General features: G+C 38.8%; 14 protein-coding genes across 20 annotated transcripts; 3 read left to right on the forward strand and 11 right to left on the reverse strand.

The window, feature by feature from the left end:
• Positions 1–750: 750 nt before the first annotated feature.
• On the reverse strand, positions 751–12,062 carry slc35b1 (solute carrier family 35 member B1). The gene is made up of 10 exons (XM_036589700.1): positions 12,047–12,062; positions 11,187–11,516; positions 9,579–9,682; positions 9,349–9,479; positions 8,688–8,718; positions 8,274–8,434; positions 6,162–6,288; positions 3,614–3,720; positions 2,786–2,939; positions 751–1,154 (listed from the first exon to the last, which is right to left on the reverse strand). The coding sequence occupies exons 2-10, from the start codon at positions 11,306–11,308 to the stop codon at positions 1,102–1,104; spliced, it is 990 nt and encodes a 329-aa protein (XP_036445593.1). The 5' UTR covers positions 11,309–11,516; positions 12,047–12,062; the 3' UTR covers positions 751–1,101.
• Positions 12,063–13,964: 1,902 nt separating this feature from the next.
• fam117aa (family with sequence similarity 117 member Aa) lies at positions 13,965–32,422 on the reverse strand. The gene is made up of 8 exons (XM_036589699.1): positions 31,922–32,422; positions 27,514–27,662; positions 20,440–20,535; positions 19,833–19,952; positions 18,495–18,611; positions 17,468–17,594; positions 15,789–15,942; positions 13,965–14,621 (listed from the first exon to the last, which is right to left on the reverse strand). The coding sequence occupies exons 1-8, from the start codon at positions 32,040–32,042 to the stop codon at positions 14,360–14,362; spliced, it is 1,146 nt and encodes a 381-aa protein (XP_036445592.1). The 5' UTR covers positions 32,043–32,422; the 3' UTR covers positions 13,965–14,359.
• A 2,643-nt stretch (positions 32,423–35,065) lies between these two features.
• On the reverse strand, positions 35,066–53,380 carry rundc3aa (RUN domain containing 3Aa). Its single transcript, XM_036589583.1, has 11 exons — positions 53,257–53,380; positions 40,659–40,774; positions 39,696–39,829; positions 39,286–39,371; positions 38,946–39,035; positions 38,636–38,716; positions 37,447–37,612; positions 37,132–37,289; positions 36,656–36,775; positions 36,018–36,124; positions 35,066–35,813 (listed from the first exon to the last, which is right to left on the reverse strand). Exons 1-11 carry the CDS (start codon positions 53,361–53,363, stop codon positions 35,671–35,673), a joined length of 1,308 nt encoding a protein of 435 aa, XP_036445476.1. The 5' UTR covers positions 53,364–53,380; the 3' UTR covers positions 35,066–35,670.
• An 8,470-nt stretch (positions 53,381–61,850) lies between these two features.
• Positions 61,851–80,583, reverse strand: tlcd3ba (TLC domain containing 3Ba). Of its 3 annotated transcripts, none has more exons than XM_036589338.1 (8): positions 75,744–75,998; positions 74,339–74,481; positions 71,665–71,825; positions 70,814–70,897; positions 68,220–68,442; positions 67,411–67,506; positions 66,251–66,360; positions 61,851–65,011 (listed from the first exon to the last, which is right to left on the reverse strand). In XM_036589338.1, exons 3-8 carry the CDS (start codon positions 71,787–71,789, stop codon positions 64,756–64,758), a joined length of 894 nt encoding a protein of 297 aa, XP_036445231.1. In that variant the 5' UTR covers positions 71,790–71,825; positions 74,339–74,481; positions 75,744–75,998; the 3' UTR covers positions 61,851–64,755. The 3 variants fall into 3 exon arrangements, with proteins under 3 accessions (XP_036445231.1, XP_036445234.1, XP_036445232.1); XM_036589341.1 differs by lacking the exon at positions 75,744–75,998 and adding an exon at positions 78,802–80,583 and having other exon boundaries at positions 64,756–65,011; XM_036589339.1 differs by lacking the exon at positions 75,744–75,998 and adding an exon at positions 74,656–74,901 and having other exon boundaries at positions 64,756–65,011.
• A 784-nt stretch (positions 80,584–81,367) lies between these two features.
• nlk1 (nemo-like kinase, type 1) lies at positions 81,368–91,221 on the reverse strand. The gene is made up of 11 exons (XM_036589337.1): positions 89,603–91,221; positions 88,376–88,505; positions 87,759–87,814; positions 87,434–87,540; positions 86,696–86,781; positions 86,378–86,587; positions 85,315–85,416; positions 83,924–84,010; positions 82,455–82,653; positions 81,973–82,066; positions 81,368–81,613 (listed from the first exon to the last, which is right to left on the reverse strand). The coding sequence occupies exons 1-11, from the start codon at positions 89,914–89,916 to the stop codon at positions 81,565–81,567; spliced, it is 1,434 nt and encodes a 477-aa protein (XP_036445230.1). The 5' UTR covers positions 89,917–91,221; the 3' UTR covers positions 81,368–81,564.
• Positions 91,222–91,744: 523 nt separating this feature from the next.
• Positions 91,745–102,306, reverse strand: LOC118820970 (vascular endothelial zinc finger 1). Of its 2 annotated transcripts, XM_036589335.1 has the most exons (8): positions 101,150–102,306; positions 100,866–101,016; positions 99,533–99,906; positions 97,679–98,034; positions 95,807–95,870; positions 94,759–94,930; positions 93,404–93,816; positions 91,745–92,366 (listed from the first exon to the last, which is right to left on the reverse strand). In XM_036589335.1, exons 1-7 carry the CDS (start codon positions 101,180–101,182, stop codon positions 93,497–93,499), a joined length of 1,470 nt encoding a protein of 489 aa, XP_036445228.1. In that variant the 5' UTR covers positions 101,183–102,306; the 3' UTR covers positions 91,745–92,366; positions 93,404–93,496. The 2 variants fall into 2 exon arrangements, with proteins under 2 accessions (XP_036445228.1, XP_036445229.1); XM_036589336.1 differs by lacking the exon at positions 101,150–102,306 and having other exon boundaries at positions 100,064–100,949.
• A 1,206-nt stretch (positions 102,307–103,512) lies between these two features.
• cdipt (CDP-diacylglycerol--inositol 3-phosphatidyltransferase (phosphatidylinositol synthase)) lies at positions 103,513–110,313 on the reverse strand. The gene is made up of 6 exons (XM_036590306.1): positions 110,131–110,313; positions 108,205–108,339; positions 107,953–108,106; positions 107,249–107,330; positions 105,689–105,770; positions 103,513–105,391 (listed from the first exon to the last, which is right to left on the reverse strand). The coding sequence occupies exons 1-6, from the start codon at positions 110,171–110,173 to the stop codon at positions 105,246–105,248; spliced, it is 642 nt and encodes a 213-aa protein (XP_036446199.1). The 5' UTR covers positions 110,174–110,313; the 3' UTR covers positions 103,513–105,245.
• Positions 110,314–115,943: 5,630 nt separating this feature from the next.
• taok2a (TAO kinase 2a) lies at positions 115,944–141,941 on the reverse strand. Of its 2 annotated transcripts, none has more exons than XM_036589537.1 (20): positions 141,173–141,941; positions 133,432–133,572; positions 132,899–132,970; positions 130,434–130,535; positions 130,276–130,321; positions 129,935–130,031; positions 128,430–128,543; positions 127,466–127,557; positions 127,023–127,116; positions 126,269–126,350; positions 124,980–125,147; positions 123,810–124,016; positions 122,446–122,598; positions 121,889–122,125; positions 121,465–121,593; positions 119,866–120,069; positions 119,073–119,312; positions 118,050–118,262; positions 117,459–117,641; positions 115,944–117,141 (listed from the first exon to the last, which is right to left on the reverse strand). In XM_036589537.1, exons 2-20 carry the CDS (start codon positions 133,561–133,563, stop codon positions 116,221–116,223), a joined length of 3,486 nt encoding a protein of 1,161 aa, XP_036445430.1. In that variant the 5' UTR covers positions 133,564–133,572; positions 141,173–141,941; the 3' UTR covers positions 115,944–116,220. The 2 variants fall into 2 exon arrangements, with proteins under 2 accessions (XP_036445430.1, XP_036445429.1); XM_036589536.1 differs by having other exon boundaries at positions 118,041–118,262.
• A 9,665-nt stretch (positions 141,942–151,606) lies between these two features.
• On the forward strand, positions 151,607–158,602 carry zgc:123295 (uncharacterized protein LOC641564 homolog). The gene is made up of 6 exons (XM_036589827.1): positions 151,607–151,877; positions 153,288–153,305; positions 154,570–154,732; positions 156,621–156,898; positions 157,524–157,669; positions 158,093–158,602. The coding sequence occupies exons 1-6, from the start codon at positions 151,817–151,819 to the stop codon at positions 158,354–158,356; spliced, it is 930 nt and encodes a 309-aa protein (XP_036445720.1). The 5' UTR covers positions 151,607–151,816; the 3' UTR covers positions 158,357–158,602.
• A 1,414-nt stretch (positions 158,603–160,016) lies between these two features.
• hirip3 (HIRA interacting protein 3) lies at positions 160,017–165,855 on the reverse strand. The gene is made up of 8 exons (XM_036590439.1): positions 165,718–165,855; positions 165,379–165,505; positions 164,622–164,778; positions 163,691–164,365; positions 162,518–162,684; positions 161,272–161,422; positions 161,076–161,174; positions 160,017–160,399 (listed from the first exon to the last, which is right to left on the reverse strand). Exons 1-8 carry the CDS (start codon positions 165,783–165,785, stop codon positions 160,212–160,214), a joined length of 1,632 nt encoding a protein of 543 aa, XP_036446332.1. The 5' UTR covers positions 165,786–165,855; the 3' UTR covers positions 160,017–160,211.
• Positions 165,856–166,441: 586 nt separating this feature from the next.
• Positions 166,442–176,027, reverse strand: kctd13 (potassium channel tetramerization domain containing 13). Its single transcript, XM_036590004.1, has 7 exons — positions 175,857–176,027; positions 174,817–175,101; positions 173,071–173,240; positions 171,685–171,774; positions 171,493–171,545; positions 168,532–168,727; positions 166,442–168,389 (listed from the first exon to the last, which is right to left on the reverse strand). Exons 2-7 carry the CDS (start codon positions 175,064–175,066, stop codon positions 168,138–168,140), a joined length of 1,011 nt encoding a protein of 336 aa, XP_036445897.1. The 5' UTR covers positions 175,067–175,101; positions 175,857–176,027; the 3' UTR covers positions 166,442–168,137.
• A 2,155-nt stretch (positions 176,028–178,182) lies between these two features.
• On the reverse strand, positions 178,183–201,929 carry sez6l2 (seizure related 6 homolog (mouse)-like 2). Of its 3 annotated transcripts, XM_036589851.1 has the most exons (20): positions 201,550–201,929; positions 197,897–197,977; positions 197,587–197,715; positions 194,565–194,777; positions 193,857–193,872; positions 193,736–193,817; positions 192,477–192,669; positions 192,182–192,367; positions 190,016–190,199; positions 188,606–188,769; positions 187,572–187,766; positions 187,319–187,457; positions 186,147–186,343; positions 185,351–185,545; positions 183,908–184,102; positions 182,824–183,015; positions 182,630–182,668; positions 182,254–182,371; positions 181,276–181,387; positions 178,183–179,517 (listed from the first exon to the last, which is right to left on the reverse strand). In XM_036589851.1, exons 2-20 carry the CDS (start codon positions 197,952–197,954, stop codon positions 179,488–179,490), a joined length of 2,637 nt encoding a protein of 878 aa, XP_036445744.1. In that variant the 5' UTR covers positions 197,955–197,977; positions 201,550–201,929; the 3' UTR covers positions 178,183–179,487. The 3 variants fall into 3 exon arrangements, with proteins under 3 accessions (XP_036445744.1, XP_036445745.1, XP_036445743.1); XM_036589852.1 differs by having other exon boundaries at positions 193,736–193,872; positions 197,650–197,715; XM_036589850.1 differs by having other exon boundaries at positions 193,736–193,872.
• Positions 201,930–202,028: 99 nt separating this feature from the next.
• Positions 202,029–212,843, forward strand: asphd1 (aspartate beta-hydroxylase domain containing 1). The gene is made up of 6 exons (XM_036589792.1): positions 202,029–202,334; positions 204,836–205,267; positions 205,782–205,988; positions 207,475–207,682; positions 210,313–210,426; positions 212,031–212,843. Exons 2-6 carry the CDS (start codon positions 204,848–204,850, stop codon positions 212,138–212,140), a joined length of 1,059 nt encoding a protein of 352 aa, XP_036445685.1. The 5' UTR covers positions 202,029–202,334; positions 204,836–204,847; the 3' UTR covers positions 212,141–212,843.
• Positions 212,844–219,943: 7,100 nt separating this feature from the next.
• cabp5b (calcium binding protein 5b) lies at positions 219,944–226,793 on the forward strand. The gene is made up of 6 exons (XM_036589900.1): positions 219,944–220,030; positions 221,940–221,970; positions 223,268–223,411; positions 223,816–223,925; positions 224,381–224,528; positions 226,765–226,793. Exons 1-6 carry the CDS (start codon positions 219,944–219,946, stop codon positions 226,791–226,793), a joined length of 549 nt encoding a protein of 182 aa, XP_036445793.1.
• The last annotated feature ends 14,507 nt before the right edge of the window (positions 226,794–241,300 follow it).

Genomic DNA, 241,300 nt, shown 5'->3' on the forward strand with positions numbered 1-241,300 from the left:
ATGCAAATACATGAAAACTCATCTCATATCTCTTAAATGAAAGATTTACGGTGCACATGTCGGAATGATTTTCACGAGGAATATAATCCGGCTGTCTGAGTGTGGCTTGTGTGACCTCGTACTCACACACTGGACAGACTGCAGGTCTTGGATGGAGTGTGTACAAACATACAAATACCCAGACATGCACACTCATGAATGCGAATCAGCGTTTTACAGATGTGAAAAAGGCCTTCTTAAACATTCGCTGAGGATACTTGACATGAGCCACAAATGAGGTATCTGACAGAATCCAGAGCAGAATTAAGACCAAAACTGGGATTTGTCTGGGTTTAATTTGATATGACTGGTTAAATGTGGGTAATGCACATACGTAAATGTGCAATGCGTTCTAATATTGGTCATTTTCCTCAGGCTCTGGGGCTCCCTGGGTGGTGTAGTTCAAAGCAGTTCAAACCAGCAAGAATATAGTCATATGCAAAAGTTTGAACACCCCTGCTCAAATGATGCTTTGTTGATTTTTTTTTTTTTAAGTAAAAAAAATAAGCACATCTTCTACAGGGAATAAACTTAAACATTGTATTTTCAGCAAATTTTAATGCACAATTTATTTTTATTTGCAGTTTAATATCTTGGAAAAAAATAAAATGTAAAATATAAAAAGTGCCAGAACTCTTGCAAAGCCACATTTTATTCTTTATTTTTTTCAGCAAATAAATGTAAACTGTGCATTAAGATCTGCAGAACTATCAACAAAAACGTAATTTAATCAGGCCACCCAAACTTTTGTTATATTATATGACTGTCTGTGCAGTATTCTGACTACTTAACCCCAATATTTCTCAGTCCCTTTAGTTTCAGGTATTTAAAACAAGTTATGGCCACTGTGTGTATGATTCATGAGTGGACAATTGCACTGCTGTTAGTGGCCCTCTGTTAAATAAGAGTGATATACAGTATTCAATAGCAATTTACCCATAAAAGAATAACAGAAATGTCTTTAAGTTTAGCCACTGATGAGAGTAATGCACCAATAGAAATTGATCACTTCTTCAATTTACTGTCCATGAGTTGAACAAACTCATGCATTCTCTTTGTGCTTTAGTGTGTCGTTTTCTTGGGTGCCTTTCCAAACGTAGCATCCAGCCCCAAACCTGAAAAACAGAGATCACAAGTGATGACATCCATTTACAGGTTTCTGCTTGTATGACAGCTTGGTCAAAAAAGTCTGCACAATATCCCCTCAACCCAAATGTAGTTGATCAGCTAAGAGACATTTGGTGTTGTCATCTTAGGTTTTTCACTGGAACCACAGAGGCTAACGTAGCTAACAAGCAATGGAAGCATACAGCCACTAGGGGTGGGTGATACAGCAAAAATCTAATATTACAATACTTAGACAATACTAGACATTTTCATGATTTACAATGTCATGATATTTCATTTTTCTGATGTTTGTCAAGTTTAAAAATGCACCAGTAATGCCACATTTATACTATATTGTCAAACACACACACACACACACACACACAACACACACACACAGACACAGACACTCCCTATCTAAGCCACTTATCCTGCTGGGTCGCAGGGGGTGCTGGAGGTTATCCCTGCACTCACTGGACTCAAAAAAGACTCTGGTTGCGCGGCTGGGGAACTGAACCCTTCTTGCTTTGAGGCAACAGCACCACCCACTGTGCCACCGTGCCACCCGTGTCAAAATTGTTGCTACAAGTGTTTTTGTTCACTGTTTTACATACTACGCAACAGTAAATTCAGCAAAACATGACAAACCATGCTCTCTTTATAATGACTATACGGACAGTCATTGTTCTACAAGTACTGATGATATCCACAACATACTTAGAAAAGCTTAGTGTGATGGAGTTTATCACAGTAATACTAGCCATTATTATCATATTGCCCACTTCTAATAGCCACCAGGTTAGCATGGTGCAAACTGCATGCCAGCACACTCTTGGATAGTAAAGTAATCTCAAATAGACTCACTTGTATGGTTTCTGACAAATGACAAAAGAACAGACAAAATTCAAGGGGGGCTGCTACTACTGTATTTAGCTATACAACATTTTTGTAGATAAAGTGTGAGAAACAACATAAGCAAGTCTATTTGAAATTGCTTAACAACATTACGCAGTTTGAAGCCAATGTGTGATGACTAGGGCATGCATTTTACACAATGCTATCCTGACTGCTATCAGCTTGCCTTACTTGTTAGCTACCTTAGCCTTCCAGCACAAAACTAAAGAAGAAAACTTCAAACACGTCTTGGGTGACCACACTAGGGGATATAGGGATATCAGATTTTGTACATTAGATTTTTGGCCCAACTATCGCTTTAAACGATGATCTGGAATCAGCTCCTTCATTCGTTTTCAATCACATTAATTAGTATCATGCCGGCAAAGACTGATCCTAGATTAGGAGCCTTAAAATATGACCCTTCATAAAGCTACTGAACACACTGAAATGCAGCACAGACTATACACCTCCGCGTGATAGGATTAGGAACAAACCTAAGCCCTTAAACCTGAAGCTTGACAAGAGTGAGAGTGAACAGGAGAGCACAAGAGAGAGCGAGACAGCTCATTACTGAGAAAGAAACAGAGGCACAAATAGGGCCTAATTTAAAAAGCCACTGAAAGATAAAGGAAAGGTGGGAACCCAGCACTGCCCAAGAAAAAAGAAAAAGTTTCTTTCTTTCTGTCAGAAATGAACCATATAAACAGAATGAAAAGAAAAAAATACAAAGAGGTCCATTCACCTGAGAAGACGAGGATGGTTCCGAGCCACTGCATGGGAGTGAGGACGTTTCCGAACAGCAGCACTGAGCCCAGGATGGTGAAGAACTTCCGCGTCGTTGTGACAATAGAGCAGGTCAGAGGTCCGAAATACACAACTGTCATAAAGATGAACGTCTGACAGAGGATGAAGGAGAAGACACAGTTACTCTGATGAAACATTAATACAGCATTACTGGCAACTGCAGTCATATCTCACAAATTAATGTTTAAATGTGTTGACAACGCGCTTGATAGCTGTATGAGACAGAGAGAAAGAAAAAAAGAAAGAGAGAGGAAAAAAAGAATAGAAAGAAACAGAAGGAGCAAAAGACAGGGAAAGAGAGAGAAAAAAGTGAAAAAGAAGGCAAAGACAATACAGAGACAGAGAGAGAAAGAACAGACATAGTGAAAGAAGACAGAGACAGAGAAAAAGGAGGGAGAAGAGAAAAGTGAGAGAGAGATAAAATAAGTGATAGAAAAGACTGAAAGACAGAAATAAGGCAGAGAGAAAAAGAAGACAGAGAGGGAGAGGGGGCAAACAAGAAATTGAGGGCAGAGAGAAGACAGAAAGAGAGAGAAAGAGAGACAGAAAGCATAAAGAGTTAGAGAAAGACAAAGAAACAAAAGGAGTCAAATATAGACCAAGAAAAGCAGAGAGAGAGGAGAGAGAGAGAGCAAGAGAGAGAGCGAGAGAGAGAGCAAGAGAGAGGGCAAGAGAGAGCAAGAGAGAGGGCAAGAGAGAGCGAGAGAGAGGGCAAGAGAGAGGGCAAGAAAGAGCAGGAGAGAAAGAGAGAGAGAGAGTTAAGTACCTGTCCTAAAGCGCTGGTGAAACCAAAGAGCAGGATGTTGTAGACGACACTGGGGTAGCGATCAGCAAAACTCAAAAACTCCCACACTTCATCTGTCCACAACACAGCTGGAGGAACAGACACAGAGACTATTTACAGGTCTGACTCTCCACAGCCTACAAATCTGACAGAAACAAGCCTCTCTTATTGTGTTTGGAGGTTTTCATCCGTCAATGAAATCCTGCACTTCTGGGAGGAATCATTAACATTCTATATCACAGTATCTTCCATTTTCCAGTATCAGATGACATTTGCTTTATATTTGCATTAATAAAATTAATGAATCACTACTCTGCGCTAAAAGAATGTCAAGTGCTGCTTCTCAAATACCATTAGAAGAAATCAGTTTTCAAATTGCAGTTAACTTATTTTTAGCCAGGTTTTTAGCTATGTATACTGTTATAAATCTAAAAATAAATATTGCACTGTGTCATCAGTACATGTACAAACAACTGGTTAGCACTACAGTTATCAACAGCTGAAATGTCATGACTGGTTGAAAGTTGAAAAATGCGTTTCTTGCAAACTAGTTTAGCACTTGCACTTCATGATATTACACATTTTTGGCAGTTGAACAAGCTGTTTCCTGTACTTGTGCTCAATCTCTATTATCTTGCATGCTGAAAACTCTTTCCTATTCCGCCCGCATGGCTCCAAGTCTCTTTTTAAAAACTTTAATAAACAGGGGCAGTTACACTGAGATTTCCATCTCTTTTTTCACCCCAGGAGTGTGTGATGAGATTAAAGTGTGAGAAGCTAAAAGATTAAAAACAGGCGTGTGTCTGAACAGATGCCTCTCAGGCCCATCCGAGACAGTCTGACCAGCTGGCCGACACCAGCAGGACTGCTCCCTTTAACACTGCCCTCAACACTACATTTAACGCGAAGCTAAATATACGCTGGAGCTATGGCTCCCCCTCCTGGGAAACATGGGCAACAGCAGGCCTGAGGCCAACCCAACATCTGAGGAACAGAGCTGCATCTCAGAGTGTAGGTGCACATCTTTGATTCTCACACTATGCTTAAAACATGCCCCCGATGCCCCCAAAATTGGTGGGATAAAAACCTACTGTTTCAGAGTCCTGTGGTTTTGGCTGGACCACTGCTCAGTTCTTTGTTGTAGAATGAGCACAGGTGGAGTGGTTTGCACGAGGCAAAACGAACCGCATTAAGGAAAAAAGGTCGACAGGTGAGCTGCAGCTCCTCTCACGTAACACAAAATCACGAAGGCTTTACTGTTTGGGAAACATCTTAGGGAGAGGGGGATTATTATTTTTTTAACGTTAGCGTTTTGTACTATCGCCCAGTACTTTGAGAAGTGGTGGGTCACGCCCACTCACCCCAAGGTTCTGGTGGCCCTGGTTTGAATTGCAATGCAATCATCTGCATTATCTGCATTCTGGTACAGCTTTTCCTGTGTTTTTTTTTCTATTTTCTTCTGCAACTAAGGATTATTTATGTAATTTATTAACACTTGGACAATAGTTGAATTAATCAGCTAAATCGAACTACCATTCTTTCTTCAATTCCTCTTCACCACAATCATTCAAAGTTCTATTTAGCCTGTCCCATTTGGCGCATCCTCATTTGTACATGCCCGTGTTGACCTTGAGGCCATAGCATTTCTCACCGTGCTTTCAAAGAGCTGCTCACAATCATCCTCTAGGCCTCCTAATTTTTTCAAACTCAGGCAAGGGCGAATTAGAGTGGATGGGTTTATTTATAGTCGTCTGACCAGTATGATACTGAGGAGTAAGTTAAAATTCACTTGTTTATAAATTTAACTCCTTATTGAACTGCATTACGCATGTAATCTATATTGTACCAATAAACAATAGATGGTACAAAATTCATAAAACTATAATTATTACAGTATGTAGGTTACAGTATGTATCAAAAAATCTTCATTTTTGAGAAAAGAGAACAGTTGCTCATCCAAGGCAATGAATTAGATTATCTTTTAGGCCATATTTAAATTTAAAATTAAATTTGCACTTTGTCACTGTCATTCGTGACTGTAATCTACATTGTGCCACTGTAGATAAGCAAACTAGCTAATTAAAAACGAGTATGACCAATAACACAAGTACAATACATACGTTTGTATAATACATATATAGTCTGGGGTATGTTTGTCCCAAATATATACTATTAAACTTAGCACCCCCAAAGTCTCTTGTCCTCCATGTCCACACATTATTGCCATCATGTGTCAGAATGACAGCGTGTATTACATGTTATAGAATATAATCTCAGAATTACAGTGTTTATTCATATGAACCACTGTTTATACTTTTTGAACATATATCTTTTTGTGTATGTAATTTTTGTTTTTACATAAACATTTAAAAATACTTCTAAGAAAATTATGGAGAATTATAGGGCAACAGTAAAATGACACAGATGATAAAAATCCATGTCAATGTTTTTTCATAGTCCAAATCCCCAGTTAGGTTAGTAATGTAGAACTGTGCAAATTTATGACAATTCTTGCATTGCAGGGACATACCCAAGCCCAACACCAGCGTGGACCACAGGTTCACATTCAGCATCATGTGATTTGCTCCTGTCTGGAACCGCCCCCTCATATGATCCTGAGCCACCCCCGTCAGACCGTCCAGGGTCAGAGACAGAATCTGCACGCACAGAGAACAGAACACATTTAGTGTTGCTCCAAAATTAAAATTCTCTGCCAAAACGGAAAACGAAATTCAGGACATGCTGGGCTGAAAAATAAAACCAAAAAAGCTGACCCAAAAGGAAAAGAAAAGAAAAGAGAAAGGTTGGTCATCCAAGGCAATGAAGGCCATTATCTTTTAGGCTATTTTTAAATTTAAAATCAAATCTGCACTTTGTCATTGTTTTCATTTCAAAACTTATGAATAAAGATGGCATTGTTGTGCTAGCAAGGACTCTTCTTTCTGCTTCTGATGTTTTGCTGTTTTCTGCATAAGGAGCAGGACGTTGCGTGTTCAAACAGAATGGGGGTGCTGTACCCCCTCTTGATGAACAATGATTACAAATCGCTTATCAAACATCCCTTAATGAAACTGGGAAATAGTTCCACACAGCCGACAATTACAGTGTTTATCTGCTGCCGCTCAAATTGTCTATGAAGACTGGCACAAGAAAGCGAGGCTGAAGTTATTTTTGTATTTGGCAGCTTCTTATTTGAATTTTCGGTTCCACCTTAAATAGTGTAGTAGTTACATTCTTGTGTCCGCAGGCCCCAGAATGTAGCTGCCTCACCGTTTAGGGTGGAACGATAAATTCAAATAAGAAGCTGGAAAGCTGGAAAAAGCTGCAAGGCTAACTTCATCTCATTGGAAAGGGAACAAACTGCATTTTTAGTCAGTTTTTCACTACCAATAAAATGATTTGTAAAGTCAGATTTCAACACTTCATTGTTCGCATATTTAATGTGGTCAATTTGGTCAAAATGTTTAGCCTTTTCTCTTTCGGCTGAAGGTGCTACTTTTTGACCATTTTTGGTGGCTGAATTTTTTTGTGCATCTCTACACGTCACACAGCAAAAGCTAAATAAATCACAGAAACACAGGTGAGCTGCAGTCATAATCACTCCTTATTACAGAAACAGTCCACTATATAATGTGGGTTGCCATATAGTCATGCTGCTCAAATTCTTAATGCTAAATCTTTCAGCCTTTTCATTGCAATTCTCCAGTCAGTTCTCTATATAGCACACACTATGTAGCAAAAAGGGAATGAGTTCATGTTTTTTTAAAACACACTGTCTTTATACAGAAGTAGGGCTGTGATGATCATCACATTTTAGCTGACAATTAATTATCACACAATTAATTCTGATTGATTATTTAATTGCCTTTTTAGTTGATTGTTTGCAACTATTAAAAAAAAAAGCCTAAAAAGACCAAAATGGCTAAAAACTTTTACTCAGTAGCTAACAGTGGCTATACTGTTGAATCAAAAATATGCACACTCACACAAATGGCTATGGCTACACATAATAATTATGAGTAGAGTTAAGCATAGCTACATGTTCTTTACATAAAAAAGTAAAAAGTATAAACAAAAAAAACACTAAATCTGCCAGGATACATACTAAAAACATTAGAATTAGCTACATAGCTAACAAATAAGCAAACGTTACTCAGCACTGCCCTCTAAACATGTCAGAGCACCAAGTCAGAAGTTAGACTGCTCTTGTTTTTATAAGCCCAAGATGTCTCAATGAATTCATTTACTGCTTTCTTTAATTTAAATTTATTTGCCTCAACCCAACACAACACTTCACATTCTCTCTGTTGCAGCATAATATAACTGAAATCTAACAACTGTGGAAAATGGCAGCAGTCAGCTGAAGCAATCACAAAAGAATCCACTTAGGATAGGATCCAGTTTTGGAGCAGGGCACAAAGTTTTTCAAAAGTTTTTCAGTGTAAAAAAGTATCAATTTAAATATAAATATAACCTCGAAAGTCAGGCTGCATAATTACTTCTTGAAAAATGTTCGTACTATTACTAAACAAAGGTACGATTTTCATACATGTTGACTTCCGCTGGATCCATTACTACTGTACTACAGTCATGCCCTTTTTCCAGTGTAAAAAAGGTGAATGGAAGCAGCGCAGAAACTAACCAGCAGCATTTCTCCAAAGCCAAAAAAATGCTCATCTGAGGTGGTGGAGCCCTTATTGGGTTTGTAGAGGAAAAGTGCGACACCAGTGACAATCAGAAGCACACACAGATACTTGGCCATGGGGTACTTCTTCCTCAGAATGGTCACCCCTAGGATCATCACTATGGAAACAAAGACACAGTTCTGAAGTTGTAAACTGAAAGAAAAAGTGAGTATTAAACAGTAGACATTTACACAAAATGTGTATGTAAAGTACTATTCAAAGTGTTTCTGCACAATGATTAAGACTGCGCTTGAGGAGACATTAAAACAAGCTCCATATAAAAGCAAATGTACAAATGAAAATTAGTGAAGAGTTCAGACTTCAATACATCCATAGATCTGCATTTGTAGACTGTAGAGCTGCTTTCTTACCTGGGATAGGTTTACAGGACTTCCCCAACACCTATAAAGAATAAAATGACAGATTCACATTCAACAGTCACAACGTTAACATATTATTAGTGTTATGTTGGTTTTATGTTCTTTGTTATTAGATATTACAAAGTTATTACTACATTCACATTTCAGTGGCACAAATCTGATTTTCCAATCTTTCTTATCAAAAACTTTTTTAAATAAAAAATACAAAATAAAAAAAAAAAAAAACACACATTAAACTTCTCATGAGAGCATCACTGTCATTATTCAGTGCAGTCAGCACACCAGTAGCGGCTGAGTAGGCTGAGTAAACCATCTAACAGTAATTTTATATATATATATATATTTTACAAATGGGCAGAATGTCAATTCTAAAATACTGTCATCATTTTTAAACACTGTATTATACCACCCAACCCTACTGTTCACATCCATGACAGATATGGCCTCCTTTACAATCATGAATGTAAACCCTCAAGGCAAAAAGAGCAGATCTGAGCAAAACATCAGAACTGAGCAATAAGGAGTGTAATGGTGAACGAGAACTAAGAGAAAAAGTAAACCAAAAAAGGTTGTCCACAATAATGGAGCTAGACAGACTGCCTGGTAGACACACACACACACACAGAGAAAGAGAGAGAGAGAGAAAACTGACCTGTGTGGGGTAGTTGACATACTGTAGAGCAGAGTTGCTGGACACCATGGCCCCCAGATAGGACAGCGCACACACGCCATAGAGCCAGCTCCGCGTGTGGTCCGGCCTGGAGCCCTCGAAAATCTGGATCACTGTTCAGCAGAGGAGAATGAGAAAGGGAAAAGTGAGAATGAGTACAAAAACAGGAAAATGTAGCAAGTGTAGCATGGTGACATGAGGGGCGGACTCACAGATTCGGGCGAAGATAGCATTGATTATGCACTGGATGAAGACGAGAGTAGTGGCATAACGAAACTTCTCCTTTTTCTCCCCCTGGCTGTAATCTCCTCTTGTGCTGAAACACAATAAAGACATTGTACGGTAGTTAGACTGATGCATATCTAGGACTGGTTTGCCCAGCTGTAACCATAAGCAATAACTGTGGCTTGTTATGGTCTCACATACACAGAAAAGGGTCAACACACCCTTTAGGCCAGGCTTAAGAGTTATTGCAAGAATCAGTACTGCTCATCTTTAACCTTAGGCAAGGAAACAGCAGACTGAGTTGGGATTACTCAAAGTGGGATTTATGTCTGCTTATAACATTTGTGTGGCTTTAGGTACCAAAAACAGACAAAATTAAATTTACACCACCATTTTCCAACCTTCCTCCCATTAAACAGGCTGTTTTCCTTAGTGCACTTTAAAGACTGATGTATGTAAATGATCTCTGTTCTGGTTGGCTGCCTGTTTTATGCCTCATTTAAGATGTAGTCTGGATTGAAACACTCCTTATATTTGTGTGAATGGGCAGGGAGGGCTAAACTGCTGTATGCTAAATAGATGGATACAAGTAAATGTGCTAGAGGTTTTTTGGTGACATGGCAAAAACAGTTAGTTTCCACATATGGACCAAACAGACTGGCAGTTAGTGGTGAAACTTTAACAGTGTTTATTTACTGCATCAAACTCTTTCATTAAAAAAAAAAAAAAAACAGGTCCAACAGTAGTTTTCCCAGACACCCTCCACAGCATAACACGCGAAAGCTGGACAGCTCCAAAACTGGAGCTCAGACATCCACAGCACACTTGTACAAAGGGCATAGGTAGGCTTGTGAAATAAGATACCACTATGGCAGCAATGCAGATCTATCACATGAGCAGCGTCCCCTTCAGCATATTACATCCACTGGTGATGTCTTTAAGGTAGCCTATCACAGATGTCCTGAAACTTAGGTTTCCCCGGTACTTTCTGACGGTTTCAGTTACGTGTCACTTGCCTAAGAGACAATACCACATAAGGGACTTAAGAGCAGCGTGTTAGTTCGTCCCTTTAGGAAGCTCCATTTCAAATTCACGTTAAGTTGCTAAAAATTTCTGATGGGGGGGGGGGATAACTAAATAGCTAACCTAGTGAGATGACCACGAAACTAAGCGTACCACTAATTCACAGAGTTAAAGCCTTATGTTGGAAAAGTACACTTTGTTTTTTAAGTACATTTTCACTACAATTTAGTCTTTTTGGGGGTTGGTTTCTGTCGCTCATCTCATTAACCATGCCAAATATCACCCAATAATAACAACTACAACAACAACAATAACATTTTAGCTAACTGACCAAAACTTCTAATCACTAACAGTTTGACTGCAATTCCTGCCATGTTTAAAAAACAGTGATGAATATTTTATATTTTAGCAATAACTATTACTGAAGATAGAGACGTTGACCTAAATGATTTTTACCATATGGCAGTAACTTAAATAGTGCTAAAACCTCTCAGAAAACTAACTTAGAGCAGTTAGCCAGCGCCGCTAAGCTATTTAATAAGATGCTAGGTTAGCGTAGCTTAGCCACTCACATCGTCTCCTGCAGGATCCCGTAGTAGAAGTAACAGACGAAGACGCCGCAGAAACAGACGATGAAGCGCACTTTTTCGTTCTGCCACAGCGACCCCTTCACCGCGCCTTTTCCCGCAACCATAGTGTCGTCCAGTAAAGCCGGGAACACCGGGATAGACACTGCCGCCGATCCGCTCGGGGGAAGCCGTAAGCCCGCGTCTCGCTCCACGCTACCGGCCGTGAGGACGGCGGAAATGGCGCCGCGGTGAGATGAGCTGTTAGCGGGGATGTGGACGGGGCTTTCCCTCTGCCCTCACCGCCTGTCTCCTCCCGGCTGGACTGATCCCTGACTTAGAAAACAGACCCTGTGTTAGCGGGACAGCTGCGTCCAGTACAGTAACGGTATCATGTGTCTTGCAGCATCCTGAAACCGCTGCCTGCTGGTATGCTAAAAACAAAAAAAAGGCTTATCTGCTGCATAAAACCCCTCCAAGAGCGGAGACTCGGTACACTTAATTCAGAAAGTGGACATAATCCGCAGCCCGTGTCTAACAGAGCTTCATCTGAGGAAAACCAGCGAGCGAGCGCGGAATGTTTTCATCTTAAACTCGTGAGAGACGAGAGGAGATGTAGGACCAAAGGTAGTCCGGAGATCCTTCACGGCGAGCCTGCTTGTGGGAGTTTCACAGTAGCTCAGGCACAAAGCGCACAAACATGTCATTAAGCTGAAGCTGTGGCATCATTTCAGTTCCAGCACCGCGCAGCTGTAATTCAGTAATAATGTGGGGTTCTGGTCATGTTTTTCAGTGCATGTGAAACCCAGAAACAGCCCCTGGGAATCACTAATTCATTATTTACTCGCTCCAGTAACCAAACCTACCTAAACAAGTTATTGCTTCATTTCTTTTAATAATAACAGGTCATTTCCTGCAGAGTTGATTTGTAGACGGAGTTAGGCGTTAGACTGAGGCAGCTACCCAAACACTTAGCGGGCCTTTCCGAATAAAACGCGCGTGCAAGTTTTACGTCTTGGTATGTGGAGGATTGTGATTGGTCCAAATAAGACGAAACAGGGCTGACTCTGTCCAATGAGAACGCCGGGATCAGTTCGAAGGCGTGGCTTCGGGTCCCAAAGCAAAACTACACGTGTCAGGCAAAAAAACTCCCACTTCACTAATAACTGTTTATAACAGGCTGTGCTGAATAACCAGCTTCAAATGTGCAGATTCACAACCTACTTTTTACTATTCAGTATGAATCAACATGCACATGTCAAAATGACTTTGGAATAAATATAACAGTGGCCATGCAGTTTTTAAACTGTTTTATATCATCCAACAACATAAACTGAAAGTATAAACAAGACTTTTAACAATTTGCAGCAGTGTCATCTAGGCAAAAAGAAGTTGGACACTGCTGGTCAATAAAATAACAATAAGAAGATGTGAAGTGACTTTACAAATAACCTTTTCAGAGAACAAACAAAAAGAAATGTTCAAAGAAACATTATTCACAGCCATAAAAAGGATGCTGTGATGACAACTTATTTACAGTTCTTTCTAACAGGGAACAGAGCCTGCAAATTTGTTGAACTGATATTTAATCTAACCAAACCTGGATAAAATATCAAATTTTTATCCAATATTCAGTTTTCTATGTCATGTTTTAGGCACATAATGGGATTCACTCTTGTATCACGCCTAAAATGTCAGTACAATTAAAGAAATAGCCTTTATATACTGCTTGTTACTGTAGTGGTCTGCAGCAGTATATTAGCAACAGATGGCACATTTTCTCTCTCCAAAGGTTTCTACAAATCAGAGTGAGAATTTCAAACGAGCTGTCATACATTTCAAAATTGATTTAAAAAAGAAAGAGCACAACCAAAAACAATGACACAAACACAGTGAGTAAAAAACACAAACCTGAACTTCAACTGGCTGTATTTAGTGCTATGCTACAAATGCTACACACTAACTGTACAAACGCACAGGGGTTCAGACATTGTCTGTCATATCTAGTAAATACAGATGCAAAATGCAGAAAATATTCACTCTGAATATCAAAAATAAATTCAGCAAAGCTGTATAGGCATTACATCTATGAGGTTAAACTACTAGAAATCAGTGCTTTTGGATGTTACGACCGCTACGTTTAGTTTGCAGTACGAAAATATTCAGTTTTTACTCATGTGAAGATTACACAGAACCCTTTTCATTCAAAGTATGTGCTTCAGAGTAGTTATTGAGTTTTACAAAAACAGTTCAGGATAAAACAAATGACATATCAATCAAGTATACAATTGTGTTATCATCTTCATTATAATTTAGAAGTCTGTCAACAAAAAGTTCATTGGTCTTTTTTGTCATCTGACCAATTAATCAAATAAAGAAACACAGACTTCGGTCCAAAAAGTCAAGAAATGAAACTGCTGTGGTCAAAAGCTACATTGAATAATAATAATAATAATAATAATAAGGGGTTGTGGGTTCTGTGGTGGTAAATGAAACAAATATTTCACGCAAAACCAATTAAGTGGATGAACGAACCCTTACTGGGGTCTAGCCAGTTTGTGTTAACATGTACATTAGAAGTCAGTATATTTTATAACAGCAACATGCCATTCCCTTTTAAACAGGGCTAAAAGCACATATAGTTGTGCTGGTGATCATCATGGGCTTTGGTCTGGAGAACCTAGTATGGCAACAGTAGTTTCTATATATTCTCTAAATGTAGGTTTTTAAGTCCAGTAAGCATCTTTAAAAGCATCACATCTCAATGCTGGCATTATTATGCAGTAAGTCTGATAGACGTGTGGTACATTCCCATATCATAAAGGAATACTTTACCTCATCTATATTCTTCCATTTGCTAATCTAAAAAAGGTTAGCTATCCTATTATGGGATATGTATAGCCAGGCTTAGATGTCCAATTATTCAGAATCATCCACATTACAAAAAGAATGAAAGGTCTTGTGTGTTTGTCCTGAGAGTGACAGTGCTTTCTTGTAGTTCTTTGGTGATGGATTGTCTTCCTTCTTCATCTTTTTGTCCTGATTTCCTTCTTAGCTGAAAAGTAAATGCTCATTTTGTGGGTGCCACAACTACCAGTAAACTGGCACATAGAAAAAAAAAAGTACATCACTCTTATGTGCATCAGTTCTCACTTTGCCCTCTCATTTCTCCCACCTCTTTAAATGGTAGAGGTGTTAGAGTCTGGGAGGTATGTGTTGTTGCCCACTGTATGTGTTATTGTCTGACAGGGGGCAGGGCTTTGGCCTGAGCAGCCAGTGACAGGTGAGACTGACAGGCCACGAAACAGCAAGTCCATGGAAGGGAGGAGGGGTTTAAGTAGGCTGACTGGGCAGAAGGCGGAGCCTCCGTGAGGAGTGAAGTTGACTTTGTTGGGGTCGGGACAGGATGGCTGAACGGGACGATCGCTGTGACATGGAGAACTAAAAGGGAGGAGTAGAAGAAGACACAAAGGGCAGGTTATGAGTGTTTTGTGAGAGCAAGCTGCACACTACACATTAAAAATAAACATGGAAATTTATGTACCAGTCATAATTCATTTTTACATGACTAAGGTAATATTTTTACCTTCCATTTAAAGTGATGTTACAAAAAGATGTTATTCATCTTGCTATACAGAATACAGGGTTTTATAGCATTTTCATGGTTTTGTTCATGAATGTTCTCTCACTACAATACCCAGCATGAATTACACAAATACATCATACAACCATTGGGTATCCCTGTGGTGTTCAACTAATCCTGACTGCTAGCCACACTGATCTGTAGGTTAATAAATACAAGACTAGCATGACCATAATTCTAACCTTACTCATCAAACAAAATCATAAAGAAAACAGAGACTGTATCTTTATTCTGTCCTCATCTGTCAGCTGAGTAATCCATTCTCTCCATTGTAATGCTGATTTGAAGAAAGGTACTAAAGTTATACGACTGCAATAAAAATACTTGGCTTGCTATCATTAATGTTGGCTTTCTGCCTTCGTCTGCATTAATTTTCTTAAAAGAAAAATAAAACAGCCCACCCACAAAAGTCCAGCTCAAAGCAGGTGTAGTTTAGTTTGCTGTAGGATGCAGGTTGGCAGGTTTTCAACAGATGATGGTTACATTTTACTTTAGCTGCTGTTTCCCTTTAACATAGGATGGGTCTGACTAAATGTCTGCAGCAAAAGTTCATAAATAACTGATTCTTAATATGGTTTGCTCCTGGTGGAGTTTTACTGCAGCTCTAATAACATCCACCTAATTCACTCATTCAGATGCTCCTCAATGCTTGATTTACTGAATCATGTGTGTTAAACTAGGAGTGTGTAAATAATTACAATTAAAAAATGCTCAGTATAAGACACTATTAACAAAGACCATTAAGGCTTTTCACATACAATATGTTGGAGGAAGAGGACATCTCTGCAAAGTAATTGAATAAATTAAAATTATAAAATATTTCAACAAACATATTTTAAATAAAAAAAAATTCTCTGCTTGCTGCCACACCTTTGGCCTGCAGTGTACTTCCTATATGGGATATCTCTGTATACTTTGCTTGCATGTATCTGTATATGTATATAAATTGTGAACATCACACTCACAAGGCCTCTTCACATACACGCACTCTCTCACAGCCCTCTGGAGGTTCTCTCTGGAAGGCATAGGTCTTATTGGGGCGGGGGGAAGAGGAAGGTGCGTCAGCCACATACAAGGGAGGGGAGGGAGAGGGGTCCAGCTGCCCACAGACTACCATATCTAAAACACAATAAGAGAGAAAAAGAATGTTTATGTTTATACAAAACCTACAGGTTTCTGTACAGGTAAGGAACAGCACAGAAGATTCAGTTCTTCTCCTCCAGCCAATCATACATAAAAGAAACAATGGATGCTTTACTGATGTGAGCAATACATGTAATTATAATACATTTCCTTCCATATTGTAACATATTTCTGTGTGAAACAGTATCAAGGAGGGTCTCTGGCCTAGCTGAGCATTTTTTTCTAGATGAGAGGGAGAAAGAGGGAGAGAGAGAGAGAGAGAGGGAGAGAGAGGAAACATGCTATTACTTCTACATCTTCTCCCGCTCGCTGGTTCACGGCGACAGCCAAAAATAAGAGGTCATTTTAGAGAGAGGCGAAAAGTCATTACACTCAGATCAAAAGATACACCAATGTGAGAATTGTGAGCCAATGCCAATATTCAATATTTTTCATGTACATATCTGCTGATGCTGATACGTAAACATTGATGAAATTTAGAAATTAGTACAAGATCCACTTGTATTAGCATTACAGAAAAAAAATTACTTTTATAGGGCTACAAATGCAGTAAAATTAATAAAACAGTGATATTTTAGCACCTAGCATCACCTAAACATCCTGCTCTTTTGAGTACAATACATATCACCAAATATCGGTTTGATGATTCCGATATCACTGTGCATCCTTTGTCTAAGATTATTTGGAAATAAGACTTTTGTCTTTTAAATGGTCGACGAATTGTGCTGAATATGACCAGTGACATGATTTTAGGTTGACTTGGACTCAGGAGGTGGCTTGCTCCAAAATAATGGAAATAATACATTAAATGCTCATACTCATCGGCCATTTTGTCAAAACTCTCACCATATAGGTGCATTTTGTTGATATAGGTGTGCGCCAGTTTCTGACTACAGGGCCACTTTTGGCTGGATGTTTTTTTTTCCCCTCAAACATGATTATCTCCCCAATTTAGTTGTGTCCAGTTCCACCTACTAGTTAGGACTAGCTCCAATCACACAATACCACCAGCGCTAGGAGGGTTAAGGCTAGCACAGGCTTTCTGAGTCACTTCCAGCTCTTTTATGTCAGCTAGCACCATGTGGAGTGATAGTGAATGAGAGGGAGGGCCAAGGATGACTGTAGCATCACTGGAAATGGAACACCATGATCTCCTTAAGCAAGGACCAACTCTTAGACAGTTGTGTCACTCGGGAGCCCCTGAATTTAAACCTAAAAAGTGCACCTATATATAGATGTACCTGATAAAAGGGCCAATTTTCAGGTGGTGTTTCTATTATTTTATACACTCCCTATATATCTGCATTTATATCACAAGTGATATAAAAAATGAGAAAATATAAAAAACTAGAAATTCATGACCTCTGTAACAAAGAAAACAAAGAGTTTTCCAGTATGACAGACATGCTATGGTTTCACTGTGCCTAAAAACAAACGCTAATGCTGCATCTACCATTTATTATATCCATGATTTGAAGGTCAACCTCCCATAGAGACTCACCAGAATCTGCTATGGGACAGGGGGATTGCGAGGGGGAGAGAAGTCCAGGTGAAGGGTCACTCTGAGAGCCACTGCTGCACCTCTGAGCTGGAACAGGTGCTCTATGACCATCTGGGACATCCAGAATCTAAGCAAAAAAAGAAAAGAAAGAAACACACACAAAAAGGACATCAGTACATGCTTGATCACTGCTTCCCAATAAACCTACTTTATACTCCTTGTATAAGAGAATAAAAACAACAAGGTCTTTTTTTCTATAATCAATGATGTTGTGTCCAAGCACTAAGCAGCAAAAAAGTTTCATATCCTATGTTTTTCTTTTCTTTTTTCCACTTATAATTTTGGGTTTATGTACCAAAAACAGGCATGATTAATTTTTTATTACACCATTTTCAACTTCTCTTTATCCTTTACAATTAACCCAGCTGTCTTTGCCTTCAAGACCGTGCCTTTAAGACTGATTTATGTTAAGGACCTGCGCTCTGAGTGGCTGCCCTATATTGTGCCTCATTCAAATGGCAGCCTAGGCTAAAACACTCCTTTATAATTTCAACATGAATAGGCAGAGCTGAACTGCTGTAGGCTGTATGTGTGTATATATAAAGGGTTTAATTCCAAAATGCTCTATTTCTGTTTGTAACAATTTTTGATATAAAGAGTTTTTGTTCTGTATGAACTGAGGTGTGAACAGAACGTTTTAAAACTTTAATGCCGTTTATGTACTACATCAAACTCACAAACATGAGGAAAATTAGTTTTTCCATGTTATGAGCCCTTTAAGAAGTGGTCTGTAAACAGGCTCATTTTGACGCCTTCAGCCAAAACAGGGCAACCCAGCAATCGATTAAATAATGCTTCAGTTGCAAAAATTGTTATTTAATCGTTATTGCAATACTTAATATGCAAATGAACCTTCCAGCCAATATCAGTGTTTCCTCATACATATTTTGTCTATATCGAACAGTCCTAACTAATACATTTGATGGTTGATGCTTAATCAGATGCATATACACACACAAATTCTGACCTTGTGCTGTTCCTCTGGTAATTCAGATACAAAGACCCCCTCCAGCTCCAGGTTAAGCCCCTCTACACTGCGCCGCAATCTGGGAGCCAGCCTGCTGAGGGGCAGCAGAGGTACAGTCTGCACACAGAAAACACACAGTAAGAGAAAGAAAATATGTATGAAAATGACAGACAGATGGAAACCCAATATTAATTCTGTATTAGTTACTAACAAAAAAGTAAGGGGCTCTACTGCACAATTGAAATAAGACATACTGTTCACCACCTTTCTTTTATTTAATTTCCAGCCAAAAACAGTCAATAACAACCAATTAATCCAAGTTATTCATTTTATAGCATGAGAAAAACAGAACCACAGTATAATTTGTTTTATTACTTTAATATTATTTTATAGTATATTAGGTATATTTCAGTATTTAATGCATCCACTATTTGCCTTTATGACAGCTTCCATTCTTTTTAGAAGACTTCCTTTGAATTTTTCAAACAAATCTGTGTTCAGTATCACATGTTGGTTAGATTTGCTGTCTCTCACGATTCAAGTAATTTCAAACTCACTTTATAATGTTAAGAATGGACAAAAACATTTTTTTAGATCTGAAGCAAGAGTGTAGCTTGACTCCTCTCTCTCAAAGATAAAAGCTTTTTGTCAGATGGTGGTCTACAAGATAATGCATGGCTTATAGAAGTCTCATTTTCTCGTTATCTTCAAATTAATTTTGAATAAAGTTTAGAATAAAATTCTAAACAATTAATAACTTGTCCTCAGTGGCCATTTTGACAGGAAATTGTTTGTTTGGGACTGTTTCTGACTATTGCACAGTACTGTACATTGTAGTATTTGGACTGAATTTCAGAATAAAACATGAATTTGAAATTTCATAATAATATACATGCCCATGTTTTTTTGTCCCACATGAGCTGGGACTGAAAAAGTTACTTGCAAACATTAACTTGTTGCTTTTGTGTGTGTGTGTGTGTGTGTGTGTGTGCGCGTGTGTGTGTGTGTGTGTGTCTGTGTTTGTGTGTAGACAATTTTAATCCCAGTGGCTCAGTGAAGCCCCCTGCTTAGACAAGCCAGACTCTATTTAAATCTTTGTTGCTAGTTGAATGTGGAACAGTTACTTTTCTGAACATCACACCGTGGAGTCAGGTGCATGCGAGCACACACAACCACACACACACACACACACACACTCCGTCAACACATCATGCTCTGGAAATAAACATACACCAGCAAACATGCTTGCACATACACATTCATTTCTCCTCACATACAGAGTTGTGTACATGTTGAAGGGTGTGCATAACGAGTGTGTGAGTTGCTGTGTATTTTTACCTGTGTGGCTCCAGGTGCGTGTATGTGGATGGTTGGTGGGGGCTGATGAGGCCGATCATAGCCAGCAGCAGGAGGTGCATGTCTGGAGCGCTTCTGTAGCGAGTGCCTTAGCTTAGCAACCTGAAACAGAGAATGACGATATGCAAGAATTACCACACAATTACCACATATGTTCTAGTTCAACATGCTATGTTCTGAAGACCTTTCCTGAAGAATATAATAGACTTTCTAAGCAGATATATGTAATAAAAATTTGGCAACAAAACCTGCAGAAAAAAAAACAAAAAGTTCATTTCATTCAAGTAAATACGCTGAAGTACTCATCAGTCACTGTTCCGCTCTGTACTGTGATGCATCCACACATCTCTCTGTACCTTACACCACATTTTCACTTTATTCTATTCTTCTTGCCAGCCTGTTCTCTGGCATATCCCCCCTCTCATATGTGCAGTACCCTCTTTCTTTTGTTTTTGCTCCCCTGCCTGTCAGTGTGCACTGTTGTAAGAATTTAATTGCATTTGAATGTTCTGTATACTGAATGAATATGACAATAAATTTGATTTTCCTGAACGTGCCAGATGATGTGATGTGATATAGAAGCAGTGACCTCTCTCAGATGCTCGGCACTGCCCCATGAGGCAGAGCGTTTGTGTCCCACTCCACCTCTTCTACCACGGGTCTCCTCAGTCCAAGAACTGGGGGTCTATGGGAAGAGAGCACACATTCAAGGACAGTGCTGATTATAGGTTCATTTATGCTGCTTCCTCTCCTTATATACACAACAGACAAACAGCAAATGCTTAGATTTTGGGTTTTGGGTTTCTCATTGAAACACTGCCTTGGATTTCACTTTTTAAATGGGTTGACATGCTTAACGACAGTGCAGCTGTCCAGGACAACTTGCTGAACAAGTTACTGTGTAACATGTCTAATCTTGCCAGAACTGTTTACCATTGTGTTTCTGCTGCACCAGTTCATGAGGCTTCAACCAGCAAGTTCCACATCATTTTTCTACTACAGGCATAATTCATTTACCAATGAAGTCACTAACCTCTTATTACCCCAGTTTTGGATGGAACTGAAAGAGGTTGCCTCACCCTAGAGACTGCATTTGAATACTCTATGAAGAACATACCACACACCTGCTATGAACACCTGTGACACACTCACATAAACAGATGTACTAACACTAGCGTGAAGGAAAAATACTGCACTAGTGTAACAGTATATAGCGCAATGAACTGCACCCTCTGTCCCATTTACGCCACATATGTCAAGAAAACCACTTAATACCAACTAAAGGTGGGAGATATGACAAAAATATTGTCACCATAATTAGACATTTTCACGATACACAATATGTAACACGATATTTAGTTTTTTAAAGGTTTGCAAACAAGTTGAAATGGGCAAAATGCTCTAGCAAACCTGTAGTGCCATAATTTAAAAAAGGCTGTGAAGAACAATGAAAAATGAGCACAATTTTTTTTTATTCAACATTCATAATAATACACTGTATTATATGTTCCAAAGTTTGTAGACACCTGCTCATCCTATATTTCTTATGAAGTCAAGGGTATTAATAGGGAGTATGTCCCCACTTTGCTGCAGTACCAGTCCTGAATCGTCTGAGAAGACTGTACAGATGTTGGAACATTGCTGTAAGGATTTTATCGCATTCAGCCATAAGAGTATTACTGAGGTCAAGTACTGAAGTTGGATGAATAGTTTTGAATCACAAACATCACTCCAACTCATCCCAAGGCTAGTTTCCCAGAGAACGCAGTTCTACTGCTCCACAGCCCAATGCTGGAGAACTTCATACCCCTCTAGTCCACACTTGACATTGGGAATGGTGGCCTAAGGCTCATGTGTGGCTGCTCCAGAGCATCCCATTCTATTGGCAATGCTTTTATATGGATATTATACAAGCCACGAATGCCTGTATCAGCAGTCGGTGCACCTTGAAGTAGCTATTTGCTACTTTAGTATCTACTGAATAATTAGATAGGCTGTCTGGAAACTTTTGGACATTTAAGAAGTAACTGGAGGAAAAAATAAACAACTGGTGAAAATACAATAATAAAATATGATAATGGCATAATGGGTAGACAATTAGTCAACTACTTGTTACAGTCACTGTTTACATCTTTATTATCATTAATAATTGCATATTATTAGTAATAATAGAAATGAGCGAGACAATCATGACTTGGTTCAGCTTTCTCCAATCAGAATTATTTGCACCCCCACTGCTTCTGCATTCAGTAACACTGATTACATGCGTCTTATTCTCATGTTTAAACTGATGAATTGTTGAAATGAACAGCCAGAAAATAAAGCTTGGGTATTTTCATGTTTTTTGTCAATACCATTTGGGAAAGCCTTTGTTTGTTTGTTTGTTTGCGTGTGTGTGTGAGATTTTTTTGGCATTATGACCCTTTTTTGGCCGCAGCCCTTTCTAAATAAACAGTCCAAGCTTAGAAGAACACATTATTTTTACACCTCTACAAATTGAACATATTTTGCTTTTAACAAAGCGGTCACTTCATACTGAATAGGTAAACATTCTGGATACCATTAACTTATGTGACATCAGGTCACGTGCAAAACCTGGGTTGTACTGGGTTGAGTAATTGATTCATTTTGCGCTAACGAATGATTTGATATCAGTTTTACTACATATTATAATTGATCCCAATTTGACTTTTTTTCACATGCAGTTGATCTGATGACACCCGTGATATCCAGAAAAGCATATTGTTATGTAGTTCACCACACAAACTTTAAAATATCATCAAATTGCCCATCCCCGAGTACCAACCATCACAGATCCATTTTTAACTCTGTGGTGATACATTATTATTATTTTTTTTTTAAACCCTTAATTTGTTCCCCACACACACTAACAAGCATGCATATCCAAGCAGACACTCAGGCATACCGCCATGACAGCCCCCCGTGCCTTCGGTTTGTAGCCACAGACCCCGGATGACACACTGGGAGGAAGTGGCTGAGGGTCTGTCACAAAAAACTCAGCCTTTAGCGCAGCGACCGTTTAGCTGCACCGACACAAGCGTGACTCTGCTACAGCTGCATCACACTTCCTCCGTGTGTGCAAGTAAGTAGGTGAATATGAAGATGATAGTTAGAGCTTCTTCTTCTGAGCCAAAAAAGTTCCCAGCAGGTAATCAGATTCTGTGAGACGCTTCTTCTCGAACAGTCTACTGGTCACCGTTTCCTCTTTAAGGGTTCCACATCTTTGGCCTCAACCCAGACAACTTCTCACCATGGGGTCTTCACTGCACAGATCCTCTCTTTCTCCCTTTAGTATTGCAGCGTCTTGTAGCAGGAACATCTTACACTGAGGTCAAGACATGCCGTCATCGGTGTGCTATAAATTTAAAGTGCAAGAAATGGGTCACCCCCCTCCAAGGCAGCTTCATGAGACAGCAAGGCTGCTAACAGCCCTCATAAGTGGGTCTGGAGAGAATCTGGAGGTGGGACATGCAGGGAAATGTCATGTCCCCAACAAAGTGCCAATGTAGCACTGACTTTAAATTTAAACTCAACCCCCTTTCAACGTCCAGCCAAACCCCTGAGCCAGGACTTAATGAAATAAGGAGACTATGATCATTGGATCAGTGTCTATAAACAGACCAGCAGTATCTGGGGCCGGATGCAGATCTAGATGACTGGGGTAAAGTTTCAGAGGCCCCAAAAGAAGCATGAAGGGGTTTTGGGAGGTGTGGGGGTTTGAGTGCTAGTGGGTGATACAATAGAAGCAGCTCTTTAGCTTTTCTTTTGGTCCAGTTGTTGTGTTTTGGATGGTGTCTATGCTGGGAACTGCGTCAAGGAGGAAAAAGCAGTTCAAAATAAGTTCATTCATCATTGCATCAGTAGTGTAAGAGACTATGGGAATATGAAACAACACTGAAATACTGTTTATGTGTATGTATACACGAGAGACTTGAGGCCAAGCGAAGACCATGGAGGTCATGACAAACAAAACCTTCTCTTTCTGGTTGGCCAGTCATCGGTAGCCTGCTGAGCCGCACTGCAAGCTTGAACAAACCCCTGGCTCATGGTGTTTGGGGGGGGGGGGCAGCATGTGTTTTAACAGCATAACACTTCAAGAGGCCTGAGAGCGAACAGGCATGTTTAAAATGACATGAAGGCAGAATGAAGAGCGGTACATCTAGGATAAGCAGCACATTCCAACAAGCAATAGGCTGAGCGATGTGGACAAACATATTATAAAAAATATATGTTGCCAAATTGTATATGCATCTCATAATGCTGAATTGTAATTGCAGTGGGAATTTCAGTTTAATTTTAGAATTTGTATGGTATTTTTCAAAAGAAAAAAAAAATAACCCCTATAATATTTTTAGCATCAACCTATGCCACCACTGAGCAACTTCCTGCATCATCTAATGTCTAAAAGCTCCACTCAGCATCTATTACTCTATAATTGTTTCATTTTATCAAATAAAGTCCAGAATCACAGCACACAAAGCCACTGTAGGTGACTTGTGACTTGAAATGAGAAAGGTAACCAATGTCTTTTACCTCAACTGATGTTACTAATTTAGTCACATTGTAATTAATTTGTGATGTTTGTGAAGCGTTTTTTGATGTTGAAAGTTTTATGCCATCAAATCTACATGAGTAGTGTCTTAAACATGCCTAAGTTTGATGTTTATTGGAGAGTTTCTGCGATAGCCATGCATTTTACTATTTGTTGCACAGCACAGTACTTCTCTTCTGGTGTGTGGCAGCCTTTAGACGGCTTTAGTAATCTTTCTGTTTCTTTCTTTGGACTAAACATTAGATGCAGGCTCTACACTGCCCTCTTTGGGTGGTAGACTTTAGCCACCTGCAGTAGTCTTTGTAGAGAAAAGTTCATCTGCTTATCAAAAAATCCTAAATTACGATTTGATTTTTTTTTAAACTTTCATGACTATTTGAAAAATCTGACAGTCATATTTTGAACCCTCAGGAAAACAAAAGGCATATTCTGGCTGTGCTGGCTCCTTACCTGTTTTCCCTCAAACTCAAGGTCATTTTCACTCTCCATAATTTCTACACTGAAAACAAAGCTAGTTTGCCTTCTCTGCTAAATGTTATGTTAATACTATTGTGAGTAACTGGCTATGTTTCCTCTCCTTTCCTGTCTAGCAAGTAAAAGACACTTTTTCACCTGGTGTTCTGCAGTAGCAATGAAATTCAAGTCTTTACAGGGGATGTGCACCGTTACTTGAGCGCTCTGTTAACTGTATGAGGAGTCAGTATTCAAATACTGAAATCACTATTTGGGTTTTCAGTACATAAAATGATGTGGAACGAAGTTTAAAAGATTTTACCATCATTCCCGATTCCTGCACGTTTAAGTGCCTATGTCTTTGACAGACAGCTCTCAAGTCCCACTTGATCTTCTTGGCCCTCCAATTACTGCTTAGCAACTGTTTCTATCTGCCATACGCTCAGTTAAGTCTTCAGTTCAGCCAGCACGCCAGGTTTTGAATGTAAAACTGCAGATATGGTGATAAAATGTGCCTGTACCAGACTGAGGGACTGAAGGATGCCATTTTCTACGCATTTCCAAACATATAACAGAAATGAAAAACACTTCTGGATTAATCTGTGTGGTTAACCTCACTATCAGCTGGACTTGCTTGTCATAGACACTGTCTGCTCAAAAAGTCAGTCATTTCATTTACTGGTTAGTGGATGAGTTAGTTTGACTGAATAATAATCGAGGTGTAAGAAAATACTCCTGCAAAAAGTCTTAAGCCCAGTAGACCAGCAGAGCTTGCTGTCCATTTTGGATACTACAAATGCTTTTCTGTTACAGCCTGTCTTGTGGCACGTTTAACTAATTAACATATGAGTTTGTTGTGGTCGTTATCTTGTTGAGTCACATTTAACTGGCTGCCAGCTGCTATGGGAATCAAGATTAAGCAGAAATATACATTGTTCCTGTATAATTATGCATTGTCAGAATTATGCATTGTTCCTGTGAAAGTAATTGTATTTAAAAAAACGCTTCAATCACTGTCAACTACCAAGATACTATGATATTTGTATTTGACAGCAGTGTTATTTACATTACAAGTTTGACTGGTGATATCTCAGAATAATTACAATAACACTATTTTGAGAAAAGGTAATCTGACTGTGTAATGTGGTGTAACGTGATGTTCTTTTTGAATACTAGCTGTTGTTACAGTTGAGGAGTTATGCTGTAGTTGCCCCTCTAAGGGTCTCTGCATGGGCTTGCATAAAAGCATGATATTTATAATGAACATCCAAACACTGAAACATGATGAGGAGTCACCAAATAGAACAAAGAAATTATATTACCTAAATATGTACTCAGTAAAACATTTATAATGTCGCCACTGCCGCCAGAGTTAGATCCAACTCAGCTTAAAGTTAGCTGGATGTGAAATACTGCACCCTGACTCAGACTCCTGGATCAAGAATGCTGAGGAGAGTATCTGTAAATTAAACTATAACTTACCCCAAACAAACATCATCAGCAATATACGATTTAGGCAGTTTTATGTATTCTTTAATTTCACAGTAAATCAGGTAGAAAGATGGAGGAACAAAATAAAATCCTTCTTAGGGCCTCCAAAAGACTAGAGCTCATCAGCAGCCAAAGCTGTGCCGATTAGTGTCAGCTTATCAGCTCATCTTAAGAGCTACTGTTACTCATCAGACACAAAACCTACCAATTTCTCTCAGCCATTTTTGAATAATAAAACATGTTTTCAAATTTTAACCTCCAGTCCTCCAATACCGTTGTCTAAAAAGTAAGCCTACAGCCCTATGCTAATTTTGGTCGAAGTCTGTTTGTAAACTTTTCAGATACTCGAATATGAAATTAGTCAGAATGCACACCGCTGCTGATACTGGAATGAGGGACAGAAGACCATAGTTATTTGAAAAATACATCAAAAGTATACCACTGCTGTAAAAAAGTTGATTTTGCTAATTATTATTAGCATTTTATTGCCCATGCCTAACTTCAACCATCAAAAACTATGCAAAGTCTGTCCTCCAGAAAAAGATCGTAAAAACACATAACTTATACCAGTGACCACTGCATAGGACGTCCCAGTAGGGGGTTCTTAGACCTTTTTGTCAGCTTCACAGAGCAGAAATCTGACAGTCATTTCTGGGTTGCCCACCAAGCCCATGTGGAACCCATTTAGAAAGAACAACATGGCTGTTCCTCCTAGCTGAGTTTTCACAAAAACCTTCCACGATCAACCCTGAGCTGCTCAGAGGAAAGTGCTCTGCTTTATAACCAGTCTGCTTGCTTCATAAATCAAACAGACTGTCCTCTGGCGATGCCATGAACATTCCTTTTAAAGCAGCACTTGGTGAGATTTGATACAGCGTCTCCAGGGGCCTGATTTATCAAAGCTTTTATTCTATGTTACATTTCACTGGCATGATAAATGATTTGAACATTTCTCTGCTTCTCCAACCAATCATATTATCTCTGGCTGATCTGTTAGCCTAAAATCAGGCCCGCTGAGTATTGTTCTCACAAGATCAATTCAACACGTTGCCTTAACACCTTTTCCACGTATAGCAAAGGAACAGAATGTCTGATCTGTGTGGTTTTCTGTTTGAGTAACAGAGGCTGGGTAAGTGGGTGAGTTACCTGTGTGGCTTTGTCATTGACACAGGTTACATTCTGACTTTCTGGCTGTTTGGGCCAGTGGCCCTGCAGGTACGGCCCCACCAGCGTGTCCAGCGAAAGAGTCCGTCGCAGCGTTGGCTTCGGAGGACGAGCCTTTGTCTTGCACTCAACTGGAGGAAAATGGGGGCACATTGATGAAAAACTGCTTAGAAAATGGTGCTAAAAAGAGCCCTAATGTTAATGCAGAAAAGAGAGGTATCCTTATGAAAATGAAATAGTCATATGTTGTCAGTATGCTACAAATATTAAATTTACTGTAGAAATCTGCAGTGTATTTTTCCACCCCTTCAAAGTTCAGCCTTAAAAGTTGCATTTTCTGCTTCTCACAATCCAAATAATCCCTATAACAAATTTAGACTCATCTGTCTATAAAACCTTCCTCCCCATCTCAGATGTCCAGTTTCAGTGTTCTAGTGCCAATTTTCTTCTTTTTTCTATTTCCTTTTCTCAGTAACAGCTTCTTGACAGCTACACATCTGTTCAGACTTATAGTATTGAGTTGTCTTCTTACAGTGGAAGGATGGACAGAAACACCTGTGGATTTTTTCAGATCTGAAGCAAAAGTGAAGCTTAATTTTCTCTCAAAGATGAAAGCTTTAAATACTGTTTATCTGATGACAGTTTTGGTGGTTTTTCACGTCTTGCACGGTTGTTACGTGTCCCATTTTCCCTCTATCTTTTAATAATGTTTTGAACAACAGTTTTTTTTCAGATTTGTTTTCTTTGACTTACTCCTTTCTTATGCAAGTGGATACTTATATTTAACCTGCTCAGAAATTTCTCATTTAGCCTTTTTAGATGTACATGAGAAAGGAATCTGCAAGGCAGCTGTGTTGGGTAGCTGCTTGTGTGAACGTCAGTGGCTCCTTCGAGAACAGATTTTGTTGGGAGGACATGGAAGTGGCAGTACAGGGTGAACAAAACTAAAGAGTGGACAAATTAAATTCTGATAGATTTGATATTATACTACCAGTGTTGGAGGCTATATATATGTTTTCTGCTTTTTTCTTATTCTGCAAAATTAATAACTTGAACTTGTAGCCATTTTGACTGGAAATTAAACAAACAAGAGTTGTTTCTCACTTTTCCACAGTACTGTATACCAAAAGGTTGTTGTATAGTTATACATGATTCATTGTACTAAATAGCCACCTCTTACTTTCAAAGTTGCTGTTTACTTGATATATGCTATTTAAATAGGCAAATTGTTTTTTTTCATTTACAAATTTCAAATGGCAGTTTTGCCTGTGAAAGAGCAAATAAATGTTATTTATATGGCAATTTTGGCTTATAGAAAGTACTGGAAATGTGCATGTCTCTTGTGTTTAATTAGCCCATGTAGCCTAAATATTTCACAACCCAGATTTGAGTCAGAAAGTATGGAATAATGTACAAAGTATGGTCTCTTCTCCTTTTTTGTACAAAAAATGCACTGAAAACTTTTTGTTCATCAAATTTTATATGTTATGTTTAAAGTTGAAAGCACACATTTTTCTTGATGTGTATTCTCACAAATTTTTCTTGATGAAAGCGCAAACAGATTTCTTTGAAATCAAGACACAGGCCTATATGTATGAAACCTCTCAAAGTGAAAATGCTGATCTAGGAACACAGGCTACTACTTTGATATAACTCTGAATAAAATGGTTGAGACCTGGGCTCATATTGACGAAGTTTCTTAGTGGGGATGCACAATGACATCAGAATCATATTTGTGTAAGAAGATGTTTGCTTAAAAAACAAATATCAGCATCGGGCAGATATTCAGATTTAACTGATAGTTCAAGCCAATGTTTATTTGCCTATATATGACGTATTCACTATACTCTGGAAGAGCACAATGTTTAATCTATGCTAATCTGTGCTGAAATATATGCATTTTATTCATTTTAGTGCATTTGGACACAAACTTCCACATTTTATAAATATCATCAGCAGATATGTACATGAAAAATCAGATATCAGTACAGGGCCACAATTCTTATATTAATATATTCATACTTATCCAAATAAGAGGACAAGTATGAATATATTGATATAATCCAGGATCTGCTCTTGTTTGGAAGGTCATAGTAAGTATCTGATCCTAGATCAGCGCTCCTACTCTGAGAGGCTTAATGAAGACAAGCTCAGATCATAGATCAGTATTCTCACTGTGAGATGCTTGATAAATATGGGCCCTGGTCTGGTTACTAGTGGGCAGTGACTGTAAAAGCTAATAAAAAAGTCCTGAATAACCATCTTTGTTTCCAGTAGCCACCTGCCACTCTGGCTGTTACGAATTTAGAATTTGGAGTCCAGTAAACATTAAAAACTCAAACCACATTTTTAACATCACTTTCGAGCCACACAGTGGCTCTAATATTTCACACAGATGTTGTTTAGGCTTAATGGTATGACACAGAACAACCCAGCTCACGGCCACCAAGTTGATATTTAGGCTCCACAGCAGCAGCTCTCTAACCAGCCTTTGCGGTTACACCGTGCCTTTATTCATTGTACTGCTGAAGACGTACTGCTAAGAGCTAAAAGCTCAATTGTCACCAGCAGATGTTAAACCTCAAGCGTGTGGTGTTGAGTAGGTTGCAAAACACTGCAAAAAACCCCGTGTACTGTTCTGCACAGCTCAACTTATCCCCATCCCAACCCCCCCCCAGCTCCGTTCCCCATGAGCACAGTGAGCTGGCTACTAAAATAAACACGCGCTGGCACATGGACTTGAGTTACACAGCTCGGGTAAGACCAGAGCAGAAACATAACAGTCAGACGTGCTAATATACACGGCCTCTCACCTGATGGAAAATCAGATGGGCCAACAAATCTACTGAAGCTTTATCAATAAACATAACGGTTTTGTGTAATACTGTCACTTTCTAATCTTGACACAACTGCTGACCCAAAAAAGCTTGACCTAAATAGCCAAAAGTGAGCGTTTAGTACTTACAAGAAAGGCCGTAACTGTTTTTGGGGTCAATGTCCCGGACACATTATGTCCTCGGTCTAACCTGAAAAGCAGCCTAATTTTCAATGAAGAATTTGGTCTTGCACTAAGATTAGCCTGTCAAGAGAAATGTTCCACAATCTGTTTTGAGACTTCAAGACCCTTTTTATGCAAAAGAAAGAACCGGGGTGTCATTTTCAGTAACTTGAGGCCCACATAATGATCCTTCAAACCAAGGCCTAAAATACTTTTTGGAGAAATTAAGCAGCCTGATGTTAGTACACTCTTTAAAAAGATGGTTCCTCAAAAGTTCTTTGGTAAATACAATGGTTATAACAGAACTATGAACACTCAAAGAACCCTTTGCATGCTTAAATGGTTCTTTGCATGGTGAAAACTTCAGATTGATGGAGAATATAATGCCAAAATGGGTTCTTCTATTGTTAGCTTGACATTGTATCTATAGAACTCTTTTTGGTTCTATACAGAACTATTTTCAAAAAGGTTTTTACATAGAACCACGTACAACACATTAACCATCAACCTGAAGAACGTTTTCACCATGCAAAGAACCATTTAAGCGTGCAAAGGGTTCTTTGAGTGTTCATGGTTCTACATAAAACCATTGTCTTTACCAAAGAACCCTAGAAAACCCTTTTTTTAAAGTGTAGTCTTGACCTAAGCAAAACAACATCTCCTGAATGTGAATTTAGCTATAATACAGGAATGGTATAGGAAGCAAAATAAAAAAATACTCCAACATTCCTGCTTGCATGTATAACTAGCAGTTCTCAGTCCTGAGATCTCCATAATAGCACCCAACCCCCAAACAGCCCTAACTCTTCAACTCCTGGCTGAGGAGTTCTTGCCTGGGTCCAAGAAACTGGCTAGTATTGTTACATGCAAAGCCAAAATCTGCAAAATACTACACCTAATTGAGGTGGCATGGTGAGGAAATTTCTAATTATTTGCAATTTTGCAGAGATGTATGCACAAATCAGTCTTTGTTAAAATGCTGCCACATCAGCCACTTAAATAAAATGCTGTGTCAACAAAGTGTCATATGGGCACAGCTTTAAGAGTGTAAGTTAACATAACTCAGTTTATTCTGACAGTTGTTACAGTGAAAGCTGGGGTATTCCCAGACACTAAGCCTTCTGGAGATCTCTAGTACTACAAGTACCACAATAGCATGGCTTTCTTTCTGTTTCTCCTTCACAATGTGGGTGAACTTTAAAAGCTACTACTTGGATTGTTGAGCACTACAAATACTGCTTCTATAGAAATCAAGTCAAAACAGTTAGACTAGATTAGTGTTAACCAAGACACTGTTGAGCATGAGAAGAGCACAGAGACTGAAGATAATAAAAAGGATACTGACACATGTGAACAGCCAGGCTTTAAAAGAGCTATCAGCTCTGTCCATACCTGTTAGTGCATCTCTGCAGCAACGTGGTGGGGTTTTATTGTGGAGCTGGAAGGGAACAGTAGCTCTGAGAGGCTGGAGACCCTGACTGCCCCCCCGGGCCTTTCCACTCCAGCACGACATCCCCAAAGTACACGAGCTGGCAGATCTCTCTCGGTTTGGGCTCTCACAAAGTTTAAGAACCTCCAAAGTTCCCCGCTATTTGTCTCAGGAGCTGCTTCAGCTAGTGGAGGTCTCTCGGTAACTCCATACAAAGAGATGTTTGTGATGTTAACGCTAGCTCACTCGCTAGCAGGCAGCTAATTTCTTTTGTGAAGATAATGATTCAACAAAACTCCTTTAAAAACTTTTTTAAATGAAAAAAATCCTGTTACTGTGTTTTACGGAGCAGCTGTCTGTAACAGACCCAAAATATGAACGCACCGCCCGTTTAGTGAGTGTTAACACGCAGCCTGACCTGAATATGTTATAGTTTGTGGAGCTCGTCTACATTGTTGGTTGCCTGCCAGTTTCTTCACTATCTGACAACAGCCAGCCTACATACTCATGTGGGAGAGGGCGTGTCTAAGCACATGTCCTCAATCTGATTGGCTGCTGCAAAATACTACTTCCATCCTATTGGTCGCTGCAGCTATCGATCGTGTCGGGTTGGGCGTTAAAATGCAGCTGTCCCCGCCCACATTGCTAACTCTCATGTTTTGCAGTTCGAAATACGATTGTGGTTCACAAAGTCAGGCGAGATGCTTATAAAAATTCCTGCAATTCCAATTTTAGTACATTCTTAAAAAAGATGGTTCTCCAAGGGCTCTTTAATTTAGACAATGGTTCTATATAAAACCATGTAAACACAAAGAACCAAGCTTAAATGGCTCTTCAGATTCATGTGTTGTATATGATTCTGTATAGAAAATGGTCTGCTATGGTAACAACGTCAAGCTTGTAAAAACAGAAGAGCCCTTCTTGGTGCTATATAGAACCAAATTTCAAAAAGGTTCTCTATAGAACCATATACAACATATTCTACATCAATTTGAAGATCCATGTCACCATGCAAAGAACCATTTCAGCTTGCAAATGGTTCTTTGAGTTTTCATGGTTCTATATAGCACCATTATCTCTACTAAAGTACCTTTGAAGAACTATTTTTAGATTTTCCCATTTCCTCCAAGGTGGAGTATTTGCAAAAGAAAAACAGAAGCAGTGTTTAAATAGAAAAAACACTGAGCGACATGATTACTGCTGCACTCTGAGAATGTTGTGTTTCAGTGTATTTTCTTATGTTTTGGTGTGTGCAGACAAACAAAACCACTAAGCTACTGAGACTGCATACATTCACTGACCACTTTATTAGGCACACCTACCTTCTATTTACACACTTCGTCCATTTGTTCAGGTCCACGCATACTTTAGCCTCAGTACCCCGTTCATCAATGGTCTGAACTGTCTCAGAGGCCTCACTGAGCAGATATTATTTGTGTGGTGGACTGTCTTGACAACTCAGTTTAAAAAAATGATCAATTTAATTGTACATTCTTGATGAGTCGGCTTGGAAATTAGGATACAAGTTGTATGATAAACAGGGTATCCACAGGTCATTATGAAGCCATATTTGCATGTATTATTATTCTCCACTAGGGGGAGCTAACACATGTGCACCACTAAAAGAGGAAACCCACACCAGCAGATCACTAAAAAATGCACAAATGTTTGTTGTTACAAATTACCTGTATATAAAGTAAAATTAAATTATGTTTGCTGGTTCAAATTGTATACATATAATGTTAATAGTTTTTGGTCTAGGCCTTTTTCAGTGAAGTATTTTGGAATCTTTAAAAGCCTCTGCATAGTATTTCATTGTTTTCACACACACACACACACACACACACACACACACACACACACACACACTTACTAAACCACGTATCCTTCTGGGTCATGGGGTATTTCATTGTTTAATTAGGGGTTAAGGCTATTTTCATTGTTTGACCTCAAAAAAAAAACTGAACTAGTAAATTATTATTCACTAAATTACTTGATTATTCATGTAATCGACAGTGACAGCGCTACAACAGTGATATTGCCATGGTGGCATGTTAGTATGTATTATGCTGGTACAAATGGATCAGACACAGCAGTGCTGCTCAAGTTTTTAAACAGTGTCCACATTCTGGTCACTCTGTTAGACATAGATATATTAGATTTATTGTTACAATATTTGATATATTGTTGGTCAACCTTGTAGATGTAAAAAGTTAGAGGCTCAAATGGTAAGTGTACCTACTAGTGTCCAGTGAGTGTGCTTCAACATTTACATTCTGTTCAACACTGAACTTAATATAAGGAGACTATGTATTGTTATGTATTACTATTACATTGTCAGAAACAATCAAGTTTGAGAGAGTGAATCACCCTCCTTACAAATGTACTGTAACTTACTGACTCTGTACAAAAAAAAAAATACTCATCACTTAGAGCATCTAGCATGGAAAACAGTGCCACCGGCTGCTTGATGTCAGTAACAAGTACAGTCCACCAGAGGTCACCTCCCTCAAGGCAATGAGACTCTATTTAACTCTAACAGGGCAAGATACAAGTTTTTAAGTTGGTTAAGAAGGGTCAAATTTGCCATTACACTGTTGGGTACAGGGGTGTAGTGGGCTGGGGTGGGGATTTGGTAAAAGTTTTTTCAGTTACTTCACAAAACATTTAACAAAATGATATTTGTTTCAGAGAAAAATATTTCAGAACAACATCAAACTGATGGTAGACTCTTAGTGTGGAGAAAGCCTGGAAAGAATTCCAACCACACTGCACTATGAGTGCTGTAAAGCTCAGAGAACGAAACATCAAAATCTGGGACTGTTTTTTTATAATGGTGTTAGTGATATTGTGTTCGTTGATACAGTTGTTAACTCCAAAGTGTACGAATACAATTTAGATATAAACATTGAGACAATGCACATAATACATTTTTAAACACGGCACAAATGTCCAAATACTTTCTGGGGCCACCATACAAACCATAGCATGAAAACTACAAGTTATATTGGGTGTTACTGTACAAATGTAACTCAGTCAGTTTATATCTTTAAATTCATCCTTAACCCAGCAAAGAAAGATGATAGAAAATATGCAGACAAACTAACTGAGATAACCAAAAGAAAGACCATTTTATTGCCAAAAAAGACAAAAGCACTGCCACTACATAACAAAATATATAATATGTATAAACAAAGCAGCACAACTCTTCAAGCCAATCAAGCTGTACAAACATAACAGAGCTATAGAAGGTCTAAGTTTACATTTGCTGCTGCCCACACTCACACACACAACGCCAGGCATAACTGTTGGTGGCACAAGCACATCAGGTCAGTGAAGACATTTACAGTCATTCTGAATGGAGGTCAGTTCTCATGCAGACAAACAAGCACAAATTCATAAATTCATTCTCGCCTATTCTCTCTCATCATATGATCATTCTGCATGGTGGAGAATGTAAGAGAGCTTATATGGAAATTACTACAAATTCACTAGGGATGGAGGGGGGTTACATCACCGTTCACGCTAAAATCCAACACTTTCTCAGCACAGGCTGAGCAAGGCGTCCCTGACCAGAGCAGATAGGCTCTTTCCTAATGATGAGCGAGAAATAAATTTGAATGAGTTGGAGAAGGAGGAGTGACGCATTTCTAGTCAGAAAGGGGGAGGAGTCATGTTTCTTTCCACTAGTTAGGCTGAACTCTGACCCCCCCTAGCTGGGGGACAGTGCAGGGCTGGGCTCCGTGCTGATGTTGACCAAATACTCGCTGGATTTGAGGCTAGCCAGGGACTTGCAGCTGGGGGAAGAGGCCAAAGACCCACACAGGCCCAGCATAGATGGAGTAGTGTCTTTAGCTGTGAGAAGAGACAGAGGAAAAAAAAAAACAAAACAATCTTAATCACATGCAAGCAGCACAATTCCTCACCCACAGTGGAACTGGCCGACCTGCAGTTCATCACCTACTCATATTTCACCCACTGAGACAGCAGCTAGCTTATAAACGCAAACTGGGTCTCTGTAGGCCACAAGCTTTTAAATATATGAGTGTGTGTATTTACCTGCTGAGCACCAGGCAGACTCTCCATTCTGCTTCTCTTCTGTCTTAACAGAATCTTTTGAGTTCAGACTGACCTCACTGGAGAAGGTCAAACTATGAAAACTTCTCCTAAACAAATGCAAACACACACAAAACATGAATACGGTTTCATACAGATGCATTGTAAGATCTCCGGACAAAGAAAAGAGTTGCAAGACTATATTAGTCTCGTGAGACAACTAGCCCAACTTTGTGCCTCGTGTCTTTTTTGTGCACCTGAGCAAAACACAACAATTAGATTTCCACATTCCAGGATAACACCTGCAGGGTGTCTGTGTGTACCTGGTTTACCAGATATGACAGAACACTGGGACAGTTTGACTGATCAGCAAAATCACCAGATTTCAATCCCAAATCTTAATGTGAAACAGAACGTGAAATGCTGAAGTAAGCACCTACAAAGTCTGGCTGAAATGTTCATCCAATTTTTGGAAAAGAGGAATAAAAGGGACAAGAACTATCTGATGTAATCCTTACCTGTCAGAATTGATGCTGTTATTCAGGCATGTAAACAAGTATTAGAAAAGAAATGATGCCTGCAACTATTTCTTTGTCCAGAGAGCTTTTTTTTTTTTGCACTGTCCTAATACACACACTTACCGGCGAAACAGCTTTACGTCCCCTTGGTTGTTGGCAGCCCGCATTGATGGCCAGTGGTTGATTAAACAGACACACTGTTTTTTTGGCAAATGGGCTGATTCACACGGAATCACACCAGTCCTGCAGGACACATTATGCCAATACAAAATAAACGGAACAGAAAATAGAAAAAAGAGAAAGAGAGATCACAAAAATGTGGGGGCAGCAAATGGTATGCATAAGATTCCATTCCACAGTGAGAGATGGTGTTTATGTTCCTATGTTTTTGCATTGCATGTGTTTCTGTGTGAGTATGTGTGACTGCATGCATATGTCTCTTATCACACGTATGTACCAGGGATGCATCAATCATGAATTTTTATGGAAAATTTGCTGATTGTATGTTTTATGCAAAAATCTGCAGATTATCATCTTGGCTGAATCCAATCGTGCATCCCTAGTGAGTACACATGTAGAAGTTCTAAGAGTTTATGTACAGTTGTGCCTGTAGTTCTAGTATGATGGCCTCCAGCTCTTTCTTCTCCTGTTGGCTTTGGACCTGCAGATCCTCCAGTTTAGCATTTAGTCTCTTATTCTCCGTCTCCACATTCTTCAGCTGTGACTCTCGCAACCGAACCAACTCCTCCAGATAGCCCTGATTATAATCACAATTAAAATATACATCATATGAATGACATGCACTGCTTATGAACAACTATACAGCACTGAATAATTACATTAGAAAACAGGAGAATGGAGTCTAGGTTTACTTTTATACATGTACATCAATGCATGTGTTTGTGTATGTTCACCTTCTGAGCATAGACAATCTTGAACCTCTGCTCCATCTTGCGGCACTTGGTGCTCCAGCTCTCCTCGTCAGTGACCAGGGGAATGTAAGGATGCTCAGCTACACTGTCCTCACTCGCACTGCTGTCCACACTGCGCCGGTCCTCTTCATCACTCAGGTAGTCATAGCTACAGAGAGCAACAGCATCACTTTCTATATCCTTCCTATACGCATATCCTAAATTTTCACTTCAACGCTTTACACTGTATAATGTATTGTCATATAATATTGTCATGTTCAGTATCTTAGTTTGTCTTTCTGAATATTTGCAAATCAAACTGATTCATTTGTTGAAGTCTGATCTGCAGGCTTGCAAAACTACAGTCTTGCAGGGCAAGACGTAATCTTGTGACAAGAATGTCTGGGGACACCAAAGAAAAATGTTTGGCTAAATGTGAGTTTAGCTCAGTCCTCAATGGTGCCCTACAGAGCAAGAAACCTTCAAGGTGCTTGATTTCAATGTACACATTTAGGACAGACTTGTGCAACGTGCAGACAAATGCCACGCACACCATTTCGCTCATAGTCTTTTTTTCTTTAATGAGCTAATTTGCTGATCTACAATATCTCAAGTCTGATGACAAGAATGCAGTGCAGCTCACTGACAAGTTACATTAATAAACAAATACATTTTTGCTCACATGTGTAAATCATACTATCTTCCATGCTGGTCAGGCAGCTGTAAACAAAACCTTCCACTCCGATTGGTCTTCGCCTGTATCTCACGGAATTTTGGCTAACAGGCCGCTGCTGAGTCTGCAATGACGCAGTCCTCACCAAAGTCTGCGGTAAAGGCCCATAGAGGGCACTTCTGAGCACCTTTTCAAATGGCAAAATGAGAAACAGGACACCCTACAATCTCACGGCCCTTGTGCACCAGCAACTGTGGACTGCAGGACCACGACTGTGCCATTTGGGAGTGGGCGTTTAACAAGTTGTCCCCAGACATATATTCTCATTATGAGATCATGACTGGCCTTGTGAGACTAGCAAAACCACAGCAAGGGTCACTAGGGGTTAGACTACTTTATTATGGGACATGTATATATGTAAATATATGTATATGTTATGGCATCATAGAGGAGAAAGAATCCATCAGTGTGTTTGAGTTTAACAAGGCAAGCATAGCGCATCATGCAAGCACCTCTCACCTCTGGGTAAATTTCAGGTAGGGTGTGTAATCAATCACAGCTGGTGTCTTCCCATCTAATACCTCTCCCTTCAAGCAGAAACTGAGAGAAACAGAGAAAAGAGAGAGAGAAAATAAGATAATTAGAACATTCACATGAGTCTCTGTGGGTCACACCTCCTTCAGTGTTTAAACATCATTAATGGTTTCACATCACAGATTTGTGGAGTAAAACGTGAATCACGATGCAGTACTAGACACAGGCTGTAATGTTTGTCTCATTCAGTAGAGTGTAAAGAGGTAATGCATTGCCTTTCTACAAGCATTCTCACCTGAAGTCAATGGCACTGAGGCCAATCAGCATCCCTGTCAGGACTGTAGCTTCCTCTCTAAGCATAATGGCACCATCATCATAAAACCTCCTGCAAGCCACACACATAAACAAGGTTCTGTTTTCATAGCAGGCCAGACTGGTATAGGTCCAAAAAGACAAATGTAAATTTCTACAACAGTCATATAAATTTTTAAAGAGAGTCCTGCATTGTATTCACAAAATGTTTTGTACTTTTAGACCGTTCAGTGTTACTCACTCAACATACTTAGTGTTCTTTGGGCTACAGTTTCTTTTATGTAATGTCTGAACAGCTATAAATAATTCAAGGCTGTTCTAACCTGGTGGTCCGAGTATCTCTTAAGGCTGTGGCGATGTATTCAGATAGACGCTTCTCCATGAGAGCCATGCGGATCCATGCCCGGCCCTAAAATAGGTGGGAGGAGAAAACATCAAAGATAAAGGAAAGTTGACATATAGCCAAAAGGTAAAAGCGAACTACAAAGGAGGTCAGAAAAAAGTGAAGCACTCAGAAATGCAGCAGTATATCCATCCCATACAGGACTAGACAAGAGCATGAAATTACATATTTCCACATTTAGAGTCAGAATTATGGAATTTATCTTTATTATTCAGGGCACTGAGTAAGAAGACAAAGGCAGAGACAGAAGAAGAGGTGAGACCGCTAATTATAGTCAGGAGGAGAGAGAAAGTGTTTACTACAGACATATGAAGAGGCAGTGACTCTTGCCTTGGCTCGGGAGGTGCTGATGTTTTCAATGTTCTCAATGCTGCTGATGCAGTTGTTATGGACTTTACTGCAGGCCAGACGCACATAGTCCCAGAAACTTCTCTGTCCATCTGAACTGAACCAGCCCCCAGGGCCTGACACAACAGCATAAAACTTGTATAAAAATGAGTCCATGTTCACTTTCACACACATGAAAGCACAAAATTAAGCTCATGATTTGACTTTTTTGACTGATTTGTATTAGCCATTTTTTAAATACCTAATGCTCACACTAATAAATTAAATCCATAGACACACTAGTACATTTCCAGTGCTTTCTATTAGCCAAATTTGCAATAAAAGTAACACTGTTTTATTGCTGTTGCCGTCAATCAAAATGGTAACGTTTCAGAAGGAAAAAAAACCTTAGCTTTGAATAAAAGTTAATGGAACCAATTTTTTTTCCAAGTAATTTTTAATTCATCATTTTCAATTACAATTCATCATGAAATTTTACCACAGTGTAAAAAGCATCTGGTACCAAAAAACTGGAAATATATGGTTTTGTTAGTAACAATTTAAAATTGAATGGACTAAACTGCCATTTTAAATTTGTAAATGAAATTAAATAAATCCCATGGTGTACTTACATAACACAAATCAAATAAACATACATTAGTTCTACATTAGTAAGTAGGAGGCAACTGGCTATTTAGACACAATGAGTCATACATAATTAGGTTACAACATTTTGGTATATGTGTAGCAGCAGCATTCAAATACATCATGAGTCCATTTACTTGACTTTTATTTGTCATAAAACTGCAACACAGATCAACCAAAATCAAAATAATGATAATAATATAATAATCACTCAGCTGACTGCTGATTGTACGTTTGGAGCAAAAATCTGCTAATTCCTGTCTTGGTCAATTCTTATCGTACATCCCTAGTTTGCGAATGTGTGGGTGTCTATGGTTTTACCTTTAAAGCGATGACTGAGAATGTGCTCCAAAATAGCAGCAAAGTTAACAAACTCCTCTGATGAGTCATCAATGGGTTCAGCCGTGTACTTCTCCAGTAAGGTCTTTACTGAAAACCTGAAATAGATGTATGAAAAAGCATACATAAGTTTAAAGAGAAACACTGCACATAGTGATCTCTCTGTCTCTCACTCACACACACACACACACACACACACACACACACACGTGCACGAACGCCTCAGCTCTCCATTCTAAAGGACTGGGAGCTTTTGGGAGTGGTGCCATGGCAGGCCACTGAGGTCACCCCCAATTGTCCTGTGTGCTACACAATGCGCCTCTTCAGATGTTCTGCCCCATTACCACAGCAACAATCACAATCAGAGTCCTTGTGGGGCAACGCTACTGCCGGCATTACGACCTTTGTTCATTTGCCTGGGTTCCTTTCCAACCTCTGGGTCTGCTTTTTTTTAAGATCAGCTTCACAGAAAATGACAGAATACCCTAAACACAAACACCCACACACTCGTTCTCTCCTCCCACTCACTCTACGAACAGTCGCCTGATCTATTTAGGGCTGCTCTCAGAACTGGTACAGTTTGCCGCTGTGGATCTCCCCCCAATCTCGCAAGGCTTTCATACACAGGCCAACCTGCAGGGCTCTGGCATGCAGGAACTGCTCTAGCCCACACAAGCAAAATACAGAAGAAACAGTGGATTGGCAGTACTTTCCAGAGTCGACACCCTTCATGCCTTCATGGGGAACACCAGCATCACTGAAGGGAAGACGGCCCTGTCTCTGGGTGGCTCTTCTATAGCCCGGGGCAAGACATCCATCACCATGGGCAAGTCTTCCATCACCCGCGGGGTCACTACCACCTCTATGGGGGATTCCACCATCACCCGAGGCAAGACCACTATCTCTTTTGGCAGAGCCAGCTTCAGCCGGGGCAAAACCACCACCTCCTTCCGCAAGGCCCTAATGCCCAAGCGCCGAACGACTTAGATGGAAAAGAGCTTTGCAAGCGTCATGAGGAGCAAGAAGAAACCAAAAGCGAGAGAGGCAACCGTAAACAACGAGGCAACAGAAACACAGCAAGAAACAGCGGGAAGGGGCTCAGGAAGCATAGCATCCATTTTGATGAGAAAAACCTCCTTCATAAAAGGGAAAACTAAACTGCTAAGAAGCAAGAACGCCATCTCATGGGGAAGGACCGCTGTCTCAAGAAGCAAGACCAAACTGAGGAGGGGGGAAACTGCGTTTGCGGTGGGTACAACCACAGTTACACATGGAGAGACCACTAGCTCCTTAAGTAAGGCCACCTTAAGTCAAGGAAAGAAGTCAATAACTGTAATAAAAACGCTCCTCAAAAGAGGCAAAGAAACTCAATGGAACCTCTACTGGGATTTTCATCTCTGACTGAAACACACAAAACATGAACACATATACACACAGACTTTGGGATAAAGAATGCTCAAGCAGGTTAGTTGCTTTGTGGGACGGAAGTGTTTTGCATGTCTGCTCAGATGATTTTCTAGTGTAAAGGTTTACTGTGCCTTAAATCAGCTTGGAATCTGGTATGAAATTTTCGTTCCTGAGTTGGAATATGATCGACAAGTGCAAGCTGATTTAAAGAAAACCGAATAATGTGTGTGATGGTTATTGAAATGATTCTAATGTCATATGGCAGGTTTGACGCAAGAGCTTGTCTGTAGTGTGCTGGCAGGATTTCAGTCTGAAACAGCTGGTATGGTGTAATGTGCACACACCCAAGAGGCATGTGTCTGAAGAGAACCAATAATACAAGACACTGTTTTCCAGAGGCAGTCTTGTCATGTAAGGCAATAGTGCAGATGCTTTACATGACTTGACCAACACATAGTATGTGAAACCACTGAAATACATACAGCATAATATATGTTTGGTGCCTGGTCTGGGCACGTTTTAATGTATCAAACAGTCTAATGTAACACTAATATCCATTGGGATAACTAAAAATACAGGTTAATAAATTGTACCTCAAAATAGCTAAAAGTTTGGGAATTTGGAATTTTTCTTTGTTCATTTTTCTCTATATAGGAAATCCAATATGTGACCATCTCAGCAACCGAAGATATCAGCTATGTGGGGCTCACTTTGTAAAAAAGAAAAGCAAATGTTGGGATACTCTGTGAAATTAAGAATTCGATTAAAATTGCTTTTAAATGTGTCTTCTTGACATGCTAACAAGGCCACACAAATGCATGTTCTTACAAATCATGTGAAACAAAATCCTAGAATATCCTAAGCTAATTTATTCACAGATATCATCACAGTTTTAGTAGTACCCATGTACAGTATCAACCAAGACACCACTGGAGAGCAGTTCCACCGGGAGACAATGCCAAGGAACTTAGTGATGTCACCACCGATTGTACCCCTCAACAATGTGTCCTTCAGTGCGTTCCCTGGCCTTGCATTAGCAGTGGGACAATGACATCTACTGTCCCCCCGGCCCCCGGATAGGGCTGCGGCCTCCTACGGCAGCCTCTGTCCATTCACGGCACACAGGGGAGGTATGTGGCCCTGTGGAGCCCACGTCGTCCTGCTCAACAAGGGGCTTTATGCTGCTGCATGGGGGCTGCGCTGAACTGTGCTTAGCATTTTGGTCCCATCCCAGAACTTGCTGCGTGGATCTTGTCATACCCAGCCGGACACGGTCTGTGCCTGTCGGGGTACGCTGTTACCAGGAAATGTGATGAGCCATCGTATCCTCGTCCTGTGAAATCAGGAGGACAGAAGAGAAAAAAACATCCTAAGGCCGAAGAGACAAGATTTAACCCAGACGTGCTCACCATCTTCCACGCTGGCTGCCGGAGGAGACCCCCTACCTCTCCTCCACCTCAAGTTGGTCCTGCTCCACCATGGGTAACACCAGCATAACGGAGGGCAGGACAGCCCTCAGCCTGGGAAGCACGTCCATCAAGAGGGGCAAGACCAAGATCATGATGGGCAACTCCTCCATCTCTCGTGAAAGGGGCACCACATCCCTAGGAGGCTCCACCATCACCAGTGGCAAGACCAAGATCTCCCTGGGAGGTGCCTCCTTCAGCAGGGGTACCAAGACCACGTCTTTCCGAAAGGCACTCATGCCAAAGAGAAAGACTCTTTAATAAGAAGTAGAGCCGAATTGTCTGTGCAAATGTCTGCGGGGAGGGTGATGCGTACCAGGGTTGGGAGGTGGGGGGTTTCTCCAGCATGTCAAACACTGAAAATGTCAAAGAAAACTGAAACTATGGCACCATCACAGTGGAATTCTGAGGGGATTGTTTTGGGCATCGACCCACCAGGCTTTGTTTCATTTGTTTATTTTTTTCAACATCTGGAAAATTCAGGATCGAATTTGACAACAAGGTTTTTTCTGTTCCATTACATCCTTTAACCTCTGGATTAAGTCATGGATGCAGGTTAGTGAATCAAGAGTCTTGCTAAACGGGTTTCCAATGCAACAGGTGATGTTCTTTCAGTCAAAGTGAACCACTAGATCTGCTTGGCACACAACTACATATGCAGCAATGATTACTTACTTATTTGTTCAGGTTGTGTCTGTTTTTATTATCTTATGCTACAGCAAAGACTGAATCACTGATATACAAATTGGATTGATTATGGCATCTGATCTCGCTCTATAAATCCATGGAATACAGGGTGATCTAAACATAAGTGCCAACCTGCTTTGTCAGTTATGTTCTCTGAGTTTAGTCAACAGCATTACATTAAAAGTAAATGAGGCTCTTATTTGTCCCTTGAAAGGTGCACAATGTGAAGGCTTTGAAAGAGTGCAAAAATCCAAATACTTAGGGGGGGTATGCTGCTGTATATCCGTATCAACTGTGCTCTTCCACAGTGACAATAGAGGGTTCTTTACAGCAAGGAGCCCTTTATTCCACAAAAGAAATCCATGTAAATGATGGAGGCGTAAAAATGTAGGGCTCCAAGTTGGAGTGGGCAAACGCAATGCTAAATTACTGCCTTTCTGAAGAGCAGTTAGTTGAAAGGAGAGCTGGCACGCCTGAAATGCTAATTGGCGAATGTGGCAGCAAGATGCCCTTGGTACGATTTGACACTGAAAAACAAATGTACAGCTCCTTAACAAGTGGCTTTTGTGCTTCTGCTCTCGCCCACCTTGGCCACAAGCCAAAGGAAAGCCATGCTATGGCCCTTTGGAACACTCCCTCAGAAAGGCAGGTTATGGGATTTTAATGCACTTTAAGGCAAGTCTGTTCATCTTTTTTACTGCCCCAGCAGCCCTCCACATCTCATGAGCTTGTTGTTTAGCCTCTAATAGCATAAAAGTGCTGATTCTTAGTCTAGACTTGCTGTCTCTGCATCTCTTTGTCCCTGTTTTCCTCTCCTCCTTTGGTACAGTACTTTCATCCTACTTTTTCCCTCTCATACCCCATCTCTCTAATTGCCACCTGATGTCTTATTACCTTTCTCAGTGTCTTTATGTCTTTTTCAGTCAATATTTCTAAAACTCTTTTTTCCTCCCTCCCTCCCTCCCTGCCTCTCAGACGATGTCTCCACTCTTGAAGCTCAGCAGCAGACTTAGGATCAGTATTTAAAACTTTTCTCCAATTCTCCAACATTACAAATCAAGACTGTCCCAGGACCAGGACCCACATGCCAAACACTTCAGAGTAAATGTACTCAGAGCGGATGGAGAATTCTGCTAATACTCCTCAGGGGCCTGCATTTTACTATTTGACTGGCATGGGAACCTGCAGCATTGAGTTTTCAGTTTTCAATTAATGTATGAGGATGTTAAATGGCTATTGCATGTGTTGAGTAAATGGCAGATGTATGTGATTCTGAGGGTCAATGATGGCTGATAAGAGATGCTGAGGATGTGTTTGTTGATGGAAGTCTTCAAACCAGATCATGGTATGTAATATCCGAAGCATACCTTAAACCTGTAGTACTAATAGAGCTGTGCCAAAGGTAGAGTTGGTGCTGGACGAGTAGGGAGGGTTATAAGTTGGGACAATTCAGAAAGCAAGCAGTAATGGAACAGAGATTCTTCATCAAGAAAGAGACAGTTATGGAGAAGGTTTTGCACATTAAATGACTCTACATGAAAACTATCAGTCTAACTGTATTGAAACAGGCCCAAATTTCCAAATTCAAATTCAAATCAGTTATCTTCAAATTAAAGCTGGAATTCAGACCACAATAAAGCCTCCCTGGTGAATGCAATAGATAAAAAAAAGTTTCTTTTTGAGAATGTCTAAAGACAAATGCAGTAGATAAAGTTGAAAACAACAAGAACAGTCAAGAGAACTACTGGAAGAAAGGAGCTCACTTCATGAGGAATGTTTTCTCCTCAGCAGTTTGTGCCGTTACAGAGGCAGTAGACTCTTTGTGAGTTCAGCCAGCCCGTCCGTCCGTTCTAGGAAATATTCCAAACCTTCCTATCTCCCCCCACTAATTCTCAAAATTTCACTCAGGTATTTTCTTCCTCTTAACCTTCATCACATTTCCCTCATTACATTCAGCTAAATGGAGGAAAAGAGAGGAAAAGTAGGAACTTGATAGGGAACTGAAAACAGATTATAAATAGAATATTAATGCTCACATTTTATTTTCCTTAGGTTGAACATGCTGCTGGCATCAACTTCTCTCGGCATCTGCCAAACAAATTAGTTTACAGTACAAAACAAAATATTAGCTTTTCAACAGCCTGTACTTCTGCCCTAAGTCTGCACACCGACAAAACAACAGACTACTACGGTTTCATTGGCAAATCCAAAAATCATCTAATTGAATCCAGTGGAAGATGCTCATCTTATGATCATAATGATTTTTAAGGTCATAACAAGTTGTGGACTTTCTAAGTGAGGCTGCGTCGTCCATATGTGCCTTCAGCTCTTGAACACAGAGACTTGCCCAGAGACTTTCTTCAGAACTGCTGGAACTCTGACCTATCAACATTGACCTGGAATGGAAGTCATCATGTCCCATTCTCCTTTAATTATAGCTGTCCAAATAAAAACAAGTATCTCCAAAACGGTAACTTCACAGAAGAAGGCAAAAACATTTGTTCATTTAAATGTATCTCTTTACTTTATTCTAGTCAATTTTGAAGTATTTCAATTGGTCCATTTATCATAAAAATTTTCACACAGTATAAAAGGCAGCTGCTGAGCTCAAATGATGTAGGAAAATAAAAATTACAAAAACAAAAAATGGAGAAACTTGTTTTTTTTTGGAACAGTGATGATATGCAAAGTCCCTTAAGATCTCCCTGTGATGAAGATGTACTGTTATACTTGGGTTACTGTACTTATGTCGTGTCTCACATCAGTGCACGTCACAAACACGAGACCACATTCATGAAGCGTCTCATGCCGATCAGCTCCATATAAGATTGGGATATGAAAGCCAAAACCTGATCCCAGACAGCACGCTTGCTTTGAATTTTTTACACAAAGCTTCAGACATACGAAGATCTTGAAAATGTTCTGATGAGCACTGATGTGGATGAAATTCCCTGATAAAATGTAAACTTGCATATAAAGTCCCTCCAACACTTGGGGCCAGTTTTCTGGACAGGGATTAAGCCTAATCATGGACTACATTTACCTTTCCATGGAAAATCGTATTCAAAATCCTGGATTTAAGCCTGAAATAAGCTTAATCCCTGTCTGGGAAACTGGCCTTTGTTTTATTTAGAGGTAAACGTAAATCATGTTACTGTGTGTAGTTACATTATGTCTGTGAAACAGAAATTTTGTGTGTGAATTAGGTAAAGTAGGAAAAACTGCACTGTAACTAATGCTTCAGATCATTAGCACTGACAACGGTGGCTTAAGAAGAAAAGGGTGGGGCAATTCTGGCTTACAGTGAGAACCAACTGTGTTTCTGACAGTCAAAAGCTCCATCATGTGTAAACGTGCTCTACGTCTCTTTCCAATGTTCCACTGTTCACTGGATTCAACTCAGCTGGCAGAAGCGCCACACTGCCCACTGGAGGGCTCGCAGGAAATGTAACACCTTGTTTTCTGCATCAGCACTGCCTAGGAATACCAGAGAGTGACTGCATCTGGCAGTTTACTGCATCTGGCATCTCAGAATTAGCAGCTGCAGTCCAAAATGCAATGTCGGGGAAAACATTAAGTCACAGTTTGATATCACCGCTTATGGAAAACTTCCCTGCATTGCTGCAAAGGACATTTGCTTAAAATCCCATTGGCTACATGTAAGCAAAGCAAGCAACAATTTGACCAACAGACATCACTGCAGTGGGCGATATGATGGAGAACACAGCCTGGTGAGTGGGACACAGCCCAGCACAAACCAGACCCAGAAACACAGGAGGTTTCAGTTAGACAAAGCATAGATTCATCAAGAACATGATATAGTAAACATTAACTGAGCTAATTTATATGCTTATCTTAAAACATAATGGTCATTCATTGGTCGAAATGTCAAAGTTAACAATTAATGAAACTTCAGATTTTAACTTTTTAATTCATTTCAAGTCCCTGTCTTATGTAGTTTGTCTTTAAATGTTATAGATCAACTGTCCTGATGTGGTCAAGGGTACTGGAGAAAAAGATGGCCACTGTTCTTGTCAACAAATGTTTTTTGTGCTTACCAAAGTTCATTTTTGAAAATCTTTTTCCTTCTTGCTGTGTTAGCATTTTATGTGTTTTACCAGCGTTTTGCAGCCACCTGGATGCTACAACTCTGGGAAGTGATGGTTCTGATTGTGGTGCATGTTTAATAAAGTTGCTGACTTTGTCTACTGCCCTAGTCTTTACTTTTCTTTGTTAAAAAAATCTCATGTTCACAGAACCAACCAAACCTCTCCAGATGTTTGGAAGTTGCACAGGGAATTAAATTAAAAGATACAACTATGAACAACATGAACATTTAAAAAAAATAATAGAATGTGCAAATATGACTTTTTGGTGCAATGCCATATAACAGGGTTCCTCAAATTCAGTCCTAGAGGGCACTATTCTTATATGGCAAGTTTCCTTAAATCCAGCACAGTGTGCTGATTTTTTTCCTGACTCAAACACACCTGGTTTAATTACTTTGGATAATTCCCAGGTTTGGTGGGTGTGTTTGAGAAGGGAAATCAGCAAACTCTGCTGGATTTGAGGACCCTTGCCATATAAGAACCACCTTAAGTTTCTTAAAGACCCATTCCATGGATGGTTCTTTAAAGGAGTATTCCAGTGTTTTTCAATCTCTATTTATTGCAACTGTAGTGTACAGCTGTTTACCACTGACAATAATTGAACAAGTGAGAATCGAAATGCCGATAAGCGTAGTAAGGTAATTTACCTGTATGAGACCGAGTACAATTCCTGTGAAATGGGTGAGGTCATGTGAATAAAAGCAGATAAATTACTAGTAAAGCAATGATGTCTCGATCACAGCCCACAAAGCAGAATGTTCCTGCGACACAGTGTTGAGTTTCACAAGTGAAAAATGTCACCAGAGTGTATTTACTACATGTCCTATTGGCTTGCCGCTCAAGATCAGTATCAAAAGCATTCATGGATCCTACTGCAGCAAGCTCAGCAAAGCCAAATGTTCCTGTGAGGCTTTTGTTTTTACCATAGATACTGTTTGAACATGTGCCACATCTGTTGAAAATTTTCATTTCATTTTGTCGTTCACTTAGTCAAAGGTAAAATATAGCAGATATATTAATGTATGTGATGTGGAAAGATGCATTTTTCAGACAGGCTGTCTAGACAGTGACAGCAGACTATCTAGCATGCGCAGGAGTGAGCAAACTTGAACGTCATCGTTTGGAATCGAGTCTAAAGCTTTGGAGTCAACTCTCAATTTCTAAATGCCTGGAATCAGAGAACTGATTCTTTTTGGGATTGACGCCCAGACCAAGTGTTTTGGGTCAACGGGTCTTCTGTTCTTATAAAAAGTTTGCAGTATTCCATCTATTCCCAGCCACTGAAAGGTTCTTTCAAGAACCTAAGGTGTTTTTTCTACAGCATTCTTCTATAGAACTCTTAGGACTTTATTAGAGTGTAGATATTCAAAGATGCCAAGATTGAGTACTTATCATTAGTAAAACAGGGTTCATTTTATATGTTATATTCATATTCTGAGAGAGGATTAGTGTGAAAGATATCAAAATTGTTTGTCTCTCATAAAACAATCATGTCCTTGACTGCAGCTTCCATGACTCCTGGACAATAAGACCCCAGTTCATTCAGAGCTGGTAGTGTTCTCTGTCCATGCAGTGGCCATACAGCGTCCATGCCTAGCTACACCTCCACCAATGGGGTCCTTCTGAAATATGCAATGCCCACTTAACATAATGCACAAACCTACAATTTTAATAAACTATGGAAATGTCCACATGCCTGTAAAATACACAATGCATCAGCTGTTGTGTGATGGAACTCACTGTTCTGTGTGTTTCAAGCGATTCAGCCATGACTCACCAGCGCTTATGTTAGCACCATTCACTAGACAGTAAGCTGAAACACACACACACACACACACACACGGACGCACACGCACACACACGGACGCACACACACACACAGATGCATACTGTATATGTAGGCGTATACAGCCAGCTGGGTAACCTTATCAGTAGCCTGTTCAGCAGTCAAGACATATAAGCGTTCAGATACATACTCAGCAAAATGGGTCATTAGCTTATGCGCTCCATCTCTATTTATGCACATCTTGACCTTAAAATGTAGTCTCACTGCTCTCAGAAGCTGACAGATTTAAAATAAAATTAATGAGCTTGACGGGAGTAATTGCCCATTCACAGTTGAAAACAGCTTTCCTTCGCATGCTCCCACATTTCTTAATTAGTGCTTCATTTTTTTTACAGCTTGGTCCACCTGGGACCCTGGGAGTACTGAGAACATCTGCAGTAAATGCAGTAACATTTACAAGTCTCAAATTACTTCAGTCACTGTGTTTTTCCCTCTGTTTCTCACAAGATGCATCTGTGATTTCTGTAAATCAAAGATTTTCCTTCAGGAAGTCTGGGTGGCGTAGCCCACTTGTACTTAATTAGCCTTCTACTTTCACTATTTTCGCAAGAAAGACGAGTACAAATCTCCTACATATACAAAGGCCTTGTCTACTGAAACAGTATATGGAGGAAAAGATGCTGCGGCTACCTGTGACTAAAAAATTTAAATTTAGATAAACAATTATGATCTGCAGAATTATCACAATAACTGATATAATCATGATCCTAACTCAGTTACAAAGTACAGAGTCTTTCCTTATAGCTTGCATATAATTACCATAAAATTGCCGTCTGGCTAGCTTTTAATATTGCTATGCTATATTCTGCACAGATGGCATCTAACACTGATAAAATTCATTGGCTCTCTATGTTTGTTTGGTTGGAAACCAAAATGTTGCCAAGCTGGCACGCTCGCACCCTTCTTCTGGACAAGCTTGTCTATTTCACTCTTGTCCCATTTTGAGCTGTACTAGCACAGATTATTACTGCTACATCTACAAAAATGAAAATTGCTCTAAATGGATGTAATATTAGTTCTTTATGTCACATACTTATAGAGTAAGTATAGTGTTCCACAGGGCATAGAACTGCATCCAGCTATGCACTTTAAATGATCTTGCATAACAGCATACAATAGCCTAAAACTAATTCAAATACATCACATTTTCTGCTTTTTGTGAAATACACATGAGTATTTTACATACACAACAAAAATATATGATGTAGAATTACTATTTACCTGTTAGCTTTATAGTTAAGGTCTGCTATCTGGCTGTGTTAGCTTCAGTTATCTGTGTTCCTATGCCTGAGAGGAAGGAAAGTGGAACATGATGATATAAAGAAACTGATTAATTAAGAAAGCTAATGAGCTAGTCCAAGTGTATAAGCCTTCTAACCTACAGTACCACTGAATATTGGAAAGTTTTGTTATGCGATAAAATTTCAATATAATACCGTAAGCTGTCAGTTTTATTAGCATCAGTGGCCAATAAGCACCTTTGTTCCAAAATCTAGACAGGTGACTGATACTAATATCAGCAGTCTGGTGAGCATTGAAAGTGAAATTCAAATAGCAGAAGCATCTCTGAACAGCCCAACTACACAGTCTTCAAATTCTGACACTATGGGTACAAAACTGTGACTGGAATAGATTTCTTTGTAACCTGTTTTTAAAAAACAGAATTAAAATCAACAAAAAGAGTATGTGTGCCATCTTGTCATCTATATTTGTACCCTATATTATGTATGTCATCTATATTTATATATATGTTCCCCCAGCGATATAGAGAAGTATATTATATATAGTGTGTGTACATATATATTTACATGACTAAATGGAGAATGTACAGTAGATGTTCTATATAGAATCTATTGTAACAAGCCTGACATCGTAACAATAGAAGAACTCTTTTTGGTCGTATATAGAACCCTTTTCAAAACCGGCTACAGCACATTCTCCATCATTCTGAAGAATCCTTGAAGAACCTTTATTTTTAAGTGTGTGTGTGTGTGTATGTACACACACACACACACACACACACACATACCACTAAGTCCCTGTGCTAATCCGCAGTCTCCTACACTGCGCTCGGCCACAGGGAGGCGCTAGACGGACGCAGTGACGCCATGGTTGCTGAGGCTGCACTGTTTCCGCCAGCATCATCTCAAAAAGCCTGGTTAGTTTCTGTTTCTGAACACAGCAAGAACAGTGCATTCATTACCCGTCTCCCTGTCTAAACAGGTATTTTACTGCCCCGGTGAACTCATGACAAGCTGCAGCAGCTCCACACAGGCTGCAGGGGGACGAGGCTGAAGTTGGCTTCTTATTCCAGTTTTCCGTTCCGCCTTAAATGGTGCAGCAGTTACACTCAGGCGCCTCAGGCTGGAATAGGAAGCTAACTTCAGCTTCGTCACTGTGGCCGAGTTACCGCTGAGCATCACATTATCTCACACAGTGAAGCATTTAAAGGACACAGCCTGAGATCAGTCAGTCTGTCCTTCTACACTGACTGAAGGATGCACAGCAGGAGAAGGAGAAGGAGGAGGAGGAGAGCACCTGAAGGGGGAAACTAGCCCTTTATTTTTAAAAGCGTAGCGCTTTTCTGAACAGTCTAAAGGCTCCTGCTGAGCTTCAACCTTCAGACGCACCGTTTCCTCAAGCACCACTTATGTACGAGGCTGAATTCGGCTTAGAATCTCCCCGCTCCACCTTAAATGGTGCAGCAGTTCCGTTCTGGCCTCAAGCAGCCTCGTCGTTTGTGTACACGCTAACGGACATTCCCTCAGTAGCCCGAAGCTCAGGTAGGTCCGGCTACCGAGGCTTATTTCAGGCTAACTTCAGTCAAACTCGCCTCACCGGAGCCGTTTATCCGGACAGGTGGCCCTTTCTGTACATAGCCATTGTTCACACATTGACAGCCACGTTTCCCGGATTAAAAACCAAAATAAAATCCAGCCGTCCTGAGTGAACGTCTACGGAGCGCAGCCGCAGCACAAACGAACCGCTGAGACGGTGAGATGTGATGCATTAACGGTCACCGCGACGCTCCGGAGCTCATGCTGTGTTTTAAAGAGAACACAAACCTGCACACCGTGATGAGGTTCTTGCGCTCCACGGCGACGTTTCTAGAGGAGGGTTTTTTCGACGTTAGCCCCATAGCCATCGCGGTGTGGGCGCAGACCGGCTCCATATGACGGAGGCTGACCGTAGCCCCGAGACCCAAACACGCGCCTCGGTGCGCAGCGCCCCCTGCCTGAGACTCGGGGGAACAGAATATTCTCATCCATCAGACGGAGTGTTAAAGGGGACATATACCAATTTTTCTGCCTAATTCAGTCGTTAATATGTGAAGTCATTCAGAGCGGATTTAGAGATTCTGGGACCCCAGGCAAAAGACAGGAACCCACTGGATGTACTACAAAAAATGATATGGCATATGAAATCCTAAATATGGTATACACATCTAACATTTATCATTTTGAGATTTATTAGAATTTAATATATTTAATACTGGCAGATCATTTGATTCTTTTTAGAAGTAAAGCTAAAAAAAAAATATTTGCCAGTATTGTGATATAATTTGCTACAGACTAATGTAGATAAATAAATAAACCATAAGTAATCTCATTACATTTTAAGAGAAGTAGTAATTTGTAATAGACAATTTTTGTGTGCAACTCCCCAACACTGGAGCTGTTACTGTCTGTTCTAACGTCAATGCTAGCATTATGTACAGTCTGCTGCTTCTACAAAACAGTATTGAGTCAGAATTGTTCACAGTGGTGGTGAAAGGAAACAGACATCTGAAGAGTTTAATGTCTCTAAAAGCTCCCTCACAGAAACTTTTAACATGAATTGGTACAAATATGTTAGCTGATGCTAAAATGTATTTTTAAAAAATACATTGATGGCGAAGAGAATTCATGTAGGGCGTTCTAAGGTAAAATAGTACCCTAACATTTTTCATATTTTGCACTATTTTACCATTTTCAACATTACATATAAAACATTCATGGCTGTATTTGCATTGTAGCCTATCATCACCACTATAAAGAAATCTGAGTTAGTTTCTCTACAACACACTCTGAATGACTTTGTTTACATCTCAGTGATTGAATCATGTAGAATTTTTGAAAGATCTGTGAAATTCTTCACTTATTTTACAGTAGGGGTTACAGTAGTTACAGTAGGGGTGATCCTAACCGAAGGTGACGCATGATAATATTCATTAAATAATATAAATGATTTTTTTGTTTTTAAATCCAGCTTTGTGTATTATTGTTTTAATTGTATACATTCCACTACTGTGCATATGGTCCTATATAATATATATATATATATATATATATATATATATATATATATATATTATAGAAAAAGTTCTTATTAATAGTTCCTCCACTCATGTTTGTCTGTTCAGTTTCTAAAGCTAATTCTTAATTGTACCGACCTCACAATGTTCCTAATCAGTTATATTCATTTCAATAATATATTCAATACTTCAATCATACATTCATAATCAAATATAATAATATAAATTATATTTATTTAATATAATGTTTTTTTTTGGCGAAAATAAAATTCTCTATTCACTATTTTAAAAAAAGAGAGGAGTTTGATGTATGGTTATATTGTGTATATTCCAGTATCATGTAAAAAAACATCCTTTTATATAGGTAGTTAATAAAACTTCCCCCAGTCATGTTTATGTATGCAGCGTGTTTTTTGATAAATTACTTTGTCATCCAAAAAAAATCAAATGATGACTCATGATGCTTTGAATCAGTGGCGTATCTAGGATCTTATGGGCTCCAGTGCAAAAAAAATGAGTGGGCCCCTCTGCCAAAAAATTGACAGTGTAATTTGCTTGTTTACATAGTATTGGGATATCTTAAAGAAAAAATGCTGTCAATGAATGCAACTCCACCCACTATCATCTAATCTTAACCTAAATGTAAACTTAGACTATTTATGACAACATATTATGATGCTGGTTTTGAAGTATCCATTCCATGAATGAGTTGCATTAAGAATAAGAGTGCAATAAATTTATGTCAGGACCGTCTGTGTAGTGCTGATAGAAGCTAACTAGTGAGGTATGTTGGTAAGAAAAGATATGAGGGGCCTAATAAAGATAATAGAGATTTACACTCCTATTTAGGTTAGAGATTTACACTCCTATTAGAAAGTAGAAAAGAAACAGAGATAGTCATCCATTATTGCTAGCATTACAGAAATACTGCACACATGATTTCATAACATTAACTATGTGGTTTTATTGACTTTATAGACATTAAAATATATATGTAACTGATAATAAGTGTATTCCCTTTTTTTGGAGGTTAGGACACTTTAAGATGATTCATTTTCCGAATACAACCACCGTGATAGCCAATACAGTGTTTCTTACCCATCAACTAATGATGTGACTAGACTACAGGTGCATGTGGACTGCAGCACTGGAGTTGTGAAAGACAGATTTAGAAGGATTTCTTTGCCATGGACTGTTGATACTTGCACTAAGAGCTCTGTCTGTGAGTTTTAGAAGGAAAATAAGCCTTGGGCAAATCCTACGGTTTTTATGGCTGAGCCTTTCTGAATGAAGACCTTTTAACTGAAGGCTTACATGAGTGCCTGGAGAGCAGTTTTGTAATATTTAAGATTTATTTCTTTTCTCGAGCAGTTTCAAAGTTCAGTGTCTGCACAGCAGTGTGCACTGTTGTTTTTGTTTTTCCAGTGATGTGTGAGTGCTGAGTGCTGCTTTGTCCATGAATAAAATCATGTATTAAAATCATGTTTTCTACATAAATGTTGCTCAAGCAATGCTAACTGTAATAACAGATAATACTGCTGGGCATGTAAAAGTGTAGTTTTAGACTAAATTAAATAAAAAAAACCCAATTCACAGTGTAATCGAGTCAAAGATTTAACCTGAAAAACAGCATAAGGACATGAAATTCTGTATACTCTTAAAAGGGATGGTTCTTTAAGGGTTCTTTAGTAAAGAAAATGGTTCTATATAGAGCCATGAACATTCAAAGAACCATTTGTACGATTAAACGGTTCTTTGCATGGTGAAATGGTTCTTCAGATTGATGGAGAATGTGTTTCTGGTTCTATATAGCACCAAAAAGGGTTCTTCTATTATTAAGCTTGACATTGTAACAATAGAGGAACCCTCATGATACAAAGAACCCTTTAAGCATGTAAATGGATCTTTGAGTGTTCATGGTTTTATATAGAACCATCAGTAAAGAACCCTTGAAGAATTATCATTTTTTGAGAGTACAGATATGCTTAAAGAAAAAAGTGGTTAAGGAATTTAGATACAAATCACTTCACACCTCTGTGTGTTTTTGACAGTTCCTTCACAGAGTTACATTATAATGAAACTGTCACACTGAAATAACTATTTAGAGCATGTTTATTTCCTGTCAGCATGTAAATGTACAGAAGAAACGCGTATATATATATATATATATATATATATATATATATATATATATATATATATATATATGTATGTATCTCTTGGATGCAAAGACAGGATTTTTCTCCCCACTGTTGTTTTGTTGGATATGAAGCCTGTTTTGTTTTCCTTGCTCTTCTCTGTGGGCCACAAACCATAACCTGACCTATGTGTTTTCATTAATGTTGAGCATCTTACAGGCTTTAGCATAGTGATAATTGTTTAGCGCTCTGTCAGTTTTCTTTTAAAACTGTCAGTGGTGAACGATGCCGGTGCTTTGTTGCTTTTCGAGACACAACTCAAGATTACATCTGTTGTCTTTTCTAAGTTAATGTTTATTTTGAAACATTATGCCCATAAATACCCAGCAGTGAAAAGTAGATGTCTAGTAGATATCTATAGCAGATATGTTTCATCTTTAGTGTTTTTTAATGTTTGCTGTAGAGTTACAAGTCAAACTGTTTTAGTACTTTTTATCTGTGTATAATACTGCATTTCAACACTGATTAGAATAACTTCAGATTCATGTACAAAAAGCATTGTAGACTAAATCTCCAAGTGGAAACTGCTAAATCCAATTAGAATTTTTCTAATTCTTTCTTTCTTTCTTTCTGTATTTCTTTAATTTAATAAAGCTATTTTAGATATATAAGTAGGGGAATTCTGCCATCTAAAAAGAAATGTGTAATTAAATGGTTAAGATGTAAACAGAGTCATTCTGAGTGGTCATTCTGAGTCAGAACTGTTCACAGGGGTGGTGATAGGAACCAGATGAACAGACAAAGTGTTTAATGTCTATAAAAGCTTGCTCACAGAAAGTCATTACATGAAATGGTTGCACATATGCTGCCTGATGTCTGAGACATTGTTTTATATTATTCTTTTGAGAAAACCATATTGTTTTAAATCCATTCTTTGTGGACTGATATATGCAGGGCATTGTAAGGTATAACAGGCCTGAGACAAAAAAAATCGGATTTATCACTATTTTACCTTCATCAACATTACATATAAAAACTCAGAAGATATGTGTAATTTCACTGGTCATTTTTAACAGTATATAAAGTGGCTTTATATGTGTTGTAGACGTTGTGACCCCCGGGCTCGGGGTATTCACAAAGCATCTTAGATTAGGAGAGCTGATCTAGGATCTGTTCCTGTCAGTAAGATCATCATAAATAAGACACCAATCTGATCCTAAATCAGCACGCCTACTTTCAGGAGCTTTGTGAAGACGGGCACTTGTTCCGATCAGCGCCACCACAAAGAAACCTGAGTCTGTATATTTCTCTAAAATGCACCATTTCACATCAAACCACCTTTAATTTCTTTGTTAGCATCAAAACGACTGAATTCTGCAAAATTTTTACAAAATTGATGAAATTCCCCTTTAAATATTTCCTCGCTGAAAGCAGCTACATGGTTTTGATATGACAGCAACAATATAGGATCAGGGCCCACATTCATGGGTCAGAGTGCTGATCTGAGATCAGGTCTCATCAGTTCACTCAATTCAATTCAATTCAGTGTTACATAAAATGCACAGACAGATCCCAGATCAGCATTCCTACCTGTGATGGATAAAAATGGGCCCAGCTCATTACTCTTTATGTAGATCCAGTACAAAAGAGTGGCTTGGGTGGTTTGTGACGCTTGTAGTACAAATGGTAACCAGCAGAGGGCAGCATCTCACACATTCCGCTGAGTTTGGCGCTCTCTAGTGGACACGGGGTCAGACTGTATTCCTGGGCAGCCCCAACACTGTAGTTAATCTCCACTCATTACCACAAGCTGGTCAAGTCCTTCCTGAACTGACTCAGGTGCGTTAGAACCCAACACGTTTAACAGTGTAAGAGCCGTCCAGGCCTCCGGTTTGAGGCAGAGCCAGTGTAGTGTCTGTGGTTAGTAAACTGGTTAGTGCACTCAAAGCAGAGCATAAAGCTCCTAAACTAAAACCTTAATGAGATTAAAATGAGGCACGACACAAATCTTATTTTAATCTCTTTTTTTGCCCTACAGGCACAGTTTTGCAGGCCCACATCATACATTTTTCTTATATTTTATTTTTTATCTTCCAAAAACGAAGAGAGCACATAAATGCCACCACTCTGTGGTAATTATGGAAACTCAGATTTTTGTATGAGCCGGATTTCCATATTAGGCGTGAGTTGATTAAGAAAGTCATGGCAGCTGCTGACACTGATATTGTAAACTGACTGTATTTCACCTATTCAGCAGCTGCATGTGACACTGTAGACTGAAGTCTTTTTACTTTCATCCACACGTGAAAAGATCAATAAACAAGCATAATGCTTTGTGATACTAAGTCAATGAAAGGTCCTGGGGGAAAAATGATTTGGGTTTTTCTATGAGTAAAAAAAAAAAACTCCAGCCAGTAAAATGACCTCTATAAGTATGTCGAGATAATTACCTTGAGATACCTTTCTCATGATCATTTTCTCAGGATAATCTCAACATAATTTTCTCAAAATAATTTTCTGGATGTCTTTTTTGACAGGTAGGTTATTCTCTAAATAATTTGCATGCATCCACTTATAACCGTTAAGTTCTCCAGAAAGCCGCAGCTGCTCTTCATAAAAAAAAAATACCTCGAATAAATTTGTGTAACCTTTTCTGCAAAACAGGCTGTTGCGTTTTAAAACGTTTCAGATAGCGCTCTGATATAACGATGTCCGCTCGGCAAGCACTGAAACAACGTCTTTGAGCATGGGTTCAAAATAAAGTGCTACATAGCGGACAATACCAGAGCCGGTTTAGGAGCCTGGCCACTCCCTATTTCCTCCGTTATATCAAAAACAGGACCGCTAAACAGCAGAGGGCGCCCGCGAGCGAGTCCTCAATGAATGGGAGTAAATGAAGCTCAACGGCTAAAAACTAAGTTAAAATAGTTTCTAATCACTCACCCACAACTTTCACTTAACTTTAGAAATCAGAAAGATGTACTTCACTAAAAAGGCAAAGAAAACTCACCTATATATTTCCCTTTTTTCTACAGCAAAGGGGTTTTGGGCAGCAGAACGCTGGCATTACCGCTAGCGAGTGCTGATTGGTTGGCGAGCGGAGCAGCTCATTGGCTGTTCGCGCTCATAGACATCATAAATGTACATGAGGCGCCTTCTTAAACTCCTATAACTCGAGTTTATGAGGTCTTAAAAATGTTTTATGCTGTTCTGTGTTCAGGATGTGAATATGTTCATTTACATTAAAAATGTTTAGACATTTATAGACTATGATTTTTCTCCTTGCTCCTTATTAACCCATTCATTTTGGACTCGCTCGGGAGCGCCCTCTAGCGTTTGGGAAACCCAGAAGACATAACAGAGTCGTAATTCTCCTCTCTACAAGTTTTCTGACAACATCCATTAGAATAGTTCCATCACGGATACACAACTTACAGCACCCCTTTAAAATGGACAGTGGGCTTATCAAGTTAATTATCACGGGATAATTAATCTGAGAAACAAATCAGGTCATTCTGCAGGCAGGAGTTTTTTTTAATCCATTAAAGAAAAACCTGTGTCATTTCGTACTGTGATTCAGTGCTTCTAACTGGATAAAAAAAAACAAAAGCAAAAGAGCTTCATCTTCAAAGCAAATTTGCTTTTTGTGACATCACAAAAACAACAAATTCAATACAGGCTGTTTTGGTGACATCACAAAAACAATGAATTCAATACAGTTTGTTTTGGTGACATCACAAAAACAACGAATTGACTACAGGCTGTTTTGGTGACATCACAAAAACAATGAATTCAATACAGGCTGTTTTTGCAACTTAGTTTCCATAAATGGACTATATAGTGGGGATGCATATTCTGAGTAATTTTGATATTTGATTATCTGCAAGAGTTAATAAAGGGATATTCAGTTTACCACAGGTAAGGAAAAAATGGCAAAAAGAAAAAAAAAAAAAGTACCAGTAAAAAAAGTTTGGCCATAAGTACTGTATGGTTGGAGGTTTACTCTTTTAGGTGAGAGCTCTGCTGTTAGGCCAAAAAATCAGTAGCACAAAAAAATTGCACCAAGCAGAGGAGCACATTTGAAAACGTTTTACTATTCAAACCATGCAGATGTAAATTGTCATTTTCGTGCTGGATGAGTATCTGAGGCTGCCTCTTCAGATGTGAAGCTAAAACTACAGCTAACTGGTACAACACTGGATGCTGATGAGGTCATCTTACACAAGGTCTTTTCTCCTCAGTTGATGATGTGCTATGTTAGACTGTCAGAGAAAGACATTTCCACTGTTTCTAGACCTAACTAACATCAGCTGGAGTAGTTAACTTAGTTAGCAATAAAGCTGCACTACATTTGCCTTCTCAGCTACATCCTTAAAGGAGAATTCCACCAATTTTTCAAAATGTTTGCATAATTCAGTGGTTGAGATATAGACATTCATAAGGGTTTTGTGTAAAACAATTCATGGTAGAGAAACTTGCCAACTTACAACATAAATATAATTATTTTATTCACTGTCCAAAATCACCAGTGAACCTACACCTGTATTCTGAGTTTTTATATGTAATGTTGATGGTAAAATAGCGAAAATCTATTTTCTTTTTCTATGTTGCCTTAGAACACCTTTCATGTATCCCTCCACCATGAATAGCTTAAAATACATTGTTCAAAATTCATTTTAGACATTTTTTACAAAACAACTGTAAAACAATGTCTCAGGCATCAGGCTGAGTATTCATAACCATTTTATGTAATAACCACTCTGAATGATTTTGTTTACATCTTAACCACTTAATTATGCAGAACCTTTGAAAAATCAGCTCCCTTTTATGGGTATTTTAACACTCTTCCACATAAATATATTTTTCTTTATGTTGTGAATGTCTCCCTGAGCTGCAGCCTGTAAGCGTTCCCCCACATGGATATTTCTTTAGAAACATTATTATGTTCTCAGTACTAAGGACATGCTTAAATAATGCTTTAGGATGCATCAAGGTCAGTGCATTTATCAAGATGGGTATGTACACACAATAAGGTTACATTCATTTTTCATGTGACTGTGTATCCATATCAGTATCAGTATCTCTCTCTCTCTCTCTCACTCACACACACACACACACACACACACACACACACACACACACACACACACACACACACACACACACACACACACACACAACTAAGTACCTTTGTGTCAGCAAAAGGAGGTCACACACACGCATGGTGTCTGAGTACAGGAGGAGACAGCGGAGTATATTTTAGCTGAGAGAACAGTAGAGTTACAGTAGAGCCTTCGGCCAGGCAGCCACAGCCACAGATGCCCATTCAGCAGAACATTTACAGGATGGATTCATTATGTACATTCAGTCCTCTCCAAATAAATAATAAATACATAAATTACTTAAATAAATAAATAATCATTACAACAAAGAGGGTACAGAGGTCACCATCTCCCAGTCATTTAACACTACTTGTGTTTCCCATTCTGGAGGGTCCCTTGTCATTGGCCTAAAATCAACACTTTTGCTACAGTTCGAGACACGTTCAGTAGGGCACAGCACAATGCAAAATTCAGACAGAGCTACACTGCCCGTCAAAACATTTTAAATAAATAAGCATGTTTTCTTTGTTGTTTTGCAATAACATTAAACAGAAAGCTGTTTATATTTGACCACTTTTCTTCAGCAAAAACTGCAAAGCTGAAGAAACAACTGTCAAAAATGCCACCTTGGAAATAATTAAATTTAAAATAATTTAAATTTCAAAAATCGATGTTTAAAACCATGTATCTTGTCTCTTCTAAGGGTCTCGAATTAGCCTTCTTTTATGCAAACCAATGTCAGGGATTAACAGGCTAATAGGCCTGTCACAATCATGAAATTTTAGCTGAAGATTAATTGCCACACAAATATTTGCCATTTAATTAATTAATTAATTTTTTTTGTCATTCATTCTATGCAACTATTAAAGTACAAGCCTCAAGTGGCCGAATTGGCTGAACTTGCTTCCTAGCTCCTAACTGACAACAGATACAACCCAATTTTTTTACAATCAAAAAATCTGCTCTTAATAATAAGTAAGACACTTTGATGAATATTAAGCTGGGTGTTGCAAAGCATACCTGAAGCAAAAAGCCGATTAAAAATCTTCCCATTTTTCTTACTAAATTGAGACTAAAAAAATCAGTGATTTTAAAAGAAGCCAGCAGTTTAAAACGAGCAGTTGAAGTTTTACGGAGCTGACCAAGAGCTCTATAAAGCTCTGAGAGATTGCACCCGCTCTTATTAAAAGAATCTCTGTCTACAGCTTTGCCCTACTGAGCATGCTCCAGGATACTGGCCCCATTTCAGTTTTGGTTCCCTTAGACTCAGTGCTGCTCTGGTTTACAACTATCTACTCATCGTACCGTGAGAGTTAACATGTTAAGCATGTGGCTGTCGTAGCTACATAGACGCCATTGAGCACATTTACTTTGTGAATGGAATAAACAAAAAACATTCTAATAAATAAGAGGAGTAAAACTATTGTCTCATTAAAAACCTACTGTAGTGGTTATGGAATAAGGGACTTTGATCCAGTAAAAGCCCTCTCAGACTATTCAGTGCATTGTATTGTCTGATACCAGCTCAGTGATGCAGAGAAGAGTCTTCTGCTTCTGAAACACAGAAAATGTAACAGTCTCACTTGGAAGTTGCTTCAGATAAAAGCATCTGCCAAATGAATAAATGTAATGTAAAGGTAAGAGAAAATCTCCTATTTCCCTTATAATACTGCTTATGGGTTGAGTGATCGTGAAAACTAACACATTTAGTGTAAAAGTTAAAGAGCAACTCCAACACCAAATGCATTCTCACCTTTACAGAGTCAAGAGACTTTAGCAATCTGCTTGGTTCTTTCAATTCAATCTGCAGAATTTAGCCACTGCAAAATGTAACAAAAGCTCCATAGTGTACTCACCAATGTGTCCTAAAAGAGTAGTTCAGTCAAAAAACGCTAATGCTACTAATAATAAATGAAAGTGAACATTCACCCACAGCATGATGGATATCTTACCAACTGTTGGCTAATAGCTAGTGTTCATAGTTGGCCCTGTTAGCATGTTTGGTCAAGCTATTCCTTTAATAAAGGTGAATGCTCATGGGTCTGAGTACTGGCACACTTTAGGGTTTAAGGCCCTACATTTAAGTCTGGAAAAAACTACTTGGATACAGACATTCAGAGAACCACTACAGTTTCCCTGGGTGCTCTACCAAGCAACCTCATCTCTCCAGGCTCCTTCTCAAATCTTTCTTCTTCCAATTGTGGCAAATCAGAGGCAGAAAGTAGCTTATATGTAAAATAATCTAGTCATAGTAAAGAATAAAAACTAATAAATAAGGAGGGTAAAATAAATAACATTTGATTCTACATAAATAATTAAATAATAATAAAAAAACTATTCAAAAATTGACACCAATTACATCTGCTATGTACAGACTGACAGAAGAGCTGTTCCTTTTTCCAGTCCTCTCCATGAAACAATGAAATGAATGAAGCTACACAAAGAGACAGAAGCTGGAAAGATGGGTCCCTCTCTCCATCCCTCCATCTTTCCTCACTCTTCATTCTCACAATGGAGGGCCACAGACTGGAATACTGAAATAACCTTTGTTGCATTTTTCCCCTTTTTTGTGGTTAATATGGTAATGGTCATGTACAAATGATGGGCTAGCACTGCTGTACAATATACTACATTCTCCCTCTCCCTAGCTGTATGAAATTCAATCATGGAATATTTCATATTCAGTTTGAAGAATACAATCTGTGTTTGGTCTGAACTTCGCTCCGCATCAGCGGTTTTTGCTTTGACGAGAGTATGACGCAGGCTTTAGGAACATGCTCCTGGAATTTTTCCGCAGAGGAAAAAAGAAAGGATGGAGACAATCACATCTTCAGTCTTTCCATCTCTCTCTCTCTCTCTCTCTCTCACTCTCACCTTTTTCTCCTAACCCCTACCCAACCCAACGGAGCAGTGGGACACCCACTACTTGTATAATATTAGCATTAACCCTCAAGTTCTAGGGTGAGGCCTCAAAACAGTCCCTGTTAGACTCACAACCCTTTTCCATCCATCTTCTGTTCTCTCTCATTTTCAGTGTGAGCTGGGCTCTCTCTCTGTCTCGCGGGGGCTGTAGCCGTTGGCGGGAGGCAGGATAGGGGTTTTGGGGTCAGAGTTTGTGCTGCCGAGTGGGGGGCGCTGGTGGCGGGACGCCCCACTGAAGAGGCGGAAAGCTCCCCTGCAGATCAGAGAGAACCAGTAGACCTGCGGAGCCATGAGCAGAGCTGCCCCCAAGTTACAATGCCAGGGGACGGATAGCGGCACCATGTACAGAGGGATGGACGCGTACCTGCCAAACACAAATGCAGACACACTGGTTATCCTGCAGTCCAATTCAGTATTTTGGGCAACACGTCTAAATCTAAGGCCTAAAAGAAAAAGATGATGCAGCACCATCAATTTTCTCAAAGGAAAATTTATTATTTTGACCAATTATTATCACATTAAAGGCTAACTGTAAGTCTTAATGTGCTCTAAACCACATGAGCAAGTCTGCACAACCTTAACGAAGACCTGGATGCAGTTTGAGCAGGTTGAGAGATGTTTTGGTGATTACAGAAACAATTTGGGCTCATTGAGCTCTGGTGTTTGTTAACAACGTTAGCCTCGTGAACTATTACTTTAACATTCTTCTTGCACTGTGCACATTTACTGTGTCTCTCACTATATTTGTTGCCAGCCAAAAATGTCTCAAGAGAGCCCTTGTATTGTATTATACAGACTGTTACAAACAAGACAGGAGATGACTGCAGGAGTCAAGATGATTAAAGAGGCCCTTCAGTAGCACTGAGGGCACATCAGTACGTTTTAGCATTCACACTAAAAATGATGTGGTTACAAGCATCCCTGACCACCTCCAAAATTGGACAAAGTGATCAGATCATAATGTCACAAGACACGTTAAACTCGGTTCACAACTGTACTTGGCGCTGCCCACTTAAGATCGGATCATCCAGGACAGTCAAGTGTAAATGGGGCCTTTGGTATAGTGTATGAATGCAGAATGGGTGTACTACTTTTATTCATGACAAAAAAAAGTGCTAAACATGCATTACATATCTACAAATATGAGCACCACTATGATGAAAGCGTATTCATCATATTCAAGAACAATACATTCTGTCACACTTGCAAATTCATACACTTGATAGGGCTCAGGCCACACAAATTGAAGATTATGGTAAGCATGTGTCAATTTTGACACAGCAAATGCCAGATTTTCTTGACCAAAACTACTGGCTCTCAGTTTTGCATTCACAAATTTTAATTAAGACAAGACAAAGGGCAAGATGACAGACCTTCTCATGAGAAGTAGTGCTCTGTATCTTAGGATCTAAAAATGATCCTTAGCTGAGATGCATTATCAATGGAAATGTGAGCATACCCAACACAATGATGGAGCGGAGCACCTGCACCAGATATCAGCCCAACAATGCTAAAGAAATTGTATGACACAGAGAGAGAGAGAGAGAGAGAGAGAGAGAGAGAGAGAGAGAGAGAGAGAGAGAGAGAAATACAGCAAACATACCTGCCATAGGCGTAGTAGAGGTAGGGGAAGAGAAGAACTCGACAGACGAAGAAAGTGACCAGCATGAGAGCTCCATTGACTTTATGAAGCAGAGTGTGCTGCTGCTTGTACTGAGGCACAGAAGGAAGAGAGAGAGATAGATAGAAAAAAAGAGAAAGAGAAAAAAAGAGAGAGGGGTGAGTAACAGACAAGCTTGAGAAAAGAGAAAATCGTGAGGCCAAGCAGTGCATCCGAGTTATTAGTTCTGCATAGAGTGATTCAGTACTACTATGCTGCCTCTTCCAGTGAGTGAGTAAGCCATTGGAGGCAGCATGAACAGTCATTAGGGACACAAACAGAAGACGTCTGACAGCTATGCACAATTCAGCCCTTTCAATCAATCAACATCAGTAAGATCAGAAACACTACAGTGATTAAACTAATGAAGCAAAGCAGTGCTCTACATAATTCACAGTAGAGAGAGAGCTAGAGGCTAAGAAAGACTGCAGTCGCCAAGATTAGCTGAAGGTATGCTTGCTCATGGAGGACTGAATTAGTATATGAAAAAGATGAGGAGAGAAATATAAGGAAAAAAGAAAGAAGAGAAAGAAAAAAAAGAAAGAAAGGAATGGGGACAGGTGAATGGATGATAGTGTAATTTGAGATAAGTGAATGGGTGATTACTAAAACAGTAATTTGTGAAACAAACAGTATCGAGTACATGAGTGAATGAGGCATAAAGAATTAGGTGGGTCCAGGAAAGATAAATAAAGCAGTATGCAATAGCTAAAGGAGTTATAGGTAAAGCAGAATTGAGTATGTGAATGAGTGGTGAAAGAAGTACTATGAGGTAGATGAATGGGTGATGGATACAACAGTATTGTGTAGGTGAAGGAGTGATGAATAAAACATTACTTCTATGGAATGAGTGGAGAATGAAGCAATATGGTAGCTGATGGGAGATGAAAAAAGCACTATGGGATAGGTGATTAAGTGATGATTAAAGCAGTATATAACAGGTGAACAGGTGATGGATAAGTAGTACTGTGTATGTGAACAGGTGATGGATTAAGCAGAATATTTCAGGTAGGTGAATGAATTATGAATAAAGCAGTATGGGCTAGGTGAATGGGTAATGGACAAAGTGGTGAATGGTAGATGGGGAAGACAGTGTTGTTTACCTGAATGAGTATTTTTCCCAGACAAACGGATGGAGTGCTTAGTTCAGCCAGGAACATTACACCTTGGAAATAATCCCCCTTTCCCTGCCTCCAGAACTGTGGGAAAAGAGAGATAAGGATGGGGGAAAGAAAGAAAGTATTTTTTTCCTTTGACATACAAACAAGAGGCATGTTGCTGTCATGGCTGTGTCATTAGGGCTCCTGTCTTATCTGCTTAATACACGCTCACTCATCTAAGAGTGCGACTAATGGCTGGTTGCCATACCGCTGCTGACAGCCACCGTCTCCATGGTTACAGACAGAGAGTGATGGGGAGGTGTAATGACAGGGTAAGGGTACAGAAGCCCTTTAGGGACATGTTCACATGCCAATCATCTGCTGATCACATCACATGCAATCTGCAGTGACGCTTCAAAAGTAGAAGTAAACCACAGGGACTTTATAATCCTGACACAATAAAGCTACTCTACAAATATTTTACATTGAAGCAGTTACTCTGCCTTTGAAACTGTACCTTATAAAAGCTAGCTTCTAAAGGGCATTAAATACTTTTATGATCAGTTTTCAACCAATGTGTGAACCCACAGTGCAGTTCCTCACTCATTTTTTCAACTTACATATTAGTTTCACAATAGTCAGAGAATAATTTAAAGTACTTACTTGACTTAAATTACTATCAGAAAATACTATGTAATTATATAAAAAAAACAGAGGAAAAGGGATCAAATATGACTTTTGTTTTGTGCCCTGCTAAGTGGTACATTGCTTGTTATCCTACATCACAGTAAAACATGAGATCTTCAACTCACCACAGATACTGGAAAGCAGACGGTAACCATAACAACATGATGTAGCACCATGAGGAATTCACGCCGCAGGTAGCTGCCAATGGCTGCGCCCATAGGCTTGACCGCACCCTCTTCCTCGTGACCTTTGACTTGCATCTTGTACCAGTAGCACATGAACATGGCGTAAATGTCATAGACAAAGTAAGGGACCGCAAACAGGATGTAGGTGCTGGTGAGCCAATGCCTGCAGGAGAAAAACAGAAGAAGAGAAGAGCCACACCCATCAAACAGCTGATTGCATTTTTGAGGTTTAGGTAGTCTTTCTTCTCTATTATTTCTAAGGATGTCAAGATCCAATCTGACAGACTGATATCATAATCAATCAAGGCATATTTTAATTTTTTAAGCTATTCACTGCATTTTATTAATTTTACTGTTGTAAAATAATAATAAATTTGTAAACAATATTCTCTGTAATGCTGATCCAGGTAGATCTAGTCCCATTTCTACACTGTATAAATGTTGTATTGTTATGTATTGGCATTGGTATCGACAGATATGTACATAAAAAAAAAAATAGATTTCTGCATCATCCCACAGTTCCTGTATCAACTCATCCCTATGTGTAATATCTGCAAAGCCAGCGTTTTAACTGTTGTGAAGCTTCTTCTTACAAGCATTCTTACAAACACTGTTAAACTAGCTGTGTGCAAAATGTGAATTAATTGCTGCTTCAGGTCTATGTTTGCCACTTGCTCTCAGTAGCATGCATCTAAAACAAGGTGAAAATTCACTCGCAACATTTACATTTGCAACTAATGTAAAAAACGCAATGCTTTCGCCATAGCTAGCATTGACAGCAACACCATATTCAAGAACGAAAGAAACAGCCTACTTTACGGACGTTAAAGTAACTTTCAAACAGGTAGTCCAAAAAAACCCAAAAGATATCAGTTTGGAGAGTATAACACTACATACACATGAAATCTTAACTGATTTTATGGCAGTATTTGAATGTTACTGGTAGTTAAAACTGTCAGAACTGTAAATCAAACTGGATAATAGGTCAACATTATTTTAATTTCAAAAGAGGACACAAATATATATCAGTTCAGAGAGTCAAAATATTCACATACTAAAAATGAAGTGATTTCAATGTAGCATTTTAAAGGAATTAGCAGACTAGTACATCTTACCTAAATTGGATTGATTTTACTAACTTTTATGTACTTGACACGACCTGGGCAATAAGGCAAAAATGCAATACCACAATGCTTCAAAGCGTTTTCATGATATGGGATATGTCATGATACTTATTTTTTCTGACATCTGATAAGTTGGAACAAAAAAGTATTGTGACATTTAAAATATACTATCAAAGACAATGAATACTATGGCATGTATTTAACATTTTATACCATGCTACACTAAATCTAATTAAACAGGAATAATTATGCTCTCTTTATAATCAAACATGCAGATGGGAAGTGTGAAGAGTACTGACAATATTCACAACATGCTCAGTAAAACACTTTGTAACATATCGAGATGTAATTTATCACAATAATGATACATACTGTCATATTGCTAAGCCCATAATACCCAACATGTACTGTGTGGCTCTATTATCTATGAAAGAGATCAGACTCAGTATCAGCAAATGCTTAATGTTTAAAAACTAAAATTGGAATCTGGGGAAAAATAGATAAAAAAAGGATCAGGACATCCGTAATTATTATAAAACTTCATCAGCAGAAAATCACTAAGAGCTGCTGTGTGGAATCTTCTGCAGTACTTGACACCTTTCTAAACACCACCAGCACACAACAGCCCAGGAGATGAGAACTGAGCTGCACTATTCAAACTAGCCATGGTTTCTACTTTTCCTAAACTTTGACTACCAAAATCACATCCAGAACGTTCTCCCACCCCTGCCCCCAATCTCCTCCTAACTCTGCTCCTCCTGTCCTCTCTTCTGCTTCAATCTCTCACCTGAACCTGAACACGTGCATATTATGGCTGAGTGACAAATCAAGCCCTGACTAAAGCCATGACAAAGTGAACTTCGCTGCAGTGTCTGAATCTCAGGCGGCTCCACTCCACCACGCTGCTGTGGCCATCAGAATGCCAAGGAGGATTTACAGAGGAAAACTAATTAGGTTGAGAGTCTAATTAGATTACAGGGACATAAGGTGAGCTAAGAGGGAAAGGCACATTCTTAGAAGAGCTCACACATATATACAACTTTACACTGAAGTGCATACCCCCCTGTACTTCGTAAGTTTCAGGTTTGGGAAACTAGACACTTAATAAATCAAAGAAAATTATTCTTCATTAACTAAAGCTGTACATTATAGCTGTTGTTACTCGTGTGGTTGTCATCAAATGGATACAAACCTTAGCTCTCAAAGAGGATAAACACACTAGCGGTATCTTGACATGCATCATTATAATTTAATAAGCAAATCATGACCAACACACAAACACTATTTAGACATACATCATAATATATTAATAAGCAATTCAATACATTGCAGTATAAATAATTGAATCAATAGCTTGGCCATGATTCCAGTGAGCCAGAAGAATAACATTACTCTTAATCTAACACTTACTGGTCTTCAATGATGTCTTTACAAGATGATGCGATGATATACCCAGCAGAGGAGGCCATGATGGCTTGAACGGATGACACTAGTCTGCAAGACAGAGTGAGAAAAAAGAAATATGCATGATCTCTTGAATGAGAGAAGAAATTTTGTGAACTCTACCAACTAACTAAGATGTTCCAATAAAATGTCCTTTGATCACAATGCACAGAACTGCCGTGGCTCAAAGGTTTCTCCAGAACATCTCTGATTTGGAGGTGTTAACCTTCTACAAGGAACAGACTTCTATGTGGCATTTTTTTTGCAGACTGTAGTGCTCAATTTCTATTCATTTACTGAGTTTAACATATTGGGGGGAAAAAAAACATTATATAAAACATCCCATAACCTTGACATAGACCACAATTTACATTTATTTTTTTCCAACATGTCAAATTCAGCAAATAAACATCAGCATGTGCTCAACAATGCGTGTTAGTTTGTTTACACTAGTAATTCACATCCACAAGGGGGGCGAAGTTCAGGAGGCTGGCAATGTGTTTCCTGCCACAGTAAAAAGGACTTACCACATAAATTATGCAAGACTGACAGATTCTGCATCCTGGGATTACTTTAACAATAATAAAGCCCTACTGTTCAGTTCTGAATGCCTGATGACTAATACATTTAATCCATTTTCTCCTTCTGCTACACTTGGCATCATCAATATGTCAGTTTGTATCACAGACAAACTACAGTTTGCTTGCAGATGGTAGCCAGCTACTCAGGATGCACACCCAGAGTCTAGTTAGCTTAAGCTAACCTGGGAAAGGAGGGCTAGAAACAGAGCCTTTACATTAGCACAGGGTGAAATGTACCTGGCAGAGACGATGACAGCGTCGCCCTCGCTCCATCTCAGACCGGGTGCGTATTTCAGGCATCGCTTGGACAGCAGGAAAAGGCCTGGGAAGAATATGGAGCCGGCCGCTAGGATGCTGAGCATGGTCCCTGCAGTGCTTCTCTGCTTCTCTGTCTATCTCTGAAAGGGAAAATCACAGGTTTTAGAGCATGCAGAGGGGTGTATTAGGACAACCAACAGTAGCTAACAAAAGTAATTTACATGTAAATGACCAATGCTACCCTGCTCTTCTCACACAATTCAACAAAGTTCTTCTACTATGAAAAAAGCCATGAAGATCACTATCAGCTTGTGAAGGACTAACATCTATTCTTAAATATTCGCCTAGAGACATGAGCACAACACTCTGAATTACAATCCAATTTTTCAAAATAAATCAGCATGTGGCGCAGTCACCCACAAGTGGCACAAAAAAAGAAAGAAGAAAAACAGCCCTAGGTTCAATTCAAACTATGAAAATTTGGCCTGTGTGGTACATACCCTGGTGATTTTTTTAAAGATTAACACATATACTGACTCCATAGATGCATATTAAAACATCCAAATTTCACACCTGAATCAATTAGTCTGACGTGAATGACTAATCAGTCATTAATATTCTTGGTCATGCTTGTTAGTGATAGCTTCTAGCATTCGATACTGATGAGTACACTGTAATAAATGTACAATTACAAAAATATTATTTGTTTATGTTTAAAAGCTCAAGCATTTAGTGGCTCAACAATTACTATTTTACATTAAAAGACAACAGAACAACCTACAAATTACAAAGAGAGTACTAAAATGGTGTGTATCAATAGTTATTTGTATTTCTTGAGTTTTCTTTGTACTTTCTTTCAGGAGGACTGCTCATCCATTTTTTTCGCATGCAAAAAGAACTGATGCAAAAGTTCACAGATTTTATTTTGCATTTGTTTGAATGTGTTTTGTTACTCTGCTCAAGTCATTGAAGACCATGCAACAAAAAGTTGTTTTACTCTTTTACTGGTTAGATCTTCACTGTATCACTGCACTTCAGTGTATGCTACATATTTATATATTAGAGGCAGCAACAAATACACTAAAATGACCTGTTTGTGCAACCAAGGTCAAAAAAGTGATTCTAATTCTTTAATTACTACAGAGTCTGATTCGGGACTCCTGTCTAATCCATATTTAGTATAAAAGAGGGAGGGTGTTACCAAAATAGATTCAGAAAAGATTAGCAAGCCGGAGATTTAGAAAGATTACTGCGGGGAGTGGAAGGGCGGCCAGACGGACAGAGGAAGAGAGAAAAAGAAAGGGGATGGGGTGGGATGGGGGTGGAGGGGTGATGGTATTCAGTGGTACAGTAGCCAGAAAAGGGTGGGCATTGTTGAGAGAGGAGGGGGGACAGGGACAGTATTGTTCCCCCGCTATAGCAGGACCATAGATGGAGGTCTCTGGATTCTGCCCGCAACAGTACGACAAAAGGTCAATAAAACACACGTACGACAAAGAAACATATGCAAACAAGCTGACAAACATCTTATGAATTGCACAGCAAAAATGCGGCACTCAAGTTGGAAACGTCCTGAAGGGATGTGGGCTAACATGATGAGAGTTGATGGAGCAAAACACGCAAGCAGCCATCGACTTGTACTGCTTGTGTCTTTCTGCGTGGATGGGACTGCTTCATTCTGTACACGCTGCTGATCTGACAAGACGGACAGCTTCAGCCAGAGGTTACAGACGATTTCGTCGAGGAAGCATGGCCAATGTGGGCAGTGTGACGAAGATGAAGTTGGCTTCTTAGTCGAATTTTCCGTTCCACCTTAAACGGTGCAGCAGTTGCATTCCTGCGCCTGTACATTTTTCACGTAGACGCACCATTTAAGGTGGACCAAGAAATTCTGATAAGAAGCTGGCAAATATGAAGCCCACTTAAGCCTCGTGGCAGCATGACGCTAAATTAACGCATACCATCAAAACATAAGATCGCGCCACCTTAAAACAATTTGCTGTGAAATTATTATACAACACTGTTAGCTAAGCTACGTCCAACTGGTCACAGAGTGCTACTGATTACCCACCGAATCACTGGCTAACAAAAAGATGATGATAATGTGATAATAGAAGCGGACACTATTAATAAAATGACACATGCTGGCCTTCGCCTTTTGAGCTAAGCTCATAAGTACCACGCACGCTGCTATGTTTCTAGCCTGCTAGCGGGCTAACCTAGCTGAGTCCTTCCCATTGTGTCACTGCCACTCCATCAGTCCAGCAGCGCGTGGTGCAAAGGGACCTTTTCAACACTGCCGGCTAACAGGTTGCAGATCACACACAATATACGTTTCAGCTAGAGACTAAAACGCCTCCGAGCATCTCAGGAATAAGACTGTTTCTTCTCTCCAGTTGAAAACAATTTAAAGCAAATCAAGTAGAAAAGCGGGGAGCCTAAATGTGAATAAACTGAGGCCCCGTGCTCTGAAATGCTCATCCAGCGAGGTTAAATTACTACAGGATTCAGCCAATACGACGTTAAAAGGCATTTTCTTCCACCTATCATCAGGTTAGCGGGTTAAAATAAAGGCTGGAGTCGTCAGACTAAGGCAGGGCGGTATTGCAGAGGAGGAGAGACGCATGCCAAAAGCAGAGAGGCGGACATTTACATGGGAGCGGAGCGGCGTCCTTTCAGGCCCTCGAGTCCTGTCACAGCCGTGAGGAAAGCGTATGGCGAGGTCCAGGAGGCATCCGAAAGACCGTCCACATGTTTTTTCTCAGATATTTATCAGGTGGATTCCAGAGAGCTTGGCTGAAGGAGAGACAAATAAAAAGCACCCCAAGTTACAAAGCTAGCTAGGAGTGAGCGCTGAGACAACGTGACTCTTTCCCACTGTCAGCATCCAACAGAGCAAAGCTTTGGCAAGCAAGCTAACCCACCGCCTCCACAGACTCTCCCAAAACAAACAAAAGCGGGCTAACCCACCTAGCTTTTGTCACATCCAACGACCCCTACTGCTTCTATTCGACCACTTTCCCACTTACACGAAGCCTTTTCAGCATTAATAATTCGTGGTTGACAACGAGCTCACGGCCCCATCCCATCACTCATGGTGTTTCCGTAGTGATTTACGTTATATATCGCGGCATGATAGCCGGCTAGCTAACGAAGCTGGAGTTGGTTTTCTATTCGCCGGCGCGTCATTCGAATTTCCCGTTCCACCTTAAAATGATGCAGCGGTTACATTCTGTAGACTGTTCACTTAAGGTGGAACGGACAATTAGCATTAGCTAGTGTGTCAGCGAATAGAAATGTTAATTATGCTAACTAACGCTAGCCCAGTAACGACTGAAGCAAAACATACAAGCAGATAACTGCAGTCAGGTTTGTTTTAAACATAGCATTAAGCTAGTTAGGTTAGCGAGGAGATATGCTAATAAACTACTGCGCTAAAGTTAGCTAGCTAGACACTTCGAGCAGGTAGGATAGGTTAATTGCTCCACTTTTTAAAGCTTGAAGCAGATAGTTAGCTAGCTTACGTAGCTTTAGTTATGACAGTGATTGTTTTTCTCTCTCGACTGAAATGCTAACAAAGCCAGTGACACGGGAGAAGCGAGATTATGTTAATATAAGATGTGTGTACCCCATCAGACACATTTGACAGTAAAACTTGTGCAAATACAGAATCAAATAAATGAGGATTGCGCAGACAAGGTGAATAGAAAGGCAAGTAGGTTATCAGTTTTTTCTGTACAAACTAAACATTGACTACATTTTACAGCAGGGTTTAATGCGAAATGATTAGAAATGAGTGCACGAAACCTAACTAGCCATCTCCCTAGTTATTATTTTGATAGCTAACGTTAGGCAACATGACTCAAAATCTTCGCAGCTAAAATGACTCAGACGCTAAACGTTAACCTAGCTGCCTAAACAGCTTCATGAAATTGGTCTGAAAGCCAGAGCAGCCATGCTAGGAACAGCTTAACTGTTACTGGATTTAGGTTTGTTGAAAGGAAACATGCATGTAGTGAATTCTGCTTGATACAAAACTTGATTTAAAATAGTCTTACCTTACGCTGCATTGATCACGCCTCGGCATACGGATTTGTCGCATTAACTATCTTCTGTCTCTGTGCTAAAATATGTTGACGAGCTTCATTTCACTTTTAAATCTGCGCCGCGATTACCGGCAGGCGAGCAACGATTGGCTGAGAGGTGCGAATGTTGCCTCCTTGCGTTTCACTTATTGGTTTATTTTTTGATTGGCAACATTCGCATCCAATGGAAAGTCAAAACAAAGTGACCTGATAGTACAAGCGTTTGTTAACTGTTTATTGCTTGTATTTCGTCTTAGTTGCCATTACAATATTTAATGGATAACTGAAGGGTTGATCGATCGTTAAGTATTGTCCGGTGAGTGCGTGTAAGTACCTATAAATGTATTAACCATAGTAAGTACATTACAATTACATATATATTTCTAACATATATATATATATATATATATATATATATATATATATATGTAATACATTTATGTAATTACATAAAATATGCATTAAAACAAAAGGACAAAATAGTTCATTGTATACAATTAATCCATGTGTAATTACATAGGAATTAACCCTTATTTAAATGTTATTTATAAGTGGCTACTGATTGTTATTTCAGCAACCTTTAATTAGGCAATCCAAGTAATTTTGCAATCTAATTATTATCCAAATATTGTTGCTTACAATGCTTGTTTTGAGCAAGCCCATAGTTTCAGTTCCAGATTTGCAGTGACTCTTCTGCTAATGAGACCTCATTTTATACAGTATAGTATATGCATGCAGGATGGTCTTTGGAAAGAAAGTCCTGGTTTGCCAGAAAACACAACACAAACACTTTGCTTGAGTACTGCAAAACAAATCTAGCTTTTACTCTTTCTAATTTCCCAGACATACAAACTTCAGTTCCTAAAAAAGCTGTGGAAGTATGTGAAACGCTTATGCATTGATAAAAGTATAAAAAATACAACATTGGATGTTTTTTGTAATGACTGCAATTGTATTTTTTTGGCGTATATACGCTCATTCCAAATCTGGTACCTGCAACATGTTCCAAAAGTTAGGACAGGAGCATGTTTACCGCTGTGTTACATCCCCTTTCCTTTAAGCAACACTGAAGACACCAACCGATCAAATTTAGAAAGTGGAATTTTTTTGCCATTGCTTTATCATATAAATCTTCAGGTGCGCAAATGAACAGGGTCTGCATTGTCATATTTTGCACTTCATAGTGTGCCATACGTTTTCAACGAGAGACATGTTTCTCAGGCAAGCAGGGCAGTTTAGGACCTGGACTTTCTGATCATGCAGAACGTGACTTATTGTAGTCATTTGAAATTGGCATGGACAATTTTTGGAATTAAGATTTGTAATATAATATTACTGTACTTTCATTCATAACTAAATATTAGCTTGATATTGTTCAACACTTTAAGCCATGTAATAAGGCTGCACATACTTTTGACTCATTGGGTCATACTGTTTTGTATTTTGTGCAAAAAGGCCTCGAAATCATGGAACTATATTTCACTAACGGAATGAAATTTATTGCAGGAACATGACATATTTAGTCTAAATTTATTGTTATTAAATTTTAATTCCCATTCAAATTTAATTGCAGCGACTTTAACTTTTGGGGGTGGTGGGGTGTGGATCAGTACAAGTTTGTCCCAAATTTGTAAACTAATGTGTTTGATATGGTGTCAGATTCTACATGCTACTAAGGTCATTCTCAGGCCAAAGTAGAATAAATAGATTACTGTTTCTAACAAAGCTGATTATTGACATGCCTTTCTTAAAACAGACAATGTCAGGGTGCTTTTATGTGATTATCAGGAATGTGTTGACTTGTATTGACAGAAATGTAGTTGACAAGATGCCGAATGACAGTCAATGGCAGATTATCTACAAGCAACATTTACCTTTCTAATGTAGTTTCTAATCTGGCAGATGGGCAGCAGTTTGTGAGGAGATACCGCTCAAAATACACTGTCCAAAAGTATCCAGACACCCCTTCTAATTCAGCTCTTGAGGGAGCATTAACTGCTGACACAGGTGTGCAACTGTGCATACAGATTGTATAATCTCCAAAAGAAAGCACTGACCAATAGAATGAGCAGCCACACATGAGCCTAAGGTCACCATGCCTAATTCCATACGTCAACTACAGAGCTGTAAAGCCCCCCAGCATTGGGCTGTGGAGCAGTGGAACTGCGTTTTCTTGAGTGATGGACCAGCCAATACCTTTGAGCTGAACTGGAGAGATCCAAAATTGATCATCCAACATCAGTACATGACCTCACTACTGCTCTTGTGGCTGAATGCAATTAAATTCTCACAGCAATGTTCCAACATCTTGTGTAAAGCCTTCCTAGAAGAATAGAGGCTTTTACTGAAGCAGAGGGACAACCTCCCTTATTAATACCCTTGATTTCAAAGAAATATTGGATGAGCAGGTGAATATCATCAAAAGTAATACTAAATGTGCCCATGATTTCACTGGTCCAAACAATGAATCTGTTCCTCGGTGCACGATTACACGTCTTTTGTTTAGGTTTCCTCAGGTATATGTGGTCTGATTGCATAGTCGTTATTGACCTGCTTTGCTCAGTGAGCTCTAGCTTCTGTAATAGCAGGTTAAAAGGTTCGGACTACGGACTCTTATCTGAATCCACTCTCCTAAATAATCCCTTTGTCCCCCCTAAAACTCTGACAACCCCTTTAAAAAAGAGCCATTCTACAAACAGAGCACAGTGACTACTAGTCAGCTGACGAGGCACGCCGTCTCCAGTGTCTATCTCTTTATTGACTATTTCACCCTACGCCACCCTTTTTTCTTAAAAATTTCAAGTATTTGTTGTGAACACAAAAGTCGAAGGGAAAAAAAAAACATTTTCAGTTAAATGCAATGACAAAAAATAAATTAAATGAAAAACAACCAACAAATAATCAACAACCATCTTTTAAAACAAGTTCTCAATATTACCATAGTCATAATAGTCATTAACACAAAATATCAAGTATTCTGTTTCATCATAAAATGTCTAAGTTCTATGATCATGACTAATGCAAATCTCACCATTAATCGAAACTTCTCCACTCTGTAGTCGGCAGTCAGAACAAGAAAACCAGACCCAACGTTTCTCTTCATGTCACTACACTGCTAGATCTTCTACCAACACAACGGCAAAGTGGTCAAACAACATAACCTTAAGAAATAAAAACAGACGAAAAATCCAAAATTGGTCACAATACACTGACAAACGCAGAAGAAAACTCAATATTTTTCCTATGATCAAATTAAATAACATCACAAAGTAGTTTTTTTTTCTTTTCTGTAAAATCATCAAACTCCTGAAGTACTGCAACTGGAAATCCCAAAGCAAATATACACATGCGGATCCATTTGTGGGGACATTCTTGAGGAGCAGTCCGCCAGTGCGCTGTGCGATCGGGTACGTACTGCCACCCGGTGGTGGCCAACATGCACTACAGTCTCAAGCTTTTAGAGCACTTCTGAGTCTTTTCACAAACAGCACCAGGAATCGGCCGCTGGCGCGGCCCGGACGAGGGTCCCTGCGTGTTTTACAGTCTAGTCTGTGATATGAAACCTGAGCTCAAGACTATTTAATGTTTATAATTTAAGTGGAAAAAAAAAAAACATTAATCAAATGAACAAGCAGCATTTTCCTCCAAAAGCGATCTGAGACAAGACCATCAGCCACGAAGCCCCCAATGTGAGAGTGTGAGAAAGAAAGAAAGGAGAGGGAGGGAGGGAGGGAGGGAGGGAGGGAGGGAGAGAGAGAGAGAGAGAGAGAGAGAGAGAGAGAGAGAGAGAGAGAGAGAGACTTTGCTGTTAACATCCTTTCATAATAAAAAAAATAACGCATGGCCACCATGTAGTAACGCACAGAAACAACTTATCTTGTGCCTACACCTTGTTAAGTTGTGGCCATGAATTGTTTTTATCAAAGGGGAATTCCACCAATCTTTCAAAATGTCTGCATAATTAAACCTTTAAGATGTAAACAAAGTAATTCAGTGGTTTGATGTAAAATGCTCTGTTCTAAAGAAAACTGTTCACAGTGGTGGTGATAGGAACCAGACGTCTGAAGTGCTTATTGCGTCTAAAAGCTCCCTCACAAAGTTATTACATAAAATAATTATTAATATGCTGCCAGATGCCCAAGATGTTTAATCATAGCTTTTTTATCCCATTCATAGCAGAGAAGCACATGCACTGTAAGGCAAAATAGTCCTCACTGCTTTACCATGATCAACACTACATATAAAAAACTCAAGACACCTCTAAGTTATCTGGTCATTTTAATAGTAAATAGCTATATTTCTATTGTAGACATCACCACCACTGTTAAAACATCCAAGTCAGTCATCGACCTCCCTGAATGACTTCGTTTACTTCTCAGTGACTGAATTATGCAGAAATTTTGTAAAACTGTGGATTTTCCCTTTAAGAAAGGATGTCACCAACAGGGCTCTGTTAAAGAGCAACGCAGTGAGAGAGACTGAGATCATTTTATAAATGAGTTGTAGGGGTAGTGGTTCAGTGGTGTAGCTCTGCAAATGTAGATATTAGCACAGACCCCTGTACAGTACATGGTTAATAACTGGGTTTAGTCTAAACACACTCACAGTCAGTGCACAGTGGATCTACTGAGGTAATGAGGATGTGAACAGCACAACACTGCATGTCTCCTAAACACACTCCACTCATGAACACACACACACACACACACACACACACACACACACACACACACACACACACACACACACACACACACGTCCAATTCAAGACTGCATCCCTTCCACCAGTCTCCCGCCCCGCGCCCTCCCCCCACCAAAACACTAAAACAAATTTTAGACAGACAACCAGGCAAATGAACAGTACAATTAACAATAATGTTAAACTAAAAAGACATAAAAACTAAAATTCTTTGAAACGGCATTGCAGTTAAGTGAACTATGCACTTCCTTACCCGGAGGTCACTAAGGAGACACATCCTCATTTAAAGAGAAAGCAAAGCCCACATGCTTTCGGATGTGCTCTCAGGATTGCAGACACTGTTTCCCTCAATTACGGTACTCAATCTGTATCCTAAACTTAACAAGTGGCAAAGTCAGGTAAAAACTGTGGCATTGCGAGTATAAAAGCAACTACAGTGCAGTAGAACATAAAAGAAAGCAAAAACAAAGACTTTCAAAGCATAATGCTAAGCAGAAACCACCCAACGTTTGAAAGACTGGTGGTTTAGACTAAACAACCTAAAGGAAGAGCTTAAGTGAAGAGGGATGGTGATAGGAACATGAACTACTTACCCAAGAACCTCTACATGAACACACAACATAGCAAAGACTCTCAGAGAATGAAGGAACAGTGAGAAGTTTCTGAATGGCAGTTGGAGCCCACAAAATACTAAAACCTCCCATCCCCAGATATTGGTATTGCACAACACTGAGGGACTTCTTTAACACAAACGTGTCATTTTCATCAGAACTGTTTTTGTGTTCAATCCACGAAAAGTTTTTTTTTTCTTTACAAATTCATTATTTTCATAATCCTCAGTATAAAAATGTTCTCAGCAGCATATTTTAATTGTCACTTGGAAATATTGTCTTCAAAACCGGGTACTGTAGTTCTTTTCTTTGAGTTGTTTTTTAGTTTTTTTTTCCTTTTTGGATGATGTTAGGATGTTCCTGTGTTGAAGCCTAGTCTTTCAGACCCATATCATCCAGCCACAACCAAATGCAACCCATCAGTCAACTCAAGCACATGTTCCTATGGTGAACTACTCCTTCTATTTTAATCAGATTCTTCATTTCATCTCTCTTCTTTACGGGATACTTTTGAGGAATGCCAAGCAGTGGATCTGAGAAAGAGAGAATAAACAGACATGCTTAAAGTGCAGTCAAGCAACCTAATGTCAAATAGAAAATGTTTACAAAAGGGAGGAAAAGCTGTCCAATTGCCCTCTTACTGTTTGCGTTCAAATCATAGATTAATGCAGGTTATGCACATTACAGCTGGTACAATGTAGTACAATGTCACCCCCATGTTCAGTTATACTTGGCACTATATCAAGGATCATTAACTAACTGACAGTTAAAGACTACAGGACTACAAAGTCTGTTTTAATTCATAGAAAAATTCTGTTTTAAACACAACCAGCAGATGGCATATATCTGCACTTTCTCCCCATCCATGTTCCCTCGTTACGCTCTTCCTCACCTAATGAAGGTTTTGAAGGCCGCACTCTGGGGGTTAATGCACAAGGGCACTCGTTTGCCCTGCTGGTGCTCTGTGATGAAACGATGGATAAGCTCTGAGAGAAAAAGAGTGAAAACAGACCCATGAACATTAACAACAAAAACATAAAATGCTCTCATGTAAAGGGCAAAGAATTTGTCTGCTCCCTTCACCTCAAGTGTTAATCCCTTCACATTCTTCCTGTGTACACATGCATTGAGAGGTTTTATACGCATTCAAAAATGATGGTTAATTAGTTCATCTCAAACACTACATTTATCGTGCACTTTGATTAACAGGGTTCTGTTGCCCCAGCAAAACTCAAGTTAAAATGGCAGATTGGAGTAGTACAGTCAGCATTACACCAGATTTTGTTCAGCATGGGGGGTGTACATGTATAACAACTATGGGTAAGAACCACAAAAATAAAGAGAAAGCAAAAAGATACAAAGAGGGCCAGTCACCTTTGCCCTGCCAGACAGAGAGCATGCTCTCCTCGTAGCTGTGGCTGAACGGCCGCTCGGCGGGTGGTTCAAAGTCTCGGGTGTAAACCCTGCCGCTGGGAACCGAGTAACAACACTGACACATGCAGGTGTGGTATCTCAAACGGCCCTCATCCAGGTACGGGTGAGAGAGAGCGTCACTGCCCGAGATCCGCTTAGCCTGCACGCACAAACACACGTTATTTACACATAAACAAACTATTACACAGCATTTTATGATCAAAGAGGATTCGTATTTTCAAAGACAAAGCCAGCAGCTTCATATAGACTGTGGGACGTCTATTGTACTATACTGTAACTTTTGAATTGACAAATATTTGTGATGTTTTGACATATGTTAAGCATTTCTAGTTGCAGTTAATTAACAGCAGAACTTAAAAATAAATACAAAAATCAGGATCAACAACAAAACTTTTTTGGGGGATTGCAAGGTTAGAGGGCATCTAACCCACTCAGAGAGAGAGTAAGGCCAAATATGCTCTCATGGATTCCTGGCCACGAATGGCTGTGGCATCACTGGGGGTGCTGCTTAGACAGCTGTGCCACTCAGGAGCCCCTTGCTCCAATTTATTTCTTTGATTTTAGCTGACCTGTAATTTTACGAGGTAAACTATGTTAGGCAGGTAAGTGCACTCAACGTATTTGAATGCTGCAGCTACACCTATACACCCAAATGTCACAGAATAATTATGAATAATGGACTGCTCCGAATTACTTCTGATATAATACTCTTTCCTCCAACTTTTAATTTAAATATGCAATACATTTTTTTATTTACAAATTTAAATTCAAGTTTCACCCATTAAATACCAACGAATAGGCGTTCAGTGTTGCACAGTTGGTAATACTGGTAATACCACTGCCCCCAAAGCAACACGTTAGGATTCGATCCACCACACTGGTAGAGACACCATTCTACACCAATAAAACACCTCGGGCAAGACACGTAACACAATATTTCTCAGTAACTTGTTTACAATTTAAAATTTACTCTGGATAAGATTGTTGACCAAATGAGTAAATGTAAATAAATAGTTGCTTTTATTGATTTTCTGAGGCTAATAAAAAAATAAATTTAGCTCTGAAAAAAATGGAATCAGAATAAGCTACAAAAATCCAAGACTGCTGCATCCCTAATATTCAGCAACATCATAACATTTATGATCAAAAGAGAACAGCCACTTTTACCAATGTTTTCAACGACTAATAATGAGCATCACATAAATGTTATTTTATTGGACTACATGAGAATGTTTGCGTTAGCATACTACATGAACTAAAACATCATTTTAATTGCAATCAACTTCAAACTCTGGTACTGACAATGATGGCTCTGATGCCCATTTCCCCACAAGACCCAATGACTCACAAATATGAAGAATGCCATCAGCACAGAAGCTGGTGATAATGAGGGGTGCGTGTTTACTCACTGGATCAAAGACCAGCATGCGGCACAGAAGATGAACAGCCTCATGGGTAGCCGCGTCTGACAGCATATACAGAACAGAGAGTGAGGGCTACAAGAGAGTGAGAGAAGGAATTAAAAAGTGAATAGTAGCAAACAATAAGTCAGTGTCATTCTCAATAAGTTGCATGAAGTTATTGAGCTGCTTGAGGTTCTCACAAATATTTCGACTATCTAAAATGTTCAGCAAGAACATGGAATCTGTAAAAATCACAATCTGTAAAATAATCAATACCCTAGGAGCAAAAACAGTCAAAAGTTCAGGTTTTTCTGCAATACTTTCTGAAAACACATTCAGAAAAAAAAAAAACTGTGTTTAGATCTTAAACACTGAAATTCATTTGATTTTATGTCAACTAAACACTAATGTGTTTTAAAGGGGCATAAACCCAGCCAGTGTCATGTCATGCAATGTGCTGTAGCACAGCCTAATTGGCTTGACAGAATTCAAGTTGTTTTTAAGATCTTTTATTTTTTATTTTTTATGAATGTTCTCTCGCTACAATACTCTCTACAATATGCATTGCATGACGCACCCACATAGTAATAAATAAATGCATTGATGTTGAGGCCAATAAATACTGCGACATAATGTGACATTCTGTTTCCTAGCAGTAATGTTAGCCATCTGGCTTTCTTCTGCAATAGCCAGCTAGTGGGGCACAGACAAAAAAAATCCTACACATTTCAAAACAGACTGCCACCAAAAATCAACGGTTTTTCAAAGGTTTCTCCCACGTTTGAGACACATCATAAGCCTTTAAATCTGAAAATCTCACTCTATAGACTACTGCAGCACCACTGTAGGAGGAGAATAGGGATGTTTACAATGGATGTAGCACTGATTTCAATTTTTGGCCAGAGTTGTTCCTTTAAAGGCATCTCAGAGAAAGATTTTTATTCACAGTGTAGGTTATAAGATTCGCTTGGGCCAATGTTTGTTTTCACAAATACTTTTTAACCAAAACATACACTCTCAATGGGCTAATTATTAAAAGCGGCTAATAAAATCCACTTAGTCCAGGGATCTGGAAAACCAGCCCAATGTGTGATGCACAGCTAGTGTCTGGCTTAGCTAACTTGGCCCCTTGCCACTTTCTGTTCCCCAGACATGGTCTTAATTTTATACTGCCAGCACCAGCACAGAAAACTTCACGATTTACTGCTCAGTTTATAGCTCTGCCCACAGAACAGAAAAACATTTAGGTGCCTAAGAACCTCCAATCTAATCACAGGCAAAGGCATCACAACAGCAAATGGTTACAGTGGTATACGGCTCCTGTGCGGCCTAGGTAACAGCAAAGCAGATTAGAAAAACATTTTGCAAAGTAGATTACTGAAAGCAAGACATATTACCGGTTTGTGAGGTCCTCTTAGAATGTGTGCTCGAGCGCCCTCGCATGCAGATGCCATGGCAGACAGTGGAGGAGTGCCCAATAGATCAGTTATAAGATCCAACTAAAAACAGATAGCGAGAACAAAAGATGTGGGGGTGAAGAACAGAAACACAATTTCAGCAGGTTCCTTATTATACTTTAGATTTTTAATCGTGCCAGACCCATTCCCTAAATGAATTGCCCCTATTTGCTCTTTCAAACTCTTTATAAATGTAACATTTTCCCAGAGGCCCTCCCTTGATAACTACATTAGATAATACTAGAGCACTTAATGTGGATTTTGCTGCTAAACTCTACTTCGTTCATCTAATTTTGTCGACAAATGAAGTTAGTAATCAGAGACAAGCAGTGCACCCTGGTGCATAGTGACCAAGTGTATAATTAGGTCTTTGCTTTAAGTAGAATGGGGGAAAAAGTGTGTGTGAAACTACTGTCTAACTGTGCTGCACTTCAATACACTAAAAAAGAAAATCAGAAAAAGTGGTTAAAAACAGTGTATCGAAACTGAAAACTTCCCGCTGATATGCTCCACTATGTCTCATATCTTGAATTCTCAAACATAACACATTACTCACACATTAACCTCTTCAGAAAAAGCACCGCCAACAGAATGGGATGCATTTGAGCAGCCGCACATGAGCCTAAGGTCACAACTCAACGGCATGCATCAGTTAGAGGAGTACAAAGCTCGCCAGTATTGGGCTGTGGAGCTATGCAATTAAGTTCTCTGGAATGGCGGAGCTCCATCCAGTGCCCTCCGGATGAGCTGGGGCAGTGTTTGTGATGCAGATCCAATGCATTCAACATCGGTACCTGATCTCACTAATGCTCTTGTGGCCGAATGCAATTAAATCCTCATAGAAATGTTCCAACATCTAGCGTATAGCCTTCCCAGAAGAGCAGAGGCTGTTACTGCAGCAAAGGGAGACATACTCCCCATTAATACCCTTGATTTCAGAAGAAACCTTGGATGAGCAGGCGTCTACAACTTTGACATAATGCACACTTCCACAATGCACTACCTGTTGGATAGGGCTCTGAGCCTGGAAGAGGATGCGACGGCCCAGCAGCTCAGCGAAGATGCAGCCCACGGACCAGATGTCTATGGCTGGGCCGTAGTGCCGCGAACCCATCAGAACCTCCGGGGCCCTGTAGTACTGCGTCACCACTTCCTGGGTCATGTGACGGGTGGGGTCAGGCTCTTCTACTCGGGCCAATCCAAAGTCACAAATCTGATCAAATGAAAAAAGGAGTAGAGAAGGAAAAAAGGAAAGTGGTGAAAAAGACTGTAAATAAAAATTAATGATGAACTACCAGAACATTAATAAGCCAGTATGTACCTTGAGCAGGCAGTTGCTGTTGACCAGCAGGTTCCCTGGTTTGATGTCTCTGTGCAGAATACCAGCAGAGTGCAGGTATTTCAAGCCTGAAAAAGAGTAAAAGTAATTACGTCTCCCTAAGTCTTAATTTAAACAAATAGGTTAATAAATACAACACTGTTTCAAAGGTCTGTTAGGACATCTTAAAAATAAATCAACTGGTCACAATGATGAAGAAAGTCAGGCCTTTAAAGAACGAAGACAGAACACAGAAACTTCCTAGAACTGACTACATTATGCACATTATGACCATCAACACTACCATTCAAACGTTTGGAATCACTTTTCACACACACACACACACACACACACACACACACACACACACACACACACATACACACATATATATACATATATATATACATGAGATTCAGCAAGTATATTAATAGGTTCGTTCTCAATGTTACACAGCTCTCTCAATGGAATCGTCTACAGCTCTCAGCATTCTGAACACATCTATTTAGTAGCTAACTTTGACAAACGATTTGAAATCTATTAAACTGCAGAATATTAACATCATACATGCATTAGAATGGTATGTAGTATGCATCTGAAACAAAAGGCTAAAGTACTCCAGACTTGAACAATAAAGTACTTTCATAACCTCTTCTCTGAAGAGGCAAACACAGACACAAACAGGTCCAGCATGCTATTTTATATAAACCCAGCCCCACCCCAGGCTTCACTCTCACTCACCCCTGAGTATCTGGTAGAGGAACACTTTGATGTGGTCAGTGGTGAGAGGCTGAGGGGACACTATGACTTTGTGCAAGTCACTCTGCATCAGCTCCGTGATCACATATCTACAGTTCAACTACAGTTAAGCAACATATGTATCGCTATACAATATCCAGGTCATACAGCTGGAGTGACAGCAAAGGTGAATATGTTCCTTCTAACCTTAAATTACACAGTAAGTTCAAATATTTACAGCTATATGCTCACCTAAGCTTTCTGGTCTGGATACCTTTGGATATATAGGTTAGTTAAAGGTTAGTGACACTAAATGTGTAAAGGATACATCTCCTCAAAGCAGTCAATCTGTGGAGGCTGCAGAATGTCCAAAGCAGATAACACCTGCAAACACAAATCAACATGATCAAACTTCACCCACCAAAAGAATCAACCATGAACATCCACCAAACTGCGTTCTGTTGTTGGGCACATGTAATGAGAATGAATAGCAAAGCAAACATCTTTCACATCTATTCCACATCACACCATCCTAATATAAAATATGACTGCAGCTCTCAATGTTACAAGATATTTAGAGACCAGCTCCAGGTTTGAATGGAATACCATAGAGCAACTTCTGTTCATTTCAAAAACAGCAAATAATATGTCCTTTATAATAATAAATAATATGATAAATAATATGTCCTTTAAAAACACATGAAGGTGAATTTGTAGGCTGTGCAACATTAAAGGGACATGAATGTCTTTCCTGAACGTATGAAGGGTACTATGACTCAGGTGTGGGAATCTGTAGGCTATTTAACATGAAAGGGAGATCAATGTTTTTGCTGAACGTATGAAGGGTGTTATGACTCAGGCGTGAGAAACTGTAGGATGAGCAATGTGAAAGGACATAACATCCATCCCTCTATCCTTTCTACAACCTCTCAACCTGAAACTCACGTTGTCGTGTTTGAAGAAGCACAGCATCCGCAGCTCCCTGAAGACGCGCTTACAGGAGACTAAGTTCTGGAAGACATTGGGCATCTTCTTCAGGGCCACCTTCCGCCCGTCCCGAGGGTCTGTCACTGACCTGGTGGGAAGAGGCACATTACCAATGGTGAAAGTCCACATGATGAGGTATACAACATTAGAGTGTACTTACTTTAATAACCAGGTTAGGTGTTACTTGAGCGAGTCCATGATTGGGGTGCCATTTAGAGCTTGTAACTCTCAAAAATAAAATTTGATTTTTAAATCATTTGTCAAAAAGTCTAGGAAAACAGGCACCCAACTATTCAAAGAAAAATGCATTAACTTTAACATCTCAGAAACAATATATCTTTTTTTTCTACAAGGTTTCTTTGTAGACAAAGCTTAAAAGCAACATTGTTGTTTTTTTTGTATAAAATTAGCAAATACACAAAACGGTAACTAGCATACATGCTCACAGAAAAAGGACATTAATGACAAGCTAGTGCTTTACCTAAAATGTTTTAAAATTAATAATTTATTTTCACCCCATAATGTAATGTGTTTAACTTTCAAAGCGAACCATTGAGCCAAACTGCTTAATATCAATGAAAATAAATAAGATAAAACTTTTTCATATTTCCTTTTAGAATTTCAGGCGATGCAAACTCCTGTTGAACATGCGACTTTGGAAGAGTCCAAATATATCATAGAACTGAATATGTTCAGGTAATGTCAACACAAGTAAAATGTCCTTTTTTCCATAATCTATAATGCACTCTAGAAAAAGGACTGTTCTTCAAGGGTTCTTTAGTAAAGAAAATGGTTCTAATAGAGCCAAGAACAATCAAAGAACCATTTACAAGATCAGGGGGTCTTTGCATCTTGAAAACGTTCTTCAGATTGATGGATTTAAATGTGTTCTGACAATAGAAGAACGCTTTTTGGTGCTATATATAATCCTTTTTAAAGAGATTCTATATAAAACCATATACAACACATTCTCAATCAATCTGAAGAGCCATTTCACTACGAAAAAAACATTTAGGCAGAAAATAGTTATATATAGAACTCATGGTTATAAAGAGAACCATTCTCTTTACTAAAGAAACCTTGAAGAACAATATTTTATGAGTGTTAAATACTCAAGACATACTTAAAGCACGAGATGTTAACCTGAATCGTGGAATCACTCTCTTCACAAAAACCTGTACTCACCACACGACGCCGAAGGCTCCATAACCGATTGGTCGATCAGGCTCCATTTCAGCCGGACTCGGTACCTCACTGGCCGGGTTACTGTGAGGCTGCGGGACCGCGGCTCCTCCGCCTGTGCTTCCGCCGAGAGATGCCGGGTGTCTAGGAGTTCCTGCGGGCTGCTCCGGCCCAGCTGGGTTCTGGGTCGCGCTCAGGCCACTGGAGGTAGAGCCAGTCGTGCTGTTCACACAGAAATACTTGTGGCCTAACTCCGATCCAGGGAACAAGTTAACGTTACCACACACGGTTGGCCGAGCGGACCCATGGAATGCCATTCTATTAGAGCAAGCCAGCCGACGAATTGGTTTGGCGATGTGCAGCTATGCTTATTAATCCCATTAAAACGTAAAAAGTATTTTAGTAAATAAGATTAAGATGCGCGCACGTTAAGGCTCAAGCTCGCACTGAAAAGCAACCGATTTACGTAAACGCTGATGGATAAATCCAACCTGCTGGAACAGAGTCCTGGACACACAACTCGATTAGCTTAACCTAACTTAGCTAGCTAATGGGCTTGATGAGGTAGCTATGATTTTACTTGGACTAAATCATTACAGACGGCGTTTTCCGCTTGTATCCTGAAGCAAAAAAGACAAAATAATCTTAACGATATACAGACATCTAACGTTATTTGGTCAAACCCTGAACAGCAGTTTAGCCAAGTTAAGCTAGCTAGTCAGCTAATCACACCACCGTGCAACGACTGTAAAGTTCGTACAAATAACTAACTGCATGAAACTAGCACGATCAATACGTACTGAAATGCGTGCAGGTGAATACTTATTTGGCTTATTTTGCAGATAATGAGACGTCTGGGAGTCGATTCACTCCGCTCCGATCATCTTTGTTTGCTAGCTAACGTTAGCTGGCTCGCTACGGTCTTAGTAGCTACAACTAACAAACTAGCTCAGCAGGAAAGAAACGAAACCAGTCGTCAGCGGTAGGTTAGTTGACCTATCTCCTGCATCAGGGCTGTCTGACTAGCCAGCTACGTCTTACACTTCGACTTACTTTGCAGCTTCAGATTAGCTACAAGAAATCCCTGATATTTCGCTGAAGGAGGAAACTGATGAACCCCGGTCAATAGCAGCAGCACTTAGCTAGCCTAGGCTCCCACCAGCTGTTACCTAGCTAGGTTAGCCGGCTAATTAAACTGCAACGCGACCTATATATGTTGTTTATCGGGTCCTCTTCCGAAAAAAACATCGCAAGCCCCGGGTCTTCGGTAAATCAGTAGAGAGACAGCGAGTTTAAAACCTACAATCCACGAGACTTGGAGCAAACTGTTCCAACAAGGAAAGACTGAAAGGACTAGCTCCCTACAAGCTAACTAAGCTACAGATGTTTGCAAAGTTAGCTTTTAGCAAATTCGCTTCAAAGCAACTCCGCTGGTAGAGGCAGCACTGCAGCAGTCCGGCTTTAATCAGCCAAGAGAGGCGTTATGGATGCGTGTCGGCCGGTGTTCTCCATCGCTGTCGCAGTATTTCCCCTCAGTCCTGCTATGCCTTTCGCCTTCTCCTTTTCTGAAATCAGCTGTTTGAAACAGTGGCAGAAGGAGGAGTTGGGGAATGGATGCGAAGTGAAAAGGAGAGAATGGGGGAGGGTAGGACCACCGGCGTAAACAAGGCAGGAGGCGACGTTTAACCATTCACTGCCCATTCCTATCGTTGAGCGGTTTTTTGTGTTTGGGATACATTTCACGACATTAAATAGCAAAAGATAGCAGAGATCAGACGTGTACAGCGCAAAAACGGTCTAATTTCACAACGGCTCACCCCCTCTCCATTCAGCTCAGCATGTAACTGAACGGCGTAGCACAGAGTTTGTTAAAGTAAGTATAATTAGATGCAAGTTCGTCTTTTTGTACATTGATTAATTAGATATTATTACAGCGACAGCAACAAAGATTGGCGTTCAACAAGCTTCAACACAAACGTGGTCAAGGATAGAGCATTATGCAGCTTCTTAAGCAACATCAAACCTTGTTCACATCCTCGGTCAGAACCTTTAAAGATAAATCAACATCAATGAGAATTCTTGGAAATAAAAAATACTCAACGATAGTCCCTTATATCCACACGCATGAGAAACAATACAAGTAACTCCTCGTTGTACATTTCACTTTGAATGAACCTTTTACAGGCATCAGGAATTTATGACAGGAAATGGTACAGAATTTGATCCCCTATCACACAGTTGCAGAGATCATTCAGAGAGGCAGCTTAAATGTGTTGGAATACAATGTAAGGACCATGTAAAAAACCATTATACTACTTTTGCTCGAATAGTGGAGGCTGTTTAGATTTGGGAAGCTGCTTGATATCTAAAGACCATAATTAGCCTCAACATTCTAAGATCCTCGTCACCAGAGACATGTTATAATAAAATGGGACAACACTTAACAGCCTTCATTTCATTGGGAGCTCTCCATTGGGACACGCTTGACGTAATGAGATGACATCTCAACACCCAACACAGCAGTCCATTCAATCTTCATGGAACAGTCAGTCCATCTACTGGAGCGGATCAACCCTAAAAACGAATCCTTGCAAGACTGGTTAGAAGTCTGTGAGCTGTTGAAATGAGTGGATGACCTCTTGAATTTTTCTGCTCCAAAATCTTCAGCCTTGTTGATAAAAAGTCTGGCAAGCTATGAGGTGGCAAGGAAGGGGGGAGGGGGCAGAGTTTCTAATGTACCTTTTCCATTTGGCATCTTCATAATAGCCTAGTGGAAAGAGAAATAAAGGAATTAGTTATGTTACTGGGCAGTATTATATTTTCCAAACAATATTTTCCAAATGTATCACACTGTTAAGTTTGTGTTAATAAAGATGACAACTCCATGCTTCCTTAGTAAGGCTACTCTAGGCAAAAATAATGCATTACAAACTTTACACAGCTTGTTTGATTAGACAGTTCTGTTCTGCTTCTCTACTGATTTTTCAAAATTTTAGTATAATGAAATGGTTAAGATGTAAACAGTCATTCAGAGTGGTTTGGTGTGAAATGCTCTGTTCTAGAGAAACTAGAGTCAGAATTGTTCACAGTGCTGGTGACAGAAACCAGATGTCTGAGGAGTTATTGCCTCTAAAAGCATTAAACTCGAAGGTTATTACATGAAAAATGATTATGGATACGCTGTCTGATGTATCTGATATTGTTTCACTATAGTTTTGGAATAAGATTTTCATCTGATATGTATATTTTCAGATTAGTGGGGTGGAGAGGTGCAAGCAGGGCGTTCTAAGGCAAAAAAACATTTTTTTTTCCAGATTAATGCCGACTTTACCATTATACATCACATATGAAAATTCAGAAGACATGTAGATACACTGGTGGTTCTGAATAGTAAATTAAATGACTACATGTGTGCTGTAGACCTTGTGACCTCTGGTTCCCATCACCACCACTGTAAAGAAATCTAAGTCACTACGTTTCTCTACAATGAACCATTTGAAATCAAATCACTCTGAATGGCTTTGTTTACATTTCAACCTTTTAGCTATGCAGAAATTTTGAAAAATCTGTGAAGTTCCCCTTTAAAAATACACCAAAGAGAATCTTATAAAGTACTGTAAACACTAACAAGACAAAACAGTTTTCCAGAAATAACATTTTGTTGTTTATTTAGTTATTTATTTTGTGTGTTTGTCCAAAATCTGAAGCAACCCGAATATGATATACACTGGTAACTAAGCTAACTAGGTTTCCAAATAACTTAAACATGAGCATTTATCTGTGAAACACACAGGAAAACATTACCTGTTCCTATTCAAGTGTTCTGCATCCCTTTTATCACTCTTTTGAAAGCCCTGCCCCCTGCCCCCTCCCCATCCCTGCCCCAGTTGCCTGGGGCTAGCTGTGGCTCTGGGGAGCGATGCTGGAGCAGTCAGTTACCAGCAGGCCCACCGTTGCTGGAGGGCTGGAGACAGGAGTGGCGGTGGCCACCGTACCGCCTGCACTGCTGCTGATGGGGCTAGGTGCAGCAGGGTCCGTCTGGTTGGCATGTGTGGCCATGTGGCCCTGGAGCTGCGTGGGGGTCTTACAGTGAACTCCACATAGTTGGCACAACAACACACCACCGGGCCCCGTACCACGGCCCACGCTGCTCTCCTTCCACTCCTGCCCGTGGTGCTTCTGAGCATGGACACGCAGGTATGTCAGCGTGGTGAAACCTGAATAACAATAGGAAAAACAAAGCATATTAAATAATTTACTTAGAAATCCATAAATGTGGTCATTTAACTTCAAGGCACAACCATAACTTCATCCTTTTTTGCTGGGCAAAGACCTTTATATCACAAATTGGTCCCCTCTAATCTATTAGTTTTATCTAACATTTTAAGTGAGTATTTTGCAAGATGTTTTCAGCAAAATAGTGAGATGAGCATAGTGTTTTTATGAGCTGTTGCTAACCAAGAACATGAACAATGTTTATTTGTCCCCAATGAAAAAAGTTTGCAAATTAAAACTCCATTGTAGCTGGCTTAATGGCTTGTTGCTATTACTTAGCATTACTATCTGTTAAGGTTATTATAACTAAGCTCTCTTAGCAACTGTTTTCATAGTAGGGCTGAAGCTTCAGCCTCAAGGACACTGTAAGTAAAAATGTGGTGAAAAAAGGGTTAACAAGTTATGGCAAATCTAATTATTTCCAAAATTTAAGTATTAAATTAAATTAGTCAGTGGCGTTGCCATGCACTAGCTAGGTCTGCCCAAATCACACAATACTACCAAGCTAGGAGGGTGAAAGCTAGCATGTGCTTCCTCCGCTACACATGATGCATCACTGCATCTGTCTTGCCACTAACATAGCATCATTGGACAGCTCAATACGTTTGGGGGAGAACTGAGAACTGCCAATACTGTTACGTCAGCTAACAGACGGCCGCACTGGCTAATGTTGTGCTGAAGGTTGGGGAAGACGGAGAGCCACCCTGCCCACCCAGAGAGAGCTATCTTACTCTACTGGCCAAGTAGCCAATGCATGGGCCAATAATGAAGGAGATATTAATTAGAAAAAAGGCTAAAGAAAATGCAGGGAAACCACGAAGAAGAACATGTAAGAGTGGAAAGCAAAAAAAAATGAGAGCCATTGAAGTGGGACTGAAACTCACTGCGGTTGCACAGGTGGCAGACATGGTGCTGAGACTGGTTGTGGACCCTCATGTGATCTGTGATGTAAGCAGGAGAGAGCAGTTTGCCACAAATGTGGCAGGGAACTTTGTCTTCATGTCTGATCATATGAGCACGCAGCCGGTCCTTAGTGGCGAATGCAGATTCACATGTCTGCAAAAGGTAGGAGAGAGTTTCTTAGCCCCTCTCTTAGGTATATTGTAAATATTACCCCAATGTACTTAACACTCAGTTTCATTGTACTGCATCTCTTTCTGACTCTCAAATGCACATACACTACATATGAATCATTCCCTCAACAAATTTCAGGCATATATGGCTGCACAATATACACATAAAATGTAATGATATGGAAAGTAGTGAATGATAAAAAAAAAAAATGTAGTATCTTTGATTGGATGTAGAGCAACTTGCTGGTAAGTAGGAGTTTGTTTGGAATGTGTGATTAACCAATTTATTTGATTTTATTTGAAATTTATTTGAAATTTAAAGGGCATCACTGTAATCTTTAATTAAACAGCAAAAATGACAAAAATACAAAATCGAAAATAATATATGTATTTGGAGCAATTCTGTTAATGCTGTGATTTGCAATTTGTTCATCATGGAAACTCATGGTGATGACAATTCTCTATGCAGTCTTAGTCTACACATCCTGCACATTAACACTAAAGCAAACACATATGCCCTCAATAGCATAAACACAAACAGAAGTAAATGCAGTAGCACTCCTGACAAGTTTGACCTGCACTAAGAGACTCCATCTGGCTAATGCACTGCATTGAGAAGTCAGATGTTCTGGACATTCAGTAAACAAGACTGTGAAACAGAACAGGCAAACAGAGGGACATCAGAAAGGAATATCAAGACAGACATAAGAAGAAATAAAAAGAAATAAAGAGTGTTCAAGATGTTTGGCAGGCTGAAAAAGTAAAACCAGGCAAAAATAGCAATGGAGAAAGAGAAGGAATAGGGAAAAAGAGACATAGAGGGAAAAAATGACAGAGAGAAGGGAGGTGCTGGCATTACCGGACACTTGAAGGGCCTCTCTGTGGAGTGCACCTGCCGCACATGACTGTTAAGATGGTCAGGCCTGAAAGGGACAGAGAGGGCTTTACCCTTTGCATAATACACCACAGTACAGTACTTAATGAGGGTTTGGGGCGAAAAAAAAAAGTCAAGTGAAATTTATAAAGTAAGGACAGAAATTTCCCCTGTATGAATCCTATTAATGCTGGGTGATACATCATGTATACTGGTATATTAGTGCCACATGACACTACTGATTTTTATTTATAGTGAAATCTTTACCTGCAACGTATTGTGCTTTAGTTTTGTAACAACCATCCAAAATGCATAAAAGCTCTGTAGTGTTATGATAAAGCGCTGCTTGATTAACAGGAAATTAAGCAAATAGAACATTCCTGTAAATATTTCCATGTAATGGTTTAACTACCTTATCATCATACAAAAAGCAAAGAAAGAACAAAATCGTTTATTAAAACAAGCTATGTCAGGTTTGTAAGACATTTTTAGTGTAGAGTAGCAGAAAGCATAAAACATGAGTTCACTGACTTTATTAATGCAAAGAAAATATGTGACACTGTAATAATTCATAATAAATATTTACATTAAATGGTTTTAGTTTCTCACTATACTGGCAAGGTGGGGCAGAAAAACAGTCACAATGAGGTGAATGATATGGGTAAAACGCTAAACTCTTCTAACAGAACAGTAAGAAAAAATGCCCCTGAAAGTCAAAACCAGGGGGTAAATATTGCCTCTTCATAAAAAAAAAAAGTTCCTTTCCGACACTGGTCAGGGCAAAAGGAACTTTTGGGGTTGAGGAGCATGTGCATCCTTATGTGAAACCTCGTAAATAGAGCAAACAGATTATTTCTAATTGAGGTCATCGTGTATCGGTATGTATGTGTCTATGCATAAAGTGTAAGTGTGTCTAAATGTGAGTTATAGATGGAGATAAATACAGCATGGAGGTCATTTTTCCCTTGTCACATTGACCCATTTTCAGGCTCAAATTAGTAATCAGGGCATCTCTCGCCTGCTTTCAGTATAATGACAGCATTTTAAGCTCTCACTACAGGCAAACGTGAACAGTAGAGGACTCACTGTAGTGAGTCTGCCTCAAATAACAAGTGTGCGTAAATGCTTATGTTGATGCACATTTAGTTCTAATATTTAAAAAGCATGCATACTGAATGTACAAGTACAGATTTGGGATGAAAAATGCATTGATATAAAGATGGGGAATCAAGTGCTTCAAATTTGGAATGTTATAATCAATCATAACTGATTATAATTATATTATAATCACATGTATGGTGCTTATTTTTTGGTCAAAATCTTAGTTAAAACATTTCCCAATAACCTACAAATTCATCTCAAATAAGCTTTGCTGATCAATTTTAATAAAGATTTACCAATATGGAAACTGTGGGCCAATATCTGGATTACAAATACAGTTAAATGAATAAAATGCACATTTTTTTAGCTCTTTATACACACTATATGCTATTACAGAGTGTAATAAATGCATCAACAAATATCAGTCAAATCTAAACATCTGTCCAATGCTGAATTTTTTTTAAAAACAATTTTCTGCCAATACAAATATATTTCTGATATCACAGTGCATTTTTAGTTTTATTGTCTACATACCACTATAAATAGTTCCTGTCGTTACATTTGTGCATTCTGTGTACTTTTAAAAATAGTACACCAAAATAAATCAAACTATGCTGAAATGTGAAACAAGATGGACTGAATTATTTCCTGAAGAATCATAATCAAATCATTTTGAGGTAAGAGATTTATAGCTCTCCTATAAATATATTTACATTTCATTTTGAGTTTCAGCTACAGAGGTGAAAATACACTCACCGTGAGAAACCTTTGGCACAGTGAGGACACACGTATGGTTTCTCCACTCCTCCCTGATGGGATCTGACATGGTAGCTCATGCGGTCCTTCCTCTTAAAGCGTTGCTGGCAGATGGGACAGGAATACGGCTTCTCGTCCGAGTGGGACAGTCGGTGCCGATTCAGGTGGTAAACATCTCGGAATGCCTTCCCGCATGCCTCACATGCATGGTTCTTGCGGACGGGATTAGGGTTTGGGTTAGGGCTGGGGTTGGGATTGGGATTGGGGCTAGGAGTAGGGTGAGGGTTTGCAATTGGAATAGAGATTTGGATTGAGCTGGGAATGTTGGGGTTCTCTGTGTTGGTGGTCGGCGCAGCCTGGAAAAGATTTGGGTAGAGAGTCAGGATCCACTCACAGATTTTTTTTTTGTTAAGGAAAGAAAAATCTAATATAAAAAATAGCCTTGTTTTGACGCAATCGAACGTCACTGCCTGTGAAAGTCCAATCTATGGACTGAGTGAAGGTATGAGTCACTTGTTACACAAAAGTTGACACAGTGCCCTGATATTTGGGCTTATGGAGCTTTTGAAGTAGACTCATTTCTGCTGCACTGGTAGATAATGAGATGGTTATGCCAAGCCAGATACACACCTCATGCAACTACGCAAACGCAAATGACGATACCCGGGCAGCACATTGCACTGTGCTTGGCCTCTTGTACCAACTCACCATGTGTGCTTACGTTACTGTGCCAGTTATACAATTCAGTACATATAATGAAATATAATGTAAAACTAATTTTTCTCTCTCTTTTTTTAAATAATAAAAAGTTTGTAACATGTAGGCATTTTGAATGTTTTAAAAAATACAGTTCACTCTTCAGTCCATACAGTCCATATATGGAAACTAAAAGCAGCCTGTTTTAAATTCACTGTTTTTGTGGTGTCCCCAAAACCAATGCATTCACACATATTGCCTATTCAGCTTATAGCAATTCAGCCCCCATTTATTCATACTGAACTTTTAAGCAGTGTTTCAGCACAAACTGCTTTTTGAATGAGACATGATCTGTCTACAGACAATTATCAATAAAGATGTTTCATTTAAAACAACACGTTGCGCAGCCAAGTACTGAAAGTAAAAGCAGGCGGAGATGTACGCGGGTAGGACAGTGTTTAATGTTTATACCTCACAATTCTATTTGGTCAAACATAATCAAGTCAGCATATACAGACTTTGGTAGCAAATTTTGACTTTTTTGCCTCTGTTGTGCTAGCCTGTGTCTCCATCTACACTGGGGAAGTGGTTGTAATTGCGTATGTTTAAAACGTGCAAAAATCGCACAGTGTAGACCTGCAGGAATATGCCAAGGCAGAATGTTTAAAGCAGGGGTCCTGGAGGGCTGGTGTCCCGCACAGACTGGTGATCTACTTGCTCGCACACACCGATTATACTCATCTTAATTGGTTTAACTGATTTAGTGGGTGTGTTTGAGCAGGGTACACCTCCAAGCTATGCTGGACACCGGCCCTCTAGGACCGGAGTTGTGCACCCCTGGTTTACCATGACCTTTGTATCTGACTGCTATGGCGTCAACAACACTCCTCCATGTGAGTGGACTCTTGTTCACTGCCAGCTTGAGGCGTCTGTTCATTAGTGCAGCAGCGTACATTAAGCTTGTGTTACATGGTATCAGGTGGTATCGCATGTTGGTAGTGGTATCAAAATATGATACTTATTGTGTTTTGTGAAAATATCTTTAAGTACCATGATACGAGATTTTTGCTATGTCGCCATCCCTGACATGTATCAGAGTGGCAGCAAAGACGAGCAAAACATAATTGGAAAAAAAAAAAAGACATAAACCAGCCCAACCTGCACCATTGTCCCGGTAACCACTACAGCAGCGGGTAGAGGCTGGGGCACGGTCATGGCAACGGTTGCTGGAGTGATAGACACGGCAACCGTCTCCACTTGTTGGTTGGTGATTGCTGACTGGGGATGAGTCATGGGGTCTGTAGCCGTGGGGATTGTGGCAGGAATAGAGAGATGAAGAAGAGAGAGAGGGATGGTCTGCCTTTCCACCCGTGCGCCTGCCTTGGCCCCGTCCTTCTCTCTGGCCGCTCTGTCTTTCATTTTAACGCCCGTATGCACGGACTGATGACGCCGCAGGTTATAATTGTTCTTAAACTGCTTATTACATATGGAGCAAATATGAGCGGGCCGAGCAGGCCTAGTGACAGGTTTAACTGAAAAAGAGAGCGGAGAGAAGGGGAGAGAGAGAAAGAATAATGTGAATTAGAGCAGAAATAACAATAATTAACAGCAATTAAAAAATCAGAGCAGACAAACATGGTTATTTGAATTAGTAGTGGGTGATATGGCAAAAATAGGACATCATGATACCTGAAGACATTTCCATGATACATGATGTGTATCACAATATTTGGGTGTCCGGGTTTCCTCCCACAGTCCAAAGACATGCAGCCAGGAGAACTGGAGATGTTAAATTGGCCCTAGGTGTGGGTGGGTGGGTGAATGTGTATATCTGTGTGTCTGTCATGTGATAGATTGGCTGGCCAAGGTGTTGCCTGCCTTCCACCCAGTGAGCGCTGGGATAGGCTCCAGAACCCCCCGTGAGGATACCCAGGAGGATAAGTGGCTTAGAAAACGTGTGTATGTGTGTAGTGCCACATTTAAAAATACCATGAAAAACTATGAACACATTGATTTTGGTTCAGTGTTTAACATACTCTACTGCACTAAATACAACTGAACAAGACTAATTATGCTGTCCTTGTGACGAAACAGTCGGTCAGTGTTCTATAAGTACACTTTAAGACCATATGCACAATATCCATGAAAAGCATACAGTGGAGTAATGTATCACTATAATGGTAAAATGTTGTCATATTGCTCACCCCTAATTGAAATACAACACTAAAATACTTGCATGTCCAGTCTCTCTGCCCTTAAACACTCCTCATTAAAAAATGCTAGCAGACTGACCGGAGGCATAGTCAGAATATATCATGTATATTATGTGTTACTAATGCATGTCCCAAAAGCATTACCTACCTATCTCTGCCCAACAACCTCAGACAAGATAGCACAACTAGAGGGCAGAGCAGGGAAGAGGATGGTGACCTCCACTGCCCCCCCTCTTTCTGCCCGCTCCTCCCAGCCCGTTTCCCTGCCCCTCCCTCACCTGGCTCCGGCTCCTCGCTCAGCGCCGCTGTGTCCACTGTGGACGGGGGCGGGGCTATGTGCTCAGTGGGTGGCTCCTGGGGCGGATCCGTGAGTTCCGGAAGAAGATCCGATTGGAGGGTCGTCTCAGTTTGGGATTGCGAAGGCGGAGTCTGTAGAAGGAAGGTGCAAAAAAAAAAAACAAATTTTTTATCGGGTTTTCCCTCTTTTGGTGGGGAAAACTCAGGAGAGAAGGGCATTCCAGTGCTCAACACGCTCACAAGAACAATTCTCCGTTTCACTTACCTGAAAGAGAAAATTGCTCCAAGCTGCATCCATCTTGAGGGCCGATGACGTTTTGATGGTAATTAAAAATAATAAACTGAGGTACAGTACGACCAGAAAGACCTCCCTTTAGACCCCTAATTACAGTCAGTGATCTAACAGTTCACCTGATTTGTGCTTTTACAATGCAGACTTTACAAAGACTAATGACACAAACAGCGACGGAGTATCAAAAATGCTTTGATAAGAAAAAAGAAATTGCACGTTCCAGTGACGTCAATTAAGTCATTTACTACACGTAACTGCCATAAAAAACCACGATATTGAAAAATATCTGCTGAAAAAAAGTATATTCATAATATTAAACAGCTGTCAAAGTCTTCATTTTCGATATCGCAGGTTAAAAAGAACAGTCATATTTTTCATGCTTTCAGACATTACATGTAAGTTATATAAATATATTTTTACTGGAATGGTGTTTTTTATAAATTAGACAGCTGTGTGCACCAGTTCATGCAAAAGAAAAAAAAAATAACACAGCGTTGAAAACTGAGAGTTGGATGTTGTTTTTTGTAGTCAGCGGTGGCTCGGCCCGTTTGCTGAGGGAGAAACAGCCCGTGTTACTGAGAGCTTCTCCATGCGGGCCTGAGCGCGGCAGAAAGCCTCGGTGTCGCGTTAAATCTCATCCCGGCGTGGCGAGCGCTTCACCGGCCGCAGTCCATGGCTCCGCCTCGGCGTTTCAATCGAGAGGATGACATCTTTTCTTTTTTTTCCCTCTCTCTCTTCCTTCCTGTATCGCTCTCCCTCCCACCCTCGCTCTTTCTTCCTTTTCTTTTTTTACGCCGTCTTCTCTGCCCCGCTGTCTCTCTCTCCCCCACCGCCGTGTCCCCCTTGTTTTAAAGGGATAGTATTTGGAGTGAACTCCCCCCTCTCCGTCCTCGTCCCCTCCTCCATCCGACGAGCTTTTTTCCCGAGCGGTGTCGTCCTCCTCTCTCCCCCCTCCCTCCAACGAGCTTTGGCCGACGCAAAATGTCGAACAGAATCACGACGGATAAATATAAAACACAATCTACCCTTTTCAGATATTAAAAACAGACCTGCTCGCCCAGCGCACGACAGCTGGACGCTCGGGCTGAAGAAAAAAATCCGGCTGTGAAAAAATGTCGCAGGTCCTTAAAGGTAACGACTCACTCAGACGGCCCAGACACAAACGCTGCTAATACGTTAGATGTCCAAAAGTTTGTAGACACCCAGCATTTCTACTGAAATCAACGAGTTTTAAAAGATCGTTTCCCTCTTTGCTGCAGTAACAGGCTCTACTCTTCTGGGAGGGCTTTACACTCCAGCTACACTGCTGTGAGAAATTGGTTACGTTCAACCACAAGAGCATTAGTGAGGTCAGGTGCTGATGTTGGATGATTAGTTCTAGATCGCAAAAGCCACTTTAACTCGTCCCAAAGGTATTGGATGGAACTCAATCACTCCACAAAACGCAGCTTCCTTTGCAGGAGTGGGGGGTGGCTTTATACTCCTCTAGCTCACAGCTGGAATTGGGCATGGTGACCTTAGGGTCATGTGTGGCTGCTCCAGAGGTTCCTCATCTATTGCTATACTTTGCTATACAGGTCATATGTGTGTGTAAACGGACACTTGGGTCACTTTTTAAGAGTCCATATTCTGCATTTTTCACTCATGTTGTATTTTCACCATAAAGTTTTCATGGTTTTGTGTACCAAAAAGTCATAATCAATTTTTTTTACATAATCATTTTACAACCTCTCTTAATCACTTAGAATTAAATGTTATTTTCCCTTTAAAACTTATATATGTAAATAACCCCTGTTCTCATTGGCTGCCCTGTATTGTGCAACATTTAAAAAGCGGTCTAAGCTGAAAAAAACAGGTTAGGAAGTTTGCATAAATGGACCAAGTTAAACTGCTGTAGATATATGTAAATTGGTTGGTTTTCATGACATAGCAAAAAAAGAATGAATTAAAAATGGGTTGCAACTTTGTACAAATGGAATACACTGACTGGGAAGCAAGTGATATGTTTTGAAACTTTAACATGTTTCTCAACTGCATCAAACTTTCATTCCAAATTGAAGAAAAAATGTTTTCCAACAATTCATGATATGGGCCATTTAAAGTAGCTGAATTTACTAATTAAAAGGGGTGTCTGGACTTTAACAATTTTGGGTCAGTTTCCTAGACAAGGATTAGGCCTAGTCCTGGACTACATTTTCCTTTCAATGGAGCCTCTCCATTCAAAATGTTGTGTAGTCCAGGAAACCAACCCATAGCGTGTGACTGAGCCCGGAGGCTTTTAAGGGAGCAAATGTAATGTGCCAGCACAGATGTTGCACAAACTATTCGACAGGCTATTCATTTTATGAGGATTTCTTTATTTCTGTGAATATGTCTACAGAAAGCAATAGTATGTCTACAGTGTTCCTCTAGCACTAATACATTCATAAGGTTCGGATGACACAGTGGGATTACCAGAGGTGACATTTCCACTCAAACAATTTATTTTCCCAATTAATACCAGGGGTGGAAAATACTGGAGTAATTGTACTTATGCGAGGTTTGTAGTCGAGTACAAGTGAAATTCAATAGTTGTATTTCTAATCAATGACATTTCAAAAGAAAAAAACATAACTTTTCTAGCTTCAAAGTACTCACTGCAAATCTCAAAGGCCACGTGATTTTTCTCTTTTTCTGTTGCCAGTCTACCAAATTCCTGTTATTGCAAAAATTATATATATATGTAAGTACAATTTCTATGTGCTTTTTCCACCCCAATAAACACACAATATGGCACTTTCATATGCACACCGGCACGCATATGTGTGTGTGTGTGTGCGTGTGTGTGTATATATATATATATATATATATATATATATATATATATATATATATATATATATATAAAAAAAGATAGCAACAATAAAATACTACAACTGATAAAACATCCAATTAACGTAAACAAAAACCAAACCACAACACTCAACTGGTTTTCATTTTGAAGTGTGTAATGTGCCAGTCATTCGTATAGCTGAGCAAGCTGGAGAATCCATGCATGTGTATCCCTGCTATACTATTCTTTATTTACCTGAGGGTAACATACATCTGTCGATACCTTTACTTAGTGGATGGTGTAAGGGTCAAACTCAAACAATATTTCATTATATGGATGGAATAAGAAACACAAACCCAAGATACTTAGATTAAAACAAGAGCAACAGCAATCTGATATATAACCATTACATTACCACTAGTAGTCTATGAATAAATAAATAATTGATCATCAGGACAGCTCTAAAAAGACCCCACAGTTCAATTCTATTAAAGCAATACTCAACTGCAACCTAAGCTTAATCTGCCGCTTCTGCATCATACCACTGATTACCACAGACAATTCTCATGCATTTCCATGTATTTAGAAAAGAACACATTCACTTGAACCACACGTGGGTGGGTTTCACAACATACGTGTTTTTAGCAGACCGAGGCGCATTTTTGTTCAGTTGCTTTTAACAAGAGAGACTTGTTTTACACGTTTTATGTCAAAAATGTTAATCTCAAGGTAGTCATAAGCACTGCTTCTATGACTTTTGCACAGGCCACATTTTATGTTTTATTTTTTACCCCAATATGTTACATTGAGCAAATAAACAATAATTGTGCATTAAAATGTGCAGAAGTTCATCCCCCCCAGGGTATGAGCCCTCTTTGCAGTAGAAAGAAGCCACTGGGCAATTGCTGAATTATCTGAATAAACATTTTAAAATATGATTATATAACATGAAACAGCAACTGCTCTGTGGTTTCTATTATAAGGGAATCTCAAGCCAACAGGTCAATACACTGAAATGTCTGTGGTAAATCAACCATTAACGTCAGATGTGACAGACAGAGGTTAGGTTGAAAAACTAAAGTATTCCTTTAACTTATCTTTTGAACTGGTCTTTATCCCTCTTTAACCTCCCAACCCCACAGGTGTCATCCCTCTTTTTATCCGCCTGTTTTTCACTCATCCCCTCCTTACACAGATAGTACTTATACATCACAGGTCCATTTAGATGCACTCTTCCATTCTTCCTTTATTCTTCTCTCACTTGGTCTTGCTCCTTGCCATTTCGCGGTCAGCTTGGTCAATGGCAGCCATGTTGCAGGAGGCGGTGATGAGGTGGAGTACGCTGATACCCGCCTTCAGCACACATACAACACCACACACCGCCAAGAGCCACTGTAGCCACACTAAAAATACACACACATACAGAGTTACATACAAGCGCTTTGGGGGTGTTCAAACTAGAACCAAATTTGTTCTTTATTATTTACTATTTAATTTATCTTGGCAATAAATGTCTTTTTGCTTGAAAGAAAAGGCTATACAACATTAGAATAAATGCTATGAAACAAATAAATGCACTAAAAAGTAACAAGAATTTCTAACCCTAGACAAGATAGAGAGAGGGAGAGGCAGAAGTAGGAAAAGAGAAAGAGGGAAGTGTGGCTAGGCAGAAGGAAACATTAGTGACCGCAAACACTCACCCTGTGGCTCTTCGATGTAGTACAGCACATACAGCAGGCAGTAAAACAGCTCATTCCCCATACACATGAAAAAGAGCACCGGCTATGGAAAAAAAGCACTGCAGTTAGAGGAGCCTATATACACTAGCGTATCGAAGTTTGGAATCACTTGGCATAAATATTTGTTATTTTTGTATTTAATAACAAATTAATACACAATGATACAAAAAACATAACAAAATATACTATATATATATATATATATATATATATATATATATATATATATATATATATATATATATATAAAGTTTACTTGGAATAATTCAATGTTAAATAATCCCTTCGAGATTTGAACATAAACTGCCTGCCAAAAGCTTTTCAAAATGTTGTGTAAGACCAATAAGCACCTTTTTTGTTGATTTGCAATAATGTAACATAATAAAGACTAACCAAATCTATCTTGATGAGAACAATCTCTCATGTGTAAATATTTGGGGCAGCATCTGTGATGGTGCTTACTTGGGAATAATGCCAAATCCCACATTGTTTATCCCCATGTTGTGATGTCATAACTCATCAGCACTCAAATCATTCAGCCGTTTAAACCACTGCTGGTTTCAATACGTGGACAAAAACACTGTCAAATTACTCGTCAGGCAAAGCCTTTAATACCATGATGAGCATAAAGCTGAGTGCTGCAAAATATACCCAAAGTGTAAGCAAATAGCTTTGCAGGTACTCTGTACTTAACTAGGCCCAGTTTCCTGAAGGCACCGAACAAGACATGAAAAAACAACATAAAAACGCAAAATATTCAGACTCAATTTTTTCGTATCAAAACTACACACTGGGCGTGACGCAATATTTTTTTAAATATAGATTTTGAAGATGCAGCTCTGCATAAGATGAAGCTCAAAACAAACAGACTGAATGTCTTCAAAAGCAAAAAAAGATCTACACCTCACAGATCGAGCAAATATGACACTGGGCTACTGTTCATTTTGGAAAAGTGAAAGTAGCATAAAGAGCTTTAGCACTTCATTCAGAAGCTGAATCTCTGAGTGCTTCCACACAGGCTATAACCCAGATGTGTAACTCAGTTTGAGCTGCTTTCAGAGATTCTGATCCTTTTGGCATTTGTAAAAACGTTTTATTTGCTGGAACACAGCTGCTCCATCATCTTGGTTGTCACCATGCCAACACCAGAGATGGCTGTGATTACTCAGATAGTTTATTTTGCAAGAAAAAGTCTGCAAACATCAAATAGAGGGAGAATAAAATTACATCACATTTTGGCCGTCTGAAAAAACAGGTTTTGTGTGCAAGATACAGTCAGTTATACACATGCTCAAATTACTGTCGTCTGAAAAAATTGCACTAATAGATCGTATTTGGTGTTAAGATCATCTTAACTGGTAGACAGAGAGTTTAGCATGATGATCACTCTACCATTTAAGAATCATCTTCATGCTAAGATGTTTTTGGCAAATACAGCCCTGAAAAGTAGGAGCGAGAAAAGTCTAATTTTAGAAGAAGACAAAGTGACAGGCAGCGTAGATATTTGTACTTGACCATTACCCTGGAGGTGTAATAGATCCTGAGAATGGGGTTGCCAGACAGGTCAATGGTTTTGTGGCTGGCTGCTCCCTTCATCATAGAGCTGAGAGAGAAAGATGCAAGAGGAAAGATCATAAATTTCTATTTGATACAGATGTTTTACAGGACAGATGGTGTAAAAATCTACTTTCTACTGCCAACTGATGAGACAATCGGGCAAATTCACATGGCACCTTCTAAACAGCAGTAGTGTGGAAAGAGAGCTTACAAGGGGGTTTTGATTTTCTCCTTGGCCCAAACGCAGTTGATCAGCCAAGACATTTTTGGTGTCTAAATATCTTTCTTTAATTTTGTACCAGAGCTACAAGGGTAACATAGCTGACAAGTGAAACTATGGCCATACAAACTTCCCTTAAACCACGTTTAGTAGTAAAAACAGATTTTTGTATGACACGGCATAACATACTGTTAATTATACTGTATAGCTAACAACAGTAATGGTAGTAAACTATCACTTTAACACTTTGTCATCATGCACCTTACATTATATCAAGCCCTATATCTGAGATCACAAAAATAATAAAGTAATTAATTTAGAAAAGAAAGAACAAAAATGAATTCCCTCTTTGATTTCTTGAACTGGGAGCCAGAGAGCCTTCTGAATTCCTGAGTAACAAGACAAATGACCATGGCACACTGCATACATCTGAAAGAAAAAAACTCACCTGTGCAGGTGCAGCCAGTGGCTGGCCACATCCAGGCTCATGCTCAGCTGAAAGAGGAAGGTGTAGGACGGGTAGAGCAGAGCCAGGTTCACCAACAGACACATGGTGGCACAGCGGTCAGTTAACATGTCCAGCATGGCACCAAATTTAGTGCCTGAATGGAGAGGAAGAGAGCATGAGAGAAAAGGAGAGAATTCTCCAACGGCAGAAATCACAATATGTCCCTATAAAGTACAAGGAAGAAAAAACTACCTTGATTAAGGGCTCTTGCTGCGTGTCCATCAAATGCATCTAATAGTGCGCTCAGCAGGTAACAGAACACTGCTGGAGCTGGACAGCATGGCATCAAATAGAAGGACAACAAAGCCAAAATAATTCGGGCATAACCTGTGGCGAGAAGAAAAGAGTGTGGTGAGCTAATTTAGCTTCTACTTTCTTTATATCAAAAATTCAAAATGTAGAAAAATACTAGCAAAATGCAACTTGACATTCATGTCAAAATGAATCTACATTATATATATATATATATATATACATATATATATATATATATATGTATATATATATTAGCATGTAAGATTTCATCTCTCATGAGCAAGAATTCATGGCTTTTCCCAGTTCATATTAATAGGAGGGATAAATGAGTTATTAAAATGCCAATTCTTACATGTAAGAATAGAAAGTTTTAGTATTACATGAAAGAACTGAAGTGAAACGTAACAATTTCATTTCTGCTAATAAGAAATCAACTGGAACAGGCAATAACTAGAATGTACACGTTTAAGTGCAATGTTTATCTGTGAACGTTAAAAATAAACATATTTTTCATATGGACTTCTCAGCTTTTAGTAATTCCACACTGTCAGCACTATCATATTTATTATTATTTACTCATTAATCTCTATATTGTGAGTACTGTTAGCATTTTTCTAGTTTGTCCCACAGAACAGAAAAGAACGTTTATTTCCAAACCCACATTTTAAAGCAAAGTTTTCATGGTGGTTTTGACCTGTGTTCAGGACAGTCCCTCCACATTAACATTTCAAACACGAAGAATAATTTTAGCTGAACACTTAACATAACTTGTTTTCTTCTGAACGTTTCTTTACTGGATGCAATGGCCAGGATTTTTGAATTATTCTATTTTACTTTTTAATGCACAAGTGGACTTATGAGGGCTTCTGCTCTAATTCAGGAGTGCCCAAACTTGTCGCCATGGGGGGCCAAAGTGAAATGTTTACAGTGGGCAGAGGACCAAAAAGACAAAACAATATACAAATAAAGAAGGTAGGTACGTTTTTAAAATGTATTTGGCACTGCACTGTATTCTGGTATTAAAATACTTTAAATTATGAAAATTTGAGTTTAATATGTTATACATAGTATGAAAATAGGATCTTTCATTAGGTGAGGAAGTGGGAGGTCAGCTTAATTTCTAGCAGACCAAATCAAACATCCCAGACCAACTTCGAGTCATACTAGCGAAAACTGTTCTCCCTATTAAAATGAATTGGGAAAGCCATGAGTTTTTACTGCTGAAAGCTTAATTTTGACATGTTAAACGCTACATTTTCACTATTACTAATAACTTATTTTCCAGTTCAAATAGAACTCCTGATATTAAAAATTGATTACAATTTTTAAATTTGATTTAAAAAAAATAAATAAATAAAAATGACTCTCCACAAAAGAGCAATGGTCACTCAAGACTGGAAAAATGCAAATAATTAGGAACTAGCTGCTGTTCCTGCTGGAGTAACTGAACCTGGCAGGTCACCTTAAATGGTGCAGCCTCATGTGCAGAACTACTGGCGCGAGGCCGATGTGAGAAGCCCACTGTATGGCTGACAGGATGTTGGTAACCGACTCAGACTGAGCTGCTGTACTTTTGCTTGAATAAACGAAGTTACCCTTTTTAAACTGAACGGGGCTCAAGTTGGTCTCCTATTCAGCGGCTTCTTGTCCGAGTTTTCCCGTTCCACCTTAAATGGTGCAGTAGTTTCTCCTACAGTGATCTCCGACGACCATTTTAGTTATGAAATTACCGGTTAAAACGATCCACAGAGCAAATCGAAAGACAGTCAGTCATTCAAACACGGCTTTAGCTCATCTTACTGATACACACTGATACACACACCGCGCTGAGCTGCGGAGTCTGCGAGCCTCGGCGGGACTTACCGATCAGATTCGGCACGAACAGAAAGATGTTTTCCTCGGCCATTATAATGGCCGTAGTGTGTTGATCAGAAGGCTGATTGGGTTTTTGTGAGAGTTAATTCTGTGTCGCTGTTTCTTTCAGCAGCTCGATGATTGTCAGGAAGCGTACATTTGTCGTAAGGTGTGACGCCATATTTCCGGTCGCGCAGTTAACCCATTAATACCCGTGTCTGAGTTTCAGTCCTTGAAATCTACATTTTCAGAAAGAATTAAAATTTTTTAAAAAAGTAATAGTAAATTCTGTCGTTTGGTCACACGGGGTTACTGATTAACTAAACAAAAATGGAGCTTTTTGTGTGTGTGTGTGTGTGTGTATATATATATATATATATATATATATATATACACACACACACATACATATATATATATATATATATATATATACACACACATACATATATATACACACACATATATATATATTTATATATATATATACATTTATATATACATACATATATATACACACACATATATATATTTATATATATATACATTTATATATACATACATATATATATACACACACACACATATACATATATAATTAGTAAATCAATACAAAAAAGGGGAGTGTAAGAAATTCAAAACCATCGCTTTGCACCCTTCAGAACAAGGTCTGTAGCATTTTTTTTCTTCTTTTCATACTAATATTGGTCATTGGACAAAGCAAAAGCCTTCCCCTTTAATCTGCACCATCTCCCTCTTAACCAGAAAAAAATATTTATCAGAAAAATTCTCAATCTGGTAGAACCAAACAATGCAAAAAAAGCACTGGATTGTGCCATTACAAATCTATAAAAATGATCTGTAAAAAGCTGTATTAATGCATCACTCAGAAAGAAATATATTTAATTCTGATAACCTTAATTTACAACTATGATTTGTAAAGCCAAAAGATTTTGTTGATTTGTTAGGTGCAAATACTGCAACAAATAAAGTCACAATCGTCACTTTACATCTGCCTTCCTGACTATCATATTACAGAGTTGTAGACAGTTCATCCTCTTCCTCTCTTTGGAAAATCAGCTATTTGCTGGCTGAAATAAATCACTGTGAACTAAAAGGCAAATAGAACCTCCGCTGTCAATAAAAGATAAATTTGTATGAACAACTTCTCTTGGTTTAAAACGGTTATTTTTGTTTGCCACAGCTAGTGATGGCTGTGTTAAGCCTCTGGGACAGGCCTGCAATTAACATTTGTTGTTAATTGACCAGATAAACACAGCAAGTTGACATGTCTTGCAGAGAGAATGCAGTCAGTCCCACAGACTCTTGTCTCTATGGTAACCTCAGACCCTGTCCAGTGTGTTGCTGCTTCAACATGACTTCAGTGACTCTGGCCAGCAGTGAAGATTAAAAGCGGTGAAGGCTACAGCAGTGGCTCATTAAGTGTAGGTCTCACAAAGCTGACAGCAACAACATGATTATACACAAAATACACAACACCGTTAGAAAGATGCACAAAAACAGACTGAAAGAATGACTCGAATGCTGGATTTTTATCCTTTTAATTACTTGTTAATGGTTTCTGTACAAGTTCTATAACCCATTTCTTGTTGTCCTGCTCTTGTTAAACCTGAACACAGTTTGGCCTTACGTATCACACTTTCTCTGAACAGCCTGCTTTTCCTCTCTCTACCACACTTTTACATCAACACATGCTGTGATAGCACACTTCCCCATGTTCAGTCCTTGGCCTGAACTGCCCCCATTCTTCCGACACAGCAGAGACGGGGACAGAGGTACCCACGCTTTCCTCTGACCATTCTGATTTCTTAGTCCCAGACTTATAAACACCCCCTCCAGAACAGACGGCTATAAGAATCCAGCACGTTTTGCTGTAAACACATGGAGTGAAGTGGGCCAAAGCTACAGTGGCCGAGGTTTAGAGTGGTTCTCCTCCTCTGTCTTCAAAGGTAAACAAACTCAGTTACAACAAAGGAGATTTAACATAGGAAATAAAAAAAAAAAGATTAATTGAAGGGGATGTTGGGGCAATGGGAGCTGAAGAAGGGAGCAAACATAAAAAAGGTAAAAAGGAGAGAGGTCAGGCAGACACAGGAGTGTGAGGTACTGCAAGTCTCCTTAGTGTGTGTATGTGAGAAAGAGAAAGACAGAGGGAGAAAAGACAAAGCATGGAGACAATGAAAGGTAAGAGAAAAAAAAGAATGCAAAAAAGAAAGAACAAGGAAAAAGCACAAGTTAGAATACAGGAAAAAAAAAGGAAAAAAAGGGAGATGAAGTAAAAATGAAAAGAAAGAAAGAAAAAGAGAGAGCGAGAGAGTGTTTATGTATGCAAGTGAGCGCTGGTGTTTGTGAAGAGCTGGCAGTGTGGAGGTTTGGAGACCCCTTCAGTTCACTGTGAAAATCTTTGTACGTTATGAAGGACATCAGTATCGCCACCATTCAGGTTACTGAGACAATTTGGTTGTCCATGTAAACAGCTCAAATTGACTTTAGTGTGTCTAGAAATGAAAAAAGAAAAAAGAACAACACCTAGGCAGGAAATGATATGACAAAACATGCTGGATCAGAGGGGGCGTTTTAGACAATGTACAATTAGCTAGAAATTTTCTATACAGCTAAAATTCTTTAAAATGTCCTGTACAAGTTTAATACTGGCTCTAAAATACTACAATCCCAAGAATGCACTGCTTAACAGACTCCTAACCCTGAGACGTAACAAGGAATGCTGGGATAGGTAGTCTTTTCTCTTTTTTCCCCCAATCCCCTCCCCCCCCTCCCTAAAAGTGAGACTTCTCAAGTTCTCCATCACAGTAAAATCACTTGCATTCTCCACCTAGTGGTCAATGTTGGCAAAAAAGGAATTAAAACAGTTAAAAAAAAAAAAAAGGAAAAGAAAAGAAAAAATAATGCAGTAATAAAAAAGAATGACAGAATTAGTTTAGAATTAATTACAACATAAATTACAACTGCAGTAGTTGAAGTAATGATAACAGTATGTTTTTTCATTTCTTACTTTCGAATTACTATATGTTCCCATAGCAAAATTATCATTATCCTATACAAGAGTTGAGTTAGTGCTTTTATGTACACACGCATTATATAAGTACAATATAGATCAAAAGTATTTAACAGTGAACAATCTTAAACCTAGCTGTCAAACTTTTGACAGGTATAATACACATATATACTCACTCATATATAAATGTGCTGTGTGTACGGTTTTGTATACAAATGGCCTCTGTACATTAGGGCTTGATGCACTAATCAGCTCTCCTATGGACATGTACATTACATAAACATATGCCTTTGTAGAGAGAGACAAGGAGATGTAATAGTAACACACTGCCCTCTTGGCTTTTCCAACACATCAGGCAGGAAGAAGACACCACTATGATCCTTTTAACACAACCACACAAAAAAGTGTCACTGACAATTGCTGCTTGACTAAAACTAACAACTTGGCATCATGTGCATATGAGGACATTGGGCGGAGTTGCTTTAGGTCACTCGAGCCTCTGGATGGCAGTACGCAAAGAAAGTGTGGCAAATAAAAATAATCTTGCTTCCCAAAAAAAACAGAAACAAAAAAAAAACAAAACACTGAATTCTCCTTGTCCCTAGTACAAATGTGCATTCTAATGACCATTTTTGATTAGTGTGGTTTTAGTATTATATACACAACTACATGGTATTTATTTCAAGCACCCTCTTTTGTGTTTCAGTTTAGTTTAATATCTTTAAACCGATTTTAAAACGACATGCTACTAACTTTGATGCAGCTTGCTATTGCCTCTCTCTCTCTTAGTAGTAAAGCTCATATTGGCAGTTTAATTATCATTTCCTGGGCCTTAAAGTCCCAATCAGGAACAGTTGAAACAGCACCATGCCAGAACAAAAAAAGGGGTCTGCAGTTTTCCCAAAGCGTAGTGTACTTTTCCTGTTTGAAAGTGTCTATTTTTGTAGTACCAAAAACTGGCATGGATACTGCAGTGATTTCTGATTGGAGCCTTAATTGCTGATGGGGGCTAGGAGTATTTCACTTTCTGTTGACAAAAGTCAGTCCAGAAATCTAGCATCTAATCTTTCAACGGATTCTGACAGTTTCACTAATGTAGTGTAGGGGTGGGAATCTCTAGGCACGTCACGATTTGATGTGATTACGATTCAGAGGGCTGCGATGCGATTATAAAACGATAATTTTTTTTCTATACAAGATTTCTATTTTTCTCACTGCGTGACAACTTGGAACTTTTAAAGCAAAGTATTTTTCAATATATTTCATAACTTCGGTTTTGGTCTAGATGTAGGGAGAGTGGAGGTCGCTGTGTCGGTAAAATATCTTTGAGAGGGGATGCTTTATTGAGATATAGAGATACAGGGCAAAAGCCCTGGTTCTCAAAGACTGAGTACGGATGCAAACCCTTGGCAATAAAATTTGCAAGAGCTTGTAGTTCGCTTCGTCCTTTCCAAGTTGAGTGGAAGTTTTGACATTGCTGGATCGATGGTCCTCTGGTTGGCAGCAACTACAACCGTGCGGAAAATGGATGGAAACGTAATATGGTTTCCCCCTCTACTCCATAGTAGCCAAAGTGCTTCCATACGCTAGCTCAAGGGTCGGCAACCAGCGGCTCTTTTGCTGGCCGCCTTCGGCTCCACAGCAGTATTCAATTTTCTAGGTAAAAATAAAATAATCCTCCTTTGCAGTAAAATAAAGCTCTGCTGATTGTTCAAACACAGTTTTGACAAAAAAATGATAAACACTGGAATTATTATAGCCTGTAACTGCCAGTTCACCTAGCTAGTAGCTAGAAGAGAAAGATTTAAGATAAACATCAATAATTCGGAGACATTTAAACTGCAACGAGAAACTGTCAAACGCTAAAAAAGCATGTGAAACTGAAGTCAGTTTATCGTTCTCCAGCTTCTTGTTTGAATTTTCCCATTTCACCCTTTGCAGCTGTTACATTCTGGCGCCTCAGGCACCATTTAAGGTGGAACAGGAGAATTCGAATGAGAAGCTGGAGAACGAGAAACTGATTTCAGCCTCGTAAAAAGTAAAACATTGAGAGACATTTTAAAAGCAACTGTTCTACTTTTGTGGGAAAGTTTCCAGCTGGTGATGCAAGAAAAGCAGCTACAGCTGAGCTAAAGCTTAATGCAGAGCAAAGCAAGTCTGCGTTTTTATTTGTATTATATTTTTAGACTATACTAGGACATTAGCAAGTCCTGAGACACATGGACTCAAAATTTTGTGGCTCCCAAGGTGGTTTGATTTTTGTTGAAAAGACAAAATGACTTATTAGCGTTTGGGTTGCGACCCCTGCACTACCTTTTAATGTAGTGTGCCGCCACAGACTGTCCGCGCGCTGCACTTTGCAAAGTTCCGCCTTTTGCGTTCCGTCAACATTACGTTATTAGTTAAAATTTAGAAAATCTATTTAACATTTGTGAATTGACTCAGAATCGTCCACGTCCGCATCGCGACGCATCTAACAATCGAGTTTTCTCCCCACCCCTAATGTAGTGTTTGTTACAAGGGTGTGCTAGCACTTCGCGGCAAGCAATTCAAGCATTGCTCTTTCTAGAGGTAGCCTGTTGAATTTTCTGGTCTACTGATAAATGTGTTCTTCCTCTCCACGAATACAAAAAAAAGCCCCCAACAGAACCACTGAATGACCATCCTGCCCTACAGTATTGGCACCATTCACTTTTGCATTCTACCTTCAAATATCAAGCACATACCCTTCTTTCTTCTCTCACTCTGTGACATCTCTGTCTTTAGCGCCTGTTTTTCCCCCCACCCCCCCACCCACTCCCTTGGTAACCCTGAGTTCAATCTACCTTATGAGTAAAGGTGATGACTGCTGCTCACTGTCTAAATACTGATCAGAAAAAGCCACAGCATGGGCTACGGCTAATCCCACCTGATTTACTATTAAAGGGGTGGAATGAAGATCTTTCAAATCCACACTAAATACCAGCCAACAAAGGCTCCAAAACACTAAAGAGCCTAACCCAACCCAACCCGAGGACCTCCCTTGTAAATTTCTCCCAAAGGCGTCTGCCTCCTTGGTGACTTTAGGAGTAGGAGAGGTGGGATCCATTGGAGATGTGAGAGGTGACTGAGGTGCTGCGGCTCAGGCCTCCATCTCCACCTGGTCCTCCTGGCCCTCCACCCGACGCTGTCCTCCTCAGGGGCCCCGGGCTGTTCCTCAGGGCCATCAGACTGGGGCCCCTCACCACTAGGCCCTCCCCTCTCCCTCCATACCCACCCTGAGAGGAGGAAGAGGAGGAGGATGACTGGGGAGAGGAGGAGGAAAGAGAAATGGGTGGAGGTGGTGGAGGAGGAGGAAGCAGAGCAAGAGACTGAGAGGAAGCGTGGGCAGAGAGATGGTGGTGTGAGTGTCCATGGGAGTAGGACGATGAAGAGGAGGAGTGGTGGCTCCCTCCTCCTCCGCCCCCCCACTCTCTCTCTCGCTCCCGATCTCGTTCACGGGTCTCCCGGTACAGGTGCGGTGTGCTCTGATGGTGGTACTGCTGCGGAAGATAATGGAGGCGATGGTGGGATGAGGAGGATGAAGAGGAGGATGACGAGGCTGACGAAAGAGAACTAGGCAGGCCACGCGATCCCAGTATGTCGAAATCTCGCTCGCTGTCCCTCTCCCTCTCTCGAATTGAGACTGACTCGACTCTCCCGAATCCAGCTGTGCTGTTCTGGCTCCTCCAGGAGGGGGGCGCTGCTGAATTCTGAACGCCATGGCTCCAGTGACTGCCCGAGCGGGGCACAGGGCGAGAGGGCCAGCCACCGGGCCCTGAGGAGGGTGGGTTGGGGTAGCCCTGGCTGTAGGCCTCAGCAGGGATGCCAGTGAGGGCCATGTTGCTGAAACCCAGCCGCATGCTCTCAGAGTCGAAAGCCTCAATCTCTCGGGCCTGCCGCTCCAGCAATGTCCGGATGCGCTCAGAACGCTCATTCTGAAGAGAGAGCATCTCTTCCTCAATCTGAAGAGAGAGAAGGATATATAGTATGTAATAATGTGTAACAAACATCTCTGCTTTGTGAAAGGCAAAACTTCGGTGTCTAATCCATAAAATTCTAACACGATTCTTTAGGAAATTATTTAATACACCATGAAATTTCAAAATCTACAATTTTACTATTTTGGTAGGATTCTGAATTATTTTTAAAACAAACAGGGGGTGGTGTTTTATTCTTGGAAACAGCCAGAGAATATATAACTGATACTAATAGATTTTAACATCATTCCAAAATCAATGTATATACGATACTTGCATGCATGTGTGCACACATGTCTCACCCTCTGTTCAAGCAGCGCTCTCCGGATGGATACTCTTTGCTCCAAGTCTTTAACCTCCCTCTCGTGCTGCGTATCAGTGTGCATTTTAATCTTGCTCTGATACGCGTTCAGCAGCTCCAACTCCTGTTGCAGCTGCATCCTCAGGACCTGGTACTCTGCCTCCTGCGTCTCATCCAATCGCAACTGAAGAGATAAGCAAAGGAGCAGGATGTCAGTGGAGAATCAGACAGTCAGGGGCTGAGATGGCTTTAGAGAGTTTCAGAGACATCTAGGTACCTGGTGTGATCCATACTCCCAAAACATCCCATATAATGGTTATATAAAATATAGGGCTTGCTTTGGTATTTGGTTCTCTATGTAGCATTCAGAAGCTATGTCTTTTTTTCATGCTTTCTATGTAGCCATTTAAGTTAAAAGAGCAACGATGCTCTTGGGTAGGAGCATATATTGTAATATGTGCCTTTGGTTATGTGGTGCAGGCATTAGAAGCACCATCTTACCATCTTGCACACATGCTCTGTGAACGGAATTGTGCAAGTGTGTGTTATGTAGTGTGTGAATTAGAAGGCGGTCTCTCCTTGCCTTACTCACAGCCTGTGTGGACAGCAAGTCATTAATGGAGTGGTCGTACTGCTCAGCCAGGATGGCCAGTTTGCGAGTCTGCTCCTCCTTCAGCCTCTTCAGCACGGCCTTGTGGTCCGACTTGGGTGTGGTCTCCAGCAGATGGTTCCGCAGTGCCTTGTACTGCCTTGTCTGGATCTTACACGTGTCCTGGAACTGGCGCTTGATCTGTAGCTCTTTAGTCTGAGAGGCCCAAGGTGTGTGGGGGCGGAGGGGGGGGCGCAACAAAAGACAAAATGTATATCTATACCATATTGTTGCTGTCGGAAACAAAACCTTGTATCTCCAAAATGATGACTTTACAGGAGAAGGATAAAAAAAAGTCAATAAAACCAGACTTTTTTCAAAGTAATTTTGGGCAGTTTCTTTTGGTCCATTCATCATGAAAATTACACACAATGTAAAGGGCAACAATTGCTTTCAAATTATGTCAAAAACTGAAAAACGACAAAAATGAAGATACAAGGTTTTGTTCCAACAGCAGCGATATGTATCATTGAGGTGGGCAACATGGCAAAAATAAGATCACAATACTTAGAAATTTTCATGATATCCATAATAATATTATTTTGAGGTCTCTAAGGTCTGATGAGTTGGAACAGACAAAAAAAAAAGAACCAAAATAACCCTGCCAAAGTTTTTTTCTCCTACCAAATAACACTACCAAAATCATGACAATAATATTAAAATATCATCATAAAATAATAGCATCAAAAACTAGTACAATGATTTTTGGTCAATGTTTCACATACTGCACTATACTAAACTACATAGGTTCAATTATTCTCTAAAGCATGCAGCTGGATATCAAGAAAATACTCGGAAAAGCATATTTTGATGTTGTGTGATGGAACGTATCTTGAGGATAAATATAGTCATGTTATCCAGCACCACTGCATCATTAACCACTCTAAAACCACAAACAGAAAAATTACTCGCTCACACTCACACATGGCTAGTGAACCCATTCTGCGTGCACCAATTTCCGCTCACCTTCAGGCTCTTGGGCTGCTGGCGGACCTCCATGCTGTGCTTCTGCCGCAGCTCCTGCTCCCGCCGCTTGTTGTAGTCCATCTGGTTGGCGAGCTCGCTCTGATGCTGCGTGCGGATAAGGTCAGCACGAGTGTGCTGCACAAGGCCCAGCTGCCGGAACTCCAGCTCCTGCGTGGACTCATGATGCCGCAGCAGCATTGCACACTCCAGATCCTTTTGTGTCTGACGCTTATTCAGCTCCTACAGGGTGATGCAAGATAACCATAATAAGACTGCAAGCAGTAAACAAGGCAAACATCATTCAAACTCAACCCAAACATGTAAAATTTTTAAAACGTGTTGTATATTTAATAAGCGTAGTAGGGTTGCCAAGTGTTTTGTTTGATACCAATGTGATAGGAGAACCACAAAGGCCCTAATTACTGCATTCTATATGGCAAACATCTGGTGCAGCAAAATTGAGCATTCAATGAAAAATGCTGTTCTCAACCAATAAGCTTCCAGACTCATAATGTGTTCCAAAAACCAAGGACTATTAGGTAGCCCGACAAATACAGGTGGCCTCGACAAAAATACAGATCGTTTAACATAACATCACAAATATCACGTTATATGTTTTGCATAAACACAACCACAATATGGCATATATTCAGAATACGATAATTTACCCTAAGACTCACTGACCTCACAGTACAGGATGATTAAGCCAGTGCAAAAGTTCAGCAGTTTGTCAATGACAATACCTGCACCAATAGCTTGCGTTGTCTGCATAGGTGTGCTGTGGAAGCATTACCTCTCTGAGCAGGTCTTGCTCCAGGTTGTGTCGTGCTAGCAGCATCTTCCTCTTATACTGTCTACACTGTAGCTCGTAATACTGCCTCTGGCGGCGTAGTAAGCCAGCCTCCTCCTCTGCCTGGATCTGCTGGAGACACTCCTTCTGCCTCACGAGCCACTCCTGTTTCTCCCTCTTAGGGGTGGACTGGTTCTCATTCAGCTCCTGCACACAAATCAGAGCACACTTTCAAAGTGAATTACACACCAAGGTTATTATCTTAACATTTTCATTTGTTTTTTGATGCAAGTTTAGTTTCACTTAGATTTAAGTGTGCATAAAGAGTTTTAATTTTGTTTTTATTTTCTGAAAAGTCCCATTTCTAAACACTCAAACACTAAAAAAAAAACAAAAACTAAAGTTTTTTCTCAGTAATTCTATTTTGTTTTAGTTAGTTTTTCAGTGGAGAGTGGAGTTTTAAATCTTGCTTTCATGTTTTCCATCATTTTTATTAAAGTTAACAAGCTCATTTTTTCACTGCTAGTTTTCATTTTAGTGCTAGTTTTATTACCCTTTAATTACCCTGCCAAACACACAAAATAGCAACAGTTTTTTCTTGTCTGTTCAGGTTGACATTGAAGTATATACAGATCTTTTTCTGATATTCATTCATTAAATTATTAGTTCTATATTTATTGTAAATTTTACTTGCAACATGTAGCAACAGCTTGGGGATCAATATAAAATCACCATAACAAATATACTGTCACTGTGTGAACAGAACCTTGTATCCCCAAAATGGTAATTTCACAGGAGAAAGGAAAAATGTTCTCAACTTGTGACGTACGTTAATGTAATGTAATTTTATTCCAAGCAATTTTGGACTGTTTCTATTGGTCTATTAATCATAAAATTTTGGAACAATGTGAAGGGAAAGCCGTCAGTTTAAAAAAAAAAAAAAAATCACTAATGAAGATAGGTGGTTTTGTTCCAACAGCAGTGACAAGCAAATGTAAAAATAAATTACCTTATACAGAATAATTTAAATAAATGAAACATGCATATAATAACTGCAAGTGTCATGTCCATAAAACAGATTGAAGAGAAACCAACAACCTGTGCTCTGACACACAAATCAACTGTAGCCTGTAAACAGCCTTACATAAGATTGCACACAAAGAATGTGTGGGTTCAAAATGCTTGACGATAGGGCAGATTTTCGACTTCGTGATGGTGAGATGAGATTGGTGTTAGGGTAAATGTTAGTCTACTATGTCACTAAACAAAAAAATATTAGCTGCACAAATTAGTCTAACTTAAGCTTATTTTATACCGAAAGCTATGTGTAAGGCAGCAAAGCAGAACACAAAACTAGACTTGAAGCACTGAGTGTGATGACTTTGTGATCTAAAACTCAGCTGTACTCATGAAAAAAAAAAAGGCCAGTTATGAAGAACTGTACTGAGTAATAAACGGAGATCCTGATTTAAATGCTTTTTTGCACAGCCCTATTCAGATTTTTCAGATAAAAGAAAAATTCTGATAATGTAGAATAATCTACAACAATATGCCTAAAATAATCTGAAGAATACATTCATGTTCCTTCCTGCATGCACGTACCTCTTTAAGCTGCTCCTTGCGCTGTCTGTACTGCCGTTTCTGGGACTCCAGCAGGCTGGTGAGCTCTTTCTTCTGCTGGCCCAGGATGTGCTGCTGGAACTTCTTCTCCTCAGCCAGGGCTGCTTTAGTCTGTGGAGCAGTGCAATAATTAGAGATCTACACACACTCAGCAAATCACAAACACTACAAATTCTTACTTAGAAACCTGCTTCAGCTCAGATCATTTCCACCCCATATTTCATAGTAGCAGTACACCTGAACTTACTTACGCTTACTTTAAAAAAATTCTCACTTGCATTACTAGTTTATTGTCTTGCTGAGCTCTGTAAAATTCTTTACAGAGAAATACTTTTGCCCTCTTTATCTTCCCTGTCTAAAACATCAAGACTTGCTCCTTAGATCTCTGTACATCCTGGACCCCCACCTCTTTCTCCAAGATTGCCTGATGTTTCTTGGCCAGTTTGTCTGCCTCGCTACTGAAGCTGTTCCTTTGGCTCTCCAGCTCTTTGTCCAGCCGCAGCTGGTGCTCATCCATCTCAGCCTTTAACTTGTTCTCCAGTGCCAGCAGCTGCTTCTGGTGTTGCCGCCGCATGCGTTTGTAGCCAGTCATTTGCTCCCGAAGTGCTGAGCCCTGCTCGTGCTCTTGGATCTGCCGCGTCACCTGGGAGACGGAATAGACATAGGGGCTTCCAAATCAGCCAGGACCACCACAAAAAATTGTCAAGAAAAAAAAAAATTGTAGAAACAGTTCATAATTTGGTTACAGTATGATTATCCGGTGAAGACAGTTACTGGTGGGTGCAATACTGTAAAATGGAAAGATCAGCAGAACAGACTGGCATGGACAGCATGTAATGACTATTAAACTAAAGAAAATACACTAGAGGAAATGTAGCACTTAATGTTAAACTAACATGTTGTCTTGGAATATTAAGGACAAAGCTCAGAAATGAAAGATGAGGTCCTGTTCTGTTTTCTCACCAGTGAAGCTGTGCGGATGGTGGCGAAGTGATCACGGTTGCGGTAGTGTGCTCTTCTGCGAGCTCCTGAGGCTGCCTGCTGTTGCTGCTGTTGCTGCTGCTGCTGGGAATCCATCTCCGGTTGGTATGGGTCATCATAGATATTATCAGGACCCTGACAGACATACAAATCAAGGAAAATAGCTACATCAAGGAAAAAAAAGTCACATGAAGAACAAAGTACAGGGAGATTCACTCGAAAGAGGCCCCGAATATTCTGTAATAACTCTCGGCTTGGCTTCAGTGACTGGTACTGGCCCCTTTGGCAGAAACAACTTTTGTTTCCTATAACCGTCTACCAGTTTCGGACATCTACTGGGAGAAATTCTAGCCCATTCCTCCATGCAGAGTTCTTTCAACTGTGCACTGTTTGAGCATATCCTTGCATGTACAGTCTGTCCCAAACCCCTCACAGCACTTCAACGAGACTCAGATTTGGGCTTCGACTAAGCCATTCCAAAACATTAAATTTCTTTCTTTTGAGCCATTCCTTTGTGAAGTTTACTTGTAACAATAATAATAATTATAAACAGTACTTACAAACCACTTTTCAAGAACAAGGTATTGTCCAAGATATTCTCTAACAGTGCACCTGATTTCAATTTGACATGTCTGAAGTAGTGATTTACATTGGGGTGTACTTGCTTTTTCATGTAAGAAAACAACATTAGTTTATTTCAATTATATAAAGGATGACAAAAATGTTATTTCTAAGTCTCACTTGTTTAATTATATTACCTTCATCTATTGACATTGTTTAAATTAAGCCTTGATGTCAGTATCGCCAAAATGTAGAAAAAGTCTTTGGCCCACATGATTGTACACACAACCTACTAAAATAAAACTGCTTGTGGCTATATATTCTTAAGACCTATTCAAGTTCAGGCTTACTTGGGAAGTACAATCATTTGCATGATTACCAACAAGATCCATTATTTTAAGCCAAAATGATTCGCAATGTGCGTAGTCAGATTGCAATAAGGTCATTGTGAATGACCCGCTGTAATTTGCTGAACCTGAAGCACTGCTAACAGACATGTACATGTCTATATATGTGATCACATATGCTATCGAATGTATGTAACACTTACATTAACAACCAGACTATCATCTTTCAATCCAGACTGCCTTTAATTTCGGGGTATTCAGAAACTTCATCCTGTGCTAATCAGCCAGCCAAATCCTTCACATTGCTTTATAGAACCCCCCCATTAACACAAATCCAGCTCAAACAGGGCTATAGACAATCCTGCATTCAGTCTATGTCTCTCTCTCTCACCTCCACAATACTCAACTCCAAATACACAAACACACACATCTACTTACAGAGGGCCGGTGAATGATGGAGCTGTTGGAGGTGACTGTGTGCTCTCCTTCTCCCATCATGGCCATCTCAGCACTGTCATCTGAACCATCAGCCAGGCTGTTGACTGAGGAGCTCTGGGAGCTGGCACTGATGGACATGGAGGGCACCGATTGAGAGCTCTCCATGCTGTTTACCGTGCCTGTCCGCAACAGATACTGCTCCACATCCTACACACATGCACACACATACACATTATCTATGCACATACATAATAATCTGACCAAAACAACTGATCAAAACACGAAAGAGCAACACAGGTGTTTGTGTGTTAGACAAAGGGAGGAAAAAGACAGAATTAACAAAAACACTGAATAACATTTTAAAGAAAAAAAAAAGACCAAAACTGATGCAGAGAGCCAGTATGAAATAGGGATGTGCGCAAGTACTCATGTACATGATTAACTGTTCCCAGTATAGGAATACTGAATTCACTATCCAGGTACTCATTCTATTTCATAACAGAAAGACGGAGAAAATACAGAGACAAAAAAATCAATGTAATGGGACTTTAGATTTTAACAGGACTGTTAAAAAAATTGTTACGCTTCACTTTTGCTTCTTTTTGTGAAAATGTATAGCACATTCTGCCACTCCATAACAAAGTGCATTAACACGAGCGTGTTGCCAAGAACATGTTAAAGACGTACTTCAGAAAACCGACTGTTAACTTGTCTAGCTGATGTTTGCTAGGTCCAGAAACATTAGGAATATATTTCTTTAACAAACTACATGTTGGCACATGTTCCACTGAGGAGAAAAGACCTTGTGTAAGAGGACAAGTCCTCATCAGCATGTAGTGTTGTATCGGTAAGCTGTCATTTTGGTTTCACATCTGAAGACGCCACCTCAGTTACTCATCCAACACGAAAATTAGGAATTTCCCTGAGCATTTTTAAAAAGTAAAACGTCTTCAAATGTACTCCTCTCACGGCTGTAAATTTTTGCGCCTCTTAACACCAGAGCTACAACCTAAAAGAGTAAGCCATACTTTAATTTTGGCCGAAGAAACTTTTTTCCCTTCCCTGTGGTTAACCAGATGCCTGCTAATTAACTCATGCTGATTCTCAAACATCAAAATTAACCAGGTTGCACATCTCTAGTGTGAAAAGATGTTAGCGTGGAATTCATACTTCCTCCTCCTCGCCTCCGTCTTGTGTGGGGCCATTGTGCGTCTCCTGGAAAAGAATTTTCTTCATCTTCCTGTATTGCAGGTTGTCCAGCTCCCTCACTGCATCTTTAGTGCGTGCGATCAGATCCATCACCACAGACAGGGGGCGCTCTCGACACAGGAACCGATGCTGCAGGAAGATAGCAGGTCAAAAAGAGAACATAACACATTCCAGACTTGCATATACAAGCATATCAGCAGTTTTCAGCCAGATCAGTGTGTATGTGACCATGTCATTTGAAGTCAAGCAGAACGTGTATCAGTTAGATCAGTTACAACCAGCACTTTCCACACAGCTTATTCAACACAAAAGTGAAAGTTTGCATTAAGGCCGGGTGATGTATAGTACGTTATTGATGTACTGTGATACTGATTTTCACTTTCAGTCAATTTTAGTGATACATTTGATATTGAGCATTATACACATTACGTAGTGCCCAAAAAAGCAGTGTCCCTGTTGTCAAGCAGTTTGTTTTTAGTTTGTGATTCTATTTTGTGCACTTTACTTCAGATATCCAGAACAGTTAATTGTCAGTTACTGGGTACTTCAGATTGTACTAAAGGAGCATTTTACAATATATAAATATTAAACATTCTTTCTCTAAATGTGCTTTCTGTTTGTTTAATGTTTACAATATTGTGTAAGGTTCCCTTTTGTCTACTTTATGGAATAAAAGGGTGAAAATAAAAAGTATTAAAGGTTTATAATATACTATTTTAGCACAATGTACTACCATTAAGGGAGCTTGGGTTCTTTACCTTTATTAATGCTAACTTAAAGTACTGCCCAGCACTAATATGTATGGGTATGCACACACCGAAGACATTTAAAGCATATCGTGGTTGTTGGAAGAAAACCTCATCTCTCAAATGATAACTTTACAGGAAAAGGAAAAAAAACATACTTTACTTTTAAGGTAAGTCAATGGAACCAGTGTTTTTGTCCAAGTAATTCTGAGCCATTTGTTTTGGTCCATTCATTAAGAAATGTACATACAATGTACCGGACAACAGGTATTTTCAATTTATGTTAAAAACTGAAAAATGACAAAAATGGAGATACAAGGTTTTCTTTCGACAGAAGCGATATGCAAAGACTGTGCCACTGCACCAGCTGATTGTTGTCAACTTGTATAGGATATAAATGCCAACATATTGCTTCTCTCTAAGTGAAGGTAAAAAAGCTGGAAGAATACTGATTTAAAGTGTATGAGAGAATGTGTGTGTATGTACTCAGGGGTTCAGTCTTACATTGAGCAGCACGTCAGAGGTAGGCCTGTCCTGAGGAATCTTCTGTAGACAAGAGTCCACAAAGTTACGGAAATAATCTGACCTGAAAATATAAAGGAAAAGGATGAGCAACATTAAATGTGAAATATGACCAGTATTTATAAAGCATTAAGAGTGCTTTGGCATGGACCAGCGTAAGATACAATGATAACAGATCCTAGGTCAACACTCCTACGGTATGTATCAAGGTTTTGGAATATTCGAAACAGGTTTTTTTGGCTTGATCAACATGCATAGACCAAGTTCGATACAGCCTTTGTTCTACTTTTTCCGACACAGCTATATTTTGACCTAAATGATAGAGATTTTAAAAGCGGTGCAACATACAGAAACATTTTCTTGGAGATTCAATTTTCATACTGTTAAAGGTTAAACATTTTTTTAAATTATTTTTTTTTATTTTTTTTAAATAAAGTTTTAATAAATGTTAATCTTGCACAGTAGTTATGTAGAACAATTAATAACTACACCAGCACTAAATGTTAAAAAAAACAAAAAAAAAACCAAAACCAAACATCGAATTCAAGTCAGGCTGCAGGCAGTTTCAGAATGATTTCTCTATGCTGGCTTTTATTCTGTGTGTGCAGATTTAAGTGTTAAGTCATAAAATCTAATGTTAAAACAAATTATCCCCAACTCATACAATTTATAAGTAAGCTGAGAGATATTTAACACAAAAAAATGAACACCAAAGAGCACACGTAGAGATGCTTACCAGTGATTTGACGCCAGGATGGGGCTTTCGTTCTGAGCAATGTGATATAAGGCACTCATAGCATTCATATTAAACAAGGGCGGTTTTCGCTCCGCTAGAGAAAAATATGAGAGAAAGAGAGAATGAATACATAAAGGTTACAAAAGACAAGGTAGTGATAATGAATTTCAGAAGTGAAGGGAAGTGAAAGCATCAAGAAGCAAGTGAACAAAACAAGAGGAAGGGAGAAAGACAGAGAGAAATAGAGGGAATGAGAGAGATGTCAGCTTGTAACCAAAGCAGCTTATAAACTTAACCCCAAATCCCTCTCCTGACAGGCCTCACAGACACAAAATCCCACACACAACCACACCGGCCTAAATGTCTACTGTGACCTACAATCACAGTGGGTGTCAGGTGCTGAAAGTTAAAGGTCATCTGCTGGTCATCTGGGTAGCACTCACCTAACTCTATGCAGGTGATTCCCAGAGACCAGACATCCACCTTCCCATCGTACTGACCCTCATCCATCGCCAAGATAACTTCCGGGGCCATCCTGCACACCAGAGGGCAAAGAGCAAACATCAGGCAAAAAAAATCAAAGCTGGGGGGCAGAATTTGGCTAGTCAAGTGAGCCTGGCTAGTCCTAGTGGCCAATGGTATAAAACCTGCCTGGTGCCAAAAAGTGTTTCATTATAGACTTTGACTCAGAATTTTTCCTGATTTTTTTTTTCTAATGATATTTGAGACTCTGTTTTTTGTTTTATTATAGATATTATATTTTGATATATTATTATATATGATTCATTTTCCAGTGACTGCTTATTTTGGGGAGCGAAACAAGACAGCAACTTCTACTCACTGATTATGAGAACAGTCAATACCTTCATGACCAGTGAGCAGAAGATGGTGCCATCAACCAGTCAGCACGAGGTGTCAAAGTATGAGATGTGAAAGATATACATGCAAATCTTCCGTGTATGTGTGTCAAACACACTCTAAGGCACTCTAACTATGTCAAAGATTCATGTTTACAGATTTCTCCTGCAGATACCACACCATCCTGTTACAGTGTGGGAGAGACAGCAGTAATTATCTGCGGGTGCTGTAGCCTCAGACAGGGTGTGGACAACAACTTACCCCTTCTTCACTCATTCTGAACTTATTTATTGAGCCTAAAACACATTAATAAACCTAAAGTTCTCACTCTGTAAAAACATTTTCTTAATGCAGCCAAATAGACTATATTATATGCTTGGTTGGCATACTTTTTAATCTGACATGATCAAGTACATGTATTTCAGAGATTTCAGAGGTTAACTATTACTGTTCATCTAAGAGCAACACCTTCATTCACCAAAACCATAAAACACACACACCAAAATCACAAACACACTTTGAAAGTTTTACATAATGTGTTTCTCTCACCAGTAGGGCGTGCCCACAAAAGAGTTGGCAGGGGCAACGATAGAGGCAGAGCCAAAATCTCCCAGTTTCACCTGGCCAGGCTCAGTCAGCAAAATATTACCTGCCTTCACATCCCTGAGAGAGAGAGAGAGAGAGAGAGAGAGAGAGAGAGAGAGAGAGAGAGAGAAAGAAAGAGAGAGAAAGAAAGAAAGAAAGAAAGAGAGAGAGAGAGAGAGAGAGAGAGAGAGAGAGAGAGAGAGAAAGAGAGAGAGAAAGAGAGAGTGTGTGGGGGGGGGGTCACGAGAAAAAGTGATTTAGTTTGAAAATGTCATTTTTATTTGCTAAAAGTAAACGTGAAACAATAGGGATGTCCCAATCCAGTTTTTCTTTATTTGCCCCTAATACCGACCCTTGTACCAATCTTTCTATTTTATCTATCTTTCTAAATACTTGTGAAAAACAGTTACTGGTTTTCTTTGTAAACCACGGTAAAATCACAGATGGTTAGTTGAATTACCAATTCAGTTTTAATTATTATTAAAACTGTGGTCGATTACCGCGCTTTGAAAAACTTTAACCTTAAATACTGTCCAACATCAACCAAAGTTAGCAACAGTCACACAGACGCAGCCACACGGGCGTAGTACGCAACGTGAGCTTTGTTTTATGTCAGTGTAATCATGGCAGAAGCCAGTGACTGTGCTCCCGACATTTTTCAGCCTTCTAAGAGGACTGAATCTGAAGTGTGGTCGTGTGGAAAATTGACTGAAGATGGTCACCCTGTCTGCAGTACATGCAGATAGAAAATTGCTGTGAAAGGGGGCAACACTTATGATTCACCTTCGTGATACTACTCACTACTGATGAACACATCAGAACAGAATTACATAAATAACATTAATATGAAATTTCCATGCCAAACATTTAGCATAGTGCTAGGAAATACATAATCTATACCGGTATACCATGAAACTGTATCATACAAGCGCATCTTAAATGAAGAGCTGTGCGCAGTGAATGCCTTGAAGGTTTGGTAATGGTTGTGATGGTTTTGTTTTCAATTGGCCGCAACTTGTCAGTGAAAATCAAAGCAGGAGCGTATTTTGTACATAGTTCTGGTGGCTTGCCACATCGTAGCTGCTCGCTCACATTTTATGTACCAGTGTTCAGACAAAACATGGTTAGCCTGAACACAGTGGAAACTTTAGAGCTGCAGATACTACAAGCTTACATATTCCACTATAAAACTGCTCCACAATGAAGACATCGCTATTATATTCTGAAATCATGCCTCATCTAAACTATCAACCATTAAAATGGCTGGACTGGATCAAGACATTCCAATACCTATTACCACATTTAGAGACTAGAAAAGAGATCATTTCAGAATCACGCGAGATTTCCACATTTATTAGCTAATCAAGATGCTACAAAAGTTGACTGTTTTACTGGCAGAAATGTTCTCCATGTTAGATTGCTATGAAATAAGCAGCAGAGAAAAGCTCTTAGGAGCCATGAACGCTCACCTGTGGATCATGTTGTGAGAATGAAGGTAGGCCAGACCCTGCAGTGCACCATGGGTAATAGCAGCGATTTCCACTTCCTGAAGGGGCTTCTTATGCACTGCAGGTGTAAAACACAGCCAAAAGAATCAGCAACTCTCAATAACAAGCACTTCATCAGAAGTTTATTAAAAGCATGGAACTTTTGATAAAGAGTTGTATTTAACAACACTCCAGAGAAGCTGAATTATATCCAAAGACAGAAGGCAATGGCAGTGGATAAAGCAAGATGGCAGAGGGGACTGAAGGTCGTTAGAGGGATGGGGGAAGATAGAAGAAGATATAAAGACGACATTGCTACTCACCCTCTAAAAGATCAGAGGCAGAACCCAAACAATACTCCATCACCAGCTACAAGGGAGAGAGGGAGAGCAAGAGAAACAGAAATCATTGAACGCTGAAGCTAAATCACAAAACTGAATTACGCATAATGAAAAACATACATATATACTTGCAGACTTACCCAAGCTGTGTGTTCCCTCAGATAGCAGCCTTTGTACTCGATGATGTTGGGGTGCCGGAGCTTCTGAAGGAACTTGACCTCTTTAATGATGTCTTGCCATTTCTGCGTAGAGATAAAAACAGCAGAACAGAGGGTGAGTATTGGGAGTGAAGCCCAGTGAAGTGTTATTACAGGATCTTGTTGATAAAAAGCCAGGGAGGCGGCCACCATGATAAAAGCGCACAAACGTATGAGGTTATGCCCAGATGTCTCCTACAGGGATGCCCTCAAATAGGCCCCATGACGCAGCCATTACCAAACTCTGGTATATACGCTTCGTTAGGGTGCAATATGTCCCAAACCGCGTATGTGAAGGGTGCACTGAAAATGCTTTGCAGAGGCTAAAGCAAAGAGCAGAGCCATGATATAGGAAACAAACCTGTCCACAGACTGTATAGGCTCAAAGGGGAGAACCCTGTCATACATACCTCAGTCACAACTATTTTTTTTCTGTAGATGGCACACATTCATGTGGTGTGATAATAACCAGTGCTGAAATGCAAGCATCAGAAGTAAACCCAGCGGAACTGCCGCCATCATTGACACCATCTGACCCAACAGCTGGAGAAACTGGTGAAAATGCAGTCTGCGCCCAGTTGAAACTGCATGAGGCAGCTGCAAAACGCACACATTCTGCGCTCTGACAGACAAGCTTGGCTGGCGAGAGAACATATTTCCAACCCTAGTTTTTGGCTGGGAGCTCTGTTTTAAATTGACCAAGAGACCCAAGCACTGCATGTGAGACAGCACAGCCTCTGTGTTCTCCTGAGTTTTCCCCTTCGACCATGCCATTATAGCCAGGTCATCCAGACAGGTGAGCATGCGCACTCCCCACCTCCGCAGCGGGGTGAGAGCCACTTCTACACACTTTGTAAAAGTGCAAGGAGCTAGGAAAAGCCCCAACGGGACAATGAGCCACTCGTGTGCCACATCCTTGAATGCAAACCCCAGACACTGTCTGTAATCTGGATGAACTGAAACATGAAAATATGCATCTGTGAGATCTATTGACGTGAACCAATTCCCCAGGAGGACCAAGCGAAGGAAGTGATGAAGTGTTAGCATTTTGAATTTGAAAACTTAAATGCTTGTTTAAAACTTGGGACACCGTTAAACCTGCAAGCGGCAACTCCTGACAACAGTCCTTTCACCCACAGTGACAATGCACATGCGCTTTTGGAATGAAGGCAATTCTAACCTTGTTGAGTAGAACAGTTAGCAGGCTCTCAACGGGCAGTTGGTCTCTGAGTTTGGCCAAATATCGCCTGATATGTCTGTAGGAGGGTGCCTGAACTGATAGCCTTGGCCGTGCCAGCCCGTCTTACTAAGGCAATACAGCAGTTCTTAGAAGGAAGCACAGCAGGCCCTGCGACCCAATGATTGTGAGATGGAGTGAGGTAAGCTGCCAGTGACAGTGCCATGGGAGGAGGGTTTAGCAGCTCTACCTCCTCATTCCCTTCTAGATCGTGAAACTGAGCATAGCCGGGTATCGCGGTGCGGGTCAACAGCGGTTTAGCCCATGACGATATCTGCTACTCTGATGAAGCCCAGGAATAGCAGGAGGCTATGTTTCACCATTGTCGGGACAAAGGAAAAACCCAGCAAATCTTTTTGCCTTTTTAGCCAGGTGGGGGGCAGGCCACTCCACATCCAGTTTCTGCGCCACCCGGCGATATGGGAAATGGAGGAGGTATCGGTCTCGTCCTGTTTTCCCTTCACAACCGCTGAGGCAGGTATAGCCTGCAGCTACTCTTGCTCGTCCTCATAGAAGCCATGCCCGTCTTCACCAAGATTTAACGCATAGTCATCATTGAGGTCAGCTGAAGGCTCAGAGAACTGAGGCTCATTTAGAAAAGCCAACGATGAGGAATCCAATTTGCACGTCTTCCAAGTTCTCCATGTGCTCAACCCAGTCAAGGCAAGGATCCCCCTTCAGACTCAGCTGCTTCGACGTCCGAGTTGGACAGCTCAGCCTTTTCAGAAAACAGGGGATCCTCACAGCCCACAGCTGTTTGTCCAATAACTTTTTCGACGAACGTCACTCAACATTCGAGGGTTGACTGCCTGAGCTGGTGACAGAACGTACATGCATCACGTTGTGCTAAAGCTTTCCTAGCATGGGACAAGCGGCTTTCTTGCCAGGCTGAGACAGTGCTTGCGAGCTTATTTCAGATAGATGCTAACATGGCTAAACAGGCAGCACAGAGACTTTGCAAAGTGAGTTTAAGAGACTTCAAAAGAAGTAGCAAAATCCTTCAAACAGTGCTCCACAGAAAAATGGAACACCAATGTGTGGTTGTTGCCATTCTTGCCTATTGGAACACCACGTTTTAAAGTTTTGTGCTAAACGGATTGGGCTAACCTGTGCTGATTTTGTGGCAGCTTCATGCATACAGATAATAGCCAAACTTGAAGCAGCTGCTTACCTCATTGGACTGCTTGCCACTGTAGGACATCTTTTTGATGGCCACCACCTCGTTGGAGCGAACATCTCGTGCCTACAAGGAGCAGAAATTAAATGAAGCTCAGGCTACAGAAACACACCATAACTCACAAAAGACCGGCACAATATACTGTTTGTTAATCGTACTGCGACACTTTGCTTTGAGTTTACAGAAACACGTGATACGTAAATGGGCCCCAAACCACAATGTCTTAATGTGTGAGAACTCAGTCGGTCTGCATGAGTGGTTCTGTATGTTTTTTGATGAATTAAGGTAGTCACACGATCCAACAAAAGAAAATATTTTCTGGTCAAAGTAATACAGGTCAATCATTAACCATATTACTTCAAATGTTCAATTGTACAAGCTGAAGTCATATGCTTACTCTCAGACTTTCAGTACCTTTCTATACAATCAATACTCTGTCCTGGAGAAGCAAATGGTACTTTTAAAACTGATACATGCACACAAACACACACACACACTCCCCAAAAATCCACGTTTTCAGCTCTTACAAAGTAGACAGCTCCAAAGCTTCCGTGGCCAATCTCTCTGAGGTCAGCGAAGAGTTTCTCAGGGTCATCTTTGTAGAAGAGATCTGCTACCTCAGGGTCCTTCAGACTCCCTGCACGCACACTTGCAGGCATGGCCAGCTCCTGGGAGAGCAAGTGAGTGAGAGCTGTTAGCGCAACTGGTGCCTTAATTCACAAGGCTCTGAAAATTCTGGTCAATTAAAAGAAAAGCATGCAGTACTGTAATTACATTTTAGTGGAAAAATCCTACTGTGCAGTGTGACTTTAGGCTGGGAGAGACACTGAACAACTGCTGTGTTTCATTAAAAAGAGAACATAGTTAGTCTGATTTAACTGGATCTAGAGTGGTGCAGTTTGTGAAACGTTAAACAGCATTGTGCCAAGTGTGTTTTATGACAGTTTCTGGTGGCACTACTAGTGTATAGTGTCTGCATTAAAATACTGTGATACATATCATGTACTGTAAAAATGCCTTTAAGTACTGATATGATTCTTTTACCATATTTCCCAATTCTATATGAGGGCATTTTAATTGCCCCTCGAACATAAAATATTCATAAAATTCTACTTACATTATTTTTGTAGCACATTGTGCTTTGTGTATTTCATAGTGTCTATTAGGACTAAGAACTTTTGGACAGTCATCACCAGCTACAGCCTTACCCCAGGGCTATGTTTTTCTTGCTTGCTTAAGCTGTGTAAGTATGTAATGTGCTAAAGAAATATTTTAAATAGTTTGAATAGCTTTAGTTCAGTACAGAACAGTCAGCTCTTGAATCTGCACTCTTGGGAATGCTTGTACTCTTGCCTAAAGCAAGGGAATGGACCATCACATGGCTTAGACAAGAACAAGTGTCTTATTCAAACAAAGTTATGATGTGCTATTCTGGTGGCATACCTATATTACCCTCACTAGCCCACGTAAAGTTTAAATAAAACAGCCTGTGTTGTGACATAAATACAGACAAATGTGAAGTATCTAAAATACTATGACTAGGGCTGTCATGAGCTAAGTTTATGGCCTTGGGTTGCATTTAAAAATTCTATATCACAGACATTTTTTATTTTGGAAATAAGAGTTTACTCAAAGCTTTAAGTATTAAGGAGCAAAAATTTCCTATTTTGAATCAAAAACCAACACATTTGCATAAATCCTCCTATTCAGCAGACAGCAGTGTAGGCCTGGCAATTCATATTGAAGTTATAAGGAGTGTTTTAGTATGGAATGCTTTCTGAATCAGTCACAATGCAGGTTAGTCGACTGGAACAGAGGTCACACATATACAGAAAAAGATACATTACATATACAATGAGGCTGGAAAATGGTTATGTAAAAATGAATTGCAACTGTTTTTGGTACATAAAATTAAACAAAAGTTGTAAGTGGGGAAAAGTACAAAAATAATTTACAACGTTGGCCTTTTCATTACATGTATGTGTTAACAGACCATTTTGTTTAAAAAAATATTCTGAAGCATACATTAAAAATCCTATATTGTTTCATTTCATACACCAAAGGCAACAAGAGCTGGACAAATGATCTGCTCACATGCATGTTGTGGTATTTCTTGTGCGACATGCAGGCTGCAAAACCATGCTAGACCAAAAACACATGTGTGTCCATAAGCAAACACATAATTTAGTAAATACAAAATGGCAACAGATAAAACCCTTGAAGAACATCTAAACACATGATGTCAAGAACTTCACTAACTTTTTTCAGTTCAGTGCAGGCTCACTGTCGCCACAATATTCACAGTTGTCTTAACATGGACAAAAGTAAGCCAATAATGCAGGGTTTGTGAACTGGCAGTCTAGCACACTTCATTCACTGAGCATCAAGTCCAAAAAACAGAGGTGATGGTCTTTGTGGCAAGAAGGCCCAGAGCTTAATTTAAAGAGAAATCATAATATTTAAATCACAATCACAATATTACCCAGTAAAAAAATAAATAAATAAATAAAAAGTCACAAATATATACTTTGCCCAAATCATTCAGCTCTAGTACCCATCGATGTGCAGAAAGCCAATCAAAGTGTGACTGGAAAAAATTCCAAATAGTTGCAGCTATTTAAATGTACAATACATGTCAGACAGTCCAGGCACATCTATGGTTTGGAGTCTGAGGCAGAGGCCACTCAGCGGTTTATTTTTATAAGGCAGCGCATGTTTGTTCTGAGACTTCTGGACATCCTCTCACAGGCATATTATTCGTCACACTACAAAGCAGTCTACAGAGTGCAGGCTCATAGAGGCCTATAAGTGTCTGTGCACTCTTTATTATACCCACACAATATACAATAGTAACTATATACTAACAGTGCAAAACTGTATATTTATCCAAACTATACACTTATCTGCCTAAAATTCTTTTACCTAGCATTTTTTAATTCGGTATAATGATGATGCCAATAAACTTCATCCATCTCATCACTTTGTTTCATTAAAATCCCATAATTCAGCCTTAGAACTGTTAGGGTCCCTGACTGAAACACATTAAAAGCCACTGGCTTCTGACAGGAAGAAAAACAGAAGCCAAAAGATTTTTATTTATTAAGATGCCAAAAAGACAACATGCACATGCTCCACCCTGACCCAACATGACGCTTCTCCAGGAAGGGTACTGCATATTCATTTGGAAAAAAGTCAAAGAAAAGACAACTGGCCCTTTTAACAACCTGCAGTCCCAACCTCAAGCTGGTAGCAAACTCCACAAGAGGTATAAAAAAATAAGCCCCATCTCTATTACGGCTTAACTGATCCCTATATGTGAATTCCAGCACCACTGGACTAGATGGTTTGATTACAAAACATGCCATTTGTAGAGAGTTATTTTCAAGTCACACAAATACTGATGGCATCAAATACATCCTGATGTGAAACCTGAGGAGGTTTATAATAATAGTATGCAGAATAACCACTAAGGCAGCAAGGCTGGTTTGAACAGCACTGAAACTGTCAGTTTTCTCTCAGGGTGTAACAACACATGTTTTGAGTTCTGATACGGTTTTTAATTCTGAGGTCAAGACTGTATTAGATTCAATAGATATTTTGAGTTACAATTTTTACTTTGGTTCTACTTGGCTCCGATTACGAAGTTCTTAAAAAGAACTTTCTTCAAAAGCCCAAAAAAATCACGACAAAGGCTGGATATTGTTAAAAAAAATTTACACTGATAATACAGATGTAAATGTTAAACTGAAAAACAAAAAAAAACAAACAAAAAAAAACAATCAACCAACCAACAAACAGTTGTTTGACCAACGCTATCAAAAAAAAAAAAAGTTAATTTAATTTCCAATACACAACAGTTTCTCTTTCAATAGGCGGGTTCATCTTTCAAGTTGAGGAACATTTTTGAATTGTACTCATGAAGGCATAGATGGCCTACTAAAAAACAAAGCATGCCACTAAAAACAGTGGTGTTCAGAAGTTACTTTATGAGAAAAGAATACCTCAATGTATCATATTAAAGGAAAATATCCGCAGGCGATAAGAAAGGCTATTTCGTCGCTGGCGTCCCAAGAGAAATTGTGATGTGCAGCATGAAGACATGAGCAAAGCTAGCACCGATCATGGCATTTATGTTTGTTTTAACTTGCACTAGTAACAGATGGTACACACAACTTTAGAGCTTTAGATTGTAGACCTTTCAGTAAACCATCAATGAATATTACACTCTTTTCATCAACTTTTTAATTTTTGGTCAAATATTAAACAAAACCGAGCTCTTATGTACTGCTGGCTAATTAGGTATTGAAATTTGGTTTTGAAGTCATTTGGGCAGTACCACAGAAAGTATGGAATTTCAATACCCAGACTTAACAGCAACTCTAGAAAAACAGCCCAGTCATTGGAGCGTTGTGGTGCCTAGCATGTGCCCCTCCCCATCCAACTGTACTCAGATAAGAAGCATCCAGAAGCCTAGTTTTAATAACTGACAGTGGTTTCCATGAAAGAAAGTAAATGAGAACCACTAAGAAGACCAATGCATCAGTGAAATAGATTTAAAATTTAATACACTGTTTCAAACATTAATTTTTCCAGATTTGTTTTTACTGTACTGAAATTTTACTGTGATCCAAACACTTGGTACATATTTGTAGGAATCAACTTATTGGTTAATTATGAAACAATCAGAACAGGCCAAACACTAAACTGTGCAATGCTGTGCCCTTCCAAATCTGGCCAGGAATGGCATGTTTCCAGGCTCTTTCACATCCTTGTCCACATTTAGCAAGTCTTTTTGAAGACCTCAAATATTTCCTAGGTAATTATGGGCTAAAAAACACTGTCACGAACATAACCCTCCAAACTATAACTCCTGCTGTCTGCATGTATATGACATTAGTGCCAAGCACCGCATTTGAAAGTGGCTACTTTCCTGGCAAACGAAGAACAAGAGCAGGTAGAAATAAGTCACAAACACAATCCACAGGACCTTCTGGTTAGCTTCATGTAATCTGTGCACTGACATGTAAGCAATGTTTTGTCTGAGAAAAACAGCAAGCAAGGAGGGTGGGGGTTTAAAAAAAAGAAAAGAAAAAAGAAAAACAGTAAACTGTTAAAAAAAAAAAATCACCATGGCAATATCATATTAGCATTGGCCTATTTAGAGCCAATATGAAGACACATTAACTAGCCCATGTTCCGGGTGAGAGGATAAACTTGTGTTTGTGCACAGAATGCGCTTGAGGCGATTTGCAGAGAGGCTAGAACATGTTCTCTCACAGTGGATCCTACTCTGCCTGTTTGATCGCTTATCATATTTTGGCTCAACACTATGAAATCTAAAGCAACAATATCTGTAGTGACCGTTTCCATTCAATCAGATCGTAGTAATAAGTAACAATATGGGAATTCCTGAAATAGTAAAAAAAAGAAATCTAAAAATCAAATAAACACTGTTTACATTGTTTAATGTGTAAAATGTGACATACATATTTAGAAGCTATATGTATGAATAATCATTTGCATGCAGATACTTATCAATCACTATCTGCATGGAAAACGGCCACTGAAATTCAGTGCTGGTTCCTTATCCTATTTTTCAACTCCTCAAAAATGCCAAAAGAATTCTTTTAAAAGTGTATAAAAATACAAGGAAGTGTAGATTAATACATATTTTAGGGTGGGGGAGATACTGTTTATAGTGCTTTACTAATATATGTTATGTAGCTTATATGCACATTTGTGTACAAGAATGCAGGAATTGTATCTTGTTTCAGCAAGTTTTATCCTTTTGTGGGGAAAAAATTATGCTCGACTTGGTGGCCAAAGTTTATAAAAGCTCCACAGGGTGGGACTAGGCCAATATGACTGACGTAGCCTCCCACATCAATGTTTTGCTCAAAACTTTCAGAAACTGATGGTAGACTTGAGCTGTGGGGGTGGGTGGGGTTCGGAGGTGAAGCAGCAGTATTATATGGGCCACACTTTTCCCCCTAAACAACCCAGAAATTAAACCAGTCACAGTTAACAGGAAGCTCTGTGATATAGCCTTTTATTCACTTCTTACAGGACTGGAAGCAGTTCTGCTGTTGAAGCACAGAACAAACAAAAATATATCCAGGTCACAAACATCTCAGAAAGTTTACAGTATGTCCATACAAGATGGATTAAATCTATATATGTGTACTAAAACAGGGGTGGCCAAACTTTTGTACTAGGTTTTAAGTTACTCTCAGTTACTTTACTTTCAGCAATACTTGTTATTTTGTTACTAAAACACTTTCAACACACACTTAAAATGAAAATTAAATATTTAAAGTTACATAAATTACAAAATTATGTTCTCTCATTGGATGAGGTGGTGGGAGTAGGGTAACTTTCCGGTAGCCCAAATTAAGCATGCTCACAGGCCAACTTTGCCCCATGGGCAACACTGTATGGAAATATCACATAACAGAACACATCATTTTGCCACTGTACTGTGCATCATGAAATTAGATTACATAAAAATGATTTTACAAGCTCAGTGACTTCACAAAATCGCTGACCAGTTGGTAGAATTTATAATGTATGATCTAGAAAAACAGACACTACTTGTAGGACTCATTAATACAGTTTCTAAGAACATCTTAGCTGTAAAGATATATATATATATATATATATATATATATATATATATATATATATATATATATAAACACACACACACACACACAAGGTACTGTTGTGGGCCTTGGTGACATTGTACTAGGCTGCATTTCAGCACCTTCGCATTATGTGATTAAAGTCATGTGGCAGTTACAATACATGCATTAGCTCAATATTCTACATATTCTGGATCAGATGTCGGCCTAGTCACCAGCCATCACGAGTTTCACACTGACGTGTGTATCGAATGCAGTTTTGCTGTGGATTTGGGGGCAGAGTGAGGGCTGACAGCTTTCACACACACCCAACACATGTTCATCCCTTTCATGCCAGTAGGGTTGCAAGGAGGAAATGAACCTCTGAAATGACTTCTCCCTTAAAAGGGGAAAGCTGATGCTATCTGGTGGTCTACACAGTAGGGCTGGGCAGTAGGGCAGATATACAGCGATACTGATACAGAGTGATACTGCTTTTCAGTTCAAGCAATGTCTTCCGTGATGTATTTGATACATAATGAGCACTATATTCATGATATAATAGCCATAAAATAGTCTTGTCCTGGTTAAAAAAGCAAGTTTTTTTTAAATCCAAAACACAGTTTAAAAGCCATATAAATAAAACAAGTACCAAGTTTTCATTTTGCTATCTATCTGGTTAATATTTAAAATACTTTGTAAGGCTCGTTTAAGTAAAGAAAATGAGGCAAAACAAATTATGTCAGGTTTATGAGCCGTTCTTTTAGCTTAGTGGACCAGTACTCAGGAAATAAGGGCATAATAACCTCATGATTGCGAACTTAAATATCATTTTGACAGTGATTTTTAGAAAGGATCAGGATATTTGATTTTCTCAATATCACCCAGTCCTACTATGCAGCCCTGAAAGCTGAGAAAGTCCATGATTTTAACACACTGAAACACAGCTAATTATGTTACATTTCCCCGCCTATAAGACTGCTGCTCTTTGAAAAGCTGATAAAAAAAAACATGCTGTTTCTCAATTAAATGCACTATGTACAGTAATGGAGCCAAACAGTGACACGTTGATTTCAATGATGTCTGCCAACAAGGCTGGACAACATTAAATGCTAGAGGAGTTCCAGCGCACCATCCCTTTAAGGCCTATAAATGTTTAACTGGTTTAAAGTGGAACACTAAGCAGACTGTGTGCTATCTTTACACACGACAAACGTGCTGCATTTCATGGAAATAAAAATGTGAAGATGAATCATAACGCGCTGACCTGAGAAAAATCCAGCTGGCTAACTTAACGTTACACTGAGGGAACACAAACTGAACAATAGATCAGTGTAAATCCGGACTCGAGCCCTCCGAAATCTTTTGGCCATTAAAACTTATCAATTATCAAAAAGCTGCGGGGTTGCAACGGTGATTTAAAAGCTGTATTTATGTTACTATGCACAGACTTTTTACAGCGCTTTTTCACAACCGGCGCTAACTTAGCTAAGCTACTTAACCTAGATAGGTTAACTAACGGCGGTTCTCATAGCACACTTAGCAGAACCGTGTCCAACTCTGCTGGCCTCCTCTCTTGTACAGACAGCAGCACAAGCTTGAATGGAAAGTAAAACTCGGATAGGACGGGAAAAACAGAGGGACTCACCGCAGGCTTACTGTGATCTCTTCTTGCAACGAATTAAATCTTTCTCCGGCTCTTTTCGAAATATCCGCAGCGTTTCCTGGCTGGTCCGTCGTCTGACCAAAGGAATACCTCAGTTCAAAATATGACCCATATTAGCTAGCCGGCTACACTTTCTTTCCTTTTCCGTACGAACAGCTGAATTCCTAGCCAGCTAGCTAGCTAGCTAGGGTAGCTAAATCCTTGTGCTCCGCAAAGGCGCTATATGTCCACTTTTATAACTAACGGCGGATTTCCCAGCAATGTTAGAAAGATAATGTCTAACTCTGCTGTCCTTTTCTCTTATGCAGTCACAAATGAGTCCAACTTACTGAGCGTCTCCAACAAAAACACATATGACCCATATTTAGCCAGCCACACTTTCTTTCCTGTTTCGCTCAAATTCCCTGTTCACGGCAGCGGGATTCTTAGCTAGCTAGCCAGCTAACGTTAGCTAACTCCTTGTGTCCTATGGCAGTCCAAACAAGCTGGCTAGTTAGCCAGCTAACGTTAGCCAGCTATCTTTATCCTTCCTTTCCCAACTGTCCGTTAGCTAGCTAGCACCTCTGCCTAGCTAGCTAACCTAACTGTTTCCAGTCTCAATAAAGGGAACGGCCTGTATTCTTCCTCGCCGATTCCTGTTCCTATCATATTGTACGGTCACATCCGTATTTTTAAATTTCTTTTATATTATTTTCAGTCGGGCTGACTCTCTTATCTGATTGTCTTTCTTTCTCGCCCCCTTTTTGTTCAGGAAACGCAAGATGGCTACGTGGGGCGGGAGCCAACGGAAAGAAGGGCAGGAGGAGAGACTCTTAAAAATGTATTTCCTGTGAGGTCTTTGAGGTCTTTTGTATTAGGAATAGCGCCATTTTCAGAAGGTCAAGGGATTCGGGAATAAATGAATCTCATGTGACTGAAATATGACATAGGTTCAGAGGCATTTGAATAGTTAGCTAGAGTCTTACTCTTTTGGAGACAGACAGCTCAAAAAGAAGACAAAACAAACAGTAATGCAATGGACAGTTTATTTAAAGGGCCCATGTCATGGATAAACACAATTTTCCTCACTTTTTTGGAATGAAAGGGTTATCCAAACATACCATTCACTTCCCTGTCTGTATATAGAAAGCTACAAGTCTGATTTAAATTGATCAAACTTTGATGTCACAAAATATAACACATTAACATATATACCAATCAGGCATAACATTATGACCGCTTCCTTGTTTCTACACTCATTGTCCATTTTATCAGTTCCACTTACTATATAGGTGCACTTTGTAGTTCTACAATTACAGACTGTAGTCCATCTGTTTCTCTACATACTTTGTTAGCCCCTTTTACCCTGTTCTTCAGTGGTCAGGACCCCCATGGACCCTCACAGAGCAGGTACTATTTGCGTGGTGGATCATTCTCAGCACTGCAGTAACATTGATGTGGTGGTGGTGTGTTAGTGTGTGTTGTGCTGGTCTGAGTGGATCAGACACAGCTGTGCCACAGTTGCCCTTCTCTCGGTTCAAACCAGATGGGATAGCCTTCATTGCCCTCATGCATCGATGAGCCTTGGGCGCTCAACACCATGTCATTGGTTTGTGGTTTGTCCCACCTCAGACCACTGTCAGTAGGTACTTGCCACTGTGCTCCCACCTCACAAGATGTTTTGGAGATACTCCGACCCAGTCATCTGGCCATAATGATTTGGCCCTTGTCAAAGTCGCTCAGTTCTTGACACCTGCCCATTTCTTCCACATCCACCATGTGGACTCCAAGAACAGAGTGTTCACTTACTGTCTAATAAAGCCCAGCTGTTGTTACAGGATAATCAGTGTTATTTATTTCATCTGTGAGTGGTCATAATGTTATGGCTCATCAGTGTACAATATGAATACAAATGTAGAATATAGGCCCGTTATTGGCCTAATGTTGTCACATGTATGAAGTACCCCTTTAATAGAGTAAATATCTTAAAGACTGAAAATCCAATAGGCTGCCATACTTCATGTGATAGTTTCTGCTATGAGCTGTGTTAGTCTATTTTTGGCATCACTGTTCGGAAACTGGGCCAAGTTGACTTCCGGTAGCATGTATGGTAGACAGTGCTGCACACATTTTATCAGTCCTCTTTCAGGAGTGACCTGATATCAATACGGCTGTTAAATTTTACTGTCTTTCATTGGCTTTCTTCAGATTAGTGATTATTGTTTCCTACTTCTCTACACATTTCCAGTATAGTGGATGAGCCTTGCTGTCTTGTGACCACATAAACAGACATCCACAATTCTGGAGCTGTTGTAGGCCAGCATTTCCTTATTCCTTATTTGGAAATGATCACACATACAAGCAATGGTTCTGTCCAGCCATCTTTTAATTACAAAATAGATATTATTTTCTTGTTAGTTAAAAATGTCTTTAACCAAAAATAATAAGGCAAGAAAAAAGAATTGAGAGTCTCAGTCTTTTGATATTGTATAATTTCACTGCTGCTACTTCCCAACAAGGAAGTTCTTGCTGTTTTGTAAGACAGTCTGAATTTGAGGATCTTTTTAAACTTTTGTTTATAAAATTAAAGACATTTTAAAAACTTAATCTAATGCAATGTTAACAACATAACAGTTATAACAGTTCCATGTAACTGTGCAGTTCCACCACTTATTCAAAACTCAAGCTTTTAAATTTTCAATCACCTTTCTTCAAACTGGTTACAATATTTTTTTTTTTCAACTGGATAACAGTTATTAAAGATTAAATTGAAACACTTCATTGGAAATTAACCCAAGTAAAAATACAAGTATGATTTAGTTCTACTCAAAAAATGGTCCCACTTTATATTAAGTGTCTCTAGTAACTGTGTAGTTACACATGTATTACTTATGCAACAACACTGTAACTATTGATGATTTAGTCAATGTTACAGATGGATTACAGAAGTACAGCCTATGTAATTACATATGTGTATCAACTTCGGTTTTGCCTCATGTAATTACAAAAGTGTATCTTCTACATAGGAACTTTTCCTAAAGTTACACTTTAAAATAAGCGGACAGTTTCTGTGTAGTTGTTATACAGGTACTGTGTAATAATGGAGTGGTAATATAGAAATTACTTTGGGAGAAATGCAACACATTTACTTAATGTCATAAAAGTTACATTTTAAGATAAGGGGACATCTGCTGTACTGTCACATTACAGGATGGTTTAAAGTTTAAACTGGTTACAGTGTCACAGCATTAGCAAGATAAATGCTAGCTAAGTATAAGGAAAGCTGGCAGATACAGTGTAAGTAATTTCTTAATGTATGTTATTACATACTTCCATTTACTGCTGAAAAAAAAAAACTTCTAAAAACTGCTGTTCCAGTCTGATTACATATGTAATTACTTTTATGTTATTACTCTTGTGTAATTACACATGAGAGAATAGGCTGTTACAGCTATTAAGATACACTTGTGTAATTACATGAGGCAAAACATACATACACATGTGTAATTATATAAGGTGTACTTCAGTAATCCATCTGTAACAGTGACTACATCATTAGTAATTACATTGTTGTTGCATTTGTTGTTCACATGTAACTACAGTTATTAGAGACACTTAATATAAAGTGGGACCAAAAAAATATATTATTTGTTTCAAAAGTGATTCTGTGACTTATTTGGGAGACCTTTTTCCTATAGCCATTCTTTATTTATTGAACTGGATTCTGTTTTATATTTATTCCATGTTGACCCTAAAATTTTATTATCAGAAATGTAAAAATAAGCATGGAGTAAAATCTTAAAGGTAACTTCCACTGATGTTTCAAAATCTCTGCATAATTAAATAATGAAGATGTAAACAAAGTCATTCAGAGTGATGGGATGTGAAATGCTCCATTCTAGAGAAACACACAGAGTCAGAATTCTTCATTGTGTTGGTGATAGGAACTAGATGTCTGAAGCACTAAATGCCTCTAAAAGCAATATCACAGAAAGCTGTTACATAAAATGGTTATGGATACGCTGTCTGATGTCTGAGACATTGTTTTACGATAGTTCTAAGAGAGGGTTTTGGCTTAAAATATAGTTTAAAAATACTTTCATTGTGGAGAGATACATGCAGGGCATTGTAAGGCAAAATAGTCCCCCCAAAAATCTTTCTTTTAGATCTACCACTATTACATTACATATGAAGACAAATATAGGTTCAGTGGTCAATAACATGACTATTTTTGTGTTATAGACATTGTGACCCCTGGTTCCTATCACTACCACTGTAAAAACATCAGAGTCAGCAAGTTTCACTCCCCATAAAAAAAGAGTCTTATGCACTACAGTACAAAGAGAAGTGAGCTCATGGCTAAACCCTCACTGACACAACAAGCTGAGTGGTTCAGAACATTCAAATTAATATATGTTAGGACAAGAGCCCAAAATAATCCAAGCAAGTGTTGTGACAATTAAAATGACGAATAAATATTCAAAATTCTGTCTTATTTCTAAATCACTGTTCAAACTGAAACAAATATGTGAAATTGGCTATGTTGAGGACTTTGTACAAAAAGGCTGTTAGATTTTTGAGTCCATGCCAGCTAAAGCACGAAGGGGACATACCACATACTAAGAAATTCTGAAATTCATGTAAACATTAAAATATACTACTTTTCAGTTAGTGACATGCATGCGACCAGCTGCAAAATGCACACACAGGTCCAGCACAGCACTGATGCTAAGGTTATCTCTCATGAACCTGTCCACTGAGGAGACTGTTCAGTCTGACCAGTAACTGAGATTAATAACTGATCGTCACATTGATTTATCAGTCTACTCAGGCTTTAGCCGAATTCAGTAACACTGAGAGTAATAAGTGACTCATCACATGGATTTATTAGTCTACGCAGGCTTTTGAGGGAATTTTAGTTCTTTTAAATTCTTCTATGAAGTACATTTTTACATGCTCTGTGCTGGTTTTTAAATAGTTAATAAACAAGCACAGCCTGTGTTTCTTTTGGAGACTGTATTTTTTTTTATTTAGTGGGTAAATAAAGGTCTTCTCCTAAAATTGATAAAGGCAACTGTATTTTGAATACAAAATGTAACTTGGACTGAATACAGATACTTTAAATAATTTAAATAATTTAAATGTATTTTTTTTGGCGGTTCCTTTAAAAAACAAGTGTTCATGAAAATCTGATTTAGGGTTTTAAAACATGCTCTCTTAAAAAATGAGGAAACATCTTATCAGAAATCTTCTAACTTGTATGAAATGAAGGGAATTCATGCTCCCATTTTCAGATGCTAGGTTTGTCACGTGCAGCATTGCTGATTCTTCCTATAGTCAGAACCTGTCACTCCTGTTTTAAGTAGTCAATGCCCGAATACTGTCCTAAACTCTACAAATACTGAAACAAAAAGCTAAGGTAGGAGTGTCTAATCTTATCCAGGCTGGTGTGGCTACATGTTGTAATTTCAAACACGCAGGTATATTATCAGGTGTGCTCTTAAGGCAAGTTGTGTAAGCCTAAAAAACAAGCTCATTTCCACTACACTGCTGTGCTGTGAACTCCAAGGTGATCTCACAGACTAGTTAAACTAGCTTTAAACATTTTGGACAAATTGTTCACCCATGAGAGACACCATAAAGCAGGTCTGTGGTTTATAGTTTCATTATTTATTTTACACACAGTGATCGGACTCTGTGCTAATTTTATGCCACTATCATAAAGTCAAAGTTCATTGGTGGCCAGGCTGCATTAGTGTGGATGCCACCCTCCTTGTTGTGTTGCGATGCTTATCTATTACTGACTAACTTTTCACTGCCAGATTTCTGATTGGTCAAGAGACTAAGAGTCTTACATAGCTGCCAAAATTACAGAGGCAGTGATGAGCCTCTGATGGAGCTGCAAAGGAAGATGCAAAGGAAATGTTTTGTATTGAACGTGGATAAGAGCATGATATGGTCAAGAAACACTGCCTAATACGCAATTGTTAATGATAATGAATAAAAATCATGGGTCCATTGAAAAAAGCATGAAAAAGCATGTTTTCCAGTGCATTACATCACCCTAACTTTTAAGTCAAGTCAAGTCAAGTCAAGAGAAGAGGGGGGAGGGGGATAGGGGGACAGATAGTTAGTTCAGCACCAACATTCCCAGATTCCCATAGGACTTTCTGTCCCAGATCTGCGCCTTTTTCTAACAGGAAAACTAATTAACCAACGGCTCGACTAAACAGGTAAGTTTTCAGCCTAGACTTAAAGATGGAGGCTGTGTCTGAGTCCCGAACACTGACTGGTAGGTTATTCCAAAGCTGGGGGGCTTTGTATGAAAAGGCTCTTCCCCCTGATGTAACTTCATTCATTCTAGGTACTAATAATGAGCCTGCACCTTGTGATCTAAGTGGGCGTGTCGGTTGATAATAGGAAATAAGGTCATTGAGGTACTGAGGAGCAACGCCATTCAAAGCTTTATATGTCAGTAGAAGAATTTTGTACTCAATGCGGAATTTAACTGGCAACCAATGTAAGGTACACAAAATTGTGCTAATGTGGTCAAATTTCCTGGTTTTGCTGAGAACTCTGGCTGCAGCGTTCTGGACTTACTGAAGCTTGTTAAGGCTTTGGCTGGAACAACCAGAAAGCAGAACGTTACAGTAATCTAAACTGGACATAATAAAGGCATGAACTAACGTTTCTGCATCCTGTAGCGACAGTGCATTTCTTAATTTAGCAATGTTACGAAGGTGGAGGAAAGCTATTCTGGTAATATTGGTAATATGATCATCGAAGGCCAGACTGGGATCGATCATGACACCAAGGCTTTTTACAGATGTGCATGGTGCAATTGAGAAACTATCGAGATAAAGAGTTAATGTAGACAGATTATTCCTAGCAGCTTTTGGATCAAGAAGAAGAACGTCTGTTTTGTCCTAGTTTAGTAAGAGGAAGTTACTTGACATCTAGTCTTTAACGTCTTTTACACAGTCCTCTATCTTATTAAGTTAAATTTTGTCCTCTGGTTTAGATGAAATATACAATTGTGTATCATCGGTGTAGCAGTGGAAACTGATGCCATGTTTTCTGATGATGGTACCTAGTGGTAGCATATATAAGGTAAATAATATGGGCCCTAAGAGAGAACCCTGTGGAACACCATACTATACTCTGGTGAGAGCTGATGGTTCACCATTTACATTAACAAACTCATAGCGATCACTAAGGTTTGAACCACGAAAGAGCTTTACCTGTCACTCCTACTAGTTTTTCAAGCCTGTCTAATAGAATGGAATGGTCTATTGTGTCAAAAGCTGCACTAAGGTCAAGTAAAACCAGTAAGGATATGTTTCATTTGTCAGCAGATAATAAAAGATCATTTACAATTTTCACTAATGCTGTTTCAGTACTATGGTGAGGCCTGAAGCCAGACTGAAATTTTTCATATCTATCACTTCTACGCAGACGGGAACATAATTGTTTTGCCTAAAACAAAACAGCTTTCTCTAAAATTTTTGATAAAAAGTGAAGGTATGAAATAGGTCTATAGTTTGATAACTCAGAGGGATCAAGACTAGGTTTCTTAATTAGGGGTTTAATTACACATAATTTAAGAGACTTTGGAACATAGCCAAGGCTGAGAGAAGAGTTTATTATAGATAGAAAGCTTGGTTATTTCTGGCAAAACGTCTTTAAGTAAACCTGTAGCAATTGGATCTAGTATACAAGTTGTTTTTGAAGATTTTTAACAATACTTAAAATTTGTTTAGGGAAGGTACCAATTGATCCAGTTTTGAAAGTATATATTTTTTTGCCATTCTTCCATTATATAAGTCATCAGCTGCACAACTATTACTGTTTTGTTGTTGTATTTTGCGAGTCTAGCTCCTGCATTCATGATTTACGCAGTCCTGCTGTTGTAGCATGTGTAGAGTATGGCTTGGGGTTGTCATGTGGGAATAAGCATAAATGTCCCTGAAAAAGACATTTTCTATAAAAGGCAACATATTTTGCTCCAAAATGTGCTCAGCATTAATGGTGACTTCACAGAAGTGCAAGTTACCAGCTCATATGCCCCTCTCCACACCAAGACATACCCTGACTTTTGAACACTGGATGGTTCTTTTCATCTTTGTTCCAGAGAATATGACAGTGGTTATTTCCATTAACAATCTGTGGTGTGACCTATCATACCACAATAAACATTTCCTTTGAGCATCGGTCCATTTCAGATGAGCTTGATTCCAGAGAAATCGGCGGCGTTTCTGGATGTTATTCACATAGGGCATCCACTGTGCATAGTACAGTCTTAACCTGCATTTGTGGATGCAGTAGTGAATAGTTTTTACAGACAGTGGTTTGCGAAATAATCCCAGCCCATGCGGTGATATCCATCACAGAAGCATGCCAGCTTTTAATATAGTGCCATCTGAAGGAATGAAGGTCATGGGCATTCAGTTGTGGTTTATGGCCTTGAATCTTTTGAAGATATTATAAACTGTAGAGGGTGAAATACTTAAAATCCTATTTTTAAACTGCTGAATTTTTTGCTGATGCTTTTTTGGCCAAGTGGTGAGTCTCGACCAATCCTTGCTCTTAAAGAATTGGCTTTCCTGGATGCTCCTTTCATACCCAAACATGATTGCCTCACCTGTTTAAGATGTTTTTTGAACATTTCACAATATTCCTAGTCTTAAATTGCCCCTGTCCTAACATTTTGGAACATGTTGCAGGCATCATACTTTTCTTGTTTAAGTACAGGTCAAAGTGGATTTACTAATAACTGCTTTCTGTTTTTATTTGCCTCTCACTTCGTGTCACAGCTTCTTTGGAACTGAAGTTTGTAGACAGATAGATATTGTACATTTCTGGAAGTGAACATTTAAGGAAGTTCAAACAAACAGGTCTTACTAACTTTTGATATGGCACAGTTTATAATTTATATCTTCTATAATTTATAGTAGAGGATGTGTTAACTTATTGATTATCGATGTTGCTAGTAATGAATAAAAAACAATAGGGGCCAATTAACATGAAGGTCAGCTTAAGCTACCTGGTCATTACTAGCTTTTTTAGATTTCTAGACAGACAGACAGACAGAAAGGCAGACAGACAGACAGACAGATAAGTTTATAGTCAATTTCTGGAAATTTTACCTTAAATGCTAATATTGTTAATAGTTAATAAAAAGAAAAGGGTCAAATTAACATGAACAGCTCAAGTCAGCTGGTCCTTAAAATAAAAATCCTTAAATAAAAACTTGCACTGCCAATGCTGACTGCGCTATTTATAAAACTATAGTTTACTATAGTTGTCTGTAGTTTCATTATAGTTTTACTTTGTTGCCTTAATGGACAGGAGCAGTTGCAATAAAAAAAAAAACACAATATGATACCATATTTGAACTTTATGAGAAGGTCCAAAAGCAAATAACTATGTAAGGAGGAGTATTCAGTTCAGTCATTGTTTTTTTTTTTTCCTTTGCAGCTTTACTGAAACCAGACCCCTCATGAGCAAACAGAAAACTCCCTGGGATGACAGAAACACTGAGACTTAAAAAGATATAGTGATGTTATAGTCAGAGACATTGTTTTCTTACTGAGTGAGATTAATCTGGATCATACAAAAGAAAGATAGTCTCGTGTCATGTTAAAAGTCTGTTACATCTCCAACATATTATCAGGGTCTTATCATATGATAGTTGAAAAAAAAGGTTGAAAACACAAGCTGTTCTTTACATTGTGTGAAAACCTTATGATGAATGCAGTAACAGCAAGAGTTCTTGTAAATTCTATAAACTTAGCATTTCAGAGTTACAAGGTTTTTTATGGCAGTGATATAGGGCAATAAAGATAGGACATGGCAGGAAGATGTTGAGTTACGGAAAATCGAGACTTGTACACTATTAGAAATAAAGGTACTGTGCAGGTACATTTTTCATTCATCAAAGTACAAACAATACAAATGTACCTGGTCCAATTGTGTAGCTTAAATAAGTTTTTCTATGATAAAATAGTACCTATTTGTACTTTTCATAAGCTAATGTTTTAAAACAGATCAAGAAAATAAAAAAACTTTGAGACGAGACGGGGTGTGTGGAGTCAATACAGTTTAGAACATATAATTTTAATGGATTATGGTACAGCCATGTTCCCTGAACAAAAGTGCTGAGATGTACCCTTGAGGGTCCCACCGCAGTGACAGTTTACAACTTTTATTTCTGAGTGTTTGAAAAACTGGTTAAATTATAAGAACACAATGTATAATCGAAACAGTTCATTTAACATAAAAAGTGAAACCTAGAGAATGTATGTCTCTTGCATACTGATGTCATGGAAGATTTGAAAGACGTTTGGTCTGGCTGCTGTGCTTTCATGCTGATCTGTGATCAGTTTCACCTGATTAGATGTAGGGTAAGGGGAACTGGCTCTAGATCCATGTGAACAGGCAATCTCGCTTTTGTGTGGGCGGGTAAGCAGGTGAGGCAGGTAAGGGAGGTTACAAGTTGCATGTCACAGTAAAAGAACAAGGAGGGAAAAATGGTAGGGGAGATAGGATGTCGAAATAGCAATCATGAACGTCACTAGCTGCTGCCTTACCTGACAACTACACACAGTTTGGAGGAAGACCATCTGAAGCCACAGAAGAAACAGGAGCATGGAGCTTCACTGGTGGAAAGCTGTGTTTGTTACAGGGGCTGTTCTCCTGAATGCCACAGGTAGGTCCAATGAAAGAGTGGCTATTGAAACAAGACAGAAAAAATATAGAAAGTCTCTGATCTGATGAATTTTAATGTTATATTCAATGTTTGTTTGAAGTCAAACATTTTAGAATCACTCGGAAGAAAGTTCAGGCACTTTCTAAGTTTGTACTTAATGTTTTATAGCCTAGCACCTGTAATACATCTTGTTAATCTGTATTTTGTCTGAAACTATGTTGAGTTACCACTTGCATGGTGAATTGCCTCTGACGACAGTGTACTTTAGTCCTGTACCGTAACGCTGACCTATCTGTTTCAATGCCATCGCTATGCTGTGGTTACACTGTTTTGTATAAGAATATTTACAAATGAAAATGTCAAAAAAACACACAAAATTATTGCTTATTTTATTATTACTGCTTATTTTAATTTGAATTGTTTGAATTTGAACTAAACATTTATGTAGTTTATTATATAATAATAATAATAATAATAATAAAAAAAAAAGAAGAAGAAGAATAATAAGAATAATAATGGATTTTATTTACATGGCACACTTCCATGACAATCTCATCTGAAGCCAATTCACAGAAGACAAAATAAATAATAAATAAAATACAACAAAATAAAAATGTATAATCAAATAAAACAGAAAATACAAATAAAATACAACAATAAGAACAGGAACAAAGTAGATAAGTTAAGTAGTAAAGCATGTCTGCAAAGATACATCCTTCTTAAAAATAGGGTAAAGATTCAGACTTTCTAAGAGACTCATGCCATAATCGTGGATAAAAAGTAGAAACACATCAAAATTAAACAAATCGGAAATTAATTTTTTAGCTCTTCGCAAAGTCAAAGATATGATTAATTCTTGTGAAGCAGTATTATTTGAGAATTAAGAAGATCCCTTTAAAAATTGTTTCTGATTTATTGACTTTTCTATATTATTATGTCTTGTATTATTTACGTTGTCCTTCCTTTCTGTCAGTTAAAGGGATGATATTAATCTTGTCTCTCGATAACAAGCCAACTTAAACAAGTCCTGTTAACCAATTACCCAAACCATATAACTAAATTAAAAACAAACCAGCACCATTAATGACTGATAATCATAATCTTTGTCCGTGAATAGTGTATATAATGTGAATAGTGTAATACTGTTTTTGAGTCTCGACTGAATCAGCAACATTCTCCTTGTTGTTGGTTCACATCTTACCCTGTTTAGACTGGGATCCAAAAGTGTTTATTCAGTAGAATCACTGTTTGCCTTGCCCAGACAGGTTCATCAAGAAGGGTCAGTTAAGACATATATGTTGGCTGCCTTCTCATGTTACATTTTATATAAGTAATCAAAAGCAAAAGTCCTTAAAAAATGCTATATAGGGTAACTGTGTACTTCTGTGTACCTCTCTCTCTCTCTCTCAGGCTCACTCTCCCAGTCTGGTAAGTTATTGACCTTCATGACGCCATTAACATTTTTTTCTGATGACTGTCTTTTATTATGTGTCATTCATTATAGAGCTTAGTGTGTTGCCAGAGTTTGATAATAAAAAAAAAACAAATTACAAGATTAGAAGAGAAACAGTGAGAGGTGTAGACTTGCCAATGAAACAAATGTTCTTATGTGATTTTAATTTTCTATCATTTTATTCTTTTTTCATTTTTTTAACCCTCTATGAAGCAGGTTGATCCGCATTATATATATGAAAGTTGCTGTATAAATAAGGCTTATTATTAGGCCTTATTAAAGTAACAAAGAGAGATTACAGCTTTTGCACCCATTAAGCAACAAAATACACTACATAGGGGAATTCTAACATTAATCTTACATTTTAATTTGAATGAAATTTAATTTCCTACATTACTGTGATCTTAAGATGCACTCACCTTAACCATTTTGTTCAAAAATTTGAGCTTGGAGTTTACTTACTAATCAATCAGTCAACGTAACAGTGGGCAAATGCCTGAAAACAGTACTTTGATTTTTGAAGTTTATCAAAACCAGGACAAAATTAGACTCTTCAGACAATTATAATGTAATTGAAGTGTACAGATGTAAGTCTGTCACAGCATGTCAATAAACTGTAACTGTGGAGGTATTTCAATCAAGAATAACAGCCTCAAGAGAGACAGTTTAAAAAGTGATTACTATCCTATTCCATGTTACATTAGCAGTAACCAAACTTAATGTGTAAAAAAGGTAAGAGATTAATAAACAGACAGACAATCTTGTGAAAAAGGGAAAATAAATGAATCCACAACATTACAAAAGTAGAAGAAATCAGACAGCCCTAGCACAGTATGCTAAATGTTTTCAATGGTCTCAAGATAGGAAAACACATGACACATGCTATGTTTAAAAAATACCCAATCTGGCGTAATGTAGCAGGAGAAATGAATTTGGCCTGAAGACAGAATGTTTTTTTTCCAGGATCAGCACACATTTTCTGTCCAAAGTGATAGTGAGTCTGTTCTTAAAAAATGGTAGGCCTACAGCTTCCCACGGGTTCAAAACCTTATGTAACCTTATGTAACAGCAGTAGAACACTGAAGGTCTGAAGCTGCCCTGAAAATAAAAAGCTGCCCCACTCCACTCCAGAGTATAAATGTTTCCATTATTGTGTCCACTCCATACACTTGCACATTTCTGTGAGTGTTGTTTCTCAGCTGGCAAGTGCACTTTACTGACTGCTCTCTTTTCTATCAGTGTGTGGTCAAGCTCCCTTCAACACCAAGATCGTAGGTGGGCAAACTGCTAATAGTGGCGCATGGCCTTGGCAGGTCAGCATCCAGTACAGTAGAGGCCATTTCTGTGGTGGAAGCCTGATCAATAACAACTGGATCCTGTCAGCTGCTCACTGTTTCCAAAGGTATGGAGGCATTTAACAAACTAATTTATGCCAGATGCAAATCTGCATCTGCTTGCAGAATCTTCAACATAGAGGCTCTTCAGTGGTTTTTGGCCTGGACATATGGTTTTAAGAAAAGCTTTTAAATGGAATAGAGTTTCTTTAAAGTTTAAAAAGATTCTCATTCCCAAAAATAGTTCTTTACAGACTGGTCTATGGAAAGCTCCTTGAAGAAACCAAAATAGGTTCTTCTATAACATCACTCCAAACAACACTTATTGGCAACATTATTTTTGAGAATGTAAAGCAGGAATGTCAAACTGGGTTCCTTCCAGGTCACAGCTCCAGCGAGATTAGAGTTGTCCTATTGCTAACACTCTGAGTTCAACTTATGAAGGTCTTGACAAGTAGCCGATGGATTGAATCAGGTGCGTTTGATGAGGAGGAATGCTAAACTCTGCAGAGCTGTGGCCTGGAGGGAACCCAGTTTGACACCCCTAGTGTAAAGCAAAAAATGTGGATGTTTGCATTTTGAGTAAACACTGCATTTTCTCTGAATAGTCTGTTGTGTTTATTGTACATAGCTTAAGACAGCTGCTTTCCAAAAGCTGGGCTGCGGTCCAAGTGGGCTGCATTTCTAGACTGCTATGTCACTGAAGGCCACTCCTATCAGAAGGCAGCTGAGAAACTAGAAATGCAGTCTATACTAGAATATCCTTCATGGTCTATTGTTGCTTATAATCCTTTGCACACGCATCCAGCTTGAACAATGTTCAAAGAAAATGGTGGCAGATCAAACCAGCTACTACATGTTGCTCAAAGAGGGCAGTAAAGTGTAGCATTACATTTCAAACACATTCATATTACATCATTCACGTCAGCGTTTTACTTGCCAGCTTATTATCATTCACATTAATTTTTCTCCATAAAATTATGTACTAACTCCTTTCTGATGATGTGACAATGTGGCCTTGGTACACTCCTAAACATGTGGTTCTTCATGGGTTCTTTAGTAAAGAATAGTTCTATAAAGAACCATGAACACTCAAAGAACCCTTTGCATGATTAAAGGGTTGTTTGCATGGTGAAATTGTTCTTCAGAACGAAAAGGGTTCTGCTGTTGTTTTGATGTCAAGCTTGTAACTACAGAAGAATCCTTTTTAATGAGATATAGAACCATTTTCAAAAAGGTTCTATATAGAACAATCTACAGCACATTTCCTGTGATGTGGCTTTTAGAGGCATTTTACGTTTCAGATGTCTGGTTCCTACTTCTACAGAACAGAACATTTCGCATCAAACCACTTTGAATAATTTTGTTTACACTTTATCTACATCTTATTGATTCATTTACGTAGAAACTTTGAAAAAATGGTGGAATTCCCTTTTAAAGTCCGAAGGTTTAGTTGGCGTTTAGGGGGGTTGGGAGGGGGGTGTATATGTCTGTTTGGCTTGCAGCCCCCAGACTTCACAGGGACTTCCACAGGCTCCTACGCTGTTGTTAAAACCAGCATGACCAAGTGATTACTGGAGGTTAGGTAGGGGTCTGATGGAGTCACATTAATTAAGAGCGACAATTGTATGCTTTTCTTGATATTGTAAATAGTGTGCTTGTGTGTTTTGCACTGCAATAAAAGAGCACCAGTGCTTATCTGGAGAGCTTGTACAGTCCATTTGTGGCACACTACCATGTCACACCCAGGACCCACCTTTCTCACTAGCTTTCGGAATGCAGCTATTGTAGTGACATATTGTACAATGGATAGCAAATTAATGTACAACTTTAAATTGGTCTTGGCTGTGCGGATGTGTGGTTCTAAAAAACCCATAAACTGGTACAGAAGCTATATTTATTTAGCCCGTTTTAATATCAGTGAGAATAAGTCTGACTTGGTCTCTCCTTTTTTAGTTCCATCACCAATTACCCAAGTGCTCTCACAATCTATCTGGGAATGGCAAGCCTTCAGGGGACCAACTCAAATAGCCAGATACGTTCTGTCACTCAAATCATCAATCACCCCAGCTATTCTGCCAGTACCCATAACAATGACATTGCGCTTCTTAAGCTTGCCTCTTCGGTCACCTACACCGACTACATCCAGCCAGTGTGCCTGGCAGCAGCTGGCAGCTCTCTGGGTGGTGGCACTCTTGTCTGGATCACAGGATGGGGAAACATTGGCACTGGTGGTAAGTGATTTGCAACCAGTGGACAACACTGTTGCTGTCAGAACAAAACCACCTTTCTTCAGAAACTTTATAGAGGAAGGACAAATGTCCTGTAACATTCATGCAATAAGATTTCAGTGCAAGTAATTTTGGACCATTTTTACTGGTCCATTCGCCAAGGGTTCTTTAGTAAAGAACATGATTCTATATAGAACCATGAACACTTAAAGAACCCTTTGATTAAAGGGTTCTTTGCATCGTAAAAGGATTCTATAAAGCACCAAAAAGGGTTCTTCTATTGTTATGGTGTCAAGTTTATAACAATAGAAGAACTCTTTGGGTGCTATACAGAACCCTTTTCAAAAAGGTTCTATATAGAACCATTTACAGCACATTCATGCACATTTTCCACTAATCTGAGGAACCTTTTCATGATGCAAAGAACACCTTAATCATGCAAAGGGTTCTTTGAGTGTTCATGCTTCTATATAGAATTGTTTTCTTTAATAAAGAACCCTAGAAGAACCATGTTTTTTAACATTGTTGATTAAATTTTAAATAGAAATGACCAGCAATAGAAATATTCAGCTAAGCTCTACACTGAGGCCAAACTAGGTTGCAAATAGTTGTCTTTCGTTCTCCACAGTGAGCCTGCCATCTCCTCAGAACCTACAGGAGGTGGAAGTGCCAGTTGTCACCAACAGTAACTGTGCAGATTCCTATGGAAGCGGTGCCATCACAAGCAATATGATATGCGCTGGCCTAACTGAAGGGGGAAAGGACTCATGCCAGGTAGGAAGTCCTAACAAAACATAGATATTTCTGAAAACATAACTTTAGAGGTGAATGAGATGAAAACTGTTTACATTATTAAAGCCCCATATGAAAAAGAAAAAAAACTAATTTTTACTTTTTGTAAATAAGAGTTTGGGGTAGCATGTTCATTTCCCATTCCATACTGTTCATATATGAAAACTAAGCTGCAAAAATACAACACAATACAGGCCAACCAACCAGAACAGAGCTTTATAAGGGGTTATAAGGAATGTTTTGGCTTGGAATTGTTTTGAATGAGGCACAGTACAGAGCAGAACAGTGGTCATTTACATACATCAGTCATAAAGCCACAGTAACGAAGACAGCCCATTTAATTCTAGTGGATTAAGAGAGGTTGGAAATTGGTCATGAAAAAAATATTATTTTTGGTGCATGCAGGGTGACTCTGGAGGTCCAATGGTCATTAAGCAGAACTCTGGCTGGACCCAGGTTGGTATTGTAAGCTTCGGTAATGACTGCGCCCTACCCAATTACCCCGGGGTGTACGCCAGGGTGTCTCAGTACCAAGACTGGATCAACAGTTATACCAGCAGCAACCAACCTGGATACGTGACAGTCACCGCCAGCAGTGCCTCCAAGCTCTTCTCTCTATCTCTGTCCCTTTCTTTCCCCTTCCTCCTCTCCCTCTACATCTTTTCCTGAAAAAGATCAAGAGACAAACACAAGACCAGCTAAATTGAAAAACATATTGTGTATGTCTTACTGAAGGACTAAATGTGCCAAAGTGTAGAATGACAGTTGCACTTCCTGTAGCTTTTTGAAGGATCTGTACTTTACATGTGTAATTATATGTGTAATTCTGTTTTTGACAACACTTCTATCCAACTTCGTGATGTACTGTATTTTCTAAGCTGTAAATAAAGTCCAAAAGGTGGAGGCATTTATGGACCCATTCTCTCCAGTCTCATTTGTGATTTTACCTGGAAGCAGTTTACTGATTGACCACAATATAGTATAGACGCTGAGGTGGTTACACAAGTAAATACTTAAAAAGAAAAATACAATTATTGTTACATTATCTAACAGTCTACAAGTTAACTTACCCAGAGTACAATTCTGCTGCAGCAAGATTATGGTAACCTAGACTAGACAGTATTCCCGAATTCTAATACTACATTTATTTATAAGAGAAAGAGTAATATCTGTCTTTCTGATGTTCTTAATGTTATTTACATGAAGGTAATAAAGCTGCCGTTGTGCATTTACTAGATAACTGAAGGCCACACTCACCCAACAAACATCAACAAACCCAAATGCTGGGTTGGTGCGCCATATCTGTGTGAAGGATTTGAGATTCTATAATATTCTCCTGCATTCACGGTTTATTTTACTTTTTTTTCTAAATGTTTTACGCCATCAGACTGTTGGTGTGCTTTGGCCTTCAAATTACAGAATACACTTTCTAAATAAGCGTGTGTATATGTGCACAGAGATATATTCTGTCCACAACAATTCAGCTTTATACTTCATTATTCCTTTTTACATTACTATTTTCCAACTTCCCTTCAGCCCTTTAGGCCAGAGCACACCAGCCCAACTACTGTTTTTTGGACAGTTTAAAAAAATATAAATACAGAATAAAAGTGTTAATGGAGAACATTCTGGAGTAAACCAACAATCACACACAGGTACTGTACACCAATCAAATGTTTGGGTTTGTTGGTGTTTGCTGGGTTGGTTAGCTTTTGACAAAACTTACCAGCACAATCAGTTATAGCACCTAAGCAACTAGATGGTAGAACAGGCAACGTGGCATTTCAATGGAAGTGCCACTTTTATAGAATTTAAAAGAAAATCCAGGAGATATAAGGGAGAATTCTAAAGTGCCACAATAGCTTAGTCTGTAAATCATGGGGTTTATTCTATAAAGCTGTATTTCATTGTTAACCAGATAGTTTAAGCCAAAACTAATGAGGTAAAGGGCATTTCTACTGGACAAATCTCACTTCTGGCTTAGGTTTTTCAGCTACCTAAAAAAAAAAAAATACTTCTGTATGAAATACCCTCTGTGTCGTAACTGAGCTATCATTTTTTCTCTCACATAACCTGTCCATGGACATGTTAGTACAGTTGGATGCAATGCTCAAATCAGCTTCCAGTTTCACTTTCTTTTGCTCCTGAACACTGCATTTAGTCAATCTTATGCCACGTAAACAAATGCTGAAATGCATAGTGATTTGGGAAAATATTTAGTTATGTGTGATTTTTTTTTTTTATTTTTATTGTAAACACTAACAATTATCTTGAGAATCAGAACATGTGTAAATAGCTACAAAACTATAACAAACTGGAAGGTAAAACATACAAAGGATAATTCTTTATTATTCTGTTAAAGTTGCATAGATGAACATACGTAAAAGAAGTACATCCAGTACCTCAACAAGTACACCTAAAAATGAACGGGACCGAAACAAAGACATAAACAGAACATCAGCCTGAAAAATCTGAACGGAATATGCTATAAACACTTTGTACACTTGGGTGAGGCCCTTGTCACCTAATCACTCCCTGCATCATCACTAATGATTCCCCGCAGGTTGCTCCAGTCTGTTGTTCTCTTGCGCCCCCTGTCTGCATGGCCATCTTCACTGTCTGAGTCAGAGTTCACTGCCCGTTTGTAGGCTGATGCTGGAGGAGAGCGGCCCTGAACAGGCCACAGTGTTGAAGCTCTGCGCTTGGGACGGCCTGAAGAACACAGACAGGACAAAAAAAAAAAGAGAAAATCCATCAATGAGATAAAGAATCTATATACAGTGGGTAACACATGAAGATTAGATTAGGGTAATTGAGTAGAAGCAGATTTGCTGCCATCAAATTCAAAATGGGCATATTTTTCAACAAACAACACAGTTCTTAGTTTCAACATCTGATATGTTGTCTTTGTACTTTTTTCAATTAAATATAGGGTTTAAATGATTTGCACATCATTGCAATCTTTTATTTTATTTTTTTTTTTAACATTTTGCACAGCGTCCCGGGGTTGTAAAATACAAAATGTGCCATAACTTTTGCACAGGCTACATTTCATGTTTCTTCCAATAATTTTTTGCAGTATATTATATTCAACAATTAAACAGTAATTGTGCATTAAGACATACAGAAGTGTGATCTCTGTACAGGATATGTACTTTTTTCATTTAGAAAAATCTACAGAAACCCATTTGACCAGGAACGTCTAAACCTTTACTTACAGCTGCATACTCAACCAAGTGTGTTTTGGAGATTTAGATTAAAGGCCAACATGAATATACAATAGAAAAAGTTCACATGTAAACATCAATGTATAAGGTATGCAAGTAGGCTTATTTAAATGTGCGCACTTCGGCACGGTTTGCTAAAGATAATATAATAGGGGAGGTACCATGAGTGGTAATGATGTTGCTAACATCCAGCTCTGCAAGTTCCTGAGCTTCCTCTCTCTTCAGTCTGGCCTTCTTACACTTCTCTATGGTGGGCTGACCTGGAAGACAAGACAAAGGTAATGACAAGTGGTACACATACACACACCAACAAAACAAGACTTTGTATGTGCTCTCTCTCTCTCTCTCTCAGCTGACCTTCCACTCCCAGCTCTTCCAGTTCTTTCTTCAGCACAGCCACCTTTGCCTTCACTGAGCGGCAGCCCTCTAGTATCTTCTTGTAGTTCCGCCTTACGCCACAGATGGAGATGTAGCGCTTCAGCCTGGACACAGCTTTATTCTCCTCGTCCTGCAGATCAAGCAGTGCACAGGTTAGCATGCTAAAGACAATCTGAGGTAGACCGCCATCTTCAAATAAAGAGAGACGGATATTCCAAAGACTGTCCCATGATAGCCCTGTGCTAATCAGGATTGCTGCATAATTTTCAAAATCAAATTCAATGCTTTGTAAGACCTCAATACAACAAAAATATCACAATTTCTACCGCATGATGCTCAAACTGATTAGCTGAAAAAACATAGGTTTTGTTTTGAGACTGCATAGACTCAGAGACTCCAAATCTAAAGAAGTAGGTAAGACGAAAGTAAAAACAAAGCAGTGATTTGAAAGTCTTTTACAGGTATTTAATTCCAACAGCACAAAGAAATAGACATTTAATATTTCAACTAATCGACTTTATTGTTTTTTTGTAAATTGATGCCAATCTTGGAATTTGATGCCTGTAACCCATTCCAAAAACATTGGGACAGGGGCAATGTAAATATGAATTTTTTTGTGGAATGATCAAAACACCTGTTTAGAAATTTTCCACAGGTAAACACCACAATAGGTAATAGGTGATGCTATAATGATTGGGTATAAAAGGAGCATTCACATACATTTTGAGTAATTTCAGTTAGTCTTAGATAGAAACAGAAAGACCATAACAGATCCATTAGTAGAATAATTGCATTTTAGCAAACTTCACCTACCTTTGAAATCTTGTCTCTCACTACAGACAATTATAAATAAACAGCATGAATGGCCAAGTTTAACTCAACATACAGCTGGATTACATTATCTTTTGCGCTGAGGGGTGTTTCCATATGAAAGTGAATGGAGGCAATATCAAGTAGATTCACTGTCAAACGTAACCCATGGCTGACTGACCAGGCATCTGATTGTCATTGCTGTTGTATCGATTTTACTTGCCCCAGGCAATCAAGCAATCACTGATACTTAGCAACTGGCAACCTTAGCAACTTTTCAACCAATCAGACTCTGTGATTAGAACTAATTGCCATACAAAATAATCCTGAGCTGCAGCCCTACTTTCCTGGGGCAAAGAAGCTGGTTTCTGACAGATGGAGAGGTGGCTGGGCTTGTCAGCTCCATTCAGCTCACCTTTCCTCCTTTAGTCTTGCTCTCACTATCTTCCTTCTTTTTCTTTGGTGCACTTTTCTTTTTTTCTTCCTGTTTAGGCTTCTTCCTGCCTTCTTCTTCACTTTCTAGCGAAGGCAAGGATGAGGAGTCAGAGTCTTCTGCTACATCCTTCATATTTTCTTCTCTCTCTGTAATGAATGGTAAGGTGACATCATGGTGATACCATAATACAATAGCTGTTATTGGCAATATGACATAATTAATGTGATAAATTATGTGATAGCTAAAAAAACTAGAGGTGGGCGATACGGCAAAAATATCACAATACTTCAAGAAATTTCACGATATGTCAAAATGATTCTAATTATAATAACTATAACTATAATTTTTTTAACTGCACTACATCCAATGTTTGAACTGCACTACATCCAATTAAGCAGGAATAATTTTGTTCTCTTTGTAATGAAACAAGCCGTTGGTCAGTGTTCTTAAAGATCTAACAATATCCACGATATGCTCAGAAAAGCATATTATGAAGTAATTTACCAAGATAATAATAAAAATCGTCATATGCTCAGCCCTAGACCAACTGCAACATGTCATGACAAAGCATCATTAGGCCTGTTTAAGTGGATTTAGTGCAGTGCAGTATGTAAAATGCTGAACTGACAATATCTTCTAAATTTGTCCTTTTTTTAAAAGTCTTATCAAATTTTAGAAGAACAAAACACTGTGATTCATATTGTGTATCATGAAAACGTCTATGTTAGGGATGCATTACAAGCCTGGTATTAGCTTACAAACATATCGGCATCGGACTGATGTTTGTATTTGAACAATATTTTTAAAATATTTATGGTTCACTGTAAAAGCAGAACCTTTACGAGGCACTGAGTTACCGTGCTAAAATGCATTTTATTCATTTTACTGCATTTAACATTTAGTAACCATCTACAAATAAGTGTAATACTTCTCTGTAACACTAATCCAAGTATATTTAGTTGTAATTCCTAAAATGTAGAGATGTTTATAAATTGCCATCGGCAGGTATATACAGGAAAAATACAGACTGTGGCAATCAGCCCACAGATACCATATTGGTCACCATCACTTAAAGTACTGTGTTCAATTTTTGCCATATAGCCCACCCCGATACCATACAACAGCTCTTAGTCTGAAAGGTACCAGGCTCACCTTTCTCTTTCAGTTTTTCTATAGAGACATTAGCAGTGTGATTCTTTTTGTTTGTTTCTTCATCATCAACCTCTCCATCATCACTCTCGCTGTCAGAGTCACTCTGTTTGTTCTTTTCAGATTGTTTCACCTCTGTCTTCTCCTCGTCGTCGTCTTCCTCACTCTCAGAAGAACTCCCAAACACTTCTTTCTGCACTCTTCTCACAGCTTCACTCTCTGGTGACCTCATCTCTTGTTTAGTCTCTTTCTGTTTGCTCTTCTGAGAGGCTGCTTTGCCTCTCTTTCTCTCAGTCTCATGCTCACTGCCATCCTTTCTCCCTCCTTTCCTTTTCATCTGTTTGGTGTTTGTTTCCTCTTCGCTGTCCGAGCTCGCACTTTGCTTTTTCTTTCGGCCTGTGGCCTTTGCTTCCTGCAGCTTTTCTTCTTCTTCATCACCTGAATCTTCAGAGCTGTCATGCTCCTCTCCCTCACTCTCCATCACCTTTCCTCTCTTCTTTGCTTTATTTCTCTTCCTCTCCCCCTCACTTTCTGAGCTTGTGCTTGCCTTCCTATTCACCCTTGCTTTTTGTGGTTCTTTTTTCTTCTTCGTCGCTTCGTCATCACTTTCCTTGTCCAAGTCTTTATCACTTCCATGTTCTTCATTGGCTGCTTTCTCTATTCCAGAATCTGGGGAATCTGACAGAGAGACAATGACGTTGTATGCTTGTCTAAAAATTCGGAACAGATATTTTTGTGCCACAGTTTGACAGTTAAAACAATGGTTGCCGTTCCTTAGTACATTATATGTCCAAAAGTTTGTAGACACCTGCTCATTCAATGTTTTTCCTGAAATCAAGGGTATTGACAAGGACAATCAGAAGTGGTGTCTGTACCTTTGGACATAGAGTGTATCTTGGTATAAAAAGAATAGTAGTCAGCATGCTATTGTCACCTGGGGGAACTGACTCAAAACGAGGTTTCTTTTTCTGGGCTACTACATCAAAATGTTTGTCTTCTGTCTCTGTTTCTTCTTCTTCATCCTCCCTCTTGCGTTTTTTCTTTTTCTGGGAAGCATTTGCCTTTCTGGCTAAAGGCTCATCATCACTGTCCTGAGGAAAAGCAAAGCAAGCTAGACAATTGTTTCACTGTAAGAGGAATTCCACACATTTTAAGAGTTTCTGCATAATTCGGTCATGGAGATGTGAATGAAGTCATTCAGAGTGGTTTCATCTAAAATGGTTCACTGTAGAGAAAGTACTCATTTTTGTTTACAGTGGTGGTGATAGGAACCAAGGGTTGTGAGGACTTCAACATAAATATAGCTGCTTTATTTACTATCCAAAACGACCAGTAAACCCACACGTGTCTGAGCTTTGTATAGTTATGTTTTGTTGACAACGGTTGAATTTGTTTTACAAGTTTTCTTTAGAGACCATTTTGCCTTACAGCACCCTGCATGTATCTCTCTGCCATACATGCTTTTTAAAATATTCACAACCTTAAAACTCAGAAAACGTATTTGTAACCATGAAGCGAACATTTTCTGTGATGTAGCTTTTAGAGGCGGTACATTCTTCAGACGTCTGGTTCCCATCGCCACCACTGTGAACAATTCTGGCACATTCCACATCAAAACTAGGATTTAATAATGCAGAACTTCTACGAATTTTCTCATTTACCAAAGTAGGGGAAACAATTAAACGACTCACTTCTCCTTGCATTTTCAGAAGCTCCTCCTCTACGACTTGCTTGAGCAGCTGTCTGTGCTCCACACTCAGGGCTTCCCTGCCCACATGCGCCAGATACCTCTTTCGCAGGATGCCGAGGGTTAAAGTGCTGTGCAGACAGAGATCACTGCATTATTTCACATATACGACAAGATGTATCGTGCATGCATTACTAAGACGGTACATATTAAGGCGCAATGACTGCTGCAGCAGTTTGAAACTGATAAGCTAACTTAGCGTTACGAAGCTAGCAAATTCAGAGTTTCCAGCGAGACTCATGAACCCTGAAAACACTAGCAAATCACACCAAGAAGCGATTACCTGAGGTCCGAACAGCCACGGAGCTCTTTGAAGACGAACTGGCGAATTTCTGCCTCTTCTGAAACCATGACCAGCGCTATAAATGGCCCTCCGCACACAAAACACTGCGCACTTCACGCGGCGACTTCCAGGTTTGGCGCGCGCCCACCCGTTGACGGGTACGTCCCGTTGCGTCATCACGTACAAGCTAACGCTACAAAAGTCCTTCTTACAGATATAAATATATTCATTTTAAAACAATACATAAAAAAATAAACAAATGAATAAGCCCCATCATCAAATATTCCACCATATACTCCTTTAATGTGTGTGTGTGTGTGTATATATATATATATAGAGAGAGAGAGAGAGAGAGAGAAATTTTATTGCAAAGGGAATGTCTAACAGTATGCATTTTTTCTTTATATTTTTTCTTATATATAGTTAAGTAACTTTGCACTGTATCTATGCATCTTATTGGGAAGCATGCAACACATACAATATAATATATATAATAATAAATAAATTAATTAAAATCTACAAATCAGAAAACTTATTAAAATGCAATAAAAACTGTTTCTTGTCCTAAATATACTAGACTGCTTAGTTAACCTTACATTTAGAACTAGCCCACACAGTAACATTAACATTTACTCTGTACTGGCTTGCTTTTAATACAGTCTTACTATATTTTTGTTTGTAAAGCTTTAGTTAATCCAGTTTCAATGAGGTTCTAGAACAGTCATTTGTAAAAAAAATGCATTTTATTAGTGAACCTGTGGATAAAACAACAATGAACAATTCTGGACGGCATAATACCAGAGAGATATCAAGGTGCCAGATACCTTGAAAGTGGTATAAAATCTCTGATAATACTGTTAACATCTCATTTTTAGCTTTAGGGATTTTTCTTACAAAAAAGTGTGAGCATTACATTGGTGTTTTCTTGGTCAGTAAAAACAATTCTCATGAGACTCTAAACAGATGACAGTGGTCAAGTGCTACATCTATTACAAACGCTATTTACAGCAGTGACAGGTTAGCAAGTGAGCATTTGGTCATTATATCAATGTTTTCATTAGGAGTCAATGTCATATTCTTAAATAAACTGACATTAGCCCTGTCATCTGCAAGCATGGCCACAAACCACTGTCACTTCATGCGTACAATGGCAGATTTACCCATCAGCCTCATGATTATCATCACATACAACAGAGCAAAGGTTTGCTTGGATACTCAAGAAACAGTTAATAGTCCTCTTATGCTCAGTTGTTGCACAAAGAAAATGGCACCCTTTTTTGTGGATACCTAAGAAACGTTTGCACTTTTGTAAATAACGATATTCAAAAGTCTTTCTTGTCCGGATTTTATAAGCCACTCACTGCAAAACCAACTATGGCCACATCAGAGTAACATTTTGTCAGTTTCATACAACTTTGGTGCAAAAAATAGCCGGGATGCCTCTCTGGATAATTATTATAATACGCCACTAAACTAAATACGTAAATACATCAGTTTAATTATTCGCATAGATTTTGGACATGCTTGGTAACTGGCTCGCTGCGTTGCTTTTTTTCGGTTGGTTTGAAGCAAGAAACAATTGCATGTAGTTTCTGCATTTCTAAAGTGAAAGTGACCAGCCTGTTTAAAAATGTGCATTACCAAGCTGGCTGAAGGGGCCGCAGTAAACAGTTCAAAACCGAGATTCACTTCGTTAAGAACATGTGCAGAAACAGGCCGTCTCGATGCAATAATAACTGCAATATGGACGAGTAAGCATTACCGTGAATCGTCTTTCATCTTAATGGTGATCTCTCTGACTGTGACACTTTTATGAAGTCCAGGACGACATCCAGCCTAGTGAAAATTCACATCATACATCAGTCAAATACAGGTCGCTTCTAAGTACCTCTCTGTAGCTGTCACTCAACACACGTCTGCATACCAAACGTCACAGTTCACCATCAGGCATTAAAGGATCCCATTCAATATGACCCCACTCCACACCCACATACACACATAGCAATAACTTATTTCATGTGTACCTTTAAAAAAATGAAAATATTCTGGACAATAAATTAATAGAATTATAAATAAAAAACAAAAACAAGTCCAAAGACAGAATAGAATGACATGAATGTACATTCACCCTCCAAAATATAATAATAATAATAATAATAATAAAAACAAAACAACAGACAAATAAAATTAAACCACACCGTGGCTCTTTTAGGATTGTTTCTAAACTAGTTCGTACAAATTCCCACCCCACCCTCAGTGCAGTGTTAGCGTACCAAAGATTAACTCCCATCTCCACTCTTCACTCCATCCATTCACCTTTATATGCAAGTCCCTCAATATTTCCAGTTATAGTACCCATAGGCTACTCCTTCGGTCTCCTGTTCCTTCTCATCTGTACCATTTCTCCCTGTCCCTCACTTTCAGTCTTTGTACACAGTCTGCTGTCCATGTCCCCTCTCATCATGCATAATGTGTCTCCGCACATGGATCCTCCTCACCCTTCTGTCTCCACCCCCTACACCACCACCATCCTCCTCTGATTGTCCCACACCTGGAGATGAGACACCACCAGACTCCAACAGAGCCATGCCTCCGTGACCAGAGCTCCGTCCGTTCTCATAGATCAAGATGTTTAGGGTTTCTTCAAAGATGCGAGCTTCTGGAAACTCAACCTAGCAGTCAGAGGCAAATCATGAGTGAGAAAACGGGAATAAATTCAAAGTGCAAAACATAAAAGTATAAGAACAATAATATCATCCAATGTAGAAGATACTTTCAAATAAACATACAGGACAAATACAGTCTCTTGCTTACTTTGGTCTGTTTCTTCTCGGTGGCGTAGACAATGGAGGTACAGCAAACCTCTGCAATCTTGCGTCCGTCTCCGTAGAAGGACCAGCAGCAGATTTCGTCTCCAAGCACGTCTTTAATGAAAAGCACTCTGCCATTAAAACGTAGCCCGAGCTTATCAAACAGCTCAATGTTCTTCAGCAAGTTGTCATCGGAGTTACTGCGGGAGTGAAGAAAATTTCAGAAACATTATATACAGTTGTATGCAAAGGTTTGGACACCCCTGGTCAAATTACATATTTTGTCGATTTTCTTAGTGAAAGTAAGTTAACACATTCTCTTCACACATTTTAATGACCTAATAACTGTTTACTTTCTGAAATAAATTTACTGGAAAAAATAAAAACATAAAATGGGACCTGTACAAAAGTTGTAGCACATTTTATGTTCTATTGTTTTCCCATTATGTTAAACTTCTGGTTATTCCCTGCAGAGGATACATTTTTTTCACTTTTTATTCTAATTTTTACTTAGAAAATCAACAAAGTATGTATAGTGCTGTGAAAAAGTATTTGCCCCTTCCCAATGTCTTCTATTTTTGCATATTTATCACACTTGAATGTTTCAGATCATCAGACTACTTTTAATATTAGACAAAGATAAGCCAAGTAAACACACAATGCTGTTTTTAGATGATGATTTCATTTACTGAAGGAAAAATGCTGTTCAGCCCTACCTGGCCCTATGTGAAAAGTAGCCCTTAGCTACTTAAATCAACCAGTTAACCAAATTTAACTGACAACTGGGTTCAATTTCAGTAGCCACACCCAGGCACTTCAATGGAACCTGTCTGGTGATGTGAAGCAGACTAGAAGCACTCAAAAAGCAGTATATGATGCCATATTCTGTAGAAATTCAAATACAGATGAAAAACAAAGTCATTGAAATCTACCAGTCTGGAAAGAGTTACAAAGCCATTGCTAAGTTAACAGGAGAGAACTTTGAACAGCAGTGAACCTTCCCAGGAGTTGCCAGCCCACTAAAGATTCACCAAGAGCGCATCAACGACTCATCCAGGAGGTCACAAAAGAATCCAGATAAACATCTAAAGAACTGCAGGCCTCACTTGCCTCAGTTAAGGTCAATGAACACAACTCCACAATAAGAAAGACGCTGGGCAAAAACAGCATCCATGAGAGAGCTCCAAACTTCAAACCACTGCTGACCAAAAAGAACACGAAGGCTCATCTTGCATTTGCCAAAAAGCATTTAGAAGACCCCCATGACTTTTGGGATAATATTCTGTGGACTGATGAGTCAAAGGTGGAACCTTTTGTTACACATGGGTCCTGCTACATCTGGCGTAAAGCCTCATTCCACCATCATACCAACAGTCAAACATGGTCGTGGTAGTGTGATGGTCTGGAGCTGCTTTGCTTCTACAGGATCTTGATGACTTGTTATAACTGATGAAACCATGAATTCTGATCTCTATCAGAAAATCCTGAAGGAGAATATCCGCCCCTCAGTTTGTGACCTAAAGCTCAAGCACAGTTGGGTTGTGCAGCAGGACAATGATCCAAAGCACACAAGCAAGTATACCTCTCAACGGCTCAAAAGAAACAAAATTAAGGTTTTGGAGTGACTGAGACAAAGTCTTGACCTGAATCCCTTTGTGATGCTGTGGCTAGACCTTAAATGGGCATTTGATGCTCAAAAACCCCCCAATGCAGCCAAATTAAAACAATTCTTCAAAGAAGAGCGGGCCAAAATCTCTCCACAGTGGTGTAAAGGACTCATCACAAGTTTTCGCAAATGTTTGATTGCACTTGTTACTGCCAAGGGTGGCACAACCTGTTATTATTATTAGGTTTAGGGGTAATTACTTTTTCCCACAGGTGATATAGGTTTTGAATAAATCCCTATCTTCATCAAAATTAGTTGGATGATCTGAAATATTTAAATGTGACAAATTAGAAAAATAGAAGAAATCGGGGGAATACTTTTTCACAGCACTGTAACTTGATAAAGGGTATTCAAACTTTTGCAAACAACTGTACACAAGAACAAGATTAGCAAAATATATTAGCATGTTAACATCTTAGCCAACTTATAAAAAAATATTTCACCAAATACCTCACAATTATTACATAATCAACTAATCAAAATTATTTGAGATGAATGCAAATCTAACTGCAATCATCTTCCACAGTCGTTAGACTTCAGGTATGTATTGCTGCAAGAAACAAAATGTGAATTGAGTATGTTGGGTTGACACAAAAAATTGTAGAAAGCTGTTAACTGTTGCTGTCCAAAAAATACAAAAACAAACAAACAAAAAAAACAATTTTATTTTTACTTTGTTAAAGTTGATGTTAAGAAATTTTAGTCCAAGTAATTCTGGAGCACTTCTATTGGTCCATTCATCATGAAATTATGACACGATCACAATGTAAAGGGCAGCTGCCTTGTTAAATGATACAATAATGAAATAAAATTTAGAAATCAGATGGAGAAATGATTTTTTTTCTTTTGGACAGCAACCAATTGCATTCATTGAGACATCATGGGGCTTACAAAAACAAAAAAGTTCCAACTTGGTGCTCTTAACACGTTTAAAGGCTAGCTCTGAGTAATGTTTGTTTACTTGTTAGCTATGTAGCTAATTCTAGATTCTATACACATACACACACACACACACACACACACACACACACACACGTAGTTTTGCTTGACTCTATACATTATTATGTTACTATTAAGTACTATTAGGCATTACTACTAACGTTCTGTTACCTAGTTAGCAAGTCAGGTGCTAATCAGCCAATCTGGCCACTTAGGCTTGTTTTTTAGTAGTTACAGACAATGAACAAGAAAAGACAATTAAAATCATTAATCACAATTATCTATATGATAATTAATCACCATCTACTATGTCACAATCATGACAGCCCTGGTATATTTGTATGTATGTGCTCAAAGTACCTGGTATAGGAATACTTATTGTTCCCTCTGTTGTTCTGCAATTTCACCACAGGCTGAAATGGATTAAAACAATGTTTAGAAGTCATTCTTTTACAAACTCCATCCTAGTACCTACATCACCCTTAACAGCCCCAGCTTTACAGTACTTCTTGACCACATGGTTGCCTGTGTGCATCTAACAATTTCTCTCACCTTCCTACAGGTGGCAATCATCCTCTGTTCCTCCTTGGCAGAAGTGATCATAGGAATGTGGCAGCCTCCCTCGTACACCTCACTACGTTTCTACAAGATGAAAAAAGGAACAGATTCCATCTTAAAATCACCTTAAAATCTGTAAAACAAATATTGTGTCTTAACTGCAATAAGTGAAAACCATATGTAGATAGTCAGACAGAGCAAACAGGTACCTATTCCTTAAATCAATTACCAAACAAATCACATTAACACAGAATTTTATAATAACACTCGTTGTATGGGTCACTAGTAAGCTGAATAATTGTTCTGTCACACTGACATTCACCAAACACTGGAAGTGTAAACAATTAAGAATCAGTGTCTGAATGTTTTCGTTGAAGCCAAAAGCCTGCATATTTTGCATTTCAGAGAAGTGAGAATGCTCTGAGCTCATGGGGAAAATAAAAGGGGTCAAATGCAGTGAACATGAGTCACAAGACGGACACAGGCCAATTTCAGATATACTGGAACTTCCAAATGTTTACTGAAACTGGGATTAACCTGAAGGCACTGCACTGCATATTCATGATCTGGTATGTCTAAAACATGAACAACAATTATTACCTATGGAGCTTAAATGTGTAACATTCTTACAGAATTACAAAATAATTAAAAAGATTAATGTCTGTCTTAATTACAGAATACCCAGTCAGTCAACTTTGCAAATGAAATGTGTTTTAGCTACTGACCAGTAGATCTCAGAGCAGCTGTGAAAGTACATTAGCATCACAATGTGTTATAAATTAGGGATGGGCATTTACTGTTATTGTAATATATAACATCACAATATGCTTTTCTGAGGAAATTAAATATATGTACCTGTACTTCAAAAACAAAACAATTGTAATATTTCATTGAAGAATTGTAACGTTTCATTACAACAGGGAACATAATTTATCCTGTTTAAATGGATTTACTGTGGCACAGTATGTGAAATGCTGAACAAAAAACATTGTACTTAATGTATTTTAATAGTATTTTTTAAGTGTAGCACTACCAGGCCTTTTTTACAGCATTAATATAGCAATATGTAACATGTATATTGTCTTATTTGAAAGTATTAAACTTCACAGACAGTAACAAAATTGCCTGCACAATCTGATCACACCAAGTGTTACACAAATGATTATTTCAGGCTTTACAGGGTGACTTGCGGTGGCACACACACCATACTTAAGTGTGTTCTTTTTTCTTCATACTGAATAATTCTACTTCATTCAGTTTTACAAATATATTACACAGTGCTGCTTTAAATCAGAAATTTTCGTTAATGCTGTACTTGTCGTTTATATCATATATAACGGTAGTGTTGAGATATGTACGGTATTGTGCAGAAAGACTGACCTGTAGGGTGGAGAGACAGTGCTGGATCAGACCCTGCAGTCTGTAGTACTGCGCTTCCTTCAGTACTTCCTCCAGCTCCCTCTGCGTCTCAGGCAGCGGCACCGTTCCATCCCGCAGGAAGTTCAGTACCAGGGGGAAATGACGCCCACACCTGTCCAGCACCACCCAGCCTGTGGACACAGACGATGCTCTGTGAGCTCTGACCTTGCCTCTGCTTAGTCCGTCTCATTGGTGCACATTTATATTTGCCCAACAGCTTAAGTTCAGAATTAACAAAAGTAGGACCAGACAAAAGGACACACTAATTAAGAGCTTTAAGAATTTTTTCCTTGGTTGCGGACAGCGATTCAAACTTTTGTCAAATTCTTTTGATGCCTATCCGGCCATTGTTAACTGTTAACCGACAAGCATAAAATCAAAGATGCAGTCCATCGAAATATCAATTAGAAAACGAGTAGTTCTGGTTCTTAGCCAAGCCAACATTCAAAGGTAGTACATCATTATATTTGGGCTTCTGTCCTCACAAAAAAGTCCCACACACCAGTATTTTGTTGAACTGTTGTTTACTGGAAATGAAATAAAACTAAAAAAAAGGGGACTTCATAAAAAATGCAGAGTGATTGCATAGCTTAAGCAGTTGCTAGGCAGTGCTGCCAAATGGTTACTATGATATTTGGGTGGTTGCAAAGGTGTTAATAAGTAGTTGCTATGGTTTCCCAAGTGGTTGCTAGGGTGTTGCAAGGTGGTTGTTATGGTTCCCCACATGGTTAATAAGATTTTACCAATGGACTTGTAGTAACATGACATTAGTTGGGTGCACAAACTTTTGCACCCCATCCATTCCTATGCAGAAAAAAAATTATATAAAGATGACTGTACGAAAATCATGTGCACAATCAACAAGTAGTAAACAAGCACACCATTTACATTCAGACCAAACTTTCCAGAGTTGGTGTTGATATCTTGAAAACTGTGAGGTAAGTCAGCAGACAAAAATCCCAACAGAAAGAAGAGGAAGAAGAAGAAGAAGAAGAAGAAGAAGAAGAAGAAGAAGAAGAAGAAGAAACCCTTGGATAACAAAAGTGTTGCACATCACTTTGCAATGTGCAATTACTAATAATGGGCCTCCTTCATCAATATCTTCCTCAATTTTTCTTAAATTTGTTCTTGAGAAAGGTCCTGACCTTGCAGGTGCTCCCTGTTCTTATCTAAGAACAAATCCTAAATGAGAAAACATTGGTGCATGTCAGAATCTTCGTGAAACCTGCATAAGCGGGTTTTAAGAAGACATTTCTTCTTAAGAATGGTTGGTGAACGAGGCCCAAAGTTTTTAACTGATAGCATGAATCAAATAATTGTTTACTTGTCAGTTAAGGGTTAATCGGTTAATCACTTACATCCTTAGTTGCACAGCATTGTACTACTTCTTAAAACATGTCAAATAAAGTTGAAATGCATCAAAAAAAAAAAAAGAATCTGATTGTAGGCATGGGTATGGGCAATTCAAGTAATGTATAACCTTGCTTGATTATGTCCACAGAGGAAACACTTGACTAAATTGGTTAAATGTGACTGGATCACACTATTATCAACTTGGATTAGTATTATGACACATTTATGCTTAATTCTGTCTTTTACAGAACACTAAACACTCTAAAGTATTCTCAAGTAAGTATTTTTATTCAGTTTTTGAATTAATTGTATGTTCTTAACCGTCCTCTTGAACACGCTAGCATACTCACTCACCTTCTGAGTCTATGGTGACTTCCGTGCTTCCATCACACACACTCCTGAGTAGGTTGTCCTCCTTGCTGAGGGTCTGGACTGTGGTGTAGTGGAGGGAACCACCCACATTCAATTTGACATACTTGCTGCCAGCCAGACCTCCTCCGATCTTCTGCTCAGGACCGTGGCTGGGGCTAGGGCTGGGGTTGGGGGATGGAGGTGCCAGGCTGGGCTCTGACACCACTCTTCCACTGGAGGCTTCGGCAGACATCAGGGAAACGCAGTCGAAAACCTCTAATGTACTGTCTAGAAATGAAGTATACATATACATCAGGCACAGCGAGAATGGTGTAATGTAACAAAGAAGGAAGTACTACGGAAATCTGTGCTGTTTGTCCACTAGTTAGTTTTAAGCATGGACCCAGCCAATGGCAGCTTTCTGAGGCGAGCAGAAAGCAATAAAACAAGTTAATCATCTTCAAGATCTTCAAGAGGTTATAACTTCAAAGTCGACAGTGGGAGTGATAAAAATGTACTTTGCGTGCCGTGTGCTGCTGCTATTTTTAGTAAGCCGAGTACATATACAGGTACATATAACACGCCTCTGGGCGCAGATAACTCCAGTATAATAAAGCGAAGCCTGATGCAGGCACGGCCGTAACTTAGCTAGATGTCCTGTGTCATTTTTCAAGCGTTAGCTACACTGTAATTGAAAATTAGAGCAGCACCGCTGGCTATCTGAGAGGAATTAGGTCAGTACGGACGGCTAGACGTGACAGATCTTACTTAGCCAGCCAGCTAATCCGCACAAGGAAGAGTGAGCTAACGTTAGTTTCTTGACGGCTTGACTAAAAAAACAGCATCACTGATTTGTCAAGACGTTTCAAAGTGTTCACACCTCTGGTTAATGTGAGAGCAGCTATACTTCTGGTGACAAAGGCAGTGATGCGCTAATTAGCAAGCTGGCTAACAGCACCGTTTAACGTTAGCTAGCTAGCGTTCAATACGTGAATATGATATTTATTACGGAGTAACTATGGAAGAACTAAACGGTTACTCACCAGGCCGAACAGAGGAGTGGTTGTCCTGAAGCCCAAATGTAACGTAAACAGCACACGATAGTTTACATTAAGAGTATTCGAGGCTTAATTCCATATAACTTTATCATCAAATCATTTTCCGTTTTATCTCCAGACTTCACCCACCACTTTCTTCCTCTCGAATGTTTCCCCCTTCTGGAGCAAAACGGCCAGTTGATTGGTCCAAACGTACGTCAGTCACACGTTATAGCACCGCCTCTCCCTCCGTCATGTGCGAAGTGATTGGACCTGCAGGCTCGTTGTGCCTGAACTCATCCAATCATCGCAGATTATTTAAATAGGTCAGTGTTTTGTTTTTGCTGTTCTGAAACGCTCGTCATAACGCTGGGTTTATAAATGTACTGCATGGCGAATCGGCGATGATGTGATTAAACTCGTAATGAGTAACGCAGCCTAATCCGACGGGCTGCACAATCTGTGTCGTACTGCCGTGATCATATTCCTTTACGGAGCGTAAGAAGTGCTCTATGAAAGCCTCTTTGTGCTCGTCTATGGGTGCACATTTTGCTGTGGCTTAAAAATAACTGTGATTATTTTTATTAATATGTCTGATCACAGTCCTACAAGAAATAATCTCCTCTGAACTGTCTGCAGCCTTAGAGCTCTAACGTCCTTCATTTCATGTTTAAGAACGTGTATTTGTTTATATATGAATTCAAATAAGAAATTGAGTATTAGGATGCTTGCAATATTTTAAAATGTTCTATAAATATGATAAAATGGACGTTGTAAATACCCAGTTATTTTTCTCAACTCATAACGTGCTCTAAATATTATGTTTTTTTTTAGATTGTCATCGTTATAGAGCAGGGTGGGGAGGGCCAGTGTTCATTTCCCTGTTTAAGCACATTTGGTTTCAACTAATCTGTTATTTGTCAGGTTTAACATGTGTGCAGGGTTGGGATATATAAAATATTTATTCACAATACAGAAATTAAGTATCTGACAGATTTCAGAAAACACTTTTTAAATCTCCAGTAAAGTTTGTTTATTAACGTTTAAAATTTGTGCAATGTCTGTAGAAAACATACTCATTAAATGGACTCTAAACAGGAGCTTCTCTCAACAGCAAACAGCTTCTCTACAAATACAGAAGTTCCTGCAATTTGACGAGAAAGTTATTTGTCTTAGCATTAAGCTCTTTTGACAGATGTTTGAACTGAACAGTCTCTTCAGTAGTAGACATGTTTATGAATGATAAGCTTAGCATTGGTGTTGTCCTGGACTTGTATGTGCAGATGTGCCTCATACATACATGACCAACACAAACTGTGCAGCAACAGATGAGCTATTGTCCCTGACTTTACATCTACATGGTGGAACAACAAGGTATGAGTGTCTAATAGAGTAGACAGTGAGTGGACACAGTGTCTAAAAACTCTAGCAGCACTGCTGTGTCTGATCCACTTGTGCAACACACACTAACACACCACCACTACATCAGTGTCACTGCAGTGCTGAGAACAATCCACCACCTAAATAATACCTGCTCTGTGATGGTCCTGTGGGGGTCCTGACCATTGAAGAACTGGGTGAAATGGAGCTAACAAAGTATGCAGAGAAACAAGTGGACTACAGTCTGTAACTGTAGAACTATAAAGCTACAAGGTGCTCCTATATGGTAAGTGGAGCTGATAAAATGGACAATGAGCAATGAGTGTAGATACAACTATATATGTAAATATATATATATATATATATATATATATATATATATATATATATGTGTGTGTGTGTGTGTGTGTTGGAACATATTGGGAAGTAAATGCAAGGATGCATTTAGATGCAAGAACAGCAATAAACAATAATAACAGTTTTTCCATGTGTCTCATTAAAATGCATTGTAAATTTATTGTAAGTGTATTCTATATACTTGAACCTTGCTACAATGTCCCTTGACATTATCAAGGGAGATGTCATGTATAGTATCATGATACAGTAATATAACAGTGTCAATTTACCATTTTACTGTCATGACAACTTGTGACAGCATCTCGTGTGACTTGTTTATGGCATGGTTATGTCAGTGTTATGTAGCAAGGTACAAGTGAAGAATTACTATTGCTAATAATGACTGAATACACTTAGGACGGTGCCATCAGTATTCAGCCATCACTACTTTTTCAAGGTATTCTGCCCAGCCCTGTAGCTGTGTTCGTGCAGGAAAATCACCAAACAGTGCTGGACACCAGCTCTGCAGTACTGGAACTAAAGGGCCATGTTACAGGGCATCACACAGACAACAGTTTGCACATGATCACATAAGAAATAAAGCCAGACTTCACCATCCAACAGAGACTTTTATTTATTCTTAAATCTTAGCAAATAAATAATGCCTTCATGACAGTATATTATGCTGATTAATAAACAATATGAACAATTGAGTAATACTTTAATGCAACAGAGTCCTCCACGGCTAGACTCCGGATATGGCACAGTCGAAGAGACAAAACTCACTGCATAATATTAACAACGAACCATGATTCAATTGAAAAATAACATTATAAAAAGCATCTCAGTCTTGATACTGCATCACAGCAAGCAGCTGAATTATTTTTTTTCTTCACAGTACATATATATATATTTTTTGTCAACATAGTGCATATGCAACAACATCAACTCTGATAAACAATGACAGTAAGTATAATTGTTCATGAATCCTAAGCTGAAGCGGTAAAATATACAATCATTGCGTGCCCTAAGCGTGAAGACATTCCACCCCTTTTTTAAATCCATAGTCATTCAACATTAAGCAGAAAGAGATTCTTAAGAAACAGCAAGGAACATTATGAAACGCTGGCATTATCGGTATTTATTACATCGTCAATGTAAGAAAGACCATGAAACCCGTGAAACATGAAGTGACGTCACATTATGGGATGTTATATTTTGGCACTGGATCAGATTTTTATACATAAGCCTTAATATTCAATCAAAATATTTACATTCAATATATTCTGTGTGTAATTGCGTGTGTACAGACAAAGATAAGTAGAAGATTTGTGTATGTGTGTGTGTGTGTGTGTGTGTATGTGTGTGTGTTCATATGTTCTTATGTGTGTTTGTGTACGTGTCTGTGTGTGCTCCTGTCTTTTGTAAAATCCCATCCCTACATGGTCAAAAATTGACATTCTCTCTCTTTCTCTCCTCTCTCTATTTCTCTCTCTCTTTTCCGTCCTTCTCTCTAATTTACTCTCTCGCTCTCAAATCGTTTTCCTTTTCCATTTTGTCTCTCCATGTCTCTCCGTTAGTCTTCTTTTAAGTCCCTAAGGCACCAAACCAAATGTTAGAAAGCATATCTGTGGTGAGAAACCATAAGCTCATGGATGACACTTGCTCTCCAATTCTCTCTTTTCTCTTCACAAACACACACACACACACACACACACAAACACACACATACACTCACACACACACTGTTAATTGCGTCAGCAAAGAGCAAGAAAGAGACTGAAAATAGAGTGAAAAAGAAACCAAAAGCTGTACGTGTTAGAGGAATGAAAGTGTCTTGTGGAGAGAGAATTAATACCATCCCTTCATTTTTCTTCTTTCTTTCCATCCTCGATTTTGAACTCATCACATGACCACAGCTTCAGATGGACACTTCATACTCCCTTGTGTCCTGTAGTGAAAAAAAAACACCATGATGAGACAATACAATCATCTATGATAGAAAGCCAATGGTTCAGATTTCCCAGGAAGGCAAAAACTGACCTTAGATCAGCACCCGACCTCTGAGGTTGTGCGTCATTTAATAATGCGTCATTGTAGCCCATATGTCCAAATAAGGACGCCGGTTCTGAGCTATTTTTATCTGGGGGGAATCGCCCCTATCTCATCCTGTCATAAATGTTTTGTCCCATAGGTCACAGGCTCCTCTGAATTATGAGGTTGTTAAATAGTTGAAATGTTAACATTGCTATATACAGTCGTATGCAAAAGTTTGAGCACTCCAGGCCAAATTACGTTTTGTTGAAGTACACACACAGAAAGCACAATTTCTGTTTATTTGCTGAAAATAGCATATGGGGGGAAAAAAAAGAAACATAAAAAGTGTGCAGACATTATGGCACATTTATATTTTTTTATATATTTTTTTTTTCCAGTATGTTAAAAACAGAAAAGCAAATAAAAACTGTGAAAATTACTTATTTAGGTTTGTTACGTGTGGAGGATGTGTTATTATTATTTTAACTTATACAGTGAACAAAACAAGTTATTTGACATGAAATTAATGCTACTACTATACACTTTTTCAGCATGTTTATATAAACATCCCAGCTACTCAAATTGTAGCCTACTACTGACACAGCTTGCTGGTCTGGGTGGGATGTTCTTATAAGGTTGCCAATCCTATAAAATAGATTAAATGACACTGTGATCTTTGCGAAAAAAGCGTACACATGACGTTATGTATTGTAGATGATTTATGAAAACGTCACTGATTTGCTCCAAACAGCTTAGACTCAGGACTCTCCTGGATGCTAATGGTGAACAACATATCTTTAGGGCTTTACTGGTTAGTGAGTGCAAATAACAAAGTTCATTGTTCTGATGTCTCAATGAAGTAGAAGAGCTGTGATCATAAATTCCAGTGAGGTTTATCAGAGAAGGTCTTGCTCACTCAAGGTTTACATTTCATTAGGTTAGCAAAAGTATTTGCTCTTTGGACTATAAAGCAGTTTAAGAGCATTTCTGCTGTCATATGACATTAGCTGACTAGCAGCAGTATTTCTCATTCTTTTCCATAAGCTTTGTTGTAATTTTCATGTAGTTAAAAGTTTTATCTTCATCGCAATATAGTTTTCCATGTTTTCTGAAATATCCTGTATGCAAAATTCAATATACAATCTCCATATTTTTAGAGCTACACTGTAAATCCACCATGCTAGCTTATAGTTATTAGTTGGGTATATTTTTTAGTCCTTCATTGGTGATTAGTTTCTGTTCACAGAGCTGCTCTTCTCTAGATATTTTTGGATTGTGGACCGCTGCTGTGAGCCCTGCAGTGACACTGATGTCTGCAAAAACTAGGGAACTCCACTGTGTCAGAGCCACAGCCGTTAACATACCATATAAATAATATATAATCAACAACAGTCCTGTGGTCATAAACTAACCAATGACGAATGGAGTAGAGGGATGCTGACAAATTGTGCATGACAACAGATGGGCTACAGTCTGCAACCAGGCACCTATTTAGGGGATCTATATTGCCATGAAGTGGCTGGCGAGTGGAAGTGCAAGGTAGGTGTTTGTAGTGGATGGTGAGAGTATTTTATGCTGCAATTACACAACAGTACAATACACCGTGTTTTGAATGAACAGATGATTGTTATATTAGGCTATATTAACTACATATATATAAACAGTGTCTTACCCCTGCTTCATACAGAGGGTTGTTAAAATCAGACTCCACTGTGATAGGACTGTAGGAGTGTGTGTGTGAGAGAGACTTCCAAAACAATGGCTTCCACTGCAACCTACACACGCTGAGAGAGAGAGAGAGAGAGAGAGAGCAAAAGATGAGACAAAATAAGTTATGCTGAGAATCACAGATCTCTATCTGTTTAAAACTTCAAAAACAGCTTTGTTCCAAGCAGGAGTAGAGAGATAAAAAACTGCACCAAGCCCTTTCAAATTGTGGCCAAAGTTTGGTGTTTGTATGCAAAAGTTTTAGAACCCTGGTCGAACCACATGTTTTGTTGATATTGTAAGTTAAAGTAAGTTAACACATCATCTAAAGAGAACACACTTCTTAGCATTTTAATGCACATTTGTTGTTTACTTGCTGAGTTTAACATATTGGGAAAAAATTAAATATAAAATTAAACTTTTGTGCAGACCACATTTTATGTTTTCGTACTAAAGCTTGCAAAAAGTCATATTGAAGTGTGTTTTCTGTAAAGGAAGTGTTAACTTACTTTCACTTAAAAAAATCAATAAAAGAATTTGACTGGGGTGCCAAAATTGTTGGATTCGACTATAGACACTTTAATGTTTTGAAAAAATGGAAATATTCATAAAAAACTTTACATTAATGAGAACGTTGCCATCATGTTGTTTATGGTTGGTTACAGCTGGCTATTGATAAAGTTGCCAAATTACACCATAATTTGATCTGATGCGTTTAATTTTGTGCCTGACCAAACCTCACAAGATCTCATGTGAGAAGGTGTATAGTAGTGGTTTTGTGATTAATGGTTTCGCTGCTTGCTGTTAAAAAAAACAAACAAAATAAATCTCAAGGAAAGAGGACACTTGGGCCACATGCTCTATATTTTAGCAGCTAAAATGTGAAATGTTGAGGTCAGGAGTGCCAGACAATAGGTAATGTAGAACCCTGCTCCCTACTTACTTAGTGTAGTACATGTAGATTCCCCCAATCAAAAGGATGACCAGAATAATTGGCAAGATGATGGCCAATGCAATGTTCTCACTCAACATCTGATGGGAGGCCTCTAATGACTGGGAGACTGAAGAGGAAAAAACAATAACACCCATGAACACATTAACATCAGCTGAGCAATACACTGTCACTGTCATTTAAAACATCATAAATCTATTTTTCTGTTTTTCACTTTTATTTTATTTTTTAAATCAATTGAAAACGACAGCTGCTCTTTCAACATTATTAATGAATGGACTGATAGAAACAGATTTGACTGGGTTTTGTTACAATCATGATGTATTATTATGAGTAGTGAATATGGTGGTACTTGTGCTGATGTTACCTTCTAGTTTGTGGTCTTCCAGTAGCTCCTCATAGGCCACTGTAGAGAATGTAAAATGAGCATATAACAGTGTATTTCAACAGAATGCAACTTCTATTTATGTGTGTGGGCCACTCCACTGCAGACAATATAAAAACAGAACATGCAATAGTGCTTTAGTCAAAATAAACCTATTTTTAAACCTAGGCTCATACCTTTGCAGAAAGGTGGTGGGCTGTTCCACTGAGATGGGTGTCCTGGGACACAGTTAATGACGACCTCTCCAATCAGCTCATAGCCTTCATAACAGAAAAAGCGCAGAGTCTCCCCTGCTTGGTAACTGTGTTTATACAGAGTCTGGTAACCGTTGTCTGGCACACCAGGATTAGGGCATGGATCATACTTCACTGTATATGAGAGAGAGGAAGAGAGATAATGTCAAGGGGAGATGAAAAAAAGGAAAGAAAAGAAGGAGAAAAACAGAGGAAAGACACATCTAACAGAAACTTACAGAGCCTCAACAACTAAATATATTTTTTCAGTATTTCTTGTGTCCACTCTTGATTACAGTTTCTAATCTTCTCGGGAGACTTTCTACCAGTTTTAGAAATCGGCAGGAATATTTTACTCTATGTAGGTTTCTCCATATAAGTTCAGTCTTAGAAGTTGGTTGCATTTTCTACTTCTCGCTATACACATAATCCTAAACATATTAATTGATGCTGAAGTCTGGACTCTGGGATGGTCACTCCATTGTTCTGATGACACCAGCTTCTTTTTTTAATTAGCAAATTTTCTTCTTTTTTTGTCTGTTTCCTTTTCTCAGTAACAGCTTCTTCACAGCTACACATCCTTTTGGACTCATAGTGTTAAGTTGTCCTCTAACCAAGGGAGGATGGACAGAAACACTTGTGGATTTTTTCTAGATCTGTAGGAAGAGTAGAGCTTGATTTTCTCCTCTCTATCAAAGCAAAAGCTTTAGTTATTGTTTATCTGACTGTTTTGATGGTCTTCCAGGTCTTGCATGGTTGTTTGGTGCTTGAAACTCCTGTTTTTTCATTTATTTTCATGTGACTTTCCCTTTCCTTGTGTAAGTGGATTATCTTACATCTCCTCAGAAATAAGTCCTGAAAACTTATTTTTTAGTTCTTTTGACTGTAAATGAACTAAATGGTGGTCTCTGACTTCTGCACAGTATTGTATATTTAAGTACCTACATGTTATATTAATATGGCCTGTATGTATTATGTATTTGTAACTACCTATATGTAATCAGTATTTTTGACAGCATCCACTCACAGACACATTTAGGGCTGCGGTCACTCCACTTGGGCATCCCGGTGTCTCTGCCATGGCATGAGATTTGGCTTGGACCCTCCAGCTGGTAGCCTTGGTTACAGGTGAAGCGCACCACCGTCCCTACAGCAAAGCCCAACTCTGGGTGGACTGAGCGTGCCCCGTTCACCACCTCCCCTGGGTCAGGACACTGCTGGACTGCAGGAGGGTCAAAACCAGGAAGGAAAAAACAAAGTCAAACTGTATAGCCACAATCTCAGAAGTTCATCTCAGCTTGCAAAACTGACTTGTTAAAAGCTAAAAGGTGACTACGACTTCAGTTCTTACCTGCAGTATTTTGTCTACCTGTTTATCTGTCCACCGTCACAGGTCTCCCTGGCTGTCTCTATTTTCAAGCTATCTCCTTCTGGGGGCAAATAGGATTATGTCCCCTATAGGGTGAAAGACTCTTTAATCCTGCTCTTTCGAAGTTTTAAATCTTTGCTTTTCTCCTCGATACTTTAACTCTCTTTCTCACTCCTAGGAATGAGAGTTAAGTTATTTAATAGGATGTAAGTTAGGTTATAAAAAAAAATTCTCTCAAAGTGTAGACGCCAGTGTGTGCACCATTAGGGGGCCTGCGTAGCAAATTACTAATGTTACAACAGATTTTGTGTCTCTGTTTTAATTTTTTCCTATTTGCCCCCAGAAGGAGATTGAAAATAGAGACAGCCAGGACACTTGTGACGTTTGTGTAATGTTGATACTCAGAGGGGACCCCTCAGGGCCTCCTAGGCTTTCATAAAAGACCTAATGATTACCAGGAATTGAGAAATACATTCATGCAATCTATTTTGGTCACTCTATGCTAGGGCTCTGTACTAAAAGAGAGTAAAACTGCAACATACATGCTAAATTATATGTTAATGTCTGTTATAAACCTCTAATAAAATATGTAGAATGTCTTTTTTACAAGTATCAAAAGTTTGTGTTTGATCTATGGCTAAAAAAAGTTAATGTAAGGATGTTTAGTGCATGCTATTAGAAACACCTTAGGAGGCTAGCAGAATTTAGCATTAATTTTTAATACATTTTGATAGCTATAATTTGCCACTGTTGATAATGTCTACTCTGTAGTAAAGCATTGTGAGTATGAGTAAGACAATATATACATTTAAAATATTTTTATTATTATTATTATTATTTATTTTTTTTTGGAAGCCAGTTTGTTGACAATTGAATCCAAAGATTTCTTTCTATATCAGTATTTAAGCTGCACATCATTAATCACACACACACACACACACATATCATCTAAACAGCTTATCCTTTTGGGTCGCGGTAGGGAGCTGGAGCCTATCCCAGCTGTCATTGAGCGAAAGGCAGGATACACCCTCAACACCAACCCTTAACACTCATTAATCAACAACACAAAACTGAAAAAAAGTTCTCAGTAATTCTGCTCACTTTTCACGCAGGTAGGCGGCCCGTTGCTCCAGGAAAGATCCCATTGGCAAGTGATGATGTCAGAGCCCACAATGTCATAGCCCGGTTGACACTGATAGGTCAGCACACTGCCCCTCACAAGAGACGGGTGAGAGGAGCTACTCCAGCCAAATTCAATTGGTGGGAGGGTTGGACATGTGTCATTAGGCTCCACCTCTGGAGAAGATAAGTGGAATTATGTCATAATCAAGCAAAATGAAAGGAAAATGTGCAAAAATATCGCATAAGTATAATAATAGAACAGATGGCACTGATCTAATAACCTGATACAAGTAGAAAATAATGAATCAGATATTGAGGAAAAAAGAACAGATCTGATCTAATTCTGTAACAAATTGAGCCTGAAATATCATAACATATGTGAGTAAAGTAGGTCAGGTGATAACACAACGTTAACATTAGAAAGTAGCTAGTTAAGTGTTATACTACCATTTAAACTTCTTTACTTTGATTAATTTCATTTTGCACACTTTCACAATGTAAGTGATTTTTTGTTTAACTAGGTAAAAAATGAGTTTAACTAGGTAAAAAATTTGGCATAAGTTGTATAAGTTAGCTTTGTATTTTACTGTGGGGAAAAGTTTGTGAGCACAGTGCTTTATGAGCTTTATGTATTATATGTTTCTAAAAACTCATTTTAAGTCCTAGCAGGTTTGAAGGAAAAATATCAGGTACTTAAGGTTTCACTATTGTGTAGTGTATTGTGTATATCTGTATCAGAGTGGAAAAAGTAGTGTCTCTTTTTAACAAGTTTTACCTCGATAGTGAATCAGAAAGCCTTGGCTGAGGGCGAAGCTGGAATCGTCAGGATCACTCTGAAACTGTATAGTGACCTCTGAGCCACCGGAAACAACCCGGAACCTCTCCCGTGACCCCACATATTGGCCAATCACATGCGACATGAGATCATGCCCATCAAATATGGTCAGGATGTCATTATGACGGATGTTGAGGCTTTGGAAGAAAAAAGGACACAGAAAGGTTCAGTAAAGATTAATCTTAATAATATCATACATGCTAATATTTGTGAGAATAAGCAAAAATGAATCAAATAAAACAAACAAACAAACAAAAACTATGAACACATCAGTTTTTCCAGGCATTTCTTAAGGTCTGTGCAGATGTTTTAGTGGATAAATGAGTTTTATTTATTTATTGTAGATTTTTAGTGCGAGTGACAAATATTTAATAAAACCAGGTTTTACTCAAACCTGGTTTGTCATTGCAAATAGAAAAAGTATGCTCACGTATGAACAAGTAATATATTTTACATATGTTAATATATTAAAATTGTAATATGCATGCATTTTCAGCTTGAAATAAATTGGTAAATATTTAAATAAATGACAAAATAATCTAAATAACTGGACTCAAAGCAGTTTACGGAAGAGTAATAGCAATTTAGGAGGAACTGAGGGAAATGAAAAATATGAAATAGGTACATAACAAACATAGGTCAAAAGGGAAGTAATTTGGTGAAAAAATAAAAGACAAAAAAAATAGCACTTGTGGTTTCGTGTGGTTTTTGTGTGGTTTATGCACTGTGTACAGCGGGTGACATTTCTGCAATATACTCACTATAATTCTGATCCTCTCCCTTATATGAAAACTACCATGAAAATATGAAATAATAATTGTTCTATAAAGAATGACAATGTAGGTTGTTTGTTTATTCACTACTGCTATGTCTGGATGTTGGCACACTAATGTAGGCTAATCGCTGATGTATTAATGTATTAATAAGTTATCATGAGTGGTCATGAGTTATATGTGTACAGTTATGTTAGTATCGATATAAGGGATGCAATAAAGATGTCAGGGGGCTCGGTCACTATGGATGCCTCCCACATCACAAGCCCCAGTGTGATTAACCTGCCTTCACTGCTGGTATTTAAGCCACAGACTCACATATTGTATATACACACTCACATCTGCACGTCCAGCTCAATGCGCTTGTCTTCGGTGACGTGGATCTGCCACACACAGTCCTGACCCTTAGAGTAGCTCTGTGGCCAATCAGGAGACAGCACTGTCCCAGCCGCGTCGGTCAACTCTCCTCCACATAGAGCTGAAAATGGAATGAGGGAGGAGTGAAAGAGGTGGGAGTCCCTGTTAACTTCACAGGCCTTATGAAAAATGCAAATAAAGAGCAGTTTTTTAATGTGGAAACTAAAGGCTGTACCTCTGCACACAGGCTCACTCTCGTTCCAGTGGGGGTCGCTGGGGTCAACACACTCCATGACTCCTGACCCCTGCTCCATGACAAAGCCAGGAGAGCAGGAGAAGGTTACGGTTGTGCCGAGAGGGAAGGTCATGTCAGTGCTGCTGAAATTTCCATGAGGAACGTAGGGCTCATAACAGTGCTCTCCATCGAAAGCTGAACAGAGAGAGAAGAATTTGCAATAGCGGTTGCTACATTAATGACTTGTTTACGGCTACGCTGTCATTTCACTCTGCATTACAACAACTGCACTATTAAGTATCATCTATTCACTGCTACTATGCTTTTCTTAAGATACATTCTGTTGGATATAAATGATCCAGACAAAAAAAAAAAACTGGCATAGTATTTAGTGCAACATTACTGTGTACATCATGTTATATGCTGCTTAAAACTTCAGAACCCCAAGTTAAAATTCTCTCCTTTGTCCCTGGACAAAAGTACAGGCTACACTATGGAACACTATATGGCCAAAAGTATGTGGACACCCTTCCTGACTATTAAGTGCAAGTGTTTAAGCCATACCCATTGCAAATGATTATATAAAATTTTGCACATAGCAATGCAATCTCCATAGACAAAGGAAAGAGCTTAGTGACACTAAATGTGTCAGCTTTGCCACAAATTTCTGCCCTGCTAGATCTGCCCGTCAGTTATAAGTGCTATTATTGTACAACAGAAGCATCTACAAGCAAAAACAGCTCAGCCACAAAGCAGTAGCCCATGCATCACAGGCTGCTGAGTGCTGTGCAAAGGGAGTCTGATGAAATAGCTTTCCATGGCTGAGCAGCTGCACACAAGCCTAAGATGACTATGTGCAATGACAAGCGTCAGCTGGAGAGGTATAAAGCATGCCGCCACTGGACTCAATGACAATTTAATTATTATACTATGGTATTACTATTTGAAATGAAAGGTAAAGAGAGTCCAATACACCCTCAGGTGCTAAGACATAATCAAAAGAGAGGTGAGTAAACCCTGTCTCTCTTTCTCACCCTCATAACGGAGTGCCAGCAGCAGAGGGATAGAGGAAGAGTCTGCCGTTAGCTCCAGATAGAGAGATGATCCATCACTCACGATCCCGCGCTCTGGTACGTCATCCAGATCCGAGTCGAAAAGGAGAGGAGAGTTGGAGTTATTCCCACCACGGACAATCAGTCTTAGAGAGAGAGAGAGAGAGGGCGAGAGAGAGAGAGAGAGAGAGAGAGAGGGTGAGAGAGAGAGAGAGGGCGAGAGAGAGAGAGATAGAGAGAGAGATCAACAGACAGGCAGAAGAGTTCAGTATAAAAATGTATTTTGTGAAATGTTAGTAGAAAAAGTACTAAATATTGATGAACAGGGAAACAAGTTATAGATACACTCACTGAGCATTTTGTTAGGAACACCTATTTGTATCTATACTCTTTATCCATTTTGTCAGCTCTCCTTATCATATAGGTGCACTTTGTAGTTCTACAATTACAGAGTGTAGTCCATCTGTTTCTCTGCAAACTTTGTTAGCACACTTTCACCCTGTTCTTCATTGGTTAGGACCAGTGTGCAAAATACTCCTTAGTATTTGGGGGGTCCCATGATGGCTGGCTTCTCCAGCGTTGGCTGGGTACTAACTCATTTGCCATAGAGGTACTGATGCTAGCCTCAATGGCAACAAAAATGTTGGTTTACCAATTTTTTTAATAGAAAAGCTCTTTTCCAGTTTGGTAATGTACTCTCCCTCACCTTGATTGAGATCTTACACATATCTTTAGTGTTTTCGGTTTGAGAAATGAGTAAGAATTCAATCTTTCCACCAATCTCTTGGGAAACTGGGCAAGTTTTCAGATTTACAAACATATTAAGGCATATTGAAAATTTTTTCAGAGGTATCCTGAGCATAGTTACAGTTTCTGGAATTGTCAAACTACAAAGTGCACCTGTAGGTAAGTAGAGCTGATATGGACAGTAAGTGTAGATACAAGTAGGTGTACCTAATAAAGTGCTTGGTGAATGTAATTACACTTTAAACACAAATAACAACAAAAACACTTTCAGGACACATGCAAAAAATGCATTTTAGGCCCTAAAGCACCCTCATGTGTTTCCGACAGCAACAAACCCCCTAATCAACTGCATCATCACAGCAGAGACTAAAATATTGCATTTACATATATCAGTCTTGAAGGCACAGTAACAAACGAGCTTGTTTAATTTTAAAGACTAAAGAGAGGTTGGAAAAGGTCAAGTAAAACTGAATTCTGACTGTTTTAGTACCGAAAAACCACCATAAGTTCTCTTAAAAATAAATACAAGATAAAAGTAGAATATGGCCTGTTTAACACATGTTAAAATTGATTAATTATTTTCCTTCTCCTAGAAGGTTTTGGAGATGTGAGACTTTGTTATCACAGCAAATATGCGTAACTTACTTGTCATCATCTTCATCCAGAGCCACTCTCTCAAAGTGGAGGTGGAGCCTGTGGCCCTCTTTGGCCTCCAGCAGCCAATGGCAGCTCAAGTTGCTGCCACTGCTGAGGTTACTGGTGGAGGGGACGGTAGGAGAGAGGATGCGGCCCACAGTAGCGTTTCTGATCCATCCTCCACAGGACACAGCTTAAAACAACACACATACAAATGTAACTGCACATACTTTATCACATTACATTGAAATAGTCTGACCTACTGACAAACTACAAGTTATCAGATCTGTGCTTTTAGACATCTGTTTATTTTCTCACTGCGCAAAAAAAACTTGTCTCTCAAAAAATGTAACTTTATGAAATAAGGTAAAACATTATTAGCTCTTAATGCAACTTTTAGTAAAAAATAATTTTGGAGCATTTCTATTGGTCCATTCATCATGAAACTTTTACACAATGTAAATGACAGTTGCTGTGTTCAAACAATGTAAAAAAATAAAAATTGGAAAAAATGGAGAGATATTTATTTCTGGACTGCTGTGATTTGTTCGCATTGTCAGGGGTGGATTTAATGATTTTGGGGCTCTAAGCACAAGAAAGGAATGGGGCCCCCTGGATGCACATTTTTAAATGAATTGAGATTCTGGGCTCCTGAGTAGCGTAACCATCTACTGCAAAAATAATATCAAAAATTATATCTTGGCAAGTGAACCCAACATAAATCTAGTCAATATATTTAATATTTTTTTAATCTTGAAATCGTTGTAAGAAAATTATATGTTCTTTAGACATTGTTTAATAATTGAATTTTATTAAATACAATCATCTCACTCTATTATTAGCATAAAATTTTGCTTGTTTTCAGAAACAGGCTTGAAACAAGCAAAATTATCTGCCAATGTAGCAAGATAATTTGGTAGAATGTGATGTAGAAGTAAAGTACTGAGTTACTTTTTCCAGGAAATAATAAGTAATGTGCTCCCATTACAGTTTGAGAGAAATAATTAGTAACTTGGTTGCACTGAAATGACTGAAAAGAATGGCTATAATCAGAAATATTAACTATTTCTATAATATATATACAATGGGGTCCAAAGGTCTGAGATCACTTCTGAAAATGCTTCTATTTTACATTTCTTTCTAATTTAAAACAACGTTTTTCATTACAAATGATATTATCAGCATGACAATTTGAGTGAAAAGCTAAATCATTGATATGTGGCTGGCACGGACACCATGGCTGTGTCCAAAAACGCACACTATCATACTAAACAGTATGTCAAAATAATACACCACCAACAGAAGTCCGTTAGTGTAGTATGTGGTTTTGGACGCAGCTCATGAGTTCGTGCAAAAGCCTCTAATGAGTAGATTACATCCACCTGAGAGTCGTCGGAACATGTGTTTCAATGGAAGGAACAGGAAAATTTGACCTTTTTGTACAAAGACCTCAACATTGTCAATTTCACAGATTTGCTTCAATTAGAATAATGACCTAGAAATGGCACAGAATATTAAATATTTCTTCTTCATTTTACTTGTCATAACTTTGCTCATGTGGGCTCAAAGTGGCTGGCTACATTTGCTTGGTGCAGAGACCACCCCGCCTGTTAACATGCATGCTTCTCTAAGTATATTGTGGGGATTGTCAGTACTTAAAGAACTCTGAACATGCATGTATAGAGAGCGTGCAAACTCCTACAGAGAACACACTGCTACACATTTTATTGCATAATTACTGTTTATTTGCTGAATTTAATATATTTGAATAAAAAATGAATAAAATGTGGAATATCTAAAAGTTATGGCACATTTTATATTTTCTGTTTAATTTTTTTCCAGTATGTTAACCTCAGCAAATAAATAGAAATTGTGCACAAAAAACACAGAACAATAATATATTTAAGTCTGTTCTCTGTAGAGGATGTGTGAATTTATTTTCACATAGAAAAACAACAAAGCATGTAATTTGACTGGGATCATTTAAACTTTTGTACAAGATTGTTTGCAAATAAAGCATTCTGTCATGCCTCTATGTGTAAGTGAAATAATCTGAAACCAAAAGGACCAAAAAAGAATCAAACTCCAAGGAAAAAGAGTGAAGGATAAAATGTAGTAAAAATGCCAGAAAAGAATCACAGTCCAAACATCCAAAATGGAGTAAAGGCTCCTCACCCACACACTGAGGCTCAGTCGTGCTCCAGCGGGGTCGGGTGGAGTTCAGGCAGGTGGCCACCTCGTGACCTCTGACCTGGAAACCAGGATCACAGTGAAAGTGAGCCTGACCGCCGGGGTGAATGTCAGTCACGGTCACTCCTCCTCCCTCAGGAGAAAGAGGGAATGAGCAGGAGAGGAGGAAAGCTGTGGACAGCAAGAAAAACAAGCAAACACAGAACAGGTCATTTCTTATGACCTCAGGTGAAGAATTTATTATATTTACTAAAAATAGGCAACTAATAAAAGGAGGCACCTTGGTAGTGAAGGCTGAAAACACCATGATTGGTCTGCTTCAGGCTCCGATAGTGAATTTGCACCTGATTGGTTGAGCTGCGAATCACCTGACCCTCGCTCATCATAGTCTCATTGGCTAGTAGTTCCGGCCCTGGCTCCCCGAGTCCCAGGATGGTGAGGGACTCCTCCTTGGACAAGTTCATTTTCTTCACCTGAGAGTGAGCATGTTACCATGACAACAGTGCACATGACATTTGCCAGAATCTTATTAAAGGTTTCCCCATCAAACAGCACTTTACTCAGGCCACCTATGCACTCTCAGAAAAAAAGATTTTATTTTATTGCTCTGTTTTAAAACATTCGGTTAAAAAGGACTTAAAAAGGACTCTTGTTTGCACAATGATAATTGCTGGCATATAAGCCTTTATTACTTGTCAGCTACCAGGGTTTGGGTAAAATACTTGGAAAAAGTAGTGATGCCTGAATACTGAATACACATGTATTCCACTACAATACATAAAACTGCTATAATTTTTGTTCCTCGCTGTTACATTTTGGCAGTTTTGTTCATGTAATTCTTCTGATACAAACAAATGACTACAAACCTCTCAACGTTATTTTGACAATTATCGCCTGCTTCAGTCCACTGCTACTCTCAAAATCCCATTGGCCTTTCATGACCTAAGCCAGTAATTTGCCATATCCCAATAACATCTTATCTTGCAAATTTGACTATAAAATAAGTAGCCATGTGTTTTTCACATGCACATACGAGTCCAGCACAATACCAAAGGTAAGCTTATCACTTGCTGCTCAGTTCAGTTATTTCTTAAAAGAGTTTTTCTTTAGAATAAGTTTTGCATGCTGTGTGCTGATTTTAAAATAGTTACTTAACAAGCAGTCATGGTGTTTCTTTGAAAGGTGGTATATATATATATATATATATATATATATATATAAAAGAAATCTATATATATACATATATATATATATATATATATATATATCTTTTTAATTAGTGAGTATTTAAAAACTGTATTCTGAATACTGCCTAAAAATGTAACTTTGACTGAATACAGAAACTTAATTTCTGTATTCTCAATACGTATTCCCTTACTTATACTTGTATTCTGTTACATCCCAGCCCTGTTGGCTACAGTAGCTGTGTAACTCCTGTGTAAAATAAAAAAAAGGAGTATCAAACAGATTTTGCCTGGTTAACTACATTTGAGGAAAGGGGGGAAATTTGGTCAATTTGATTTTTTTTTTCAGTTTTACCTGTATTTCCACTCCATAGCCCGGATACACAGTGATGCTATAGGTGCATTCCAGGGGAGAAAAAGGGGTCGATGAGGACAGAGGGTCTGGAGACTCCACTATACCCTCCATCCCTGACAGACTAGCATTACACTGCACTGAAAAGAGAGACAGAGAGATAGACAGAGAGACAAATAGAAAGTTAGACAGATATCGAGGCAGCAATATTTGACATTTTTGTATTTTACATTTGACAAACTTGAACATATGAAGCTTTATGTGCTTCTAAAAGCTTTGAAGTTGTTTTATGAGGCTTTGCTGCTGCCAAGACTGCAGCGTTCAGGGGCATCCTCAAGGGTTCAGTGCTGCTTTTAAATGAATTTCATATCAGACTGTCTTTCTCAGCACTGATGATCTACACTTATTTTGCTTTTTCTCTGCTGCTTTTCACTGAACCACTGTGATGAGTCAATATGCTAAGCTTTAGTAGGTTTGAACACGAGGCGATGCAATACGGTTATTAAAAGAAGATTATGAAATGCAACTGTGCTTGGTCTTCCTGCTTCCTGCTGCCAAGTCTCAGTGTTTGTTCCAAAACACAGAGCTTTTAAGACCTGACTTTCATCCAGTACTGCATCACACTAATCAGATTAGTTTATAAGCACACTGTACAATTTTCTTCTGTCATAGAACAGGTATCAATGCAAAGTTTCATGGCAAGAAAATATCTTCTTTTTTATTACCCTACATATTGATGCTGGACAATATCATTATTACTAAATATCATTTACCAACATTTACTAATAATTAATAATGTATCACTGTTTCAAAGATTCTCCCTTTAGAATACCTGGTGTGTGAACTGTTGTTATTGTTGTCGTGGTGATCAGCGTTGTTGTGGTCTCCTCTTCAGCTGGTGGTGATGTCACAGCACCCCGCCCTCCTGATTGGCCAGCTTGGGGGGCAGCAGATGAGGTCACAGCAGTGGTAAGAACACCTGGTGACATCACTGTGGAGGCAGGTTCAACAGATGGGACAGCCTGGGTCGGGTTGGTGGTTGTGCCTGTGAGGCAATGTAAACTACAGTGAGTTATTCTGAAATTCTGAACCCCAAGATAACCTCCACTAAATTCTGATCCTAACTGAAAAAGCCTGGACCTGATCACTACCCATAACTTAACCTTAATCATAACAATAAACCTGACTCTAAACCAGAGCTAACATGCAATGGATGTTTATAGCCCATGTTTAGGCCAAACTGCATAAATCATCACACACTTTTATCAAACTGTGTTGAGTTGTTAAGTAATCTCAAATCAGCTTTTGTTTATGTGCTTTCTGACAGTGAATGTACTGTTTTCTATTAAATGGACAAAATTAAAGCTTTGAATGCAACTTCTGTTTTTTTAGCTATGTGATATACTTTTGTCTACTTTAATAGACAGTATGTCGTACAGTGTCAGAAACCACATAAGAAAGTGTGTTTAAGTTTTTTGGTTGAATAATGATGTGAGATTTGGGAACAGCTGTATGCAAAGCCCCTGGTCAAATTACATAGTTGTTGATTTTGCAAGTGAAAATATGGTAACCCACCCTCTACAGGGAATCTACAGGTAAAATGGCATTTTTTCTGCAAATTGTAGTGTCCAGTTATATGTATTTGCTGAGTTTAACATATTGATAAAACAAATTAATAAATATAAAATGTGACAGACCTTTTGCACAAGACACATTTATGTAATATTTTTCCTGAATATATTAAACTAAGAAAATAAATAGTAATTATGGATTAAAATGTGCAAGAGTGTGTTCTCTGTGGAGGATGTGTTAACTTATTTTCACTCAGAAAATCAACAAAACATGTCATTTGACCAGGGTGCCCAAACTTCTGAATGTGACTGTTAAAAATTAAGGCTACTTTAAAATGACTTTCTTATTAAATAATTTGCAGTACTGAAGCAACATCATACAAATCGGAAAGACATAAAACATACTGCATGTAGTCACCATGCGTGTGTCCACGCATTACTTACAGCAGCAAAATAATGCAAAATATTTAATACCATCCAATGTAAAGATTAACTGCTCTAAAATCAGAATGGACAATCATCACTAAACTTTACTTAAGTTTATTTGGCAATAAAAAGCAAGAATTCCATCTCAGCTTGTTTGTCAAGGAGAACACAACAAGGTCCTAGACTTTCCATCATGGTCCTTGATATATAACAGAAAAGATGGCCTATATTATATCAACCCCAAAAATCATGTGCTTATTATATACTAAGGCTTATTATTTAGTAACATCATGGACAACAGGCTGCGTTATTCTTCCTGCCTGTTCCTAACCCCTTAAATGGCCAGGACCCATCAGCAGGTCCATAGTTTACTACGGACCTGCTGATGGGTCCTGGCCATTTAAGAGGTTAGGAACAGGCAGTTTGCATGCATTAGGCACACATCAAAATATTTAAAAAGATTTAAAAAATTGAGGTATTTATTTTCTTACTAAAACTAACAAGATTAGTCATTCCCTTGGCCTCGACAGGCAGACTATTCTGTTCATGCATTTCTGAATATCTAAAAGAGTTCTTACTAATCATCATATTAAATCAAACTAAGTCAGATGAGCAATACTGGGCCAGATTCATAAAACTTGGTGTAACAGCACACCATCACCCAAATACATATAATGGTAAATACAAGCTATTCATAAAGTTTCTGTGGCAGTGATTATGCTGTCTTTTAACGCTGCTGTATTTTCACTGGTGTCTACACAAGCACCAGTCAGAATTGACAAGTAAATGAGGTCATACATATTAAAGACCCACCAACTGAAGCCCTGGTTGGCTGTCAAACGAAAGTAAACCAAAGAAACTAAGAAGACCAAATTCTCAGCTACGGATTTTAAGGGAAAATTTATGACAAGTTATAGAAAATTGTTTGGTAAAAATGCTTTTGATATCAAGAAAGTATGTAAGATTCAATTTCTCAATTAACTTAATCAATAATCATAATAGTACATAGTTCAGTAGTAAAATAGTAAATAGTTCAATAGTAAAATAGTAAATAGTTCAAGCCTTTTCAAATTCATTATAATCACAGTAACAACTGTCACTAACAAATAATTTTTATAATAATACCATTTGATGTTTTTTATGAAAATGTAAAATTAAATCAACATTCTGATATTCTAATTACTTTGGCATCTGTTATAGCTTTTACTGCCCATTTTTCTTGATATTAGGAATTCAATTTACAGTCTTAACATGTCCAAACCCACTTTTCACACACAGGAGGGGGATTTGTCATACATGGAATTTGACACAGGAAGAAAAGACTGTTTTACCGCCATGCTATTGATCTTACTGCCACAGTAAATCTGGCGCTGTGTTTTATGAATCTTGCCTTTGTGTCTTGTATTGTAAATGTGCAAATGTTTCACAGACGTGAGAGAAATACTTACAGTACTTTGAGGCCCTGTTTTTAATTATTCTTTGTGTTATATTCAGTTTAATTCTTTAAATGGGCACAGCCCACCAGCAGGTCCAAAGGTTTTCTACACACTTCTATAACCGAAGAATAATTCAGCTAGTTTGCATTGTAGTTCACGTAGTTACTGAATCATAAGCCTTAACATGTAATAAGCCTGAGATTTTAAGGGGTTAATCGATTTATTTTGTAATTTCTTTGCCCAAGCCTTTGAAAAATCAACCATCCAGGAGTTACTGGTATCATCAAAATGAGACCAAACGCCAACAGCATCAAACGATGTCCAACAAACAGTTTAAAACTGATTTTTACTCCAATACTAGGAAACTCTGCTTTGGGAAATGAGCAATGTGGACAGTTCTCATGTGCTTTAATGAGCTCACCTATGTTGCTAGACGATTGGCCAAGATACTCCTTACTCATCAATGCGGCATGGATCAACTCACCCAGCGGGCGTGGGTCAGATGTCATGGTGGGAGGACCTTCAGGATCAGGAGTCACAAATGCTGCACCTAAAACGGCAAGCAGTTCATCATGTTATATGGGAAACCTTATATGTCATCCATGGTCTGCTGCATCATTGTTGATGATGAAGAGGTGCAATACAGTTGCCATTGAATGCATTTTAGCACAAATTAAAATCTAGATAAGTGCACACCCAAACAAACACATTTAGGCTATAAATATTCTTACCTGTAGTCATCTGCAGAAGTGTGACACATAGCGTCACAGCAAGAACTGTAGACACCATGGTGAAGTGTGAGAGAAAGCAGTCTGAGAAAAGAGAAGAGAGAGAATAGAAAGGCATAGAAACCGTTGAAATTAGAAAAAAGGTTAAAAACCTTTTTTACAAAAAGACTTTCCTTCATGTTGAATTAATCATCAGTTTGTAATTTTGCTGTTATTTCATTTGATCTGTATTTTATTGCCTCAGTACTATATAAATAAGTGATAAGATCTTACTAAGTATACACTTTGGGATTTATGGAAGAGCTACCAATACAGTTATTAGTTGATGAAATCACCTAAAATTCTTCTCTGTTACATTTGTAGTTTGGTAAATTAAATATGCGACAGCATCTTTTACCACAAACAAAGCTGCCATGATCTCATGGAGTGGGCTAACTTCCAACATCTCATCCTCACAGGATCTTCAGTGTGTTATATTACATCAGTGGTGTCAAACTTAGGCCTCGGAGGGCCTCTGCACAGATGAGTGCTTCTAACACACCCAGTTGACCTCCTGGAGGCCTAATGAGAGTTGAATTCAATGTGCTAAATGAAATAGTGTGCTAAACTCTGCAGGGCTGTGGCCCTTCAGGACTGGAGCCACACACACATGAATTACACCACCCAGCCTGGGAGAGTGTGCTGGGTTGGATGAAAACAGACTCCGTCATGCCTACACTGGAGTATCCACTGTGTGCCATGATAAATTCTCTCTTGCAGTGTTCATTTGTCTACAACTACACTTACATGAACACTGTACATGTTCAGTCAATAGAATAGTTGTGAATTCAACACTGGGGATTGGCTAGTAGTTCACGCTTATACTGTTCTCAAGTGCAAATCAGGTGGTGAATTTCTTTTTGCTGGAATTTCTTAACATGGTCACATTCATGCGGTTCATGTGGAAAGTAAACAAAACACATGGAGGTTGTTCAGTGACTGAATGATTGTAGATCATTCAGCTGGCCTATTTTATGGTATTTTAGAATGATAATGTATTAGTTAAATGTGGATTGATTGCATATTATATTAAAGTTGCGCTATGTAAGTTTTGGGAATATGGAGACCTCTCTGGTGGAAATTTGTAATTGCAAGCAACGTGCGGAAAAACATTTTGTAACATCGATTGTGCTTCGGACCGCCACAAGCTAATGAATCTGATGATTGCAATTTGGTGAAGGACGTGTCTTCCGAGGATGTAAGTGAATTATGATATTACACTGAGGCAGACCTTCTTTTTGAGCATTTGTGTGTGACGATAATATGTAAAAACATACAATGTGGACTGAAAAAGTTCTGCAAAATCCAATCTAATGCCTTTGACTTTTAAATGATTATTTCAGGCCTTACAGGGTGACTTGCAGCAATGAACAGATACCATATTATAGAGTGTTTTTATCTCCTGACGTATGCTACTTCTTTTAGTTTTAACAACAAAAAATCTTAGTGCAGCTTTAAAGAACTATTCCTCTGGGTGAGTTGCTCTACTTTGATGAGTAAGGTGTATCTTAGCCAATCCTCTGGCAAAAGCAGTTATTAATAGTTTAATACTATTACAGTTAATTACCATTTGTACAGATTTACCAGGTTGATAGATGCTTTTTTCACTGACCTAGATAAAAATGATGTTTTTCATCTAATGTCCTTGACTACATCTTCCAGCTTCAAAAGGTGTTGTGGTGCTGCATCATAAACAGACTAACAGTATGAACAGAAGGACAACAGAACTTGAAACCTTTTCATTTCTGAGTTGAACAAAAGGATGTTGCACTCAAAGGGCTGACAAAGTCATAAATACAAGTGGTAAACTCTGACAACTTCTAGATTACCCCAGTTCACAGGCTGTGATGTATTACTAAGCAGTAACACCCACATATGTTCAATACAATAGCCTAATACAACAATTCAAGTGTAAAACTAGGCAAACAAAGTACATCTACAATAACACAAACAAAGCATGGGATATCAATATTATATGTCAACATTAAAAAATCAAAAGATGAATAAATAATGCAGACAAGAATGTCACACATATTTGCTCTAGTGATTTGATTTTGTTCCCTATTATATTGTGTCAACAAAATTCTTAGTCTGATCTGCAGGTTGTTATAAGTATTTCAGTACAATGCTCCGATAATGATAAATATGATGACAATTAAGAAGAAAAAGAGGGACTGTTAATAACTGTTGTGGTGTACATTAATAAATGACAATAGTGCAGTAAAGAAGTGTTGAAAAGGATGCCAGGAGAGGTGATACACTGTGGCAATTATGACAGTATTTATCCTCTCCTCCTAAAAATGTGGGGATAAATATTGATTTTTAGTGATTTTAGTGGATTTTTCTGTCTGGTATACTGGACATTGGAGTTAGGTTAATGGGATTTTAAAAAAGTTATTTCTGAAACACAGAAATGTTGTTTCTGCATATGACACTGGTCTAGCATATAAAATGAAATATGTGTAATATGTATAACATTACATATAAACCAGTGTATATGCTTTGTGTTAAAAAGCTTAAATATAAAATTATATAATATATATATAACACTTTATTTAAAATAAAGTTTATTATTGTTATCATCATCATCATCATTATTATTATTATTATTATTATTATTATTATTATTGTTATTATTATTGATAATATTATTATTATTATTGTTGCACACGCAAATGTACATACAGCAAACATAGAATAAAGATGTTAATTTAAAGTCCCAATGTCCAGCATATCGGACATCGTATATGTTTCCCGGTAAACAAAAATAATTATTCACGTAATATGTTAGTAGTGCAAAGAAGAGAATAACAAACAATAGTGTGTCTTTAAAGTGTCCAGTCTCGGGACTGAGGAGGACACTTAACGAGTTAACGAGGGCCGCTCGAACGAACCAGAAGCGCCGGCCAATCGAGGCGTGACGGAAAACGGATGGAAATAAAAACAGCCGAACGCGCCTACACGCTCTCTGATGGCTTAATGACGCCACCTCCTCTCAGGACTCGTGTTAGTGTTGGCCTGTGTGGACCACCGGGAGAAAATCTGTCCAGGACAACAGCACCAATGAGAACAGCGACAGGAGAAGCTGCCCTGCTGTTAGTCAGTAAAACAAGCAAACAAACAAAACAAATTAAAACGAGATAACAACAGTGCTGATCAGATCGGAGGAGTCTGACATGCACACAGAGCTGTAGCTGACACTGCGGGCAGAAGCCTCAGATCCCTCCTCGTTCAGAGCCCCCCCCTCCCATCCCACCGCCCCCCGCACTACCCCCCTTCCCCCAAAATCTCATCTGCACTGACTGTTATTCAAAAAAAATCTATTCGTTCGCCTGAACGTCAGACGCACCGTCCACACGTAGCAGTTGGCTAAGTCACCGAGGAGGATTGTCTAAAATAACGGCAGGCTCTGGAGGCCCGTGTGAGAAAAAATCAATGAACAATTGCTACAGTAAAAAATAAAAAACACGCGCACGCTCTGCTTATTTTCTGTCGCCCTTATGCATCATTATATACGCATCGTTCTACCTGTCGTAGAAGGTGAGGCGCGCGCAGCTCCCCCCAGGCTGTAAAGCATTGAGGGCCGGTCTACAGAGACGAGCAGAAAACATACGCACCTCCAAACACCGTTAACGGGCCTCCGGCTGCTCCTCTTCCTCAGCAGTGCTGCGGATTTTGGCTTGTTTTCCTCCGCGCGCTGATGCTCCGTCTCCTTCCCTTCACCAGAAATGCCAGAACAGTCTCTGGTCGACCCCCCTGTTAGCATAAAACACGCTGGGCTGGCCAGGGATGTCAACAGCACACGAAGGCAAAATAACGCATTCTCTCAGTCGGAGCGGAAAATGTGGTCAGTCACTCCGCCGCGTCCTTCGTGTTTTTGTTCCGATCTAAAGGTCTGAGGCCCGGGGCTGGCGCTTAGGTGGGTGGAACAGCCATTATATGACAGGTCCAACCCGTGCGCTTTGACGCGTTGATGTCTGTGTATGGAAATGATGTGTGTCTATGTGAGGGTATCTGCTGCTTTGGCGGTGGCGTTCAGAGAGGCGCCATCTGGTGGCCAAAGCGCGGTATTACAGCCTCTTTAGGCCGCGGGGGGAGCTGTCCAGCGCCGTGGTTCTGAAAACGTCGTGGCTGCCGCAGCGTTTGAGGCAACGCGCGGTTCGCGAGAAAACGAGGGGAAATGAGGCTTAAATGCGCAGGGATCACGTTGCATTAGTTCCCTCCGGTAGTTTGTGTTCTCTCGGTCCTTTTCGTGAAGGCAGGACGGGGTTTTACTTCTGAGATTTTTGCCAAGACCGCCTGCTGTATGCTCGCTAGTTGCAGCAGCGGATAAGCAGGGGGGAGAGCAGAAGAAGGAAGGAGGGAGGGGGAAAAGAGACACCAAGTGAGGAGCAGAGACGTGGTAAGTCATTTTAAATGCAAAACGCAACACAAAAATAGGTTTTGCGACACAGAAATGAACTATGTGATGTAGTGAAGGAGCTGGTGCGAGCTAGTAGTGATCTAGAGAATGTTTGGCGGGTTGAAGTCGCTCTTGTTGGCCGTATAGACAGTGTCTGAGTAACGTGAACGCGGAAGCGCAGCCACAAAAACATGCAAGCGACTGCAGGAGTGTTATGCAATAGTGCAAAGACACCAGCACTGGAAGAAGTAGCGTCTCTGTCTCCATCTGGCTAATACTAGGAAAACGTACACGTGCTTATTTAGCGGATGCCCTTGCGAAACGTGCAAACAGTGGAAGCCAAACCAATACGAAGTACCTGGAGATCCTGCAATAAGCTATAACCGAAGAAACAAGAGCCACACAACTGCTGGGTCTAGTTAACTATATAAATACGTGTAGGGAGAATGACTTGAGTGCATTTTTAAAAGTAAAGTCATAAAGCATAGAGATAACCAGCAGAGGACTGAAGAGAAATGACACTGATTCAGGACAGAAGTGTGAGCGCAGAAAGGTGTGTGTGTGTGTGGAGAAGTCTTCAGAGCTGTGTGATTGTGCAGTGCAGAGCTCAGGGGGAAGTTTGCTCCATCACTGAGAGGAAACAGTGAGACTTCCTTTGGTCTAAACACTTCATGTTTAGAGGTAAGGAAGGACACCTGAAAGAGCTGAGCCCTGTGAAGCCTGGAGTGTGAGGAACAGTGGTCACTTTGTATAAACCATCTCGTGAATTTTGGTCTTTACCTTAAAGGAGAATTCCAGGCTTTTTACTTCCACATAGTTCAGTGGTTGGGATGTAAACAAAGTCATTCAGGGTGGTTTGATGTGAAAATGACCAATCATAAACTTACTGACTGAATTCTTTACAGTGATGCTGAAAGGAACCAGAGTTTGTGATGCTGACGATTTTATTTACTATCCTAAGCCACCAGTGAACCAAGGTGTGTTTTCTGAGTTTTCGTATGTAATATTGATGACAGCACCCTTCACTGAGATTTAGACTCTGTATTTCAGCACTTCAGTTTTTGACAGTAGCAAAAGTTAAATTTGCTTAATTTACCCCTTAAGGATTTAACCTGTTTTCATTTTTAATGTAAAACTATGAATTCTGTAAGAAAAGCATGAAGGAATCAGATTTCTTTCTTTCTTTTTCTTTCTTTCTTTCTTTCTTTCTTTCTTTCTTTCTTTCTTTCTTTCTTTCTCTTAAAAATGGTAAAAATGGTTTATAGCTTGAGTACATGGTTCTAATAAAGACAATCAGTTTAGAACCTTTACATTGTGTGAATCTTTTACTCTTTACACAGAAGAATCAACCACTGAAAGGTTGTTTTGGGAACCAAAAATGTTCTTCCATGAACTCTTTTTGGCACCTTTATTTGTAAACGTGTAATGATGACTTATTTTCTGTAAACCAATGCACTTCCCTCCTTTTCATCCCCTCTTTTTTCATGTTTTTGAACTTTCACTGACTCTGGGGCTCTGCATGCCTCCGTGTCCTTTCCTCTCTCCATCCATCCATCCATCTGTCCTCCATCTGGCCTCTCTCCACTTGTTAGATTCTGATGTGTGCTGAGCGAAGCTATAAAGTTATGATAAACTGACAGACATTGCGCACTTTGGAGAAAGGTTTGTCCGTAAACAGGTCTACCCCCCCCATTCCTGCTCAAAGCAGAGCACACAGACTTTAAGGTGCTAATGCTGTGCAGTCTGGCCCAAACTGGTTCACCCAATTATAAATCTAGTCGAGGCCGCATACCGGTGATAATGGGGAACCGAGAACAGAACATTCTGAGAGCCACATGGCCTCTGTGTTAATTAATTGAACCAAATACAGGTGAAATTTTAGATTTCACTATGTGTTTCTTGATATTATAAGAATCATAATCAAGTAGAATTAGTGTGAGATTTAGACTATAGTTAGTTTATAGTCTGTAGTTACAGAGTTACCAGTTAAACAAACAGTGGATTTTCAAGGATTTTAAATAGAATAACAGCTGATTTCTAAGGAAAACACATTTTTATTTCTCTAATAAATGTGGCATTAATTATAAAACAGCCCTGATATTTCTTGTAAAGCCCAATCCCAACATCAAATATCATGAAATAAAAGAAAATTCTTGAAAGTGGTCTATAATGCATTTTGGCACTAAACTTTTATACGAACCATGACAACTTAACTAAACATTTGAACTCATGAATGGCTCTTTGCATGGTTATATGGTTCTTCTCTATGATGGAACATGTACCTGTTGTATATTGTTGTTTATGGTTTGTTAAAGAATCTTTAAAAATTGTTCTACATAGTGGTGGTTCTCAGAACAGTCCTCAGGGACCCCCAGACGGTTCCCATTTTCCATAGCCTTTATCCATAGTGTTTAACTGTACACCTACAGTGTTCCAACAGGTATCCAGTAAGTGAAGAATCTAACCACTTTCCACATTCTTCTTCCCCTCTAAAATCTCAGGCTCTCAGCAGGATGTCCTGGTCACTGGACCTTCTCCCTCTGTCCCCCTGTGTGGAGCTGGGTGGGCCTCCCCTAAGTGGTCTGCTGTGGACCCTGCTGCTGCTCTTCCTCTGGTACTGCTATCGCGTGGGCTCCGACCCACCATCCTGCCGGAGCCACGTAGGAGCGCTGAAGTCCAGCTCCACCCTCTCCGCCCTGTCCCGCTCCACCACAGACATGGGACGCTCAGCCCCCAAAGCTGCCCCAGCCATTGCCATGGAGACAGGCGAGGAGGAGGGAGGAGAGAGCTACCTCACCCCAGTGTTAAGCCACGCCCCTTTCCCCATCCAGGCAGCAGCAGGAAGCAGGAAACTGTATTCGGCACTGCAGGAGTACGCCAAGCGCTACAGCTGGGCCGGCATGGGCCGCATTCACAAAGGCCTACGCAACCAGGTCTGACATGCACAACTGGGCAGGCTTAAGTCCAGAAGAATGGATTAGGATTCAGGGTTATGTTTAAAGGAATAGCTTGGTAAAAAATCTAATGCCCTACCCCCATATGTAGTCAGCCAAGACATGTTTGGTGTCTGAAGTTTGCTTCTTTGGACAGCTTTGCATGGCAGTAGCTGGGTCAAAGTCAGATTAGGCTTTCAAAATTAAAGCCTAATACCTTTTAAACAGGATTATCTATTTTACCACTCAGAAAATTTCACTTAGCACAACATAATTAAAACACATTTATAAAAATGTGGTATTTTAAAGTTACCACCACTGAAAATGTCTAGCACTTTACATATTCATGGATGCAGTAAGGTAGCTGAAGAGGTAAAAGTTTATGCTTGGCCATTTATGCCTGGTCTTCAGGGATTACCTAAACTAAGCGCCCTCCTTTCTCATTCACCCTACTTTAACGTTCTCTGTGCTTGCTTCTGTTAATCCCTCCATGCCTTTGTCCTCTTCTCTTTAGGCCAGGATGAATGATCGCGCCTCCATCCAGAAGCCGCACCTCTTTTACCTGCCCGATGTTCCCAGTATCCCCTTCTTCCCTCGGGATGCTCATCGCCATGACATAGATGTTCTGGAGGCCAGCTATTCCATAATCCTCGCTGAATTCCAGGCAGTCTACCAGAGAGGCATTGACACAAAGTTGGGGTGGACTTACCATGGACCAAAGGTCATAAATCCCATCCTCCACTCTTATCCACTTCTATACTGGTGTCAGCGTGAAATAGAGAATGTGTTAAACCTTTGACAAACCCTAATATATCCATATACACTCATAATATAACATTACACTCATAGAAGGGTAATTTCGTATGAATTATTTGTCATTTCTAGCTTGTTGAAACAGACAGAGAAATTTAAATTGTGATTTCAAACTGTTCAATCAGTGCCATATTTGTGTGTGAAAGTAGAAGAGATATTTTTATGGTGCACATTTGAATGTGCAGTCTTATCTAACATAAAAATTTCCATTTATATTTTTGACATTGTTTGACAATTAGAAGTGCAGACTCAAACCTTCCTGATTTTGAAAACTGATTTTGAAATGTATTTCTCTACATAGCTAACCATGTAATTATGTAGTTATGTTAAGTAGTGTAGAAAAGTGTCAGTAATGTCTAAATTCATATAAATGTTGAGGCTTGGCTGGTTTGCTGTAAAGTACTGTAAGTAGGTATGCTCTTTCTCATTCCTACTGTGAGACTGTCAAAATGAAAAGATGGTCAGTGAAAGACCTTTATATTACAGTTGTTACAAAGCTCTGGATGTATTTATTTAATTATCTTGCAAATGGTCTATTTGTGCTGAAAAAAATAGATACATTGTGAGAATCTTCTAATGTAAATTAAAAAAAAATTGAAAAATAGGAGGTGTACATAATCACTCGGACAAATGATGATCCTCATATAGCCAAACAAATGTGATCTTGAAGAAACAGTTTGCACACTACTTAATGTGTTTTGAATATTTATTAAGTACCATTTCTCTCTGCTCTCTCTCTCTCATTCTGGAATCAATATCTGCACTGCAGCACTCTGAGAGATCTTTTAAATGTACATCCCTCTGCTTCACCAGGCCTTAAACTCATAAAAAGCTACACTGATGCTCAGTACAGCAGACGTGGGGAATGGAGGGCTCGAGTCCAGCACAGGTTGGTGATTTCTCTGCTCTGACACACCAACCATAAGCAGTTAGCTGCTGCGATGAATCTGATGTGTTAAAGCAGGAAAGCCACCAAACTGTGCAGGAATCTGACCGTCCAGGACCAGAGTTCCCCAAGCCAGTAGTAGAAAAAATAAAGTAAATATAGAAATAATATCATAACATTTATATCTGAAAATGTATGAAAATCTAGTTTCTTGATCATTGCTGTCATATCAAATCTCATAACTACTGTTTTGTCATTTTAAAAAATTTCATTTGAAAGTACCTGCTGCCCTTTACACTGTGTGAACATTTCATAATGATTGCACCAATAGAAATGCTTTAAAACTAAATAAAATTAAATAATGTATTGTTACATTAGCCTATATGAAAGCTATCAAAGCTAACAAAGCTTTTTTCGTTCTCTTATAACATCACCATATTGGCTATATAAGGTTTTCTTATGGCATAAATCCAAATGATGTATGTATGTGTGTTGGCTCTTCTTGCAGGGTCAGGCTGTGTTTCCACTGTATAACGCAGGAGTGTGTGTGGCGAGTAACTGTCGTGCGTGTCCGTGTACATACCGCACCCTCCTCTCCCTCAGAACCTTCATCAGCAGTAACTCTCTGGGGGCTGCAGGTTTCTGGGTGCTAGGCCCCGGGGCCTCGCTAGGAGGAGTTTATGGCCCCACCAACACACGTCTGCGCTGCCATTTGGGTGAGTTACATACTGCTCAGCTACACTAACATAAGTCCCCCACTAATCTTTAAGGAATAGTTCAGTGAAAAATCAAATTTACCCAGTTCCCCCTCCCCCGTACTCCAAATGTAGCTCAGCCAAGATATGTTTGGTTTCTAAGGTTTCCTTCTTTAGTTTTACGCTGGAGCTAAGAAGCTAATGTAGCTAACAAGTACAGTGAAAAAATGTTGCTTTGAACATCAGGATTAGCTCCACATAAATGAAATGTATTACATCAACACCATTACTGACATTTATTTTACTTTCACCACATACTTACCTCAAACTGTGCTAAGTTGTTAAAGGGGAATTCCACCAATTTTTAGAAATGTCTGTATTATTACATCATTAAGATGCAAACAAAGTCATTCAGAATGGTTTGAAATGAAATGGTTCATTGTAGAGAAACCTCTTTACAGTGGTGATGCTAGTAACCAGGGGACGTAGTGTCCACAATGCAAATATGACCATTTTGACTATCCAAATCCAAACACTGAAAATACATAAGTTTGTATATGTAATGTGGATAATGGTAAAATAGTGGAAAATCTGAAAAAAAATGCTTTGGGGAAAAAATGCCTTATGAAGCCCTAAAAGGATTTTAAAAATATGTTTTAATTGAAAACAATGTCTCAGGCATCAGGCAGCATGTTTGCAACCATTTTGTATAATAACTATGTGAGGTAACGCTATCTTTTAGAAGCCAGATGTCCAGTTCCTATCACCACCACTGTAATGTCATGCTGTGTCAAAAAGAAGCAAATCTATTTGAAGACAAAATTTACTTGTTAGCTGCATTAGCCTCTTAGCTCAAGTGCAAAACTACAGAAGCACCAAACATGTATTGATTGACTACATTTGTGGTGAGTGAATTATTCTTTTTAAACTTTTTTATTTTTCCTATTTTTTAACCACTCCAGCTCCCCCTGTGACCCAGGAGGATAAGCACATTACAAAATGTGTGTGTGTGTGTGTGTGTGTGTGTGTGTGTTTTTTAACCACTGAAAAAGAACTTTCTGTATACATGAGTAGTGACCTGAAAAGAAGGTTCATGATTCATGTGATTGCACACAAACAGAATATATAACATCAACACAGCTGCATTCATTAAGCTGACTTGTTTTGACAATAATTGTTTTTATATATTTTATTTTATTCATTTGCAACCACTTGACACATTTGAATCATGTGAATTCAAGGTGCCATTTGTTTCAGTGTGACTCATGCATCCCACTGACCGCTCAGAATCACAGCATTAAACTGCTGAACACATCTGACTAAACTGCATTCATAATCCTATGCTGTCCCAGTTTCTATTTTTTTAAATGTTGAAGATGAAGAAGAAGAAGAAGTTTCTAAATGTGTAGTTCGTGAGTTATAGTAACTCTTGCATCCCGCTGACCACTCAGAACTACAGTAAAGCCCTGCACTCATCAGACCAGAGCTTACTTCTGATTCTTTAGGTTGCAACTGTAATCTGTTACTGTACACATGCGAGCTAAACACATCATCGCTGTCGGATCAAAATCTCATATTTCCAAAATGGTAACTTTACAGGAGAAGGAGAAAATGTTCTTAACTTGTAGTGGTTAGTTAATGTAACAAGAATGTAGCAAGTAATTTTGGACCATTTCTGTTGATCTGTTCATCATGACATTGATCCAATGCAAAGCATAACTAGTGATTTCAAAATATGTGAAAAAGTAAAAAACTACAGAAATGAAGATACAACTTTTTTGTGCGACAGCAATAACACACAAATAAGAAAAAAGAAAAACAAACAATATTGTAGGTGTTTTTTCAATTATAATACCAGAATGTATTATTAATAGTGCATTACAACACTGAAAAATGCAAGTATATACTACTGTGTGTTTCGGAATCATTGTACTTTTACTCTTTGGAAAATATACATTGGATGTGTAGAAGGTTGGGCTCTCGCCAGCAGATCTGAGATAAAATGTGACAGTTGGCACTGAATCCAGAGTTTAAAAACAAACTCTGATATATAAATAATCCTACACTGGATATGAGCATTAATCCATTGAATGTAATGCCATAAAGCTATTTTTGGCCTTTTCCCAATATGACATATCCTCTCTTTTCATTTTTTTCCTTAAATCTCTGACATAATATTCAGTACTGTGCATCCCTCTCTTTGCTTGTTTCACTTTGTTCCTATTTGTCCTATATCTGTGCTCTCCTTTACCACGGCAAGTAGAAATGTAGGCCTCAGATTTCTTTTCCTGTTTAACAAAATGCCTCAGGTAGTGCTGGGAGTATATCATACAATACTGGGCTTGGGATCACACAACACTATTGATTTTTTAGTTCCAGTTGTATTGAGGGATAAAGCACAGTTAATTCCTACCTGATAGTTAAGTTCTCCAAGATCTAAGACACACACACACACACACACACACACACACACACACACACACTGTTTGTCTCCTGGCCAAGGATGGCATCCCTGGAATTCAAACATACAATTTTCTAATGATGGGAGCAACTCTTAAACACTTGCATTGCAAATAATACAAAAAGAGTCCCTTTTTAGTGGTATACTATAGTGTTGTGAAAGCTGTTCTGACTGACTGTCTCTCTCTCAGGCCTACAGACTCCTGCCCAGTGTGAGCTGGTGGTGGGTGGTGAGCCGCAGTGCTGGTCTGAAGGACACTGCCTCCTAGTGGATGACTCCTTCTTGCACACCATCTCTCATAACGGTAAAAATAAGCTTTTATTAGCAAACCACCCATTCAGATCTTTAGAGTCAACGTGAATCGGAAACCATAATGCACTTGCCTTCTGTCTTGTGCCATGTTTCTTTTTAGCTTCTGTTTATATCACCTCTTCTGTTTGCTGCCGAATGTGGTTTCTTGCCGGGAACGGGCGGCAGTGGTGATAATGGTCACTTGCCAAGAGCCTCAGCCATTGTTGCGTTTACTGTTCTTTTCATTGTCCACCTGTCCTTAAATAGTCTAATCAGGGATAGTACCTTTAACTTGATTGACAAGGGGTGGTTGTTAGAACACGCCCCTCGGGCAGTGTTACCACAGAACTTGTGGAGAGTAGAATTACCACTCTGTAATGTCTTCCGGGTTTCTCAAACACTGGAGGGCGCTCCCAAGCGAGTTCAAAATGAATGGTTTAAGATGGAGCATTTGAGCAAAATCATAGTTTAAAAATGCTTAAACATTTGTATGTAAAAGAATACATTCATTTTCTGAACACAGAACAGCATAAAACATTTCAACACCACTGTTATATTTTTAAGAGCTTTTGAAGTTTAAAATGGCACCTCATGTATGTTTATAACGTAAGTGAACGCAAACAGCCAATGAGCTGCTCTGCTCACCAACCAATCAGCACTCAGTAGCAGTAATGCTACTGCTGCCTAAAACTTGTTCGCTGTAGAAAAAAGGAAACATAGTTTTCTTTGTTTTTCAGTTAAAAACATCCTTCTACTTTATGAAAATTAAAGGAAAGTTCTGGGCAAGTGATTAGAAACTATTTTAACTTTTTGCTTTTATCCATTTATCCATTTACCCCCATTCATTGAGGACTCGCTTGTGGGCGCCCTCTGCTGTTTAGCAGTCATGTCTTTGATATAATAGGGGAAATAGGAAGAGGCCAGGCTCCTCAATAACTGGCTCTGGTGCTACTTCTTTATCCTCTCATGCTGAACTGATGGCTGACTTGACCTTACAAATGACTCACTATTGCCTCTTGAGGTACAAAGTCTTATTATGAAACAGGATAGGCCGGGGCTAGCTGGTTAGCATGCTAACTTCAGTAGATGTTACTGCAACGCGATACATAGAGATTTTTGATAAACCATCAAAACTGTTATTTATCACATTCTGTTGACAATTTTAACTTTGGAAGGGTGTAATATTACATCCATTACATCTGACTGTCACTCATTGTTGTTATCACACACTGAGCATTTTAAGATTTCCAGACAGTCAAAGATGTGTATACTATCACTGCTGAAAAAAAAAACATTGAAACCATTAAGTAATTCTGTTGGTTCCTGATGGCTTTGTAACGCATTTTGGCTTTTTAATGGGTTGATATCACAATGTAAAAGATCCTAATGGTTTAACAGGTCACTAATGGCTGATTCTAAATGCATTTGATGGTTTCCTAATGAGATCTAAATGTGTGCTACAGGAAACTGCTGGTGTATATTGAACACCTTTAAGCCAATTCCAATTAGAAAACAAAACTATTAGGTTTTAATCCTAAAGGTTTCTAATGATCCTTTTTCGGCAGGGATTACATAAAATTTTTCATAGCTAGACATTTTTTATATTTTTTCAACTAGGTGGCGCTGAAGATGGTCCAAGAGTGATTTTCAGTGTGGATCTATGGCACCCGAATGTGGCTGCAGCAGAGAGACAGGCTCTGGACTACATCTTTGCTCCTGAGCAGTAATAAGCTACATATCCCACCAGTTTCACCAAAACAAGAAGAGAAAGTTTACCAGATTATTTACACAGAATTCAACTAAACTGGTGGGGTTTCTCCCCACAAGTCTACCAAACACAGAGACGAGATGGAGTTACTCATTCACTTATGTGGCCATACCTTTGTTGTAGGTTCTTGCTTTGTATTCTACTGCCCAGATATTCTCTTCAACTCTGAGTCTTCCACAAGCACAGTTTTCTATCTCACCAGGCTCTCACTGGAGCACTAGAGCTGACATGCACCCACAAATACTGTGAACAAGCAGATGTTTTGAATATCTTCATATCTATTTTTGATTTGTGCCTGTCTCGATGACTCCGATCTCCTGTTCTATCATTTCGTGCCTGATTTCTTCACCTGATTGTGACCTCTTATTCTGATATATACTGTGACTCGAGCTATTCCGTCAATACTGTATGTAGATTAGACTTGTGTCTGTTGCTGAAGACCTTGTTTTATGATATTGAGTTTTGTTTTCAAGAGCTTTATTTTCAGACACATTGTTTAAAGCACACAGCAAAAAAGAGAAGCCTATGTGTTTGATCAGACTGCATGCATGTGTTGTGAAGCCCAGCCGTACAGCCAATGCAATGCATCTGAACCATCTCCCTCGCAATGCAAATGTATAACCCATTCAAGGTGTATTCCCTAAATAAAGACTTTTGTTAAAGCAAAACAACGTTGCACCATTGTATCCTCAAAGCAATCTTTCAATGAAATATTAAGTTAACGCAGTGTTACATTTAGCCCAAATGCAGTAGATCAGTCAAGACATGAATGGTGTTTGAAGCTTGCTTCTTTAGGGCTACGAGCTAGCGTTCCTACAAGTAATGGAATGTCTACCACAGCAATTAGCATCATGCAAAAGTACAGACAAAATTCATCTTTAAAGATTGGTGTTATTACTGTTTTTAGCTGTGTGAGGTATAAAATATGTTCAAAGGTCTCTTCATCCAAAATTTCTTCTGAAATCAAAAGTATTAATAGAGTTTTCTGCTGTAACAGCCTCTACTCCTCTAGGGAGGCTTTACACTAGATGTTGGAACATTGCTCTGATGATTTGATTGCTTTCAGCCACAAGAGCATTAGTGAAGTCAGGTCCCAATGCTTGGAGGCTTTATACCCCTCTAGCCACTGCTTGGCATTGGGCATGGTGACTGTAGATGACATCCAAAGAGTCCCATTTTATTACTAGTGCCTTTCTATGGAGATTATACAAGCTATGTACAATGCTTGTGTTCAACGCCTGTGTTAGCAAGCACCTCAAAGTAACTGAATTCACGTCTTGTCTGGAGGGGTGTCTCGACACTTTTGGACACGTAGTGTACTTTTGTCTATATTTATAGATGCCACAAACCACATGAGCAATTCTATTTGAGATTACTCAAAGGGTTACTTGAACAAGACTAAGAAAACCCCCATCTGATGTATCTTGAAGGTGGGAGGAACGTTTGAAAAACTACAGCTGTTTCGGAGTCGATTTTTTGGGGTGGGCTGTTGTTGTATTTTTAAAGTTCTATGATGTATCATCAGAGGGGGGGGCATGATGGCTGCCTTTAGGCATGTGTAATGACTGAGGCATGTGGTTAGCTACATTAGCCTCATAGTTCCAGTACAAAACTACAGAAGTGAACCTAAGACACCAAACTTATGTCTTTCTTAATGGACTACATTTGGTGTGAGGGGGAAACTTGTTCTTGACCTATTCCTTTAATTTGGATACTACTGATAGGTAAATAAAAAACAACTGCTAAATATGCATTGTATATGGTGGCCTGGGTAACATTTAGTCAGGACTCAGACAAGGTCAGAAAGTAAGAGGTCACACTGTTGCCAGCTGTAATACGCCATCGTCATGTGCAGATCAGGCAGATTGGAGAGTAAGAGAGGCCAGACTAATTTTATATCATGAACTGGGGTCAGTTCAGATTAAAATGTTATGTATGCATATACATGCATAATAATATAGATATGATTTGAAATCATTTTACAGCCTATCAAACGTCTTGATCCAAGGGCTTAAGTTAAATACAATTACTCAAAAATTTATATTGTATAGATTGTCTCTCTCTCTCTTTCTCTTGTCACTGTCTGAACAAAACCTTGTATCTCTATTTTTCTTTGTTTTATATATATATATATATATATATATACAGTACAGAATATACAGACACTCTAGTTCAAACCACATTCCCATAGTAAAAAAAAAATATTTGTGTTTAAGTCAAGTCAAATTTATTTATATAGTGCCTTTTACAACAGATGTTGTCACAAAGCAGCTTTACAGAGAATCTGGGTCCACGCCCCCAGTGAGCAAGCCTTGTGAGTTTAGACCTTAGACATTTACAAGGATTATGTTATATTATTATTATTATATGTTAAGTACTTTCACCTGGGAGGTGGCTGTCCCAAAGATTAACCCTTAACAATGAAATATTAATTGTTAACTTGTGAGTGACTTGTGCTACATTTAACTTTGATACACTGATTTTTGAAAGATGTTCAAAACTATGTGTTTCAAAACTATATGTCAATAGCATTTAGCATTTGAAGCAGTGGAGGGGCTGGAATGAGAACTGTACAAAAAGCCAGTAAGATTAAAATGAGTGAGAAACAAAAAAGGGAGACCCATAAAGGAAAATCCAAGACACAGTAAAAACAATGAGCTATTTGTCCCTCTCTGACCGTGCGCTCTGAGAGTAAACGGAGCTCAAAGAGCCCAAAACATCCGCTGTCTCGACCCCTGGAGGTGGGTTTGAGCAGATTATCAAAGCATGCATAAATCGGTCAATCCCTCTTCTGTGATACTGTAATCTAGTCCAGGTAATCTGCCACGTGCTTCTGTGTCTGTAGAGTAACTCTCTCTCTCTCTCTCTTTCTCTCTCTCTCTCTCTCTCTCTCTCACACACACACACACACACACACACACACACGTATGCACAGTCACACAGAGATTTGGGAACATTCTCTCATAAAAACTACCTCAGTGACAGCAGTGCTGCATTCTCTGTCGCTTTTCTGTCCTATTTACCTCTCAGGCATGTGGTCACTCAGCCACTCAGACTGATATGCTTTGAGTGCCAGCACAGATGAAAGCCTATTATATTACAACCAACAAATACATTGATACTTTTCATTTATCTGGCCTGTTTTATAAAAGGGAACATCTGTTTTACTAGAGTCTTGATGCTTTACACAGCTCTGGTTACCATAATGATGAATATATTATCCAACGTTATAGTAAAAATACTTTTATCCAAAATGTCCTAAAATGGATTTGGCGCTAGACACAGCTCTGCTTAATTTTGTAGTAAAATTATTATTTCCCAACATTACATTAAAAGTATTATTAACCAAAATGTTCCAAACTGGGCTTGAAATTTGACAACTAACATTGTTATAAATGGATTAGGTCCCACTCAATCTAGAGCCAGCATTAGAATCAGAATAAGAATCAGATTCGCTTTATTTTGTCAAGTGTGTTACACATACAAGGATTTTGTCATACAACAATTATACATTCAAATATTAAGTTAATGGAACAGGAATCTGTATCAACTTATTACTTAAAGTTCAAATAAGTCAAAATTTTAAGACTGCCTGGTCACTAACTTTTGAAAGTTAAAACCTTATATGTATATATTTCCCACTAGGGAAAAAGCTGTTAGCGTGTCTGGCTGTGCTGGTTTTGATGGCCCTGAATCTTCTACCAGACGGAAGTGTCTGGAAGAGGTGACGTCCAGGATGAGATGGGTCAGCTGTAATTTTGCCAGCACACTGCATCACCCTGCTGGATCATGAACTGGATCATCAGGCTCTGCGGAAGTTCTTCATCTGTTTCAGGAAGTACATTCTTGGCTAGAGACTGTATTTCTCTCCCACTTCAGGTCCCTAGATATGGTGGTGCCCAGGAACTTAAGTGACACCACAGTGGAAACCACAGAGGAGGGGGGTGGGGGGTGGGTGTTTTGTGCCTGAAGTCCACCACCATCTTTACAGTCTTTTGGATGTTAAAGAGCAGGTGGTCGCTGCTGCACCAGAACACCAGCTGCTCGACTTCCTTTCTCCCGGTAGAATCATCACTGTTGCAGTTGTTGGTGTAGAGACTGAAGGGAAGGAGTAAGAGTACGCAAACTTGTACAACTCCAGTACTGAGGTTCCAGGTGTCTATTGTGTGTTCTCCAAGCCGCACCTGCTGTCTCCTGTTTGTCAGGAAATCCACAATCCACCTGCAGAAGGGTTCTGGCACACACAGCTGGGACAGCCTGACCAGCAGCAGCTCTGGCCCAATGATGACAAAAGCCGAGCTGAAGTCTACAAACAGAACTCTAGTGTAGGTGGACTGCAGCTTGGCTTAGATTGAATTAACACCAGAGTGTGTGAGGATTTTGTAAAAGTTAAGGTTAGGAGTTAAAAGGAAATCACACGATTTTTCAAATCTCTGCATAAGTTAACGGTTAAGATATAAACAGACAGTCAGAGAGGTTTGATGTGAAATGCTTTGTTCTAGGAAAACTCAGAATCAGAATTTTTCTCAGGTGATATGAACCCAAATATAGTAAATATAGTACCCAAACAGAAACTTTTTTTTCCAATTTACCCATATTTTACCATTGTCAACATCACATATAACAACTCAGACAACACATGTAAGTTCACTGGTTGTTTTGTATAATAAATGAAATAGATATATTTGCACTGTAGACATCACAACCTCTGGTTTCTATCGCCACCACAGTAAAGGGTCTGTTTCTCTACAATGATCCACTCCACATAAAACCATTCTGAATAACTTTGTTAACATCTGAACCACTGATTATGCAGTAATTTCCCATTTAAAGTCAATTTAATAATTAGTTAAATACAAGTAAGGTAAGGTAAACATTGACAGAACATACACAGGCCCCTATCCAAATAAAGTGTCCCCAAATAATGTTACCTAACATTCTAATAAAGGTATTATTTTCCAAAATGTCCCAGAATGGGCTACACTTGACACAGCTCTGTATAATATTTACCAGTGCACCACTGTTTCCACTTGGATGGTTGTTATACTATTACGTTAACTGTGTTGATGCAAGTGGACATTTTATTCAGCTTCTCTCATATTCTGAGATGATGAGAGGTGATCTAACTCAACTACGCCCGAGCGCACTCAACACACTGCTTCCTTTTTATAAAGCCTCTTGTATGTTTTCCTTAGCTACAGTCTTGTGCAAAAGTTTAGGCACCCCTAGACTAATGTTATGTTTGGTTGATTTTTTAAGTGAAACACATGAGTTAACACATCCTCTACAGTGAGCATGCTTTTCCACTTTTTAATGCGCAGTTACTGTTTATTTGAGAAAAAAATAAAAAATAAAACGTGACCTGTGCAAAAGTTATGGCACATTTTACATTTTGTGTTTTTTTCCCCAACGTGTAAAACTCAGCAAATAATAAGAAACTGTGCACTAACATTTGTGGAAAATGCCCAATGTAAGTTCCTTGTAGAGAATGTGTTAATTTATTTTCACTTAGTAAAGTGAAACTTAAAGTGTGTAAATTGTTCAAACTATTAGATCCTCAAATTGTATCTCTCTCTCAACAAGAATCAGGAGAAACAAAGCATTTACCCATCCGAGCTCCACCCACGAATGTGTAATTTTGTAGCAGTTGCTAGGCTCATTCGACATAAGCTCATGTTAGCATGGTGGCAAATTTGTTGTCATTTTCATCGTGGTTAGTTTGAAATACTTATAACATAGTCCAGCATGGCCTTTAAACTTTAAACAAAATTAATGATTTTGAACAGGGCTTTTGGCAACATTCTGGGAAGTATGAGTGTGCAGTGTGGCAACATCACAATACCCGAAGACATTTTCACAACACACAATATGTATAATGATAATGAAGACATATCATCATATACCCACCCCGACTGTAAAGCTTGCTCAATAAAGCTTTGCAACAGTGTGAAAGAACATATTTGTGGGAGGAGCTCGGGTAGGCCAATTGTCCTGCCCTTCTCTGCTCTTTTTCTCTCTGTCTGTCTCTCGTGGTCTTCTGGGCAGTAATGTGATCAGACCATAATGATGGTGAATGTGCATCTGCTCTTGCATTTGTTGGGAATTAAGAGCTGTGGGATTACTGGGATCTCTTACGCAAAGACTGGAGACCCAAGAGGATGGTGGGTTTCAGAGAGAGTTACGTAACACATACTCAATATACATTTCTATATCTCCATCCATATTTACCTGTGTGTTAAAAAGCTATATAATTAGTCAGTATCAGTTTATCTGCTCCACAATATCAGGAATCAGTATCTAGCTTAGCTTTTCTACATGAATTTAAATCAGGTGCGATGGAATTTCACAAATCTATGCAAGGAGTATATATATATATATATATGTGTGTGTGTGTGTGTGTGTGTGTGTTTGTGTTTGTATAAATATGAATGAATACTGTATTCGTATATGTATGTAGACAGATAAATTTTCAGATATACAGAGAGAGAGAGAGAGAGAGAGATAGACAGCAAAACAGACATATTAATTTCACAAAATCTATAAAACTACGAGCAGGACCGTGTTCTTATATGAAGTGGTGGAGATGTTGGGGGGAAGGTCATAAAAACAAGAGAAGGACAATATCAGATATGGTTTGACTGTGCGTTTAGCAGTGGAAATAGCAATCCTGATGTATGTCAATCAATGCCCACCACTGTCACAGAATCCAGCCCCATCTGTCTCATCTTAAGTCCCGTCTGAACCCTCTCTCTCTCTCTCTCTCTCTCTCTCTCTCTCTCTCTCTCTCTCTCTGTCTCTCTGTCTCTCTCTCTCTTAGTTGATCAGTCAGTTGTAGCTGACTGACAGAGGAGAACATTTGAACTTTAGCTCTTGGTTGGTGTGTGCAGAGCAGTAAGGCGCAGCAACGGGACACACGCATTCACGTAGCCCTTACACAGAGAAGGAGGAGGAGGTGGAGAAGGAGGTGAGAGAATTTTGCTTATTAAAGAAACTGTAACACCCTCTTTGATATGCAGCTCAATGTTTATACATACGTTGTTAGAAACAAGTATGAACGCTTTAAGTAACTCATTGTGGATTTAAATCTGACTGAATTTTTTAGAAATTTCATGATGTCTAATAATGTGTAATTTTAGATGTGAATTCATTTTTAAACTATGATTTTTGGACATGACACAAATCATGATGTACATACTTGTCTTCCACCAATGCTGCAGTAGAACCATTTTTGTTCCCTAAAGAACAAATATGAGTGTAGAATCTTCACCTAATGTAAACGTTCTTTGCAAATTTAAGGGTTCTTCCTAAAACCTTTATATAAAATTCAAAAAAGGTTCTTTACACTCACACATTGAAAAAAAATGGTTCTCTAAAGAACCATCCACAGAAAGGTTTTCTAGGGAACCAAAAATGTTTTTTTTATCATGCAAAGAACACTTTCTGGCACCTTTATTTTTAAATGTGTTTTTTTTTCACTTAATATTGTGAACATGGAAATGGCTTTACTCATACTAACACAGAGAGATTAATTTTTTGCAACAAAAACGTGACCAAAATCACGATGTCAGCCCTTGTTAATCGTGACCTGGGACAACAACAACACACTCAAAAAACACAGAGAATTCTTTAAGCCAAGATAGCGGATTAGTTTTATCTGTTGTATTGAGTTATTTATTGTTGTTCAGTTTACAGGAGACTACAGTCAGTTCCTGTCAGTCTCACTAAAGACTCCAGGAGCAGCCAAACACGATCAATGCCACACATGTTCACACATTCATTGTCACAGCGACGGGAAGAGATGGATCTGCGTCTTGGCCCAGCCTGCATTTTCCTCCGAGGCAAACACGTTGTAAGTCTGCTTTAAAAACCTACCTCTGTCTCTAACCTGAGCAGTAGTTTTAACTTTAATGTTTCATTGCTGTTTCAAACTTGTGTGTGTGTGTGTGTATGTGTGTGTTTGAAACAACCAAAAGTCTTAGGCTTATAAATATATTGAAAGCAGTTTATGTGTGTTCATATTCTATTTATAATAAAAGGGGAATTCCACTGACTTTTTTTCAGTGGAATTTTACATAATTCAATGGTTGAGATGTAAACAAAGTAAATCAAAGTGGTTTGATGTGCGCTGTAGGGAAATGTACTGACACAGATTTCTTTATAGATTTTTACAACACGAATGTAGCCATTCTATTACTATCCAAAATGACCATCAACCCACATATGTGTTCTGAATTTTATATGTAAAATAGTGGTAAATCTGAAAAGACACTTTTGCCTTAGAATCTCCTGCATGTACCTCTGTGCCATGAATGGACTATAAAAAAAACATTCTAGGCCAAAAGCTTCTCTCAGAACTATTTTAAAACAATGCCAAGACATCAGGCAGTATATTTGTAACTAATAATGTCTGTGAGGGAGTTTTAGAGGCATAAAACTCTGTAGACATCTAGTTCCTCTCACCACCACTGTGAACCATTAGAAGTTTCTCTAAAATGGAGCATTTTGCATCAAATCAAAAATTGGAGTTCCCCTTTAAAAGCTTATTGGCTCTTAAAAACCCAAACATTAGAATAAATACAAATAAACATTAATACAACACACTGTGATTTGATGTCTGTTAGTGTTTTAACCATCTACAATCATCTTCTTGAGGAAGCCCAGTTAGTAGTTATAAAATCTCACTCAGTTAATCAATACTTCAGTAAGTTGCATTTCATTGTTAAATGAATTACTACAGGTGTGTTGGTGGCGTAATTGAACAAATCTGTGCAATCCATGTGAGAAGAAATGGAACCAAACCTGTGTTCTTCTAAACATCTCACAAGATATCAATAACTTTTCTGCAAGCGTGAACTTCTAGTTACTTTTTTACTATATTACAGTTTAATTGTTTTTGTTCTAATGTTATTTAGTGATTTTACAAGCAAAAACAAACATTATGCCTGGATAAATCATTTGAAACAAAATGTCTTGGCTGGACAAACACTTTTTCACAGCACTTTGTCTCAAACCAAAATCATGATTACGTACTATTTACTCTTTTACGGTTATATATGTGTCCAAATGTATGCTTGAGTGTCTGTCTGTTTATCTGGGAGCATATCACTGTCTATTGTTACCTCGTAAACTGATTATTACATTAAGTTAGTAGCACAGTGCTGCTATGCTGGACTTGTAGCGGCTATTCTGCTGATTTGTTTTGCTTCTCTTAAAGAATACTCCAGCAAGATCTATCTGCCACATTTGAGGCAGCGGCCCATTGGCTTCAATTGTGAACATGTTTTAAGTCAATAAGTTTTCTGTTCTTTTCTAAATACAGGGAAAGGTGTTGAAATGATTGTCTGTGGTAATCAGCTGTATGGTACAGATACAGCAGAGAAGAGATTATGTCAAAAAAAAGATGGAGTATTCCTTTAATATCCATCTGGAGCCTGTAAACATTTCTGCCCTACTATCCTTTACTGTAATCATGAATAATCTCGGTCAACTGTGCGAGTGAATGGACTGAAAGGGCAAATGGGAAAAAAAAACAGTAAACGCAAATGTCCTCAACACATATGACACAGAGTCAGAGAATCATTTAGAAATTAATCCACATTTTTTGCACTAATCCATATAAACTCTAATTGACTTTGAGGGTGTGGACAAACCTGTGTCATTTGTGTTTGTTGACTGTGTGTGAGGTTTTACACTAGTGCTTTGTTTTATATGTAACAGCAACACAAAAAACTGAATTCTTGCTGGGAATTGTTTTGCAGGAGCGGAAACTGGTAGCTGATGAGATAGAAGGTAACATACTCATTCACTATCACCTCCATCTTCCCCATTTTCATTTGTCTGTTTTCCTTCCTTATAATTAGCCTAGTCTGTAGATGGAAATAACACACTCCCTAGCACTCTTATCTGTCCAGTCTAGTGGTCCGGCACACTCTATTTAACCCCTTAAAATCCAGGCTTTATACATACTTGGGTTTATTATTCAGTAACTACAGGGACCACAATGCAAACTGGCTGAGCTATTCTTATAGAAGCATGTAATAAAACTTTGGGCCTGCTGGTGGGCCCTGGCCTTTTAAGCGGTCAAAGTGTATATAAATGCACATGCACTACCAGTCAAAATGTTAATAAATAAGCATGTTTTCTTTGTCAATTTCAAAAACCATATTCAACAGAAAACTGTTTAGGTCTTAACATTTTTTCTTCGCAACTAGTAATTATTAGCCTTGTAATTTGTAAATATTGTTAAGGTTTTAAATCGTACCATTCACTACCCAGTCCATACAGTACATACATGGAAATATATGCTGCAGAAATAGCCTGCTTTGAATGCATTTTTTCTGTGATGTCTTGAAACCAACTCATTTACATATTTCGACAGTTTTCAGCCTAAAGAAGTTTAGCTCTGTAGTTCAGTAACAGAAATGTCTGTTTAATTCTAAGTGATACAGTGAGACTGGAAAATTGTCATGTAAAAATTAATTATGACAGTTTTTTTCATACACAAACTATACAAGTGGACCTCAAGGGGAAAAAAATACAAGAAAGATGTAGGATTTGGACCCTCTAAAGTAATTTTAAAGATGGGTAAGAGCTGACCACATGCTGCGAATAACAGAATTTTCCTTGTCTTAACCTTCACAACAACCAGTCCTCAGACTGAAATGAAGTAGCACTGTTGTGGACAGTTTCATTTTACAGTGATCTGAGTCTAAGAGAAAAAAATACATTGGATAAAAGAGAAAGACTTTAGGATTTGTTATGAGAAAGTATAAGGAGTGAAAGTATGTTTTTTCTTTTGGAAAATTTATTTGATGACTTAGAATTGAGTAACAGTACAAGTATTCAATTTCAATGTCAGTCTAGTAAAGTACTCATGTTCCAAATTGATACATAAGTATAGTAACAAAACAATTGCTTCACTGTTTTCCACTGAAGCAAATCATTATTTGGGCAAAACCCACTCTGTTACAATATAAATCTGGTGTGTTTTAATTAACAGTGCAATCAAACCTTGCTCAGAAAATTTTAATGAAGACAAGTTGTCCCCACACATTTAATGGACAATGTTTGTAACTGTGTGTTTCAGAGTTGCGAGAGGCCTTTTGTGAGTTCGATAAAGATAAAGATGGATTCATCAGCTGTAAAGATCTGGGTAATCTGATGAGGACTATGGGATACATGCCTACTGAGATGGAACTGATAGAACTTGGCCAGAACATCAACATGAACCGTAAGAAACCTAAGACTGAACATGTAGTCGTGTATATTACTCACTGTTAATTTTTTTCACTTTGTGCTGTCAGTGAGCTTGTGTTCTTTGATGGAATCATGAATTCAGAAGTGTACAAAGACATTTTGGATGCAAACCTGCAGAGGTCTGCAAAGAAATGGCTAAAAACAGTATTCTGAAACACAGTAGATGCATTTTGAAAGAATACTTTGCCAAAAAGAAAATTATAATCTGATCTGTTTAAATTAAATGCCACTTGGTTTGCCATTTGGCTTTCTAATACAAATAACTTAATAAGTTTTTAAGTGTGGCACCAATGTCCAAATACTTTTTGGGGCCACTGTATATATGGCACTTTTAAATATGTAGTCCATGTAAATTCTCTCTCTGTTTCCGGTGCTAAGTTGGAGGGCGAGTAGACTTTGAGGACTTTGTGGACCTCATGGCTCCTAAGTTGTTGGCGGAGACGGCTGGAATGATTGGCCTGAAGGAGCTAAAGGAAGCGTTCAAAGAGGTGAGGTCATTCAGTCTTTCTGGAACTGTCCTGTCGTCATAGTGACATAAACTGAAGGACTGCTGCAAATTTACAGCTGAAACACTGCAGTAATCTACTGTATGCCTTACAATATGTTTGAATGTATTTGACATGTTTTGGTGTTCCATCTATGATGCTGTTTCATGTTTCAGTTAACTGGTTCATTTCGTAATGTTATAATAAACAGGTATATCACTATTGTCCAAAGAAAACCTTGTATCTCCATTTTTGTCGTTTTTCAGTTTTTGACATAATTTGAATGATGAATGGACCAGAAGAAACATCCCAAAATGACTAAAAAGTAAAAAGTCTGGTTCCATTGACCTACATTACATCTTCATGGTCTATATGGTGTGTTAAGACTGCTAATAGAGAAGACCCTCCCATTTGAATGTATTTGCCAATGTTGACTTCCTCTCTGTGTTTATGTGTAGTTTGATATAGATGGTGATGGTGCCATTACTATTGATGAGCTGAGGCATGCCATGCAGAAGCTGCTTGGGGAGACTACCAACAGGAAAGAGATAGAGGATGTGGTGAGAGAGGCGGACAACAACGGAGATGGAACAGTGGACTTTGAGGGTGAGTTTCATACACAAACTGTTTGTTTTTCTATCTTCATGGAGTGTTTTCATTTCCTTCTGCATTGCTATATGCAACTCAAACCTAACCTTAACCTCAGGAACCAAAAGAAAATATTTGGGTAAAATATTAAGTATATTTGCAATGTTTCCCACCAACCTTTGCACATTTGGGCATATTTGAATAACAGACATCATTCACATTACAATGCACGCCATGAACTCTTGCCAAACACATACAGACACAAATGTACACACATATTTTCAAAGTGTACACTTAGTGACAATGTTTGTCAATAAAAGAGTTGGGTGAAGGCTTTACAGTTACGCATCATGGCTGACACTAAGAGGCTGGTGTAGAGTGGCTGTTTTATGCGAGTGTGAGAACCATATATGAGTGGCCCAAGTTTGAGACAGGACTTAAATTCTCCCAATGTGTTACTACCACTGACGCTCCTTTCTGTTTGTGGCTGTTGTCCGGATTTGTTTTGGTTGTATGAGTTTTGATAACTTCTTTGTTCATATGATCACTGAATACATAAATGAGATTATGAGTACTGTGTTAAAATCTTACTCACTTAAAAGTGGAAGTCCAGACTAACACACTAACATTTCAAAAAAGACAGGGGCAACAAGTATGGAAACCAATAATGGCTGGTCATGGTCTTCATGCTCTCAGATGGCACTACATTAAAAACAGACACAACTCTGTAGTGGAAATCACTGCATGGCCACAGGAATGCTTCCGATAACCACTGTCTGTGAGCACAGTTTGCCACACCATCCATAAATGCAAGTTAAAATTCTACCATACATTGAAGAAACTATACATGAACAGGATCCAGAAACACTGCCAGCTTCTCTGGGCCCAAGCTCATTTAAGATGGTCTGAGGCAACAGGGAAAAGTGTCCTGTGGTCGGACGAATCAAAATTTTGTTTTTTTCCAATTTGTGGAATTTTTTTTATTTTTGGAAATCATGGATAGTTCTCTGGGCTAAAGAGGAGAGGGACCATCTGGCTTGTTATCAGCACGCAATTCAAAAGCCAGCATCTGTGATGGTATGGGTATGCATTAGTGCACATGGCATAGATAATGTGCACATCTGTGAAGGCACCATTAATACTGAATAACATATGCAGGTTTTGGAGCAACATATGCTGCCATCCAGATGCTGTCTTTTTTAGGTAAGTTCTTACTAATTTCAGCAAGACAATGCCAAACCACATTCTGTATGTGTTACAACAGCATGGCTCTGTAGTAAAAGAGTCCTGGTGCTAAACTGGCCTGCCTGCAGTCCAGACCTGTCACCCATTGAAAGCATTATGAAACGAAAAATACGACAAAGGAGAGCCCGAACTGTTGAGCAGCTGAAATCCTATATCAAGCAAGAACGGGAAAACATTTCACTTTCAAAACAACAGCAATTGGTCTCCTCAGTTCCCAAATGCTTACAGAGTGATGTTAAATGAAGAGGTGATGCAACACAGTGGTAAATATGCCTCTCTCCCAACTTTTTTCAAAAATGTTGCTGGCATCAAATTCAAAATGGACACATATTTTTCAAAAAACAATCAAAGTTCTTAGTTTCAACATTTGATATGTTGTCTTTGTACTATTTTCAATGAAATATAGGGTTTAAATGATTTGCACATCATTGCATTTTGTTTTCATTTATGTTTTTCATTTACATCTTGTATCCCAAATTTTTTATAAACATGGTTAAATTTTCCACCCTTTTTTCGGTATTTAAAATAGTTAGTTGAGAACAGTTTTTAGCTACATAATGAAACGACATAGGAGTTTAAAAAATAGTCAATGAGTAATAAGTACACACAAAGGTTCTTTAAGGGTTCTTTAGTAAAGGCAACAGTTCTATTTAGAACCATCAGTTCTATATAAAACCATTTAATGAAATGGTTCTTCAGATTGATAGAGAATGTGTTATATATTGTTCCATAAAGAACCTTTATGACAATGGTTCTATATACTATCAAAAAGTGTTTTGTTAATGTTATGATGTCAAGCTTGAAACAACAGAAGAACCATGTTTTATATATATTTTTATATACAATATATATATATATATATATATATATATATGCTATGTATATGCTATGTATGTATGTATGTATGTATCTATCTATCTATCTATCTATGTATTTACTTACTTACTCTACTTCTTTCTTTGAAGAGCTAGTCTATTGTCTTTGTTTACAGTTCTCTATCTCCTTTCAGAATTTGTCAAAATGATGTCACGGGATTGATCAAGAAGAAAGGGCTTTGAAAAGGTTTGTATGAGCACGACAGGAAGACAAAGGCAAAGAAAAACAATATAAACTCAACAGCACTGCTTATATTTTCTGTTTATTACAAACCATTTGGACTGGAACTTCCGTCGGAGGTTAGAAAAACATGCTTTTATAATTTTATACTGGTCGGTGGATTGCTCATGTCTTCAATGCCACTCTGTGTGTTTAGTTTCTGCGTAAACTCGAATCCTGCTCCACTTCATCCTCTGCTGTACATCTTAATGATGTCACATTATCTTATGTAACATTATGAGTACATTCTGTTAGTATGGTCTGCATGGATCTTGTACAGAAGCAAATCATGCCGTTTATGTTTCAATTTAAACTTGAAAAGGTTAAAGCCCTTCTGGAAACGATAACGTCTCAGATAAAGTTTTTCATTTCTCACCAGAGGCCGTGTGTGACGTGTGTGTTTAGTGCATTAAAGATGCATACAGTTTATTCGCATGTTACACAGCTTGTAGAATTTCTGAATGATGTGGTTGGATGATTCTTTAACTCCAGGCACCACTGGCCTTTTGAATACTGAGGGAAAAAAACAACTTTCACAGTCTCAGTATTAATCAATTTGACTTGTGTCTATTTAAACAAATAAACTGTGTTACCATGACAACAATCATATGGTCCCCACATTTGAAAGTGTTTAAATGTTTATAAATTGTTAGTTATTTTTGTATTTTTCTAAAAAAAAAAAAGTGTGAAAATGACTGTGTGGGGTTGAAATGGCAATGAACAAACTTTGAATGTGTTCTTTTCTAAGCAAGATAACAAATTATAAAATTATATATAAGTTTGGGTTTAATACATGTCTTAAAATAAAGTATGAAATAATTCTCAGTCAACTTGACTTCATTCTTTCATTTCCTCCACCATTCATTGTATGGAGACAAAGATGTTTTAACAGTTTTTAGCTCCTTCATTACAGTGTAATTAGAAATGACACACAATAAACTATGCTCAACTGGTATTTGCTGTGCTTTTTCTTCATTTTGTGCTCATCACGTGTGTAGACAAATGGCCCGCTCTTCCCAGAGACTGTTGTTTCATTGATAACTAAGTGAACTAACTTTTGAAGGAACTTAATTTAATGGGAAAATTGTAGGTTGTGATGAAAATGACAGCTGCATCCTGTGTAAAAACTGTGTAAAAATGCAAGAATCTTACACACTGAATACTGAAATGATTAACATTCATTTCACCATTTCTTTGGTCCAGATAAGGACCAGATAAAAAGAAAATGACAGATTGCAACATAGGAGGCATTGAGGCAGGATGCAAGTGCGAGTGGCTTTTATTTAAACGAGATCCAGAGTCCAAAAACGCAGAGGCAGAGGTTAGTGGAACAGATAAATCCATGACAAGACTAAACAAAGTAAAACAGAACTAAACCAGAAACAAAACCTACAATCCAGGACACAGGCAACATCAAAGTGTATAGACAACGCAAGACAAAGGAACTGAGCAAACACAGGGGTATAAATACTAACAGAAAACGAGCATCACCTGAGACCAATGAGAGGGCGGGGCTAGGTTACAAAACAGGTGAAGTCAGGGCAGGACAGGGGAGGAGCCAACATGATAACAAAAGCACATGTCACAAGAAAACAAAGGCACATGGCAGATATACAAAAGCACTGCACTGGGAAACCAAGAAAAAGGCAAAAACAGAGAAAGACCAGGACAAAGAGTGAATGGATGTTACAGAGATTCACATAATTTATGATCAAAAGTGTGGATCTGGGGCTAAAGTATATAATAATAATAATACAATCAGGGTTACCACTCATTTTAGGATATACATAGTGCTTATATATGTATATATACATATATAAGCATGAATAATGCACAAAAGCACCCAAGTTCATCTTTTCTGGTAGCAGATAAGTGCTTGTAACTAATTAGCCTTAGTGGCTATTGTCAAGCCTAAGCAGAACGTCCCAAGGAACAGAGGAAAATTTCAGTGATGTTAAGTACAGTGTAGTAAAACTAATGCAATACTGGGGTTGTAATTCAATGACAAAGCAGTAAGCCTTCAGCGTTGTGCTGTCCAGTCATTCCAGGAGTATAAAAATAATGCAAGGTATGATGTTAAATCTGTTTTAGGATGCTTTCAGGATGATAATGTTGTAAGCGTTAACACAAAATCTGTAAAACATGCAGTCATAAAATCACAAGTCAGCCATAAGCATATTAACAGCATCTGCATATCTGCTCACATTCGACACTGTAGCATCACAAACTACAATAGGTATGAATGGACACACATACTGGGTTTGAGGCTATGAATATGATAAATTATGCAATGTAAGTCAATTAATGGCCCAGCTTTACATTTTCCCAGACATTTCATCAATTTCTTATTTTCCAGGTCTAATCTATAAATGCCCAGTGTTTTTTTCTAGGACATGAAGAACCCTGAATTCTTAAAAAGGCATAAAATAAAGTAGTAAAAATAAGTGAGGTTTTAATATGAACTCCATACAATCCATCCCTGGGGTGCCTTTGTTTACACACACACTCACATAAACACACTTAACTCACACTACACAGATACATAGTGAACTTTAAGCATGCTTACACTACCACGCTCATATACACACAAACAGGTTACACCATTTTTAGTGGCAGACTTGATTGGTGACCGTCTTAGCATGGGATAATGGAATAGAAGAAGGAAAAGCTGAGCGATTTATGAATGGAATAAAACAATGTGAAAACACATGTAAATAAACCACTTTGGGTATAATCTGGGATTAACCAAATCTCTGTCACAGGACAGCAAGACCAGTTGATCCTAAAGAAAAAAATCTCTTTTCTGGTTGAAAAAATGTCTAATCAGTGATCTATTGGGCTTTGGGTTGACATTATGTTCTTTAGGAGCAATTAGTTATACATATATATGTATACATATATATGAATGTACATACATATATATATACATATATACATTTTTTAGATATTTTGGAATATTACACAGAAAACGATGTATAATATTACATTGAAAATGAGGAGGATTTTTTTCCTTCTTCTGTAAAGTTACTTTTTTGGAGATAAGATTTTGTTTCGACAGCAACAATATAGATGCCCTGGTTTTTGTGATATCATAAGTAATAATAAGTTAACACATCCTCTATAGAGAACACACTTCTGAACATTACACTGCACAGTTACTATTTATTTGCTGGCCTTAACAAACCGAAAACAAAAAAACACAAAATATGGTCTGTTCTGGCACATTTCACATGTTATGCTTTTTATTCCAATATTTAAACCGCAAATAAAGAGATATTGTGCACTAAAATGGCATTTTTATATTACCTCTTTAAGTTTGTTTCCTGTAGTAGACAACTGTGTGACTGGGAATTGAACAGTATGTTAAAATGTACACCTATTATTTCAAACTCATATTTCAAAAACAAATAGTTCAAATAGTTTTTTTCTATTATATAAGCTGTTAATTTTACCACAACTGATGCACAAACATCAGATCATAACCCAGACGCTGTGTAGTAATGATAGTAAGTGCACAGAAATGTGGGTCGTTAGGCTATAAGGAGTTTAATAAGGAGGTCAATGCCAGTTAAGTGAAGTTAAGCATCTCCTCCCTGTTTTCTGTTTTTACATTTAAAAATCTCAATTGCAGCAGTGGTCAAGCTAATCATGGCAATGTCCCATGTTTTCATGAGTTACTTCTGTGGTAGCTGGCTAAACCTATATCACAAGCTAACAGCTGTGCACCCCTGCATCATTTTTACGAATTAGGATAAGCACATAATCTCAATAAATCCCATGCTGCTTCAGACAGGAAGAGAAGACATGGGGAAAGAGGGTGAGGTCATGGAGAAGAGCACGACTTCAGTGACCTGTGAGATCCTGAGACTAGTACAGGGCAAAACTCCATCTTTTAAAAACCTTTTTTTTTCTATAAGCCTCACCTACCGAGACTCTTGCCTGTCAAAAATGAATTAGATTTAAATGTTAAATTCTTCCTTTTGTGTTAAAATGCAAAAGAAAACCCTCAAACAAGTTTTTGTTTTATCAGGCAATTATAAGAATTTTCAATTAACTTACATTTTTCCAGAAATAGATGAGCTGTAAACCTATAAAAAGAATTTATCACTTAAACGGCCCATATCCTACATTTTTCTCATATCTTTTTTTTTCCCCCTGAGGTCCACTCCTAATGCATGTTTGATTTTATGTACAACCCTGTTTCCAAAAACTGGGATGCTGTTTAACATGCAAATAAAATGGAATGCAATGATGTGCAAATCATTTAAACACTTTATTTGATTATAAATAGTACGAACATATCAAATGTTTAAAGAGAGAAATGTTGTTGTTTTTGTGAAAACTGTGTGCTCATTTTTAAGTTCATGCCAGGGCATGTTTACCACTGTGTTGCATCATCTCTTCTTTTGACAATACTCTGTAAGCATTTGGGAACTGAGGAGACCAATTGCTGTACTTTTGAAAGTGAATGTTTTTACATTCTTATTTGATATAGGATTTCAGCTGCTCAACAGTTCAGGGTCTCCTTTGTCGTATTTTTCACTTCATAATGTCTGGACTGCGGGCAGGTCAGTTTAGCACCCAGACTCTTTTAATATGGAGCTATGCTGTTGTAATACATGCAGAATGTGGTTTGGCATTGTCTTGTTGAAATATGCAAGGCTTTTCCTGAAAAAGACGTCATCTGGATGGCAGCATATGTTTCTCCAAAACTTGTATATATCGTTCAGCATTAATGGTGCCTTCACAGATGTGCAAGTTACCCATTCTATGTGCACTAATGCACCCCTTACCATCACGTGTGCTGGCTTTGAGCTGTACACTAATAGCAAGCCAGATGGTCCCTCTCCTCTTCAGACCGGTGGACATGGCATCCATGATTTCCAAAAAGACTCATCAGACCACAGGACACGTATCCACTTCACCTCAGTCATGTCCCATAGATGATGAAATCCCCAATTAACCTAATTAGTTGTGAGATGTTCCACCAAGTGTTTTTTTTTAGCATCACACTACTTTACCAATCTTTTGTTGACCTGTCCCAACTGTTTTGAAGTTTGTTCGGCATCAAATTCAAAATGGGCATATATTTTTCAGAAAACAATAAAATGTGTTTGTACTACTTTCAATTAAATACAAGTTTAAAATGATGTGCACATCATTGCATTCTGTTTTTATTTACATTTTACACAGCGTTTAGATGAGGTTGTACCGAAAACAGAATTCATTTTTACATTAGCATTTTTAAACTCTCTTTATCTGTTAGAATTAAAGAGACTTTTTGTTACTGTGCCTTTAACACTGACATAAATAGTCTCTGTTCAGAGGCTATGAGGGACCTTCCTCCTTGGTTAAGGACTCTTTTCAAGTCAGCTAAGTGTGTCGAGGTCTAGGGAGTTTTTCCCTGCCAAGAGATCTGTGTGTATGTGCATTGCAGGTTGTGTTGTTTATTGCTGAGTATGTATTTTGTTACTGCTGTAAAACAGTTGACATCTTTTTGGGTTGTGGGGTAAATTAAACATGTACTCTTGAGCTGATTAGCTTTTTGCACATTGCATGCCTAATTCATCCCACACTTGCTTTAATCTAATAGTTTATGAATAGTCTCAAATAAACTTATTTATAGTTTCTGACACTGTATGAAACATTGTTGTCTATAAAAATGTACAAAAGTGCATTGCACACCTAAAAACAAGGATATATGCACTACTCTTATGAAGCATCAAAAGCTGTGTCTGCTTATGCTGCCCCCTTGTGGAAAATGTTCAGCCTGCTAAATGTGAGTGAGTGAGTAGGTCAGTGAAAATGTTATGGGCTAGTTCCATGAGGTGCTTTGTATCTACCATAAGTGGCAGCAATCTTGAAGCCTTAATTCTGTATATGCTTTGGGCCATTTTTGTGAGAAAACCTTGAATGTTTGGGCTAATGTAAGTCAGATTTTTTGCCAAACTGGTCCTGAAGGCCCTGAATCCTGCACAGTTTGGTGATTTTCCTGCTCAAACAGCCCTGATTCAATTCAGCAGTGAATTACCAGGTTTAGTTGGATCTGCTCTGGTGTGTGCAGCTTGAACAGTGGATTCCTGCAAGCAAAATCACAACAATACCACTGTCTATTTGAAATCATGCAGCTAATCAGTTAAAAGCTAAGTGGAAGAGGATATAGCGCAGATAACATAACACATAATTGTCTTCTGAGAATAGGAGCGGAGCCTCACTGTAATCAACCATATCTCTTTTCTCTTCAGCCTCGCTCTTTAGCTCAGCCTCAACCCCACCAGCAGCTCCATATATATTAGTGACCTGGGTAAGCTGGCTGGTCAAAGGGAGCTGCTGGTCACATCTGTTGCTGCACTGACTAAGCCTTAGTAGGGGTCTCTCTTGCTTTCTCATTGTTACATCACACCATGAGATCCTGCTTAGTTTCCTGCGCAAAAGTCATGAAAACACAATTACACTCATTTGACATTTATCTGAAAGAATGTACAGAACATATTTGTGTGGGTCAGTGTGGAATAACCAGATGGAAGGAGGATCAGTGACAGCCGGACTACATACAATAAAGCACACACAAAAAGCACTGCATGGCTATCTTAGTGCTGGAGAACTAGGTCCATGTCTCAGCTGCCCTGCAGGCTGTATCTGGTCAGTTGTTCCTGGGTCCCAACGAGCATAGTTACCCTAATTCTCATCAAGGAAAAAGCAAACACCAAAATGAAAACATGCCCCCAACCCCTCCACCCCTCATTTCTCTCCTGACCAAATGATGGGGTCTAATCAGGTCTCGGCACATTTATGGTGGCCTCCTTAAGCCTATTGGCACAAAAATATAATGTACATTTTCATCATAAAGACAGAAAGTTGCTTATTGATGTTTCACACAGCAGAGTTATTTAAAAATGTAGGAATCCTGCTGGACACTTATTTCGCAGTGTTGTGTCAGTTACATGCTGAAGTATATAGCTTGGTTTAGAGTGGTTCTGTAAAAATCATATAGGAAGGATCATTATTTATGCCAACATCAGCCTGATAATGGGGCGAGATTTCCCCTAAATGTGTTTTTGTTTAGGGCAGCTCGGTGGCGCGGTTGGTGGAGCTGTCGCCTCACAGCAAGAAGGTCCTGGGTTCGGTCTGTCTGTCTTCCCTGTGATGGACGGGGGACCTGTTGAGGGTGTATCCTGCCTTCTGCCCAGTGACTGCACACTCTCAAGAGCATGAAGGTGTGAACAATTCTGCTGTTTAAGAACACGCTATGAATCTGACATAGACTTTTTCTTAGGGCCTTTCTCAAAAACAAATAAAAAAAACTTAGAATTAGGTCCATTGTCCTTAAGGTAATGATGAAGGATGCATCTTGTGATTCTGAGAACTGTTTTGTCCCTTTTTCTTTGCACTCTGGCAAAACCAAAAAGATGTTGCTGATATAAACACACATACTGAATGCATTTCTTATCAGATTAAACGGGCCTCAGGCAGTAAAAGTCATGATTGGAGTCATGCAGTGCCCTCCAGAAATATTAACACCTTTGGCAAGGATGAGGAAAAATGCTTTGAAAAAATTTAGTTTATTCGCTTGCTCTCACATTGACAACTCCTGAAATCCCTCGCTGGATGATGTGGGAGAACACATAAATTGATTTTAGATGTAGCGTATCAGCCATTGTGTTCTCACTGTTAAATCTTTCGTTTGTTGTCATTTCTCAGTCAGTTCACTGTATAGCAAATGCAAAAACGGTGTAATGGTGTTCAGCCCTTGTCACCTCATATTTATACCTCAGTGAAACAAAAAAACATGGATAGCCAGTTCCTAAACACTAAGGTGTGCTTAAAGTAGTTAACTCTAAATGGCAATCTATTAGATTTTGTTTTAGGTACTATTAAAAATAACGTAAAGAATTTATAGGAGACTTGCTATGTATTGAGGTTTTCAAAAAGACACTGTCAAAATTGATAATCAGCATCATCAACAAATTCTACGTGATTACAGAATTAAAGACAGGCAAGCAGGAGAACTGAAGACACAGTGATATGTGACACAAGGACTAAGGGCCCTAGTTACACATTTCATCCCCTTGGAATTATAAGGTTCTATCTGTGTTCTGACCAGTTTTGAGATATTAAGCTTCAAATATTTTGCATTCCAAAGAGCAAAACTGATATGTCAAATTCTCTTTCATATATGAAAAATGTATGAAAGAGAGTTGTATTCTAAATGTATTCTAAATATGCAATATCATATTTGTAAATGTCAAACAGTTCAAATGCAGATAGAACCTTATAATACTAAGAACTTTCTGCTTGGAATTATAATGTTCTATCTGGCAAAAAATGAAAAGAATCAGTGGTTTTCAAGGAACACAAACAGTTTACTCATAATTTTTTTAAAAATATTAAATGAATGTAACAGAGTGACTAGATGTATCAGAAAATTAAATTTAATGCATTCTGTGACATTTCAATGGCATTTATTTCTATTATTTATTTATTTTTCATGACATTTGTTTCTTGTTTTAGGATAAATCATCTTTTTCTAATTAAAAAAGCATTGGTTGATGGATTAAGTATAAAGGTCAGTGCTAAATGTTTTGTCCAGTGCAGAGGTCAGTTTTAGGTAGGAGCCATCAGTTTAAGTTTCCTTTCAGTTAGACAGTGACCAACTACTGTAAAAAAACAGTCCCAGCAGGTCAGTGAAGCAGGTCAGTATAAAGGCAGTGTGAGGTTTTATTTTATATCTGAAATGTAACTAAATGTAACAAAATGTCTTTTTTGGGAGAAGAAAAAAGAAAACGGATGAATTAATGAAATCAATGTTTATGTTGTAATTAAGACCCCATCAATTCAAATGTTCACTATTTAATTACCTTAAAGGTTTAATATTTATAACATTTCAGACAGTGAGACTTTTTAAAGAACTGCAAGAAGACAGTCAATGTTTCAGCAACATGTTTTCATGTTTCATAAAGTTTTATTAACTTTTCCTGCAGTCGCTGAGCAGTGTGGCAACATGACAAAAAAGCAGAAGCTGATTGGTCCTCTTGTGTGTATTCAAAGTACTAATCGGTTCGCATTTAGAACCTCATAGAACCAAGCTAGAATTGGACTTTGGATCATCCATCCATAAATACATCCATCCATCCATCCATCCATCATCTAAACCGCTTATCCTTCTGGGTCGCGGTGGGGTGCAGGAGCCTACCCCAGCTGTCATCGGGCGGAAGGCAGGATACACCCTGGACAGGTCGCCAGCCCATCGCAGGGCAGACAAACAGACATATACATCCACACACACACTCACACCTAGGGGCAATTTAGCATGTCCAATCAGCCTGACTGCATGTTTTTGGACTGTGGGAGGAAACCGGAGTACCCGGAGGAAACCCACGCAGACACGGGGAGAACAGGCAAACTCCACACAGAAACGACCCTGGTCACCCAGCCGGGAATCGAACCCAGGCCCTTCTTGCTGTGAGGCGACAGCGCTACCCACTGCGCCACCGTGCCACCTTCCAAAAATACATACAGCTTAAAAATACACCTCACATAATGTTAAGACGTCACAGAATAAGAATATGTGAATAACTCCATTTTGACAAAAATGTCACATAGAATCTTATGATTCCAAGGAGACAATGTAACAAGACACAGATGCAAACAATAAAAACAAAAAGAATGAAGGTGTTTTGGTTTGAATAATTTTACCTTAGCAAAATGTCAGAATTCTCTGTTTGTGGTGTAAAATCAAACTAATTCACAACAAATATGGCAGGGTATGATATTAAAACTGTACTAATACTGTAAGTTTTCATGGAACTGGACGTGGATCTGGATGGTGAAACTGGAACTGGGCGGTGAAACTGGAATCAGTGCATCTGGACGTGAGAATCCACAAAGGCCGATGATGTAATGCCATCCCGGCCTTGTTTTTATTTTCCTTCCTTTAATCCCACTGTATAGGCACTCATTTAGGGGTTAATTTCTCTATATCCATATTAATCCTACGTCTCTCTTTCCGAGTAGCTCTTTGTGTGTTTAATCCAATGTAAATACATGTAAGCAGGATGTCTCCTGTTCTGTGACTACTCTGATGATGTAACTGTTCTTGGTCTTAATTTGGCTGACCTGTGACCCTACAGGATATACTGTTGGTGTTTGATGGTCTCCTAAAAAAGGAATTGTACAAAATGGAGGGTTAATCCCCTCTTTTTGTCCCCTCTTTGGCTTCTATATTGTTGCGCAAAATGTAATCTCTGAGTCATTGTAATTTGTCATGGCTCTGTTTGCAGTTTAGAGTCCATTTATGGCAATGAAATACACTTTATGTAAATTATCCTTTTTTGTTGATTGGCAGTATAATCCACTAGTGGCCATTAGTCAGTACCAGCTTTCCTTCTGAAAGAAACAGCAGTCTTGAAGGTGATTCTGGTACATATGGATCCTACAGAAACAGTTTCACTATAGAAGTGAGAGGCTGAATCTCAGGACAACAGAATATTACATGCTGAAATGAGTCCACTGGTCTTCTGCCTGACCATCTCCATCCTGCTTGGGGACCTTTATGAATTTCAAATAAACAAGGAAGGTAAGAGTTGATCAGAGTTAGGTTTAGGACAGTATTAAGATTCCAGATACTTTTGAAAATAAGGTACACATACTTGTAGGATTAGGCTACAAGTCAAAAGTCAATATAGAAAAATATTAGATTACAACCATACATATCAATAAACTTCAGATCAGGAAGCCATAGGTGGGCAGAGGTACTTGTACAGTTGTTATTTATTGCTTTTTCCAAAAGACATTGTCAAAATTGATAGTCAGAGTCATAACATTACCAAATTATGCATGACCAGAGAATGAGGGACAGACGTGCAGGAGAACTGAAGACACAGTACACCTTATAATTGCATGGAGGTTACAGGGCCTCCCTTCTACAGCATGTGGAGAGATTGCACATGGACTATCCCATTTTGTATTGGCTCATTCCAGCTCCAGCTCCACCCTGGCTCCACCCCCTCATTATCACACTCACCTGCAGCTTGTTCTGAACTCATTATTTCCTGTATATGTATACTGCTTTGTTTGTTTGCAAAGTATTGCCACATTTCTATGCATTTCTAAGCCATTTTGTTAGTAACATTATTCCTAGTCCTTTTGGTATTTTGACCTTTGTTTTGTTCTCTGGTTTTATTAACATGGATTTGCCTGAACTGTTGCTGCCTGCCTTTGAACTGACGCCTGAGTATTACATTGCCCTTAATAGAGTCACTCTGCATATGTATCTTGCCTCATCTCCCCATTCATTACAAAGATAAAACTAATGGGTCTAATTACAGGGTCAACACAGGTGCAAACATTACATACAAACATAACACAGGTGCAGCCAGTGACAAATGGGTGATGCCCAGGTGCAGCAGAGTCAGGGTGGAGCCAATATAAAGGAGAGCCAAGCCAAGACAAAATACCACAACAATAGAGAAGTGATTGAAATACATTAAAATAAGAAAAAAAAAATCTGTGATTATTGATCATAAAATTGACACATTTAAGATACGACCAACCAAACTTAGAGGCACTTTGGTCCATCAAAATCTCCAAAAAGTTTCAAGACTGTATCCAAATTACTGAGGAGAAAGTTTAAAACTCTTACTTGACTAGACTGGTCATGGAGGAAGACTGAAAATGACAAGACCAAAACCACTAAAATTCAGCTTTAAAGAGAGTTTAGCAGATTTTTTTTAAGCCTGTGCTACTTCTTTTAATTTCAGGAAGAAAAATCTTACATATAACAGCTTTAAGAAAGATTATAGCCCATTAGGCTATAACATTCGTTGAACAGCAAAGACAACAAGGGCTGCGTTTCCTGCTACATTATCAAGGGAGAATCTTAAAGTGATAGTTCTGCGAATAATTTACACAACTTTCACCTCAACCTATTTGAGGTTCCACATTTTGAGGTTTGTGTTGATCCACATGTGCAGTTTGCTTGATGCTATACGTTGAGGTATAAGCTTGTTAGCTACATTAGCCTTGTAGCTCCAGTGCAAAAGTAAAGTTTAAAAAACTAAAACTAAAGAACCAACCCTCAGACACCAAGCATATCTTGGTAGATAGACTTTGGGGTGAGGGGAAAACTGTGTCAACTTGATTTTTTCTGATCCAACTCTAGCACTGTAGGCCTATCATCCCACATAGAGTATATGTACAATGTAAATGCATTTAAGGAAAATGCCACGCATATATGAAAGGCTTGAAGACCAAAATGCACTGTAAATCTGCTCAGATGTTACAGTAAGGTGCATACCATCTGCTGACATCAGCGCTGCACCCGGATACCATCTGATGGGACACACACCCCGTAGTCAGCTATTCCGCTACTAGTGCACAGGACTGAACGGATCCTCGAGGTAAACAGTAAAATTGGGCTAGATTAAAAACATCTGTCTGTAATCCCTGTACTAATCCTGCACACGTGTCGCCTAAAGTGAGCTAAATCTGTATCTCATTCATCACAGGAGTATAACGTGGACAAAATCCATGAAAATATCTCTCCCTGATTCCCCAAATCCTCATGTGATGAAAGTTACTGGGTTTGTATGCGCGTGCATGCCTATGAGCTTATATAAATGGGTGGGCTAAATTGCTTTGGGCAGATATACACAAATGTGTTGGTGACATCACAAAAACAATGAATTCAAAATGAGCAATTTTTGCAACTTAAAGCAACATTCTGTAACAATTTAACCTTAAAATAACAGCTTCAAAATCATTTTCATGATACACTGAATGGCATCTCTGTCATTGCCACTTTGGGCCCTAAACGCCTGCTACAGCGCTATGTAACTTTGGAGATGGAGAAGTGGGCACAAAACCTCTCACAAGAGCTGTGTAACACTTTACAGCATCACATCACACATCAACAACTATAGCTTCAGCTAGCTATAAGAAACTAGTTCAGTATTCCCAGTATGGACATCGTGGCAGATGCTGCCAAGAGACTGAAGAAGACATTGTCGGAGGAATCAAGGAAGAGAAAAAGAGAGAGAGACATAGCAAGAGTCTGGAGAAGAGTAAACCTCAGACTGGCTTTTTCATTGCTGAAAAGAGATGAAAGGATGCAAGACAGTCTCATGGCTAATGGGAAAACAACAATAATCCAACAGCAGATTGTAGGTTGCATCCCTGCCAATGTTATTTCTGAAAGATTGCAACCTGTAGCATCCATATGCCTGTGTGATGTGCACGTGTACAGCTGTCCATGGGAGGTTGGGAGGATTTGTATTTACAACAGCAGTGTAAATGTAATACACTGTGCAACTGTAGTGGGGCCCAACAGCAAAAGATATCAATTCTCGCATGATGCTGCTTGTCTGTATGGACTGGGAATGTTTAACAATGTTCATATACTTGTCAAACTTTTCATTAAAAGGATTTTCAAGAGTTTTCCTTGATATGAGCCTTTTATGTCATACTCTGTCATACTAAACCAAGGATAATCTGTGAGAAAGCTGATATTATACTGATGTTACTTGGTATATTAAGTTAGTATCATCTTGTTGACTTTGTGGTGACTACCAGGTCAAATATCAAAACCAACACAACACAGACTTCTTTGGTTTAATGAGATTTCTGTGGCAGAGATCACTGAGATTAAATCAATGAAGACTCTAACCATAATCTGATAGTTCCATTTATTGTCTACTTTGAAGCAGACAGAGAGCACAAGAATGAAAACATGTTGATGGTCAGTTTTACCTTGTCCGTCCTGTCTGGATAGGATCAGAAGCCTGAGGACACAGAATTGACCCAGGCTTTCACAGTCCCCATTGAAAATGTAAAAGATAGTAAAAATGCGTTACACAATAATCATGATTTATGACAAGGTCAAAAACTCACTATTTAACCCCTTAACAATCCAGGCTTATTACATATGAAGGATTTTTTTATTAACTACAGTGACTTCAATGCAAACTAATGGAGCTTTTCTTAGGTTGTAAAAGTGTGTGATAAAAATTTGGGCCCATCTGCACTACCATGGCTTGGTAAGGGGTTACCTTAAGTCTGATGATATTTTGTATAACGTAGGCATCATGAGGTTAGTTTAAAATTGTAATTGTAAACAGGTTTCATGAAATATTAGTAGCAGGCTTGATATCTATCTATCTATGTATCTATCTATCTGTCATAATAGTGTAGCTACTAGTCTCATGTAAAACGTATTAAGAAATATCTACAGTACTGCGCAAAAGTCAGAGACTAACCTTTCATTTATTTAGTTTCTAGTCAAATCAGCCATTACGTACAAGCTGTTCATTTTTCAGCATCAAGAAAAAAGCAGAAAAAATTATATTTAACAGTATATTACACAGAAGCCTCAACAACTACATAATATACTATCTTTTTTCAGTATTTACTGTGCCCACCATCTGCCATTATTACAGCTTCCATTCTTTTCAGGA

The sequence above is a fragment of the Colossoma macropomum genome, unplaced genomic scaffold (assembly GCF_904425465.1).
Source record: "Colossoma macropomum unplaced genomic scaffold, Colossoma_macropomum, whole genome shotgun sequence".
NCBI classification, from domain to species: domain Eukaryota; kingdom Metazoa; phylum Chordata; class Actinopteri; order Characiformes; family Serrasalmidae; genus Colossoma; species Colossoma macropomum.

Excerpts from the sequence above, each read along its gene's own strand:
- slc35b1 (XM_036589700.1), bottom strand. The coding sequence starts at position 11,308 with ATGGTTGCGGGAAAAGGCGCGGTGAAGGGGTCGCTGTGGCAGAACGAA. Across the intron at positions 9,480-9,578 it reads TGCTATCTTCGCCCGAATCT|TGATCCAGATTTTCGAGGGC; the intron begins GTGAGTCCGCCC and ends TCTGCTGAACAG. Across the intron at positions 8,435-8,687 it reads GTCCTGTAAACCTATCCCAG|TGATGATCCTAGGGGTGACC; the intron begins GTAAGAAAGCAG and ends TTGTTTCCATAG.
- fam117aa (XM_036589699.1), bottom strand. The coding sequence starts at position 32,042 with ATGTCGTGCTGGAGTGGAAAGGCCCGGGGGGGCAGTCAGGGTCTCCAG. Across the intron at positions 20,536-27,513 it reads TCAATGACAAAGCCACACAG|ACCCCCAGTTCTTGGACTGA; the intron begins GTAACTCACCCA and ends CTCTTCCCATAG. Across the intron at positions 19,953-20,439 it reads GTGCCGAGCATCTGAGAGAG|GTTGCTAAGCTAAGGCACTC; the intron begins GTCACTGCTTCT and ends TCTCTGTTTCAG.
- rundc3aa (XM_036589583.1), bottom strand. The coding sequence starts at position 53,363 with ATGGAGCCGGTCTGCGCCCACACCGCGATGGCTATGGGGCTAACGTCG. Across the intron at positions 39,036-39,285 it reads AGAGATACTCGGACCACCAG|GAGGTTTTATGATGATGGTG; the intron begins GTTAGAACAGCC and ends TGTGGCTTGCAG. Across the intron at positions 36,776-37,131 it reads CTAGAACTACAGGCACAACT|GACTGGTGTGATTCCGTGTG; the intron begins GTACATAAACTC and ends TGTGTCCTGCAG.
- tlcd3ba (XM_036589338.1), bottom strand. The coding sequence starts at position 71,789 with ATGCTCAGCATCCTAGCGGCCGGCTCCATATTCTTCCCAGGCCTTTTC. Across the intron at positions 67,507-68,219 it reads TCTGCTTTCCAGTATCTGTG|TTCTGGAGGCAGGGAAAGGG; the intron begins GTGAGTTGAAGA and ends CTTTTCCCACAG. Across the intron at positions 66,361-67,410 it reads TGGGAAAAATACTCATTCAG|TACAAGCAGCAGCACACTCT; the intron begins GTAAACAACACT and ends TCTGTGCCTCAG.
- nlk1 (XM_036589337.1), bottom strand. The coding sequence starts at position 89,916 with ATGGCATTCCATGGGTCCGCTCGGCCAACCGTGTGTGGTAACGTTAAC. Across the intron at positions 85,417-86,377 it reads CTCAGAGCCCTATCCAACAG|TTGGATCTTATAACTGATCT; the intron begins GTAGTGCATTGT and ends ATCTGTTTTTAG. Across the intron at positions 82,654-83,923 it reads GCATGCTGGTCTTTGATCCA|GCTAAGCGGATCTCGGGCAG; the intron begins GTGAGTAAACAC and ends TTGTGCGTGCAG.
- LOC118820970 (XM_036589335.1), bottom strand. The coding sequence starts at position 101,182 with ATGGATGCAGCTTGGAGCAATTTTCTCTTTCAG. Across the intron at positions 99,907-100,865 it reads GAGCGAGGAGCCGGAGCCAG|TTAAACCTGTCACTAGGCCT; the intron begins GTGAGGGAGGGG and ends TCTCTTTTTCAG. Across the intron at positions 95,871-97,678 it reads TGTGCCAAAGGTTTCTCACG|GCCTGACCATCTTAACAGTC; the intron begins GTGAGTGTATTT and ends TGTCCCTTTCAG.
- cdipt (XM_036590306.1), bottom strand. The coding sequence starts at position 110,173 with ATGGCCGAGGAAAACATCTTTCTGTTCGTGCCGAATCTGATCG. Across the intron at positions 107,331-107,952 it reads CACTGGCTGCACCTGCACAG|CTCTATGATGAAGGGAGCAG; the intron begins GTGAGTTTTTTT and ends TTTCTCTCTCAG. Across the intron at positions 105,392-105,688 it reads CTACATCGAAGAGCCACAGG|TGTGGCTACAGTGGCTCTTG; the intron begins GTGAGTGTTTGC and ends GTGTATTTTTAG.
- taok2a (XM_036589536.1), bottom strand. The coding sequence starts at position 133,563 with ATGCCTGCAAGTGTGCGTGCAGGGAGTCTGAAGGACCCTGAGGTAGCA. Across the intron at positions 127,558-128,429 it reads TTTGTGGGCACGCCCTACTG|GATGGCCCCGGAAGTTATCT; the intron begins GTGAGAGAAACA and ends TCTGGTGTGCAG. Across the intron at positions 119,313-119,865 it reads AGCAAGACCTGCTCAGAGAG|GAGCTGAATAAGCGTCAGAC; the intron begins GTAATGCTTCCA and ends ATCACCCTGTAG.
- zgc:123295 (XM_036589827.1), top strand. The coding sequence starts at position 151,817 with ATGGAGCTTCACTGGTGGAAAGCTGTGTTTGTTACAGGGGCTGTTCTC. Across the intron at positions 156,899-157,523 it reads GGGAAACATTGGCACTGGTG|TGAGCCTGCCATCTCCTCAG; the intron begins GTAAGTGATTTG and ends CGTTCTCCACAG. Across the intron at positions 157,670-158,092 it reads GGGGAAAGGACTCATGCCAG|GGTGACTCTGGAGGTCCAAT; the intron begins GTAGGAAGTCCT and ends TGGTGCATGCAG.
- hirip3 (XM_036590439.1), bottom strand. The coding sequence starts at position 165,785 with ATGGTTTCAGAAGAGGCAGAAATTCGCCAGTTCGTCTTCAAAGAGCTC. Across the intron at positions 164,779-165,378 it reads TTCTGAAAATGCAAGGAGAA|GACAGTGATGATGAGCCTTT; the intron begins GTGAGTCGTTTA and ends GCTTTTCCTCAG. Across the intron at positions 162,685-163,690 it reads AGAAAAACTGAAAGAGAAAG|AGAGAGAAGAAAATATGAAG; the intron begins GTGAGCCTGGTA and ends CATTCATTACAG.
- kctd13 (XM_036590004.1), bottom strand. The coding sequence starts at position 175,066 with ATGTCTGCCGAAGCCTCCAGTGGAAGAGTGGTGTCAGAGCCCAGCCTG. Across the intron at positions 173,241-174,816 it reads AGTCACCATAGACTCAGAAG|GCTGGGTGGTGCTGGACAGG; the intron begins GTGAGTGAGTAT and ends CTGTGTCCACAG. Across the intron at positions 168,728-171,492 it reads AATAAGTATTCCTATACCAG|TAACTCCGATGACAACTTGC; the intron begins GTACTTTGAGCA and ends TCACTCCCGCAG.
- sez6l2 (XM_036589850.1), bottom strand. The coding sequence starts at position 197,954 with ATGGTGTCTACAGTTCTTGCTGTGACGCTATGTGTCACACTTCTGCAG. Across the intron at positions 194,778-197,586 it reads CCAATCGTCTAGCAACATAG|GCACAACCACCAACCCGACC; the intron begins GTGAGCTCATTA and ends ATTGCCTCACAG. Across the intron at positions 183,016-183,907 it reads CCGCAGCCCTAAATGTGTCT|TGAAGTATGATCCATGCCCT; the intron begins GTGAGTGGATGC and ends TCTCATATACAG.
- asphd1 (XM_036589792.1), top strand. The coding sequence starts at position 204,848 with ATGTCCTGGTCACTGGACCTTCTCCCTCTGTCCCCCTGTGTGGAGCTG. Across the intron at positions 205,268-205,781 it reads ACAAAGGCCTACGCAACCAG|GCCAGGATGAATGATCGCGC; the intron begins GTCTGACATGCA and ends TCTTCTCTTTAG. Across the intron at positions 207,683-210,312 it reads ACGTCTGCGCTGCCATTTGG|GCCTACAGACTCCTGCCCAG; the intron begins GTGAGTTACATA and ends TCTCTCTCTCAG.
- cabp5b (XM_036589900.1), top strand. The coding sequence starts at position 219,944 with ATGTTCACACATTCATTGTCACAGCGACGGGAAGAGATGGATCTGCGT. Across the intron at positions 221,971-223,267 it reads GGTAGCTGATGAGATAGAAG|AGTTGCGAGAGGCCTTTTGT; the intron begins GTAACATACTCA and ends TGTGTGTTTCAG. Across the intron at positions 224,529-226,764 it reads TGGAACAGTGGACTTTGAGG|AATTTGTCAAAATGATGTCA; the intron begins GTGAGTTTCATA and ends ATCTCCTTTCAG.